Source organism: Malaclemys terrapin, chromosome 7 (genome assembly GCF_027887155.1).
Source record: "Malaclemys terrapin pileata isolate rMalTer1 chromosome 7, rMalTer1.hap1, whole genome shotgun sequence".
Taxonomy (NCBI): Eukaryota; Metazoa; Chordata; order Testudines; family Emydidae; genus Malaclemys; species Malaclemys terrapin.
The window spans coordinates 98,185,910-98,474,267 of record NC_071511.1 but is presented as its reverse complement, the minus strand read 5'-3'; the positions used below and the strand labels follow the sequence as shown (position 1 = coordinate 98,474,267).

The 288,358-nt window shown below is 43.1% G+C and overlaps 1 protein-coding gene across 3 annotated transcripts; it reads right to left on the bottom strand.

The window, feature by feature from the left end:
- Positions 1–75,615: 75,615 nt before the first annotated feature.
- Positions 75,616–195,666, bottom strand: LOC128840592 (heparan sulfate glucosamine 3-O-sulfotransferase 1-like). Of its 3 annotated transcripts, none has more exons than XM_054034789.1 (2): positions 195,183–195,666; positions 75,616–77,824 (listed from the first exon to the last, which is right to left on the bottom strand). In XM_054034789.1, exon 2 carries the CDS (start codon positions 77,719–77,721, stop codon positions 76,792–76,794), a length of 930 nt encoding a protein of 309 aa, XP_053890764.1. In that variant the 5' UTR covers positions 77,722–77,824; positions 195,183–195,666; the 3' UTR covers positions 75,616–76,791. The 3 variants fall into 3 exon arrangements, with proteins under 3 accessions (XP_053890764.1, XP_053890763.1, XP_053890762.1); XM_054034788.1 differs by lacking the exon at positions 195,183–195,666 and adding an exon at positions 194,570–194,618; XM_054034787.1 differs by lacking the exon at positions 195,183–195,666 and adding an exon at positions 139,270–139,289.
- Between the last annotated feature and the right edge of the window lie 92,692 nt (positions 195,667–288,358).

Genomic DNA, 288,358 nt, shown 5'->3' with positions numbered 1-288,358 from the left:
GACTGTTGTAGTTCACTGAGAGGCACTGTTTCAGCTGCTGAGGATTTGTTGGTGTTCACAAGAGTGGGACTTTTCACTTGTGCACATGAACAACAATTCAGATGAAAGGTCCACAATGAAGTCAATAGGTCTGCTCACTTTTGAGTAGAGTTATTCGTGTGCCTAAGAGTTTGCAGGATCAGAACCTTAAGGTTGCAATTTATAAAGGGTACTGAATGTTTGTGTAACCCACACACCTCTTAGGTGTGGTGTTCTGTCACCTCTAGTGGCACCAAGACCACTTAGAGAGAGAGAGTTAAATGAGTTGCTCTAGAGCCTTAGCTAAGAGCCACCTTGTTTTTAGCTCATGCCGTACAGGCTCATGCACTAAGATCCAGAGGTCACAGCCCTCCGACGAACAGGGTCTGTGGGCATTACACTTGTATATCAGGGAAGTACCTAATGCATCTAACCTATAGCTCTTCTCTTTGGGTCAGATTCTGCAATTTTTGCTCAAACAAAGCTCCCATTACTTCAGTTGCAAAGCACTAGGCCCTTTGTTAGTGTGTTTTGCCCAGGAAGGTAAGTATACTTTACAATTTGGAAGCAATTTTTTAGCATGAGCCACTCATACAAGTCAGAATGACTATTTTTTTTTTTTCAACCCCAGAAATATTAAAAAGTCCCAATCTCTTGTGATCTCTGGGCTCAGTTACTGAACAGCACTCTGATCGGGGTTTCCCTTGAAAGCTACACACAGGCTGCAGCTAGTGCAGCCTAACTTTCTAATGTCTCTAAGGACTAGTTATGCGAGTGCTTTATGAGCAGCTTGGTGGTCTCTAGTTCAGTGAGTGCACTTCAAAGTCCTACAAAGCCACATGCATGTACTTAACTTCATGCACACAAAAAGACCAGTAAGGTTAAGCATGTGCATAAGTCTTTGTAGGATCATAACCTCAAGCTGTTGTTTAAAAACAAAAAACCTACTATCTAGGATCAGTATATCTGAGGGAATGTCTGCTGTTCTAACTCCCATCATGGCACTTAAAGTCAGTGAGGCTAGAATTGCTGATGATCCCATGATATATTCTCCAGAAGGCAGAGCACATATAGCTTTGGAATGCTTGTCTCAGCTTTATGCCAGAGCTCATCTGTGAGCTGAGGTCTTTCATGGAATGGAGGAAGACACTTTTATTTCTCTTCTGGTGTGTGTGTGTGTGTTGATAAGGGTTTATTTATGGGTAAAGGGACATTTTTTGCTTGGGAAGTGTGTTTTATTTTTATTATGACGTGCTTTACACTGTCCTACTGTAGATTTTGTCTGAAACCACATTGCCATTTAACCCTTGTGGTTTTAAGGTGTTTTGGCGGGTTATCAGCATGAGCGCACATAAATACAATGTTGTGTAGTGTTATGAGGGAAAAGGAGCTTTTGGTTTGTTTTCCAAATCCATGTTGAATGTTGCTGTGCTGCTTTCCAAATAGTTTGTGAGATATGAAGACGTTCATTGCTAGGTCACTGGTTCTAGCTTCAGGAAATACTGTACAATCACAAGTGCAGGTAACAATTTCTAACACCAGTACACGGATGGATTGTGCTTTGAGGGTATGGAGGGCTGACACAAGGCCCTCTGCACCACGTAAGCCCTGCAGTGAGGTTGTGCTGGTGAGGAATAGGCTACACTCAAAACTCCAAAGCGCTGCCGCGGGAGCGCTCCCGCGGAGTGCTTTGAAGTGCGAGTGTGGTTGCGGCGCCAGCGCTGGAAGAGCGCTCTCCCAGCGCTGCAGGTACTCCACCTCCCCAAGGGGATTAGCTTACAGCGCTGGGAGCACGACTCCCAGCACTGGGGCACTGTTTACACTGACACTTTACAGCGCTGTAACTTGCTGCGCTCAGGGGGGTGTTTTTTCACGCCCCTGAGCGAGAAAATTGCAGCGCTGTAAAGCGCCAGTGTGGCTAAGGCCTATGATGTGACTGTTTGTTTCCTGTATGCTTTGGAGGGGAATTCCATGCCAGTTTCAAATATGCTGGTGCATAGGGGATATTGTAGGGCAGGCTGGAGCAATACTCTGGGATCTGCAGTTATGCAGATCTAATAACTCTGCCTGGCGGGTATAGAACAGCAATGCCCATTATTCCACCTCTATTCTAGAATAGTGGCTTGTTAAGAGCAGAACAACATTTTCCCTTGGCTTTATTGAATGTGTGAATCCTTTCTCCCTTAGTCTCCATGGAGATCCCCTTACATAGCCCAATTACTAGGGGGTTCATTGAGTGGGAGGATACATTTCACCTTAATGAAACTATCCTTTAAAAGTATCAGAGGGGTAGCCGTGTTAGTCTGAATCTGTAAAAAGCAACAGAGGGTCCTGTGGCACCTTTGAGACTAACAGAAGTACTGGGAGCATAAGCTTTCGTGGGTAAGAACCTCACTTCTTCAGATGCAAGAAGTGCATCTGAAGAAGTGAGGTTCTTACCCACGAAAGCTTATGCTCCCAGTACTTCTGTTAGTCTCAAAGGTGCCACAGGACCCTCTGTTGCTTTATCCTTTAAAAGTAACCTGTATTGCCTTATTTATCAAGAGATTATTCAGTAGCCTACCATATTCTCAAACTGGTAGGCTCATGATAAATTCCAATCTAATCTCCAGCATTATCTTTGAATAGTCTGATGTTCTAAGTAGTTGCGAACGGGGAACAGGAATTATTCCCTAGTTAATATGTGAACCCTCCCTTTTGATGTTGCCTGATAGCAATTGTTAAATGTATTTATTTGCAATGCATTCAAATGCTGTCAATGAGTGGATTAGTGCTGGCTATCTTAAATATTTGGTGCTGCATAAAACTGAAGAGATTGGATTTCCAAAAATGGATACTGATCCTGCTCCCATTAAAGTCAATGACCAAACACCCATTGACTTCAGTGGAAGCAGGATCGGGCCCCGTATGTCCAAACTGGGTCAGAGGTTGAATCCCCAATTGTCAAGGAGGCATTCTGGAAAACCTATAGGTCTTCTCCACCTCCATGGTCCGTCATTCTGTATGGTATGTACAGTGGAGCACACTTTCTTTTTAGATAGAAGTGAGTCAGTTTGCTGCTGAAAAAAGTTGGCTAAGGTGACTTATTTATTTATTTTTAAAGAGAACTTTTTGGTTTTCCAGTTACTGGAAATGCAAATATGATAATTATACAGGACTTGTATTGAATTTGCCCAGGCTAATGAACCTGGCAAGTTCAGCTTAAACATTGTAGAAGTCTTTATACATTTCCTTTTGCTCCCCAGAGATGATCTCTTGATTGTAACTATTAATGTTCTCTCTGACTAATTTACAGGCCAGTAACAATGTATATAACAAGGGAGCTTGTGTGGAAAAAACTTTCCACGAGTTTAAAGGGACAGTTGAGGATGGCCATCCAAACTAAGCATATAATTCATTGTGTCCTTCTGTCAGTCCCTTTGAGCTTCTAACCATTTGACCAGCCCTTTTTTAATGTTAACCAGATAAATTGCTCTATTCTGGGTTGCCTATCTAAAACAAACACTTGTGCCCTGTCCCTCTATGCATGGATGTTCGTGAACAGCTGCAGCAGAGAGAGGGAGAGCTCACAGGGAAATAACTCTTGCAGCTGACATAAACGTCTTGGACTGATCCTCCACCAACCACATGATTTATAGGGGTTGAGGCCACAATTGTGGTTGGGTTATGATTCAATGGGGCCAGGAGGCCAGCTGGAGGAGGGTAATTAGGCTGGAGGTATAGTTCTTAGAAACTGAAAATCAAGCAGCAGTTGGGGTGCTTGGGTCAATATATGATTTATAGACCCTGAGAGGAGACAGCTGGGAAAATCAGGTAGGGGCCAGGTTTCTAGGAGAATATTTTTCAGAAAACTCCATCTTGTAAAGAGCACGTGGTCAGGCATTGTGCTTCTCTAATGAATATCCCTAACATTCTTGACACAGTGGTGATATCAGAGCTTCTAGTGTCCCACCTGAGATTAGATTAAGGTCCCCAGTTGAGTTAAAGGTTGGGAGAGTGTTCACCCATGAGTGCCCTTTCCATGTTGGTGCCCAGGTGGAGGAGGAGGATGGAGCAGCTTGTTCTTTTAAAAGGTATATGAACATCCTCCTCTGATGTTTTTCACTCCTGGGCTCCTTTTCTGGGTGCTCACTGAAGTGGACTATTAACAGAAAAGGGGTATCTGTATGCCCCACAGTGGATGCAGTTGCATCATACAATGTCCCTCTTCTCTGTCATATTCCTTTTTCTTTCCCTAAATATGCAATGGAATGAATTATCATTCCTCTTAATGCAGGTGTGTTTCTGAGAGGGATTGAAAATGTTAGTAGAATGATCTCTTAGTGATCTTTTCTCTTTGATGCTTGTCTTTACCTTGACTAACTTAACACCTGTTAAAAGCAGTGTTGTTTGTCTACACTGGACTTTTAAATTGTGTTAGCTAATACATGCAAATATCACAACTTGAAAGCAATAGTCATTCTCCATCCCTCTGCTGCCTTCAACAGGGTGGTTCAACCTCTCTCTTTGGGCATCCAAAATTCTGTCCTCTCCTGATCCTCCTACTTGGGTGATCATACTTTCAGCATTGCCTTCAGTGGTTCCTCTCCCTCTTTCTGTAGGTGTCCCTCAGCGTTCTGTTCTTGGTCCCTCCATTTTCCCCCCTAAATTTATTCCCCTGTTTTTTTGTGTTTTCAGTTATGTATATGCTGACAATTCTCAAAACTACAATATATGATGCCTCAGTACACACCCTAACTCCATATTTATATGCACATTGTAAATCAGAGTTGTACCTATGCTCACTCTTTCAAATCTGGTCATATATATTATTTTCTTATAGAACCACTGGTTTACATTGAACTTTATGGACAGAACAGACCTACAAAGGTGGAGGGGTGGTGGTGGAATGAGGCACGCATGAAAGACAAATTATCTAATTAAAATTGTTTAGGTTTGCCTTGATGCTCATAGACTCCAGTTGTATTGTCCAGCTTAGATTGTAAACACCCTATGGCAGAAACGTTTTGTCACTTTTTATTTCCATCTGGCAACATTCTGCCAAGTTCTTAAATAGATGCTTAACTTTTTAAGAATAAGTCCCACTGAAGTCATTGGGGCTACTCACATGCTTATACCAGTGCATAGGGGCTTTGCTAGATTAGGATCTGTGAGAATTTATGCCAGTGAGAAATGCATTGAATGAAAAAGGATTTATATTTGTATTATTTCTGAAAAAAGGACGTAATAATACCAGTGTATTCGCATAAATTTTTTCCATGTTTTAAAAACAAGGAGAAGTAGGAAGTTCACCTTGCAAGTTGGTTCTGATAACGGGTACAAGACACATAGTTTTCCCACTCTTCTTTCCTACTAAATCATCTTAAATTGCAGCTACACAAAATGTACCCAAATATTTGAAACATAAACAGAAAAATATGCCAGTGACATAAATGCTGACGGTCTAAAGGTCGGGAAGAAGAGTCAGTGTATTGTGTATCTGAAATAACAAAGTTGGCAAACATTTTAAGTGTGAAAAGAATGCAAGATAAAGCGGGTGTCCTTCAAGTCTGTATCTTTCTCGACCAAACAGGGTGAACAAAGTTGACTGTGTGCAAGCTGCAGGAAGCAGCTTGTTACAAAGTGAACTGGAATGAACAAATATGCAGGGGCCTGATTCAAAGTCCATTTTAGTCATAGAAAGAGTCCTATTGACTACAATGCACTTCTGAGCAGGCCCCAAACCCTTATTACATTTGTTCATTTTCCACTATTAGTGAGAATGTATGTTGCTGTACCAGTGTTTTACGTATCATAACTCAACAGTTAGTTCAAATTCAACATAGCTACAAGATTTGATGTCCTAAAATGAGAATTAGGAGGCAAATTAGCACCTCTGTTTCGTTTTATACAATGCCTGTCACAGTGGAATCTAAGCATTGCACAAAACTAAAGAGCATAAATGTCCAGAAGAAAAGGGTGGATTTCTCTGTTTCTCTTTGCAGGGGAGTGGGGCTTTCTTTTAAAGACCATCTGCTCTGGTATATGTTTTTTATTTGAAAGGGGTGTTTTTACTAAACACAGCCAGCTTGGGCTCAGTCTAATCTCTTCTGGCAAAAAGCCCCACTGCTATGGTTCTCTATTCTCAGAGCTCAGTAGTAGGAAACTTGTTCTATGCAGGAGCTGGATCCCTGTAGAGCATAGTTGTCTTGAGGATGCAGAGGATAAGGTGGTCTGTGGGGCACTTATCATAGAACTGGAAGGGACCTCGAGAGGTCATTTAGTCCAGTCCCCTGCACTCAAGGCAGGACTAAGTATTATCTAGAGACCATCCCTATGTCTCAGCCTATTAAATATCTTGAAGATTATCTAAAGGAGAACATGGAAGAAATTAGGCCCTAATTCTGCAAATTCCTTAACTCCACAGTGAAGACAACCTGGGCTGTTACTTGGGAGTCGCCCATCCACCCAGGCAAACCACTCACCTGGGCTAGTTGGCCTGTTATTGGCTATCCGCTAAATCCTGAGTGCTGCTTACACTTGAGCTGGTAGCCTGTCCATTTTGCAGCAAAGGCTTAGCTTAAACCACTTGAGAGCTGATAGTCCTCTATTGTCTTCCCCCAGTTCCTCCCATTGCCCAGAAGGACAAATGAGTTCTCCCACTATTCACTGTGAAAGAATCATAGAGCAGCTCTGCTTACTGCTGTGCTAAGGCCCACAGGATATGGTCCCAGATAGACAAGTGACTACAGCATCAGTGTGGATGCACTGGTGTCTGACTTTGGAGTGTGGCTGCTCTTACCCAAGTGCCAATCCCCCAGGCTAATTTGGTAGTGAAGACCCTTACATATATGTAACTTTATAAACTTGAGTAGTCCCATGACTTCAATGAGACTACTCACATGTTTAAAGTTAAGCATGCAGTTCTTTTAAAAAGGTACATGTGTAACCAGTTAACTTATTTAGCACATACCTTTCATTTTGGCTGTAAGTTTGCAGTTACTTTGTACTGGAATTCATGACCTGAATGTGACCATGGTGGCAGGGGAGGTCCCAAGTGTCCAGAATTAAAACTCACAGACCGAGTTTATGGAAATATTAAAGACAGAAACTTCTACGGGCAGACCCTCAGCTGGTGTAAATTGTCATGACTCTATTGAATTCAGTGGAGCTCTGGCAATTTGCAACAGGTGAGGATCTGTACCCTAGTATCTTAATATAATGAGTTGGCAAGTATCAGTCCTTGACCAGGCAAAACCGCAAATAACTTCAAATAAGACTTTTGTTTCATTATAGTCAGGACTAGCTACAAATTACAATTATTGGTGGAAAAATTTTAAAAAAGGGACAGATTAGATGTGGTTGAGAAATGTGTAGATCCTCATGAAAACTATCAGAACCACTTTGTCAGCATATCTTTGGACTTTCTCACATCATTTCTGGCACTTCAGGTTTCCTATCAGTCTGGAAATAGATGGATTTTATTCCCCCCCCCATGCTATTTTGGCCCTCTTAATTGAACTCCAGGACAGACAGACATGGCAAGTGTGGATGTGTGTGAAAAATATTGGGAAAATTGTAATTAATCATTTCCATAACCTTCCAGAAAGATTCCCTTTGAGCTTACACCTAAAAATGAATAGCATTGTGGGAGCCAGGGCTTCCATACTTTTTTATGTAGTGATTTGCTAAATCCTTAATAAGCATAAACAAATTCCTGCACTTCAAAGATCAGTCAGAAGAAAATGTGTTCAACAAGCCAAAAGTCCCAAGCAAATCATTGGCATTTGAATAATACGAGAACTTCAAAGGCCTGTCCATATCTGTGTTACAGGCCAGATCACCAACTGGTGTAAATCAGCAAACCTCACCTGGCCTCACTGTGGCTACCTGATTTATAGCAGCTGAGGATCCGCCCCTACAACTTTCAAACTGTGTTGAGGAAAGAACCACTTTTGAACTGTGCTATTCATGGCTTAAATGTATTCTACAGACTTTTAGAACTGTTTGGCAATTTGTACAAATCCTGATAGTGGGTATTTCCAACATAGATTTGTTGACAGGGGTTTACAAAGCTATTGCCTACAGTAAACAAGGTGGGTGAGGTAATGTCTTTTATTGGACCAACTTTATTGGAAGTTGGTCCAGTAAAATATACTACATCATCCACCTTGTCTCTCTAATATCCTGAGACCGAGACAGCTACAACTACATTGCCTACAGTAGATCTTTTTAGAAAAAAACAAAAGATAAGTGGAACTGATTTAGCATTTATGAGATTTTTTTTAACTGTTAAATAGGCTGGGTGCAGACTCCAGATGAAAATTATGTAGCTGTCACAAACTGACATGACTTCCTGCAATATAGCTCACTGCCATCCTCTTATCCTTGTGGTTTTCTTTATGGTTTTCCTCTGCATTAGTGGTAAAATTATTATCATCGTAGAGGCAAATTCTGTATCTAACTCCATGAATGGACCCACTGATTTTAATAGGAGTGTTTGAGGAGTAAAGTAATGCTCACATTAATAAAGGTGGCAGAATTTGGCCCTTAGGATATTTCTCTCAAGAACAGAGAAATAACAATCCTAAAGAGTTCACAGATCCTCAGTTGGTGTATATTTGCATATCTCTTTGACATCATTGGAGCTACACCTAGGGTAGGTATACACTTACCCGGTAGTTCGGCGGCGAGCGATCGAACTTCCGGGTTCGACTTATCGCGTCTTGTCTGGACGCGATAAGTCGAACCCGGAAGTGCTCGCCGTCGACTGCGGTACTCCAGCTAGACGAGAGGAGTACCGCGGAGTCGACGGGGGAGCCTGCCTGCCGCGTGTGGACCGAGGTAAGTTCGAACTAAGGTACTTCGAACTTCAGCTACGTTATTCACGTAGCTGAAGTTGCGTACCTTAGTTCGAATTAGGGGGTTAGTGTAGACCTGGCCCTATTTACAGCTGCTGAGGATTGGGCCTTAAAGTCCCAATCCTGTAAAAAAAATTATATATGCTTGATATTTTAAAAGAGAATAGTCTATTTATTTCAATGAATAATCTGTTGATTTCAATGTGACTAGTCACAGGAGTAAAGTTAAGAATTGCATATTTTTTGCTAAAGTCTGTAAATGAAACTTACTGGTTTATTCTGTGTCAACAGACATCAAAATATCACCCAAGGAGAATTTTCTTCAATCCTATTTATATGACCGTTACGGCATCTGAACATTTTTGACCAATGGCTTATGCAAAACTACTTCAATTTTAATTAGTCAGAAATGTTAATAGCTCTACCTAGAATACTGCCTAAAGAGATATTTAAGATATTACTCTTCACAACAATCTGACTAGCTTTGATGAAGTAACCTACAAGTTTTCTACAAGTGATCTTTCTTTGAAATGTTACAGTTACCTTTAGAAATACTGTAGACAGAAAAATCCAAACTGGTGGCCTTGAAGAGAGATGAAAAGTTCACATAGTGTTGGTGCATGTTACTGATATCAAACAAGCTGAGAAAGAAATTAATAAGGAGACAGAATTATCTTCTGATTTTGCAAGAGGGAGTGACAGCAAAATGAACCTTGAGAAATGTTTGGAGAATATTCTAGTGAAAACAGTGACACAATGTTAGAGTTTTATGGTTATGGAGAGGCCAAGAGTTTTTAACTAATTGTGGGTGTCTGCCTTTCATATCCTGCACTTTTATAGCATGATACTGCAGATTTTCAAAATGCAAAAGCTTCCCACTTTCTATAGCCTAGACACTGTGTTGTTTAAAATTTCAGGGACAAGTAGCATGCCACCTAAGTTTTGTCTGTGAATACTGTGTTGGTCACCCTCCTTTTGAAAATCAGGCCTTTTTAAGGTGTCTCAAATTGGGCACCCTAAACACACAGAATCCCAGATCACTGGTCACATTGTAAACTACCACATTTTCCGCCCCTGTGCAACCCAGAGCAGCCAGATTTATTATGGGCCCCTTCTAAGCCACCACACTTAGAAGGGGCCCATAATGACTACATGCAGCCCAGAGGGGTATGGTTATGAGGGCTCTTTGCTTCCTCCCTCCTCACCTCCCTCACTCTCCTGGGACGGCAGCAGTTCTGTGACTCCCGGCATGCAGCCCCCCCCCCGGAAACCCTGATGCCCGGTTCTGGGCTCCTGGGCATTATCTCGATCCTGCAGGTTCACGCCTACAGGGTGTGTGTGTGTGTTCTCTCAGCTGCCATCAGGCCAGCGCAAGAGAGGCTGGTTGTCTGAGGCCCCTGGGGCTGGTTGGGGGGCAATGACAGTGGGGCTGGCTATGACTCTGTGTGTGTGTGGGGGGGGGGGGAGTAGGAGAAGCAAGGTGGGGGGGTAGAGGGAGGGAGGGGAGAGTCTGGGTTGAAGGTGGGGGTTGGTTCTGTGGGGGGGGGGGAGAGGCAGAAGAAGGGAGGGAGGTGACAGCCCTGGGGTGAAAGTGGGTGGGGGTTAGGGTTACCATACGTCCTCTTTTTCCTGGACATGTCCGGCTTTTCGGCACTCAAACCCCCGTCCGGGGGGAATTGCCAAAAAGCAGAACATGTCCGGGAAAATGGCGGCTCTGTTTAAGAGCCGGGCTGCCTGAACGCTACCGGCTTCGGGCAGCCCCGTGCCTCCAGACCCTGCGCCGCCGGAGCCCGGGAGGGGAAGTGCCCGGCTGGGGGCGCAGGGTCTGGAGGCAAGGGGGCTGCCCGAAGCCGGTAGCACTCGGGCAGCCCGGCTCTTAAACAGAGCCGCAGCGGCTGGAGCCTCCAGCCCCCGGGGCTCTGTGTAACTGACACAGTGTCAGTTACACAGAGCCCCAGCCGCTGGAGGCTCTGTTTAAGAGCCAGGCTGCCCGAGAGCTACTGGCTTCGGGCAGCCCCCTTGCCTCCAGACCCTGCGTCCCCAGCCGGGCACTTCCCCTCCCGGGCTCCCGCGGTGCAGGGTCTGGAGGCACGGGGGCTGCCCGAAGCCGGTAGCGCTGGGGCAGCCCGGCTCTTAAACAGAGCCTAAGAGGAGCAGAGCCTCCAGCTGCGGGGGCTCTGCTCCTCTTCGGCTCTGTGTAACTTACACAGTGTAAGTTACGCAGAGCCGCCGGAGCCCCGGAGGGGAAGTGCCCGGCTGGGGGCACAGGGTCCGGAGGCATAGGGGCTGCCCAAAGCCCGAGCGCTACCGGCTTCACGGTTTGCTGGGCAGCCTCCAGACCCTGCGCCCCCGGCTGGGTGCTTCCCCTCCCGGGCTCCAGCTGCGCTGGGGAAGCGCCGGCTGGGGGCGCAGGGTCTGGGGGCTGCCCGGGAAACCATGGAGCTGGTAGCACTGGGGCAGCCCTTTCCCCCTGGCTGGGAGTGGGAGGGAGGAGGGGGCGGAGTTAGGGTGGGGAAGGGGCGGAGTTGGGGCGGGGCTATGGGGTGGGGAAATGGGCGTGGCCGTGGCCTGTGGAGGGTCCTCTTTTTTTATTTATGAGATATGGTAACCCTAGTGGGGGTGGGCAGCAGGGCCGGCTTCAGGCCAATTCAACCAATTCCCCTGAATCGGGCCTCGCGCCTAAGAGGGCCCAAGCCCCGGCACAGCATACCTGCAAGAGCCAGTGCGCTGTACCGGGGTGGCCTGGCTTCCCCGGGGGCAATTTAAAGGGCCTGGGGTTCCCATGCCCTTTAAATTGCCACCAGAGCCCCACTGCTGGAGCCCTGGGGTAGGGCTGCGGGGCTCTGGGGGCTATTTAAAAAGTCCAGGGCTCCTGTTGCTTTTACCGCCCTGGCCCTTTAAATAGCCACTGGAGCCCCACCGCTTCCCCAGGGCTCCCACAGCTATTGAAAGGGCTGGGACGGTGGAAGCAGGGGAGCCCCGGGCCCTTTAAATAGCCCCCAAAGCCCTGGAATAGCGGGGGCTCCGGGGGCTATTTAAAGGGCTGGGGCTCCAGCTGCCTCTGCTGCACCCCCTGCCTGCAGCCGGCCCCACACCCCCTGCCCTGCCTGCAGCCGGCCCCTGTCTCCAGCTAGCCCCGCACCCCCTGCCCTGCCTGCAGCCAATCCCTGCCGCACCCCCCTGCCTGAAGCCAGCCAGTCCCGCACTCCTGTGTCTCCAGCCCTGCCAACCCATGCCGCACCCCCCTGCGGCCCTGCCTGAAGCCAGCCAGCCCACCCCACACACCCCTGTCTCCAGCCAGTCCCACACCCCTTGCCCTGCCTGCAGCCAGACCCTACCTCCAGTCAGCCCCTGCCCTGCCTCCAGCCAGCCCCATGTCCACTGGTGCCCTGCAGTTCCCAGGGCAGTAACCCTGCACACCTGCTTCAATGAGGGGTGCAGGGAGCAGCTGGAACCCACACATGTGCACACTGGGTGACCAGACAGCAAGGTGAAAAATCAGGACGGCGATGGGGGGGGTTAATAGGATCGTATATAAGAAAAAGACCCCAAAATCGGGACTGTCCCTATAAAATCGGGCCATCTGGTCACCCTAGTACACGCCCAGGGAGTGGAGGGGACCCACACATGTGAAACGGAGCTCATTAATAACTGATCAACAGCATATATGATGCGATGTACATAATATATAATTTTATTATTTATATAGTTATGGAAAGTAAATAATACATGGAAGAAATGAAAGGCTTTTTTTTACATGTTTTTTTTTGGGACCCCTCCAAAAATGTTTGAATTGGGCCCCGCACTTCCTAAAGCCGGCCCTTTGAGGTAGGGGATTGAGGTGGATTGTGGTAGCCTTGGTGGTAAAGTGTGTGTGTGTCTCAGTGGCCCTTTCTCCCTGCAAATAATGGGCAGCAGCAATTTTCCTCCCCATACTTCTCCCCAGTAACTTTACTGTTTCACTTGAAGTCATGACGGGGGTGGTGAGGCAAAGGGAGAAACAGGCTAAAGAAAGTAACTTTTAAAAGAGTTTGGTAAATATTATTGGACCAAAGTAGAAAACCCAGCATTCATAAATACATTTTTTGAATGTAACTTTGGGTGGAGGAGTTGGTGGTGGGGAGATGCAGGTGCAGCTCCACTGACTGCTAGATTCAGGCTTAAGATGGCTCATAAATGTGCTAGTTAAGCACTTGTGTTCAGGGACCCAAGCCAGCCCTGAGTGCTTAAACAAAAAAGACAAAACTAAATAGCAACTCTCTCCCACACAAATAAACCAAATTCAAGAATATTCTGGATATATAGTTTGTTCTCTAGGGGCTGAGTGGAGGTCTAAATCAAGTGTGGCTTCAAATATCTTATTTTGTTTTTGAATAAAGGTTTTCATCCCCATCCCAGCAGTACCGGGTATGCTACGGCGTCCTCGTGCCAGGCCCACACTCGAAAGTGGCCCATAATGACTACATGGGGGACCACAGATACGTTTTTTACATCTTAGTAGGTCTAGATAAACATTAGGTGAAAGCCAAATTTTTAAAAAATCATGTGACAATGACCTGGCAGAGCCTTTACTTAAATTAAATGTTAAAACCAGTGCACCTTTTTGGTCACTATGCATGATTTCTCAATTTTTAAAAAACTGGGTTTTTAAAGTGTGTCTTCTCTGTGTTTATCAGCTAAATTCTCTTCAAATATTGGGTGCTCCTAATTTCCAATCCCAAAGCAATGAATTATGGAATAACTTGGCACATAATTACAATCAGTGTTCTGCAGAGCACGAAATTCTAGAGTAATTAACCAATAATTATTTGGTGAAAACAAAAGCTGAAATCTCTTTTAAAAAAAAAATGAGGATTTTATGTTAAGTATTTTGGGGAAAGAAAACAAGCACTTGCTTTCTCCCCTAATACACAATTCTTCCACTGCAAGTTATTGGTATGTCTACATTGAATATTAAGTTGTGTTTTCACATGTTATTAGTTAATTATAACAACTATAAATTCAGCTGTAGGCAGGATAGTGGAAGGCTTCAGCCTACAGTTAAACACAACTGGGATAAACATCTGTGTAGGGCCTATGTTAGAATCTGCAAACATTAAAACGCAACTAAGGCAAAGACATTAAAAAGTGGCTAGTGATTTTAGACATCTCAACTGCAGATATCTTCTGAAAATCAGGACCTTTTAAGGTGCTGGTCCAGCATTTTCTCAAAATCCGGTCTCACTAAAGAGTTTCTAGGTGAAAACCCAAAAAGTGAGACACCCAAAATCATTAACTTTTGTTCAAGTGGGTATATGTGCTAGGAGAAGCTAATGCAAGTTATACCCATCCTGTGGCAGCTGAAATAGAACTTCTCAGCAGAATGGCTAAGATCCAGTGTTTGGGTTTTCTCTTTCCTAGACTCCTCCTTCAGAGACATCCTCAAACTTCAAGTTCAGCTCTGTTTGTTTGAATTTTGGGTTAAAATATTATTCTGGGTTGGGTAGAATAGAATCAAAAATATATTTGGACTAGGGCAGAGCTCTCGTTCAGGCCAGATAGCTGGATTTGAAGAAAATCCCCTCCAATTTATTAAATAAACTAGAATACACTTAAATACAAAAGCTACCACACTTGGCAGTCAAATACATGTGATTTATGTAGATCTATGATTTCACCAGTTGTTTCAAGGTTAATTTTCTTTCTTCCGGGACTTTTAAAGAAAACCTTTGTCAATGAACTACAGTGAGAACCTTTCCCCTTTTGAGGACGGGGGAGGAAAGTTGATAATGAAGACTGAACTATGAACACTCCCCTCCATCCATCTGGTAAGTGGTGAGGAATTTTACCATTCAAATGAAAAAACAGTTTTTGTTTTTTTTCTCACAGCACTTGCCAGGCTTCTACACATTATTAAAACACATGGAGAATGTTGCAGTGATGAGTTTGTGTCAGGAGGAGGGAGGGCAGTAGGGGACAACAGGTGGGACAAGTTAGGGCAACAATACGTTTAACAATAAATATTAGGTATCAGAGGGGGAGCCGTGTTAGTCTGAATCTGTAAAAAGCAACAGAGGGTCCTGTGGCACCTTTAAGACTAACAGAAGTATTGGGAGCATAAGCTTTCGTGGGTAAGAACCTGAAGAAGTGAGGTTCTTACCCACGAACGCTTATGCTCCCAATACTTCTGTTAGTCTTAAAGGTGCCACAGGACCCTCTGTTGCTTTTTAATAAATATTAGATATTACATCCCATCTGGGAGATGCATAATACCTAGAAGCTGCTCAGTATCACTTTGAGGACTAGGATCTAAAAGATATAGCAGAATGAATGACACTAGGGAACTTCAATGAGAGCTAAATTCCTTCTCCTGGAATAGGTGTACTCTGGAAACAATTCAGTTCTCACTGTAATTCCCTGTGACATCCTTCTACTTCATTTTGTAGATCCTCTCCCTCAGACTGATACTGGGTAACTTCACAGCACTCTGACATCTCCTAGGCTAGATAGAAGGTCTAATATTTACTTTCAAAGATCATGGTTCTGTTCTCTATTTCTTCTGTGGAATAAATCTTAAAAGACACTCCCATCTAAGTGCTGTCTGCATCCTTCTAATGAGACAATTGTGTGGTCACTTAACTTCTCACAATAGAGGAAACTGATCTCACACATGTCTCTGCTGGCTTATTTGCTGCATGGTAACATGCAAAAATACAACACCACATAAGTGTAACTAATGTTTACTGAGGGGAGCTGGAAATGGATGGCCACAGGGGTGAAATCCTGGCTCCTCTGGAATCAAAAGTAAAACTGAGGATCAGGATTTCATTCCAGGTTTTCACATTAATTCATTTAAAATATTTCAGCTGTGTTTCATACCATTGCCCACGAGGGGTTTCTGATTCTCCTGCAGACCTAAGCAGGGGTGGATGGAGTTTGCTGCTTTCCCTCTTAAGGCCCCAACTGATAGTATTGGGTAAGTGCTCAGATGCCCCAACAGATCCGTCTTATATGAGGTTCTATGGGAGGCTGTGCTAAAACAAGAGCCCCGTAGTTCCCGATATTTTCTTCCCATGAGGGCCTCTACTGAGTGAAGTCCAGGCTGGGAGTGATGAATGCCTAACTTCAGTATTTGTCTGAATATTAAATAACTGGAAATATATCAGTCTGCAGGTGTTAGAAGTTAGAGTAACAAAGAATAGGCCCATGTTCCATTTGATCATTGGTTGCAGTACAGAGTTAGCAATCGGAACCAATATCAATACTAAACTCTTAACCTCACAGTTCAGGATATTACTTGTCCTGTTTTGTCAATAACTTGCTTTTGATCAAAAGGTGTATCGGAATTTCAGTATTGAATCCCTATTCATCATTAAAGGTCCTGTTTCCATAAACATCTTGCCAATTTTTCTTCTATAGTATCATTTTTTTGTTTTCTTTTCTATGAGTAAGAGTGGACTAATGCATCAGAAATGAGATCAGTCGCCTCACTGAGGGCTGTGGCTCTGATTTTAGGTAGGCCTTTACCTGGTCTCTAATACTGTAGATGCAGTTTTGTGTGCATAACTAAATGCAGGTGGAAAATTGAAGGCGTAGCTGTTTCATCATGCAGTTGCACCCACTTATCTATCCATTTTGCAGGTGCAGTCAGACAGGTAGGGTGATATTGCTGACAAATAGCTGAATTGGCAACTTTGCACCTTTATTTAATTTCATCCATCCCTTTAGAAGCCTTTTTAGAAAAATCAGACCGGTGTGTGCTCCTTGAGCCTGCAGGACTCAGAAGCTCCTCAGTTCACTTCTGAGCAAATGGGGCCAGATCTGATAACAAAGAGATGGGTAGAAAAGGAACATTAGTGAAAGGTCTGACATAAACTGGCTGTAAGAGGAGGGGGGCCAAAGAAGTGATCAGTGCTGCACATTGTAACCAGCCGTGCTTCCACCTAACTTCTGCCCCTGCTGTAACTCTTCTGGCTCACCATCCCAACAAGCTCTGGGGATGAGAGAAAAAGACACATCTTAAATACATCACTTTGAATATTTTTGGCCAAAAGCCAAATAAAATCAGAACTTTGGCTAGAAATTGGCTTTTCTACATTTCAGTGCAGCCCTTAATAGTGACAGAAAGTTGTTACCATCTGATTGCTGCTTGGTGGTGAATGTAAAATAATTTGGTGGTATCAGTCCAGGACCAACTGGCTGCAACCACTAAGCACTAACTGACAACTTTGTTAGCAATCTCAGCAGAGATCTGAGAAATTAATGGTCCTAGAGTTTGAATGAGCCTTCTCACCTCTAGAGATGGACGCTGCAGGGCAGGGTTGATGCTCATTGGTGGAACAGTAGGGCAGCTTGTTGCTCCATGCCGTGTACTTGTTCTGTAGCTAAACAGAAGTATGAAGTTTCCAGGATTGTCAGTTCAATGCTTTTCCTGAGCATTTTCACAGAACGAAAAAACAGTGATTTGCCATGTCTGTCTCCTAGCACATAATCTTTAAGGTCTATCAGATGCACCACACTAAATCCTTTCTCTTTTCAGACTTGTTAGTATGTATGTTTTTTGTGAATTATTCACAAATATTCAAGCTTTTCCCAAGTTGCCAATTATTCCTGTATGTTTCTGCATTTTTTGTCCTTTATGATACAGGGAGACTGATAGACAAAAAAACTTAGCTATATGATGATGAGGACTTTTTTTTAGTTCTCATTGATCTTTTTAAAATTGATTTTAGCTGAGGATAATTTTAGCTGTGTGTGTAATTGCTGGATTCCATATCTTAGGAAACAATTATTTATAACTAATGGCATATTAGTTATAAAGGGCTTGCATGATTTATTATTTGTTGCACAAAGGAGTTTCATTGGATTGTAATATCTTGGAACCTGACACTTAGCTCCTGTCTTGTTTTCAATTAGCCATGTTATAGAAAACTTTTCCGGTCAAGTTTCTTCAACGGTCTTCGAAAGCAAAATGATTTGAGACACTTATGAAGTACTGCTTCTGAGGAGATCAGACTTCAAGCCTCTGATCATTTTCCAGCTGTAATAAACCTCTGAGATACAGAAATGGGTAATAGACTCTAGGCTGGTATGCCATCCGGTAGGTTCTGGGAGTGTGGGGAAGATGGGAGCTGTCGGGAAACAGAAAGCAGAGAGCAACTGCTATTACTTCCTAGTGATCCCTTCTGCACAAAATGGTGATTCTGTCTGGCCCCTGTATCCAACTAGTGTTGACAGGTTGAAACTGGAGAAGGGATTGCATGGTACAAGACCTCTGAATGCAGGCATTGGAGTGAAAAGGAAAAATAGTGTGTGGGGGAAATCCTTCAGGTTTCCTCTTAAAAAAACAAGTATATTGATCGAGATCTTAAAATTGCAAAGCAAACACATACATGTGGAATCTGATTCCCTCTGTGAAATCAGGGTGAATCATGCCCTAATCTCTCTTTAAATATATGCCCCCCACTTCTTCTATAAATTGTGATTGACACTAGACAAAGATGAGTAATGGGAGGAGAGAGAGAACTTGAGAGTCTGCACAGGGCTTGGCAAGACAAAGACCCCGGAAAATATTTTGGATTTTGCCTGTTGTGCTCAGATTTCATGCTTCAGAGGCTCTTCTGACGTTTGTAAGCTGCAGTCATCCCTCTTACTTCATAGCATTTTAACAACTATTTTCCGGTAAAGTTTCTGAGCTATTTTCTTTATTTAATTATCAGGTTAAACATTTGCCTTTATGTTCGTTGATCTTGAGCCAATGTGCGCTGGCCCTGGGAGCATAGATATGTACTGTCAAACTGCTGCAAATTCTGGCAGTCTCCAGTGAGCCTTCAAGTACCGTATTCTGAGCGCCATCTTGCACTTCTTTCTCTGCTTCAGTTTGTGATTTTATTACCAGATGGCACAGCAGAAACTGATAGCTTGAAATTAATGATTGCTACCATGTGAAAGCTGTTATACCACTGGAAAGCTGTTAATAAAGTATTTATGTTTAGCTCTATTGGGTTTAAAAAAATACCAGACCTTACAACTGTCATTAGTTGCTCAGCCTAGCCAAAAAAAAAAAGGGGGGGGGAATTGTCTGTGACTCAGGACTGAATATAGTAAGTCGCAGGCCTCCAAGCTGTATAATCTTCAATTTCTGAAAGTGGTGTGTGTTTAATTAACAATATCTTACCCTCTGTGACTCTGGCACTAGTGTTCACTTTGTCATTTTCACTGAAGTGGCAGTGGCGTCAATCTTGAATTTTTGCCCACATACTGGTGTAAGCCGTAGATTTGCAAAACATGTTGGAGTCTGAAGACATTGCCTGGGGGACCCAGTATGCAGGACAGGACATGAAATCTGCACATACATTTCCTCCTTAACAATTTCAGTAGTCGATAATATTCTCAGAGGGTCCATGGGGTGTTGTGCTGACATTCATCTGGGGATGTTCAAGATGAATATTTAGAAACAGAGCCTCTTCAGGATTGCAGCATTTAGCAGGTTTCATGGACCAGTCTGAGGTAATTTTATCTCTGACAATAGAATTAGCTTAGTGTGCAAAATTATCACATTTTATATTGTTTATACAGAGTCATTTAAGTACCAGGTCGGCCTAATTGGTTAGACCTATGTTAGCTTTAATTGTAATAAATAATTTAAAAAAAAATAAAATGGAGGGATTCATTGTGTTCATTAGGAAATGTGCTGTCAATAGGGCTATAACTTGTCAATCTGAGTATTCATCTGCTCATAAACCCACAGATATTCAAGGACATTTACTGTATTAGGCCCAGATTGAGTGAAGTACCTAAGCACATGGTTACCTTTAAGAGCATGAATAGTCCCATTTGAAGAGCAGTGTGATTATTCACGTGCTTAAAGTTAAGTATGTGCATAAGCTAGATACTTTGCTGGATTGGTACTGGTCACAAAAGTGGAAGGATGGGAGGGATGGATCTTTAAGGAAGTTGGGCTCAGTGTCACCTGTGCCTTGTCAGCTTCCTCCCTAGGGGAAGGACTTTGAGACAGATAAACTAGAGCCTGCTCAGCTTAATTGGGAAGAAAGATTTGTAGGGAGCAGGAAAGTTTTCTCTATTAGAGCTATTTGGGTTGTAGAAAGTGCAACGAAACTCTGCAGTGAGCCCAGGGATGAGGCTTAGAAACAGAGAACTCAAGAAAGGGGTTGTAAGAAAGGCCTAGAGAGAGGCCCATGTAGGAAGTGCTCCAGGAAAGTGAAGTGGGAGGAGGTCAGAGTGAGTGGACCTTCTTTGTTTACTACAAGGTCCCTGGACTGGAACCCAGAATTGAAGGAGGGCCTGGGTTCCCCTACAAGACTACTAAGGAAGGTGGTGTGAAAACCCCCTGACATGAGGGACAGAAAGATTGTTGAGCCTGAAGTTGGACTGAAGACCCAGTGTGAGTTTTCTGGATATATGTTTGCTTGTGATGGACCTCTGTTTGTTAACTTGGAAGGAGTGGACTCTTGTGATACAGCTTGAGGTCTAAGTCACTTCTGTGATCCAACAATGCTGCAAATTACAGGATCACCTGGGAGACAGAGTGAGTTGACCTAGGGAAACTGAGACAGATACATCTCTGGAAGCCCAGGGAGATACGGTGATCTTGTTGCACCCTTTATTGACATGCCAGTTTGTAAAGCAACATCCATGTTGCAGCTTGTAATTATTTAGCAGGACAGTTAGGGCTACATTTTGAATGTATTGGCGCTGAATATGTGTATGCAAGATTATGAGCACAACAACATGTCTGCGCACACAAATGCATTAGATTAATAGATTTTTAAGACCAGAAGGGACCATTATGATCATCTAGGTCAGACTTCCTTCATAAACAGAACCTCACCAGTAATTTCTGCATTAAGCTCATAATTACCATTGAGTTAGAACATATCTTTTCTAAAGAGATCCAGTCTCAATGTAAAAACTTCATTTGGAGAATCCACAACATTCCCAGGCTAAGTTGTTCCAATGGCTAGGTACCATCCATGGTTGAAAATTTGTGCCTTTATTAGAATTAGTCTAACTTCAGCTTCCAGTAACGCTCCAGAAACTCCCCAGCCAGGAACCTGTTGTTCTGCTGTTCAGTTTTTTGCCTGGTGAGTCCATCACTTCACCAGTCAGAGAAGAGGGAGAGGAAGATCAATACTTTCCCAAGTCCAGGCAGGACCGGCTCCAGGCACCAGCAAAGCAAGCATGTGCTTGGGGCGGCACATTTCCAGGGGCGGCATTCCGCGGTGTGGAGGGTGTGCATTCCCACCTGACCTGCTGCCGAGAGGCTCGCTTGGCTGACGGCGGCAGCATGGCAGGCAGGCAAGCGGCAGTATGGGGGAGGGGGAGAGACCTGAGCTGCAGGGGGCAATTGGACGACCAGCCATCGGAGCAGCCAGGTGACTGCTCTGGAGCAGGGGGAGCCCCTCCTCTGCCCTGCTCCACATGTGCCGTTGCTGCTGTTCCTGGCCCCCCTCCCCCCCAGCCCTCCGATCATCCCTGGAGTCACCCCTGACCACTCCAGACTGGGAGCGTCCTCCTGTCTGCTCTGCGGGAGGGTGGGTGGGTGCTGATTAATGGCGGGGTGTCCCCCTCCCTCCTCACCTGTGTACCAGATTTCCACTAAGCTGGGGTGATGGAACAGGGGGAACCTGTGTGTGCTGCTGCCTCTCTGGGTCCAGAGTTGCTGGCAGCTGCTTGTCTGAACCAGACATAGCTTTATCTGAGCTAATAAGTCCTAAAACTTCTCCTCTAAGAGTATTAGAATTTATAGCAAGAAATGATTTTTTCACTCCAAATACTGCCATAGCATTATGCATTCTTTTAACATTACAGTATTAGTGTTTGTAATTGTGATTTTGTTAAAATTGAGTTCATGAATAGGAAATTGTTTTTATTTCACTAACTACAAATTCTTTGTTTTCATTTTTTTTGCAATTTTTTTTGACTGTTTAAAATTTAAAGTGCAAACATGTAAAATCCAAAAAAAAGGGGGGAGCAGCCAAAATTTTTTTGCTTGGGCTGGCAAAAAACCTAGAGCTGGCCTTGAGTGCAGGAGAGGGAGAGGTGATGGAACTTTGTCTCTGCAAAAAGCAGAGGAGAGGATACTGCATTCCCTTTTAGGGTATGTCTTCACTACCTGCCATATCGGCGGGTAGCAATCTACTTTATCCGGGATCGATATATCGCGTCTTGTTAAGACGCGATATATCGATCCCCGAACATGCTCACCGTCGACTCCGGAACTCCACCAGAGTGAGCGGCAGTAGCGCAGTCGACGGGGGAGCCGCGGCCGTCGATCCCGCGCCGTGTGGACCCCAGGTAATTCGATTCAAGATACTTCGATTTCAGCCAGGGTCGGCTCCAGGGTTTTGGTCGCCCTAAGCAGCCAAAAAAAAAAAAGAAAAGAAAAAGAAAAAAGCCGTGATCGTGATTTGTGGCCGCAATTCGGCGGAAGGTCCTTCGCTCCGAGCAGGAGTGAGGGACCATCCACCGAATTGCCGCCGAATAGCTGGAGGTGCCGCCCCTCTCCCGAGCGGCTGCCCCAAGCACCTGCTTGCCAAGCTGGTGCCTGGAGTCGGCCCTGACTTCAGCTATGCTATTTGTGTAGCTGAAGTTGCGTATCTTGGATCGATTCCCCCCCCCACCCCACCCCAGTGTAGACCAGCCCTTACTTTAAACTTGGTTGCTTACATTATTTACACTGATTGTAAGTATGAACTGTGAATTGTAATTTGATCGTACTTACTGTTCGAACAATACTTGGACCAAGCATTACTCATTTAAGAAATTAATGAATAATTTCAAACAATCAATACAGTCAAGAATTTCTCCCTATTTGTGGGAGATTTGTCAACAGGAGGTGTGTGTGGGAGAGCTAACTCTATTAAATACATTGTGAATTACTCGGCTCTAATGGCCAATTCCTTTCCAAACAGCTACATGTAGGCGTTTGTAAGATCAGGGCCCAAGTGAGTGCTTCTAATGATGCCAATGGGACTACTCATATATCTAAATTTACATGCATCAGTGTTTACAGCAATGGGGCATTAAACTATAAACTAAAACAGGGCAGGGATACTGGTGATAGTGGTGTGTGCGCTGCAAATTCCGTGCACATTTGTGGAGCTATATAAATGTTAAAAGCACACAAGTAGAAATATATTTTGAAGTTTCTGATGTAACTATATTATATCAACACTAGATGGCAGTAGTAGCTAAGTAAAATGGAAAGTATGATTTTAACACACAGTCTACAGTAGTCCTGGAGACTTTATATTCTCATAATTATCTTTTAGTGTAGGACTTAGAAATAAACTTGACCACAGAGTTCTGTACTGTCCAGATCCAGGGATAGGGCTTAGACCCATCTCTTGCTATAGAGTGACTACATAGTTAATATTAATACTCTTCCACTAACGCAAGAAAAATCTGCTTTGTGTGACTTTCAGAAAGCTTGATTATGAGCCAGGTAGAATGTGTTGCATGTAGAAGTATAGGACAGAGAATACAGGGTAACCTTATCCTCCAGGAGTAATGTCAAAGCGGGGAGTCCAGAGCTAAACATCCTATTTGCATGCTGGGGATCATGCTTAAACTTACCTCTTCTCACACATGTCCTTTCTCTGCCCATGCGCCAGTCCTATTCTGACCTGAATTCTTGAGACTTCTATCTCTTTACTTATATGGACAAACATCACTGAAGAATCTGAGTACCTCCCAAGCATTTAACAGATTTACCTCAATTCCTCTGTGAGGTGAGAAAGTGTTACCTCATTTACAGGTGGAGCACAGAGGAGATTGATTGCCCAACGTCTCTCAGGAACTTTGGGGCAGAGCTGATAATTAAACTCAGATCTCCAAAATCCTACTCAGTGCCTTCATGACAAGACATCATCATTCCACATTAGGTAGGAAATAAACACTAGTGCTTTAGACAGCTTGCAGGAGGGAGTGGGATAGGTGCTCTTGCTGTCCACTGCAACAGGGCTACACAAATGAAGTTAACCAGGTCAGAATCATCCAGTTCAGTGGAAGGAGGCATTATTGTGCAGACTGAGATTTAGTAGTTTATTTAGAAGTCCATTCCATTCTTGCTTAATCAAGACCATAAGGGATGAACAGTTTGGGTTCCTCCCCACCCCCACCAAAATAAGCTTTGAGATTCTTCCAGAGAGACACCATCTTTCAGTCACACTCCTTTCAGAGATTATTTCTCTCAGCTCCCCTGCCTCCTTTCCCATATATTATCTCTTACCCTCTGGGAATATCCATGCCAAGATGCCAATATTTGAACTTACCTCCAGGGAGAACTGATTGATTCTAGTCACCCACTATAGGGGTGTATATCTGTGTGTTTAAGTAAGATCATTGTGCTGAGTAGGAGGAAAAGTGAATGATCTTGTATCATTGCTGGTCTCTGGGCATTAGTAAAGACTTTCCATTGATTTGGAGTTTGAGAAGTTGTCAAACTCATCCTGATAAATATGGTTAAATTTTTAATAGTAGTTTCCTCTCTTTCACCTAGAATTTGGTATTTACTCACCATACTAATTATGTGGCTGGGTTGAGCATGAAGTAATCATCAAGTGCATTTCTTCATTGGGGGGAGAAGAGGAAACGATTTTAAAAAACGTTCACAGATATTTAATGGGATACAGGCTGAAACAAAAGGCCATTAGGAACTCTGTTTAGAGCCCTGAGGAGCCTCTCGAAGAATATTCAGATTGTTTTTGTGACTGGCCTGAATAAAATGTGAAAGGCCAGAGGGTTAGATCACCATCTGCCTATTGTTTTAAATGACTGGCCTTTATCAGTATCAGATCACACAAGTCAGGAGCTGGACTAGTGGATATAAAAGAGATAAAGGTAAATATTATGAGGGGGAGAGAAATTACACTGCTCTGGATTCTTAATGAACAGCATATAAATTAACACATCTCACGGAGTCAGGACAAACCTGTAAACATCAAATGATGTCAATGCAAGAGAACTGTGAAGGTAATTTCTGCTGCAAAGAAATGGTAAATGTGGTAATTGTGGAAAAGAGTATACTGGAGGGAAGGGGAGCCTGAAATCATGAGATGAGGCAACATCAGATGTGATTGCAGGGAAACTGGTATTTGTACATGTTTATTAATCAGTAGTCATGCTGCGTAACCGCTGTTAAGGGAAATAAAATTTCAAAGGTGTCTGCTATTGCAAACATCCAGTGGCATAAAATGGGTTGTACTGCTAAAGGGGACATAATGTGTCCACCAATCAACAGCATAGGTCCTGTGTAATTGTACTGGATCTGGTTTGTGGCCCTGGTTCCCTGCTTCCCTAACAGAGATATGAGTCACACATGCTAAAGGAAAACACAGAGAGGGTAGGGGAAAAGGCATAACACAAGTGTGGTTAAGGTGGTGATAGGCACTGTAATGTTACAGTAACACAAATGTAACTAATACTACCTATACACACAACCTCCAAAACATTCCCAGTTACTACTGGAAGTTACAATTAATAGTGTTAGAAATGTACTTTATGTAATTTACTGATTCATTATTTTACTATTATTACATTATTATTACTATTTTTTATTTTTAGTATTTCCAGCTTTCAGTAGTTAGCACTCTAAGAGCTCTGCCCCATGCTCATCTCATTTTTGTTTTAATGTTTCTTGATCTCTTTTTTAATGGAATATCCCTATAAAAACAAACACACAAACTCTGGATCCTCCCAAACTCCTCCTCCTCCTCCTCCTTCTCTATAAAGACAAGAGGTATGTTATCCCCTTATCAGAAAGGGCAAAGACCCACATTTTTGGTTTCATCTACATCCTTCTGTATTGGGGAAACTGTGTTGATGCGGTTTTGGACCTTGGCAGCTTTAAAGGGGCCAACAGGGTACTGGCCCTAAATTAACATCCTGATTTATTTAAAAAAAAAATTTTTTTTGTTTTGTTTTTTTTCTTTTTGCTGTAGAACTCCTTGAGCCCACAGTGTCCACTATTCAACACTTCACTTAGGTGTCTCCCATGTTCTCATATTGTAACAACCACTCCAAGCACTTTCCTTTTGCGGTAATAATGATTGGCACGTAGATAACACTCTTTTATGCACAGATCTCAAGCATCCCCAATGATGTGGGGGTGGGAGCTGATCAGATAGATCATTGTAATTCTTACTGTATAGACGGGGTAACTGAAGCACAGAGGGATTAGGAGCCAGATTCTTACCCTTGCTCACATTTGAGTAGTACCTTACTTCATAAAAAGCCCCAGTGAAAGGTTTTACTCAACATGAATAAAGGAGGCAGAAGAATCAAGCTTCAAATAATGTAGCCAACATGTCACAGATCTAGACTCTACCCTTCTCTCTCCCCTATCTTGACCACACAGTGTGTGTGGAAGAATGAATGACCCTCAGAGTAACCAGGCAGAACTTTGTGTAGGATTTGAGCCAAAGTTCTTCTAGAAGAAGCGGAGAGTAATGAACTACAGGCTCTCTGCTGCCGGAATTCCATCGTGTGAACAGCTGTATAAGTGAGCTTTGAGATAGATGCACTGATGTAAAAAGTGAGCAATACACTGCTAACTAGTCCTCCTGGAAAATATTCTGCTGATGCTACACTAAATGTTCAGTGTGTGGGTTAATTCAACTACTGTTCTTTGCTCAAGTGAATTCAGAATCTGCAAAAGAAGAACAAACATTGCATGCTAAATCTTTGGTACTGAAATAATAAAAATACTCAGTCCTGCACCAGTAGTTTTCTGTCTTCTCCAAGTAGCAGCTGAGTGGAAGTCAGAAGTTAAAAGGCTGTGGGGCATTCTCTCCAGAGATTCCTCTGTGATATGTGGGTGTGCTCCCATAGGTTTACACTTGAGAAGATGAAAGCTGAAAGCTAGACACTGTTCTTATTGGTAATGCACAGCTTTTCAACTCCCTTCCCTTTGAAATCCCCCAGCCCCATGCTGTGGGACCCATGGGATTCTCAGGCTTTTAGACCATGTCTTAAAGAGCTGGCTCCTCACACACACTTGCAATCTTACAACAGCCTTGCAGTAACTATAAAGCTCAGTTACACAAAAAACTAATATTAGGACTGCTTTAAGGACACAAACTGAAAATAAAACTGGTTTAATAAGATGAGTGCAGCTGCTTGGTTAAATTCCTCTCTGTTCTGTTCGGAATTTAAGTTTTGTTTTTAATGAGTTGGTCTAGAAATCTTCAGGAAGCCTAAGAAAGAGTCTTTGAGCTACAACTAGCAGGAGATGGAGGATGGAGAAGTTTCCTATTAAAAAGAACAGGAGTACTTGTGGCACCTTAGAGACTAACAAATTTATTTGAGCATAAGCTTTCGTGGGCTACAGCCCACTTCATCGGATGCATAGAATGGAACATAAAGCAAGAATGGAATGTTCCTATTGTGACACAAGTAGCTCTGTGCTCTGTGGAACACAGTTTAAAAGTCCCAGGCTAGATTCCAGACTACACAGCTGTACCTTTAATTTGCAAGTTAATATCCTGATAGTTCAACTTTATTCTACCTGGGCAAATGTCCATGCCTGGCTGGGAATGCTACTGAAGTCAAGTTGCTAAGGGGGAAGGGAGGCGATAACATGTTATCTGTAAATAAATGATGAAATATGTTTGAATTGTCACTTCTATTGTACTTTTCTTTTGAATCTGTTGATGGTTTTTATGTAGCACCATTCACTGTTGTATGTAGGCACTAATAGAGCCACACTTCAGAATAACTAACTGTCCTTTTTTTGAGGATTCCAATAACCAAATAGAGCAGAGTGGGGATAAGTGGCTGGTTTGTTTTTGTTTCCAAAAACCAAAAAGCAAATACTTCCTGGCAATACTATTTTAGTTTCTCCCTAGAGGGATCTATTAGTTTGAACTGCCTAAATGACCATCCTATCTGAATATTGCATTTTATTTGGTACTGAAGCTCTAGATTACAATGGATCATGTTCCCTGAAATACATTACAAGTTAATTTTACACTTTATGAAATTTGGCTACTTTAATATCATATCTTCAGAACATGAAGCTAATCAATTTTTTAAAAAAATAGTTATTTTGCTTCCGATGCCTTGTGTACATTTGCAGAGCCTAACTAAACTTCATGGAAAAGATCTGAACTCATCCAATGAATCTGCTTTGATGCCAACAAAATGACCTTAAGAAAAATGAAAGTGCAGCAAAGCAAGCCTTTGAGAGGGCATTTTTTGAGTAAAAAGGCATCTTGCCAATTTTAGATAAGAAGGCTAAGCACTGACAAGATATCCCTCCTAAAAAAGCAGTCAGTAATTACCAGCCCTGAACCTAGCAGCAGGAAGTAACATTTCACAGATTTTCAAAATGCAACTTGATTAGCCTTTCAGTGTTAAAATTAAAGCTGTGAGAGCTCAGGAAAATCTGCCTGCTCAGCAAACTTCAGTTTTTGTTTGCTTAAAAACCAGGAAAAAGATTGCTTCTACTCCTACAAGCTTAAGGAGAACTTAATTAAAGACAATGGAAGAATTAAAAACCGGGCTGGTTCTAGGGGAGCAAGCAGGTATTTTGGGGCTCCTGGATGTCACTATTTAATAAAGAAACGGAGTTCAGGGGCTAGTTTAGATCCCTGGAAAAGCTTGGATTTTAAGAGTTTCAAATAACAAAATTTGGCTACTGTCAGTATTTTGCTGTGATTTATAATTTCTAAAGGATGAAGACTCTAATCTGTTGCTGTTCCACTGCTTAAAGTTGGATAACTTTGTATATATTTTTCCTTTCTGACAATCTGGGGTCCCTTGAAAATCATTTGGGAGGGCAAATGTCCCCTTTGCTCCCCGGTAGCACTGGTCCTGATGAAAAATAGACAAAATTGGGACAGTTTGGATTGTGCCCATGTAACACCCGGGGCGGCTCTATGTTTTTTTACAAAGTAGCAGCCGTGTTAGTCTGTATCTGCAAAAAGAACAGGAGTACTTGTGGCACCTTAGAGACTAACAAATTTATTTCAGCATAAGTTTTCGTGGGCTACAGCCCACTTCTTCAGATGCTTAGAGTGGAACACACAGAAAGAAGATATTTATACATACAGAGAACATGAAAAGGTGGAAGTACGCATACCAATTGTAAGAGGCCAATCAATTGAGATGAGCTATCAGTAGCAGCAGAAGAAAAAACTTTGAAGCGATAATCGAGATGACCTATAGGTGACCCCTATGCGGACCTCCCGCAGGCATGCCACCCTCACAGCGACCGGCAGGCTGCCCCCTGCGGCTTGCCGCCCCAGGTATGCGCTTGCTGCACTGGTGCCTGGAGCTGCCGCTGGTAACACCGACAGACCCCACTTGTCAGCTGGCAAGATCGAACCGAGGAACTCTGGAGTTAGATGCATGAGCCCTTACTGCATGAGCTAAAAGCCACATGGCCATTAGCAAAGACTGTAGAGTAAGGTTCATTAATCTCTCTTGAAATGGTCTCTGTGCCACTGGATGGGATAGAGCACCACACCCAGCAGGTGTGTGGGTTACCTGCATGAACTAGAGCAGCCAGAGAACAGTGAGAAGAAAAACTGGTTTCTTAACATGCTTGAGCAAAGTTTGCTGAGGGCTCTCTCCCTAGTAAATCAGCTTCTGAAGCAGAATGATTTGGAACGGGAGTGGTGCACATACAGGTCCCTATATGGATTATATAGATTGTTGCATAGAGGCATTAGCTCACAGGCACCCATCTTACTCCACAACAGGCTGAGTGTCTGAGACACAGCCAGTAGTACTCCCACTCCTATTCACCTTGACTGTCGGCCAGTACTGGATTCTTTGTCATTCTTTACAGCTGGGCAGAAGACTGTTTTGGCTATGTCTAGATATAACTGAGTCTCAACCTATGCGTTTCACTGTAATGTCTGCTGTGCAAAGTCTTTCATGGTTTTACTTTTTCAGGGAAGTTCAGAGAGAGAGCGAGAGAGCCCAGTCTGAGCATTATATTGCACATTTTCTCACCTTTCCAAGGCAGGGATCTTGGCCAATTCAAATAGCATTATGAAGTTTTCTGGAAAATCATATTCTCCAGCTGCCACCCCACTTCCTGTTCATATACCATGGGCCGGATCCTGCAGTCCCATACTCTCACACGTGGGGTTAGGCTGTGATATACTCTCAGCCCTGAATAGGGTTCAGTATAAAGCCAGTTGGTTCAGGGATGCTATGTGAGAAATTGTGAATGGGTGCACAGGGGGATGCAGGTTCTGCATCATCCATGAGGAGGGGGCTGACTTGTTCCCCCCAGTGCTCCTGCTCTGTGAGGATGGGAGCACAGGAGATGGGGCTAACCTGATGCATGAAGTGAGTCCTGAAAGTTTTCACACTGGGGTACAATGACTCCCTCGGCTAGATTGAGGGTAAAATTCTGGCTTAATTGAAATCAATAGCAAAATCCCCTTTGACTTCAGTGGGGCCAGGATTTCAGTGGTGCTGGAACAATTTTTGGAGTGGGGGTGCTGAGCTGCACCCCTCTTACCTCTGTCTATGTCCCTCACCCCCCCTAGCTGGGGCCGGGAGCAGGGCCGTGGCTCCAGGAGGGGGGGATGTGGACAGGGGTAAGGTGGCAGAGGCTGAGGCCACAGCTGGGGGTGGGTGCAAAGCCCCAGGCATTGCACTGCCAGTGGAGCCCCCGGGCGTAGGGCTGTCAGCTGGGTGGGACTTTGGGGCTGGTAGCGGAGCCCCCAGGGCTGACAGCTTAGCAGGGTCCCGGGCCAGCAGCAGAGACCCCGGCTGTGGGGCTGGTGGCCAGGGCCCCAGGTGGCAGGGGTTTGGGGCCAACGGCTGGAACCCTGGGGTCGGCAGCAGAGCCCCCGGGGCTAATGGCCAAGCAGGACCCCAGGCCAGCAGCGGTGACCCCGGGTGCGGAGCTGGTGGCCGGGACCCTGGGCAGCAGGGGCTCAGGGCCAGCAGCTGGGATTCCGGGCACAAAACCTGGGGGTGCTGCAGCACCCCCTGCAGCACCCCCTGCACCTCTACTTCCCACGCTTATGCAGGATTTCAGGTCTAGATCTTAGTTCTTTAGATTCTAGATTTCATTTCACTGAGGCCTGATCTACACCTAAAAATTAGACTGACCTAGGTACATCACTCAGGGCTGTGAAAAATGTTATGCCCTGTGCACCATAGTTAGGTTGACCCGACCCCTGATGTAGATGCAGCTCACTTCTCAAATAGGTGGAATAACTAGTGATGGAAAAAAGCCTCTTCCTTCAGTGTAGAAAGTGTCTCCCATGATACCTTGGCATAGCCCTCAGCTGATGAAAATGAAGGGAAAATGAGCCAGCCCTGATGATACTGACATTCATTTTTTCAGGATGGAAATGGGAAATAATTGCTTTTTTTTTTCTGGACAGCTGACAACATACACCAATACACTCATATTAGGTATCCAGTTTCTAAGACAACCTTCCAGATAATCTAAAAACACACATTATTTCTATATAGAGGTGGAAGACGCAGCTCTTTCACTGCAGCAAGTTATGAATGTTGAATTAAATAGAAATCCCTTGCCTGTTGGATGTCGAATACAGATATAAGAAAATAAAGTATATCTTAAGGGAAAGAAATGCATTTTAAATATGCTCCTCTTTTATATTTTCCCATGTGTGCAGAGATGAGCCCTTGATTGACTGATCATTGACTAACAATATAATCGTGTCTCCTCCTTCCGGAACCTCCCATAGACACACACAAAAGCAATAGGAAGCCAATCCTACATGCCGGCACACCCCAACTTCCCAATGACTTAACAGGAGTGTGGGCACACAAAAAGCGCACTATCAGACTCCCAAAGGAGCACTCATAGGGTTCTTATCTCACATCTTGACCAGTGTTTCCTCTGATTTCTCCCACACATATGTGAATGAATTTTGTAATGTGCACCAATTGTGACACACCACCTCCAATTGGTGCACATAACAAAATTCATGGGATGAGAGTGGGGTTGAGGGGTTCGGAGTGTAGGTGTTCGGAGGGGGCTCAGGGCTGGGCAGAGGATTGGGGTGCAGGGGGTGAGGGCTCCGGCTGGGGGTGCAGGCGCTGGGGTGGGGCCAGGAATGAGGGGCTTGGGGTGCAGGATGCCCTGGGGCTATGGCAGGGAGAGAGGACTCCCCCCAGCTCTCTCCCCACCATGGCAGCTCTGGGGCTGCGGGATAGACGCCCCTCCCCCAGCTGCGGCGTGTCCGGGCCAGGGCTTAGTTGGGGCTGCCCCACACTCAGCCATGGCAGGTCTGGAGCTGAGTTGGGCTGGGAGAGGGTCTCCCCAGCTGTGGCAGGTCTGGACCAGGGCTGGGTTCAGGCCGCTCCCTCCCCCATCAGGTCTGGGGCTGAGTTGAGGCCAGAGGAAGGGCACCTTTCCCCCGGCTCTGGCAGGTTGGAGGCCAGGCTGGGTTGGAGCCAGGGGAGGGGTGTCCCCTCCCCTGGCTGTGGCAGTTCCTGGCTGGGTGGGTTCCCTGAGTGCCTGTGCAGTGCTTAATAGGCCTCTGCATGGCCACGCAGCTTACAGGGAACTTAGATCTGGACTCCTGCTATCTCCTGCTCTCTGGCCTCCCCAACATCCATCTCAGTCCCTTCAGTTCATACATAAAGCAGCTGCTAATGTCATCCTTGCTCGTCATTCTGGCCACATTACATTCTTATTTGAATCCTTCCTCTGGATCCTCTTCAACAATAGCCAACTCAAGCTTTTTTGTCCTACCTTTTAAAGTCCTTCACACTACTACTTCTCCCAGTCTTGTCTCTTATTATGTTATACTGCTTCTCCTTGCCCCTTTTCACTGCCATTGATGCCAGTCTTGAATGTCCACTTCTCTCTCAAAAGCCTCTGTGCTTTCCTACACATTTCCCTTTGTGTATGGAACAACCCTCATATACCTAATTCTTCTCCTTCAAATCCCTCTTTAAGATGCACTTTTCTTGTGACGGATACAAGAAATCAGCAACTGGAGACAGCTGATATTGTTAATTTCTTTTTACCAGTAAATAATGGCTCAAATTTGGAAGCATCAACTTGTGTTTCTAGTTAGCCTGTGCAACCATTTGATCTTACTGCTACCATCTTTGCCCTCCTTCCTGCATTCCTGTCCATTGTTTATTATGCTTGCCTATGGTGCCTTGTTTCAGTTTATATGGTTACCTTTTGGGGTTTGGGCTTGTCTTCCTATATGCTTGAACAGCACTAGCATAATAGGGTCCTAGTCCTGTTTGGGTCTCTGAGGACTGCAATGTAAATAATAATAATATTATCACAGAACAAGGTAGAAGAGAAACTCCCCAGATTTTGCTGTGAAAGAGCAAGTTCATTTTCTTACTTGAGGCTTCTCTTTCTTGCATCTTTTCCCACTGTAACAGGAACACCTCAACAGTCAGATTGCAGAGTTCCTTCTGCTTTTCTGTGTATAAGCACATGGCCTTCGCCACAAATGGCTTCAAAGATTTCCATATGTTTCCACACTTAGTGTTACAATTGTTCGCTTAGGAATCAGTTTAGGTCACCTTCATCATGGATTGTTTTTCATGTGCCAATTGTCCTGTGAAATTGTAATCTTTGTAATCTTAATACCAAGACTTGAGTCCTAATTCTCCACTGGTTTGCACCTTGTGTAGTCATTTGCAGATTGCAAGCAGGTGCAGAATGAAACCATTCTGCTTTGGTAGCACATTACACACACTTTCAATTGGTGTAAATGACTACACAACCTGCAAAGCAGTTAAGAAAGGAGCTCTCTCTATCACAGTCAAATCACTTGTCCGCTCATTTCCCCATCAAATAGAATGTCTAATACATTGTACTTAGCATATGTTTATTGTTTTCTGTCTATATATAAACGAATCTGTGTACCCCTGAGATGGCAAAAAACAACAAAACAAAACAAAATATCCATGCATTTTGGGCCTTGGAGTCTCCTCTTTTCCTTATTATAACTTCAGCTGTATACACCCCCCATTTTTTATAAGCCTCTTAAAAATTAAACAAACAGCTTTGGAATGGGGTTTACCCCCCACATGCTGTGAAAAGGTTAAGATGAGCCTGAGAAGCCCATGAACCAGACTGGGTATACCTGGAGGGTCGGCCAGGCCTAATTAAAGATAAAGCCCAGCTGGAGGGGAAGGCAGGAGAGGAAGCTGTTTTTGTTTGTTTGTTTGTTTTCTCATAAAGAGTTGGGTGAGCCCAATTGGAGGGGGGAGACCCATAGGAAAGTTCCCTCTCTCTGGCAAGCAACCTGAAAGAAGGTTGAGAATGAGAGAGTGCAAACAGGCTTCTGCAGGAGTGAGCAGGAAGCCTGACTAGAGACAGGGACCCCGAGGAGCAGTAGCCAGCCTGAACCCCTGAGTGAGGGGAGGAGTGGTGGGGTTGATGAAAGCATAGCTATGGCTAGCAAGGACAGTCTAGGGCAGCAGAGGCATGCCTGTGTGAGATGGCTGTCAGCTGAGTCCAGCCAGGCTGAAGGTTTGCTTATGTACACATTACATTAGGACTTTGGTAAAGGACACTGTAAAGCAGCCTGGCTGGAAGGCTGTGGCAGGAGTAGGCTGACGGACAGTGTGGGTACATCTACACTACAGGGGGGAGTCGATTTAAGATACGCAAATTCAGCTACGTGAATAGCGTAGCTGAATTCGACGTATCGCAGCCGACTTACCCCGTTGTGAGGACGGCGGCAAAATCGACCTCTGCGGCTTCCTGTCGACGGCGCTTACTCCCACCTCCGCTGGTGGAGTAAGAGCGCCGATTTGGGGATCGATTGTCGCGTCCCGTCAGGACGTGATAAATCGATCCCCGAGAGGTCGATTTCTACCCGCCGATTCAGGCGGGTAGTGTAGACCTAGCCTGAGTGTAAGTGTGTGGGTGCACATCTGACCACAAGGGGATGTATTGGGGCAGCAACTTTGCTACAAGCGTAATAATATTGTGTCAGAGGCAATATTTCCACTCAAATGTTAACAGTTCAATGAAAGTTCCACTAGTCAGACAGAATTCTCATCACATTAATTTTCTCTCTTTGAAATAATTAACCTTAATCACCAGACAGAAATGGGCTCAATCTGACTAAAATATAAACATATGAAGGGATTTTTGTGGTTCTTAATTGTTACAACAATTCCTCCCAAGCACCCCAAGACATTAAATTGGGCTGAATTCCTCAGTGATGTGCCATGTGGCAAAGACTTGCTTTCTTCTAACACTGAAGAAGGAACTTCATTAAAATAAGGAAAACAATATTACCCCTAAAGCTACTCTGCATTTCTCTCTACTTCACAGCAGTGCTTCTGCCTACTCTCTTCCTGATACATTTTTAAAGAAACATTCGCACAGTATGCAAGTTAGAAACTGGCTGTAAGTCTCAAAGGAATCTAACTTTCATCAATTTGGAATTCATTAGTAGTACAAAAGGAGCATCACTCCTCTTAGGGCCAGCCTACACACAGTTTTTTGTACCACTTTGACTGTAAACTCCCACATTTACAGGAATAAGCTTTACCAAGACATACACCTTGTTATTAGTCTTGAGAGTTATTCTGCTTTAATCAGTTTAGAAACATAGTTAGAAATATAGTTAAAATGGTACAACATCTCCAAAGCCTAGATGCAGATACACCAGTAGGAAGGTGCATATCTCCGTAAAGCTTATCATTGTAAATGTGTTAGTTTCTAAATTAAAACAGTAATTTAAAAACTGTGTAGCAAACCCTTTAATTATACATCAGATAAGCGAGAGTGTAGGTGGAAAAGGGGTGTGGTCATTCAAAATAAGGTATTCCAGGAGTGTCCAGGGGAAGACACAGTAGGGAAATTCATTGGTGGTGCAAGCAGTTGACTGGTGTGACATTGCACTCCATCCGATTTTATGAACATATGCTAGTGAATGTGAATATAATGTAACTGGAATATGCTTCATGCAAAAGGTCTCTTGTAAGGCATCATTACACATCTTATAATCTACTGAGTGTGATCATCCTATTTGTATAAATGTATCATTCTTGTATCTGAAACTAGAAATATGAAATATACCTCTGAGATCCTATTGTAAATATGCAAAGTGTGGGCCATTAATGGTGGTTTGGAATCTTGATGTTTCCCATCAACTAGGACAATTGGTTGTAAATGGCTCTGTTTACTTGCAAGACTTCCTGTAAGTCAGGCCAGGAAGAATGAAGGCCTGGGGTCTCACAGGTATTGTGACCATGTCACCTGGTACTGGAATCCATCTTAAACCTGGTGCTTTTCCATTTAGAGGGAGGGGTGGGGACCCAGAGAGACAAAAGATTCCCACCTTGTGCCAAAGCTTTATAAGGGGGTGGAACAGAACAAAGGCTGCAGTCATGAAAAATACCCTATCTACCACCTGAGCTGGAACAAGGACTGTACCAGGGGAAAAGATTCGGCCCAGACTAGGAAGGAGTCTAGTCTGTGAACGAAGCTTATTGGAACATCTCTGAGGGTGAGATTTACCTGCATTTAGTTTCCTACTGTATTAGGCTTAGACTTGCGTGTTTTTGTTTTATTTTGCTTGGTAATTTATTTTGTTCTGTCTGTTATTACTTGGAACCACTTAAATAATACTTTTTATACTTAATAAAATCACTTTTTGCTTATTATTGAACCCAGAGTTAGTGACTAATACCTGGGGGAGTAAACAGCTGTGCATATCTCTCTATCCGTGTTATAGAGGGCGGACAATTTATGAGTTTACCCTAAATAAGCTTTATACAGAGTAAAATGGATTTATTTGGGGTTTGGATTCCATTGGGAACTGGGTATATGGGTGCTAGAGGCAGGAGCACTTTCTAAGCCGTTTTCAGTTAAGTCTGCAGCTTTGGGGGATGTGGTTAAGACCTAGATCTGTGTTTGCAGCAGGCTAGTGTGTCTGGCTCAACGAGACAGGGTACTGAAGTCCCAATCTGGCAGGGAAAACGGGCTCAGAGGTAGTCTCAGCACATCAGGTGGCAGTCCCAAGGGGGTTTCTGTAACCCAACCTGTCACAAATAGTATCTAACAGGATAAAGTAACTCTTCTCCTCCCCACACGCTTTTTAATTATTTATACCAAGATTATGGGAAACATCCCTAATACTCCTGGCAGAATAAAAAAGGTACCATATGAGATTCCACCTTTATGGGGGAGGAGCTGTTGAAACAACCAGCATTTCAACATGATGATATATGTTTTAAACACTAAATAGCCTTTTTATAAAACTTACATAATGTATGTTTAATCTCATTATAAGAATCTTATTTTATAAGATGTATGTTCATATATAACTGAAGGAATGTTAACTTTGTAATTTTTAGCATGAATTTTATCCAATAATTGTCTTAATATGCTGGAAAAACATATCTGTATAATATATTTTTACATTAGGTTAATATGTAAATATCATACTATTGATGTATTGTACAAAATACATGGTTCCATAGAAATTTTTTCAATAATAGTCATTTATATTTTAAGTATTATAAAGGTTTTTATTTTGTAATATTTAAAATATGATTTTAATATCCCCCAAATATTTGTAACATTATTTGATATCAACTAAAATTTTGTTTAGTTTCCCATATGGGGACTATAAGCAAGTATTATTCCCATTTTGAGTCTCTCTAATATATTTCTTCTTTTTGACTGCTCATGGAGGGCCCTTCCAGATGTTCAAGAAAAAGAAGGCACTGAGATGTGCTCTTTGGTACTCAGATCACACTCCCTCTTTCTTAGTGTTTCTGGTGCTCAAGCAAAGGCGTGGGGGGCAAATCCCTTTGGAATTTGGGAAGAGATTTTAGTATAGTGACTCCATTTTAGAACACTACACTCTGATTCAGCAGCTCCTTTGGCTTCTGTACATGGGGTGGTTTGAATTTCCCAATGGTGAAATTTCCTTGAGGGGGCCACTTAGGGATCTGGGGCAAAATCAGTACTTGGTCCTGCTAGTGAAGGCAGGGGGCTGGACTCGATGACCTTTCAAGGTCCCTTCCAGTTCTAGGAGACAGGATATCTCCATTAATTTGTTTATTTTATTTATTTATATTTATTTTGGCAGATGTGTACAGTAACTGTTAATAGTGAAGCCTAGTAGATGTTAGGAGGCAGTATACATTTAATCTGCAGTGTGACATTAATAGACAAAGGATATTGAGCTCACAAGGTAAAGTCTGCAAGCTGAGTTCATCAAGTGTAGACATAGAAGGGCTTATTCTTCATGGCTCATCCCCTTGCGAAATAGCTTGTAGCAGCTTCTGTGCAAATTCGTTGTACAAAAGTTGAAATTGGAAAGCTGTGTGATTAACTAATGAAAGATCAGGCTTCCCAACCTGGTATGGATGACTATGGCACATCTGGCTGAATAGGGGGCTTTGCTGAGCTCCACTGGGGAGCAAAGTTCCAGAAGGAGCCTTCCTGCTGTTAACTGAGCTAAGGCATCTATTCAGATAATCAGTGTGCTCTGGGACAGTGGGGTGGAATTCAGCCACTTCCCCTTTCTACCTCTCCCCACCACCAAAAACCTTGCAGAGAAGCTTGTGCCTGGTGCAGTGATGAAGGGGAGGGTGCCATGGGGACAGGATGGGGCAGAAAGGGACATTTGCATCCCACTCACTGAAGTAGAGGAGGCGATGTGAGCCAGATATTTTATGTTTGATTATCTACGGTGAAGTCAGTGCAGAACGGATCAGAGAGACGTGACCCTCTCCCCCACAGAGCTTACATTCAGATGAATCCATTACAGTGTTGCCAACTCTCATGATATTTGGTACTTTTCTTAGAACTCCAGCTCCTGTACTTGTGTGAGAATCTCAGCTTTCATTTAAAATAAAAATAAAAAAAGGAAAATTTTAACCCTCTTCGTTGCAGAGGAAAGTTTACAGATGCTTCAAAAGCCAAAGGGCGATTAAAAAGAACCCAAGAAGTATTTTTAAATCTTATGATTCTAGGGGGCCTGGAGTCATAATTTTCCAGCCCTTGGAGTTGATAATACTGATGTAGCTACAAGGGTCTGCCTAGGCAGATACAGTGACAGGATCACGGCTATTTTAGATGATCTATTTCTGACTCATAAACACCCAGCAGAAGTCAGCCTTAATATAGTACACTCTTAAAACAAACAAGCAAGCAAAACCATATGGCTTTCTTTGCTGAAGTATCATTGAAATGTATCATGAAAAAAGTACATTTTGCTGTGTGATTTGGAGGAGGACAAAATGTTTATTTGCCATGAATACAATGTGATTTTAATAGTAAGATTATTTTTTTTATTCATGCTGCTGTATTTAATTTCTGGTCTCCAATGTTCTTCAGAACCACTCATGTGGAGTTTGCAAGCACAACAATACAAAAAAAATTGTTTTTGTTTTGTCAACAGTAAAATGTCATAAGATTTTACAGTATTTCTTTAAGTACACACTACATAGCATAGCTCAGGTTAAATACACCAAGCCAAAGGTGGAATAGAAGGCCAGTGTGTTTGTATACAATACTGTTAAGAAGGACATAGGATTATTGTACTATCCTATTAGGATATGCTTTCTGAGATTTAAGACTAAAAGGTACTAGATGAATTGCAACACTGACTGCACATACGAAGTTCTGTAGCCAGAGCACCAGTGTGGAAGGGATGCTTTTCTACAGTAATGCTGCGGATGAAAGCCAGCTCAAAGTAGGAATGTATTGTTTGCTCCATTCTACCTTTATTCTGTTTTGTAATATATTTATTTTTCATTATTATTTTATTTATATCGTCATACAATGAAATTGCTAACATGGAACCATTCTTAAGACAGCAGCATTTAAATATCAAGACTCTTTGTTGTTCAGGTTTTCTGGGTGACAGTGTTATTATTATAATTTTGGGGATATTAGTGTCCGATGTACACATTTAATGTACAGTAACTCCTCGCTTAACGTTGTAGTTATGTTCCTGAAAAATGTGACTTTAAGCGAAACGATGTTAAGCGAATCCAATTTCCCCATAAGAATTAATGTAAATAAAGGGATTTCGGTTCCAGGGAAATTTTTTTCACCAGACAAAAAAATATATATTATATAGATATACACCGTATACGTTTTAAACAAACAATTTAATACTGTTCACAGCAATGATGAGTGTGAAGCTTGGTTGAGGTGGTGAAGTTAGAGGGTGGAAGAGGGAGGGATATTTCCCAGGGAATGCCTTGCTGCTAAATGATGAACTAGCACTTGGCTGAGCCCTCAAGGGTTAACACGTTGTTGTTAATGTAGCCACTCACACAAGGCAGCACGAACATGAGGGAGGGGAGACAGCATAGCAGATAGAGACAGACACACACCTTGTGTGTGGGAGAGAGAGATGGACACTGCCCCTTTAAGTAAGCTGACCTACTCTTAAGTGCATTGTCTTTTTAAGTGGATCGGGAAGTTGAGACAGCAGCTGCTGCCCCAAGCTCTCTCTGTCTTTCTCCATCTGTGTCCCCTCCCTGCTCTATATGGAGAAGGGGTAAGCAGGGTGCAGGAGCAGGGGGAGGGCAACACCCTGACATAAACCTCCGTTTCTGCCCCTGCACAGCAAGCCGGAGTCTCTGGAGCAGCTCCCAGGCAGAGGGCAGGAGCAGCACATGGCAGTGGGGAGAGGGACAGCTGAACTTCCGATTGATAGCCTGCTGGGCGGCTGCAGCACAGGGAACTTAGGGGAGTGGGGAGCTGATGGGGGGCTGTCGGTCCACCCTGGTTCCAAGCCTGCACCAGCTAGCTGTAACGGGCTGCTCTTCCTGCAAGCAGTGGTCAAAGCAGGCGGCTGCCAAACGATGTTAGAAGGGAGCATTGCACAACTTTAAATGAGCATGTTCCCTAATTGATCAGCAACGTAACAACGAAACAATGTTAACCGGGATGACTTTAAGTGAGGAGTTACTGTACACACTGCTTTGGATGCACTTCCTTTGCCTTCATCTTCCTGCCCTATGTTACTACTGGTCAGGTGCCTCCAGGCTGCGCTTCATTTTTCGTTTTTTACTTCCAGTTCATTAAAAAAGGGCTGATGTCTCACTCATGCATCATGAAGACAGACAATCACACCCTGGAATTGTGCAATTCACCCAGTAGCTTGCCCCAAGAATAGAAGGACAAAGCTATTCTGAAGATAATGAAGGAAGAGCCAATAGACTGTCAAGGGAGAGCTGCACTGGCAATGATGAAAGCAAGGAAGGTGGTAGAGCCACCAAGAATGAGACAAGAACTAGGATACTTTGGAACGAAAGGAATCAGTGGATTTATTCATTGGAGGTACGTGGAACCTTACAGGATTGAGACATTAGCTATGACTTGACTTCCTTCAAAGGAATAAGGTGCCCACCATAGTTCACAATTGCCTGTTATTAGGGTATTTCCTTATTCTGAAAGGAAGTAATGACCAGTGTAAAATCCTTAATACTGTTCCTATTGAAAGCACTGGGGTTTTGCTCTGGATTTCAGTGGGACCCAGCTCAGACTTTTCACTTGTAATTAATTCTCAGATTGTTAATATTGTAACACTCTAACATGTCATATGGAGAATTGTGCTGTTATTAGGGTGACCAGATGTCCCAATATTATCAGGACCATCCTGATATTAGAGGCTTTGTCTTATATACAAAACTATACTCCCTCTCCCATCCCGAAAAAAAAAGTGTCCCAGTTTTTCACAACTGCTATCTGGTCAGCCTAGCTGTATTGTATATCTTTAATTATTTTAAGACCCTGAGCTAAATTCATCCCCGATTAATGCCAAATAATATGTCATCTAAATAATTCTAACACTACCTCCTATGTGAAGAAGTGGTTGGATTGAAAACATTACAACAAATTGGGATATAAATACAATTTTCATGTGTCTCCTTAATACTGTTAATATAACAGATTTAAATGAAGCAGGGTTTCATGCCTACCATCTAGACGACATTCATTAATTCCAGGGTCCTTGTCATTCTGAATCAAGTTCAGTGCTGAAACCCCAGAGCTCAGGAAAACCAAGGTGACTGTCTTGTTAGAAAAATCGCTTGGGGCATGAGGGTGATTATCAACCTTTGAAGGGCAGCCTAGTTCCTCAGAGAATCTAGAAGAGTATCATGCTTCGGGCTTTACCAAACTTCTCGAGGAATTAGCCACAAATGTGCCTTTGCAAGCTTCATAGCCAATGTAAACATCTTTTTAAGAGCTGATCAGAGCTTTCAAATCAAAACATGACAAGATATCTTAGTGCAGTTCTTGATAGAGAGTGACAGCTTTATGTTATCTGATTATTCTATTGAAGGTATTATTTGACAAGCATACAGGGTAGAATCTGCTACCAAGGCAGAGCTTGGAAGCAATCCTGTTATTAAGTTTTATGAGGCATCTTCAGGCTGCTTAACCTTTTGTAGGATATTTAGGCTGGGGACGGGGGAAAGAGGTTTACATTTAGCATCCAATGCACTTATATGGACATTACCTTGGGGAAGCAAGGGAAGGTATGGATACTACTGGAAGGGCCATGACCCATATTATTTTCCATACTGATGTTGTAGAATCTATTAACATTAAGGATCTAGGTCAAGGGCAACATTTTAAAAAATCAATGAGAGCAGGTCGGTGTTCAGCATTTTTTGAAAAATAGGCTATTTAGATTCGTAAATATGGATTTAGGAGCCTAGCATTGGGTTTGAAAATCTTTGCCAGAAAGCCTGAAAAAATTAATACAGGTATATGACATTGCTTCTTTTTACTCTAAGAAGCTTTACTGTGATTAATAATACAGAATTAGAGAGAGGTGGAATCATATAGGTCTATACTCTTCACTGTCATTGTATGTGTGTGTGTGGGGCGGGGAGCTGCAATCAATGAGATTGCAAAGTGTGTAAATTAGTGGAGAATTGGCACACAAATGAGATCTGGCAAACAGTAGTAATGCTTTCCTGAGTTGTCCCAAAATTCATCTCCAGATTGTAATTTTTTCTGTTTTGTATTTGGAGATAAATGGAGAGTACTTGGAAGAGAAATCTTACTTCCATATAATTTTGAGAAATATAAACTTCAATAAATTTGACTATTTCTAAAGATGAAAGCTAGTTGACATGTTTTTCCTGTCCAGCCATTTAAACATTTCCAAGCTAGCTATCACATTTCTGTAACTCTTTTTGCAAGATCACGCTTCAGTTCAACTTTCTTCTTGTCTTCTTCGGTAAGAGCCACTGGTGCCTTATTGCCTATAAAATCCATGGTATGGGAGTTCTTTTAGCTGCTGTAATCTCAATTATGTGCCAACAAGACTCTTTTAATGTATGTTAGTATCAGAGAAATATTTCTCTCCTGCCAATGAAAATTTGAAGAGCTAAGTCTAATTCTTCAAATTAGTATAGTGTTCAATAAACCAATGCAGTTCAAAGAAAACTATAGATGAATTCCAGAAGTGAGAGATTGTTTTCAGAGCATTAGATTTCCTTAATGTGTATATATAACCTTACATCCATCTTGGGTTCTAAGTGGAGCATTTTTTTGTTTTGTTGTTGGTGGTGATCTTCCTCACCATTAAACACACAGCTGCATGCATATACAATACTTGGGTAAGATCATGGAAACATACTGCTTAATAAATACTTTATGTAGTGATGATTTTCCTTTATCTCTTTCAAGCAACAGTGAAGAGAGAAAACTGCAATGTGCTAAAGAGTTTTCCATTTCATAGGCTTGCTTGCTATACTACATAAGGAGATTACTCCTATAAACCAGAGTGCTACATCAGTTCCTCACATATAATCATGCCTAGAAGATTTGTCTGACTGAATTTCTTTATCAAATTGTGTGTGTCTTTGCCTTTATACTGACCTTCCACAAGAGCTAATCTGTATCAGGTTAAGACAGGGTCCCACAGGGTCAAAAATAATCTCCTGTGTTTTAGGTTGTTTTTGAAAACTACATGAAAGATACATTAAGGACAACATTCTACAATAGACTTGGAAGGAGCTAAGCAAATGTTATGTCCTTCAGGTGACTTTTTTTTGGGTGGAGGGAATGGGTAGAGAGAGGAAGTTCTTCCAAAAAAGTATTGAAACTGACACTTTAGTCAAAACTGAGTTTAAAATAGAGGAACACAAGCTGCATAAGCAATAAATTATGCCTTTAACATATTGGAATAGCTTACTAGAGAAGATCTTATGATTGTTCACAGAAAAAATAGAGTAATTGGCCTGAGTAACCACTTGGTGTCATCTAGGAGCTACAAAATTAAGCTAAAAGGCATTTATAAAACCTTGTCTCTTAAAGAAAGCGATTTAGACATAACAAGTCCAGAGAGTTTGACACATTTTTATTCTTAAGGGTTTTTTCTTCAGTTCTCTACAAAACTTTGCTAGATTTTTTTTTCCTAGGGTCATGCATCATCTGTTTAAAGAAATTTTCTGACAGAATACTTACTTAAGCTGATTTCTCTTCCTCCTTGACTGAAACAGAGAGCTGCAAATTTCACTAGAAATTGAACCATATTCATCCCTGGCGTGACTGCATTAATTTCAATGGAGTTACGTAGAGATTAATTTGACTCAAAGTCTTTCTCAATATTATACATGAAAACATGTGGGATGTTTTTTTAGACGTTTGACCATTGGTTTTACTTGTAAGATCATTTATCTGAGTTATGCTGACTTTGCAGTTTGTTTTTTCTGTCAATATCAAAACTTTACACAGACCCTTAAATGGGAATTTAACTCTATTTTTCTACAGTTCTTAAGAAAGCAGAAAATGATTCCCTCTGGACCAGAGATTTGTGTCAGCAGAAGTTTCAGTTTTGCTGACAGATACTAGAAGAAAATATACCCTCACCTCTACTGCTGAGCATGGTTCACTCATTGTGAATCAGTCTGAAAAGGGATTGAAATGTGATCCAATCCTGAAAGAAAAAAGGGAACTTTTTAAGCTAATCCCGATTCTGTAACACTGAACAACTATGAATAGCGGAGCAAAAATGACTTTAACCCAGCTCTAGAGCAGGATAATTTTGTCATCCGTTATCACTGGTTGTTAATGAGATAAAGGGCATCAAAGCATATCTGTGGGCATTTCCTGAGGCCTTTATAAAAGGATGGGTTCCAGGTTGCAATCTACTATGCCCTTTTAGAAAGGAGAGCCACATTTTTTTTGTACCAGTATGTCACGGGGGGGCTGTTCCTGTGGAGTCAAGCAGGGCCGGCTCTAGGTTTTTTGCCACCCCAAGCAAAAGAAAACCAAAACCCCTCCCGGAATGCTGTCCCTGGAGTTGTGCCACCCCAAGCACTCCCTGCCTTAGTCCCCAAGTCATGGCTGTCTCCTTGCAGCAGGATGGCTAACAAATCTCAGAATGTGTGTGTTTAAAGTCACATACATCCTGACAAAACTCAAAGGCACGTGCATAGTTGCAGCACTTCAGGCAAGGCCCTAACCTGCCCCTGGGGTTCTGGGCTGGCATTGAGCGGCTCTTCCTCTAACCCAGCCTCACCCTGCACTGCCCCTGCAAAGACACAGACATGCCTGTTGGCTCCTGACTGGTCAGTGTCTCCTCCAGCCTCTGAAAGACCATCTCTTTAGTAGTGGTCTGAGTGACTTTTCCTTGAGCAGCAGGAGAAGTGTCAGGGTGCCCCAATAGGGGGAAGAGAAGGTGGATAGACTCTATCACATAGTGCAGAGGTTTTCAAATTGTGGGGCACCCTCCCCCCCCCAAGGAATATTTGAATGGGTGAACAACAATGCCAGGCAGCTCAGACCATCCCCTCCAGCCTCGACTCACCTCAGCAGCCCCCACAGCCATGGGTCAGTGTCCGATTTCTGCTCCTGGCAGCCTCCGTGCCCAGTGCAGGCTCCGCCTCCAGAGACCATCGCACACACCTTTCCCCACCTTGAAAACCGGAGGCCGGAGGGCTCTGCCCTAACAGTGCAGCTTGCCTGCAAGGCAGAAGCAGCCAGCTGCTGAGGTAATTTAATTTAATTTGAGGTAATTTAATTAAAGTTGTGTTAAGTCTATGAGTAGGCTGTCAAGCATACTTTTGCATGTGTCTATTTTTGTCTGGGTGTGGGGGAGGAGGGTGCAACCAAACATTGTAACTCAAAGGCGGGGACTCAGCTCAAAAAGTTTGAAAACCATTGACATAGTTAATTTCCCCTGCCCAAAATAGTTATGCCAGTACAACACCTCATGTGGATGCAGTTATGCTGGTATAAAGCTGCCTTATACTGGTACCGCTTATTTCCCTTCCAGTATGGGAATAGCTATACTGTTCTGAAGCATCTTTGTACTGATATAACTGTACTCACAGTTGGGGGTTGTAGAGCTTTAACTGTGCCAGGAAAATTAAATCGATCCAATTTATGTCTGTAGACAAGTCCTAAAAAGTGGATGTCGGTGGAGGGCATGGAAATATCAGCTGAACGAAAGCTGTGTTCACCACCGGCAGTTTTACAAACAGCCTTCTGGTTGTATATGTGTGTCTGATGCTTTTATCAAATCCAGCCATGATCCAAAGTCGTGCAGGAGAAAGGCAAGACCAAAGCAATTCTGCACAAAATATACAACTCAGAACTGTGGAATGAAAATGAATAAGGACTAAATTCCTTTAGAGGAAAGGGAGCTCTTTAATATTTACTCATTGATACAGCATGGCTTAAGCTCTAGTAGAGGAGTCAAATGTTTTATTTGATCATTGTCTACTTTCTTTTGTGAAGGAAATATAGTTTCAAGAATTCTGTCTCTTGTGTCAAACTTCACAGGGACTAGATTGATGAAACTTGAAGGAACCTTCCACGTACCAGTGACTAAAGCTGGGTATTTTATATGGATGGTGCAAAAATGCTGTCATTTATCTTCACTCTTTGGATGAATTCCAGCTATGTCTAGTTAAAATAAGTCTGACCTGCAAAACCCCCTGGAAACACCTGTTTCTGCTGGAGCGGCTATCTCCTCCCACCCTTCCCTACTTCCTGCTGGACCAATTCCTTGTTACCACCTCCCCACGTTCCTTCCCATTGGATTGGCTTTCCCTGGGCTCTTGGTTTTCCCTCCCTGATCTGTCCCACTGGGCCATCCTCCTGTGGCTACTTCTCTTTGATCCTGGCTCCCCCTCCTGGCAGGCCCACATCATTACCATGCAATTCGCAATATTTTCCCACAGCATGTCCATGAAATTGGAAAATATTTGCTGTGAAAAATACTTTGCCTCTGTGTCTATAGGTTCCTGCACCTGCAATATATTTACAACAGGTTGCAAGTTTGGGTTGTTTTGTCATCTGAAACTTTCACAGATTCTACCTTGCATAAAACCTATAAAGAAGAAGAGCAGGTACAGAACATTTAAATTAAGAGGAGAACACACTGGGTTTAAATTAAAGGATTTTGCACTTACTTGGTCATTCTCACGAGTATGCTGAGAGACCCATTGTGAAGCACTGTCATTTGTATTTCCGTCTTTATGAACAATTTCCCCAAGCAAATATGATCCCAGTGGTTTCTAACAGCTGCTCAAGAAAGATAGAGCTGAGACTGAAAGGGTCCAGAGAAGGGTACAGAAAATGGTTAGTGCTGTGGCAGGATATTCATAGGAACATGGAGTGATTGAAAAGACTGGGATAATTTAGTGTGAAAGGTGAATCAGAAGGATTTGATTGAGGTGAGAAGATTATAAAGGGCTTAGTAAGAACTGCTTAGTATCTTCCTTTTAACCCTATCTTAAAATAGAAAACTAAGAGGACAAGATGAAATTAAAGCACATGACATTTTAACAAATATAGGGATTCTTCCCCACCCCCCAGAGTATAATCATGTGGTGGCATTTACTGCTGCAAGAGGTCATTGAGACAAATAAGTCTGTGGTTGGCTTTAAAATCTCTGCTCCAGCAATTCCCCCCGAATAGCACTGAACAAATTAGTTAGGTGGAATTATAGCATTTTCATTATCTTCTGAAGAATTCTATATTGGCTGCTAGCTGGGAAGAAAACAGTGGCCTAGATAGAACTACAATTTGTCTGATCCAGTGCAGAAACTTTTATGATCTTATGTTTTGTTCTAAAAGAGGCTAATTTCATCTGCTGGAACCAAGATATCTGCTGGAATTGAACCTGGTTATTGAGGTTCATGTCCCAAGAAGCACCAGTTAACTGTCCCCTTGTTTCTCTTAGGTAGTTTGTAGAACATCTTTGAGTAGGTCAAATATAGCTTAAGAAACAAGGACCACTAATATGAGCAAGGCAAGGTATAAAGTATAAGAAAGAAGTTAAATCAAGGGCAAGATTTTTTAGAAACTGGATTCTCTTTCTGGACCTGCAATTATTTATTGCTTGAATGCCTAAAATGGTGCTGAATATGATTGTACTTGCCCATGCTTCCAGCTCAAAATGTGCTCAGAACAACTTCAACAGCAGCCATTGCTGACACTCAGTGCCAGTATGGTTTTCTGGTTTTGTAATCAGGCCCCAAGGAGAGGTAGTTAAAAGAAGCTTATCTATCTACAACCTCTTCTGATCTGGATTCTTGGTCAAAAGAGGATAGAGTAGGGGGTCCTTGCCCATTATGTGTCTTTCTTACAGGCCTGTGGACAATAGAGACAGAGGAAACACCTAATGACCATGGACAAGAACGGATTTTCAGTGAAAAGGGTGACAAATGTCCTTTCAGAGCAGATTTTGGGGGCTTTGCAGTGGGTCTGTTTCTTGTTAGAGGAGAAAGCGGTGAAACAGACTGGGCTAGTCTACACTGGCAATGCTAAAGTGCTGCCGCAGCAGCACTTTAATGTGCCTTGTATGGTCGCCTTCAAATACCACCTCAATGAGGGGCGTAGCTACCAGCGCTGGGGCACTGTTTATACTGGCGCTTTACAGCGCTGCAACTTGCTGTGCTCAGGGGGGTGTTTTTTCGGGGGGGGGTGTTGATGTAAGAAACGCAACTTAAGCTACGGGAATAGCGTAGCTGAAGTCGACGTATCTTATTTTGACTTACCTCGGGTCCTCACGGCGCGGAATCGACAGCCGCAGCACCCCCGTCGACTCCGCTACCGCCGCTTGCCCTGGCGGCGTTCCAGAATCGATGGGAGCGTATTCGGGGATCGATATATCGCATCTAGACGAGACGCGATATATCGATCCCCGATAGATCGATAGATCGATTACTATCCGCCGATTCGGCGAGTAGTCTGGACGTACCCTAAGGGGCTGTTCAGTTGTGGTGTAGACATTTGGGCTCTGGAAACTCCCACCTCACAGATTAATTTACTACTTACACTGCCAGAGTGGTATAAAGAAGCTTTAGTGAAAATGAGAATCTGGCTCTTAATGTGGACAGACTGCTAGCTGCCAATGGCATTTTAAGGACCAAGTTGGTCAGACCTATTCTGAGCAGGATTAGATGACACAGTACTTAAACCACTGGCAGCTGCTTATCTGTCTAATCTTAGGTTTTGTATGTATCTGAGAACCTCACAATCTTTAATATATTTACCTTCACCACACCCCTGTGAAAGGGATCTGGGGGTCACAGTGGCTCACAAACTAAATATGAGTCAACGGTGTAATACTGTTGCAAAAAACCCAAACATCATTCTGGAATGTATTAGCAGGAGTGTTGTAAGCAATCCACAAGAATGAATTATTCTTCTCTACTCTGCTCTGATTAGGCCTCAACTGGAGTATTGTGTCCAGTTCTGGAAAGATGTGGGCAAATTGGAGAAAGTCGAGAGAAGAGCAACAAAAAATATTGAAGGTCTAGAAAACATGACCTATGAGGAAAGATTGAAAAAATTGGGTTTGTTTAGTCTGGAGAAGAGAAGACTGAAGGGGGACATGATAACAGTTTTCTAGAACATAAAGGGTTGTTAAAAATGTTCTCGTTAACCGCTGAGAATAGGACAAAAAGCAATGGGCTTAAATTGCAGCCTGGGCTATTTAGGTTGGACATTAGGAAAAACTTCCTGTCAGGGTTGTTAAAAACACTGGAATAAATTGCCTAGGGAGGTTGCAGAATCTCTGTTCTTGGAGATTAGACAAACACCTGTCAGGGGTGGTCTAATACTTAGTCCTGCCTTGTGTGCAGGAGACTGGACTAGAAGAGCTCTTGAGGTCCTTTCCAGTACTATGATTCTATGATTGTGGAACATTTTTGCAAAATTTTGCTAGTGTAGGAAAGGCTTAAGCTTACCCCTTTTTATGAAGAGTTTATCACACAAAAATATACAATACATAAAAATATTTATATAAAAATTCAACCAGATGTGTTTAATTACTACCATTGCCATTACAACAAAGATTATTAAAAAGATTTAAAGTATGTTTTAATTCATCAAATAAAAAAGGTAAAAAAAAAAGGCACATTTTAACTTAGTTAATTTAAGCTTTTGGATGAGTTAAAACAGTTAAAATATACACCGACGTCCTCATTAATACAAATTTGAAATAAGATAAGAATTCCTTAGGTTCTACAAAAGGAGAATGAAGGCAGAAAAATGACAAACTGATATATGAAAAGCAATATATGAGATGTGACTGATAAATTATCTTCTGATATTTTAATGAGTTTCAGTTAAAGAAGTTGGCAATATGATGATTTATTGAGATTTTAATAAAATAAATTGAAAACTGAAAGGTGATCTGAATGAAAGAATCCTTATGAAGAGTTTGAACATTTTAGAGGAACACTAACATATATATATATATATATATATGAAAAGCCTACAGAGGTACAATAGCATCTCTCTGTTCATCTTAACTTTGATCACAATTCTTAAGACTTCCCCCATTCGGGGGAAGGGGGAGAAGAGCTCCTGATACACACTTGTAATTCCAGATATAATTTCAGAGTCCCTTCTTCCAACCCCATGGATTAAATATTTAAAAGCTAGACTCAGTAAATGCACACACAAACCTTTGCACATACATTTTTAAGTACTAACACTTACAGGCAAAGGTAATAGAATTTACATGCACAAATCTATTTAAACAAATTGGATCTTCATGATTAAGACACACTTTGCATTTGCCATATAGCTAAATGGTTCAATCCTGGATATTTTCCAAGAGTAACAATGTTGGACTCTAATGTTGTGTTGTCTGCAATAAAAGAGGAAACAATTTTCTTTCCTGCATCTTAAGATAGCGACTTTAGAGAAAATGAGAGAGTTATTACCATAGCAGTGTAGGCATTTGTAAAGAAAATACAATTGCGGCAGTATTTGTTTGGACTAGTTAAGTGTAACTGCGACATATCTTTAGAGACAAAGAAACTGCATCATATTGTTCAATATCTGAAAATTACTCTGATTTGATCAGCTCCAAAAGGTAAACAAGACTGGGTTCATTATTGTTATAATCATAGTGGTATTTCGTATTATAAGAAAGCACACTTCAGAAGATAATTGATATCCATGTGGTACTGGGGACTCTCTGTTGCTCAGCATAAATTAGGTATAGCATCATGCAAGAGAATGTCTGAACAGTCTTCTACTCTTTTGTTGTCCTTCTACAGTGATGGAGTGGTCCTCTCAGGTTAAAAAGATATGTCCAATTCAACTGCTGCCGAAGAGGGTCACTAAGTAGTTGGTCTATGATTCCAGAGTCTTGAAGGAGGATTCTGCTTCCTTTCCCCTACAAAATGGTTTGGAAGACAATCCTGTTTTTCTTCAATGACAGGGATACAGTGACTGAGGTATGGATGAACTGAAATACATCTTTTGTGGGAGGGGGAAAGGATTAGAAACCATCAACATGCTGTGGTGTACTGAACAGTATGCCACATTTTCCAAGTGAAAAGAGGAAATCTTTAAAGTTGGGATTGCTTAGTATGTGCCCCAGTACCTGTGTTTGGCTCAGCATCCACAAATTCTTGCTTCTCAGGACTTTTTTAAAAAACAAACAAACAGTACCTCTATGTGAACTGAGTTTGCATTGATTAGTGAAAAATCTTTAATGAAAGCAAACTTGACATCATTTCCATTGATAATAAACCTATTAAAAAGAAGCTATGTTCTGAGAATAATGATTGAGAGTGTTTATCAAGAAAGTGCACATGTACTGAATTTAGAATAAGGCTTCCAAGAGATTAGTAATTTGGTGCTTAATGCCAAATTGGTGCAACATTGCAAGCTATTTACGTATGGGCATAACCACTTCTTTGTACATAATAATGTGGAAATATTTCCTTGAATGAATAGCAAAATACAATGATCTCCCAGAGTCATTAAAATTTCTAATTGCCAAGGAGCTATCTGTTATCAACAAAATAATTTATGCCAAACATCACAAATAATAGCCTTACACAAAATTTGCTTTGACCATTCCACGCTTCTGATCTGATCCAAACACAGTTGAAGTCAGTAGGAGCCTTTCTATTGCCTTCTGAAGGCTTTGGATCAGTCCTTACACACTTAAATTCCTTCAGAATACTTGGATGAATATCATTTAGTGACTTGTTGCTGCTTAGTTTATCATTTTGTTGCGTCACCTCCTGGATACTTCAGTCTCAGACAGTCCCTCATCCTAATGAACTGAAAAGAATAGGTTTGTGATAAATACTCCCAACATTCTCTGTGGTGAAAACTAGCAGTGTTGCCAGCTCTTGTGTTTTAAGTGCAAGTCTCAAGATATTCGCTCTTAAACTCCAAGTTGCTGGAATTAGTAAATACATGAGAATCTCAGCTTATGTTTTTTGATTTTAATGAAAATATGTAGAACTCATTGTTAGAGAAAAGTGTGAAACTATAACCCGAGTGTACCATAAAGGCGTAAATACCAGAAGGCAAATAAAAAGACCCAAATGTATTTATGTTTTTTTTTAAATCTCATTATTTTTTAAACCAATCTTGATTCTTTGCGGAATGACTCACAATTTGTTTACTGTCTGGGGTAGTAGAAGAGCTCTGTGTAAGCTCAAAAGCTTGTCTCTCTCACCAACAGAAGTTGGGCCAATAAAAGATATTACCTCCCCCTCTGTGTCTCCCTAATATCCTGGGACCAACATGGCTACACCTACACTGCATATACCTTTATATGAATACAGATAGATTAATATTCACATGGCATGCATTAGCAGAAAGGTTGTGTGTGTATGCATTGATTTAGAGTTAGATGGTATTTAATAGGAAAGGAGGCAAAATAGAATTGTGATCAATGGGCTAAATCTTGAGGAGGTCCTTTATTCAGTTTTTAGGGGAACTCCTACAGTTTAGGGGAAGAGTTTCAGTCCCTCAGGAACCACACATGGAGTGTCCTTTCTCTGCACTTGAGTGGCAGAAAATGAGGAAGAACTGAGAGGAGGTAGCAGTTGCCTCTACAAAACCATGTCCCCACATGCCCTAAACTCAGTGGAGGACCCTCCACTTGTATAAGAAGGTAAAGGAGCTGAGTCTAGCAGTGACAAGGTCAGTGAGACTCCCTCCATGACCAGCATTAAATCTGCAGATAAGTATCAGGGTGTCAGTTATTTTTCTATTCTCCTCCATGTGGGATGGGGGGAAGAGTCATGCTGTCAGATTGCCAGGGTCTGAAAGGGGAATGGGCACGAGTCTTGGAGTTGTGCTCAGAGGCACAAGGTCTCTGCACAGACGGTTCTGTGCCTCTGCCATATTCAATACTGTGTATCATTGAACCTTTTCTCATTCTGCAGTGAGAAGAAACATTCCTGGCCTGCCCCCTCCCAGCTTCATAATCCAGGAGGAAACATCTGTATAGAGCCTCAGAATCCCCTCCCTCTGCCCCACTACAATCCCAGGTCTCTCCCCATTTTTTTCTCATGGGGGTGAGGGCAATCTCACCAGTGTTAGGCCTTTAGACTTTGGCCCACAGTAAACTGTTGGGAATTAGACATGAATCAGGCTTGCGTATTGGCACTAGAGTTTTATTTTATGCTCTGTATTTCAGCCCTGGGTGTTACATATTTTCAACCAAAGAATTTACTGGATGCAAGACATTGTAGGAAGATACTAAAGGAAAGTAATCTCTACCTTTCCATCACAAGGATGCTAAAAGAGCAGTGGACATTTATAATAATGTGCTAGCTACTGTGTTAACTCCATTCATGCCCTAGTTTGATTTTGTTCTACACAATGTAAACAGTGCTGGTGTAGGCCCATGCATTTGGGACAAGACAATCTAAACCTACAGGAAGCTTTTCATTTTTGGTATAACTGGATGCAAATGCTGTATTGGGGGCCATAGAGGCAGATTTGATATGGTCTCACTGGTACAGCAGTGGTTTCAGGCATCCCAGCCAATGACAGGAGAATTCTAGGCTCATATGTGGTGTGTCCCCCCAGATTGGTTTTGGCACTAATGCATGTAGCTATAGTCTGTCTTTTCAAGAAACTTTTCATAGGATGGCCTGGACTACCATGTACAGGAGATACACGGCTGTGTGTTTTTGTTGTAAGGGGATATGCAGTGTCTGATTAATTTAATTTACTGACCAGAGATTGGCTAAAATTGAACCGCTGCATAAATGAGATTATGCAGATTGGTTCAGGCAGGAGATGTGAAGAAAGTGTCATTTCCCTAGGCCTTCTGAATTGTAATGAGGAGCTGCTTCTCCGGACCAGCATAGTGTGATCATTGACCTAGGGCTGAGTTGAGGACATCTGGAGTCAACTATGGTAAGGGCTGTTACTTTATGATGTTAAGAATGCCCCCCAGACTGTGGTATTCCCTGGTGGTAATCATGATCCAGCTCTTTGTGAATTGGCGGTAGGATTACTGTAATGTGATATATACTGGGCAACCTTAGTAAGAGATCTGCTGCCCGCAGCTGGTTCAGAATACAGCAGTCTGATTGTTGCAGGGGGAGATTAGCAGAGGTCAGTCTGACTGCTCACTGTCTTGCTATCTAGCTCAGTTGCCTGTTAGCCCAAGTATGAAGGTTAAAGTTTTTAATTTTAATATTTAAAGCTCCAAATAGATTCTACCCCAAGTGTCTTTCTGAACTTCTGATGCCCTGTATTCCATCCCAGCCTCGAAGGTTGGAGGGAAAGATAGCTTTTTGACCTGAGGGCTTTTAGTGATGGCCTAAGCAGAGGTTGGTACTTTTGCCTGTGGAGCTCTAGGTCTGCGGGAATGCCTTCCTTCCAGAGTTGAGAACAAGCATACATTTGGTATTTCTAAGAGGTTTATACACCAGCATTCAAAAATGTGAGAACCCCTGCACCGTAATTGTTTTAACTGTTTCTAGATATGCTCTGATTGAAGTGTGCACCTGTGTGTTGCACACTACAGGCGAGTCTCATCTGACGCGGGGGTTCCGTTCCGCGGTTAGCGCATAAAGCGAAAACCGCGTATAGTCAAAATTACATTGAGTTGAATGGCAGGCGGAATCGCCCGCACTACACGTACAATATTAAAATTGTTATTTTTCTCTTTTTTTTTTTTTTGTTCTTTCTGTTTTTGCCGACCGCGTAAAGCTGAAATCGCGCATGTTAAATGCGCATAAGATGCGACAGACCTGTAGCTGATTGTGTGAACCCTGTTGGTGCTCACTAAAAGTTCTCTAGTGTGCACTGACTTAGTCCTGTTTTACAGACAGTTAGTGCATGACACAATGGGACCAACTAGAATTTACACCCCCATTGGTGCGCAGTTATGCAGCATGTAGACAAGCCCTTAGTTCAGGCAGAACACCCATTACATTCAGTAGGAGTTTTATGGGCTCCAGAATCAGTCATTTAGTTCATACTGTCTATTTTGATCTACCCATCAACAGGATTCATACTGTAAAAGCTACAATATTTATTCAGGCATTCTGCATTTTTAACATCAAAAGCATGGGATAGAATTTAATACACACAGATTATTTGGATATATTCTTGTCATCCATAAAGTTCTACAAACAAGCAAATAAAGGAAGTAAAGAACACTACACTTAAAATGAATTGTGTTAATTTTGGCAAACACTCGGTTGCTGAGTTCATTGCAGTAGCATTTGCAAAAATGATACTAGATTTTCAGTCCTATGAGCTTTATATTAAAAGTAAATTATCACCATTAAGCAACAAAGGAATTGCCACTAAGCATAATTTTGAAACAACAGCTACAATAAGTTACTTTGATAGCTCAGATAACATGTTATCTAAAGTAAAACTAAATAGCTAAAGAATTCCTCAGTGTGACTGCTAGTGTTGCAAATACTATATTTCTATTTTATAAACTGGTGGCTTATCAGCTTTGAAGGCATGTTGGAGAGTGTTAGAGTATATTCTATCACTTAGATCAGCTTTAGGCAATTATATATGTAAACATAATGACATTCTTACTTTTTTTAAATGGATTGATCTCAAGTCTGTGATGAATGAATCTGCAATGTGTTTTCCTGAAATATTGTTTGAATTGAATTAATCCAATATTAATTTATTTTACATGTGCCAGAAGCATCATCCTATTATTAATAAGTTGAAACAGACAGCAGGAAAAGGAGGTCCCTCCCTAGCATTGCCAGAGTGCATCTCTGTGTGTATCCAGCAATCTGTGTGATATGTTGACAGAATGAGGCCAGGGATGCAAATAAAGGAAACTTTTCCCCCACTCCTAGCAGTAAATATATTTATTTATATATGAAGTTAGAAAACACAGTTTATTGCTTGTCATTCATTAATGTACTGAATGGTAGTTCTACTGATAAATTAAATTGAGAGAGAAATGGTTTACATATTATTATTAACATTGCTACCATATGTTTAATTCATACATTAAGAGATACTGTATTTGTATTTTAGAAAGTACAGTCATTCTAGCTGGCTTATCAACCACCAAAGACTGAAAGAATATTTTTTGCACACACTGATGTATCAGTGATTGTAACATAGCTCTTCATTCTCAACATTCCATAAAATCTCTGCCAGAGCTATAATAAATATTTGGGGGAACATCCACTGAAGATGGATGTTATGGCTGGAAATGGAAACTATGCCAATTTCAGCAGCTGAAGTTCTGTCTCTATGTAAATTTGCTAAATATATATATTTTCAATTGAGGATTAATTGGGTTTTCTACTTTTTAAAAAAATAGCAACCCAATCACTTGGTTTGATATGACTGTTAGGGAAGGGTATTTTGGTTTTAATTGTTCTCAGGTTTGCATGTCTGGTCTCCTGAGACAGTAATGGAACATAGCTATAAAACAGTTTAGTTGTGAAAGCCACAGAAAAGGGAATTGGTTCTGTTTTTACTTCTCTCAGTCCAGGGAGGTGCAATTTAAGGTCAAAACTATTTATTCCATGAATTAGTAAAGTCAGGATTCATTCAAAATTTAAAAACACAGAGAAGAATCTACAAAAAGAGAGGGAAATCAAAGACGGCTTATGAGTGATAGTGAAGATGGGCTTATGTAAAATAAACACCTTGGGCTTTAGCGTTAAACCTAGGTAATGCATTCCTCTTCCTTATGATCATAATATACAGGTAATCAAGAGAGGGGTTCATAAAAACTAGAACATGTGGGACTGAGACAATACCCAGTTCTTATTTGTTTAAAGAAAGACTAATGCACTAAGGGCCTTATCAAGGTAAGATGTGCCTCTGCAGTTGCTGGCCCATTGAAACTAGAAGTTGCAGAAAACTGATTAGACATTCTGGGCTAGATCCTCAAAGGGGACTTAGGCAGTGCGATTCTGAGCCTGATTTCAGGTGCCCTGCTGTCTAGTGGAATCCACAAGCCTGAGTTAGATGCCCAGGCTCCCTATGCAATGGCCAGGGAGAGTTAGGCACCTGAGAATAGAATTCCCAAATACTAGCAGGCTGAGCAGACAGCCACCTAAACTAGCCAGTAGGAAAGGTTTACAGGTGTTATCTACATAACTCTCCCCCTATAATGCATGGGGAGCCTGGGTGCTTAACCCAGGGCAGCAGGGTGCCGAGGGGCGAGGCACTGCAATGTCTAAGTGCCTTTGTGAATCTAGTCGTAAGTGACTTAAGCTTGGATTTGCCAGTTAGACTCCTGTCACTATCTGAAAACGTAGGTAATTGTTATATAGGCCATTGATGGATGAGAGGAAGTATCACGAGTTAAGAGCCTGTAGCAATGAATTAGTTGGGTGTAAAGCAGTTATAGTTCACCAAAACATCGGTCTCATAGTCCAAGGGGAATCACAAATTAAATCCTTCTTATGTGTGTAATAATTACTCCAATGGAAGGAAAATGTCCTAGCAGAGAATAAAATAAAAACTTGCTGCCTCATCCAGCATCATATGTAGGTGCATTTCCAGCCATGAAATGATGGGGGGTGGGGGGTGGGGGCGGGAATTGGCTAACTCCAAGAACCCTGCAACAACAACAAAAGGCTCACCTCTGTAGATGGCAGTTGCAGAGTGGCTTGTGAGAGGACAGCCCATACCAATGAGCTCTGCCTGCTGTGTTGCTTTACAGAATAGGATGGATGGTTGTGGCCATGCTGTATAGGCTGGGAATTTTTTTTTAATGGCTACCTGCAGACCTTTCACTGTGTTGTGGGCAGGGTAGTCACCTTTCCAGCAAACTGGGGCCCACCTGTCATTATGGGAGAGGCCTCAGGAGGCTTCCTCCAGTTATTGGTTATATGTGCAGCGAGGGACTGAACTTCTGGTCACATGACATTCCTCCCCGTGTGACTCCCGAATAGAGCTACACAGGCAGAAACTCCTTTCAGGCTCTTCTGTACCTGATTAAAGAAGAACAGGAGTACTTGTGGCACCTTAGAGACTAACAAATTTATTACAGCATAAGCTTTCGTGGACTACAGCCCACTTCTTCGGATGCATATAGAATGGAACATATATTGAGGAGATATATATACACACATACAGAGAGCATAAACAGGTGGGAGTTGTCTTACCAACTCTGAGAGGCCAATTAATTAAGAGAAAAAAAACTTTTGAAGTGATAATCAAGCTAGCCCAGTACAGACAGTTTGATAATAAGTGTGAGAATACTTACAAGGGGAGATAGAGTCAATGTTTGTAATGGCTCAGCCATTCCCAGTCCTTATTCAAACCGGAGTTGATTGTGTCTAGTTTGCATATCAATTCTAGCTCAGCAGTCTCTCTTTGGAGTCTGTTTTTGAAGTTTTTCTGTTGTAATATAGCCACCCGCAGGTCTGTCACTGAATGACCAGACAGGTTAAAGTGTTCTCCCACTGGTTTTTGAGTATTTTGATTCCTGATGTCAGATTTGTGTCCATTAATTCTTTTGCGTAGAGACTGTCCGGTTTGGCCAATGTACATGGCAGAGGGGCATTGCTGGCACATGATGGCATATATCACATTGGTAGATGTGCAGGTGAACGAGCCCCTGATGGTATGGCTGATGTGATTAGGTCCTATGATGATGTGATATATGATGTGATGATATGAGAGACTGCTGAGCTAGAATTGATATGCAAACTAGATACAATCAACTCTGGTTTGAATAAGGACTGGGAATGGCTGAGCCATTACAAACATTGACTCTATCTCCCCTTGTAAGTATTCTCACACTTCTTATCAAACTGTCTGTACTCGGCTAGCTTGATTATCACTTCAAAAGTTTTTTTTCTCTTAATTAATTGGCCTCTCAGAGTTGGTAAGACAACTCCCACCTGTTTATGCTCTCTGTATGTGTGTATATATATCTCCTCAATATATGTTCCATTCTATATGCATCCGAAGAAGTGGGCTGTAGTCCACGAAAGCTTATGCTCTAATAAATTTGTTAGTCTCTAAGGTGCCACAAGTACTCCTGTTCTTCTTTTTGCGGATACAGACTAACACGGCTGTTACTCTGAAACCTGTACCTGATTGACATTCAATCCCTCATTAATTCCTCCACAGAGCCTGATTGCTATAGCTGGTAATTGGGCTAGGTGTGGTCACAGAGAGAGCCTCTCAGAAAAGTACGGATACAGAGAGCTAGTTCCACAAAGGGAGTTATGCACCTAACTGCCATGTTAGGCACTTAAATCCAAAATTTAGATCCTCAAAACTCCCCACTGAGCTGCCTAAATTCCTTAGGCTCCTAAATTTTCACCCATAGAGTTCTCCAGGCACCTACACATCACCAGTGGACATGCAGACAGATAGCTGTGTCCTCATGCCCAATGTCCAGGTCAAACCTAAGCCCTGTCAGTGAGGCTGTCCCTAGCTATTTTGGTGCCCTACGCAGGCCCCCCTAGGTCTCTGCGGGGAGGAGCAGGGGGAGGGGGGACTGGCCCCAGGTCTCCATGGGTGGCGGTGGGGGACAGGAGCTGGCCACTTCCTGCAGGAAGTGGAGTGACCAGGTCCCAGCCTGCTCTGCTCCCCTGACTCGCAGGATTGGGGGGAGGGAGGAACTGCCCCCCCAGCACTCAACAGTGGCGCAGCTGGGAGCCAGGGGAGTGGAGCAGGCCCGACTGCTTCTGGAGTCCTCATAGGAGTGGGGGCGGAGCTGGGGTGGGAAGAGGTGGAGCAGGGGCCTACACAGCTGCGTACTTTGCATATGGGTAAGGACGGCCCTGCCTGTCAGGGTTCACAACTAGGAGTTTTCCCTGCCTAGCTCACCTGTGGGGCCCAATCCAATTGATGGGCTCTGAGTTAGATGCTTAACTCCCATTGATCTGGGCCTTAGGCCCCCAGACTGATGGGTGCTGCATCCTTCTGTTTGGGATGTTCAGCCTTGAACCATCTTGTGGAGTTAGGCACCAAAGCCAACTGACCTTGCTCGTGAGACACACCCCAATAGCCCTTTGGTTAGTGCACTCAGTCTGATGTAGGAGCCCTGTTTTCAGCTCCCTCTCATTTGGAACAGAGACATCAATCCAGGTCTCCCACAGCCCAGTTGAGTGCCCTAACCACCAGAGTATTTGGGGTGGGCAATAGTCATTAGGCTAGAGAGAAACAATGTGTGATGCTATAGCCCTGCCATTAGGGCACTATAGAATCAGAACCCCACTTGTAAACTTGGAGTTTGGGAATCTCCACCAGGGCTAGGACTCTGAACAGCTCATCAGATGTGAGTCCTACTGGCAGAAACGTAGCACCTAGGGCTAGCTCCACAAAGGCACTTAGGATATGTCTACACTGTGATTAAACACCTGAGGCTGACCTGTATCAGCTAGCTCGGGCTATTTAATTGCAGCATCTAGGTTTGGACTTGGGCTGAAGCCCAGGCTGTGGGACCTTCTTGCAGTTTTACAGCCCGAGCCCTGTGTCAGCAGATGCAGGCCAGGTACACTTACTAAGTCCAACATTTAAGTGCCACTGGCGGTCATAAAACCACCACTCAGCTGCCGCCTAAGTTTCTGCCACTACATATGCACAAAGCCACCTAAGGCCTTGGCTACACTTGTGAGTTGCAGCGCTGTAAAGCCGCCCCCAGCGCTGTAACTCACTCCCTGTCCATACTGGCAAGGCATTTGCAGCGCTGTATCTCCGTGGTTGCAGCGCTGCATGTACTCCACATCACCAAGAGGAATAGCGAGTATTGTGCTGTGGCGCCAGTGTGGCCACCCAATGCACTGTGACTGACCTCTAGAAGTATTCGGCAGTATCCCACAATGCCTGTTCTAGCCACTCTGGTCATCAGTTCAAACTCTACTGCCCTGGCCTCAGGTAACCAATCACGTGACCCACCCTTTACATTCCCCGGGAATTTTAAAAATCCCCTTCCTGTTTGCTCAGCCCGGCATGGCGTGGAGTGCTATCAGCAAATATTTCCAGGTGACCATGCCTCCACGCGCCAAGCAAGCCCCAGCATGGAGCAACGGTGAGTTGTGGACCTCATCAGTTTTGGGGGGAGGAAGCTGTCCAGTCCCAGCTGCGCTCCAGCCGTAGGAATTACAATACCTTCGGGAAGATATCAAAGGACATGATGGAAAGGGGCCATGACCAGGATGCCCTGCAGTGCAGGATTAAAGTGAAGGAGCTGCCGAGTGCCTTCCGCAAAGCCCGCGAAGCAAACGGCCGCTCGGGTGCTCCCCCCGCAACCTGCCAATTCTACAAAGAGCTGGATGCGATACTTGGGGTTAACCCCACCTCCACTCCAAGCACCACCATGGACACTTCAGAGCTGATGTGAGGGGTAAGGGAGGAGGAGGAGGAGGAAAACTGGAGTGAGGGTGGTGGGCCGGATGGAGACACCCCAGAATCCCTGGAGCCATGCTGCCAGGAGCTCTACTCGAGCCAGGAGGAAGGTAGCCAGTCACAGCAGCCGGTACTTGGTGGAGGACAAACAGAAGAGCAAGTTCCCGGGAAGCATTTTTTTTTGGGGGGGGGAAGGAATTTTTTTGGTGCGGGCTCTTTGGGAGAGGAGGGTTAGGCATGCATGCCTATATGTGGAATAGTGCATTGATGTGGTTTATCACATCGCGGTAATCCGCCTCGGTAATCTCCTTGAATGTCTCATCCAGAACATGTGCAATGCGCTTGTGCAGGTTTATCGGGAGAGCCACCGTGGTCCTTGTCCCAGCCAGGCTAACGTGTCCGCGCCACTGTGCCGCGAGGGGCGGGGGGACCATTGCTGCCCACAGGCAAGCTGCATATGGGCCAGGGCGGAAGCTACATTGCAGTAGAAGCCCCTCCCTCGCTTCCCAGGTCACCCTCAGCAGCGAGATATCGTCCAGGATGAACTCCTGTGGAAAATGTTGGGACAGTGTTCAGTGTAGGTGCCCCCTGAAGCTGTTGGCTCTCCCCAAGGCACAGAAACCCAGAGGACAGTGCAGCCCTGAAACAGTCAGTCCCCCTTACTCGCCATTTTGAGGCTCCCGTGGGATATATGTGCTCTGTTTCGGACGTGAAAATTATGCTATTGTGTAGACCCTGTGTGTTTTCTACTCCTTAAGTGCGGGGGGGAATCATTACTCTGTCTGGTATAAACAATGCTGCCTCTGTTAAATGTTGCATTTTGCCTATACAGCTGCATCAACCTTGAGACCTCAGCCGTCCCTCCTATCGCCTGCTCAGAGACTGCAAAGACTCAGGAAGAGACCGTGAAAAAGCAACGAAGACATGCTGCAAGAAGTGATGCGGCAATCTGTTAAAGAGAATGAGAAAGCACGGAACTGGAGGGAGAGAGAAAGCAGGATCCGCCAGGAAAATGCAGTGCACCGGCGGCAAAGCACGGAGCACCGGCAGCAAAGCACGGATCGGCTCATAAGCATCCTGGAGCACCAAGCAGACACTATCCAGGAGCTCGTAGCCATGCAGAAAGAGGAGCAGTACCGCAAACGCAAACGCCACCCCCCCTACAGCCCTTGTCCCAAAACTCTTTCCGTTGTGTCCCACTGTCACCTCCAACCCACTTTCCCCAACTTCCGTGTTCTTCACACCACCAGCTGCCTCCAACACCAGTATCTTCACCACCCAGCCCTGAAAAGCACGACCCTTACCCTCTGCACTCAACCCCCATCACCATGCAGTATAGCTGTCCTGAAGTGCAGCACCAGACAGGACATACGCAAATCTGTGATTGTACCGTTCCCCACTCCATCCCCTTGTTTCTTTTCAATACATGGATTTTTTGGCTTTGAAAACATTCTTTATTATTGCATAAAGTAAAAGACTCCTTAGCCCAGGAAATAAACAGGCACTGCAAGTCTGCTTGTCTGCTTAGCAAACACTGATTCCTAAAGATTGGAACTACTGCACTTCACTCCCATGCAGGACACCAGATATCACTGCTTGTTTTCAGCCTCAAAAATTGCTCCCTCAAGGCATCCCTAATCCTTGCAGCCCCGCGCTGGGCCCCTGTAATAGCCCTGCTCTCTGGCTGTGCAAATTCAGCCTCCAGGTATTCAACCTCAGAGGTCCATGCCTCAGTGAAGCTTTCACCCTTCCCTTCACAAATATTATGGAGGGCACAGCATGCGGATATAACCGCGGGGATGCTGTTTTCGGCCAAGTCCAGCTTCCCATACAGAGATCGCCAGCAGCCCTTTAAATGGCCAAGGGCACACTCCACAGTCATTCAGCACCGGCTCAGCCTGTAGTTGAACCATTCCTTGCTGCTGTCAAGGCTCCCTGTGTAGGGTTTCATGAGCCATGGCATTAACGGGTAAGCGGGATCTCCAAGGATCACAATGGGCATTTCGACTTCCCCTACCATGATCTTCCTCTCTGGGAAAAAAGTCCCGGCCTGCATCTTCCTGAACAGCCAAGTGTTCCAAAAGATGCGTGCGTCATGCACCTTTCTGGGCCAGCCTGTGTTAATGTCAATGAAACGCCCACGGTGATCCACAAGCGCCTGGAGAACCATAGAGAAATACCCCTTCCGATTAATGTACTCGGATCCTAGGTGGGGTGGTGCCAGAATAGGAATGTGCAACCTATCTATCACCCCTCCACCGGTAGGGAACCCCATTTGTGCAAAGCCATCCACTATTTCCTGCACATTACCTAGAGTCACAGGTCTTTTGAGTAGGATGCGATTAATGACCCTGCAAACTTGCAGCAACACGATTCCAACGGTCAACTTTCCCACTCCAAACTGGTTTGCGACCAACCGGTAGCTGTCTGGAGTTGCCAGCTTCCAGACTGCAATAGCCACCCGTTTCTCCACTGGCAGGGCAGCTCGCAATCTCGTGTCCTTGCACCGCATGGTGGGGTCAAGCTCCTCACACAGTCCCATGAAAGTGGCTTTTCTCATCCGAAAGTTCTGCAGCCACTGCTCGTCATCCCAGACTTCCATGACGATGTGTTCCCACCACTCGGTGCTTGTTTCCTGAGCCCAAAAGCAGCATTCCACGGTGCTGAGCACGTCTGTGAATGCCACAAGCAATTTCGTGTCGTATGCGTTACGCAGCTCGATAGCATCGTCGGACGTCTCACTCTCACTGTCACTTTGGATCTTAAGGAATAGTTCGACAGCCAAACGTAACATGCTGGCGAGATAAGTCAGCATACGCCTCAGCAGTTCGGGCTCCATTTCCCGCAGACAGATCGCGCTGCACAGAAACCATTGAAAGATGGCGCCAAAGGTGGACGGAAACAAAGGGATTTCTGGGATGCGAAGCGATGCATCGCGGGGCGTTGGGACAGGACCCAGAATGCCCCGCACCCATGCCCCCTTCCCACAGCGCCAGAATGGGAAGAGGTGCTCTGTGGGATAGCTGCCCATAATGCACCGCTCCCAATGGAGCAGCAAATGCTGCAAATGTGGCCACGACAGTGCACTGGGCAGCTGTCAGTGTGGACAGACTGCAGCGCTTTCCCTACTCAGCTGTACGAAGTCAGGTTTAACTCACAGCGCTGTACATCTGCAAGTGTAGCCAAGGCCTAAGTCTTGAAACTGCTTAGCTGCTCACATCGAAGCTGCTTGAAGACTTGGGTGCAAGTCTCTACTCCTCTCAGTCAGTGTGATGATTTGCACTGCATCCCTGATGAGTGCCCTCCTAACCACTGGATAATAAACGCTCTCATTCTCATTTTTTTTGGTGAGAAAGGTTGCTCTGGGTTAGGCACCGAACTCAGGGTTCACAGCTAAGAATCAGTATAGGAGATAGGTGCCTCCCTCCCATGTGTCAGTCAGGCATCCAATGGGAGTTAAGCACCCTCAGGAGCTGGGCCCTAAGCACCTGTCATTCTTTTGCATTGCCTACAGGCTAGCTTAGGCAGCGCCCTATTTCACTTGATGACTGAGAGTCCATTTTGGGGGCTGTGACTTCCACTGTCCAGAAAGAGACCCAAGTCCCCTCTGTGAATTTAGCCTTAAGACGGCTTTTCAAAACTTTACCTCTAATCCTTTTCTGGCACGCGTCACATACCCGGGAAGCAGAGGGTGGGATTTTCAGTCACAGAGGTGCTTTTGAAACCCTCCGTCTGTAGAGAACAGATTGATTCAATTTATGTGCATTTCAGAGCTTGATTGACAACAATCAAGTTGGGTTTGGTCTTGCTTTGAGCAGGGGGTTGGACTAGATGATCTCCTGAGGTCTCTTCCAACCCTAATATTCTATGATCATATATTGCTATGGTTTTCCTAATATGCCTGATACCTCTTCCCCCTCTCCCCACAATGCACCACCTAAGAATGGAAGGTATCAGCTGGCAGAGAGCTTAGTATTTGCCTCACATTGTTTAATTCAAGTGGCTAACATGAGCTATTGGTTGCCTGCTTCCTCCTAGCACAGGGCATTTATTCTTCAGGTGATCAGTGGGATTACACTGATAGCATGCTTTGGGCTCTTCTGCTTTTACAGGAGATTTGGGATGAGGTTTAGAGGAATGGTTTTTGGGGAGGTGAGTACCAGGAGCGGCGCCAGGGTTTTTGCCGCCCTAGGCGGCAGCGCTCGTCTTCTGAGCATTTGGCGGTGGGGGGTCCTTCCGCTCTGCGTCTTCGGGGCACTTCGGCGGCGGGTCCCAGAGCGAGTGAGGGACCCACCGCCGAATTTCTGCCAAAGACCCGGAGCAGAAGGACCCCCTGCTGCCGAATTTCTGCCGAGGATGGCAAAATGCCACCCCCCAAATCCTGCCACCCTAGACGACCGCCCAGGGTCGCCTAGTGGAAGCGCCAGCCCTGGTGAGTACCCAGCCTCCCACTCTCTTGCTAGAGATAAAATGGGATCTCCCCTTCCCACCAGGTTTAAACACCTCTTTCGGTGGTTTATTTTCAATAGATGTCTGGGTCTGTTCGAAGGCATCAGCAAGAGATGCCATCTCATCCACAGACTTTACATCTTTGTCCCATAGACTCTGCTTTACATCAGCCTTACATGCCTAGGAAATGCTCTTGAGCCACAAGATCAAACATTCCCCTCAAAGCTTGTAACACCTTTGCCCTCACCCACTTTCCCATCAAATCTTTCAATTTGTTCATACCAATATCCCTCTTAAGATTCCTAAATTTAACTCTCTGTGTTTCAGGGGTAATCTGAAACCTTTGTAAAATAGTGCTTTTGAATTTACAATAGTCTAAAGCATCCTCAATGGGCATTTCAGTGAATACACTTAGAGCTTTACCAGTTAATTTTGCAATCAGGGTAGGAACTCTCTTGGCATCAAGATTCTCATGCACTGCATACAGCCTTTCGAAGGTAGTCAGATATTCAGCAATATCATCTGTCTCCTTGTACGCAGGACATACATGGTCCCAGCTGTGGATTTTTGGCATGATGGGAATCGCTGGGGTTCTGGTTCTGCTTCTCTAGCAGGTCCAGTTGGTGTTTTTGCTCTCTCTCTCTTTCTTCCCACTTCTCCTTTATCTCCAGTTCTTTCAGTTGCAATAGTCTCTGGTGCTCCCTCTTGTTTTCTGCAACCTGCAGACTAAAAAGCTCCAACTTCTCAATTGCTTCACTGCTTTCAGTCATTTTCCTGCTTTTCTGTTCCTACTGCCCTTTTCCGAAACAAGCAAACAGAAAATAACAAACCGGAAGCCTCCTCCTGATTGTCATTAGCCACCACACTTAAAATCTTTACACCAGTGTATGAAGTGCAAATCTTGCTCAGTACAAGACGCTATGTATTTCACCCTGCTCTCTGCGCCACTGTGACAGGATCCCCCCAGGGTGCAGCCTGGGACTGAGGGACCGTTGTGCCCCCTTAACTCTCTTCAGCCTGAGCTGTCTCTCACAAGGCCTTGCTAATGACCAGCAGCAAGCCACTCCAGGCACTGTGATCACTCAGCACAATGGCATGTGGAGCCCCACACCCAGCTAGATTGCATGAATGCTCCCAGAGCCACTCATGAATCACACAGAGAAAGGCACCAGAGCCAAATCCCTCCAGTTCCCAGCACTGTACCTCAGGAATATACCATCTTGCACTGCTCAAGATGGGCAGTGCAAATTTATTAATTGGGTCACCACTTCAACAATGGAAAGTGGAATATCAGCCTTTCTCAAACTGGAGCAGATTTGCCCCACACTTCATGCAAACTCACCGATAAAGATAAACAATTAAATTTATTGACTATAAAAGGTAGAGTTTTAAGTGATATTAAGTGATATAGACCAAAAAAAAAAAAAAAAGAGTTAGTTACCAAAGAAATAAAATATAAGCACGCAGTCTAAACGCTCCACCCTATTAGACTGGGCAGCAACTAGATTAAGCAGTTTTTCTCACCCCACTGGATATTGCAGGTCTTAATATACAGGTTTGTTCCTTAAATGTGGGCCAATCTCCTCTGTTGGAGTCTTGTCTTCTTCTCAGTGTCTTGGTTGCTTGCAGTGTAGATGGGGGCAGGAGAAGAGCCAAGGATGGGGCCCCTATGGTCTCTTTTATAACCTCAGGCCCATGTGCTTGGAGAATGCAAGTCCAGGCACGTCTGGGAGCATTGCTGAGTCCCTAAGCAAAGTTGAGCAATTCCCCTGGTGTGGCCTCATGCAGGTGAGTCATTGAATTGTAGCTTCCTTGCTGGACAATGGCTGGTGATTTCTATTCAACAGCACCAACCCAGGTGTTGGTTACCTCCTTTGTCATTGTCTCTGTAGAGCCAGTATCTGGGCGCCTCCACAACCCACAGCATATTTTAATGACAGCCATACAACACAATTCTCATAACTTCATATGTGTTGATGATACACGTATTTAGCTAGAACAATGCATTTCAGCAGATCATAAGCTTTCCCCTGATATCTTACAAGGCATACTTTATAGGTAAGATCACAATTATATAAAAATGAGGAATATGGGGGTTCCACGATGTTCCCCCAAAGTATAGAATGTCACACTAGGAAAGATTCATCAGGTGGGATGAAAGGTATTCGTTCATGAGGGACTCACTGGAGCATGGCCCTGGAATGACTGAGGTATGTATATGTAATAGTAAATTACAAACATTCCAATAGCTGCCCAGGCTACAGTCCACCCCCAACAGGACATTGATTTTAGTGCAGAGCTTTGGATACAATCTTGTTTTGTATTGGAGCAGGGTATTTTCCAAATGGTGCAAGATGATTTTTTTTGCACAGCTATAGCATACCTTCTTTGAATCTTCACTATTTTTTCACTCCTCTTACAAACCAATCAAGACAAAAATTCACCCGCCATTCACTCTGTGATATTCTCTGTGTGACTTGCCTTGTGTTGTACTAGTGCACCTTGTCCTTGTGTGTGTATAGATATATATGAAAGAGGGCATTTTAGTGTTTACAGAAGATGGTTTTTCAGGAAGGATAAAAAGAGACACTTCAGTATGAAGATGTTTTACTTCTCAGATCAGGCAACTCAGAATTTTTGCCTGACACAGACTTAGGTCATGTTGCTCAAGGCTAGTGGTAGCATATGGCAACAGAGTCTAAGGGCACTGTGCTTCCCTCACACCCTTCCTATTTCATTTGAAGCCGGAGATCTATGCTTTACTAAAAGTTTACAGCAGTATATGCCTGTACAGGACAAAAATACTTGATTACTTAGCTGTATTTCTGAGTAGAGAAAGAAAAATGAGGCAAATTCTATTCTAAAACTACTTTCAATCCATGACTAAAGAGTCGGCTTTTGGAACCAACTTCATAGCCATAACAATTCTTGCCATTTAATCCCAGCATGTTTCATGTCCTTCTGCTCCATTGTAGCAATATTTGAACTACCGCTAAGAAAAACTGTTCATTCTCTTCTGCCAAAAACACCTCTGCATTTCTTCTAAAGAGTGTGCAGTAAGACATTTTTTTTCTTCAGAAAGCTGGTGGGCGTTATTTGTACTAAGAATAAAAGGACAGACAGGATAAAAGTGCAAGTCAAACTCGCATCAAAAGTATAACACAAAAACATACTAAATGATATTTGCTACACATCTGTTATTTTACTAGATATTATAAATTTGACATGACATGACCTTAAAGGAATACAGTATGTTCATAATACAATGTGCTATTTTTATCTGTATGGAATATTAGTGACAGCAATCACAGAAGATTTGAGTAAGGCACTAGCATGAAATTCATAGTCCTGAATCCAACTCTTTTCTCTCTTTCCATTAATTTTTCAGGAATTGTGATGAGTTGGGTCCCAGGACATTAAACTAAGGAAATTAACAGCTCCCAGTGCAACCACTATATGATAGTGCAGACACATTTTTAGCCACTGCTCAAGATTACCTTGGCATTTGGTTTAGGAAATAGTAACTGAAATTTAATGTCACTTACAATAAAATCCCATATAACCAGCGTGCAAAGTATTTGGCCAGTAACAAACATTGGTCATTAACTATTGGTTTAATAGGCTAGTTACTATTGATTTTAATTCCAATGGGTCTGCATTTTTTCCTCCTGATGCAATTCAAACTTTGGACTCAGGGATCAAATTTACAACTGCAGGAAAAAGTCTAAACTTCATCTTCATAATTTAAAGGCTTAGTTCCCTGCACATTAGTCATATTTTTAAAGTCTCGGTGTTTGGATTCCAGTTTCTATTTTGTTATATTTTTAAAGTGTAATTGAGTAAAGGCAGGAGTTTCTGTGACTGCATGTAGGTTTAGGAAAACTAGAAGAGTAGTTAACCTCCAAGGGTGGTTGTGAAATCATCATCACTGGAAGTTTTAAAAAACAACATATGTTGGTCAAATATCTGTCAGGGATAGTGGAGGTTTACTTGATCTTGCCACAGTGCAGATGAGTGTGGTGTTCTGTCCTATCTAGTGGCACCAAGACCATTGAGAGAGAGAGAAAAATGAGTCTGCTCTACAGTCTTAGCTAACACCCAGTTGCCTTTTAGCTCATGCTGTAGAGCTAGGGTGACCAGTGTGAAAAATCGGGATGGGGGAAACAGGCACCTATAGAAGAAAAAGCCCCAAATATCTGGACTGTCCCTATAAAATAGGGACATCGGGTCACCCTATGTAGAGCAGAGGTGGGCAAACTGTGCTGGCGGGCCACATCCAGCCCATGGGACTGTCCTGCCTGCCTGCCAGTCCTGGTGCTCTGAGTGGCATGGTAAGGGGGCTGGGAGTGTGTGTGTGGGGGCTAGATAAGGGGCAAGAGGTCTTGGGGGGCAGTCAGGGGGACAGGGAGCAGGGGGGGGTTGGATGGAGGGTGGGGTTCCGGGGGGGGGGCAGTCAGGGCATGGGAAGTGGGAGGGGGCGGATAGGGGCCAGGGGCCAGACTGTTTGGGGAGGCACAGCCTTCCCTACCCGGCCCTCTATACAGTTTCGGTACTCCGATGTGGCCCCTGCCAAAAAGTTTGCCCACCCCTACTGTAGAGGCTCATGCTTTTAGCTCCAGAGGTCCGCGATTTGATCCTGCCTGCCAACAACCGGGGGGTCTGTTGGCGTTACACAGGGATCTGGCCTTGATGTCTTTGCGAGGTCACTTCCAGCCTTATGTTTCATCCATGACCTTAATACATTTTGTAAAATAGTCAAATTATTGTTTTGAAGGCTAGAATACAGGCAATCCTTGCCCCCACCCAAATCAGTTCATCTTTCAGTCTGTGCCTCCCACAGGAGTAACATGTAAGCCATTTTTGAGTTTGTAAACTGGAATAGACTGCCAAAGCAGAGTCAGTATTTTGAACAAGATACAATGTAGCATCATGACACTACTCAAACTTTTATGCATCAACTGAAGGTGGAAAAGATCTTGTGGAGAGGTAGTGGTTGGGCGGGGGGGAATTATGAGTTAAAGTTGCTGTGGGAACCTTCTGAATTTTTGCTTTTTTTTTCTTGTTTGCGCATGCCCCTGAAATATGTGACTGTTCCCCCCTCCTTCACTTGCAAGGATGGTTCAGCCTAATCATAACCATTTCCCAGGACCCTGTTTTGGGAGTGGCATGGGTTTGGGATCCACATGGGGGGTGCGAGAGGGAGTGGAAAGATGTAGCCTTGCTTGGGGGGGGGGTGTAGTATTTTGTGGGGATGGGAGGGTGACATGATATGCACCCTCTAGGATTTGGGTCTCTGAAGATTTGCATGGAAAGCAGCTGCATCCTAGGGATGGTCCACAGAGAGCCTTTCTATGCAGGGAAATCCCCCCTTAAGGGAGATGGTGGGGGGAGCCCACTCATATGGCTCCTTCAAAGCCATGCTATCAGTGAGTGGGTTGTACCACAGGAGGACACTATCCAGCCTATAATAATAATGAAAATCAACTGGAAAATTATTAGTGTGTTTTAGAGATCAAGTGCACCTTAGCTGAATAATATTGGGACCTTTCAGTGTTCGGCTGTAAAGTAAAATCTTTCATTTGAAGTGCATGGGAGTACAGATGGGGACAACGCAAAAAGAATTCACACGGGTGTGGCTGCTGCTGCTGTTTGACTGGTGCCAGTTCTCTGCAAGGCTGCATTAAAAAAAGGCAACAGCACAGCTGTTTATATTTTGCCAGCTGTATCTTGCCAACTGAAAAAGGAGGGAAACTATATTTAAAGTGAAAGCTTAAAATTTACAGGATGTTGCAGAATGCTAGAGAGCTTCTGAAATCCTCCGTCTCTGCAATACCGTATTTTTGTTTCTGATGGTAGTGGCAGGGCTTAAAACAATCTCTGCACAATCTTCCAAACGAATCTCCCTTGTGAAAATGGTCTCTGAAGCAGTTCCTCTGGCTGGCAGGCCGTGTCTGAGCATTTGGATGATCCAAAAGTTGTTTTTTTTCAGGGGGGACAGGGGGAGGGAATGGGAGGGATGATATTTGTCACTCCTGCCCTTTAACAATTCCTTGGATAATAGTTTCTCCCACTTGATGGTGCATGTACTCCTCAATGAGCATTATTTAAATAGCAGGTTTCAAAATTGAACCATTTTTGAGTTGTGTATATAAAATAAATTGTATTACGTCACCAGGGGAAATTATTATGTTTCGTTTCATATGGCTAAAAGATAGCTGCATGGATTTTCTATTATACGTATGGGGAAAAGGTCACCTTTCACCTGAGCCCATGTATGGAACATTTCAGTCCTGCAGGAGACTGAAATGGAGTCTGTCATTGAAATTATAGTTGCAATCTTCACTACAGCCTTTTCAGCCCGGTGAATACTGAAATGCAAAGGTTAAACTGGATCTTTTAAAATGGATTCCTCAATCCAAGCTTCAGAGGGGTTTAGTTAAATGAAAAAAGTTGATCAACAAAGTTAAGCTATGCATAATATATTTCTCCTGGTACTAGTAAATTGTAAGGAGTTCATTGAATTCATTCCCTTAGCTGTTTTTCCCAGAACTGCTGAACAGAAATGGATGAACACTTTGCTGACAAATCAGGTAGATTTATGCATCACTAATCCATATAGATCAGCACTCCTTGAAATGTAAATTTCAGAAACAGACACTAACATTTTCACAGATGCACACAGGTTTCTGGTGTTCCTGCATACTAGTCATTTAAAGATTATCTGTAAACCTCAGAGAAAAAAAACAAAAAAACCCTGTATTGATGCCTGCAGGCAAATGTATAGAAAGATATTTGCTTTCTTTCAGAAACCTAAAGGAATTTGATGCAGCCTTGTGAAATCATCTGTTATTGGCAACTACTATAAATAAGCCTTTGTCTTCAACTTACATTTTTCACCAAGGAAAACATTACACTTGCTTGATACAATTAAATAGAACTAACCTCAATCAAAACCTTGCCAAAAGAAAAACAAAATGTGAAAAATAGTACAACTAAAGTATTAGAATGCATAAGTAATGGAAAATAATACTGGGGAAAAATGAATGCTATAAGTTAATGGTATGTCCTTGTTTGGAATACGGTTTTCATTTCTGGTTTGACTTCAATGGGACACTCTAATCAGACCCTTACTCCATTGAGGCCTTTCCTTAGAAGATGATACAACTCTGACTTTGGTAAAAAAGTTGGACCATAATTATTTATTCCTCTATAACAGAGGTGGGCAAACTACGGCCTGCGGGCCACATCCGGCCCGTGGGACCGTCCTGCCCTGCCCTTGAACTCCCAACCGGGGAGGCTAGGCCCTGGCCCCTCCCCCGCAGCCATGCCTCTGCACAGGCAGCGTGGCTTGTGCCCTCCTACCTACCAGGCTTTCCAATAAGCCTGTCCTGCTGCTCTGAGTGGCATGGTAAGGGGACAGGAGGTCCCTGGGGGCAGTCATAGGGACAGTCCTGATTTTGGGGCCTTTTTCTTATATAGGCTCCTATTACCCCCATCCCGATTTTTCACATTTGCTGTCTGGTCATCCTTGGGGAGGGGGGAGGTGGTCAGGGGACAAGGAGCAGGGGGGTTGGATGGGGGTGGGGTCCCAGGAGGGGGTGGTCAGGGGACAAGGAGCAGGGGGGTTTGGATAGGGAGTGGGGTGCCAGGGGGGCAGTTAGGGGTGGGGGGTCCTGGGAGGGGGTTGTCAGGGGACAAGGAGCAGGGGGGTTAGATGGGTAGGGGGTGGGAAGTGGGAGGGGGTGGATAGGGGGTAGGGCCAGGCTGTTTAGGGAGGCACAGCCTTCCCTATGAGGCCCACCCTACTATTTCACAACCTCAATGTGGCCCTTGGGCCAAAAAGTTTGCCCACCCCTGGTCTATAAGTACATTTCAGATGTACTTACCCACTTTTACAAATCAGAGATTTACTAAATGATTGATACTCCAGAAAACTAAAGTAATTGGAAAAGCTCATTAATACAGAAATTATTATATGTACACACAGATATACAAAAATAGCAAAAGTAGGTAATTTAAATATTACTCTGAAAATACAAGCTGCTCTGCACAATTTTTAATATTCTGCTTTTATATTGGAGACGTTTTGACTAAGGATATATTTCCCTTTAACTTTGGGGATGATTCTATTTACCCTCCAGAGGAGTTGGCTGTGGATGTAAAGAACACACTAACCAACTGTAGAAGGATTGAATAACTTCAGTTCCCATTTACTTCAGTTGGATTTCAAGGTACACACGATCTCAGTGCAGAAAGTACTAGATTAATAGCTGTTAGGGCCAGAAGTGACTATAAGATCATTACTCTGACCTGCTGTATAACAGACCATAGAATTTCATCAAAACTAAACTATGTCTTCCAGAAAGGCATCCCGTTATTGCTCAGTAGTCAACATGTCTGGTAGAGTGGAGGTTTGTGGTTGCTAGGGAACAGGCTGCAGTGTGGTACTAGGAACACTTAAGGGATGAGTAGCAGAACTCCAATTCATACCAATGTGACCTGTGTGCAGGGGTGAAAGTAACTTGATGGACTTATTGGCACGCAGGGCAGCCAGGGTCCTGGGCAAGGAGGGGGGAGGCTCTGGGCCCCCAGAAGGGGTGGGGCCTTGTGTGGAAGGGGCAGGGCTGGCAGCGATTTAAAGGGCCCGGAGCTCTGGCCACTGGCATGGTACCGGTGGTCGGGAGCCCCAGGGTTCTGGCCGCCACTACCCTGGGGTTCCGGCAGTGATTTAAAGGGCCAGGGGCTCCAGCTGCTGCCAGGAGCCCCGGGCCCTTTTAAATTGCCGGGCTGCAGGGTAACTGCCCCTTTGTATCCCCCACCCTCATCAGCGGCCCCGCTGGTACGGTTGGCCGTGTTCCGGCTTTCTTGCCAGTACGCCTTACTGGACCATAGAAGTTTACTTTTACCTCTGCCTGTGTGGCTGAATCACCACCTATCTTTGTGAAACTGGAGTTCCTGAGTAGCAACGTTCCAACTGATCATGAAGACTATATTTTCTTCGTCTCTCCTGCCTGCCCGGAGCCATGTCTGTTGATGGATATAGAAAGTATTTTTAAAATTCCTCTATAGGATCTTATTTGTACATTGGTGGGTGATTATTATTAAGAGATTTTCATACTATGATAATTAAGACCAAAACCCAAATGCAACTGCTAGTACATTTCTCAGGATAACTGTAACTGGCAAAATAACTCCTGCCAGAATGATAAAAGTAGGTTTTCTTTTTCAGTATTGATACACTTGAGAAGGGTTAGAACCTAAAAAAGACCAGCATGATGCTGTCAAAATTATAATGAACAAACAATTCCTAGTACATGAATATGGATTGACATGATTTTATAGAAAATCTGAGTAAATCATATTTGATAGCTTGAATCTGATAACTTGTGACTGATATACATATTATATACATGTTACATGAAATTACTTTCAACTCTGAGTACATCTCATGATTTGCAAATAGAAATTACAAAAAAAAGTTATTCCATGCTTTGGAGAGCAGGCAAGTAATATTTTTTCAGTAAACAATGTGTCAAATTAGATACGTAAACTAAATCTAAGAGAGCAATAGAACAATTAGTCACAGAAATACAAACAATAAGGTAGTATTGATGAAAAATTATTTTCCATTCCAGAGGAAAGTGACAACTTATGTAATTAAATAAACATTTGTACAATTGCTGATATCTAATGACTTTGTTTACAGATTTACTTTTTATTAAACAGATCAATATTGCTATGTAAACCAAGGGTGTTTTGGATCCTTGTCTGTTTGCATCCTGAGCCCCAAAATTTTAAGTTTCTCCAAATAGTTAATTTTCTCCACCAGTTTGAAGATTTTGCACCAATAAGTGTGTTGTTTAATACTAACGTTCTATATAGAAGGAGCTTCAACATAGAGCAAGCTGGTAGGTATTCAAAACCATAGTTGGACTGGAACCCCTTTATTATATGTTAGTTATTTAAGTAGGAAGTACTTTACAATAATAGCTACTTTCACAGATTTTAAATTGTTTAAAGGAAGCACTTTTGGAGTCCCCTGTATTAACATATGTCATTATTCTACTGTATGAAAGTTCTAGAAATCAATGTCATTATCATGGCACATGATATAAAAAATACTACCAACAAAAATTACAGAACAGTTAGAATGATACCATTTCAACTATCTACATTTTGTACACTGCTTAAAGCAGTCTCATTTTTCCAAAGAGCCTCAACTCTGATCTCAGTCATACAGGTGTAAATCTGAAGTTACTCCACTGAAATTAATGGATTTGCAGCAGTGAAACTGAGATCAAATTCTGGCCCACAGTAGTTATACACAAATATATCAAACTTATTTCTCCCATGTTTAAAGGGTGCTGCTAATGGACAACTATCTCCAATGAAGGCTATGTTTTCAGTATAACAACTTCTGAAGTTTTCAGTCTGAACTACCCCAGAGAGCTTACAAAGGTAATTTTGAAAATAGTTTATTTCAGGACATTTTAAGAAACATTTATTCCAAATGTATTAATGCCAGTCAAACGAATGATTAACCATTCTGTAAAATTTTGCATTGTGCTCTCTGAAGTAGGAGTAAAGTTGCTCTAAAACAGTGTTGTTGACAACAGGGTGGGGGCGCCCTTTGGATTCATGTAAACATCTCTCTCTTCCATCACTTCTAATGCAATAGAACCCCTTGGTTTGGTTAAAATAAAAATTTGAAGACATAATTCTGGAAGGAAGATTAAGAAATGTTTCCACTTTTTGTAACTCAGGAAGAGGGTCCTTGATTAAAGTATTGCCATCCACTATGTGAATCTGATCTAAGTTGAAATGCTTAAGCCACTTTTCCATATGGATATCATAGAGACTCCTCTGAATAGCTTTGTATTTGGTATTAAGTGCACCATTTTTAATAACAATTTCTTCAAAGGGCTGAACACGCTTGTGACTTTCTAGTCTGTTGTAATATACTTGGGTATAATCAGATATTACTCTCTCAGTGGGGTCTCTTAGAATGAGCAGCAGTTTAATAGAGCTATTCATGTCATGAATTCTTTCTGGAGCCTGTGGTGAGGTAAAATAGCCTGGTGTTTTCTCAATAGTAATTTGATTTTCATAAGAAAATGGCATCAGACGCCTATACCAGTCTATTCCTTTAACATAATTTTCATCCCAGTCAAAGAAGTGGACTTCTGTAGTTGCTACCACAATATTAGGATGAATATCCAACATTTCCAATAAGGCCCTGGTCCCTCCTTTGCGAACTCCTATAATGATCGTCTGAGGTATTCGTCGGTTTGTGCCAGGAGGTCTCACCTGTGCAGAATAGTGTTCACTTTTATTACTGAAAAATCCTACTTGCGACTTCAGCGTCTCCAGCAGTGCCCCATTCTCAACAGGAGCACCCTGAGTGTGAGTCAGCAAAAGATAAGCTGACACCAGGAGGAAGGCCATGTGGAGAATAATTAGTTCAAAAAATTAGTTCAATAATAGGCGATTCCCCTCTTGAGGAGCTGGTTGACAGAACTGGGGGCGAGCAAACAACTTTCTGAAGCATCTGCAAAATAAAAGAAGACTAATCATTATCTCTGTGTATATGCATGAATGCATCATAGATAAAGTGTGACTTCTCTGTAATTAGTACCATGTAGAAAAATTATCTAAAGCAGTTAACTTCCTCTCCCCCCTTTCCCCCATCACTCTGTTTCAGGAGAGAAAAATGGTGAATTGACATTTTCTTGCTCAGTGCTGTGATTAATGGTGGATACTAAATCAGTGAGAACATTTGCTAACTCAAAACATTGGACTAGGCTATGAAGAAAGAAGAGGAGGATCTACCTGGTTCTATATTCCTAGCTATCATTTCCTTCCTTTTACTTCTTGCTATTTAGGACATGCCATTAATAGGGCTGTCAAGCAATTAAAAAAATTAACCATGATTAATTGCGTGATTTAAAATAAATGAAGCATGTCCTCTGGAATGGTGGCCGAAGCATGAAGGGGTATATGAATGTTTAGCATATCTGGCATGTAAATACCTTGCAATGCTGGCTACAAAAGTCCCATGTGAATGCCTGTTCTCACTTTCTGGTGACATTGTAAATAAGAAGAGGGCAGCATTATCTCCCATAAATGTAAACAAACTTGTTTCTCTTAGCGATTGGCTGAACAAGAAGTAGGACTGAGTGGACTTGTAGGCTCTAAAGTTTTACATTGTTTTGTCTTTGAGTGCAATTATGTAACAAAAAAAGTCTACATTTGTAAGTTGTGCTTTCATGATAAAGAGATTGCACTACAGTACTTGTATGATGTGAACTGAAAAATACTATTTTATCATTTTTACAGTGCAAATATCTGTAATAAAAATAATATAAAGTGAGTACTGTACACTTTGTATTCTGTGTTGTAAATGAAATCAATATATTTGAAAATGTAGAAAAACATCCAAAATATTTAATACATTTCAATTGGTATTCTATTGTTTAACAGTGTGATTAAAACTGTGATTAATAGATATTAATTTTTTGAGTTAATTGCGATTAATCGACAACCCTAGCCATTAATAATGATTCCATGACATTTTGGAGTATCAATTCATCTCCCCAAATTCACTGCTAGAATCTAAATAGCAAGTGTCATTTAGTTGATGCCTTAATTCTGTCTCCAATGGGCTATGGGTTGAGAGTCCTGACTTGTAGCACAGAAAAGATGTGTCTAGCCAGAGCAGGAGTGAAATAAGGCAAAATCCTTGGGTTGCAAGCCATTTCGATCAGTAAAGAGACAGACAGACATAACAATGCATCAGAGCAAGAAAAGTGGAGTGTGCATCAACTGTATGTGAAGTGAGAGGATAAGCTAGTCTGGGTGGATTAGTTGTGGAAGATCAAGGAGCTGTGGTGTGTGCATGCACACATGCGTAGCTGGGGTAGTTGCTGCAAGGGCAGAGTTTTAGAATTAGAGCAGAGAACATTAGTGTCTCCAAGGAGTGGCTAAAGGTTCTCTCCAAGAGACACCTAGAATACATTCAGGGGATCCTAAACGTTTTTGTTGGGGTGGGGGGTGGCGAGAGGGAGGGGAGCAGGGGGTAAGATTGGATGGATCTGGGCTCTATTTACTATTAATTCATCCTCAAGCAGAAGAAAACCAGATATTAAAGGAGAGCAGAGGTTCTCAATCTGACAGTTGCAACTATCCTGCCCTCCCAGATTGCTAAATGGGATGCAGGTCCCAGCTAGATGGGACAGGACTCCTGGGGATGGGGAAGGGATATATATAGAATATATATAAAATTCCTACTGTTTTACTAATATTTAAAATGGACTTTGCGTGAGGCCCCTCTATATACTATTTGGAAACTTAGCTATAACGGAGCTAGCATCACAGAACCACTGATAAAAATAATTTAGAAAAATACAACATCTGCACCAGGATAATTATGCTTGAGTGCTCTGGACTGGATGTTTCAATCCTTTAAGTCCTTACACAGGCAAAATTTCCATGGGAAGGACTTTAGGATTTTGCCCTATTTCTGGGCAGCTAGAAGATTTCAATTGATAATAAGCATGTGTAATATATACACCATATTTTTCTGAACATGATTTATTTTTAATCCTAATAAAATGTAGTGTGAAAACTAGTTCATTTGACAAGCTCTGGCTATAAATAGTGAAGTTATCTTACACAATGAAACAAGTCACTTAAAACAAGAACTACCTATTTAGATATATATTACCTCCATCTCATTCTCCAATTTTAAAATGGTCTCAGTTACTGCAACTATAGTTCCTTTTTCAGATTCTGGTTTCAGTGATTTGCTGTGCTTTTTTTGAACATTCATCACATTAGTTCATTAATAACTTCTCTTACATAGTACCTCAAAGAAAGCAGACACTTTCTATTTGTCATGGCTCTGAAGAGGATTCACAGCTTCCCTTTATTATATTTCTTTTGGTAATTGTTTAGTATGAGTTATTGGAAGCTTTCAGGCTTAAGTTATCACAGTAATATTGTCAAAATTTTATGGTAGTTCCTAATACTGTATAAGTAAAGCAGCAGATTCACTAAATGACAATTCTAAATCTAATAATTAAGGGCCAAATCCAACTGCCTTAGAAGTCAATTTAAAGACTCCCATTGACTCTAATGGGAATTTGATCAGGCCCTAAATTATAGGCAGCATTCATCAGCAAGATTTTTGGACTGACTGAATATATCTAAAACTTTAATTTTACTTATGAACAGTGCCTCCTGTTGTGGAACTAACTTCACTCAAGACTCTATCCACATTAAAGCAGGCCCCAGAGCTCCCAGCGGAAGACCCCGGGGCAGCAGCCTATTCAAAAGGAGAAATAGATACATAAATATATGTCCATATTTAAATATAGAAAAATCCAATCTTTAATCTAGTCCGAAATTTTAAGCCAAATCAAACCCAAGATTAAAAAGTCCAAAGCAGAATGCCTCGGTAGTCACAACTAGACAAAATATTGTTATAGTTTTACCAGTTGAGAGAAAACTTCTGTTTAAAGGGTTCATACATATCACCATTTTATTATGAGTTTTCCATTCAAGATTTATTTTAAATTCGCAAAGACAACACAGCGGACACCAAATGCAAGTTTTTATATTAGGACACTATGGCAGAATATATATATTCACACCAGGAGTCATTTGCAGCTACATTTTCAAAAAATGGCTACTATTTTTTGGGATCCATCTTGAGAAACCTTGGACCTAATATTCAGATGTGCTGAGCACCTAAAGCTGCAATGGAAGCTGAAGGTGCACAGCTCTTTCTCAAAGATGGTGTAAAGCACCCTATGTAGAGCTCCCAAAGTTGAAGTACCTAAAAACAGTGGCTCTTTGTGAAAATTTTGGCCATAGGATTTGAATGCAAGTGAGATGCTACAGTCTAAGAATTTCCAACACAGTTTTACCTCTGTGGCTCTTGATATTTCAAAGTGGTTTGCACAGTTATGAATCAGATTTAAGGACAATTATAAAAAAGGTATTTTAAAAAAATCCCCTTTTTATGAAAAACCATCACAAACATAGAAGCACCATGAAGTCTATATACCTTAAATACCATTTTTTGTTTAAAGATGTAGTGGGAACAAGAACACATTAAAAGAATTACAGTAATTATAAATGAAAATGTGATTAGAATGTAAATCCACCCTGTAATAGCTAGGCCCAGTCTTGCCTTTAGAACTAGGTATAAGCTGAAATACTGCTTTCTTCTGGCTTCCTGCCTACAGGCACTGCAGGCAAGGAGTGTAGCAGAAATCCCACACTCCACTGCACAGGAGAATGTTGGCCTACAGAGAGACTCCACAAGCACCCAGTGTACTGTGGAATCTAGTTACACCATGGGTCCATCAGAACCAAGTAAGAAAGGGATCTGAGACTCATAAGGACACTTACTGATTAGGACAGTGGATATTTCTATATTTATTTATCGCCAGTGAGAATATTGCTTCTCATGAAAAATTCAGCTCATATTTAAGTTATTCTATGCTCTTGCTTATCTCTGACCTTTTTATTTGAGACCCCAAAATTCGGAGAGGTTTTCTTATGCTTTTCATTTAGCTCCAGTGGAAAAGATTTTTACTCATATGTCAGCAGAGAAGAAAGGCAAATTAAGAGGTTTATCAGTGGTAGTCTCTTAGTTTGCATAATCAGCCAATTACCTCTTTGAATAATTAATGGTATAAAATGATTCTTTTCTGATATTCTTTACAAAAACATTGTTAGGATATTTAATCTGTTACTGAAATGCACTTCATTTTTTTCTTCTTTTTCAGGTAAACCTTATGAAGAATGAAATAGGCTGGGTTACCCAAGAGTGAAAATTTACTTATCAGGAAAAATTATACTGATGTATTGTTTCAGCAACATAGAAACAACAAACTGTTAAAAAAAAAAAGTGTTCAAATCCCCACCAACTTTTGGTGAATTAAAACACAAATGCTTTGGTTCATGCTGTAACATCTAGAATCCTGATTCTGCAAACAGACATGCACAAGTGAACTTCCCTGCACACATATTCAGATGCAGAACTAGGGTCCATAGGGTGGGGTTTTCAATTAATTACAATGGGAGTTGTCCATCTATCTCTAGGCTCCACTGAAAAATCTCAGCCTTGATTTAAAACACAGTTTGCCTATTAAATATTATTTCTTTATATTATGATGTTCCCAGAAGCTTTGACCAAGATTGGAAAACCACTGTGCTAGTCATGGAACCAACACATACTTACTTAGCTCTTTAAATTTTGTAGATATAAGAACAAAACACTGTAGATGAACTATTACACAAGCTGTTTATTTATTGTGCCCAAGCCCTGAGAGACTTGTTTTGTTTGGTCTTGTAGTTATTTTGATGCAAAATGTGGAAACAAAGCTAAAAATTAGGTTAAACTGTCAAGGATTCACATAAAGGACAGTTAGGTGCATTCTGTTGTTCATTTGCCCTATTATTTACAACCTCTATGATCATTAGAGTTAACATATACAGTGAAGTTCAACTGATGTACCCTCTTAGGAGGCTACAGCAGCCATAAGTACAGTAAGCTGGTAGTTTAGATGTTTCTCATGCTTTAGGTCACAGATTCCCAGACTCAGGCCCATACAAAATGTCAGCTCAAAGAATCCCTCATCTGTTATTTTGGGAAGGTTACATTTTCAATTTCAGCAGGTCAGGTTGAAACTGTACCTCTGAAGGTGTGAGACAAATGATAAGACAGCTGTAAGTAAGCGCTGACTAGGTTTCAACCATCTGAACAGTAGTGCACAGAGAATGCCATGCTGTCATGGAGAGAATCATCAAGGTGTGCTGCTTGAAGTTTATATATTTATGTTGAAAAAGGAAAAACAAACAAACAAACAAAACAAACTTGTTTTGAAATGGAAACAAGTAGATTTTTTTTTAAAAATGGCCAAAATATCCAAATGCATTTTCATTCACTGAGCTGACTTTAAAAGAAAACACGGCGAAAAGCATGCAGGGTAGGTTCACAAAGTGCTAATTAATACCATGTAAAGGTAAATCATTACAGAAGAGAAATCAGTTGACTATCTGGATTTGCCATGCCAGAAAAATTCAGGGTAAATTGAAATCTGGGTTATTTTAGTCACATGCTGACAATCCTCAAACAAATTTTGGGAAACATTTAAACATATCTACATTTTCTTTTTACTAATGATGATTGCTCATTTATTACATAAATGCTACCAGAAAACAAAGTCCCAAGTCCCAAACATCTGCAAATAGACAATACTCAGGGCAGTGCTTATTTTTATATAAAGTATTCAATGTTTAAATTGAGCAGAGCTTAGAGTTATTACATCTGTTTTGATACACAGGTTTTTACAGCAAACTCAGGTGAGAACACTTAAAACTTAATTCTGTTGTGCTACATCCACAATCTGTGCTTTCATTTGTGACTGGAGAAAACTGTAAGCTGTTTTAAAAACATCAGAAAGAGTGAAAACGTTTTTTTTTAAAATGGCTAGCTAATGATCTCAGCTACATCGGAGTAAGTCTGGAATAACTATGACTTCAATGGAGTTATTTTGGATTTAAACCAGTGTAACAGAATTCAGAGTCTGGCCCAAAGTCTTTTACTACAATCAGGCATCAATCTGTGTTGTACATCTGTCACAGTATTTCTAGTCATAATAGTGATATAGGGCCCTGTACTTCAGTCATTAGCTGAGCACAAACAGGCTCCATCCTTTACAATGTAGTATTATGCACAGGTCCCTTTGAATCTGATTTCACAGCTGTTGTATTTAGGGCATCTATTTCTTGTGACAGTTTTGCAATCAAGTGCTATTTTTGCTACCTGCATCTCCATCTGCCCCCTTTGGTCTAAATGTTGTTAGGTGGGACAGGCATCCTTCATAGCTGGGTGATTTAGCATGAGAAATGCTCCCAGAGAGCTAGGCTTCTGACTGGGATGCTGAGACCAGGTTGGGTGACCAGATGTCCCAATTTTATAGGGACAGTCCCGTTTTTTGGGTCTTTTCCTTATATAGGCTCCTATACCTCCCACCCCCGTCCCGATTTTTCACATTTGTTGTCTGGTCACCCTAAGACCAGGGTCCTGCACACCACAATCAACCATCCCCAAGGACCTTAGGTTATGTTTATGCTTCCCCTTATCGTGGGGCTGGCCAAGGTGTAACCTGGAGCCTCAGGACTGATCGAAGTTGCTCATAGCTGCAACAGCTACTTCCAGCAGCTTCAAACCACTAGAGTGCAGCAGTATTCTGGCGACATCCCCTGTCTCTTAGACATACTCCCAATGATGGCTAAATCACCTGGAGCTTTCCCTTAGAAAGTGCTTAGATTGCACTTCCTTTCTGGGTGCTTTGTTTTAGCAAGCAGGCAGAGTTGGGGATGAGAATCTGCTTCATAACCCTTAAAGATGCTGTGAAATGTCATCTCTAATCTAATCCACCCTAAGTAAAGGAATTGGATGTGTCTTTCTGCAGAACAAAACACATTCTAACATCATATAACCTTTGTGTAGCTTGTTGAAGGGGTAAGGTTGTGAAGGGTTTGACCAGGCCTGGGGAAGAGAACACGTGTGTCTGGAACTAGTAAAGTAACATGAGACTGTTCTTGCAAGATTTTCTGCCCAAGTTTGCAAACAATTGCTTGTGATAGCTTGATTAAGCTTTGTGTAGCATCTAAAACACATCAGGTTTTCCCATTGCTAATTTTTCAAGTTGTGTTTTTTCCTGCAGAGTTCCCCAAGTACCAGTTAATGCAGTAGCAGCCACAACAGTATCAGAAACCATATTGATTTATGTTCTAGAACATGTAGTGTAGGATGATGGCAATAATCATAGCTACTGATTCTCCCCTTAGTGATTTCTTCACTATAAGAAGTCTAAATCTATTTTAATTGCGTGGGGAAAGTATCATGTGCCCTAAAAGAGTTTTGCACTATTGCCAAGACATCACAAGCAGTCACTCATAATACATTACTAGTGTATGTGCTCAGCTATGTGGCATCAGGTATTTTCTCTTAAAGATTACAAATACATTTACATGTGTGAAGAACGCTACTTTGCTTAGACTCTGCACTGGGTATTCCTGTGGCAGGAAGGGAAGGGTGCAAGGAATATCCTTCCTAACTCATATACACGGCCTAGCACAATCATGATTCCTCTCAGCACAAGGCTTACCAAGTCTATCACTGTTGCAAAACTGGACTCCTCAAAAGATTAGAGAGGGTCTATGACCCAGCCAGTCTTCCACAAAGTCATCAGGATTGGTACAACACAAGGCAAAAGAAACAGCATAAATTAACCCTTTCCATACTCTCCTAACTTTGGAAGCCCTATTCCTGCCTGCAGTGCAATCCCTTAGAGGCTATTGCTGGGGTAATGTCCACATCATTCCCTACCACGGGTCGTGTCTTAATTCAGAGCACAATTAAGCCCTTATGCTACGTATCTGGGAACTCTGAACACTTAAAAAATAGTATTTGCCTGAGCTATTTGGCTCACCTTCAAAGAACATTATAAGTGTTAGAATAATTATGAAAAGATGCTCAATGTATCCAGTCTATCTTTTTCTTACCACCCTCACAACCAAATATCTTCATCAGGCCATCATTATATCCCACATTGACTATTGCCTTCTCTGTGGCCTCCCAAAAAACACATTTTGCTCCCTTTAGCCACTTTTAAAAAAATCCACCTGCTAAACCATCTTCTTTACCTGCTGATTTGATCATGCTTCTACCCTCTTCAAATCTCTCCTTTGGTTTTCACGTCTGGTATAGCATCAAATTTAAGCTTCTTTGCACAACATTCAGAGTTCTTTATAACTCTTCCTTCCTACTTACCCTCACTTGACAAGCTTCATGTTGCCTTAGTTCAGGGGTTCTCAAACGGGGGATCAGGACTCCTCAGGGTGTCACGAGATTATTACATGGGGGGTTGCGAGCTGTCAGTCTCCACTCCAAACACCGCTTTGCCTCCAGCATTTATAATGGTGTTAAATATATTAAAAAGTGTTTTTAATTTACAAGGGGGGGGGGGAGGTCTCACTCAGAGGCTTCCTATGTGAAATTAGTCACCAGTACAAAATTTGAGAACTACTGTCCTAGCTCCTTCTGCTCCATGCAACGTTGCCATCCTCCATCCCCATGTGTCAGCTTCTTGAATCATCATCTCCATGCCTTCTTCTACATGGTCTCATATGCATGGCATGACTCCAATTACAAGACCCCTACCCTGTCCATGTTTAAGTCCCCCTTAAAGATCTACTTTTGCCATCCTGCCTAGAGTGAATCAAATTGTTTCAGTTGTTAATTACATTGCTTACTACTATTACTGGAAGGCATTCATATACTACAGTGATGAGGGCAGTATAAAACACTCATACAGAATAGCAGTTGACTTGTGTTTTAAAAGAAAATCCATATTGATTTCCTTTCCTCAACCTCTGTCTACCTGTCTGTACATCCTTAGACTCTGAGCTCCTTGGAACAGGGACTGTCCTTTCTTGAATACATTGGGATGCTACCATAAACAAAAATTGATTAATAAATGATAATACAATTTATTCTGAAAAAATCCCCAATCTTGAAACAGTTTATAGACTGGTTCCTAAAAATTATGTCAGGTAACATGGTTTAACCAGCAGGAACCATCATCTTGTGTGGTTGGGGAACATGTTTTAGAAGGGTTTCTGGAAACGACCTGTAAGACTAGCTAAGTTAAAGCCCTAAACAACTTTTGAAAGTTTTTCTCATTTGGCATAGTTTTGCTGCTTGGTTCCAGTCTGTTTCTAAGACCCTAGAAAAGTGTTTCACATTAGGGATAGTTTTGTAATGTAGACAGATCATAAGATCATAAAAACGGTCATACGGGTCAGACCAAAGGTCCATCTAGTTCAGTATCCTGTCTTCAGACAGTGGCCAATGCCAGGTGCCCCAGAGGGAATGGACAGAACAGGTAATCATCAAGTGATCATTAGAATCTGAATCTTGGTTAGGTTCTCCCCAGCTCTGGCCACAGGCACAGAGAAGCCCAAATTGTCCCCACTCAATGTTTTATTTATTTATTTAATCTAGTTATCTCTTTATCCCATGAGTAAGTGACAGATCTGGTTTCATTCACTCATAGAGTCAGTCACATGTGTTGTGAGTCAAGGGAGCCCAGAAATTGAAAGACAAATGATCAGTAGTACAGAAAGCTTGTACCCCTTTTAGCAGGTCCACACCAAAGGATTCTCAGGGTCTGGTGTGCCTATTGCTTGAGAGCAAGAGTTGTTACAATTACATACTCAAACAAAACTGGTTCTGCACTTTCTAACAGTATTAATAATGTCTTTGAGCACAAACAAATATTTCAGTTTAGCTACTTTACAATTCATTTATTATTTTACATGATCAAAATTTCTAGATTTATTGCCAGAATAAAACATTACCTTGAAAATATTACCAGGGATAATCTAATTCAGAATATGCTGTAAAACTGATGCCTAAATAGATCAAAATTGCCTTTGGGAGCAATTCCATCAGCACAACATTCCAGGTTCAGCCTAAGAAATTTGATTGATTTTGATGAAGCTCTATGATGTTAGATCCTGTGGTTAGACTATAATTGCTACATAAATGTAAAAAGGATTTAAACAGGATTTAAAGGATTTAAATTGGAATACATTATTTCAATAATTTTTGTATTTTGTTGTCTTTATGCAATTAAATGCACATTTTTAGAAGACAATATGAATTGTTTTGTATAATGAAAACAATAGATTTTAAATTGCAGCATCATGCACTTCCTGAATCTCAGCACATTCCTATTAGCTTTATGGTATATAATTAAAAAATTAACCCCATGATACAGCGTCAAAATTATAGCATCATTATATGTTATGTTTTCTACTATTTGGTAATGTTGGCGTTGCTTAGTAACATCAGTAGACTTGGTATACATTCGACAGAAGTGAGGGTTAGAAGGAAATTCATGCTGCAGAGAAAACCAGGGTATTTTTTAATTTTTGAAAATCTTAGTGATGACATTTACTAAAGGGTCTAATAAATTGGCTGAAAATCATTTTAACTGAGTTGAGTGTGGAGCAGTTAAGGGTCTATTTGAACTCTTATAAAACCTGTTTCTGAGGGAGTTTGTAATTTATCTTGCTTCAGTCTTAAATAAAGCATGATAGGGTCAATTTAACCATAGTAATTACATTATAATTAATACTACTACTTTCCACTTCTGTAGTGCTTTCTGCATGAGAATTTCAAAGCACTTGACATGTATGAATTAACTCACTGCACTCCAGTGAGGTGCAGTAGGTATATCATTCCCATTTTACACAGGGAAATTGAGGCACATGCTTAAATGATTTGATGACTCAGGCTTATGTGACCTGCCCCAGGCTGTAGAGCAAGTCTGTGGCAGAACCAGAACAGAACCCAGGGCTTCTGATTTCAACTGTCACACTGTTACAGGACAATTGCTCCCTCTCTCATGGCAACAGAAGATTTATGTTGAACGTGAGAGAAAAGACTCAGTATCTCAGGCTAACAGCCGATTTTTCTACAACATCTGGCTACGTAGTTAAGTTGGAGAGGCAATAAAATTGTAATATTTGGCTTCAAGCTTTCACAGTCTGTAACACAGCTCTGCAAAAATAGTCCCTTCACTGGGGAATCTGGCAAAAAAAAAGCAGCAGCAAAACCGTGGGGGTTGGACTGGGACCAGAGGAAGCAAACTATACTTTGTTCCTCCCTTAACAATTTTCTTGTAAATCAAAAGCCTTTTTTGGAAGTGAACAAATATTATTTCACTGTGAAATTCTGTTACACTAAGGATACCAGCCCATTCCAACACAGGCTACCAAGCAGCCTTAAGATGATAGCTTTCAGACATTACTAAGGGCTCGTCTACACACACAAGTTGTTTCACTTTAGCTATACTGGTATAGTTGAAGTGGTACAACCTTCCTAGCATGGATGCATTTATATGGGTATCAAGGTTCCTTATACCGGTATTGCTTATACCTAGGTATGGAAGGCGAGTAAGCTATACCACCAGAACTATTTTCACACTACAGGTTGTAATTGTATAACTATTTCAGTAAAGAAATCACTCCCCTAATTGAAACAGTTATATCCATACAAAAACTGCATAGACGAGGCCTTACCTGGATTTGAACTGGTGAACTTCCTTTGCCAAGCACCTAGAGGCCCCAGTGAAGATCAGAGCCCCACTGTGCCAGGAACCCCACAACCAAAAACCAGTCCCTGTCCTAAACAACTTGCAGTCTAAGTATGTGACATGAGACATCAGGTGGACACAACAAACAGACTTGCAGGCTAGGGTTGCCAGGTGTCCGGTTTTCGACTGGAACACCCAATCAAAAAGGGACCCTGGAGGCTCTGGTCAGGGCCGCTGACCGGGCCATTAAAGATCCAGTCAGCTGTGCAGTGGGGCTAAGGCAGATTCCCTGCCTGCCCTGGCTCCACGCGGCTCCCAGAAGCGGCGACACGTTCCTGTGACCTCTAGGGAATTGCTGCCAATGGGCGGTGCCTGCGGGTGGGGCAGCGCACGGAGCCACCTGGCCCCTCCACTTAGGAGCCGCAGGGACATGCTGGCTGCTTCTGGAAGATGCCTGAGGTAAGTGCCGCTTGGAGCCCGCACCCCAAACCGCTCTCACGCCCCAACCCCCTGCCCCAGCCCTGAGCCCCCTCCCGGAGCTCTCCTCTCACACCCCAGCCTCCTGCCCCTGCTCTGAGCCCCTTCCTGCACCCCAAACCCCCCATCCCCACGTCAGAGCCTGCACCCCCAGCCAGAGCCCTCATCCCCTGCCGCACCCCAACCTCCTGCCCCAGCCCGGTGAAAATGAGTGAGTGAGTGAGTGAGTGAGGGTGGGGAAGAGCAAGTGATGGGGGGGGGGGGAAGGAGTGAGTCGGGGGCAGGACCTTGGAGAAGGGGCGTTCAGTTTTCTGCAATCAGAAAGTTGGGAACCCTATTGTGGGCACAAGGTGACAGCGAGACAATTATGATTAGTCTAACAGGCAGTGGTCACAGAACATCAGATGTCTAGTGTGGGGATGTATCATCCCTACACCAACCTAATGAAAAGTTCCATGAGGAGGTAAGGGTCACGATGGGACACTTGCCAGGTAAACAAATCATGGCCTTATGTAAGTACCCTGGTGGTCTAGGATTATATAAAATGATCATGGCCTTATGTAAGACCCCCTGGTGGTCTAGGATTATATAAAATGATCATGGCCTTATGTAAGGCCCCCTGGTGGTCTAGGATTATATAAGATGATCATGGCCTTATGTAAGGAATGGTTGAACCAATCGGAGTGGGGCTATACATGTGATAAACACATGATTCTCCTTCTTGTCCAATCCGTAAATGTGTTATTATAGCCTAATTGTGTTATGTAATGTTGAGAAAAACTATAAAAGAAAGCTTGTAATAAACAGAATTGGATTCAGCTTGCAACCACATTGGTCGTGTGCTTTATCCGCTCCGCCTGGGACGCCACAAATGGTGACCCCGACGTGATTCGGCTTGGACATCGAGGCAGCCGACTAAAGCGTTCGGTGAGAAAAGGCGGAGGTGGCAGCCGCGACAGGAGGTACCGGAGGATACCGGCTCCTGGTCGTCCGAGAGAGACGTTCGTGAGCTCACAGCCGACTAAAGCGTTCGGTGAGAAAAGGCGGAGGTGGCAGCCGCGGCAGGAGGTACCGGAGGATACCGGCTCCTGGTCGTCCGAGAGAGACGTTCGTGAGCTCACAGCCGACTAAAGCGTTCGGTGAGAAAAGGCGGAGGTGGCAGCCGCGGCAGGAGGTACCGGAGGATACCGGCTCCTGGTCGTCCGAGAGAGACGTTCGTGAGCTCACAGGTAAGCGGCTGCATTTAATAAAATGGACTCTGCTTTTTCTGCAGAGAAGGAGACGGTGCATGATTTTTTATTACGCATCGCTAAAAAGCGGGGAGAAAAGCTTCCCTCTAACGCGTTGTCCCGTTTGTTGAAATGGGGGCAAAAACACGGGAATGTACAAACAGGGCCTTCAGCTACAGGACATGCTGAATCAGTTCTCCCATTTGGCCAGTGAGAGCCATCCCCCGCAGTCCCACACATTGCGAGCCCTGAACCAGCCCGGCTTTCCTGTCACCAATGATGTTTGTACCCCAGAGTTCCGGGCGGAGTTCCCGGGGCAGGGTGAGCAGTTGCGGAATAGGTTGGAAAGAATGGCGGAGCCAGGCTTATCTAACTTTGAAAGGACATATAGGAAAAAACCACCGGATAAGATCCCTCCGGCAGATGATATTGCTACCTGAACACCATGCCGCCACACAGAAGCCAAACAACGTCCCCGCAACACCGGACCTGCACTTGTTGTTTGCTACAACCTAGACACCTAATAATGCTGTACTTCTGTTTGTTCGGACTCCTTATTATAGGAGCAGGGGTCTTTGTATGTCCAAACTCTGTACCTTTTGTTAACCCACGACAAAATGTTTGAATCACCTGGGCGAACCAAACTGGCCAAAAAGCCCTTTTTGCTTGTTCATGGCCACCCCATCGGATCCCCAATGGTTTTCGTGGGTATTTATGTAATGTTATGTTTTTTAATAGTTCCCAGTTGTTAAATGTCACCTCTCATCAGTTTTATAGGTTCAAAAAAAGTAGTCAGGTGGCTAGTAATTGTCCTAATGTTAGTTGGACTCTCCTATAGGCCTTATTTAAGAAAAAGGGGGGAGGTGTGGGGATGTATCATCCCTACACCAACCTAATGAAAAGTTCCATGAGGAGGTAAGGGTCACGATGGGACACTTGCCAGGTAAACAAATCATGGCCTTATGTAAGGCCCACTGGTGGTCTAGGATTATATAAGATGATCATGGCCTTATGTAAGGCCCCCTGGTGGTCTAGTATTATATAAGATGAGGTAAACAAATCATGGCCTTATGTAAGGAACGGTTGAACCAATCGGTGTGGGGCTATACATGTGATAAACACATGATTCTCCTTCTTGTCCAATCCGTAGATGTGTGATTATAGCCTAATTGTGTTCTGTAATGTTGAGAAAAACTATAAAAGAAAGCTTGCAATAAACAGATTCGGATTCAGCTTGCAACCACATTGGTCGTGTGCTTTATCCGCTCCGCCTGGGACGCCACAAATGGTGACCCCGACGTGATTCGGCTTGGACATCAAGGCAGCTAGGACTTTGCCCAGAGTAAGCTAGCAGAAATCATACTAGACACAGCCGCCAGTGGAGCAGGGATCAATGTTCTCAGACAGTAGACCCAACAGGTGTTGTCTCAGAAGCTGAGCAAAGAAAAAGCAGATCCAACCAAAAAAAGGATCTAAGTGGTCAGACTCTATGTCATCTCTCATGAAGAAACTGGAACAATTCTGGCTCTTCTCCTTCCAGCACTCCTTCTACCAAAAAGCGCAAACAGCCGTGCCCTGTTAAGGTGGAAACAGGCCTTCTTCACAAAGATCATCAGAGAAAGGGAATCTGTGGGAATAAGAGGGCAGGCTACCAAAATTTAAATGGTTTGCCAAGCTCAGTGTCAACTGGAGCACGACCAAAAACTGAACATGGTTTGAGAAAAGGCGGAGGTGGCAGCCGCAGCAGGAGGTACCGGAGGATACCGGCTCCTGGTCGTCCGAGAGAGACGTTTGTGAGCTCACAGCCGACTGAAGCGTTCGGTGAAAAAAGGCGGAGGTGGCAGCCGCGGCAGGAGGTACCGGAGGATACCGGCTCCTGGTCGTCCGAGAGAGACGTTCGTGAGCTCACAGGTGAGCGGCTGCATTTGATAAAATGGGCTCTGCTTTGTCTGCAGAGGAGGAGATGGTGCATGATTTTTTTATTACGCATCGCTAAAAAGCGGGGAGAGAAGCTTCCCTCTGACATGTTGTCCCGTTTGTTGAAATGGGGGCAGAGACGTGGGTTTTTTGTTACTCCTGATACTGTCTTTGATAAGGCAGTCTGGGAAAGTCTAGGCTCTGACCTCTGGGAGTCGGTCTCTCACGGCAACAAGAAGGCCGTGTCATCGAGCCAAATATGGTGCAAATCTAAGAAACTGATAGAAACAATTGCGGCAGAAGCTGAGGTCCAGTCGGCCATTAATGACCTCTTTCGGCCAAAAGAGGAGCCGCCTTATGTGTTGCCGGTGGGAGCCCGTAAGTTCTTTGGGGGTAAGGACACTATCATACCACTCATCCCCGGTGCACCCGAAGCTGATCCTAGTATCGTCCCGTTACCGGACGACCCCGCAAATAAAATGGAGGTCTCAAGCCCAGAAGGGGATAAGTTACAAGAATTTCGGGCGGAAATGTACAAACAGGGACTTCAGCTACAGGACATGCTGAATCAGTTGTCCCATTTGGCCGGTGAGAGCCATCCCCCGCAGTCCCACACATTGCGAGCCCTAAACCAGCCCGGCTTTCCTGTCACCAATGATGTTTGTACCCCAGAGTTCCGGGCGGAGTTCCCGGGGCAGGGTAAGCAGTTGCGGAATAGGTTGAAAAGAATGGCGGAGCCAGGCTTATCTAACTTTGAAAGGACATATAGGAAAAAACCGCCGGATAAGATCCCTCCGGCGAATGATGTAGCTACCCCCTGTCCTCATTGTGGTTTGTGGGGCTGCGCGATTGGGTGCACTGGACGGGATAACGTGTCCACGCACCGGCCACTGGATGTCGCCAACCCGTTTGCTCATCCGATGTTTCCACCCTGCGACATGCTTCGGACAATATCCCGGGCGGCTCGGGCCCCCCAGACTCCGTACGGCGTTGGCATGGACTTATTAGGGAAGCCCATATAGAGGGGGAATTTGCGCCCGAGGCTTATCCAGTAGTGACACCGGATCCACAGGACCCCGCAGCACCGGACCTGCACTTATTGTTTGTCACAGCCTAGACACCTGATAATGTGGTACTTCTATTTGTTCAGACTCCTTATTATAGGAGCAGGGGTCTTTGTATGTCCAAACTCTGTACCTTTTGTTAACCCACGACAAAATGTTTGAATCACCTGGGCGAACCAAACTGGCCAAAAAGCCCTTTTTGCTTGTTCATGGCCACCCCATCGGATCCCCAATGGTTTTCGTGGGTATTTATGTAATGTTATGTTTTTTAATAGTTCTCCATATATTTCCCAGTTGATAAATGTCACCTGTCGTCAGTTTTATAGGTTCAAAAAAAAAAAAAAAAAAAGTAGTCAGGTGGCTAGTAATTGTCCTAATGTTAGTTGGACCCTCCTATAGGCCTTATTTAAGAAAAAGGGGGGAGGTGTGGGGATGTATCATCCCTACACCAACCTAATGAAAAGTTCCATGAGGAGGTAAGGGTCACGATGGGACACTTGCCAGGTAAACAAATCATGGCCTTATGTAAGTACCCTGGTGGTCTAGGATTATATAAAATGATCATGGCCTTATGTAAGACCCCCTGGTGGTCTAGGATTATATAAAATGATCATGGCCTTATGTAAGGCCCCCTGGTGGTCTAGGATTATATAAGATGATCATGGCCTTATGTAAGGAATGGTTGAACCAATCGGAGTGGGGCTATACATGTGATAAACACATGATTCTCCTTCTTGTCCAATCCGTAAATGTGTTATTATAGCCTAATTGTGTTATGTAATGTTGAGAAAAACTATAAAAGAAAGCTTGTAATAAACAGAATTGGATTCAGCTTGCAACCACATTGGTCGTGTGCTTTATCCGCTCCGCCTGGGACGCCACAGTCTAGCCATTGCCAAGTGTTTCCTAGGCATCGTGGTAGAAGTGAGCGTTGGAGAGATTTGAAGCAAGATAATGTATTAGCTTTGCAGATTTTTATAGGGGCTCCTCTAATGCCTAAGGGTTGGTTTGGGAGAAAGTGCAAAGGAGTCTGCAGGAAAAGTAGCCAGTAACATCTGATATCACTGGCAAGGTCGAGAACCTAGTTCTTCGGGGGAAATAAACCAAAACATTTTCTTGTCTTTAAATTAAAAAACACAACACAAGACACAACACAAGTGTCTGACAAAACTGAAGTGGACAAACTTTGTAGAATGCACAAGTTATCATAGATGCTGGTATGCTAGGTGGTGAAAGTGGGGCTAGTCACATTAGATAATAAATGCAAATCCGTTTTCACTTAAATATTTTTTATCCATTTCAACAAAACAGGCAACCTAATAATCCAATGCATATAAAACCCATTGCTTAGTATAACTAAATATGAATTTATTCAAATCCAATAAAGGGAGGATTAAATCTTTTAATTCTTAGCAATGAGATGTAGAAGTAATGGGACCATCCAAAGTCATCACTGCAATGCCTTAATCTCTCTCTGTAGAATAATTTGAGAAACTTCTTAAGTAGTCAGCATGTGTGCAATTGTTACAGCAAAGAGTGCCTATCTTTGGTTGATTCCTTCCATTCTTAAATTCAGCTACTCTTATGTGCATAGCTCAGAGATGTCCAGTCCAGTCATTGAAGAGGAATGAAAGGCAGCATTAAAGAAATAGATTCTTAGTGTGAAAAAGCAAATGCTTTATAGAAAGAAAGAAAGAAAGAATCACAATGCTTCTAGTCAACCTTTCCCAAAATTTTCCAAATCAAAAAAGTTAAGTAAACTTTAACTCCAGTGAAATCAATGGAATTACTGCAGATTTATACTGACAAAACTGAAATCTGAATTTGGTCCATGCTCTTCAGTTTTAATTACTGTAAATTTTTGTCTTAATAGTTTCACTGAGACTTGGATTCAGACACAATTTAAATGGAGTAGAAACTTTCACCAGGTTTTATATCACAACCCTATGTGCAATTGCAAATATCACATGATTTCAGTGCAAATCCATAAACTGCCCCAATTTTGCTGAAAAGTGCATCCAAGTTCAAACTTTTCTAAGAATATGGCTTGAGGTTTCAAATTTACACTAGAACACCAAACCAGATGTCTCTCACTTGGTTTTGGGTTCTGTTGTGGAAGGTTTTTTGTTTTTTAATAGTTCTGATGAGAGAGCCTTAATGCTAGCATAACCTAGTTAAGATGCCTGGGTTGGAATCTTAGACTGCTGACTGCTAAAAGAGAGTATGCACACTGTACAGTGATAAGATTATCATTAAAATTACAGTGTCTAATTAACACTTAATTTTAAGCCAACTTTAGTTTCCAAAAACATATTCAAAATATATCTTACAAAAACACCTGGGACTTGGGTCCAAGAACCCGGGCTGAAGCCCGAGCCCAAACATCTACACCACAATTAAACAGCCCCTTAGCCTAAGTCAACTGGCACGGGCCAGCCTCAGGCTTTTAATTGCAGTGTAGACATACCCTCAGCGCCTAAGTCCTGTTTTCAAAAGCAGTTAAGCAACTGATAGAACTTAAACTCCTTAAATGACATAAGTGCTTTTTGAAAATTTTACCCCTAAAATAAGTAGTTATACCTTAAGTGAATCAAATAAAAATCCTATAAAAACAATAACAAACATATCACAAGGAAAAAAATATGAAATGGGATTAGCTCAAGTGCTGCAGGCTTGAAGTAGTAATAGCAAACACCAAATACATGGTTTCCAACATCAGCACCCCCACTATAAAAATTGTTCCAGCACCCCTGACGTATGTTAAGATTTTAAGATACAAATCCTCTTGCTTTTCTTGGGCAAGATTCCCATTGGCTCACTCAGAGTTTTCCCCGAATAAAGAAGGTGATGAATAGGCCCTAGAAGGAATATCAGTAGAGTTGCTGGCTTTCTTTTTTGGCTTAGTGAAAATTAAATGCCCAGTATGACAGTTATGGGTTTTGCTGAAGCAGAGGAAAAAGTATTACAGGGATGTAATTCTGTAAGAACTATTTGTGCTCACTGATACAACCAGCTGTGTATTCACCCACATTATTAAAAATAAACATAGCAGGATATGTGTAGGCAAAGGAAGTTTTAGGAATGGAGAGTAAGTAGCAGGACAGAGCAATAAATGCTGCAGAGTAATTTGAGCAGTAACAGGAAGTGGACTGGTAAAATAAAAGAATAACATGGAAGCTCTAAAGAGAACCTCAAATCAGAGTTACAGTAAGAAATACATGAAGGAGCTAGACAGGTGAAGCTGAAGTCAGTGCTGCAACATTCTAAGCAGAGCATAATTTCTTTGGAAGAACAACATGTGAGAATGACACATGTTGCTGTTGCTTTTTACAGATTCAGACTAACACGGCTACCCCTCTGATATGTGAGAATGAGAAAATGGTCAATATTACTAACTTTTTAAATCCAACTAGTCCATGAAGCTAAAAAGAGGGACAGAGTACTCATACCAGCACATCTTTCTGAGCATGAAAGAACGGGTAACTATGGCCAAGATCCTCAAAGTATATAGGCACCTAGCTTCCACTGAAATCAATGAGAGTTAGGTGCCTTAATACTTTTGAGGATCTGGGCCTATAATCCCATGTGTTTGCTCAATATCTCATCCCCATCTTAATCATAATGCTACTCCCATTCAATTCAATGGGAAAACCCATTGATCTGAAATGGTGCAGACTCAAGTCCTTAACTCCCATCAATGCTGATAGGACCTTTGAGAATCAGACCCAAAAGGGAAGTAGCATTTGTATGGTACAAGTACGGTACTTTCTATCATAGATTTCATTGCTTTTTTCCAAACTATGTCATGGCGGAGATTTATCATAATTCTGAGGTTATTCTTGTTTCCATGTGCACTCAAAAACTAGACAGATAGAAATGGATGGGGAAAAGCCTTATATGCATGATTTTTGGAATTCCTATTCCCTCAGTATCAATGTCAGTTGTGGAATGTATGAAAGCACTGACCAGGAAAAAAGGGCTCGTACTACTTGCTAACAGGAGTAATTCTCTAACTTTGGACCTGAAGCTGCTTTCCTGGACACCCACAATACTGTCACTCAGTTTGGGTTATGCAAGGAATACAGGACAAGGTGAGTACTGAGGACTGCAGATCCCTGTGATATTCAGAGTAACAGACAGAGGTAGCAGATGGTCACACCATTGCCAATGTTAATAATCTTGACTACAACTGCACATCATCAATTTCATTTTACTTAAATTAGAACATGTGTGTACTTAAATTAAGGGGTGATGGGGGAAGCATTAATAAAACATTTTCTTAAATGATGCATTTCCAATAAATATGGTATAAAAGAACCCACTAAAATGCTTATCAGGAGCCATAAGCCATCTTAACACCTCTCCCGAGAATGAAAAAAAGTCAAAAGGTAAATATTTAAACACAAATTATTGGACATAATATATATTTAACCCAGAGCAGGGTGAAGAAGTAAACATTTACAAGTTCTAACATTAGCAGTGAATTTATTTGGTTGGATCTTTTGTTAATGAGGCCGCATTTCCATAACACCCCACAATCACCAACTTCCAGAAATAAAAAAGAAAATAGCTATTTCGTGGCTACAGATAGGAGCTGCAAAGTAATTGCAATTGGTTGCAGGCTTCCCTCTTACCAGGTACACAGACTATAATGAATTTAAAAAAAGCTATGGAAGGTTAGCATAAACTATAAATACATTAAACAGCTGGCAGGTGATGTTAGCAGATTGGAGTTTTAAAAAGTTTACTTCCCTGAGACTAGAATTACCTTGTTCTAATAATGTAAGATGCAAAATTGCCTGATGATATTATAACTGCAAATTATATATATATAATATATACACACATACACACACTGCAATAGGTTTCTGGGCTAAGCGTATCTTTTATAACTTAGTCATTTTTATATCACTATGGTATTTTGAAGATGAAAAACAAAATCTTCCATGTATGTGTTGTTGTTTTCTAGTCTTGGTAAATTCCATTAATGTGCTTAATTCCACATAACCATGCAAGTTCAAAACGTGTCTTCACTGCCTCTAAGTGCGGATAAAAAAAATCTCTTAATATGCTATAGCCTGTGGTCAGACTAATACAAACTGACAAGGTCAGTTTGAAATGTTGGTCTAAACCAGCATGGGCATATTTCAAGTAGAATTATAGTCTTGTTTAAGTTTACACCTGTAACTGTCAATTATATTTCAGGACGAATGCTTTAATTAAGAAATAAAACATGATAGGCAATGCTTTCAGCAAAATAGTAGTACACATCAGGTGCAGGATGTGACCATGTTCAGCTACACACTGGCTGTGGTTTTAGGGCCCAGTCCTGCAGTTCTCACACAGGAAACCTCCCACTGAGTAAAGATTGCAGGATCAAGTCATTCTACCAGTGGCATGATTAATTATATTCATCCACCCTCATTCTGAATGAATACAAAGGACACTTTGACATTCCCCAATTTTGGGGGAGAAAAGATATCATGTGGGAATCACGTGATATACTCTGCAAATCAGAGTATAAATAATTATTAGAATCACAAAAGGGTGTCAGTCACTGATGGCTTACAAGAAGAGACCAGCTGGGCTCCACAGAACTACAGGACACCAAGAACCCAATGGGCCTCCCCAAACCTTCCCAAACCTATGAAACTGAAGACCTCCAAGGTTTCCCACAGTAGAGCACAAACTTTCACTGCTCCAAACTGCTGGGAATCCTGACACATCAATGGGCAAAGGTTCAGAGAGGTTTTCGGAAGGGAGGTCCTGGACTTTCCAGAAATGGGGAGGAGTTGGCTGTAGGCAGGGCTGGGTAGAATGGAATAAACACTTCTACTAGGGCAATTAAAAAAATAATTGAGTAGAAACTTGTAAGAAAATAATTGCTTGTTAATGTTTCTACCCCTTGACTTTGTATGCCATGTGCTTTCAGCAATAAAAAGCTAATTTACAGATTTATAGTTGAAATCACAGTCTCAGGACAATTGCTTTCCTTTCCTTTCCATCTAATATTGATCACAATTTACCCAGTCCTGTTGGTCTAGTTCCAGCATTGCAACCAGAACTCCGTGTGGAGAGTAGGAAGGGGCAAATCAAATAATTAATGTGTTAAGTAAATATGAATCAGCCATATTAACTGAACCAAGTACTTCAGAATATGGCTAATATTTGTGTGAGTAGTATCCAAGAGCAGCAGACACAAACAGCAGATAGCACTCCTAGTTCTGCCTGGCTCAGCCCAGCCAACAGTTCCCATTTGAGCTGACATTGGCTGGACAATCTCTCTTCCCTGGCCTCCTTCCCCTGGAAGCTCCCTTCCCTAAGGACTTTGGGAGTAAAGATCATCCAGTGCTCAGGAGGGGCATGAAGGACCCTGTCAGGAAAAGAAGCAGGTCAGGCCAGGCTGGACTCTTTCTTCCCTCCACACAAACTATCTCATCCTCTCAACAGGTTCCAAGCATCCCAGTGCCAACACAATACCTCTCTCTCTCTCTGACACACACACACACACACACACACACACACAACACCTCTCTCTCTCTCTCTCTCTCTCACACATACACACACCCCCACACACCCCCCCACACACACACACCTCTTTAGTTATCTTCTTAGGGGATGCTGGATGCCTTGATGCTCTTCACCCTTACTCTGTTTGGCATCTATTTGCCCTCCTTTTAACTCCTAATACTGTGGTACTCTCACCCACCCTGCATCTTTGGGTTAGCAAGGTAGGCTGCTTTCCCCAATCCACTAGGTAAGTATTTTTAGATACTCGTAGCAAGACCTATATAATCACTACTGGATCCAGCTGCTATCTTTGCCCCTTATACCCCATCTCATTAGTCCATAGAGTGCATCAGTGCAATCTGGGACATCTCTCAGGTATAAAATTGAGAGTCAGTAGCAACAAATTCCTAGGTCCTGCTGCTGAAAATGGGGAACCATTGGATGCCCTCAATTAGAGATTTTTCCTTTGTTTGTTGACATCTGTGCTCTCTTTGGAACCCAACAAAATGAGTCAACATCATATCCTTGGTGTAACCCACCCTCAATATATGGCAACTGATGGATGGCTCATTTCTTGCCTTGTACAAGTCAAGGGAGTTTAGCCCAGAGTCTGAGCTCCATGGAATTACAGTGGATTTGGCTCCTGAACTGGACTTGAAGCCCCACAGAGGCTGTGCTGATTGGATTTTTGTGTAGCACTGGCCCATCAGTCAGTTGTCAGTTTTAACTGAATAAGATGAAGGAGATGCTGATACATACCTTGTAGACTAGTGTGAGCAAACAGACAAGAGAATTCACAGGACTTTTCAAACTTTAAAGAAAAAAAGATCAATATTTCAGATGCTCGGCTGTATTCAGAAAACAGCTGTACTGCTGGAAAAAATAAAGTAAGTTAAACATAAAAACCAGAGGCTTTGATGCAGCATCTTTTTCCAGAAATATTTTGCATTATTGCTGCTCCCTCTATTTCTTTTAAAAGTCCTAGCAGATTAATTAATTTATCTGGTTAATTACAATGTTATGCATATATAAGAAAAAAAAAGATAGCAAGGAACACCTCATGATAGAATGTAATGTCATATTTGTGCAGGATAAATATGTCTCATGTATTGTAAGACACGACGCTGAAGACAAAGTGTCCCTACCATCAAAGTTATACAGTCACATAATCAGTTAAAAAAATCCTAAAATGATTTTTATAAGATTTCTAGATTATATCTTAGTACAAATTATTTCACAGGCTTTAAGGCACTCAAACATCCTAAATACTGCAACACCTTTAAGTATATTGGCTACTTCAGGTATTCTTGAAGTATGTACACACAGGTTCATACATTATTTTAGACAGCATAGGTAGTGACACAAATAATTAAGGCTGCCTGACACTTCCTACTATAAGACCCTGTTTTCAGTTGCTCATAACTTTGCCAAACTTTAACTGTTCATGCTGAAGTTTTCCATGCTCGGTGTCTGCTTTAGGCTGAATTTTGGGGTTTAAGCAAAAATAGTTTAAGCAAAGATAGTTTAAGTTTAAGCAAAAATAGTTTAATAGTTTTTCAGAAGAAGACTAAAGAAATATATCGGTTTTGCCCATGTTGATGTTTTGCCATGTTGATGAATTGGTGGTGGTATTATTTAGAAGCTCTAGCACCTCTCTGGTTTGGCGCAGGGACTTGAAATTTGGTAGGGGGGTTGCCCTGGTGTCAGGGATGTGTCTATTGCCATCCCTGTGAAATACTGTCCACATATGGCCAAGATATGAGAGCCTTTGAACTCTCACAGACAGATCATGTATGCTCAGTAGGGAGTTGCTAGGTTTTGGTAGAGAAATTCTGTCTGCACGGGTATGGCCCTACAGAGCTCCCACATGTGACTGCACTGCTCATGTAGCATCCCCACACAAGTATCAGGGGGTAGCCGTGTTAGTCTGTATCTACAAAAACAACAAGGAGTCTGGTGGCACCTTAAAGACTAACAGATTTATTTGGGCATAAGTTTTCGTGGGGAAAAACCTCACTAAAAACCTCACTTCTTCGGATACATCTGAAGAAGTGAGGTTTTTACCCATGAAAGCTTATGCCCAAATAAATCTGTTAGTCTTTAAGGTGCCACCATCCCCACACAGTGACTCGTATGCTCCATCTTGGGTCTGGGCAGGATTTCTCTCTGTGGGCTACTGTGGCTCCAGGCACCAGAACTGAGGGCAGGGAGACTCTCTCTCTTGCATTCTCAATGCTGTCCCTGCTGATGCCCAGGCAGTGAGGAGAAGAAGATTGCAGCCTGATTTAGAATACAGGGCAGTGAGGGGGATAGGGAGAGAGCCAGAGGGGATGCGGGCAAAAGGAAAACAGTGGGTGACAGTAGCGGTGGCAGCAGAGGGGAAGAAAGATGTGGCAGGGAGGTTTAATAGGAGCAGAGGAAGGAATGAGGCAGGAGCAGGGATGTTGGGGGCAGAGAGAGGCCTGGAGGGGGCAAGAGGTTAGATTTGACACTTGACACACTCCCCTCCAGGTCCTGGAATTAAACTGAGGAGTCTCACTCCTGAGTGTCAACATTCCTCTGTGAGTAAACAGCTAACAAAGTGTATGTCTGATACCCCTCTGCTATCTGGTCCACATACTCAGCCTGCTACTACTACTATCCACATACTCAGTCTACTCCACTCTCTCAAGTGGCAGAGGGCTGTGCCATGGATCTAGAGGTCCAAACCCTGCTGATGACCCAAGCTGGTGATCATGGTTCAACATGGTGGAATTTCTATTTTTTCAGTTTTTGTAGAAAAGTAAGAAATTTACATTAAAGAAATGGTAAGAGAATGTTAAGGTTGCAAGGTCAATGACTCAAAAGTTAGGAAGTGTCAAAATTAAGGTTGCCTGTGCAATGTTAACACGTACCCCATATGCAAGTACATTATGAATAGTCTTTAATTACGTGATCACATTTTGTTTTGTTTCTTTTACACAGGGCCCCTATCACAAAACAGGATAAAGCACCATCTTTCCATGGACATATTATCTTGAGGCTAGAGCAGGGGGTCGGCAACCTTTCAGAAGTGATGTGCTGAGTCTTCATTTATTCACTCTAATTTAAGGTTTCAGGTGCCAGTAATACATTTTAAAGTTTTTAGAAGGTCTCTTTCTATAAGTCTATAATATATAACTAAACTATTGTTGTATATAAAGTAAATAAGGTTTTAAAAAATGTTTAAGAAGCTTCATTTAAAATTAAATTAAAATGCAGAGCCCCCTGACCGGTGGCCAGGATCCGGGCACTGTGAGTGCCACTGAAAATCAGCTCGTGTGCCGCCTTCGACACGCGTGCCATAGGTTGCCTACCCCGGGCTAGAGGATGTAGCTCAATGGTTCTGAACAGGGAAAACAGATTTTTTTCTTAACTTGAAATTTATTTGCTTGTGTTGCTTTATCAAACCAGATTATTACAGTAAGGTTACCAACCTAGCATTTACACTGAAATGGGGGTGAGGGCATTAGCCATCACTCAATAACACTAATAAGAGCCCAATTAATTCATTTGGAGTTAGGCGTGCCTACTTAAATTCCTGTTCTACCATGCTCTGTGACAGACATTGCAGCCAACTCCTTGCTTTTCTCATCATGCAGTTTAACTACAGGGACTTCGGCACACATGTTTGGGGAAGCAGGGTTTTCCCTTTGGGTACCTCTACATAGCAATTAAACACCTGCAGCTGGCTTGGGTTAGCGGTCTTGGGCTCACGGGCCCTGGACTGCAGGGTGTAAAATTGCGGTGTAGATTTTTGGGCTTTGGGACTCCATGAGAGGGAAAGGTCCCAGAGCCCAGGCTCCAGTCTGAGCCTGCATGTCAACACAGCAGTCTTTAACCTCACAGCCCAAGCCCCATGTTCCCGAGTCAGCTGATAAAGGCCACCTGTGGCTGTGCCTGAGGTCTTTAATTCCAATGTAGATATTCAGTTCGATTTGCAGCATGTATTGAAAGATGGACCAGCGTGATAGCCTAGGACTTGGGAGAGACAGATTGCCTGCTCCATCGCATATTTCCTGTGTGGTTTTGGGCAAATCACTTAGTCCCTCGGTGCCTCAATTTCCCATCTATAAAACAGGGATAATAGCACTGGGTGTTGTGAGGTGCTCAGTTGCTATAACGTCTGAGGCCCATATAAGTAAGTATCTAAGGTAATAAAAGTTATCTAACTACCATGCAAGCCAGATGTAGTTTGTAGTCTTAAATTAGATTATATAAAATGGTCAGAATAGTAAAATGATCAGAATAGTAACTGACCTCTGGAATTACTTGAAAAAATAGTTTTATTTCAAAAGGCTATCATCAGCTTGATCTAGAGAATTACACTCTAAACAGTTAAAGTAATTTCAGGTACTATTTTTGTCTCTGAATCCCCGCTAAATATTGTGGTATTACAATCACATTTTCCTATTTATTTCTTTTAAACCCACACAACAAGAGGAAGATGACTGATCTTTTCCTCAGGAGAAACAGTGGGACCAAGTATATATCAAGCATTGGCAAATGCACAAAGGAAACACATTTAAAAACACATTTCTCTCTCATCTTATAGTTTTAGTAGTTGCAGAAACAAATATGAAGTAAAAAAGAAAGAGGGAAGGAAAGAAATTTGGATAGAAGTCAGAGTTTTAAATTTGAGGAAAGGAAGTCACTGAAGTATAACAAATCACTAAAGTATAACAAGGAGTTTAACAAGAAGATCTAAAATCACTGAAGTATAACAAGGAGTCCGGTGGCACCTTAAAGACTAACAGATTTTCACCGCAGAACTGTATTGTGTTCGTGGGGATGGTGGGACAGAAAGAGAGTCCCCGAGATAGGACAGACTCTTCTGCTGGGCTAAGTGTGTGGTTGGAAAGATTGACAATGTTGTTAGATGAGTTGAGGGTACCACTGTTGTAGCCCCCTGTGGCAGGTAGGAGTTTAGATAGCTTACTGTCCTTTTTCCTCTGTAGAGAAGTGAAGTGTGCATTGTAAATGACTTGTCTCATTTTTGTAAAGTCCAGACACGTGGAAGTTTGTGTGGAAGCTTGGTATTGTATGAGAGTCTCCAGTTCTGAGAGCTCATTCTTGATCTTCTCCTGTCTGCTGTACAGGATGCTGATCAGGTGGTTCCTCAGTTTCTTTGTTAGAATGAAAGTTACAGATGCAGGCATTATATACTGACACATGGAGATGGACTACAAGCTGTCAGGAACAGTATCCCTGATGAGGCCTGGTGGCTGAGCTTTGTGACTTTGTCCTCACCCACAACCACTTCAGATTTGGGGACAACTTATACCTTCAAGTCAGTGGCACTGCTATGGGTACCCGCATGGCCCCACAGTATGCCAACATTTTTATGGCTGACTTAGAACAACGCTTCCTCAGCTCTCGTCCCCTAGTGCCCCTCCTCTACTTGCACTACATTGATGACATCTTCATCATATGGACCCACGGAAAGGAGGCCCTTGAAGAATTCCACCTGGACTTCAACAATTTCCACCCCACCATCAACCTCAGCCTGGACTAGTCCACACAAGAGATCCACTTCCTGGACACTACAGTGCAAATAAGTGATGGTCACATAAACACCACCCTATACCGGAAACCTACTGACCGCTATACATACCTACATGCCTCCAGCTTCCATCCAAGAAACATCACACGATCCATTGTCTACAGCCAAGCCCTAAGATCCAACCGAATTTGCTCCAACCCCTCAGACAGAGACAAACACCTACAAGATCTTTATCAAGCATTTGTAAAACTACAATACCCACCTGGGGAAGTGAGGAAACAGATTGACAGAGCAAGACGGGTACCCAGAAATCACCTACTACAGGACGGGCCCAACAAGGACAATAACAGAACACCACTGGCCATCACATACAGCCCCCAGCTAAAATCTCTCCAGCGCACTTTCCACTATCTACAACCTATCCTGGAAAATGATCCCTCACTCTCACAGACCTTGGGAGGCAGGCCAGTCCTCGCTTACAGACAACCCCCCAACCTGAAGCAAATACTCACCAGCAACTACATACCACACCACAGAAACACCAACCCAGGAACCAATCCCTGTAACAAACCTTGTTGCCTACTCTGTCCCCATATCTACTCTGGCGACACCATCAGAGGACCCAGCCACATCAGCCACACCATCAAGGGCTCATTCACCTGCACATCTACTAATGTTATATATGCCATCATGTGCCAGCAATGCCCCTCTGCCATGTACATTGGCCAAACCGGACAGTCCCTCCGCAGAAGAATAAATGGACACAAATCGGACATCAGGAATGGTAACATACACAAGCCAGTAAGTGAACATTTCAATCTCCCTGGTCATTCTATTACAGATTTAAAAGTCACTGTCATTGAACAAAAAAACTTCAGAAACAGACTTCAAAGAGAAACAGCAGAACTAAAATTCATTTGCAAATTTAACACCATTAATCTGGGCTTGAATAGAGACTGGGAGTGGCTGGCTCATTATAGAAGCAGCTTTTCCTCTCCTGGAATTGACACCTCCTCATCTATTATTGGGAGTGGACTACATCCACCCTGATTGAATTGGCCCTGTCAACTGGATCTCCACTTGTGAAGTAACTCCCTGCTCTCCATGTGTCAGTATATAATGCCTGCATCTGTAACTTTCACTCTATGCATCCGAAGAAGTGAGGTTTTTACCCACGAAAGCTTATGCCCAAATACATCGGTTAGTTTTTAAGGTGCCACATGACTCCTTGTTGGTTTTGTAGATACAGACTAACACGGCTACCCCCTGACACTGAAGTATGTTTGCTTTTGCTGCATTTAGAATTTTAAATTTTGTTTAACACAATTGGCATCTGGGCTATTTTTCATGCCAAAGTTCAGCCACGTTTGAATTAAAATATCGGCATTCCAAACCCCTCCAAAGCAGTTTTTATTAATGGAGACATTGATGGACCAGTAGCTGTAGCAACACTGCTGGATGCCAAATAATTAGAGCTTGTAAAGTCTGGGCTTTGACAAACCTTTCTGCTGACTCTTACTTCTCAACTTTTGGGGGCGAGGGTGGGAAGGGGAAGATTATGGTATTAAACTGTGAATTAGGTAAGAGAGCACAAATACTCTTAGTTTCACACTACATCTACATCTTGTTATTTAGGAGAAATTTCTCTCTCACATCATTAGGGTGCAGTTATTTGTTTTGCTTGTTATTGAATTTGATGGGGGTTGAGCACAAGTATGCAATATGATATACTTTTTACATTTAAATACTCTGCAAGCTAAAAACAGAATTAAATCAGAATTAACTGATTTTCCTGTGGATTACATTTGACTTTTTTTTTTTAAATGTTATAGTTTTAAACAAAGGATTAAGAGTAAACCAAAGCACATTTGATGAGAAACCTCCAAATTATCCAATGATGGTTTTAGTTTCCCACTTGAGGTACATGCATATATAGAGAAGAAAGGTTCCCTTCACCCCAATGTGAATCAAAAGTGGCAAAGAATACACCTATACCCATAAATGGCAAAGAATACATGTTTGATATCCAGGTGATGTAAAATATAGCTCCATCCCTGGGTCCTTTTGAATGATAAATTGACTGCACCTTGCATAGGGCAGAAAAAAGTGGTGGGAAATGTTACCTTTTTCCACTGGATTTTTATACATTTCTGTGAAGGAAAAAAAATAGAATTTAGGAAAACTCTTTCTGAGCTCAGATCCTGCAAATATTTAAGTACATGCTTAACTTTAAGCATATAAATAGTCCATTGAAGTCAATGGTATGCATATATGCTTAAACTAAGCATGTACAAAAATGTTTGCAGACTCAACATATAGTGAGCAAGCTTTCCTTTAAAAATAAATCCAAGATTTTAAACTGGGATTTTCAAGTGTCTGAGGGAGGTAGGAAGCCAAGTTGAATTTACTTTCAATGGCAATTAGGTGTATAACTCACTTAGGTTCCTTTAAAAATCCCACCCTAAGTCCTCTGGACTATATCTAGAAGAGCCAAGGTATGCTCTTGTAAGACAAAGTAATGAGCTGAGTCCTAGGAAGAAAGCAGGTAACTGTCGGAGCTTAATTTCTCCTTGGTGGTTTTTTGTTTGGTTGGTTTTTTGATAATTTGAGAGCAAGGATGGTGACCTTGCTAACTGATACTCTGAATATGCTTGGAGGTCACTGAAATCTGGAAGCAGCCTCTGAAGTATGCTATTGTCTATCACTAACTTCCTGGCAATACCGGGGGATTGTAAATGAAATGATGACTTGGGTGTTACTAGTACATTTTGCCTTGTGCCAAACATGTTTATGTTCGTAAACTGAAGGTTTCTCAATAGCTGAACACGAAGTGTTTAATATGTGTTCTATAATTTATAAGCACTAAGGCCCAGATCCTGAAAGGTATGTGAAGTGGGTTGGGTTAGACCTCATCTAAACTATTGACCTCCACCCCTCTTAAACCAACAGTGAGAACAAGCTAAACAGACCCACTTAAACAAACAGGGTATGCGACCCCATACAAGAATTTGGACTTTATGCTCCATATTGTCTGTATGTGTACACACATATATCAGAGACAGAAACAGAGACACAGCCAGGCAGGCAGCCTAGAAGCACAGTAACATGGCCCTGTGACAAAGGAAAGAGAAAAAGCTTTTGGGGGTGGAAAGTGTTGGCTGGAAAGACAGGCTTGGAATGGTGAACAAAGCAACAGTCTCCTACTATTTGATTCCTACAGTGTTCAGAGGAACAGAACCTTGTATATTCCTGATAAATAAACAAGATTGCATCAAAGAAAGTACCCGATTCCATCGTCAATTTCTACACCAACTGCAACAAAGCACCTTTGACTAATTGCTTGGGTAAAAAGGGGTAATAAGTATTTAGGCACTTGAAGTCCATTGAAATCAATGGGTATTAGGGGCCTAAATTTCTTTGGGGATTTGGGCCTAAGCCTTTTTAGGGGAAAATTACCTGCACCATCATGCCTGGTCAGGTCAGGTCAGGTCAGGATTTAAAACCTGCTACCATTATGACCTTAAGCGGTACAACCTGTATTGGTCAATGACGAGTGCTGGGTGGCAGTTAATTAACCCAGAAACCTCAGGAAGTGCCAATGGCTTTGCGCTGATGAGCACCTGAGGAGGGTAGTGGAATCCTTGCTGGAGGAAACGCCATCAAAAGATGGATGAGCAAATTCACTCAGTGTTTTTGCCAATGACACCCATGCAGGACAGATTAGGTCCTTCAGCTGTGGCTGATAACCAATCTCGGAGTGGAGCTCCAAAAGGCAGGCAGATGGAAAATCTCCTTTGCTCTGGCAACTCCTGTAGCATAGCTGGTTCCAAATGTATCAACTCCCATCCTTCCTTTGGTCCAAATCAGTAAAGTCAAGAGGGGAATGCTGACACATGGGCAAAGCAGTGCCTCCATATCAACTGCCCAGGCTATTGCAGCCACATCACATGGAGAGGACACTCCATCCTTGCTGGCAACATGGACACAGCACGGAAGGTGGAAGCTACGGGTTATAAGTTCTCACTTATTTGGAGTAGAGGAGGGCACCATGGGTCACCTTCGACAGTGGGAGGAATCACTGTGTTCCATTGGTCAGCGGCCACCCACCACAAAGACGGGCAGCTCCCGAACAATTTGGTGCTGACCCACCTCATGAGATACGTGGGGCTAGACAAAAAGTTGAATGGCAGACGAAACGTTGCACCTGGCAAAAATAAGAAACCAAGAACTTTCTGGCTTGGCAGCTGGAATGTCAGGACTGACAGACTAGGACGACCTATAATACACAAGCAGCATATGGAAGTCAGCTTTGATAGACTGTGAGCTATACAAACTCAATGTTGACATTGCAGCATTTCAGGAAACAAGACTTGCAGTTGCTGGTTCTGTCCAAGAGGCCAATTACACCTTCTTTTGGCAAGGTAAAAGCAGCTAAGAAAATCATCTGCACGGTGTTGGTTTTGCTGTGAGAAACAAGTGGGTAAAACTCCTAGAAACACCCATTGGGAAGGCAGAGTGTATCATCTCACTAATCTTCAGACGACCATCGGCTCTGTGAACATCATTAGTGCCTATGCACCAACACTCAAATCTAGCCCCGAGGAGAAGGATACATTTTATGACTCTTTGCATCAAGGTGTCAAAAGAATACCAGCCACTGAGCAACTTTTCCTCCTTGGTGACTTTAATGCAAGAGTCGGTGCAGACAACAACTCATAGCCAGGTTGCCTAGGACATTTGGCATTGGCAAGATGAATGAGAACGGCCAATGACTTCTTGAATTCTGTGCCCCAAATCAAATGTACATTGCCAATTCACATTTTACAGGAAAAGATCGCCACAAAGTGTCATGGCGACATCCACGAGCAGGCCACAGACACCAATTAGACCTTATTGTCGCAGCCCTATGCTCTGTCATGGCATCTGGATGGCCAATTGTCGGTCAGAAGGTCACATCGGTGTCATGTACAGCACCCTGGTGCCGTGTGCAGGGCCTTAGTGTCGTGTGCAACACACTGGGGCCGTGTGACCATTCTCGAACCTTCCACCTGGTCAATTGTGGGTCACATTGGTACTGTGTGCTACAATTCCAGCGTGCCATGTGCATAAGCTTAGCGTGCCGGGTGCAGTATCTGTTTACGTAGAGGGCACCAGCTCGGAGCCTGGTTGGTGTAGGAACGGGAAACCAATTAGATGCTAGCACAAGCAAGGGTCTTCGAATAAAACTATGTCCCTTGCCTAAATCAGCAGGAGTGTCCGCGTGTTAGCTGGAAGGCCTGATCACCTTTTCAGCCAGGATCTCCTCCGGATTTAGCCAGCTCATGTCGTGTCATCTCGGGTTACATCTCGTCATGTCCCTGGTGTCTGTACTGCTGGTCAGCTGCGCCTGGAATGTGGTATGTACATATTAATTTTTGTAGATATTCGGTTTGTTAGGCCTTTTTTCTTTATTACTTGGAACCAAATCTCATGTATAGCGTATAGAGGACGAATTGTTACAGTTTACTCAGTTTTGTATGTTTGTTCTGGTTTGTCAGTAAACCGTTGGTTGTAAATTATCTGATTCCTTGTTGTTAAGTGTACATAGACTGTTTTATATTACTGCTCTGGTGATATTTTTGGTTGGTTACTTGTTCCTATTTCAATTGAATTTGTACTGTTAGTTGGGCTACAGGTGCTCCTCTCCAGCCCAAATTGTAATTCATCCCCCATTAATAAATGGCTACCTGTTTTGAATTACAATCTGCCTCTGTCTCAATTTTCCTCTTCCACTCAAATCCTCATTCGAACCTGTATTGGTCTCGGACACTTGTTATCGTCAGGAGGAAAGACCTACCCTTAGTGCAGAACACTTGCACATTCCACAGTGCTGATTGTGACCACTCCTTGATTATTAGCAAAGTGAAGATTACAGGCAAGAAACGACATAGAGCAAAACCTAGGAGCAAGCCCAAAATCAATGCTATTAACACCAAAAAGAGGAAATGCCAGGAGTTTGTGAAGGCTTTTGAACTTAGCATGTATGGGAAGTTATTACCAGAGAAGGCAGAGGAATTTTGGGATTATTTGAGAACAACAATCCATGAACCAGCTTTAGCTACATTTTGGGAAAAGAGACCATCAAAATAGGACTGGTTTGAAGAAAATGAAGCGGAACTATTACCTCTCATCAACATTAAGAACACAGCCTATCTGGAACACAACAAGAAGCCAACAGAGAGCACCTCAGAGAGACTTCAACATGCAAAAACCGAGATACAGTGAGGAAGCAGATGCTGTGCAAATCATTACTGGATCAAGCTCTGTGAAGAGATACAGACAGCCTCAGACACAGGAAACCTCAAAGTCATGTGTGATGGCCTGAAGAAAGCTCTAGCTCCCACTGTCAACAAGGTTGCCCCTCTCAAATCGCACAGCGGTGAAATCATTACGATAAAAGTAAGCAGTTGACAATTTGTGTTGAACACTATTTAGAGCTATACGCACAAGAAAGAAACATCACCAGCGAATCACTGGACCAAATACCAACTCTACAGGTAATGCCAGAGCTAGATGTGGAGCCCACTGTAGAAGAGCTAAGCAAGGCCATTGATTTGCTATCAAGTGGCAAGGCTCCTGGAAAAGAGCTAGATGTGGAGCCCACTGTAGAAGAGCTAAGCAAGGCCATTGATTTGCTATCAAGTGGCAAGGCTCCTGGAAAAGATGGCATCCCAGCAGAAATCCTCCAGTGCGGGAAAGACAGCCTATTACCATATCTTCATCAGGTGCTACTTAAGTGCTGGAAAGAGGATAAGGTACCACAAGAGATGTGCAATGCAAACTTTGTATAAAATAAAGGTGAAAAGGGCGACTGCAACAACAACAGGGGTATCTCGCTACTAAGCATAGCAGGGAAAGTTTTCAAAAGTTTTCACAAAAGTAATCTTAGTGTGCCTACAACAACTGGTGAATCACGTCTACCCTGAATCACAGTGCAGATTTGGGGCTGGAAGATCAACTATAAACATGATATTTTCTCTGCATCAAGAAAAGTGCAGAGCAAAACCAACCACTGTACATCGCCTTTGTGAACCTAACCAAAGCATTCGAGACAGTCAGCAGAGCAGGTCTATTTGCAATACTAGAAAAGATAGGATGTCCACCAACCCTGTTAAATCTTAGATGTTCATTCCACAACAACATGAGAGCAACTGTCCAGTTTGATGGGTCCACTTTGGACAGCTTTGAGATGAAAAGCAGAGTGAAGCAAGGATGTGTTCTTGCCCCTACACTCTTTGGAATCCTCTTCTCAGTACTCTTGAACTGTGCATTTAAGGACATGAAAGATGGAGTGTATCTCCACACAAGATCAGATGGGAAACTCTTCAACGTGTCCCGACTTAAATCAAAGACCAAAATGTCAAAAAGGTGCTAATCAGGGAACTTCTATTTGCTGATGTTACTGCCCTCATAGCCCTCAATGAAGATCTATTACAAGAACTCATCTACTGCCTTTCAAGTACCTGTCAGGCATTTGCTCTCACCATCAGCATCAAGAAAATGGTTGTATTAGGATAGGGGGTTCCACAAGATCCTTCAATTACCTTAAATGCAAACCAACTAGGAGTAGTCCAATAGTTCAGCTATTTAGGTTCTACAGTGACTACCAACTTCTCACTGGATGAAGAACTAAATGTTCGCATTGGAAAGGCTGCCACCACCTTTAGCAGACTAACTAAAAGAGCATGGAACAACTCAAAGCTTACCATCAAGACCAAAATGCTAGTACACCAAGTTTGTGTCCTCAGTACTCTCATGTATGGTGGGGAAACAACTAATGCTCATCAGGAGAAAAGGTTGAACAGTTTCCACCTACGTTGTTTATGCTGCATACTCAACACTAAATGGCAAGATAAAGTCACCAATGCAGAGGTTTTTCAAAGGGCAAATTTACCAACTGTGACAGCCCTGCTCAAGCAAAGATGACTGCGCTGGCTGGGCCATCTGAGTAGGCTGGAAGACGGATGCATACCCAAGAACATGCTATATGGGGAGCTATCAGAGGGAACAAGAACAACAGGACGTCCCAAGCTTCATTATAAAGACACATGCAAGTGAGATATGAAGGAATTTGGAATTGATCCTGACCAATGGGAAATCTTGGCAAGTGATTGTAACAAGTGGCGCGATCGTCTCCATCAGGGTATCAAAGTTCATGAGAGAAGCTGGCTCCTACAGCTTGAAGAGAAAAGAGCCCATAGGAAGCAAACAGCTCCCAACCAAGATGCATCATTTGCAATAACTGCTAAAGATCATGCAAATCTCGAATTGGCCTATTCAGTCACATGAGACATTGCAGACTATCTACATCAGAGGCTGCAATTCCCACCGTCTCTCCCAGACGAAAGGATGCCAATATCACACCTACAAAGCCCAGCAGTATGTTTAATTTCCTTTAGCACATCTTCACTTCCCTCAGTAAATCATTTCTGCCTTAACAGATAAAAATCATTTATGTTTACAGCTCAAATCCATCCCCAAATATAGTCTGCCCCTCCAAATTTATTTAGTGCTGCTTCCCTCCAAATCAATTAATGCTGCCACTCAAATCAGTTACTTTCCCTCTACTTTTTAGAAAAGGTCCTCTTCCTTCCGCCCTTCTTTCATTGCTCTTTTGGGTAAGTTTGAGGCCTTTGGCCAACTCCTCCTCTTCACCTTAGCCCTTTGTTTTTAAGTCTCTATACCCCTGATCTTAAAGGAACAGCTTTTCAGAGGCAATCCTATTCCTATTTCTAATCCTGTGAGAAATGTAGCAGATTCCAGTACTCTGCTCCCCTTCTCACTTCATCAGAAAAGAATTAGTGACACTTGACTCTCTCTCTGCCTTATTTACCCACTTCTCTCCTGTTCAACAAGTGACAGTACTATGGCTGCTCCACTCTTGTCTTCTCCAAGGGAGCAGGTTGAGTGTCAGAACTTCAGTTCCACAGCAAATTCTCAAACACACTTTCACTCCACTCTGGAACAAAAAGTAGAATTTTCAAAGTTTCCTATGGAAGGAGAAAACCAATTATTTTTGTTTTTGTTTCGAAACAATCAAAATGTTTCAATTCAAACTTTGAAAAGAAATAGAGCCTCTGAGTCCAAAATCCAAGACTCCCAGCTCAGTTATGGCTCCTAGGGATATTAGACTCCCAGATCCTCATCAGCCATAGCAGACAGATTAGCAGAACCTATCGCATTGAGGGGAACTGAGTGCCTAGAAGCCCTGGGAGCCATGGCTGAGCCAGGAGCATAAACTTGGGAGATCAGGCTCCCAGATCCATGGCAGGAAATCTGGAAGCCCTGACCCGAGGCAGGGTTCTCAGAGCTTCCAGGCTCACTGCTGTGGAGCCAGGAGCTGATCCCCGGCTACAGCTGGGGCTCCCAGGACTTCCAGCTCTGGGAAGCCCAGGAGTCCCCAACGTAGGGGCAGTCTGCCCTGAGCTGCAGAACCTGGGAAGCCTGGTGTTCCCAGCAGCTTGCCAGGAAACACTTCCGAAAAACATTTCTGGTTAGAGGAATTGGCATTTTCCAAGGAGCCCCGTTTGGTTGGAAAATTCCTGGTCAGCTCTATTCTCCAGAAAAGCCTGAGCCTGCTTCTCAGTGTTCTTGCCTGGGTTTAAATTTCTTACCTATGTGAGCAAGTGGACAAATGGGGCCAAATTCTCAACTACTGTAAATCATCACTTCAATGGAGTAATGTCATTTACACTAGCTGAGAACCTGACCCATGATCTTTTCAATACTCCTCGTTCTTTAGGCTATGATTTACGAGCCTCTTTGAGTGAGAGATGGGATGCAGTATTGCCAAGCCCAAGGATTCAAAAATGACGAGATAAAAAAAAAAAGTGTCTTCTGGTTTCCAAGGTTTAAGTGTGCATTTTGGGTTGAGATTTTAAGCTTTTCTTTGCAACCATGAGGAATAGGAACATTTTTTTTAAATGAAATCTGGGATTCTCCCGTAATCACATGAATGCAGGAGCTGGGGCTTTCAGAAAAACCTCAACTATGGTGAGACCCAATAAAAATCACAAGAGCTGGCAATAGTGGCCAAGGATGTCAAGGAAGAAAGGGATGAGGCATAGCAGATGGGGATATCTGGGCATAGCAAGATAACCTCCTGCATTGAAAAAGCTGCAATAATTAAACTTACTGAATATGATATTGGGGAATGTGCCTTTCACAACAATTTCATATTATACTTCTTGTTTCAAACGTGAAATTACATGCTACTTTGGCTATACATGGCACAATGAACTTTAACTCATTACTTTTCTTTAAACAATGCAAAGTATTCTGGGAGATGGAGACCAAGTGCTATATTATAGACTTGATTAACAGGGAGGGTGAGGGGGGGGGGAAATGAGTGGTTTGGATTGGTCATGGGTGAACAAGGTTTGATAAATACCACTCTAATTAATCTGCAAAAAAGTGGCTGTCATGTTTGTTGTTCTGTTATCAGCAGTTTACAGAGTACATAAATCTGTACTTGAACCCACAGAAAACTTAGAATTTTCATGCACACATTCAACAACTACAAAGTGGTACCATAATGAAACATCAGACGGACATCATATTGATGTGACATCCAGAAAATGTCCAAATAACAAACCTTAGACATAATGTAATGTTAGAGAAGTATTCATGCTTCTTAGGTAACACAGAATTTTATAGCATATTTTTTTTCACAGTGAAGTAACAGAGTTGGCAAAACTGTCAAAGCAAAAACAAACAAACAAAAAATCAAAGCACTAAAATGTTTTATTTCTGTTTCAAGCTAACAAAAGACTGTTGCTCTCCATGACTGGTGTTATATGTAACAATCTCTGGGGCTGAGGGAGAAGAGAGAGGAAAGCACACTTGAAAGTGCTGTTCTATTTTGGTCCTGTCCTTCTAATCCAGCATCTCCCCTACTTTTCCCCTCAGTTTTCAAATAGAATGGAAAATAAACCATTAGAAAAGGTTGAAGTGTAGGTTTGTGATCAATCATTCTATCCATTTTTCATTAGGTATTTAATAAGGAATGGAACTCCAATTTTTCTTATTGTATAGATCTCAAGCCAAGCATTTCCTCCCTTTTTTGGTCCCTTTTTTAGGTTGCTCAAGAACAAGAAAATTAAAAGATCTATTTTGAAGATCAGCCCCTGCTTCTCTTTGTAGCCATTTTTTCTTTTGACTATTGAAGCCTTGTCATGTGAAATGGAAAAAAGGTCATGGTTTTCAATGTACAACCTTCCTGCACCTCTGACTTCTTATCCCTCCCACCCCATAATCACAATAACATGCCCCATGTTAATGCCATCCTTGTAGTGTGCCATCTCATTCTGCATGTTACCTCTGAGCAGGTCATTTTCCTCATGTTCTCAAAGCAATCTGAGTTTTCCTGGAGGGCTGGCTTGGCAGAGCTATTTTCAGCATGTTTGTGGTGTCACTCTTATCACCTGCCTAACAGTTACTTTCAGACTTATAAAGAACAAAGGCCAACAGGTGAATGGCAGTTAATTTCAAAGCTTGCTGAGACAGAGAGAAAAGCACAAGGCCAACATTTTCAAACTTGGGCACTTAAATCAATAGGGAGAAATTCTGCCTCCCTTAGTCACACTGAGTTGTGCCTTATGCCAGAAGTAATCCCATTAAAGAAAATGGAGTTCGGTAAGAGCAGCAGAAGCTAGTCCATATTTAAAAGCTCCTGTATAAAAGTGGCCTGGCTTTTATAGATACCGAGCACCTGTAGCTCTGATGGCTTAAGTATGGAGGTAGCTGTCTGACTTTAGGCATCCACATTTGAAAATAGTGACCCAATCTTTACACTGACCATTTCAAACAAGTGTATTCAATTTGACTGTTTGGGAAATCCTTTGAAAAAAGTCAAAGTTTCATTAGATTTAGGTAACTCTTCATTAAACAGTTATGGTTGCTGAGATAAGCAATACCTGCTCACTGGGAAAAGCTCACCTATACCAGCATGCAGTGTTGGTAAGTAAAGATTTCTGTGGGAAGCGTTATCAGTGGAAACATTAACCTATAGAAAATGGCAGAGGTCAAAGAGCTACTATATAATTCCTGTTCAGGTAATTCTTGAGAAAACAGAATTTTCAAGTATTGAAAAAAATCTACTGGTTTATAGTTAGATTAAAAAACCCTCACCTTTCAGACGGCTACTTATCAGTGTAAGAGAAATCAGACTGTCAACTGGTGGGGAGTATTTATTTCGATTAGTGTTGAACCTGAAATAATGTGTTTACTTGCGTTTTGGACCTCTTAAATAGGGATTCAAGGACTGAGTACATACCAGTATTGGACTTTGCAGTGTGCCACCAGGAGGGGGCAGTGGTCTGCTACAAGTGTAGTTCCCTGCTATTAAAGCTTTTAAAGGGAGCTCCCTTCTTTCTGTCTCTGGTGGCTATCCAGGTGGAAGTTGCATTAATTTCAATAAGGTTAGATAACCCTGGTTTTCTCACATTTCACATTCCCTCTTTCATTAAAACAGGTTCCACTATCTCAGATGTCATGTGAGCTATTTGCTGAGGGTGAGCTGCTGCATTTGTCTGCATAATTATTGCATATAAACTCCCTATTGCTTGTAGCTAACTCATTATTGCAAAGTGCTTTCCCATACAGGCTGTATGAAGAATTTTTAAATAATTTCCAACACAAACATTTTCCTTTGGGTGGGTTTTAAAAGCACCATCCCAAACTCGGGGCCCAAATTCCATGACGTGCTCAGGGGAGCTGAGGGTGCTGAGCATTTTGCAGGAGACACTGAGCACATCACGAGAGAATCAATCAAATCCTGTATAGATTTGATCATTTTTTGCTTTGCATAATATTCTCCTCTTGATCTGCATTGACTTCCATTAATGACTAGAAGAGGAATGTCCATGCACTGAAAAGAATATTCCCTATAAGCAGCAACTGCACCATATGTTTTAATCTAAGACAGCCACCCAATATCTCAGAAAATTCTGCTGTGTTCTGCTCTTTTAGAGACAATAAAGGACAATTTAGCTTTTCATTTTTTGCTTTGTTCTATATCAGAATATTCTTTGTTTGGGTTGAGCTGAAATTCAATTTACAAATTTTTAAAATACTTATTTTATTAATTGGTGCTGGAGATTTCCCCTTTCAGTGGGAGGAAGTATGACCCTGTTATTAAAGCACTGGATTGGGAATTGGGAGACATGGGCTCATTTCTCAACTCTACCACAAATTTCCTGTATGACCTTGGAAAAGTCACTTAATCATCTTTGTGCCTCAGTTACCCACCTGTAAAATGGGAATAATACTACTTCCCTACCTGTCAGGGATGATAAAAGGATAAATTCATTGTTTTGAAGTGCTCAGATATTGTGGCCATGAGTAGACAGAAACAGGCTATAAACCAATGACTGGTCTCCATATGACTATTTCTTAAAGTTCATTACAAATGGAGTTTTACCTTACAAAGCATCGTTACTTCAGAAGTTTTATAGCAATATATTTTTAGATGCCTGCTCAGTAGTCACTGTTTAGGTTTGTGAATTGGATCTAGCTCTGAAACTGCTCTCCAGTTACATGTTAAGAAGTACTTACTACTTCACCACAGCCAGGGTGTGGATGGGACATTTTAAAATATTAACATTTCCTCTTCTCCAACAGAGTCTTAACTGACCCAAAGATTCTTTCCCCACTCTAGCAACGTGGCAGATCTTTGGCGCATTTCTAACGAGTACTGCAGAGGAGCTGAATGTCATAGTACAAATTGGTATCAATTGGTTACAATGGAAGCAGAGGTGAAAGTAAGCCGGTACGGGCCGGTACGGAGGACCAGTAAGAAAAAGTGCAGTAGCGTACCGGCAAGAAAATGGAGCATTCTCTCCCTCTCTGACTCCTCCTCCTGGCTCCAGCAATATTGAGGGTCCAAGGGCCCGGCTCCACGAATATTCGTGGCCGGGTCTCCCGCCTGCTGCCCCCCCGCACCTCCCCTGAGTGTGGGCTGGCCCCCCTTTGCTGCCCCCATGCACCTCCCTGGGTCTCGGAAGCTCTCGTGTCTCTCCCCTGAAGCTCCATGCTGCCTGCCTGCATTAATTGCCGCCACAGGGTCCTAGTGCCCGCCTCTACTACTGCTAGGGCAGGCTGCCCTTCCCCCTCAGACCCTTTCATTTTCTGGTGGGACCCTCCACCAGTACAGTTGCCCCCCCGCCCGCAGTCACCGCTCTTGCCTCATGCTGGGCAAGGGGCAGTCCCATCCCCCATCCCCAGTGAGGCTACAGTGAGGGGCAGCAGCAGGAGAGGAGGCACATGTGATGACAGCCCCCCCCCAACCACTAATCCCCAGCCACAACACAAATCCACCCCCAGCCTCACCCTCCAGCCCTCACCCCTGCACCCCCTCCCTCCGCACCCCCTCTTATCCCCAAACTCCCTCCCAGAACCTGCACTCCCTCCCTCTGCACTCCCTCCCATCCCCAAACTCCCTCCCAGAGCCTGCACGCTGCATCCCAGTCCCCTGCCCCAGCCCAGGGCCTGCACCCCAGACCCCTTCCCCCACACAAACTCCCTCTCAGAGACTTGGGCAGGTGGGAGGTGGAGTTTGGGGGGGGCAGAGGTTGGGCAGGGGCAGATTCTGGGCACCACCAAAATTTCTACAAACCTGCCACCCCTGCCAGCAAGAGCTGGTGCATCATACCAGGGTGGACTAGCTTCCTGAGGCAGCAATTTAAGGGCTGGAGCCCGGGGCCCTTTAAATTGCCGCCAGAGCCCCGCTGCCAGAGCCCTGGGGTAGCGGCAGTGGGGTGCGGGTGACAATTTAAAGGACCCAGGGCTCCTGCCGCCATTACCACTCCAGGCCCTTTAAATCGCCGCTGGAGCCCCACTGCCGCTACCCCAGGGCTCCGGGGACAATTTAAAGGGCCCGGGCCCTTTAAATAGCCCCCGGAGCCTGCTGGAACCCTGGGGTAGCGGCGGCAGGGCTCTGGTGGCTATTGAAAGGGTTCGGGACTCCCGCTGCCTCTATCACCCCGGACCCTTTAAATAGCCACCGGAGACAATTTAAAGGGCCCTGGAGGGTAGCGGCAGCCGGAGCCCCGCACCCTGCTGCTGGAGCCCCGGGGCTCCGTCGGCAATTTAAAGGGCCTGGGGCTCCACTGTGGTAGCAGCAGCTAGAGCCCCGGGCCCTTTAAATCACCCCCTTTAAATCGCCCCCAAACCCCTGGGCTCCCAGCCACCTCTGCAGCTGGGAGCTCAGGGGGTGATTTAAAGGGTTTGGGGCTCCCAGCTGCTGCTATCACAGCCCTAGCCCTGGGCCCTTTAAATCCTGATTTAAAGGGCCTGGGGATTTAAAGGCCCCGCCTCTTCTGGTGGAGGCCACACCCCTCCGCAGGACTCCGGAGTACCAGCAAGTCCTTTAAGTTACTTTCACCCTTGAATGAAAGGCACAAGAGAGAGGCGTCCTGGAAGCTAAATTTAGAGGGTCAGGAAAAGGATTTAAGGCAAGGGCCTCATGTATTCTCTGAAAGGCTCCTAATTCTACACTCAGACCAGCTAGACAGGGGAAACTTGGGAGCTCTCAATGCATGGATGCAAAGGGAGTGTAAGGAGGAAGGGTTGAAGTTCATTCAGCACTGGGAAAGGAGAATCTATATTGAAGGGATGAGCTCCACCTTAACTGACGTGGGACCAGGCTGCCAGAAGAAAAAATTGACTAGTTTTAGATCAACTATTTAATATAGGAACTAGGGGGAAAGCTGGCAAGTGGAGAAGAGCAGTCAGGTCAAAGACATCTGCCAGTTAACCGAAAGCAATATTATATCTGTTAATAAAAGGCAGGACAAATCAAAGCTGAACTGGAGGAGGGGACAGGTTGAGATCACAGAGATATTTGCTAGAAAAATAATGGGGTCAGTTAAGGAGTTACATAAAAAGAGGCATCTGGCAAATAAAACAAATAAATAAATAAGACTAGAAAAGTCTATGTAGCAAAGTGACAGATATAAAAACAAAAGAGGAGAAGGGTGAGCGTTCTTGATTTATGTATGTTTTGGGAATACATGAATCCTTGTAACAAACCACAGTCTTATTAAACTCTTGTAAATTCACTTAGCTCCTACGTAACCCCTGCTAGGGACAATGGTCTTTCTGCCACCTCCCAGGAAGAGTTCATGGATGGTTTGTTTTAAATTCAGAGAGATGACATTCCATATATAAATTTGTTTAAAAAAAATCAAACCAAAGTCATTAAGGCCTGGTCCACACTAGCCCCCCATTTCGAACTAAGGTACGCAAATTCAGCTACGTTATTAACATAGCTGAATTCGAAGTATCTTAGTTCAAACTTACCGCGGGTCCAGACGCGGCAGACAGGCTCCCCCATCGATGCCGCGTACTCCTCTCGCCAAGCTGGAGTACCGGCGTCGACGGCGAGCACTTCCGGGATCGATCCCAGAAGATCGATTGCTTACCGCCGGACCCGGAGGTAAGTGTAGACCTACCCTTAGCAATGGATGTGCTTCTGCATCCCTTTGGATGGTGTGATACATGAAGAGGGGCGGAGTAGCTCTCTTTGATGGACACCCTGCCAGCCAGTTAGCTGTAAAATCCCTTTTGGTCAGATGCCCATTCCTTTTCTTTTACCTATGGGAGCTACTACTCCCCCCCCGCCATGTATCACAGATGGCCAAAAGCTTTACTGCATGCAGTATGTCTTAAAGTTGGATGAAGCATAGTTATAGCTGTGTTGATCCCAGGATATTAGGAGACAAGGTGGGTGAGGTAATATCTTTTACTGGACCAACTTCTGTTGTTGAGAGACACAAGATATGCCCTGAGGAGGAAGTCCAGGATATGCACCTTAGCACACTTAAAACCACCTTCACCAAACAAGGACACTCCACCAGTGAAGTGGATCGCATCATGGAACAAGCCACCCAAATACCCCGAGAGAACCTGCTTTAATACAGAAATAAAATCCCTTCCAACTGCACACCTTTGGTTGTCACCTACCACCCCCCACTGGAACCCATATGGGGTATCATCAAACAATTATAACCCATGCTCGATGGGTATCCCACCCTGAACTAAGTCTCTCCTGAACCCCCACTTCTAGCTGGCATACAACCCTCCAACCTCACCAAGCTCATTCTCAGAAGCAAACTCCCCACAGACGAAGTACACACCAACTCAAAGCGGCACCAGACCCTGCCAAAACAGATGCAAAACCTGCAGACATACACCTTTACCCTGATATAACGCGACCCGATGTAACACGAATTTGGATATAATGTGGAAAAGCAGTGCTCCGAGGGGGCGAGGCTGCGCACTCCAGTGGATCAAAGCCAGTTCAATATAACGCAGTAAGATTTTTTGGCTCCCGAGGACAGCGTTTTATCGGGGCAGAGGTGTATCTCCACTGCTACAATGATCCAACATCCTCCACAACACACCTTTCAAGATCCATGAATTCTACACATACCTATCACAACATGTGGTATACCACATCCGGTGCACTAACTGCCCCAGTAACAATTGTGTGGGTGAAACCAGACAGACAATCACTACTCTATCCAATGAGCTCACACGGGAAAATGATAAAAGACAAAAACACCATATCACCTGTGGGTGAACACTTTTCACAAAGTGATCATTCTATATCTGATCCATCACTCCTCATCCTCAAAGGAAACCTGCACAACACTTTCAAAAGACGAGCCTCGGAGCTTAAATTCACAACTCTGCTAGACACTAAAAATCAAGGACTGAACAGACACACTGAATTTCTGGCTTATTATAACAAGTTGTAACCCACTAACCCCCCTTTTGGTCCTATAACTGCAGCGGTATTAACACACCACTGTACCTTGAATGGTCCCTTACAATATTTTCCAACTACTGATTGTGCTAAACAATCTCTTCCATCTTGCATTTAGCTGTGATGCTTAGAATACCTGCCCCAGACCTCAAGAATCGCTTCTTGTGGCTCAAAAGCTTCCCTCTCTTTCTCTCAACAAAAGAAGTTGGTCCAATAAAAGATGTTACCTCACCCAACTTAGCTTTATAGTTGGAGGAAGACCTACTCACCAGTGCAGTTCTCACACTTACCAAGATGTGTGTGTCACAGAGTATGTGCACTGATGCTATATGTGAAAAAAATTGAGAACTATTTTTTTGCAGCTGGTGACATATTTCGAAATATTGCTGTGCTCTATAGAGCCTTATTTATATATTTAGACAGCAAGGAAACATTCACTTGTTTGGAAAGATTAATGTGAACTCTATTTAGGTAAAAAAAGTATCTGCACTGAAATCCTAGTATCATTGATCATATTGTGTCTGCTCTTCCTACTTTCAATGAGTTTTTAGTCCCTCACTGTTTAGTCATTTATACACAAAGTGCTTTGTAAACCCCACAGAATACTATTTCAACATTTCAGTCCAGTCTGGTGAGAAAAGTGTTTACTCATTACAGTGATGTCATGTTTAATTTTGCAGCTACAAATAATAACCTTTTCTGAATTATTGATTATAAATGTTCAGTTCTTTTACCTAAAAAAATGTATCCCAGGGGACAATAAATCTAGATTTGAAATTTAATTGGGAACTATACAAATATGGAAGAGTTATTTCTGTTTATAACATACTTAAAAAAAAGCAATGAAAGAGTATGTAAGCTATCAATTACTGATGCCAGCACTTTTCTCTTGGAAAAATGGTAATAGCTTATCCTCTTGAGAGAGGACAGTATTTTATCTAGAAAACGTAAATCCTATACTTTACTTTATATTTTCTAATGCTGTATTTTCATCTTAGACACATACACTAGCATTATGTTTTTTCAGCTAAAATATTTTCATGCTCATGTCCTACTTATTTCTCTGGGCTTCTATTCATATAAACGTAGATGTTTTAGCCAAAAGCAGCTTTAATGTTAAGAACAGGTTAAATTTTCTTCAGAACTTTTTGGTCAAGGGAGAAAGTCTGACATCAATGTACTTGGAAAATACTTGTCACACCTACAAACTCCTTAGTTGCTAGGGTGACTATACGGAATCTCACATATCTGATGTATTTGTTGAGATTACAGAGGTTGAGGATAGGTCTCATCCCTCCAGGGGTGACAGTAACTTAAAGGACTTACCGGTACGCCGGAGTCCTGAGCGGGGGCGTGGCCTCAACCGGAAGAGGCTGGGCCTTTAAATCAAGATTTAAAGGCCCCGGGGCTCCGGCTGTGGCGGAGCCCCGGGGCCTTTAAATCACCCCTGGATCTACCAGCTGCAGAGGCAGCTGGGAGCCCTGGGGCTCAGGGGTGGATTTAAAGGGTCCGGAGCTCCAGCCCCTGCTACTGCAGCAGAGCCCCAGGCCCTTTAAAGCACCGCCCGAGCCCTGCCACCGCTACACTGGGGCTCCAGCAGCCAGGCTCAGGTGGCACTTTAAAGGGCCCAGGGGTCCCTGCAGCAGCGGGCACCTGGGGCCCTTTAAATCACTGCCAGAGCCCCTGCAGCCGCTACCTTGGGGCTCGGGAGGCAATTTAAAGGGCCCGGGGCTCTGGCTGCTCCAGAGAGCCACGGGCCCTTTAAATCGCCAGCCTGGGGAAGCCAATCTGGCATGGCGTACCGTACCGGCTTACTTTCACCTCTGCATCCCTCCCTTGGCCTTGGGAGCCAGGAAATACTGGGAATAGAATCCCTGTCCCCGATGCTGCAGGGTGACCTCCTCTACAGCCTCCAAAGGCAGTAGAGACTGAACCTGCTCAAGGAGCAGGGTCTCCTGTGAGGGGCAGGGTGGGACGGAAGGATGGAGAGGGACTGAATGGCATAACCTGACCTGAGGGTGCTCAGGACCCAGTTGTCTGTGGTAATCAAGTCTCAAATATTATAAAAACAAGCCAGCCTGTCCCCGAACAGAGGGGACAAAGAGGAGGTTACCACTGGGTCATTGTCCTGGACACACAAGTCAATAAAGTCAATATAAGCGCTTGCTGTGGTGTGTGTGGGTGTGTGTGTGTGTGAGTGAGAGAGAGAGAGAGAGAGATGATCTGACTGGGTAACCCCAGAACTGGAGGATCTCCTCCTTTTGGATCTGTGCTTCTTCCAGGAGTAGTCCTGCTGCCTTAAAGGAAGGGAGGACTGTCCAAAAAAATGCTGAGAGGGGTACTGCTGTGTTGCTGCTGAGTGTTATAGTGGCATCTCTTCGTGGCCAGAGTATATACTCCCAAAGAATGTAAAGTAACTCAGGAGTCTTTAAAAGAGTGCAGGATTTCATCTTCTGAAAACAAAACCTGGCCATCAAAACAATAAATCCTCAAGGGTTTGCTGCATATTGGAAAAAATGCCCAAATTCTGCAGCCATGAGGCCCTCCTCTTGGTCACAGAAGGCACCATAATTCTGGTCATGGCATCCGCCATGTCCAGAGCTGAAGTCTTGGCCACCATGTAGCCTTCCACAATGAATGACATAAACTCTTCCTTTAAGGGTTCTAGCAATTTGTCTGAGAACTTAGACACGGTCAGAGGTTAGCTGTGTGAAAGGGGTCACCAGTACAAAAGTTTGAGAACCACTTTATCTTTATGAAAGGCATTAAGAGTGAGCCTTAGAATCAGGTAAATTGGTTGAACTAACAGAATTATATATCACTTAGCTAAACATGCCATAAGGTCAAGTCTACCTATTGATATACCCCCCCACCACCACCACCACTGTATAATCTGACAGATTGTGTACTGTACCTCTCTAATCTATTATAATTCATTGAGCATGTCAGCAAAATAGAGAAAATAGAACCAGCTGACATAACTTATTTGGGCCTTTCAAATAGCATCTGACAAAATCTTTTACAAGAGGAAACTAACCAGTTTCGGGGTAAGAAGAAAAATTCCATCATGGATTAGAAAACTGTCTAAAACATTGAAAACAGAGAGCAGTAATGTATAGTAAATCTTCAGCATACACACTACTGGGTTCTAAATTAATTGTAACTGTTCAGGAAAAGACACAGGCTGAGATTCACAAAAGATGAGGAGGTTACTGGGAGGTGCAGTAACTGATGCTCTTCGAGATGAGTGTCTCCGTGAGTGCTCCACTCCAGGTGTTGGTGCGTTCCTGCGCCTTCGCTCGGAGATTTTTACAGCAGTTCTTGTACCGGTTGCGCACGCGCAGAGCCTGCCCCCCGCTCTGAGTGTACCTTAACAGTACGCGTGCGTGACCAGTCTCCTCAGTTCCTTCTCTACAACAGAGGCTACCAAAGTAGAGGGGAAGAGGGTGGGTAGTGGAGCACCCACAGGGACACTCATATCAAAGAACATCAATTACTACACAGGGTGAATAACCTCTTCTTCGAGAGATGTCCCTGTGGGTGCTCCATTCCAGGTGACTTAAAAGCAGTGTATCTCCAGGAGGTAGGGACTTCGGATTTGGTAGGAATGCAGTAGATAATACAGCTCTGCCTAACCGTGTATCAGAGAGAGGGCCTTGAGTAAGGGCATAATGCTTAACAAATGTGTGTTCAGAAGTCCAAGTGGCCGCTTTACAGATGTCAGCCATAGGAACTTTGTGTAGAAAAGCCACGGAGGTAGCCACAGATCTAGTGGAGTGAGTTCTGATGCCGGCTAGAGGCGTAACTTTCTTTATCTGATAGCACAGTCAGATACACTCGGAAATCCAGTTTGAAAGTGTCTGGGTAGAACTAGGTGTCCCTTTGGAGCACTCCGCAATGGAGACAAAGAGTCTGGAAGAGTTCCTAAAGGGCTTGGTTCTATCCAGATAGAAGGACAAAGCCCTGCATACATCTAACGTATGGATTGTGGATTCAAAAGGAGTTTGCATGTGGTTTCGGCTCATTGATGTGGAATGACGAATGCACCTTTGGAAGAAATTTGAGGTGTAGTCGGAGGGTAACCTTGTCCTTAAAAAACAGTGTATAAGGTGGGTTTGCCATGAGAGCTGCTATTTCTCCTGCACGTCTGGTGGAGGTGATTACCACTAAGAATGCTGTTTTCATAGAGAGGTATAAGAGGAAGCAAGTGGCTGGGGGCTCGAATGGTTGTTGAGTTAAGCAGGTTAATACTAAATGAGGTCTAACGGAGGGGTAGGAGGTTTAATGTCCAGTTACAGGGATTGGAGCCCTTTGAGAAAACGTTTGGTGATTGGATGAGCAAAAACAGAGGTATTGTCGATCTTGTCATGAAAAGTTGTAATAGCAGCTAAGTGAACTTTGATGGAGCTGAAAGAACGGCCAAGTATGGGCGGAAGAGGTGCAGAAGTAGGAGGACGTTGTTTAGTTGAGCACCATTGTGTGAATCGTTTCCACTTTTGGAGATATATGGTGCGAGTAGATTGTGTTCTGCCATGTAGGAGCACTCTTTGAACCTGCTCAGAGCATGCTAATTTGTTTTGGGAGAACCATGTAGGAACCAAGTTTTGAGGTGAAGCATGGACAGGTTGGGGTGAAGAAACTGGCCGTGTTGCTGCGATAGGAGGTTCGGAGTGAGGGGCAATGAAATCGGTGGGCGAATTGACATTCTGGTGAGGAACAGAAACCACGGTTATCTGGGCCATGATGGGGCAATGAGAATTACCGTGGCACGATCTGTTCGTATCTTTGTCAGAACTCTGTGAAGAACCAGTATTGGGGGGGAAGCATACATTATTTTACTTATTTATTATTTATTAAGTGTTGAGCCCATGAGATCAGGAACTCATCTCCTAGGGAATGTTTGCCCAATCCCACTCTGGAGCAAAATTCAGGACATTTCTTGTTCTTCACAGTTGCGAAGAGGTCCAGGGTTGGATAGCCCCAAACATGGAATATATTGCGTATCTCCCATTCGTGATCCCAGGGAAAATGTCTGCTTAGTATGTCCGCGGTGGTATTCAGTGCCTTAGGAAGATAGGTGGCTGATATCCAGATGTTGTTCGCAAGGCACCAATTCCAGAACTTCACGGCTTCTGTGCAAAGTGAGTGAGATGGAGCCCCTCCCTGCCTGTTGACATAAAACATGCATATGATGTTGTCTGTCATTAGCCGAACATGTTGGTTCTGAATGAATGGGAGGAAGTGATGGCAGGTATTGTGTATGGCTCGCAATTCTAGGACATTTATCTATAGGGAGGCTTTGGTGGAAGACCATAGCTCCTGGGCTGTGTGGTGGGATGATGCCTATCCCATGAGGGATGCATCGGTAATCATTATGAGTGATGGGGAGTCCTGGAGAAAAGGGACTCCTGAGCAGAGGTTGGAGGGAACTGTCCACCATCGGAGGGAGTCTTTGACTCTGAAGGGTATGGATAGAGGCTTGTTTAGGGTGCGTACGTTCAGTCTGTAAACCGTGGCCAACCAAGCTTGGAAGCACCTCATGTATAGGCTTGCATTTTGACCACAAAAGTACATGAGGCCATGTGGCCTAATAGTTGCAGGCAATCTCGTGCAGTGACCTGGAGATTGTTGCGAAGTTTTGTAACCAGGAGTTTTATGGTGTTGAAACAATTGAGCGGGAGAGATGCTATTCCTGTTCTGGAATCGAGGTGCACTCCTATGAACTCCAGTTGTTGGGTAGGAGATAAGGTGGATTTGTTTTTATTTATTTGTAGGCCAAGGGAAAGGAAGCAAGCGACGGTAAGTTGCGTGGATCAAAGAGCTTCGTCGAGTGTGGAGGCTTTGAGGAGACAATCGTCAAGGTAAGGAACTATTATAACCCCGTTTCCTGAGGTGGGCAGTAACCATGGCTAGGAGTTTGGAGAAACTTGAGGGGTGGTAGATAGACCAAAGGGCAACAATCTGTATTGAAAATGTGTTGAACTGAGGGTAAAATGAAGAAAACGTCTGTGGGATGGGTAAATAGTCACATGAAAATAGGCATCCTGTAGGTTGAGGGCTGAAAACCAATCACCCTGCTCCAGCGCTGGGATTATGGTGGTGAGGTTAACCATTTTGAACGTTTCCTTTTTGATAAATTTGTTTAGCCACCTGAGGTCGAGGATCGGTCGCCATCCCCCAGTTTTCTTTTCTGAAGTAATGGGAATAGAAACCTTTCTCTTTGTGTTGTTCGGGCACAATTTCCACTGGTCCCAATTGAAGGAGATGTTGTACTTCTTGGAAGAGCAATTGCTCGTGAGAGGGGTCCCTGAAGAGGGACAGGGAGGGTGGGTGGGTGGGAGGGAGGCGGGGAGAGGAAAGGGATGGAATAGCCAACTGTGATGACCTCTAAATCCCACTTGTGGGTGGTAATATTTCTCCATTGATGGGAGAATGGGTGTAGGCAGTGACCAAAAATAGTGGCAGGCGGTGTAAGCACTGAAGTGGGAATATTGTTTTTTATACCCTTGACCAAGGCTTCAAATTTGCTTATTGGTAGGAAGGGGTTGAGATGCTGCCGAGGAGTTGGGATGGTAGCGTTGGTATCTAGATCTCTGGCGTTGCTGTTGTTGCTGTTGCTTGTGAGATCTATGGAATTTCTGGGTGTTTGTGGGGTAGCGTGGTCACTGGTAAGGCTGATATCTATATTGTTGCCTTCTGGTCGTAGAGACCGGAGAGTTGCCCTGGAGTCCTTCCTGGAGTGGAGTACATCATTTGTAGGGGAGGCGAACAATTTGTCACCGTCGAAGGGGAGATCCTCAGTGGTACTCTGGACCTCCTGGGGAAAGGAAGAGGATGAGAGCCATGACCCTTGGCGCATCACGACTGCTGTGGCAGTGGACCGTGCAGTAGTATTGGCCTATCAAGGGCAACTTGAAGAGTAGTGCGGGAGATGATTTGTCCCTTGGAAACTATGGCTGTAAATTGTTGTTTCTTTTCTTCTGGAATGTGATCAATAAAGTCCATGAATTTATTGTAATTTTTGTGGTCATACTTTGCTAGAACAGCTGTATAATTAGCAATGCGAAACTGCAATGTGGAAGAAGCGTATACCTTATGTCCGAGCAGATCTAATCGCTTACTGTCCTTGTCGGAAGGGGTGGAGCGGGGAAACTGGTGTTTGTTCTTTTGGTTAACTGCGTCTACTACCAGCGAGTTTGGCGCTGGGTGAGTAAACAGGAATTCCAAGCCCTTGGAAGAAATAAAGTACTTTCTGTCCGCTCTCTTACAGGTAGGCAGGCTTGCAGCCAGGGTTTGCCAAATGGCCTTGGCAGGTTCTAAAAGGGCTGTGGTGATAGGTAATGTAATTCTAGAAGAAGAAGAAGAGGGCTCTAGGATGTCGGTTTGCTAATGCTGCTGTTCAGGGACTTCCTCCAGGTTAATTCGTAGCCAGGGGTGAAAGTAGAAATAGGGACTTACTGGTACGGGGCTGGGTTGGGGCCGACTCTGGACCCCGGAAGGGGCAGGGCTTCAGGCGGAAGGGGCGGGGATGGGGGTCAGAGCCAGCCCCAGCCCACTCTGTACCGCTAAGTGCCCTCCCCCACCGGGGTAGCAGCAGCAGCCGGGGGCTCCGGCAGCTGTTTAAAGGGCCCAGGGCTCAGCCATCGCTACCTCCCCAGGCCCTTTAAACCGTTGCCAGAGCCCCCGGCTGCCGCTACTACCCCAGGGTTCTGGCAGCAGGGTTCCGGAGGCTATTTAAAGGGCTTGGGGCTCCCCTGCCTTTACTGCCCTGGGCCCTTTAAATAGGCCTGGGGTAGCGGCGGCGGGGCTCTGGAAGCTATTTAAAGGGCCCAGGGCAGTAGAGGCAGCGGGAGCCCCGGCCCTTTAAAAAACCCCCGGAGCCCTGTTGCTGCTTCCCCAGGGCTCCGGCAGCGGGGCTCTGGCGGCAATTTAAAGGGCCTGGGGCACCAGCCACTGCTGGGAGCCCCAGGCCCTTTAAATTGCTGCCTGGGGAAGCTGGGCCTTGCCGGTACGCCATACTGGGGCGTACTGGCTTACTTTCACCTCTGTTCATAGCTTATTAGCAACTCTTTTTAACAGGTCTTGAAATTTTGAGAAGTCGTCTGAAGGCGTCGGGGGAGGAGGAAACAATGCTTCATCAGGCGGAACAACTGGTTCTACCAGGTTAGAGGCAGGCCGTGCTTGCTCTTGTGGTTGTGACAGGGCTGCCTTGGGTTGGGAGTCAGTGGCAGGGTCGTCAGCTGGTGGTACCGAGCTGCAGTGGTATAACGAGTGTGGTATAAGGAGCCCATGGAGCCCAATATTGCCACTGTGGTGGGAAGGGCATGGGTGGTGCCATCCAGGGGTTCACGCACCATGGGGCAGGACCCTCGGAGTAGGATAAGGCAGCTTTTCTATGACCTCTCTTGATTGGGGTCTGTGGACAGGAGATCTGATAAGGTGAAAATTCTCCCTGCAACCCAGATTCCTCATCACTGGAGCAAAGCTGTGCGGACCTTGCCTCAGTGTCTGGCCAGAAGTAGGTGTTAAGTAGAGGTGACACCAGGAGGTCCCTTAGTGTGTGAATTGCTTGCCGTAGTGCCTCTGTGAGGGGAGGGCTGAGCGAGAGGAATTTGTTGTGAGGAGGGATTCTTCTGCACCAGTGTCCTGAGTGTTCTGTCACTGCTGGCTAGCTCAAAGGCTGACGGTGCCAGGAGAGTGAGAGGAGCCTGGGGGAGGGGGCGGGGGGTCAGGCAGGCTAGTATGCCTCAGTACGGCTTTGTAAAAATCTCCTTCCTTGGAGGTTTTTAAGGCCCGGCTTGACAAAGCCCTGGCTGGGATGATTTAGTTGGGAACTGGTCCTGCTTTGAGCAGGGGGTTGGACTAGATGACCTCTTGAGGTCCCTTCCAACCCTGATATTCTATGATTCTATGATTCCATTGTGGTGCTGAACGGTGCCGTGTGAGAGGCAGGCAACTGAAAGCCTGAAGCCTCGGTTCTGGAGGTCAGTGCAACCGCCGCAGCCACAGGCGCGTTTCACGTGGCACCGGAGGAGCTCAGCGCATCAAAGGTACTCAGCCGGGGGAGTGCAGGGAGGGAAGCAGTACCCGGAGAAGGCATGTCCCTGCGAATATCCTTTATGAGTGAGAGAGACTGATGTTTTTTTGAAGTTTTCGTTTGTCTCTTTGAAGCGAGGGGGCTGCGGTGTACAGCAGAGTCAGAGCCCAGGTCTGAGGCTGGTCTGGGAGATTTTTGCAGCAGGAGTAGTTTTAACCACAGCTCCCTGTCTTTGCATGCCCTGGATTTCAACTTGCTGCAGTGGGCACATTTTTGCGGGATGTGGGACTCCCCCAAACATTTAATACATTTAGAGTGGCCATCTGAAAGAGGAATAGCATCTTTACAGTTAGAGCAGCGCTTAAAACCTGGAGAAGCGGCTGTGGTGACAGGAACAAAAAGTGTTTTTTTGGTTGTTTTTTGTTTTGTTTTGTTTTTTAAAGAGAAAAGAAGAGAAGGGAAAAGGGTACCTAACTAATACTGGTAAGCTAAACTAAGAGGGGAAAATGTTGAACAGGGGAGAGAAGAAATTCTCTAATGAGTCGGCTGAGCTCTGTCTCAGGCTGGGGACGGTAGAGAAGGAACTGAGGAGACCGGTCACGCACTATTAAAGTACACTCAGAACGGGGGGGCGGGACAGGCTCTGCACATGCGGGACTGGTACAAGTACTGCTGTAAAAATCTCAGAGCGAAGACGCAGGGACACACCAGCACCTGGAGTGGAGCACTCACAGGGACATCTCTCGAAGAAGAACCTAATGGTACGTCTACATTGCAAAAAAGACCCGCAGTAGCAGGTCTCAGAGCCTGGGTCATCTGACTTGGGCTTGCACTAAAGAACTGAAAATAGCTTTGTTGGCTCAGGCTGGAGCCAGGCTCAAGATCCACTCCCTTCACGGGTTTCAGAGCCCATGCTCCAAAACGTGGAGAGGGGAGTGAGTCTCAGGTCTAGGTCCAGCCTACACTGCTATTTTTAGCCCCTTAGTGTGATCCTTGTGAGCCCAAGTCAGCTGATCTGGGCTCTGAAGCTTGCTGTCATGGGTCTTCTTTTGAAATGTAGACATACCCTAATGGGAGTTACTGTGCCTAATTCCTACTGAATGTGAATTTCAATAGGAGATGGCACCTAATTCCCTTTGGCTCCTTAGAGAGTCCCAACAATAAGTTTATTTGTGGAAAGTTCAATGAAAAATTCAGCTCAATGCACAGTGGTGGTCAAAGGGCAAACAAATCATTAGTATGCAAAAGCAATGGGACGGAAAATATCAGAGCTATTATGTCATTTTGTAAGTTAAGGGTCCAGACTGACTGAGAATACTGTGCTCAGTTCTGGTCAATTTATCTCAAGAAAATATAGTAGAAATAGAAGAGGTTCAGAAGTAGGTGACAAAGATTACAGGCATAGAGACATTTTCATGCCAGGAGAGATTCAAAAGACTGGTACTGCTTAATTTAGAAAGAGAGACAAAATAATCTATGTTAGTGAGAGAAAATTGGTACATCTATTACCCTCTCACAAGTCCTAAACAAATGGACACTCAGTGAAATGGAAAGGTAAAAAAATAAGATAAAAAAAAAAGATAAAATGAAATGCTTCTTTAGTGATGCTCAATTAATTTGTGGAACTGTGTCACGGAATATCATTGAGGATTTATCCAAAAGCAAAAAAACAAAACAAAATATCCAAGTAATAGATAAGGCAGTAAAGGATTTTGGAATACAAGAAAGTAAAAATGTTCTTAAGTAAGCAAGTATCCATTATAAAAATAAAGTAGATTTATAAGAAGTTAAAGTGAAATTGAATTGAATGTGTAAGACTATTTCTCTGATCACAATACTTGGGAATGGCATATATGAACATTAATTTTCCATCAGTGACTCAATACCCTCTTCATTAAATTTTTTTGAATTCAGTGCTCTTTTATTTAAATCAAGATATCAGCAACTAAAGCATGACTTTCTTAATAGGTTAGGATTTATTTGTTCCTTATTGTCTTCTCAGGGGTCTCTGTTTCTGAACGGCTTAGCAGAGCTTTCATATCACCGCTCAAAGCAAAGCTTTTCATATTTCACTAACTAGTCATAAATATTGGGAAGACCAGAAACTTTATTATTAAAATATATAGTTCATGATTTATAGTGAAAGCACAAGCAAGATCTACTGACTTTTAGAACGCCTCAAAAGGACACTAAAAGAGCCTGCCGTGATGACTGTGGTTCACAGACTAAAGATGTAGTGAGGAGACAGAAGGTATAAAGTAGCAGCAAATTAATGGAGAAAGTTAAAGTATTACATGCCCTTTAAAGAAACCAAGACCTTAATATCAAGGCCAGTGGGAAATAAGATAAGTAAATCATGCATCCCGGAATATGGGTCCTTTCTGCATTTGATTAAAAAAAATGATGCTATATGAAAAAGCAAACAAAGTTTTCATTTAAAGAAAACAAAACCCATGGGTAATTAGAACTGGTCAGAAAAATGGAGTTTTGCTTCCATGGAAAATTCTGACTTTTCATCAAAATATTGAAAACTGAGGTTTAATTTTTTTGAGCAAAATGCTTTCCATGTAAAATTCTGATATTTCATCAAAAAAATTAGACACTTTTCATTTAGTTGAAAACCCAATTTTTTTGTCAATAAACAGTTTTGATTAAATGTTTTTGACCAGCACCATTTGTAGTTATTCCTGCTAAGTAGACTTCTCCATAGTAGCCATTGCAGCATTGTCCCAGTAAGTCAGACAGTGATATGTACAATACAACTCTTCTTTATAGTCTTATACAAACTACATTCCAAAATATTTAATACAATTTAACAACAAATGACAGCAGTTGGTATTTGACAAACTACAGAAAACAGTCGTGTGAAAAGATTCAGGGAATAAATTAAAGCATGATCAGTCATAAAAATAGACAGCAACCGTAATGGCTTCCATTCACCTAAATGGAGGTGTTCATTTCAAAGCATTTCAAAGGAACTTTTTAGATACCCTCACATCAGTTGAAACATACAAGTTCCTTAGCAGTAGCTTTCAACCGAACTTTCATTAACTTTCTTGAGATGTTGGCTGCATTTCAGAAGCAAGTTTCTCAGACATACTAGATATATTGTTGAGCATTAAAGAGATAAATGATTATTTACATCTATCATCACTTTCAGGTTTTCTAGAATGGAATCTATTTCACCAATCTTTTCCTTATGCCATACATTTCTGGCACATACCATAGGTGAAAGCTGGAAAGGAATATCAATGTTTTCTATCCCTCATTTTGGCCAATAACTTTTCTGCAGCATTAATTAAACCCATGGTATAACTAAACAATATAGCTGATAGGCAGAACAAGCGACTATTGACTGCGCTCACGTAAAGTAAAGGTGAAGAGCCTGGCTCTAGAGGAGAGATTCACCTCCTTTATACTGACCCAGCCTGTTTGGGAGGAAAATCAGTTTACAGTGGTTAGTTAGTTGAACAAGGTTTGTAGGAAAAACAGCTGCATTTCCCTATACTGATTGGTTGAAGCCCTCTTGTTAATCAAACCAGTGGAGGTTTTGGCTGAAATTTACAAGCCGTTTAAGAAAGATCATCATCATTCAAGGTATTCAAGACTGGCCAAAACAGCCATCTATTAGGGATCTTTCAGAACTAATGAAATCAGTCCCTCTACGATACAGGGAAATGGACTAGCATAATTCCCTAGGGGTCTCTTCATCTTAAATGATTTCATGGTGAAAGATGAGCAAAGTGGTTCCATTTAACTGCTGCTATGCCTGACAGGTCCCACAGACTGAAAAGGTATAATTTTCGCAGAGCCTAAAAGTTTCTGATATAAGATTAATAAACCAAAAAACTCCATGAATCTGAGGCTACAGAGTGAGCCAAGGAGCCATGGCTGGCAGAGACGGAGGTGGGTGCCAGCCTCTCCAGCACTCGCTGTGTGTGCAAGTCTGGGCAGTCTTCCCAGCCACGCAGACCTGGAGGCCTTGCTGCCTCCCAAAGTGAGTGAGCCAGCCTGATCCCTTCACTCCCAAGGCCTGTGGCAGCCAGGGCATCCTGCTCCCTAGTTCCCTGCTGCCAGGTGTCAGGCCCCACCAGCTGCCTGGTAGGGGGCTGTCTTCTGGGGCAAACTCCATCACCTCGTGTGAGTGGTGAGCTACAGTGTCCCAGCTGCAGTGGTGGCCCAGGACTGGGGACTCAAAGGATTCAAGACCCTTTCTCCTCCACCTGGTGCAGCCAAAGGGGAAAGACCCACTTCCACCGCCAAGGAAAGGGGGAGGGATGACTGCTCTCAGAGGTCCCCCCACTGCTACAGTACAGCAAAAAGTATTCTGACTAGAACCTTCAACCACCCAGAGCCTCATGGGACCCGATAACAAGTGTTGGGTTTGGATGGATCGTGTCAAATACGATTTTTCTCAACACTCTCAGGCTCAGGTCAGGTTGGGCTTAAAAATTAGACCTCAGGGGATCTTTACACTGGAGCACATACCCCTACAGATCCTGGAATTTAACCCAGGAGGAGTCCTCAGTCTCTATGTTTCTTTAGGGCACAGGCACCTTCACCCCCACACATCCCCTTCAAAAGTATGGAGGCTAGAGCTTCTGAATTAAACAGGTGTAAGCATTTTTTAACATGAGCTACCTTTTTCCTAACCTCATTCTTGGAAACAGCTGAACCATTTTTAGCAGAAACTTTCCAAAAAGTTCAGCTTGCGCCACACATGCACCATGCAAAATTTCAGCTTCAAAAATGCTGATTTGACACTTTTGACAGACACCTCATGGGGAGTCAGGCAGCCTGGGGAGGAAAGTGCCTTGGAAGTATGGTGACCAGGAAAAAGTCCAATAATTCTGTTTTTGTTCACCTGAAAGAATTTTTCAGAATGTTTCCTCTGGTGAAAAATTTTGAATTTTTGACCTTTGTCCCATTTTGCAATGAAAATGTTACAAAAAAATATCATTTTTTCATGGGAGAGAAATTGTGTTAGAGCTGGGCAGAAAACAGACATTGAAGTGTCATCAGTGAGTTAACACTCCAATGAGATTAACAGGGTACAGAAGAGCTCACCCTTCTGCCATTGTTTGAAGCTGGCCACAGACTCTGAAAACATCACTGAATCAGTTTACTCTTGGTTCACATGTGAAAAATATTGTTCTCAACCATGAGGGCTAGGAACATCAAAATACTCTTTGTGGGCCAAATAAATGTACCAAGTGAGCCAGATCCAGTTCACGCTCCACATGGTGGACTCCCCTGACTCACAGGCTTCACTAGCCAGCCCCTATGAGAAGTAATGATGTAGTTATGCAGTCTCCTGATGCCCAAGGCTGCAACAACCACCCCAGAGCAGGGAGAGGTTTTATCCCCTCCTGTGCCCCCCAGACACCATAGAACTTTGCTTCATGCTGCTTGTGTTTTTGGACGATGCAGTCAATACAACAGGAGTGAAATCTTAGCCGCACCAAAATTAATGGAAGCTTTGCCATTGACTTCATTGAGGCCAGCATTTCACCTCAGAATTAGGCCCATTAGAGGATTTGAATGTTAGTCTTTAACAAAGGGAATTTACTTTTGCTTCTGCCCTCTACTCATCCAAGGTACAGAGCTTTCCTTATATTCAACCCCTTGTTTGATGTTCCAGTCTTACTCAGAACTTTTGTATAATGTTCCCAGTAATGTAAGAAACTTTATGAATTTATGTTCTGATCATTTTGTTTCTGTATGAATTCTATAATATTTCTTGTACAGGGCTTTTCAGACAATGAACCTTGCTTTTCATAAAGCTGAAACTGACTGTATATTAGCATAAGAATATTGAAACCGATCTCTGGATTTTGAATCACAAATCATAAAGACCTGAAGATAAATACTACAGAAAATAGTTGTATGTGTAATTTTCTTTAGACTCCCAGGGGTATACTATACTTTTTGCTACACCAACTGTATAGTTGGGAAACAGATTTGCTCTAATTCAGTAACTGGGTTTTCCTGGTTGCAGGGTGCAGGGGAGGGGGAAAGGATTAAATAGCATGTCTTTAAACATCTTCTGGGAAATTGTATAATAAATCCCCACAGGGATTTCTGTAATCCTCCTGCCCGAACTCAGATACTTTCTTCAGTTCTGAAGCTCTTTAAACCTGATCAACATTTCTGCCAAATATAAATGGGACACTTGGAAGGTTCAACTTTTATTCACACTATAATTAACACTAAGAAAAACAAATCTTTGTAGATTGCTTCTTCACTTACCCTATGCAAGAAATCCTCACCTGCATTGAAAAAAAAAAAACTAATTAAAGTTCATTTGCTGTTAATTAAATAGGATTACACACTTTCCTAAATTAAAACTATTGTATTATTTCAAGTAATGCAATTCAAATTTTGCATCTAATTAATTAGCAGTAAATTACTGAACATGGTTCATTGGTAAATATGCCTAAATGTATCAGCTATAAAAGACTGAGATGCACCAAACAAATACAACTAAAGAAAAGAGCTATTAAATATAGTAGTCTATCATAAAAATAAAGCTTGCCTAAAAATGAAGGCCATCTCTAATAATAATAAAAGATTCAATGTACTTTAGTAGATAGAAACAATACGAGTTATTCAATGGCTTCCCTCTTAAAATGTCAGAGTGTAGTCTTTGTTTGATAGTATTAAAATGTCAGTAATTTGCATCTTTATAAAGAACATCATACTGCTTATGGGACTGTTCATGCTGTTTAAAAGTACACTATAATATTCTCTTGTAGGATGCTGATGCTAAGAATATAGAAGAGGGTGTTGAACTGAAAATGTTATTCAGCATGAATAATTATTACCCAATATTATGAGTAGAACCAAATAAAAAAAAGGTTAAAATGAATAACAAAAATCTAAAACACATATCCCTGAATAGTGCTGTTTTGAGATAGTAATCTAAAGCAATTTCTGTTTCTACCTAACTTTGAACCACAGTTAGGCAAACATTCAGGAGGACAGCTCTTATGCATATGCTTAAAATTAAGTAAATGCTTAAGTTCTATTGAGGTCAAAAGCAAATACTTAAGTCCTGAAGTGCTTTCCTGAGTTGGGGCATTATTTTGTTCCAGTAAAATTCATTCCTTAACAAGCTGTCATATGAAAAAATATACAAAGATATTTCTACATCATAGTGTATTTCCTGACATCTCTTCTTTGGCTTGTATATCTTCTGAAATCAAGGATTAGAATATTTTGGCCTAGAAAAAGTTATGTCTGACATTTGGGGCTGGATCCTGCAAGTTCTAAGCACTACGGCCTCATGCTTAACTTTACGTGTGTTGGTAGTCCAAAGAACTTAGTGGAATTACTCATATGCTTAAAGTTAAGCACATGTTTAAATGCTTGCTTGATGAGCTAGAGTGCTTAGTACCATGAAGGATCAAGATCATAGTCTTCTTTAAGAGCATTTAGAAATACCTTTGAATTAGATTTCAAGACTCTGATAAGATGGAAATTTAGGCCAACTTTTTCAGAAGTGTCGAATAATTTTGGCTACCTCCTTTTGTAAGGGCCAAACCTGAGACACCTAATGCCTGTTTCTTCAAATCAGGCCCACACTATGGTACAGCTCTGCACCCTCATCACTCACAGAATTTTGTCTCCAACATAAATTAGGATTTAAGTAGGTACAGAACAAGACTATCTTAATAAACACAGTTTGGAAATATAAGATGTGTTGCTTTTTGTCTGTCATTAGTATGTAGATTTTATTCTGTACAAACCATATAAAAATCAGCATAATTTTACATTTATCAGCTGAAGTTTATTTACAGGCACAGTTCATTCTATTTAAGCACTATTGGATTCTAGTGCTTCTACCATAAGAAACAAGACTTTTTTTTTTTGTCTCTGAGAAAGTTTTCAGTTGAAATTTCAATAGTGGTAGGCAGTGAAGAACCTTGCTGTTATGGGACAGTTCCAAGGCTTCAGTGCTAATGTCTAAAAAAAGAGGTGAAAAATTACCAGATGATCAGAAAATGTTTAAATGGACACTTCTTTATTTTTTAGGGTTCTTTCCAAGAAATTATTTTTAATCCATATAGTTTTAAGTATTGACTATACAGCACTGATAGGATTTTCTTATAAAAAACAGCTAGAGCATTAGCAATACATTTTAGCACACTCACCAGTCCTGCACCCACATCTCCAGTAAAAGCTGTTGTCCAATATATAAAGCTGAATAACTCTGGGACACTGAGCACATTTTTTTCCTGCTGTTTTAAGCACACTAGCTAACGTTTGTAGAGTTTACATGGCTTTCTTGTCTATACCTGCTGGTCACAGTTGGTGGAGAAGCAGTTTCTCTCATGAGGTGCTTGTTAATTAAGCATGGCAGTAGCCACTCAAGGGGAAAATTTCAACTCTATGCACAAAAGAGAAAAAAATATCAGATGTACCCTCTGAAGGCCCCAGTCTGTAAATAGATTGTTTGGATTCTATAGTGACTGCAACTTAAGAAAATCTGTAAGAGCTTAACGCACACATTGGGTGACTTTATTTGCTGAACTGTAACATAGTACACGGAAGGAGTTTTTTCTCCTGGAACTTTAGTGTTAACACAGTCAATTCTGTAAAGAAAGAAAAGTTCAAAGATTCTGAAGCTATCAAACACAACTTTTAGCCAAAGGCCTGCTCTGTCTTCACTTGCTTGTCTTCACTTTCAAGACCCTTGAAAGCCTATCCCTGCCTTATCATCTCACGTTCACTATTGAAATGTTGACTCTTACTGGCCCATGATACCAGCCTCCACTTTCTCTTGTGCTGCCTCTCATCCTTGGGAGGAGCTCCCCATAAATGTCCACAAAGCAACCTCATTATCCTGCTTCAACACCCTTCTCAAAATTCTCCTTTGTTGTGATGCCTACAAAACACTTGACAGCAGATAAGCTGCGGATACGTTGCGATCCCTGCCTATCATCAAAGCCACAACTAGGCATTTTAGCACCTGGAGCGAGCAAGCATAATTGCACCCCGTACTGTTTTTTTTCCCCCATAATTTTTCTGCCCCATTCAGAAGCAACACATAACTGTTGATAGTGGGTTGGGGAACAATGTAAAGGTTCTAGGGGGACATGTGACCACCCCACAGAGGTTTTCCAACTGTGGGATACACCCTGGAGTAATGTTTGGGAAGGCTGGGTCCAGCCAGCCCCACACAGTGGGGCTCAGGAAGGGAGTGCCACCTCCACCCCATGACTTACCTCAGTGGGCCACCCTGCCTGTTTGGGTTAAGGGTGGGGACGCAACCAAAAAAAAAAAAAAATCGGGGGTGGTGGTAATGTGACCCCCCCCCCCCGTGCCCTTCCCCAGCGTCATCTCTGGCCCCCTTTTTCCACCCCTGTGGCTTTGTGTCCTGGGTGGCTGCCCCGCTTGCCCTGCTCTGGTTAGAGCCCTGCCTATCATGCTGACCAATATCATCTCATTATATCATTAAAAAATAAATATTTTATTTTAAAGCTTGAATAGAAATTCTCTATTAGTAACAAAATAAAGATCCACTGGACAGACTATATAGCAAGAAGATAATTAGGAAAAATATGAAAGATTTAATTTTAATTTTTTTTAAACAGTATATGAGGTTAAGCTGCTAAAAATGTTTGGAGAGACCATGGGATATATTTAAATGAAGAATTATGGTCCAGATCTCATGATTAAAAAGACAGTCAAGACCTGGCACGAAAAGTCTTGCAAAATGAGTTAGAGTGCATTAAAAAGTTTCATCTGGTAAAACTAACCAAAGAGAGCCACAAAAGCTCATCTGCTTTGGTTCTACTAGATTTAATATATCCATTGTGAACTATTGCTTTGAAATTCTTAAATACAGATATATAATTCATGTCATTGTTATTTTTAAAAATGTACCAGGCTGAGCCTCTGAGTATATTTACAATTAATAAAACATTAATTGACCTGGAACATTGATGGCATGCTGCCAGTGACTGGCATATAGAAAGAATCTGCAGTCTTCACCTGCCACCATGGCATAGTACAAGGAAAGTGCAGACTTGAAACATTCCCAGACAGTTGCCTCACTAATTCCCTAGGCCAGTGGTTCCAGCAGCTCCCATTGACCTGGAGCAGCGAACCGCGGCCAGTGGGAGCCGCGATCGGCCGAATCTGTGGACGCGGCAGGTAAACAAACCAGCCCGGCCTGCCAGGGGCTTTCCCTGCACAAGTGGCGAAACAAGTTTGGGAACCACTGCCCTAGGCAATACCCCCAAACATTTGTAATCCCAGGCAAAATCTGAGCAGACAGATGAACATGGAGACTAAATAAACTCTTTTCTTTCAGGAATAAAACAATCAAAATGCTGTATAAATGGTCAGTCATAGCAATGGGTACTGAAATCACTGGAAGCCTCTGCCCCATGGCCTCAGAGGTCTGCACCATCAGGGGAAAGAAAACACGTGGCCCCTTTTACACCCCCTGGCACACTTCTTTTTGGGCATTCAGCCTCCCTCATGGTCTTGATGAGGCAAAGAGCAGGACTCTGAGCTTACAGGTAGGACACAAAGCTGTAGCAAAACCTATCAGCTCCCACTGCACTTAGTGGAAGAGTTTGTAATACCTTCCTCGAAGCCTGGGGGCCATTCTGCACAGGAAGAAAAGCTCCCCCTTTGGGTTTATAATGGGACCACGTTTTGGGGCCTTGCAGTGGGTATCGTGCTCATTGCCTGTTGAGGCTAGGAAGGAATTTTTCCTCACTGCCAGACTAGCCAGGGTGAGGTGGGTTTTTAAACTTTCCTCTCAGCAGATCAGGGACCTGGTGGGTAAGTTATGCTGTAAAATTAACTTTTGTTGCAACTTAGCAGGTACCCAGGGCAGGTAATCGATTAACAGGAGGTCTGGTTCCCTGATAAACCATAATTGGAAGTGGATCGGGAGACTGCATCTCTGAAAGAAAGTGGAGAATGGAGCTGGAAGTAATATGGAAATCTCAGTTTCAATATGAAACCAATTGAAGGTAGGTGGTTTTAGCAAAACTTTACTTTGTTTTTTCTTTGAAAAATAATCTCAAACAAACAAACAATCATTGTTCAATGGATATTGAGCTTTAAATATTCACCATTGTGTATGCACAGTATTCTTTTTCCAATCAAAAAGGTAGATTTGGAGGTGTTTTTTATTTGTTTTGTTTTTTTTAACGAGTATGAAGATGGTAAAGTTCAAACATCATTTGCATTCAACCAGTTCCCCATTCTAGTATTCTTAATTATCAAGCTGGAAATTTAGGGCATGTGGGACATCATGTCACATACTGTAGTTAGCTAATTAGTTTCTTTAGTAAAGTATTATGATTAATCAAGAACAAGTGTCACAAAAAATTATAAATATGCCATTCCATCTCTGAAAAGTATTTAGTTAATTTTATATGCTGCATTTGTAGCATCCCATGATTGCTTATAGCAATTTTGCATATTTTGTTGATTACGACTGTTGTTGTCCATGGAATGTGTATTAAAACAAATGAATATAAATGAAACAAAAACTATTATATGCTGTTACTATTTGTATTTATACTGCATGAACATAGCTGATAAATATTTACTATGTTGTTTCTGGTTAACTAACAAAATTACAAAGATCTAGGGGAAACTACTAGTAGATAATGTTTTCACTACAGTTTTAGCAAAAATAATTCATACTTGGCATTTTAAAAGAAAAGTTAATTAATTCATTATGGACTTTTGGTCAATAGTTCCTGCTACCAAGATGGCCTGAACCAAGGAATAGTCTGCCCTAGAGTTAATTTGTTGATAGGAGTCAGTTCACACACACACTATCATTAGGGAGAGGGAATAATAAACATTGTTTATTTACTCAGAGGAGGGGGAAAGAAGAGACATCAGTGGAAGAGCTGAATTTGCTGGAAGTTCAAGTCCCAGATGTAGGTGTGAAATGGAGGGTTCTCATAGGGTTACCATACGTCCGGATTTTCCCGGACATGTCCGGCTTTTGGGGGTTCAAATCCCCGTCCGGGGGGAAATCCCCAAAAGCCGGGCATGTCCGGGAAAATCGGGAGGGAGGGATGGAGGGCTCGGGCGGGGCCTCTTTGGCCGGGCCGGTGCGGGGCCGGGCCGGGGTCGCGGGGCCGGGGGCATGGTGCCAGGCCAGGTGCGGGGCCGGGCGGGGAGCCGAGGGCGCGGTGCCGGGCCGGGAGCCGGGCGGTGCGCCAGGCCGCGGGCCGGGGTAGCGGGGGGGGTGCGCGGGGCCGCGAGCCGGGCCGGGGTAGCGGGGGGGTGCGCCTGGCCGCGGGGCCGGGCGGGGAGCCGGTCCAGGGTAGCGGGGGGGTGCGCCGGGCCGCGGGGCCGGGCGGGGAGCCGGTCCGGGGTAGCGGGGGGGTGCGCCGGGCCGCGGGGCCGGGCGGGGAGCCGGTCCGGGGTAGCGGGGGGGTGCGCCTGGCCGCGGGGCCGGGCGGGGAGCCGGTCCGGGGTAGCGGGGGGGGTGCGCCGGGCCGCGGGGCTGGGCAGGGAGCCGGGGGTGCGCGGGGGCCGCGGGCCGGTCCGGGGTTGCGGGGCCGGGCCGCCGGGGGGTGCGCTGGGCCGCGGGGCCGGGAGCCGGTCCGGGATAGCGGGGGGGGGTGCGCTGGGCCGCCGGGGGCCGGCAGTGCTGGGCGGGCTGGGGGTGGTCGGCCGGGGCCGGCACCCCAGGGCCCGAGCCGACCCAGGCTGGCGCCGCCGGGGGGCCAGCCTGGGCCGCGCCTGCTCCCCCCACACCCCCCCTTACCAGCTTCAGGCTTCCCGCGAATTTAATATTCGCGGGAAGCAGGGGAGGGGGCGGAGACTTTGGGGAGGGGGCGGAGTTGGGGAGGGGGCGTGGGCGGGGCTGGGGGCGGGGCCGGGGCCCCGTGGAGTGTCCTCCATTTGGAGGCACAAAATATGGTAACCCTAGTTCTCAGAGCCCCCTGAAAAAGTCTGAAATATAAATTCATGTTGGATAGGGTTACCATTCGTCCGGATTTACCCGGACATGTCCTCCTTTTTGTGCTAAAAATAGCGTCCGGGGGGAATTTGTAAAGCACTCAAAATGTCCGGGATTTCCCCCCTCCCCCGGCAGAGCAGAGCGAGCGGCTGGGAGGGCTGCAGGGAAGTCACGGGCTGGACTCCTGAGCAGCTGTAGAGGAGCTCCGCCCTGCATTCTGAGCCGGCAGCTCTCCCCTGCAGCCCGGCTCCGGCATCACTGTGCAGGGCCAGGGACCGGGTTTTGTTGTGCTGGGGAGCGCAGCCACGTGTCCGGCTCGCACAGAGCCCAACACCCTGTTCTGAGCAGCAGCGTAAGGGGGCCAGGGGGCAGGAGAAGGGGCAGGGAGGTTCTGGAGGGGGCAGTCAACAAAGGGGGGGTCGGGAGTTCATGGGGGGGCTTTTTGGGGGGAGTGGAGAAAGTTTTGGGCAGTCAGGGTACAGGTAGGGGGTCGGGTCCTGGGGGGCAGTTGGGGGGGGTCTTAGGAGGGGGCAGTTAGGGGACAATGCACAGGGAGTCTTAGGTAGGGGGTGGGGTTCTGGAGGGCAGTTAGGAGCAGGGGTCCCAGGAGGGGGCAGTCAGGGGACAAGGAGCGGGGGTGGGGTGGGGGGTTGGGAGTTCTGGGGGGGAGCTGTCAGGGGGCAGGAGTGGGAGAGGGATCGGAGCAGTCAGGGGACAGGGAGCAGAGGGGTTTAGATGGGTTGGGAGTTCTGGGGGGGGTGGCTGTCAGGGGGTGGGGAGTGGTTGGATGGGGCGTGGGAGTCCCAGGGGTCTGTCTGGGGGTGGGGGTGTGGATAAGGGTTGGGGCAGTCAGGGGACAAGAGGCAGGGAGGCTTAGATAGGGGGTGGAGTCCTGGGGGGCAGTTAGGGGCAGGGGTCCCAGGAGGGGGCAGTCAGGGGACAAGGAACGGGGGGAGGGTTGGGGGTTCTGGGGGGGCGGGAAGTGGGAGGGGCAGGGGCGGGGCTCCTCCCGTCCTCTTTTTTGCTTGCTGAAATATGGTAACCCTAATGTTGGAAGTATTTCTAATAGAACTGTGCTAAATATTTGACTTAGCAATCATTGAAGGCCTAAAAATAAGCCTGTAGAACATTTGTTTTAGTTCATAAAATTACCAAAGCTTTTTGTGAAACTGTCTGGTTATCTGTGAACTGCTGGACTTCTGACTGTGTTGGATTTGGTGCATTTAGCGCTAAAGCACACATCTTAGGGAATAGCACATGGTATTCCTTCAGTATCCCTGTCTGCCAAAAAACTGCCCCCATGGGAACAAGAAGGTCCACTCAGCAGAAGCCATTTTAATTTGATTTCTCAGAAATAAGAAATAGGATAGATATGGCGAGGAATGCATTATAACTGATCCCAGTTGGAAGAGGGTCTACCAAAATGTAACAAGTAGTGTGGCCTAGAACATAAAATCCTTCTTTAATTCTCCTAGTTAAGTAGGAACTGTCATCATTAAATTTTGACTTGCATAATAAAATCACAGGGGAAGCTAGTTTTCACTAACACCAGAGTTTCCTGGTTGAATCAGAGCTGAGGCCTATTCCCACTTCCAGCAAACCCACAGGAGGAAAGCAAACTCCTCCACCATGAGCCTTGCCTATGTGTTTGCAATCAGATTAGGGTATTGGAAAATCTGGTTGAAACCTCAGAGCCTGTGAATTTAGCTCTGAGCAAAAACAAACAACTAAACAACTAAAACTCACAACCAATATGGAGATAACACAAACAGGTTTGCACAGCTCCAACTTTAAACATGTTTCAGAGTAGCAGCCGTGTTAGTCTGTATCTGCAAAAAGAAGAACAGGAGTACTTGTGGCACCTTAGAGACTAACAAATTTATTAGAGCATAAGCTTTCGTGGACTACAGCCCACTTCTTCGGATGCATATAGAATGGACTTTAAACATGTTACCCTTACTTTTCACCACTGTCATTTTTAAACCCCCCCCAACCTACTTTTCCCTAGATCAGGTGAGTTAGGGTTCCCTATTGTTCCAGCCATTTCACAATACCTTAATTGGCTTTTCTGGAAGCACTATTTTCATGCCCACCACTGACAAATATTTCTTACAATATAGATTTTCTGTCTCTGCTTCTCCTCCTCTGTGCTCTTATCCCTTTATTTTCAGCTATTTGTTATCCACTTCCCCTGTCAAAATCTCACCCCATTTTCCTGGTTTCTCTTTCCTCACCCCCATTCTCTATGTTCTTCTCTAATCAAACATCATGTTGTCCCATCCCAAGATTTGTTCTGAAGTGGCTGCACTGGGAATGGTGTCATCTGCACAGGAAGAGAAAGTTTTGGAGGTCCCCTTTATTTCTGAAGAAGTTCCCTTCTACTCAAGTAGTGCCCTGTATAGTTGAGCTGCATTGAATGTCCTCACAAATGTGATTAGATATTTTTAGAGAGGAAAAGTAGAGAGTAGGGCTCATCCAGAGACAGATTAAGATTTCATGGGGCCCTGGGTCAGAGCAAGTGGGGGGGGCCCTCCCCATCCCTTCTGCCTGCAGTCCTGCCCCGTTCTGCCCCTTCCCCCTGCAGCCCCACCCCTGTTCCAGCCACGGTCCCACCCCATTCCATCCTCCCCACTGCGGCTCCAAGACCAGAGAAGCTTTGTCCTGTTGCCATGGTCGTAATGGGGAGTGAGAGGTCCTCCAACCTGGGGCCGTAGCAAGGGTCTGGGCTCTGGGGCTTTCCCCCCCATCTCCCGGCGTTTCTGCTAGGGAACAGGGTCAGGGCGCAGCCATTTTTCTGGGGCCCCTCAATTGGCTGGGGCCCTTGGGCACAGGCCCTGTCAACTCATTGGTTAATCTGCCACTAGGCTAGGGTTACCATATTGAACATTGAAAAAAAGAGGACACTCCACGGGGCTCAGGGGGGCCTCCATCCCGCTCCCAGCCGGACCCGGCGAGGCTGCGGCAGCTCAGGCCGGGCAGCTGCAGGAGGCACTGCAGCACCGGCCCTTCCTGGGGGGGCGGAGCTCAGGCTCCTGGGAGCCGCCGCTGAGCACTGAGAAATTTTCCCCTGCGCCGGGACCGTCCCCCCCGGGCAGCGGCTCCGCAGAGGAGGGAGGGGGAGGCAGCCCCGGCTGCACGGACCGCTGGTGGGGGGGCTCCTTGCACGGCCGGGGCGGAGGAGGGAAACTGAGGCTCTGCCAGAGCCGCGGGGGATGCTCAGAGGAGGGAGAAGCGACCGCGGGTCTCCCCCCCCGCAGCTGGCTGCAGAGATGCCACCGCTCCTACCTGTGGGGCGTGGGGTTGCAGCAGCACTGGGAGGGAGGGTAGGTTACAATCCGCAGGCTGCAGCGAGCTGACACCCCAAGAGGAGAGAGGGGCAGGGGGTAGGGTTATCATACATCCGTATTTTCCAGACATTTTTATATATTTAAAAAATCCTCCCGGACGGCAATTAACAACTAAAAAGTTGGACATGTCCGGGGAAAATACGGACATATGGTAACCCTACGCTAGGCGCATCCCTCCAATACCTGCAAGCACAAGTGTCTGGAGCGGCAGAGTGTGGGTCAAGGCAAGGTGACCCTGAAGCCTGGGTACAACACCACTTCACTGTCTAATTTAACCCTCTTGTAGTGGTGCGGACTCACCCCTGCGGCCCCTCCTGCTGGTCTCTCAGGGAATTAGCTCGATTTCCAGCCTGGAGCGCCCTCTGCAGGCCAGTGATCCACTACCGCTTGGCCCCCGTGTCCCTCCCTGGACTCCTGTTAGCTGGGGTGCTGCCCTCTGGCAGTAACCCCTTTCTCTCAGGGTCTCCTTTCCCCAGGAAACCCCCACTCACTATCCCCACCTCGCCTCAGTATAAGGCTACTGCCAGTCATCTAGCTCCATGCCCTGGGGGAGACTGCAGTATCAGCCTACTCATCACTGGCAAGGTTGGGTTTGGACCTGCTGCCTTTGCCTACCCCTGGGCTGCCCTCTGCAACCCCCAGTACCTGTTGGCCTTCTGCTAGGCCGCAGCCTGGGACTTTCCAGGCTGGAGCTCCTCGGCTTCTCTGCCTTTCCCCAGCCCTGCTCCACTCAGGTACCTTGCCTCTAGCTCCCTGCAGCCAGGCCCGTCTCTCTCTGAATGCAGAGAGACTCTCTGCTTGAGCTCCTTGCTCCCAGCCTTTTTATACAGGCCAGCTGTGGCCTGATTGGGTAGGGTTACCATACGTCCGGATTTTCCAGGACATGTCTGGCTTTTTGGGCCTCAAATCCCCGTCTGGGGGGAAATCCCAAAAAGCCGGACATGTCCAGGAAAATAGGGAGGGCCCGGTGGGGCTCGGCCGGGGTCCGGGGCCAGGAGTGTGGAGCCGGGGGTGCTCAGCCGGGGCTGGTGGTGCAGGGCCGGGAGCCGGGCTGGGGCCGCTCAGCTGGGGCCGGCAGTGCTCGGCTGGCGGCCGGGGGCTGGCCTGGGGCCGCTCTGCCAGGAGCTGGGGGCCGGGCCGGGGCCGGCAGTGCTCGGCCGGGGGTGTTGGACCGGCCCTAGCCCGGGGCCGGGGGTGTTGTGCCGGGGGATGTTGGGCCGGGAGCCGGCGCTGGCCCGGGGCCGGCGGTGCTCGGCTGGGGATGTTGGGCCGGGAGCCGGCGCTGGCCCAGGGCCGGCGGTGCTCAGCCGGGGGTGTTGGGCCAGGCCGGCGCTGGCCCAGGGCCGGCAGTGCTCGGCTGAGGGCCGGCGCTGGCCCGGGGGTGTTCGGCCGGGGGCCGGGAACCGGGGCCGGCAGTGCTTAGCCGGGGGTGCTCGGCCGGGGGCCGGCGCTCAGCCAGGGGCCGGGGCCGGCGCCCCAGGGCCCGAGCAGAGCCGGGCGGGAGACACCGGGGCCAGAGCCTCTTGGCCTGGGCTGCTCAGCCGCACTCCGCCCCAGCCCCAGCTTACCTGCTGCCTCCCTGTTGCCTCCCTGTTTCAGGCTTCCCGCGAACATTTGATTCACGGGAAGCAGGGAGGAGCAGGGGGCAGAGCATTCAGCGGAGGGGGCAGAGTTGGGGCAGGGCCTTTTGGGGAAGGGACGGAGTTGGGGCGGGGCCGGGGCGGGCCCCGGGCCCCATGGAGTGTCCTCCTTTTTCAAAATGAAAATATGGTAACCCTAGATTGGGGTGTGGCCCAGCTGCGGCTGCTTCCCCAGTCAGCCCAGCTTTTAGAGCTGCAGCCCTCTCCAGGGCTGTTTTCCAGCCCTTCCAGGCAGGAGCGGGTGTCCACCCTGCTACATCTCCCCTATTTAAAGACTCATGTCCCAGTGGCACTACCACATGTTTGCAATCCTGGGGAGTCACTCATATCTTCCAGCCCTAATGACATGGCTGGTGTAATTCCCTTATTAATCCATTCACCCCAAATACTTTAATGGGAACTTCTATAAATGGTATGTCAAGCTACACATTCTGTCTTTGGGCATTTCAGAGAGTTGGTCTGAAAAGACCAATCTATGCTATACCATGGACAAAAATTAATATAAGGTGGCAAGTTTTATAGCAATTTTGCTTAAACACTAGTCTTCCACATGTGTAATAAATACTACACTAACACAGAATGAAGAAAGAACATACAGATGGTGAGTTCTTTGCAACAGAGACTGTCACTTTTAATATTTGTGCCTAGCACATTGTGGGCTCTATAGAAAACAAGCAAAAAAAAAATAACAGGAAAACCACAGGAAAGCCATCTGTGAACTGCAGTTTTCTCTGTTCACGTTTTTATGTACATTTGTTTATAAAATGACAGATAAAAAGCAAATTTCATCTGTGAACACAGAATAGCACCTATTGGTGAGGACCTGAGTGGTATCCAGTCCTTGGCATAGAAGTGAATTTCACTCAAAGTGAGAAATTTATAACATAAAGCTAAATTTAAAAGCACAGCTGTTTGCAGAAATAGCAAGAGAAACACTGAAATCAAAAGCATGTACTCTTTTCTTTCTGCACTTATACTTCCTTTGAAAGAGGAGATGCAGGCGCTTTTACAATTTTCAGATTGCCTAATTCCCATGTGATCCAGGTCCAACTACGAAGAACTTTCCTTACTAAGGCACCAGCTGTGCAACGTGGGCTATTTTAGAGCAGTTAAGTGGACACAGCTATTGAAGAATACAGTTAGATGGACAAGATCTTTATCTGAAAGTATTTTTACTGTGCATAGTTCATCTTCAATACTTATAGCCAAACAATGTTTATTTGCCGCTTTCCCACCCACTGTGAAGTCACTCTACACTGTTGGTATTTATTTGCCTATAAAATATTCCTAGAAGCATTCAAAAAGTGAAAAATTTGGCTACTGCTGTGTAAGAAGAGAGAAGCAGGTGTAACTGTGCGCCTGTAAATAAAGATGTTTTCTTTAAACATCAGATTCATTACCTGTGGTAAATGCAAAAACAGCCTCTGTCTAGTTCTCAAACACTATTGTCTTTGGAGAGGCTATTTAGTCATGGAATTACATTTCTACTCCACATCTATGTTTTCAGAAAACTGCAACCTTGTATCAGCATAAGGTACAATCTATTTGTAATGAAGCGAAACCCCTCTTCCTTTCTAACCCTGTCAACATGCACTGGACCAGATTCTCTAGTGCGATCAAGGGGTGCAAAGGGGCTGGATTTTGGCCATCAAGGGCCAGTGGAGAATTCGCTTTGTGGAGGGAGAAGTATTCTGTAGTTGTAATCCCAGTAGAGGTGTCTCCTTCACCAGCTACCACCTCCCACATGATGTAAGGGGTGGGTCAGGTTGGGGTAGAACAGAACCAACACAGAATCCTCCCCTGCTCAGGCTCACTTCCCTCCCCTGTGGAGTAAAGAAGCAGAACTGAAATGAGACTACTATTGGAGTAGTGCCTACTATGTGGAGTAATTCACAGAAAGTGAACACACACGAGGCGAGGAGCACAAAAGAAGCACATAATTTAAAAATTTCAGCAAATCAATTTTTTTTTGGCAGTATTTGCCAAAGTCTTCATTTTGTATATTTAGATTCAACAATGTCAGACCTCCCCACACCCTGCTCTAATTCACCCAGGTGTTACAGAGAGTCTTAAAGCAGAAGATGGGATTTATCATGCCTCCAATCCACCCTCCTCTTTAAATACATAATAAAAAATATTGCAGTGTTCATGGAGAAATTTTGCACCATTAAGCCTCACTCATGCAGTAAGCTGAATGCAGATGGATTCCTGTGCCATCCAACTGTCCCCCTCCCTCATTGTCTCTTCACCTCTGCTTCACTCTACACCTGCTTTTCTTACCTTGTTCTCCCCTACCCTGTTCCTTTCTGTTTTCTTTCCATTTAGCTGATCCCTTCCTAACTAAACACCCCCCGCCAAAAATTGTGTAACTAATATGATATTTGCTGCCATCACATTGTTCACTCTGCTTATGTGTTCTATCCCTTCCCCCACTGTGTCTGTCTTGTCAAACAGATTGTAAGCTCTTCAGGTCAGGGAGTGTCTACTACTCTGTAAAGTGCCTAACACAATGAGGCCCCATTCTTGATTGGCCGGAGGCACTACTGTAATAAATATGAATAATAATAAAAACCACACAGGGCCCCCACTAAAGACAATGCACCAGATATCCTCTTTATAAATATAGTTTATTTGCAAACTGAGAATTTAGCAAAATTGTGCAGAAGTCCAGTAACATGAAGGCCCAAATCCAGCACCCACACAGTGGGGCTCTGTGTAGACAGAGGGATCTACCACTTGCATCTATTCCAGGACTGAGGTCTAACACGGCAAAAATTATCGATGAACATTGTGAATATTTTCAGGTTGGAGTGAAAGGCAAGTTGGGGAGGAAAGCATGGAAAAATACTCACTGTTGGAAGTAGACAGATTGGAGTTCAGCCTTCAATTTGGAAATTCTGTGCTTTTGTAGGTTTGGCTTAGGTCCTTAGTATTATTTGAACAGATTTTTTGTGCTGTCTATTAACAAGTTCTGTTTCACAAGCATAGCTTAGTATTCTGCAATGAAACTAACAGTATTTTCATAAGGTTATATGAATACTGATTTCCTTTCAGCCTTTGATACTTCTGCTTGGGAAGAATTATAAAGCAGCAAGAAATTCAGAAAATAATTGTTAATATTAGTTAGTTTCATCAGAGATCAAAGTTATGAGAAGAGGTAAAAACATCAGAGGTTTCTCAGAGCAGCTTTTAACAAGACACTTGTTGTATACATTATTCATATCATTGTACTGAACTAAAAAGTCTTTAAATTAAATTAAAAATTAAAAATTGCTAACCTTATAGATCACTGTATTAGGGATAACCCATCTATCATTGATATAGTATACAGATATGCATGCATATTTTGTAAGGTTTCAAAATTACAAGAGAATCATATGCAATTTTGGTCCCAGGCGATCAGAGATGCAAGGTGAGTGAGACCAATTTCTGTTAGTCTCTTTCAAGCTTATCTCTTTCACCAATAGATGTTGGTCCAATAAAAGATATTACCTCACCGCATATTGTCTGTCTAGCAGTTACAGTTGTGAGTTAGTGTATCCTTACAGTTGTGCCCGGTTTTCTGTGTGGGATTCTAAATAAGTCTCTCAAGAACACTTTCACACCCTAGCAATATCTGTATACGTAATCACAGGCTAGACAAGACAAAAAGATAACTTAAGATAGTACATGAAATCCAAGGAACGAGCATATATAATCAGATAAGGTTTTTATAATATCATGTCAAAAAGTTATATTTTCCTACCTTATCCTACTTTGAACCATCACAAAATAAGTTACTGTATACCAGAAGTGATACATTCACCTAGCTTTATCTAGTATACGATCATTTAATTTGAAAGTTTTAAAGTATGAATGTATATATAAATAAAATTACTATGTAGTATCTAGAGTCTAGCTATTAGGTTTATTGACCTAAATCTTATGCTTTACCAACATCAATATCAGTGAATCATTTTAGAAGCAAACTTTGTAATCAAAATTACTCATTTGCTTGGGTTTATGAATTCTACCGCCTTTGTATGTCATGATTCAAATCATATCATTAATATAAGCAGCACAAAAGGCCTGTAATTAAGTGATAAATAAATCTTTATAAATAAGTGATAAAAATATGAAAATACCTGATGAGATTTTAAGAGATCCTGGGTGAAAATTAGAGAAAATAGGCGATACTCTGATGTTTTTAATGCAAGGCAACAAATCACCAGGTTTGCTTGAAAGTTTATCTAAAGTCTTCTAGAAGCAAGATATTTCTTACATAGATGCTTAAATTCTGGAGTTATGACCAAAATACCTTAACACATACTATATTTTAGCTTTTCAAAAGGTCACCCCAAGAAACTTTCATTTTTTCCTGCTCTTTCCTTGGATGAATAGCAGGTAAGGATTATTGGCTGTCACAGTTACTGCCAGAGCTCTTCATTTCAAACAAGGCTCTATCAATGTCTATGTTAGTAACTAGCAAGGAGCACAGGACTCGTTGTTATCACATTAATGGATCTCAATATGTCATGTCAGTTTTCAACACCATCTGCTCATGTAACTCACATTCTTGTAGTACTGCACTGATTGATTTTCTTTAGTCTAAAGAGGGGAGAAAGGCAGTTGGGAGAAGACATGGATTTTTAATTAATCATCTTGTCTCTGCACACATTCAGAGAGGAAAGGAGGGGAGGGCGCTTACAAGGGCCCAGTGGCATCTGAATGAGATAGCTGCTGAACAAACCTGTAACTGACTCTGAAGCAGTGCAAAGGATTTCCTTTAAGGGCAAGCAGTCTAGCAGGTTCCACACACCCGCCATCAGAGAACTGAGCCCACTGGACCTCATTAGGATAAAAGTTACAATAGGAAGAGCTGAAGACAGTTCTGTGGACTCAGGGGCTGAACAAATACAGGACTAAGACGTCTCTGCTGTGAGGACCATGTCCCAGAGCCTGTGCCTCTGGATCCAGATTGCAGGCTCCCTATCTCACTGGAAGCTATTGGCTCTGGGACTGAAACTGCTGCTCGCTGTGAGGCTATTCAGACCACTTTTGTTGAGGAGATTCTGTGGAATTTGGAAAGTAACTGTGGGGCTGCCATTGTCTCTGGCTCTGTAGAGTCCAGGTGACACATGTCACCTCATGCCACACTGCAGAGTTTGAGTCCTGGGCTACACCTAAAACTTAGGTTGACCTAGCTACGCCACTCAGGAGTGTGAAAACATTACTTCCCTCAGAGACATAGTTAAGGCAATGTCAGCCCCGGTGTAGACACCACTAGACTGACAGGTAGACTGACATCAACCTAGCTACCCCCTCTTGAGGGAGTGGATGAATTACAGCGATGGAAGAACCTCTTCCGTCACTGTAGCAAGCGTCAACACTACAGCCTCCCAGCTGAAGCACTGCGGTTGTGCCACTGTAGCGTTTGTAGCAGAGACATATCCTGAGAAGACTCAAGGGGAGTGTCTATGCATGGGTATATACCAAGGCATAACTTGCACTGAAAATTTACGCAACAGCAACAAAGTGGCAAAATTTGTGTAGGGAAAACACTGTTTGCAGTGTTATTATAGCCATATGGGTCTTAACAACAGCCCCCCCACCCCCAGCTGCTTTTTCCTCTCCTACTCCCTTCCTTTCCTCCCTATGACTGTTAACAGATCACTTCAATTAAATGGTCCCATGAAACATGTTAGCTACTTATGCTAAACAATCTGTTCCACCTCGTATTTAGCTGTGACACTCAGGGTTTGCCTTCACTACCATACTACATCGGCGTAGCTACATTGATGCAGCTGTGCTGCTGTAGCGTGTCTGGTGAAGATGAGCTATGTCAACAGAAGAGCACTCTCCCATCAATGTAATGACTGCACCTCAACGAGAGGAGGAAGCTATGTTGGCAGGCGAGCGTGTGCTGCTGACATAAAGCACTGTCTACACTGCGCTAAGTCAATGTAACTTATGTTGCTCAGGGGAGTGTTTTTTTCACATCCCTGAGCAACGTAAGTTACATCAACTTAAGCGGTAGTGTAGACAAGCCCTTCATTTCCCAGACCTGAAGAACTCCGCGTAAGCTCAAAAACTTGTCTCTCTCACTAACAGAAGTTAGTCCAATAAAAGATATTACCTCACCCACCTTGTCTCCCTGGGGAAAACACTACTAGTTGTGAGCATTTTTCACAACTATTATGCCATAAGTATTCCAAATCCTAGTTGCAGATGTTTATCTATATTAAATGTTATTCCTTCAGAAATTGTGTGGCATGCTCTCTTGGTGCTTTAACCCTGTCATACTTTCTAAAAAAAATTTTTTTAAAGTCCTGTAAAAACTGAGCTCTGGCCTGTGCTTCAGCAGAGAGGTAGGCAGAGCTGCAGGAAAAAGTGGAGTAATACATAATAGAGCACCCTCCAACTTGTTACACTCAAGCACATCTGTATCAAAGACACAACAGATACAGGATACAGCTGTAAGTATCCTTATGCCCATGTCTCTACATACTCCTTCCTGATGTTCATTTTAACAAATAGATTGCATTCTCTGTTTTGTTTTTTGTTACCAACTTGCTAATACCGTACTGGGAAGATGCTTCCTGAAGCAAAACCCAGAATACCAAAATGTTAAACAGAAAAAATAGAGGAGCAGATTAAAAAAAACAAATCTATAGAGAATGTGTCAGTTGGCTTTCTGTAGAATAGGAGGCATTCTAGTGAGAATATCCTATGTTAATGGAGCACATTATGTCCAAATGATTAGCTTGAAGACGTAAAATTTTAAATTAAAATAGTTTAGACTAAAAAGCCTAAGCGATTTTTGTAAAAACAAATTTTAAGAAATAAAGGGACCCTATATTAAAAAAAAAAGTGAAATAATATTATTTTTAAAGTGGGGAAAAGGGAACAGAAGAAACATTCCCAGTAACACATGTTATCCAAACTTTACATCATTCTGATACTGTAGAAGAACCAGAAAGAGAAACAAAAATGTTCACTCATCTGTTTTAGTTGTCTAAAACTGGGGCAAATGCATAGCATAAATTAACTGTATAAAAAGATTAAATTTGATTATTACAACAGTAATTTGGTTAATTGGAAGGGAAAGATGTATTTCTCTGGAAGGCAATCACCTAGAGTAAAATTTTCTAAAATGTGTATGTGATATAGGAGCCTAAGTCCCATTGACTGTCAGTGGAACATATACTCTAAGTGACATATGCACTTGTGAAAAATGGGACTCAGGCTGCTAAGTCACTTAGACACTTTATTTTACTCTTAGCCCTTTAAGACATTGGATGAGGGCTAGAAATTCACTCATAGTCAATTATGAACTAGATGCATGTAAGAAAATGACAGATCAGGGACACTGTCAGATACAACAGACCAGATCTAGTCATGATGTACCTTTAGAACAACATTGAGGTAAACTGTGTTGCCTCAGTCAACACATCTGACTACAAGAGAAATAAGGTTTTGAAATGTCAAGTCCCAAAGCAAATGTTCAGCAAGTGCCATCATATTGGGTCTTATTAAGATAGAAGGACTGTCACATTGGATTCATGCCTCTCGGGTAAGAAAAGAATAATGGAAACTTACCTAAACAACTGCTGCTAAAAATTAAAAGTAGTCTATTTTTATACCTCAAGAAATGATTTTATTTTTCCACTGATGGGAGATTCCACCTTCTAGAACCACAAGGTCTAACCCTGTGTTTCACATCTGGAATATAACCTAGTTCATTACTGTACATACACTTCAGGCTTACAGGAACTTTGCTGCACTCACAGCTCAGATCAATGTATTTCTGAAGATACATGGGAACACAGACTCTATCTTGTCATCTATGACAAGACAAAGCAAAGCAAGGTTACAATTTTGCTGATTTTTTTAGTCCTCCCAGAGATGAGGTGTTTGTACCCTACCAGATTTTTCTTCAGCTAGGGATTACTTGTTTTTAGTAGAGGCAGTTCACATACCTTGGTGGACCCAAGTAAGGCTAAGAGACAAGCTAACTTAGCAGCTATATACTTGTTGGAGGCCAACAGTAACATTTTAGTTAAATGACTCTGGGGTTCCATTGTTGTATGCAGTATTGGCATAGCCGTGAGTTAATATTTTTTATTGGACCAACTTCTGTTGGTGAGAGAGACAAGCTTTCGAGCTTACGCAAAGCTCTTCTTCTGGTCTGGGAAATATACTTAGAGTGTCACAGCTAAAAACAAGGTGGAACAGATTGTTTAGCATAAGTAATTAACACATATTTTGAGGGCCCATTCAAGGATAGGTGGCCCATTATCCACTCAGTCATAGGGGAGAAAGGAAGGAGAAGGGTGGGGTGTTATTAGTGGGTTATAGATTGTTGTAATAAGCCATAAATCCAGTGTCTCTATTCAGTCCATGATTTTTAGTTTCTAGCAAAGTTATGAATGCTCCCAGGCTTTTCTTTTGAAAGTGTTGTGTGGGTTTCCTTTAAAGATGAGGACCAATAGGTTGAATGTAGAGTGATTGCTTGTCTCACTCACCAACAGAAGTTGGTCATATAAAAGATATTACACATCACCCATCTTGTCTCTTTGGAGTCCCACTGACCTTCAAGACAATGTCATTTAAGCACATTTGGAAAAAAAAGTATTTAATCGCTGGTCCTTTCAGTGTAACAGGCTCCATTTTGTACAGGATTGTGAAGTATATGCTACTTATTTGGCAGAAATTGTGATTTGTCCCTGATCTAGATGATGAAAGCTGCAAACTGATATTATTGTTTTCTTTAGTGCTTACAAACACATCACTTAGTGCTGAACATACACAAAAACACAATCCCTGCCTCAAAGAAATTACAACCTACAAAAAAAAACAACAATAATAATGGTGATGGAGAGTTTACAAATCTATGTAACAACAACTAAATGATTTAGCAAAACATTGATAGCCCTAAAGGAGTCATACTGGGCATTACATTATTTTGGCTAGGGAGGGAGATCTGACTAGCATGCCAAATTCTCTGATCCTTTTCACCCTAAAGGAAAACAAAAGCCAGAGCAGAGATATAATTCTTAATGGTGGCAGTAGATTAACCATCTGCCACCTTGCTCACCAAGTAATCAAGGATTATAAGCTTAACTTCTGAAAGGGAATTTTTTATTGCCTGGCTTTGACTATGCCCACAAAACAAAGTACCTATAAACCCTACTGCATGATCTACTGGAGGCGTATTTTGCAAACTTAAAGCAGGAGTCTGACAATTTGTTCTCAAAAACCTGTATTTTGTAAGGAATCCCACTAGCATACGTGCTATCATCAGAAAATCCTTCAATGCAGAGTTTTCCCTCTTCCCCCCCTGCAACTGGGTTGTGATGCCTAGTTTTGCTCAAGACTATGCAGAAATCTATCAAGAATTGTAGAACTGAGCTGAACCATGACTTGACAGGAACTGGGGTAAGATGAGAAGGCTTCACACTGAATGACTCTTGATTACATTTGCTAACACTTGCCCAAGGGGAGAAGTGATGTTCAGGCACTGAGGGCATGCCCAGTGGCTTGAGAAGACATCTCTCACTACAGCCATTTTGCACAGGAATCTCAGAAGTTTTTTTAGGTTTTCTTTTTAGGATTGTTGTTTTTTAAAGAAGTGAAACAAATCTGTCACTTATGGGGATCCCTGCAGATAGTCTGTGAAAGACTCTGATCTGAGGGAGACTTCCTTACAATCAGATTGTCAGCCAGTCTGATTCCTTCCCTCCCTATGCCTACGGCAAATAAAAGAGTAGAGTGCTAACATCTTTGCGGGTGTCCCGAGTTATCAAGAAGTTGTGAACTTTCCTGACTGAAAGAGATCTAGTTTGTTTATGCTTATTGGGGCCTCTCATAGAACTATCCCATGACTCACTTTTTGGTAACAGAATGAGGTTCCACGCGTGTCTGCAAGAAAGTGTGCCGTGAAAGGCTGTGATGGCTAAATATGTAATATGGAAGCCTGAAACTGAAAACTGCTTCTCTCTGACGGGGCTCTGTGGAGGTGACATTCTCCTGCCTCAAGAAGATGCAGTGGATGCTCTTTGGAGCTGGTAACTACGAGTTTTTGTTCTTTCTTCCTATGCTTGAGGGTAGACTGCTTCCTATATCCCTGCTTTAGATTTAGAGCTGTTGCTCCACTTCATCTTCTCAATGGAATTTTGGCCAAGGAAGTCACAACTGACCAAACTGAGGATGTCCAGGGAACTTGGGGACATCCCAAGTACTTTAAAGAACCTGATCTATGCTGATAATCCACAAAGGAGTCAGAGCTGCTAACAGGATGGATGTTCTTACCCTGCTATGTAAGAGATTTCTTCCTTCAGCTGGGATTCAATAAGAGTATCCCACACGACAAATCAAAACAATCCAGGAGCCTCGCAAACAGCCCAATCTATCTACAACCTTCCATTTTGACCTGAGAGGAGGAAGGGGCACCTCAATAAATCCACACAGCAATTGGCATCAGCTGGAAAAAACTACCAATTCCTAATTAAATTTTGGGATGTCATCATTCACGCTAAACAGCAACACTAGTGTTTCCTATATTATATGTAAGCAAAGGATTTTTACAGGGCTCTCATCTTCAATAACTATATTCTCTCAATGACTAGAGTAAGGTGGGGGCCTACATGACAGGAATTACTAAGGTCATGTCCCAGTTCTGACGTGGATTCTTATTATCTTCACAGCATATACCCGGGGGTGGACTTTGGGATCCTGTACTAACATACTAAAATAAAGTACTCAGAGCATGGCTTCACTCAGAGTGAAGTAAGAGAAAAGATCTTGGTTTTGTTCTTCATATTCATTGTTACCATCTTGAACACAACACACATTCTGGAAGGTTGCAATGTAGCACCATTTTATTTCTTAAAATCCAGACCACCACAAAACCCTGAAATAGCATGAGACAAAGGAGCTTCTCCCTAAAACAGAGGCACAACTCACCCCCACCTTACTGTAAGCTTGCTAGCTGCAAACTGACTGCTGGTAGGCTATCACACACTTCCCTACAGGGCTCCCTAATCTGCAAGCAGGACCACAAAAAGACACTGAAATTTAAAGTGACAACCTACACCTTTAAAAGATTATTCAGTACACCATAATTCCCTTTGTGGCTTTGGATTAGTCCCAAATACTCTGCCTCCATTTTCTAATATTTAGAATGGGATTAGACTCCATTATAGGGGGTATGATGATTAAAATGAGCCAATATTTCTAAAGCTAACTGAAAATAAAAAGTTTCTGTTCACAAGATCATTATTATTTAGATTGCAGTAGTGCTCCACAGTGCACCAGATCTACACAAACTCAGACATGGTTCCTGCCTTTAAGTCTACATTCTAAAACAGCAAAGGCAGACAAGGGCCGAGGCAAAATAAATACAGCCTATAAGCAAATAATGAGAGCCACATAGGATATGTCTACACTGAAATTAAACGCCTGCTGCTGTCAGCTGACTCAGGCTCGTGGGGCTCAGGCTTAGGAGCTGTTTAATTGTGGTGTACACGTTCAGCCTTCGGGTAGAGCCCCAGCTCTAGGACCCTTTCCCCTTCGCAGGGTCCCAGAACCTGGGCTCCAGCCTGAGCCCAAATGTCTACACCACAATTAAACAGCCCCTTAGCCCAAGCTCAAGTCATCTGACGTGAGCCAGCCAGGGGTTTTTAACTGCAGTGTAGACATAGCCATAACCTGCTAGATAGATGGACAGTGATCAGGGTGACGACAAGCACATATCTTAGTTATAGTTTGTTTGTTTATGCTGTTCGTGTGGCTACCTTCTCCAAACCAGTCTCCACTATTCATCCCCCTCATATTTCCCCACAGCAACCCCCAACTTCAAGTCAATTTATCCTATGCCTTCCTTCCCAACATTTGACCCCTCGCTGCCACATAAATGAGAGATCAGCAATGAATAAAGGAGAAGTAGTCAGTCAGCAAAAGCATCAAAGTAGTCTCATCTAAGAGTATATGAAAGATGACTAGAAACATACAAGAATCCTGCCCATCTTGAAATGCTGACTGAAAGAACTGACTTAGAAGTCAGGAATTAGCCTAAGAAGGGAATTACCCAAAACGCTGGGGAATTTAGGATTCGGTGTATTGGAATACAATACAATACAATGAAAGAGTGGTTTCACTCAGAGTGAAGAAAGAAAAAAGATCTTGATTTTGTTATTCCGATGCATTATGACTAGTACCTTAAATATATAAAATGTGACCCAAAAAATTAAAACCTACAAATATTGTAGAAATCTTTTGCTTCCTTTTACTATTGCTGCTTTTGCAATTAATCTATAATTCTACTTATCTTGTATTCCAGACTACAGATCTGTTTTATAAGAGGGCTGCCAGGTTCACACTGACTTCAAAATTTTTCAAAAACTGATTGTTTTTAGGCATTATATTTAGTAGATTGACATTTCTGTAATATCATTCTAAGAAGGTTTTATCCAGATAGGGTTGGAAACTACAACTAGGTTATAACTGAATGGATAATTTATAATGAGAATTGAATAGGGGAAGATTAAAACTTTAAACAACTTTAAATTTGTTATCTTCCCTAGTTGCTTTTAAAAATTATGAACCTTTTCTAAAATCATAGCCAAAATTTCTACAGAAGCCATGTTTCACATTTTTAAATAATTTGAATTAAAAAGGAATAATGGATTATGTATCACACATCCAGTGAAATCTATAAGTAAATAGATCTATTCCCACAAGTAAGAGGAAATGCAGAATCAAGGCCTTTTATTCTTGTTATTCTGGATACATGCAGATAGTGAGTACGGCCCTCAGTATGAATGCATAGCTGAAACAGAACACTTCCAACATTGCTTTAGGTACCATTCAGTCAGGGTACATTCATCTGTATCACATTTCTTTGTCATCTGGGAAAGCCAGAATATATATCAGTGCTAGATGCACATTAATTGTTTAGCTTATAGATGAAATCTTGGCCCTTTTGAAATCAGTGTAAACCCCCCCCCCCCAAATTTCAACGTGTGTGGGCTAAGGGACTCACCCCTCCAAAAAGATAATGTGTTTTCTTTGTTTCTTTCAGAATAGATATTTATTAAAAGGGTAACCTCCTACTGACTGGCTGATTCCATAATTTTAGACACTGGCATTTCATATTTACAGGCAAAAATTCAAGTCTAGGGCCATGTCTACACTAGCACTTATGTTGGCAAAAACTTTTATCACTCAGGAATGTGAAAAACACACACACCCTAGAGTGACATAAGTTTTGCTGGCATAAGTGCTCATGTGCACAGTACTACATCACCGGAAACATTTTCCCACCAACAAAGCTACTGCCACTTGTTGAGCTGGTTTTATTATATCGACGGGAACACTTTCTCCCATCAGCATAACACAGCTCCACAAGTGTTCTTACAATGGCACAGCTGTATTGGTACAACTGTCCTGCTGTAAGCTTGTAAGTGTAGGCATGGCCTAGATCAGCTAGAAATCATTCCTACTTGAGCTCATATTTCACCTGTTGTAAATATCCCATTTTTTCTGTTGAGACTTGCAAAGAGTTTTCTTATACTATACACAAGATTCGGGTTGACTCAAAGTCACAATATAAAGTTCAGCACTGTAGTATCATTGGATTGGATTTTATGTCATTTTGCAGCATGTCATCTTTTATTAAGTCAAACTGCAGAAAGACCTCACAGCCTTACAGCAAAATCTATGAGGTACAAAAAACTGTCACATTGGTTGTTACTAAGTAAAGGTTGCTCTAAAATAGAAGTTGGGAGCCAAACAGATTGCATATTGAGGCACCTATATTCTGCATTGCAAAACACAAGTGGTTGGTGGAATGTCACACTCTGCCCTACTGTTTATGATGAGCATGTAAATGACATAAAAAACCAAGCAGAAAACACCATTTCCAAGACAAGACTTTTTATAAAATTCTTGTACTTGTTCATTGTTGTGTAAACTGCGGATTTTCTTAAAGCGGACTTGTGGGTTAGGGATGCCAGGTGTCCGGTTTTCAACTGGAAAATCCAGTCGAAAAGGGGACCTGGCAGTGTCCGGTCAGTATGCTGACCAGACACTAAAAGTCCAGTTACCAGAGTAACTGCAATCAGCCTCCCCTCCGAGAGGGCGGGAAAAGCAGCAGCTGCTGCCTGGAGGAGCTGCTCAGCTGCTGACAAAGAGAACTGGCTCCCAGACCCGCAACTTTAGCCTCCGGGGACCATCTGCCCCACTGTGCCCTGATTGCCCCCACCCTAATCCCTTGCTCCAGGGACCAACCCCATGCTGTCCCCTCGCTCCATGGCCAACACCCCCTCGCTGCCCCACAGTGCCCCAATTTCCCCCAGCCCCTCACTCCGGGATCCAACACCTCCTTCTGCCCCACTATGCCCCAATTGCCCCCGGCCCCTCGTTCCGAGGACCAACCTTTCCTGAGCCAGAGCCCAACTGCTGTACCCCAATTGGGCAGGCAGGCTCTGCATCAGCTCCTCTCAGCCCAGCTCTCCAGGGGGAAGCAAGTGATGCGGGGGGGGGAGGGGGGGAGGAGGAGGAGGCAGAGCAGGGGAAGAGATCAGGCAGGGGTTTCTAGTTTTCAGCAATTAGAGAGTTGGCAACCCTATTATGATTTGATAGGTCAATTGGCTTTATGCTTTCAACATATTACAGCACCTCCATATGGGGAAGATGACAGCACTTTCACGAGTCAAAACTGTTTTCCGGTTATGGTGAAAGCAAGTGAAACTGTGCCAGTGGAAAAGGACTTTCCCCACTAAGCTAAATTTGTGACTGCTTCTTTGTATACAAGAGAGACAAGGTGGGTGAGGTAATATCTTTTATTGGACCCAGAGGCAGATTACAATTTTGCTGGGCCAGAGCAAGTGGTCAATTTTGTGGGGCCCTGGGCCCTCCCCACCCCTTCCACCTGCCATTCTCCCAACCCCAGGTGATCTTGCCGGGGAGCAGGGTCGGGATGCAGGGGCTTGCCCCACTCCACTAGTCCGGCGCTCCTGCCGGGGAGTGAGGTCAGGGTGTGGGGGCTTGCCCTGCAGCACCTGCCTGGCATTCCTGCCAGAGAGTAGAGTCGGGGCACGGGGGCTTGCCCCGCTCCACCTACCCGGTGCTCCTGCTGGGGAGCGGGGTCAGAGCGCGGGGGCTTGCCCCACTCCCCAGCAGAAGTGCCAGGCAGGCGGAACAGGGCAAGCCCCTGCACCCTGACCCCGTTCCTCGGCAGGAGTGCCAGACAGAGCGAGGCAAGCCCCTGTGCTCTGACCTCGCTCCCCAGCCAGAGTGGGCGGGCAAAGCGGGACAAGTCCCAGTGCCCTGACCCCACTCCCTAGCAAGAGTGACAGGGTGGGGTGGAACAGAGCAGGTAGGGGCCATTTTTCCAGGGCCCCTCAATTGGTTGGGGCCACTGGGCACTGGTCCCATTGGCCCAGTGGCTAATCCGCCACTGATTTGACAGAATTCTGTTGGTGCGAGAGAGACAAGCTTTTGAGCTTACATAGAGCTCTTCTTCAGGGCTTTGTATACAAGATATTCTGTGTGATTCTAGAACTCTCTCAATACAGTAAGTCACTTAGAACAGAGATATATTTTTGTGGTAGTGTAATGGCCATTAAGAAATTGCTTTATCTGTTCACATTTACCCTTCTCCAAGAAAAATGTGAGCATTATTGATATTTGAGACTTGTTTTACATTAGAGGCAAACTGCAGCTGATCATTAGCACTTTATACATGAACTCAGAGCAAGGAATCTACTATTACTGGAGCAAGGAATCTACTATTGAAATAGCATTGTTTGGAAGATTTATCTTCATAAAGTGCCGCTAAATCAACTGTGGTCTTGTCTCCTCTACTTGTGAGAGGAAGCTGCCTGTATACATCCCACATATATTGTGTGAATAACTCCCAAATTAGGTAAACCAATTTTCTTCTAAAAACACCCACAATTTTATTATTTTCTTTTAGACTTTTCATCAAAAATTATGGAGGATACAATATGAAGGAGCTTACTAGCTACTAGCAGATTTAAAAAAAAAAATCAACACTGACACTAATTCAAATATTGGCTCCATTTAGTCCTTTCCTGGTGCTGAATTATACTGTATACTCTGTGGTGCCCTTATGCATATGATCACACTGTGCTATGTAAAAGTAAACTTCATGGCTGAAAGCAACTTCCAAATAAAATGAGAAGCTATTTCATGTTGCAACTACATACTATTTTTATGTAGATGTAAATGAAAGCCAGCAGGAAGAATATTCTGAAGGACCAATAGTTAAGCTAAGTAATGGTTTGTGAAAGAGAACGATCTCTAAGTTTGGACCAGCCATTGCAAAGCTTCTATAAAACAGTTCATAGTTTACCCAAAACAACATTTGCTGCTGTAAGATTTCATTAGAGAGTCCAGGAGGAGCTAACAAAATATTGGCCCAAATTCAGTCCTTAGAGTAAAAAAATCTAATACATGTGGAAATCTAATATATTCAATAGAGTTATTATAGCCACTTACACAGGGCCGGCGCAACCCATTAGGCAACCTAGGCGGTTGCCTAGGGCACTACAATTTGGGGGGTGGCGACCGCGGCGGTATTTCGGCAGTGGGACTTTCCGCCGCCTTTGTGGGAGGCGGCATTTCGGGGTGGGACCTTCCGCCGCCTCGGGCGGCAGAAAAGCTGGCGGCGCTCCTGCACTTACATCAGTCCTGGATTTGACGCACTCTTTCTGTCCTAGATTTTTGGGAACTAGCAAAGTAATTCTTCAAACAAAATGGGTGCACACAGAGACACTAAAGCAAAGAGGATTAAATTTTGCTCTTTACAGTGTCAGAACCACAAAAAAATGCAAAGGTGAAATGTGTCTTTTTTGTAAGAGAGTTAGAGTACTTAAATGTCTATGGTCTTAACCAGGCTTCCTGCTATTAGTGACAGAGGAGTTCCTGGTATTGATGCTTGCTCATCAATGAACCAGGAAAGAAATATTTCTTCTGAACATTCCATTCCTCAGAAATTAATTAAATCTGAATAAGCCCTTTTGGAGTTATGTTGTGAAAAGTTTTCTGTTTACTAGAATTGTTCATCAAGAAACTAAAGCTATGAGATGCACTGGGAACAAGTTTTACATATGTAAAAACGGGAAGGCACTTACAGTGATTGATCTTGAAATTAACATATATTCCTAAAATAATTGTTTGGGTGTAGGGAAAAGGAAATTAATACAACTAGAGAAAAAGACAAGCTAGAGGTGCTTTTTCAGGCTAATTTTAAAACTAATTTTACCCACCCACATGTACACAAAGCAGAATGAAAATGGCAGGGATCACAACACAGGTTTGGTTGCTACACATTATTATTATGCACACCACCTACAGAACAGATTTGAAAATCTTTCACTTGTTACCAAAATCAGCTAAAATCCATTCCCTCTATGCCTTCATCATAGCTATCTGATCCATGCACAGAACACATGCCAAAGTGGCATCCAGTTTGGAAAAAATTCTTAACAGTTCAACATGTGTTGGGTTTCCTTGGCTGGTTATAATTCCTGCTGCACTAGTGTGTCGCAACAAATCAGGTGCACGGGGCTCAGTCCTGCTCCCATTCAAGTGCCTGGCTAGACTCCCATTGATTTCAATGGGAACAGGTCCTTCAAAGACTACTAAGATTGCTGTGACAAGTTTTAACATAACTTTCTTCCCAATAAGCTAAAGTTGTCCTTGGGCCCTAAGGATGCCTCCTAAACTGTTCTTTGTAGATGATGTTTGTTGGTTCTCTAGAGACAATTGCTTAGATCCTCACCTCTTTGAAATGTTCCAGCTCTGACCTTGTTTCTTCAGTTATTATCTTGCTTATTGTAGCATGAAAAAGCTGGTACAGTAACTCCTCACTTAACGTTGTAGTTATGTTCCCGAAAAATGCAACTTTAAGTGAAATGATGTTAAGCGAATCCAATTTCCCCATAAGAATGAATGTAAATGGAGGGGGGGTTAAGTTCCAGGGAATTTTTTTTTGCCATACAGTACACAACTATAGTAGGGAGGTGCCCCCACCTTACCCCACACAGGCACAGTCCACTGGCACTGGAGACAAGAGGCAGGCAAGGAGGCTGAAGGTGCTGTAGGCTAGGAGAAGCACGTTGCGCAGCAGCAGCTAAATCACCCTGGAGCTACCAGCTGCAGAGGTTGCTGGGAGCCCCTGGGCTCAGGGGCAAATTAAGGGCCCAGGGCTCTGGCCGCCGCGGAGAGCACCGGGCCCTTTAAATCTCTGCCGGGACCCATCGCTGAAGATCCGGACATGCCACCCCTTGTCATTGGCCACCCCAAGCACCTGCTTGGTTCGCTGCTGCCTGGAGCCGGCCCTGCCTTCCCCCAAGCCCCCACCCTTAACCTTCTTCCCCCCTCTCCTCTCCCTTTAGTCCGCAGGCAGCATCCTTCCTCCTCCCACCTCCCTCCCCTGCCTCCTGCCAGCGGCAATCAGCTGGCTTGCTGTGTTCAGGAGGCAGGAGGGAGGAGCGAGGACATGGCGCGCAGGCTCCCCCTACCTCCTGAACACCGCAAGCCAGCTGATTGCCATGGGCAGTAGGCAGGGGAGGGAGGGGGGAGGTGTGCCGCATACTCACTCCTCGCTCCCCCCGCCTGCAGCAATCAGCTGGTTTGCCACGTTCAGGGGACAGGAGGGAGAAGTGAGGACTTGGCACAGGCTCCCCCTCCCTTCCCTGTCTCCTGCCTGCGGCAATCAGCTGGTTTGCGGCATTCAGGAGGCAGGGGAGGGAGTGGGAGCCTGCGTGCAGAGTCCTCGCTCCTCCCTCCTAAACGCCGCAAGCCAGCTGATTGCTGTGGGCAGGAGGCGGGGGGAGGAGGGAGAAAGTGCTGATCTGCGGGGTCTGCCAGCAGGCAGGAGGCACTGTGTGGAGGGGCATAGGGGAGCTGATGGGGGGGGGGCTGCCAGCTGTGGACAAAGCGGGCAGCCAAACCACATTATAGCGAAGCATTGCACAACTTTAAATGGAGCATGATCTGTACTTGTTATTTTCTCCAGCCCATCTACAATTTGAGATCTTCCTCACCCACATGAACTTGCTCAGATACTGGGTCTGCAAATCCCCCAATATAAAAGTTTGCATTCATTCAAGAGCTGCTGTATCTTTAACTCAATCTAGTGGAAGAAAGAAATCTATTTATCAGAAAGATTGCACCATATCTTTGAAATATCATCCGTTGTTTAAGATACTTTTCGTATCATCGAGATGTGAACCAGATTGCATTCAGTTTAATGCAGGCTATACACAGCAAAATTACACAGAATGGGGAAAGTCTCAAGGAAGAAAATACTAGGAAAACAGTGGATCAAGATTCTGTTACAATTAGATTTTGATTAATTAGAGTGAATATCACTGCACCTGTCTATATTAGCACTTGAAAAAAAAAAAAAAAGATTTTTACTCAGTACTTCACCCCATTAAAACTTTAAACAATTTGCAGCCTTGATGACTACAGCAAGGAGAATAAATAAAAATACCATCTGTCTATCCATCTAGCTACTCATTTTGCCCTCCACCACCACAATATGTGAGCACCCAATACTACTGTAGTGCTTGGTGACATAAATGACTGTCAGTTTTGGACTTTTATTGCTGATGCGCATACAATGAAAAGCTGATGCCATTCATTTTGTGAAACTGTTTTTTTCCTCTTCACCATTAGCTTTTTGAAGAAGTGCAGTTTTCCCTTTGTTGGGGTTTAGTTGCTTCATTTAAAAATGAAGAACAGAAGCTTCAAGGCCACAGAGATACGTTGTTTCCCCTAACCAGCATTAGAGAGTGCTAAATACAGAAATTATTCAAGATACCAACAAGCCCAGAGCAGAGACAGAGGGGACAAACAATAACATCAGTGAGTTCTGATGAGAGAATCTACCATAAAACACTGAAAACCAATTCCAGTGGTTAAAATAAAAATAGTGCATAAATGAAGCAGGATCAACTTTATTGCTTTAGGTTTTGTTTTTATTATTAATAGTAATAATACGGCGGTAGAATTGCTTCTGTGCGCCCTATGCAGTTGGCAATTTCCTTTCTCCTTCTACCCAATTTAAATGAATACAGAAACACACAGTAGTTTAGGTAGGCAGAATATAGTTACCTAAACCAAAACTTAGCCAGGGCACTGGGGTTAACACTTGAGCTATGGAACCCCAACAGCATATTCACCTCTAACATCCTGCTAAGGCATTCGTTCAGTACTGAGTCAGGCAGAGATAATCCATCATCATCATCACCACCACCACCACCACTACACTCCTACATGCTGCATTCCTGTCCAGCATGTTCAATCCAAGTATTGTCCATGACCAGGGCTGGTGCAACCACTTGGCGAACTAGGCGGCCACCTAGGGCCTAAAAGCCCGCTCAGGCGAGGAGGTGGAGAGGAGGTGAGCTGGGGCAGGGAGAAGGGCGCGGGAAGGGCTGCCCGCAGTAACAGGGTGGGGTACACAGGGGAACCACTCCCCGCCCCAGAGCGCCTCCACTCTGCCTCCTCCACTGAGCGCACAGCCCCCGCTCTAATTCTCCTACAATCGGTGCCGCAAGCCTGGGAGGGGAGGAGAATTAGAGCATGCCGGTGCCGGCATGCTCAGAGGAGGAGGCAGAGCGGAGGTGAGCTGGGACGGGCTCCCAAGCGGAGTTAGCTTCCATGGGGGGAGGGAGCTCCCCGGGCTGGGTTAGCTGCCATGGAGGGGGGTAGATGCTGCGGGGGGGCTCCCTGGGTGTGGGGGGGTGGCAGGCTGGGTTAGCTGCTGCGGCGGGTGGGGTTAGCTGCCGCGGGGGGGCCCCTCTGGTGGGGAGAGTGGGGGGGCGTGATTAGCTGCCACAGGGGGCGGGGTTAGCTGGGTGGGGGGGTGGCGCAAGGTGGAAGTTTCGCCTAGGGGGCGAAACTTCCTTGCACCGGCCCTGTCCATGCTTGACCCTGCTTTGCTTCTGCAATTGTTGAACTAGTCTTAACTATGGCTATTGCAGATGTGTGACTTCAGACTGATTTCAGCAATCAAGCATTATATGTAGGCATGGAAGAATTAGATTGGTAAATGTTGATAAACATAGATTTCACACAGAGCAACAAAAAATATTGCCATTGATAAAAATCAAAATATACAGATAGGAAAAGAAAGATGCTGCTTGAGAACTTCTTAGAGTTTGATTTGATATATAAACTTTGTATATTTTGACTCGTAATGTTGACAATTTGTGTTTTAACGGTTATAAAACTACCTTTTTGAATCTCAGCTTCTACTGTCATTAAATAATTATTGTCTGACCACCTATAATTCCCACAACTGGGAAAATTTGATAAAAATTGAAAAAAATTTTTTAAAACCCATCATTTTGTACAACTGCGAACATTTAAAAATCAGTAGAAATAAAAATATTGCTTAAGATAAATATTGATATTATCCATTGAAATTTTACAAAGTATCAAATTCTGCCCAGCTTAATTATACTGATGATAACAGTAACAGGATGGCCAGGCTCTTCTGTTGACCCATGCTGTGATGGAATCCTGCATAAAACTGCCAGCTAATTCCTGATTACTCAATATGGAGGAGGTGGGAGCAGCCCTTTAGGCAGAAGGTTCTTTCCAAAGAACCGGCCGGGTTTGGGGCATATGTTTTCATTTGAGTTACCAGTAAAACCAGGCCCCAGAAAAAGTGACTTTCTCTCAATACTGAGGCCCTGATTCTCAATTGTTCCATTTCTGTGCACAGAAATGTGGGCAGAGCAAAGGATGGGCACCTTAAAACAGAAGGAGTGCTGTGTGCTCTGGCCACTCTTCCTATGCTGGGGGCTGTCAGGGGGACAGATGCAGAGTCCTGATGCCTGCTCTGTGCCAGTCACAGAGGGTATGTCTCCACTTCAGCTGATTGCAAGCCTCCCAGCCCAGTAAACAGACTTCCACTAGTGAAGCTTGAGCTAGCTCGCTAAAAAATAGCAGTGCGGACGTTGCAGTTCCAGCACAGACTCAGGCTACCCAGCTGAGCTCAGATCTTGGGGGCCGGGTGGGCTTGAGAATGCAAGCTGCCACCCAAGCCGCAACTTCCACACTGCTATTCTTAGTATGCTAGGTCAAGCCCCACTAGCATGAGTCTGTCTACCTGGTCTGAGCATCACTCCCCGACCTGCCATGCAGACATACCCAAAGGTCCTCTACATTGGTATGGCATAAAGCAGCTGGATTGCTACAGAAAAATCAAGCTCACTGTGCTTATACTTTGGTCAGAGCAGGGTCGGAACATACATAACCAGACATTCTGGGTTAATTCTTGTCACTCGTCTTAGCTAGAGCTATTCAAACACCAAAACTTAACCCAGGAAGATGGATGAGGATTTGTTCTGTATCTTTTGCTGTGAAATAGCAGAGAAAGCTTCACCCACCAGAGAGACCAGTACACTCTTTTTATATTATATGTATTATTTGATTTACTCTCCATCTCACCTCTTGAAAAGGAATTACACACAATGGGCCAAATTCACCTTTGGGTTAAGGGGGTACAGTCCCACTAAGTTATCTCCTCTTGCATCAGCAGTGAATTGAATTGAGTGACTTGACGCCTAAATTAACTAACTACTCAAACACACAATAGTACACAGTTTCTAGCACTGTAGGGGGCTAGATAAGGTCTGAGGGCACGTCTACACAGGTACACTCAGGAAAGTTAAGTTGAGGTGCATTAGTTAAAGTGCATTAAATCCATATGCGGATGCTCCAATTCAGAAGTAAAGTGGCCACTTTGTAAATTAAACTAAAGTGAACTACAGTCACTTTATTTCTGAATGTGCGAGAGTCCACACAGGGGTTTAATTAGCTGTAAATTCCACTATCAGTAAATTTGGTGCAACTTTCCTGAGCATCCCCATGTAGACATGTCCTGGCTATCACCGTAATAGCCACTTATCACTTCCAACATATTCTTCTAGGCATTTCTCTGCCCCCACCACCATAGAGCTGTAGTGAAATAATGCTTAATACATTAGAGATTTTTCTAATGTATTAAGCCTTCACATCCTTCTTCTGGTTAGTATGCTCTAATATTTTCCATTTAGATATTTTTAATTTTTAATATTTGACCCAAGAGTCATTCTATTCCATATCTGCATCTGACAGCTCTTAGCCTGTATATTTAACTGGCCTAAAATCTTTTGTTCAAAATGTGACCACATTGTTCCTCCTAATTTCTTTCAATTCTACAATCCAAACTTCATCTAAAAGTTATTAAAAGCTGATAGATTGTTTCCAGCCTGAAAAGATTTTGGAGATGCTGATTTTCTGCCACTAAGCTTCTTTTTAATTTGATGTGCCATCCTTTTATTTTTCCACAGGTTTACATTTTCCACCTAACTCTTTATACAGGGGTGAAAGTAACTTAAAGGACTTACCGGTACGCTGGAGTCCTGAGCGGGGCTGTGCCCTCAATCGGAAGAGGCAGGCCTTTTAAGATTTAAAGGCCCTGGGGCTCCAGACTCTGGCTGGGAGCCCCAGGGCCTTTAAATCACCCTGGAGCTGCCAGCTGCAGAGGCGTCTGGGAGCCCCGGGGCTCAGGGGCAAATTAAAGGGCCCTGGGCTCCGGCCACCATGGAGAGGGCTCCCGCGGTGATTTAAAGGGCCCGGGGCTCCCCGCAGTGGCAGGAGTTCCGGGCCCTTTAAATCCCCGCACAAGCCCGGCTGCTAGAACTCCGGCAGAGATTTAAAGGTCCCGGACCTCTGGCCCCTGCAGGGAGCCCCAGGCCCTTTAAATCACTGCCAGAGAAGCCGGTCCAGTCCGGCACAGCATACCAGCTCTTGCCGATATGCTGGACCGGACTGCTTTCACCTCTACCTTTATAGAAGACACATCAAATTTTGTTTAATACAGTTTTGGCATCAATTCCATGAACTGTATAAATTTAATCACATGAATAATTCTACTTACTTACATGGGCCTATTTACATGCTTAAAATTATGCACATGCTTAAGTATCTCATGGAATCAGGTGCTTTATTAATTAGCAATGATTGCACCTCAATTATAAATCTAAAGAGGGGTCTAAGCAATCAATTAGCATTGCCTTACTTCAATGAAAGGCAGAACAGGGGTACAGCATTCCAGTAAAATAATTTCTGTTATTTACATGTAGCTGATCAAGTCTATGAAAACATGTTAGAAAAAGCAAAAAGTCCAATATCAAGTTAAAAACAAAGATTTAAAATGTGTAGTTATATGGGCCTACATTTTAAAAAAATATTAATAATTTTGGGCTCCCAACTTGAGACACCTTAAAGAGACCTGATTTGCAGAGGGCTAGTGCTGAATACTTCAGCCAGCCAGGCCCCTTTAAGGTGGCAGTTGGCACCCCAAAACTGAAGCATCCAAAAAATCAGTAGTCACTTTTGAAAATGTAGGCCAAGATGTTTAAGTCTTGTTCTTTTCCAGTGGCAATACTGTCAGGCAATCCAAATAATTAGTCTGACCTTTCTTTGACAGTTCTCACACTGCTTTTCCAAATGTCCAATTCTACTTTTGTCAAGTCTTTCCCCAAAGTCAACATTAAATTACTTGTTCTGTAAAAGAAGACGACCTAGGCCCAGATCCACAAAGAGACACTTAACTCCCATTTCAGGCACAACTGAGGCTTGGTCTACACTAAACCCCCAAATCGAACTAAGGTACGCAACTTCAGCTACGTGAATAACGTAGCTGAAGTTGCGTACCTTAGTTCGAACTTACCGCGGTCCAGACCCGGCAGGCAGGCTCCCCCGTCGACTCCGCGTACTCCTCGCGGCGAGCAGGATTACCGGAGTCGACAGGGAGCACTTCTGAGTTCGATTTATCGTGTCCAGACTAGACGCGATAAATCGAACCCAGAAGTTCGATTGCCTGCCGCCGAACCAGCGCGTAAGTATAGACAAGCCCTTAGAGCCTCAAAACTCCTGCTTGGTTGCCCCCTAAATCTGGAGGCGCCTTATAAGTCCCTCAGAACCTAAATTTTTGCCAGTGAAGTCCCTTATGTGCCTATGTTTCTGCTGCTGCTATTGGGCACACAATGTCTCAGTCTAGGCACCTAGGCAACTCTCTCTCACCTAAGCCCCAACAGGATCCTCAAACCAGGTGAAAATAGGTGTTCCCGCTGCTATCTCACCTGCAGAGCCCAATTTGGTCAGTGTTCTCAAAGCATGCCTAACTCCACATAAAATGGCTGGAGGAGAGGATGGGGGAAAAGAGATAGTAGGCTACCTTATTTGAACATGGCTCTCCCACTTCTCAGGTGAGTGCCCTAACCACTGGCTCTGGGATATTCTGATGTGGATCTTCCTCAATCTCTCCTGTTGAAGTTCTTCCACTGGATAAATAATTACATATGAATTAGGCCAGGCAGAGATAGTGAGAATAACCCTGTAGTCCAGCAGTCAGGGCAGTCATCTGAGGGTAGAACACCCTTCTTCTCAGGCTGAAGAGGGAATTGAACCAGTGTCTCCCACAGACTGGCTGAGTGCCCTAACCATAGGGTTAAAGATTAGAAGGACTTCTCCTCTTTCCTCCGCCATTTTGCATTGAGTTTGCATCTTGCACGGAATTTGCATCTTGCACTTGAGTTCTTGCAAGAAATGGCTTAGGTGCCTCGCTCCTGAAGACGTTTCCCTGCTGTGGATCCCAACTGGAGATCGGGGTCTCCCTCCAGCCTACACTTACTCACCTAACTCACAGAGGGAGGGGTGAGGGGTGACTTAGGATACACCCCTTTCCTCAGCATCTGCTATTGGCTAGCTTTTGTGACCCCTCCGCCTACACACTAGTTTTTGTGGATCTCATTCTTGGGCACATCTCTTCCCCAACCCCATGTGTTGTATAGGGAGCCTAGGCCCCTCAGGGTTTGTGGATTCTACTAGGTGGTTAGGTGCTCAAAAGTTCAGTATCGCAACAGTGAGCGTTTCAATGCCTAAATCCCTTTGTGAATCTGGGCCCATCTGCCTCTCCACTATATCCAGCAAGTCCACTGAAAATGGACAAGAAACTGCTTTTCACTGTGTGTGCATCTTCTGGAATGGCCTGCAACACCAGTAGTTTTGTACTTTGGAGTCTCCTGACAGAAGACTGGAAAAGCCTATGGTGGTATTTTCAACAAATTACTGCAAGAACATATTGATTTTATAGTTTAAAGTTGTCCTTATGTGGTTGAAAAACCCAGGTGGAATTAAACTGAGAGACGAGAGCTGGAAGCGATCTAACGACCAGATTTTTAAAGGTATTTAGGAGCCTAAAGATTATTCTGAAGCCAGAAGGGACTGACCTCCTGTATAATGCAAGCTGGAAGACTGGAAGATAGTGAAGGATGGCAACAGGGAATCAAAAGAAGAAATGGACAGTAAAGCGTTGAGAGAAATAGAAAAGCAAGGGAAATAGAAAAGCACAAATAGGTGTCAAGTGACTAAAGAAATAAGGACAAAAAAAAAAAAAAAAACAGCTGTGACAGTGTTGTAAAGTACACCAAAATGGTGAGCTGGAAAAAACTGCAACTATAAATAATAGAAAAACAGCAAATAAACAAGAAAGAAAAACATGTCTTAGAAAAATGTCAAAACAATACAACTGTACAATATTATGATTAACTTATTACACTTTCCTTCAATATATTTACACTATGCAACATCTACTAAAATGTAACTACATATTTAAATGCATGAGAATTAAACAAAAGTATTATATTTAAACTACAAAACCATCCCTCCTCTCCTGTAAAGAACAGAACTGGAAGCTTTGAAATCTTTATTGTATTCCTGGTTCTGCCATAAATTCCAGTGTGAAATTGGTCAAGTCACTTAAAGTTGATTGTAAAGGGTTTTTTTTTTTTTAATTGGGCTTCTCTCCCCCCTTTTTGCTGATTTATAAAGACAGCCTGAGCTTCCCCTCCTCCCTATTCTTACTTTAGAAAAAGGAGCATCAAGTCTGGTCTTCCTTGGTTTTTCTTGTGGGATCATAGTGCGGTCTGAAAACATGTTTATTAAGAGCTCTAACACCTTAGTTGAAGATATGCACGTGTTGAATCTTTAACAGACTTCCTTTTATTCGGCATCAATCACTGAAGGGCTAGACAGGTGTTTAACTCCCTCTCCCCGCCACACACCATAACAGTTTTAAACAGTTGAAAACTGCCTCTTTTTTTCAATTAACTTTCAGCTCTCTTGCTAACATGATGTCACTATCGCACTTGTTCTCCAATCATCATGTCCAGTCTACTGGCCTCAACAAGAACTGAATTTCTAATGTAACCAAACAAACAAAACAAAAAACACTAGCAGAAATTAAAAAAAAAAAATTAAAAAACAAAACAAAACAACCCCTCAGGCCATCTTTATCCATCGCAAAGCAGCAAAAAGGACAAGCACAGGTTTTTCCTATGCAGGTCACCTTCAATTTCAGCACTATCCTTTCCCCATCTATAAATTAGCGAGGATATTTTTTTCTCTCTCAGGGTGCTGTGAGGCTTAACTAATCAACATTTGCAAAGCACTTTCTGTTTCCATAGTACTTTCACTATAGGGGGTCACAAAGTATTAGTTTACTGTTTAGTCTCCTCTTTTCTGAAACTGGATTTCATATTTAAAACTTTCAATAGCAGGATCCAAACCTTTTGAGAGAGTCTACGCAGAGACAATATCCACATAATATTATCCTCCACACTCCTTCCAACCCATCCCAGGGTGCCTTCTTATAGGTATTTCTTTAGGCACTGAAAATCTGAAGCTCCCATTCCATTAGCTCTACCTCATTATGCATATGCATTATAATTCAGCCTTAATACACTGTACATAGTCACATACTATACTTTCCCCCAAAGGACCCCTGCTTACTTCAAGTGCACGGACTGGATAGTGAATAAAGCAAGGGTTGTGTAGTAATGAGGCCCACAACCACCCATTGAACAATAAAGATAAAAGTACTGAAAAGCTGCCATATTCATTGCGAATAGGGCACTATACTTGGGTTCTGTTACCTGTCTTGTCTCCAATCTGCCATGAGACCTTGCACAGCTTGCTTCCCCTGTCAGTAAAATGGGAGTTCCTAAAGCATTTTAAAATCTACATTGAAGCGTGCTATATAAGAGGCAACCATTCATTGTAATTATTATATATGCTCAACAACTGAGGTAGGAGTCCTGTGGGAAAATATAGTATGTAGCAGTTAAGTTAAAGACTGCATCATAATATCAAGACACCAGGGGTTGTGTGGACAAACTTAAATCTGGCATTTCCTGACTATTTTTTATTATTCTCTTTGAAATCTAAACATTTTTTCTTTTTATATAGGTTTCTGTATGGAACTGATTTGTGTGTGGAATACTTTATAAAGAGAGGAAAATCATCTCTGAAAGAAATAGAACTTAAATAGTGTTTGATATACTTATCCTCCCAACATCCCTGTGATGAAGGCAAGACTGATAATCCCCATTTAACAGATGAGGACAAGCCCCTTTGGCGCTCTATAAAACCACAAAACAAGTTGATAGCAGAGCAGGCACTAGGAACTCCTGAGCTCAGATTCCCAGTCTCTAATTTTTCATGCACACTATAGAAAAATAAATCATCAGTAGTACAAATGAGTGGATTAGAAGAATGTGTTTTTGGTACTGGAATGTCAATAGATTATCTGAACACTAAAATGTAATATAGAATATGATCTAACATTTTAGAAACACAATAACAAGTATACACTAACTGCTGGAGTGGGGTGAGAACATTGTATTTTTCCTTTTTTGGGGAGGGGGTAAAAATGCTTTTACTGCATTTCCTTCTACTGCAAGCCAGCACTAATCCAAATATCTCCCAGTGGGCAAAATAAAACCACGTTAGATGTTTGTGTATCCCCATTGGCTTTCACTTGATTAAAGGAAACTGATTCATTATAGAAGCAAAGTAGAACAATTCCTTGGAGTATTAAAGCACAATTTTCTATGTGTATTACCATGCAAGAATGAAAAAAGGATGCAGTACTCTTTTCTGAATACCCGGGCATCAGGATTGGATTTTATTGATATTTTGATGAGATTTAGAATGCCTGGCTCTTCATCTAGCAAAGATTCACATTACAGGCAGTTCTATAAAAACAGAACTGTAATCTTCCCCCCATCCCTGGTCTCAAGGGGAAAAAAAAATCTAGTTTGAAAATTTCCATTTTGTATCACTGATATATTGTTTGAACTATCATTATTTTACAGAGTCTATAAAGAAGGAGCTCATGAGAAGATGTCTATATTCACTTTTGCTAGCTATATTCAACTTCTATAATTTGATTAAAAGATGGAGGGAAAAGGGAGTTGAAAACACAGTGAAAACTCAAACATCTGGCCTGTTATCCTGACTCAATTTCTTGTTTTCTGCTGGATACACACCTGGGTCTAACTTTAAGATCCAGAAATTTAGCGCTACCATGAGGATGCAGTAGAGTATGAAAATAATAAGCCTTTTCTTTTTCTTCATTCTCCAGTGCACATGTCAGTTTCTGAACTCAGAAACCCCTAGAAGTACACAGGAGGCTATACATTGCAGAGAGACTTCATTAATGTTGTATCCCAGGGAACAAAAAAAAATTACAGCCAGAAAGTATCAGTGATGCACAGGTTATCAAAACTAGTGCCAAGACAGAAGCCTCAGCATTTAATAATGTGGTGCAAAACCAAAGCAGTAAAAATGGAATTCTGTAAATATAAATTAATATACAAGAAAATCAAGTAACTAGATTTAAAATTATTTTTCTTCTATTCCACCTTTGTGGAGTCCAGAAATAGGATGCAAAGTCTGATCAGTCCTGCAAAGGTTCACACACTCTGGCTTGATTCAGGAAAGAACTTAAACACATGCTTAGATTTAAGCATGACAGTAGTCTCACTGAAGACTGTGGAGTCTTTCCAATGGCTTCACTGATGGCAGACACATCAGAATTAAAGATTGCAAAAGAGTTTCCATTTTAAGCATGACATTGGCTCCACCATACCATGCCCAAATCAAAAGGCAAATTTTTATAGTTTTTTTTTTTTTTAAGTAGACCTTTTCCTGCAGAGTTGGACTTCAATATGTCAATTGAACACGAGTGGCTTGTCAACAGAAAAAGAAATTGATGTTAAATCAGACAAGCTGTTTGTAAATTAAGAAACATTTTTTAAAAATTTGGCATTCAGCACAGACAACAAACTCTAACCTTCGTTCACCAACTCTTAGCTTGGTTACACAGATGGGAGACAATGAAATTTACGTTTATTGGACTCATCTAATACTAGGGTAGGAGCGGAGGAGAACAAGGAAAGGAATACCAAATCACACTGCTAGTCCCATCATCCCCTGTCATGCCAACTCCTCAACTGCTCTCTTCCTAAGGAAGGCTGCAGAAGCTGTGCCTTTGGTAAGGCTTGAAAATGAGGATGAGGATAAAAACAGAACAGGGGCATTGGCAGAGAGGGAAGGAGGTTGCCACCAGAGTGGGACGGATCATGGATAAGGGGAGTATGAGAGGCAGAGCATACCAACCCAACCCATTATCACTGGGGGGGGGGGGGGGGAGAGCAGGAAAGGGGACATCAAGCCTAACTTTAAAGGTCCCAGGTCTAAAAATTGTTGGCCTTAAACTGTCCATCTGTAAAACAAATATAATATCTACATGCTTTGCAGGGATGTTAAGATTATTAATGTTTGCAAAGTTCTTTGAACACAGAAAGCACTATATATAAATGCTAAGTTATTATGACAGGGAACATAACTAGTCCAATTTCTCTCAGCCTCAGAAAGTAAATATTTCTTCAGCTCTGCTCAGAGAATTCTGATTGCCTTAAACTTTAGGCACTCAAGTTTGAAAAACTGACTGTATTTTTTAGTTTTGCTATTAAATAAGATCTACACAGCTTCCTAGCTTCCATTTTTCTTTATACTTTGTAAAGTGCTTTGGGATATCACGACTGGACAGTAGTAATAGCTGCCATTTCAGTTACACACTGTGCAAAGTTCCATTACAAACCAAAGCTGTATAAAAAATATTTTTGGGTCTAAAGCTTTCCATGGTTGGTCTCATGCCAGAAGGAAATGGTGTTAGTTTGTATTTTATTTAAAGTTGGAGGAAAAGATATTTTTTAAAAGGAGCTAAACACCAAGATGAAAAAAGCAAAAGACTTCTTTGATCCCAAATATTATAAAGATGATATACAAATAAATCCTGCCCACCCTCCAAAGTTAATCAGTGGTTAACCTCCATGAATAAAACCTTTTTGGCTAAATTTGGTGATGGGGAATGAAAAGAAATTAAATAATCAAAAAATCATAACTGAGCATGCTTTGTAGTTATCTGCTAAAATTTTTGCAGAGTGCACTGGCTCTCCACCCTTTTGTGATACCATGAAGAAGCAACTGCATGCTCTCCCTTCTTAGCCTGGCCAGTTGCCCAGCCAAGACAGAGGCTTCTGAGCTCAAGCATCTGGGACAATTCACAACAGAGAGATTGCAAACATCTCATTAAAACAGATGGTCATTCCCTGTTATTGGCAGTCTCTGCACACTACTAGCCTTGAGGGTTTATTTTATGTTTAAGGGGACTGTTGCCCCCTTACTAACATTCAGTGGGGCTGTTTTGGTTGGCTGGCTCCCAGCACTAAAAGATTGGGGAGAGGCCAATGATCCAGGTCAGCCTCAGCCTCTGAGCCTGATTGACAGGGCGGCAGGCTAATCAGGGAGTCAGGAGGCCAGGGGGGTCCCCTCCTCCGTGTGAGCTGGAATTGCCTGGGTCAGACTGAGTGGGGCAGAGCTAAGGAGAAAGCAGGGGCCCAAGCTGAGCTGGGGAGCAGAGCTGTGCCAGATCCAGAGGGGCCAGAAAAGCAGTTCAGGAAGCAGGTCAGAGTTGGGAGCAGAGCCAGAGACAGCCCAGGGAGCGCAGATCCTGTGCTGGGAGCAGAGCTGCAGCCACAGAGCCAGGTGTGGTGAGCAACTGGGGCCAGCCAAGGGGGGACCTTGGCAAAGGGCCCAGCACAGAAAGACACCCCCAGCCAAGGGTCCTTGTAGGCCAGACTGGGAGGGGGATCTTAACCCAACGCGGGGGGCTGATGCTGGGAAAAAGGCCGGAGGTGTGTGGTCACCACCATTGCAAGTGTCCAACCCGCAGCATCCCTGCAGCACAGCCAGGGCCTGAGAAGGAGACCTGGGACCTACAAGGAACAGACTGTGAAGTGCCCTGATGTCCAGAGACACTGTTTGTAATGTTCACTGCCACAGATCCGGGTGATGTGTTTTCCTTTAACCTTTCCCATTTTTTCTTTTCTTTTTTTAAATTAATTATTAATTAAACAACTTGTATTTGCTTTAAATTGTATGAAATGATCAGTGGGTCAGGGAGGTGCCCAGTGCAGAGAGAGTACCCCGGAGTGGGGACACCCTAACCCCTGTTCCAGGTGACCACAGCAGGGTCGGGGGTTGAGCCCCCCAGGAATCCTGGGCCCAGCCTTGTCGGGGTTAGGAGGACTCTGCCAGACAGGAGAGTGGAAGGGGAGTCCTCGAGGGCAGGGAGGCCTCTGGGTAAAGGAAGTGGGAGCGAGGACTCAGATCCTTTCACTAGCCCACTTCACCGGGGTAGTGCAGAAGCTAGGAAAGTTCCCCACAATAGCAGGACCATTCCTCCGCTTACATATGCCACCTTTGTGGTCCATCCTACTCAGTCCCCAAGAGCAAAGGACCTGTGTGTCCCTGGGAACAGAGGCTAACAATCAGATCCCAATTATAACTACCTTTAAACAAGATGTTCGTTTAAGAAAGCAAGAAGAGAAACAGATTAAAAACCAAAGTCATTTACTCTTACCAGTGTTAAATTCAGACTATAAGAAGATGCATCCAGGTTTGGGGGTCGGGGGGGAGGGGGAGAAATCAAGAAAAAGGCCAAAGACTGGAAATTGTATTGTTATATGATTCACAGTGTTTCAGCTCATGGCTGTTTCTTGCAGCTGACAAGCTCTCAGTCATTCTCCCAAAATTCTGTGTGTCTCTGCCTTCTAGAGAGGGCCTGACTGCCATACAGAGAAAACCCTTTATTTTTTTCTAGAAGGCACTTCATGTGTGGGCACCCTAAAGGATGTGAATTGTGAGTTGATGGGCCTTAGGCAGCATTACAATATAGTCATACGGAGATTACACAGACTTTGAGAAATACTATACCAAATTATAAACCTCAAGTACATATATCTTCAGACCTCCAGAAACCCATGTCTTCACATCAGGGGCAAGAAAAAAAAATCTTGAATGTGAGAAAATTGTGGATCCCATCAATTTATGATTTCTCTGCATTTTGCAAGATTCTGTAAAATGTTAAATGTTATCATTTTAGCGATAAGTCCCCAACCCCCTCCATTGTGAAGGTACAGCTGTCCATTTGGAAACAGATGCACCGCTGGCGTAATAACCCAACCTTGAAGACATCTATCTCCAACCAAGCAATAGTCAAGATATCGAAACAGATTTCCTGGCACATAGCAATCTGGCCCTTAAACAAGGTTACCTAGTGCATGGAGTATCAATGCAGCATACAGGCCATCCTCCCACGGTGCAGTGCCAATGTAGGTACTCAGATGCCATTCCCGTTCTCTGCTACTGGCATAGCAGATAAAAGGGGCATGGCCAAAAGAATAGGGGTGTGCGCGTCACAGCAGTCATTGGCATTTTCAGTCTCTTGTGAACATTTGGAGCCTAAGTAAATGACAAGAGCCTTTAGGCTGTTCTAACATGGTAAAAAAGATAGGTATCTATATACAACTGTATCGAGGAGTGCTAATGTGAGCTTTGTCATCTTTGCACCCACACACCCTGACCTATGCATTGTGCAGTTCATCTACGCCCCAAGATCTGACTCATTAGGCTCCTCCCTTCCCACAATCCATTCACTTTAAAGAGCTATCCACTTCAAACCCTCCACTCTAAACTTTAAGCCTGGATAGGGTTTCTCCCCCACTTTAAAGGGGGAAATGGAAATTACATGCATACAAACAATACAGATGTAGTGTTTAGATCATACATATTATTTCACACAAGTAACATTAACTTTCCCACGTCACACACGTACTGTATGGGCCAGACTGGGATCAGATTATACTCAGGAACATGATGTGGCCATGTGTGTTCAGGCACTCCTGCCTCTGCCTCCCCCCACCCCACTATTGTGTTGCCTGTACAAGGAGGGAGAAGTTTTTTTCCCAAGGGCAGGACAGCTCCCCGCAGGGAAGTGTGTTGAGCAAACAGTATAAGCATCTAAACAAGGTAAATGTGTATGTAAGACAGGGTGGGCAAACTTTTTGGCTTAAAAGCCACATCTGGGTATGGAAATCGTATGGCAGGCTATGAATGTTCATGAAATTTGGGGTTGGTGTGCGAGAGGGGGTGAGGGCTCCGGCTGGGGGTGCGGGCTCTGGGGTGGGGCCAGAAATGGGGAGTTCAGGGCGTGAGAAAGCTCCGGGCTGGGGAAGAGGGTTGGGGTGCGGGCGGGAGGGCTCAGGCTGGGGGTGCAAGCTCGGGGTGGGGCTGGGGATAAAGGGTTGGGGATGCAGGAGGGTGTTCTGGGCTGGGACGGAGGGGGATGAGGGCTGGGCAGGGGGTTGGGGCTCGGGAGGGGGTCGGGATGCAGGCTCTGGGTGGTGCTTACCTCAAGCAGCTCCCAGAAGCAGAGGCATATCTCTTCTCCAGCTCCTACGTGGAGGCACGGCCAGGTGCCTCTGTGCACTGCTCAGTCCGCAAGCGCCGCCCCTGCAGCTCCCATTGGCCACGGTTCCTAGTCACTGGGAGCTGTTGGGGTGGCACTTGGGGCGGGGGGCAGCGTGTGGAAACCCCTGGCTGCTGATACGCGTAGGAGCCAGAGGGGGGACATGCCGCTGCTTCCAGGAGCCGTGCGGAGCCATGGTACGCGTGGAGAGGATCAAGCCCCAGAACCCGCTTCCCAGCAGGAGCTCAAGGGCCGGATTAAAACATCTGAAGGGCCGGATGCTGCTCCCGGGACATAGTTTGCCCACCCCTGGTGTAAGAGTAAATTAGTGCTACTTAGGATAAGAATCTGTACATCTTGTCCTGACTTTTCAATGTGTCATTCACACAGGGTTTTTGTATTGTTCTCTTGATGTTTACATTCTAATTTTAAGCCACTAGCAAAATTGTAAGAGTGCAATTCCACGGAGATCATGTTACAATGTCAAGATGAAACAAATCAATACCAGGACAAGTCTTTACAAACCTAATTATAATGTCAACATGAACTAAAATAAGGTCAATACACTAATATCACTAGTCAATGTACTAACCAAACTCAAAAGTACATTAAAACTACTACATTTGAAAAAAATATGTTAAATACATGGACATTTTTATTTGAGATCCATTTATCCAAGCCTTTATAGCACTTATGGTTTTCTATTAGTGTTCCCAACTCTTTTGTTTACCACTTGAACATATATATTTCATAAATACGGAGTACATATGTTTGTTGTCTGGGCTTAGGGAAAAAAACTTCACCACTGAGGCTACGTCTTCACTACCCGTCTCAATCGGCGGGTAGAAATCGATCTCTCGGGGATCGAATTATCACGTCTCATCGGGACGCGACAGTCGATCCCCAAATCGACGCTTCTACTCCACCAGCGCAGGTAGGAGTAAGCGCCATCGATGGGAGAGCCTCGGTGGTCGATTTGCTGCCGTCCTCACAGCGGGGTAAGTCGGCTCGAATACGTCAAATTCAGCTAGGCTATTCGCGTAGCTAAATTTGCGTATCTTAAATCGATCCCCCCCCAGTGAAGACGTAGCCTGAGAGTAGATGAGTAGCCAATGGGGCCTAAATCCTTCTATTTTGTACAGAAGTTAGCCCTTTATTTTAAAAGAATTTAAGTTCTTGGTTGTAGAGGTAACCTTCTAAATGTGCACTGAAGGGACAGGATTTTCTTGAGCCCACAGACTAACAGTTCCTTACTGTTCATGCAGCTCCTTTACATTGAAAGTAACAGCAGACTTTCATTCAGAACTTCTTGGGCAGCAGTGAAATGGACAACATTTATGTCAATTTCACTTTGCTAGGGAAAGCTGCAAGCAGCACTGGAGTTTCTCACACAGGTGAGGAAGACCAACAAAACAGCAACTGAGTGTGTGTGCATGCAGGACCTAAGGGTGGGCAACCAAGTTCGTCACCTTGGGCGCGCCCTTACGGGGAGTGCTGGACCACTGTGCTGCTTGGCTTTTTGGGGAGAGGAGGGCAGCTGGTTTTGATCAGTTGATTGGCCGGCCCCCTCTCCTCAATTGTGTGGATATTTTTTTTGCTCAGCAACTCATGCATGTGGATGCCTAAAATGTTTTCCATCCTGGCCAACAAAACAGCTAGGGCTGCTTCTGTGTGTGTGTCAGAGAGACCAGTTTTACTCTAGCAGCAACCAAGGTCCTGGGGAAGGGAGAGTAGGAGAAATCTTTCCTCTTTTCCCCTTAACAGTCAGGATACTCTGACAGGGGAGTGGGAGAAAGAAAGCTCCTTTTTCATTCCAGTGGACAGGTGCCTGGGCTACTAATTTATCCAACATCTACTGGCTAAAGTTTGATACAAAAGATGACATCCAACACTAATGCCATTCTGGAGCCACTAAAATCATAGGCACTGATGCTGTGCGTACTCTGGGGCTGGAGCACCCATGGGGAAAAACAAACAGTGGGTGCTCAGCAGCCCCTCGATCAGCTCCTCCCCCTTCCCCAGCACCCATATATCAGTGCCTCCTCTTCCCTTCCCAGCGCCTGCCGCGATCAGCTGTTCCACAACGTGCAGGAGGCGCTGGGGAGGAGGGGGAGGAGTGAGTGAGGAGTCGGAGCAGGGACAGGAACAGGCAGGGTGGGGGCAGGTCAGGATAAGGCAGGGCCAGGGTGGGGCCTTGGGGGAAGGGATGGAGTGGAGGCAGGACCTGCGGTAGAGCAGGGGTCGAGCACCCCGCGGCACATTAAAAAGTTGGCGCCTCTGGCCAAAATTACTGACTCCTGTTCTGTCCCCCACCAAAAGCAAACAAAAATAACTCTGACTGTCCATGATGATCACAACCATTCTGCATTAATATAAATGACCACCACAATTTCAGGTTTTACAAATAATAAGCTTATCATGTGAACTTCAAATACTAGTATTGCCATACCAGATAAGTCAAGTGGTCATTCTACTCCAGTATCCTGTCTCTGATAGTGGTCAGTACACTTATTCAGATTCTTAATTTTTACATTTTTATTAAGTTAGAAAATGGTGAATGATGCATTTCTCACTTGTGATTTGTGTCAAGCTCTTTTGGGATGAAAAGTTGAATTCAATTAAAAATGCACAAAACCAACATTTTTAAAAATTAGTTAAATAAAACTACTGTAAATATGCTGGATACATAAGAAAAAAGGTTTATTAAAACATGCTTTGCATTTAAATCTAACTGATTGATTAAGCAAAGGAAGTATTATCTGTAGGTTAGTGAACTGAATTGATTGTTTCCAGCCACCATTGTCCTTCAAAACAGGCCAAAACTATAACAGGGTTCAAAAAAGAACTAGATAAGTTCATGGAGGATAGGTCCATCAATGGCTATTAGCCAACATGGTCAGGGATGCACCACCATGCTCTGAATGTCCTTAGGGGAGGGTCTCAGGCCCTGTGCTCCAATCCAAGCCCAAACGTCTATGCTGAAATTTTATAGCTCCGCAGCCCAAGCCCTGCAAGCCCAAGTCAACTGACCCAGGCCAGCCACGGGTCTTTTATTAGTGAAGACATCCCACAAGATGTCCCTGGGTAATACATTTCATAAGCTGGTTGTGCATTGTGTGAAAAAGCATTTGCTTTTATAGTTTTGAATTTGCCCTTTCAGTTTCATTGAATCCTCCATTGTTCTTTTATAATAAGAATAATTTTGTGTTGTCTGTAAACTTTGCCATCTCACTGCTTACCACCTTTCACAAATCATTAATAAATATATGGGATAAGACCAATCCTGGTACAGAATCTTGTAAGCACCCCACCGTTTACCTTTAGCATGATGAAAACTGACTTTTTATTCCTATTCTTTGTTTTCTGTCTGTTGCCAGTTTCTGATCCATGATAGCATTTTACCTCTGCCTCACGACTACTTCATTTCTTTAGTAGCTTCTCATGAGGGACTTTGTCAAAGGCCTTTTAAAAAAGTCTAAACAAATATCAACTGGCTCTTTTTTAACCACTATTTTATTGATCTGTTCAAGGAATTTTAACAGATTGCTAAGGGACAATTTTCTTTTGCAGAAGCCATGCTTGTTAATTGCTATCATATCATGATATCCTAGGTATCATTCTATTTTTAATTATTGTTTCAGCCAATTTACCAGGTACAAATGTAAGGCTTACTGGGCTGTAATTTCCCAGAGCTCCCCATGTAGTATCCTGTATAGTAGCAGATTTTCATGACAGACTGTCTGTTTTTTGCTAGAAGCTCAACTACTTCATTTTCAGGGCCTGTCCCTGTCAGTTTAAAAACAAACAAACAGAATGTTGTCTCATGGTTTTTGTCAGCCCTCGGAGAATTGTCACCTGAATAGCCACTGGCCAGCTGAGCTGGTAAGACAGACAACAGGATGGGTCAGTACATATGCACCTCAAGGAGCACTCCAGCTCTGACATAAGTCCCCAGGAAGCCTCACAACAAGCAACCTTTTCATGATAATCCTCTTCCACACAAAGGTACTGTCTACATGAGGAAGGCTTTGCTGGTATCAGTATCTGCACTGGACAGGGTTTGCTGGAATAGCCCTACTGGCAAACCCTCCTAGTGGAGACATAGCTTATACCGGCAAAAAGTTCTTTCACTGGTATAGCTTATATCAGTTCCCAAATGAAATAAGCTACACCAGCTAACAGACTTTGCCAGTACAACTCCATCTATACTAGGGCTTATGCTGGCATAGGTCTGTCAGGTAGGACTTTTTTTTTTTTTTCCACTTTCTTAACCAACATGCCAGCAAAACATTTAAGTGTAGACCTAGCTGAATGGACATAAGCTGTAATGGCGTAAACTGGTAAAACTGCAATTATACTAGGACTTTTGCAGTCACAGCAATGTCAGTAAAAAACAAACATATCCTTAACCAACACAGCTATACTGGTAAAAGTTTCTAATGTCGACAAAGCCAAAGTCAGATCCATGCAAAGTGCAAGACTCTGGACACTGCAAATGGTGAGCCTACGAGCAGTGCAGCCGCACTAACACATGCAGGCAGCCACTGATGAAAAAAGTGTGGGCTGGTGTTAGAACATAAGCACAGCCAGACTGGGTCAGCCCAAAGGTCCATCTAGCCCATTATCCTGTCTTCCAACAGTGGCCAATGCCAGGTCTTCCTGCTTCTCCTCACAGTCTCTGGGCCAAAGGTGAGCACAGAGAGTGTAGTATGATGGTGGCAAAAGAACAAAGGGAATAAGAGGGACTGATTAGAGCAGGTCAAAATCTTTCATTCCATATTTTTTTTTAATTAAAAATGGCTTTTTCATCAACCTGGAAATTTGTTTTCAATTATTATTGTTTTCAAAAATTAACAAGCTATTCGGGGTTCTTAATTAAAACCTGAAAACTTTTGAAGAAAAATCTTCTAAAGTAAAAGTAAAATTTTCATCTTTTTTTCATAGGAACAAAACGTATTTCCCAGCCAGCTCTAGCATGACTAGTGAATGTGATAGAAAAACAGTGTAGAAGGAGACAGAAGGGTGAACTAGGGTATTCCACCTCCATCTTTGGGTGCCTAACTTTAGGCACACAAGTTTGAAATATCTGGCTTACGTGACTTAACAATGGCCACAGATAGAGTCAGTGCCTGAGCTGGGATTAGTCCCTTGCTCTCAGGCCTTTGATTAGTCAACTAGACTACATCGGCTCTCATACTACCGAGTTGCCCTTCCTTGTGGTCACAGGTCATGCAGGGTACTCAGCAAAGGCACTGAGACAGGCCCAGGCAGCTAGCTATTAGGAAGCTTGCGGTGGTTCTAGTGCCTTCACCAATAGTTTACGTGACACTGATTACAACCACAAACTCGGTATGCAGTCTTCACCACCACTCTAACCCCTCCTCCCCCCACAAAAATACACCAACCCACAAAAATACACCAAAGACCTGGAGTTATGCTTTTTTCTGGACACCAAATCCTAAACTGGGATGGCTGTTAATAACCCACAATGCTTAGGAAACAATCAGCTCCGCGCTTTAACCACTAGAATCATAGAATCATAGAATATCAGGGTTGGAAGGGACCTCGAGAGGTCATCTAGTCCAACCCCCTGCTCAAAGCAGGACCAATTCCCAACTAAATCATCCCAGCCAGGGCTTTGTCAAGCCGGGCCTTAAAAACCTCCAAGGAAGGAGACTAGCGATTGGTTCATATCCTTTTACATTTTCAAGGCTATCTTTGCATGGAAGAAGACTTACGCTTTTCTTCAAATCAAGAGATTCCACCAGAGACTGGGAATTTTACCAAACAGACTGATGGCCTGGAATGGTATTGCCTCGCGTACAGGCTCATAAGAAAATTAACATTCCACCACTCACCAGCTACCAGGTTTGTAATTACCTATGTCTTTGTGTGTGCCTTCCAATTCTCAGTGTGGTTTTATTTCCCTAGATTACTGCCACCCACTGCTAGCCTGTAATTGACCGCCCCTATGAGTCCACTCTCAAAGCCTATGGAACTCCTTCCAGTTTTGCTGAAGTGAACAGCTTGTTTTGAACCCTGAAAGCACCACCACCTTTTGAAGCACAAGTTGAAGAGACATGCTCAAGAAAAGTGACAATGTATAAAACAAGAAGAGCGACTGGATAGTGAATTGCTCATGCATACAGGCCTATGCTGTCAGCATTGCACTCTATAGACTTATGCTGCCATCTAAATATTTCATAGCAACCACTCTTAAAATGTATGGCTGCAGCTGATGCCCAGGTAATATCCCTCTGGTATCTCCAGACAATACCATATGATGGAAAAACAAGCTATAGACAGTAAGGAAGGCACATTATCACAGATATGGACCAGTTGTCAAATAGTGAACTATAGGTCATTTATAGCACGCTGAGTAAATGCTCCGGTCAGCCAACTCTGCTTTGCCCTGCTCCTTTTAAACCACGTGTCACCAAGAGGCATGGAGCACCACACTTTTAAGAAAAAAACACTCAACCTGTTGCAGCAGTTGAAAAACCAGATGGGACTGTCACTTACTCAAGTCACTGAGCCCTAGATTCATTGCATCAACCAATGGTGTCAATATAGTCTGAGACATAAAGCATGACGACTGTACATGCACATTCCTTCCTTGCTGCTGGCTGACCAATGACTTCCCATTCTGATTAAAATGGAAACAAATGATTCCCAACATAATATGATCCAGGCTTCAGTGGCCAAACATATATTATACTTCAGCCTTATATGGATACTAATCTCAAACTGTGGTGGTTCTGGTATCATCTTTTTTTTCCAGAGCTTCCATACCATGTGCAGCAACGTATTCAGGCAGAACACCAGCCAGAGTGACAGCAAGAGGACTACTAAAAGTAGCAATAGAACATCATGTCCCTGCCACCCCAGACTCCTACAGAGCACGTAGAATACTTTACTTTCTCTTATCAATCTATACAGGTTCAGGACTTGCAATCCAAATTCAATCAGCTTCTAGATCAGTGAAAAATTATTATTGTTAAATATTTTTTCTTTAAAACAGTCAACACATAAGGGAAGACATTTTGATATATCCAAAAATAAAAAGTTAACTGTGGTGCTAACCTCACCATTCCCATCACCCCCACCCCCCAGCCAAATATCCAAAATGTTATTCTCTGAGTTGCTCACCACTCAGTGTATATTTTGAACACCCGGGATGTTCCAATGTTACTGACAGTTCTGAGCATGCCATTGATAGTTATAGCAGAATGATATTTGGCAAACCCTATGCTTTTAAAGAAAAACAACTGCCTTCCAATTGCCACTGAAGATATTCAAGCCAACTAAGACGCCAATAAAGAAGACCCCCTTGTTCACAGTGATTTGACCTGTAGTTTCCTTTTTTCACGCACATCTATACTTGATGCCCCACTTTTTGATGGGCTTATTGACAAACTTAACCCCTCCCCCCCACAGCTGTATATTTGATGAACTATCTGCTGTGCTCTGTCAATCCTTGAGTGACTGGGATTGATAGAAAGACCACAACTCACAAATATATTTTCCTCCTCAATATTTTCTTCTTATATTTTGTCCTTTTTATACATCTTGGTTGTTTGTTTTTGACTCCTTCATGCTTTAGTTGTAGTGCTGAATTTTGATGAGACAGTTAGTGCAACCATTTTTGTTTTTAAGAGTACATGTGTCCAGTAGTAAGATCACTTGTGATTATTTTTGTTACTTTTGACATACCTGGGCTTATCAAATATCTTCATAGAAGCCTCACTTACACTAATTGACAACAATCTCTCTTCATTAAACCTGCAAGTTATGAAAGGTCAAACCAGATTCTATTTGAAAGGTCAACACCACTTCTATTATAACAACAGCACCCCGCATGTTCTTCAGTCACTGTGCCTCAAATAAACTTGCAAAACATAACAATTTGTCTTTTCAGTACGGACATCAGTATTTTTGCACAATTGGAAGAACAAAACTTTTGTAGTTTTTGCAACTTTCACTGTTTCCTGCCATAAGATTTACATATAGGAATCACACTTACTACAAATATTATAGATTGCTAATATTAATCCAACATAAATATTATTTGCATATGTACAGACACAAGCCATCTGTTTAAATCTGCAAGTATGACTAATAAAATATAGGCAAGCTTAACTGATGTCACAACAAAAAAATCTATTAATTTTTACCTTAAAGATACTATAACATGAAACAAACGATTTTCTAGAACTATACCAGTCTATAATCAAATTCACCAATTAGTGAACCAATATCAGCCATACTGATAAGAGATTCCTATAAATAGCGGTCACATGCAATTGCTTTTGGGGAAAAAAAGTAACAAAATATTGGCTAATCTCATTTCATTCTCATAAACCAAGAACTATTTAAAAGTGTTTCACTTGGAGTAGTCAAAAATCTACAGAGAATGAAGTTTACTACAATTTTAAAAGGGTGATTCAGAGGATCAAGGCAGTCTGTATACATTTGGCATTTGGCATAGATTTTCTTTTTTAAAAAGAGAAAGTGAATCATTATACTGGAAGCTGCAGTTTTTCCAGTCAAATTTTCAGCCATGATATAAATTGGAGAACATGATTTTGCATGCCTACTGTCCAGAATTTTGACAGTGAAATTTAACATAGCCCAATGATTCTCATTTTATCATTGACAGGTGTCAAAATAAAAAGATGCATTTAAGTCTAAAACATAATCCTTATATTAGTCACCCACTTTTGAGACTGTGAAATATCACAGTTTAACAATTTACCCAATATTATGTACTCTACAAGGATTACCTGTATTTGTATCAGAACAAGACAAGCGTGCTCTCTTCAGAATTACAATAAATAACTGCAGCTTAGCTTTAAATGAAATGAGGTACTTTGGATCTAACCTGAGTTTAAATGGTGTCTGTCTTTTCCTAGTGGCAAATTTAAATTCAGCACCTGGATTCATAATTCCACAGATCTCACAAGCATAATCTAAGGCAACCACTTTACATGATTTATGGCTGTTCTCTAGATTCAGATGACAAATCTCTATGGAGCAGGTGCAATGGGGTGTGGTTCCACCCCCCCACGAAATAATTTCCTAGTATGTAAATTAATTAGCAAGTGTTCATTCCTATGGTGTAACCAGGGAACTATGAATGTACTAGCTGTGTTTATTATTTCATATATTTTCAAGTGACCTGGAAGTCCGGAGGTTTAAGTCACAATGTTTTTGACAGCATCAGTAGCCGTAAAAGTAGGAATGAATGATGCAGAGTTATGCAGGGAGAGCCGATTCTTAACTATTGAAAGGATTAAGGACATCAGGCTACTTGCGTGTCTGTTTACTACTCTTCCTGGGCTACCAAGGGATCTCTAGCAATAAAAGCAGCAGTTACTCATGCACAACCATAAACTGCCCCCCAAATCCAGCCCTGTTTCCTGCCTGATGCTGGAAACAGGAGCCAGGGATTAAGCCAGTCCCTGGCTTCTACGGCAAGTCCTTACTCTCATTACCTCCTCCGGAGCCATAGAGAGCGACGCTTCCTCGGCGTCAGGGTATGCCGGGCTGGGAGCTGGAGCAGATGCTGGAGGGAGCGGGGGGCAGGCGCGCAGTCGCTTCACCCCACAGTGCTGCGGCTGGAGCCGGTGGCCCCGTCCGCTCCAGATAAATGCAGGAACAGCAGCAGCCCCATCATGATTAATTAATCAGCGCGGGTGACCAGAGCAGGAGACGCGGCGCGAGGGGAGGGCAGGCGGCTCGCACGGTCACTCCGGAGTTGCTGGAGGGACTCATGGCTCCTCGGCCGGCCGGGCACATTGCGGAGGGGGGCCGCTCAGCGGGGAGCGCGGCCCTGGCTCCGAGAGAGGGGAGGAGTCTGGGTAGGTGACTAGACACCCGCTGTCGGAGCGAGCCCGGCTCCTGCTTACCCTGCCTTGGGAGGTACCGCTCCCGCTCCGGGGCCACCGCCGGACTGGGCTCCGGGCGCTGCCCCGCCCGCACGCCGCTCTCGGGGAGCAGGCTGCCGTGACTGCCGAGGCGCTGGGAGTGAGGGGGCGGGGGTAGCGCTCAGCTCCCGGGCAGGGAGGCGGTAGCGCCGGGGCATCCAGCGCTGTACCTAAACCCCTGCTCCAGCAAAGCCGGGCTAGTCCGCGGGGCAAGTTCAGGCTCGCCCGTGGAGAGGGACTCCAGCGGGCAGGGCGCTGCAGAGGGGCCGGGCGGCTGAGCGGGTTCCAGCAGCTTGCTCGTTTGAATGGTGAGGTTTGGGGATGTTGGACCAAACCCCCATTGACTTCAATGGCACCACCCCTGGCTAGTTCTTTGCCCCACATGGTGCCTTGCTTGCTGCCAAATAAAGAGACAGGCCCCTTGTCCCAAGAAGTTTAAAAACGAGGGTCCGAATCCCGCAGCGACATTAATGGGGCTCCAGGTGGGAACAGGGCTCTCCCCAGGATTTGCAGAATCAGAACCTAAGGACCAATTGCCCCTTGGTTACACCAAGTGGATGGGGAGCAATAGGGTTACATTGGTAATTGACGAGCATATAGCCCACATCATGCCAAATGAGGGCAAAGTCTGAGGAAAGAGAACAAAAGACAAGAGGAAAAGGGAAAACTGCTCTTAGAGGAATTTAATTTACATGGGGCAGTGTTGTTTTATGTTTTCTTTCTTTCCTTTTTTTGTTGTCGATTTTTAGGTGTTGGCTATATTCAAAGGAATAAGCACTAGCAATTCCACGGTTGAGCTTGGATTGTGGTTTGTGCTTAAAGCAGCCCGTTTCATACTTGACTGAATGAATTTAGTCTACAAGTTTGGCACAGTAATACTTCATTACTTGTCCCTTCAGAGGACAATTGCATGTTCTTTGTTTTATATTAATTTTTGCAGAAGAAACATTTTCAAATTCTTCCTTTCTGAAATGTTACCATTTTCCTCACGTTTGGGAGTGCTGTAATTCTAACCACCAATCTTCCAATAACTGCATACATGCTGTGATAACTCAGGCAAAAGCCAGTTATGAAATTTTAAGCACACACAGTTATTCTATTAGTTGTCACAACCTAATTCAGTTTGACCAAGGTGATTCAAATGGATGACTACTTCTGTTTCTGCCTTCAGAAACTGCCAGCCTGGCTCCCTAACATTTAATGAAACGTGAATAATTTGTTTGAAATTTTAGGTTCTCTTTTTCATATAAATTTAATTTTCCATGTAACTTTCTGACCAGTTCTAACCCTGACTTATCAGTAGTGTTCTACACATATTCCTAGGCTTCAGGGAAGAGTTGGTGGGAAATTTTTTTGAGAGAAATTTCACATCTAAAAATGCAGTTTCATCAAAATTGAAATATTTCATGGGAATATGTCGATTTCAACACATTCTTTTTGATTCATTCATTGCATTCTTTTTGATTCATTTCCTTTTGACTTTTGTTATATCAATTAATTGTTAACATTTATATAAATGTTATGTAGAATATATATTTAATTTTTAATAAGTTTAAAGTGTTTTGACACTATTGGGACCATTGGCCCAAGGTTTTATTACTTTCCTTAGAAATTTTCTTCACAGTAGTATAATAAAGTGAGCTTATTCAGATAAATATGGATTTAAATTTGCATAAAACTCACAGGAACTTCATCGTATTAAACCTCAGGGCTTGACATCTGCAGCATCTGGTATTCATGCAGTGCTAACCTTTGAAAGACTCCAGAGAAGTGCATCTTCTCGAATATTTATTTGGTAATTGGGTATTGTAATCCATGACCTCTTAATTATCATGAAATGACTTTTCTCACTGAAGTCATAAGACAGTTAGAAATTCTTATTAATATTAAAGTGACAGACAAGTTAGTTGGAGTATGTCAGTGTTATTCTATGAATACTGGAATTTCTTTTCATAAAATGGGGTGATCATTTCACTCTTCAGTGGCTAATGAGGATATTCCTATTGAGAACAGATAATTTCTAAAACTGCCACACATATTACTTATTCTATTTCCCATTTTAAATCTACTCACTCTTGCATCCACTGTACTGAGTTGGTCCTTCTGAGAGACTGAATTGAAGAAAAAGAAGGGAGAAGAGAAAATAGGAGGGGTGAACAATTTGAGTGGGTATGGACTAATGAAAGATTATATAAAAAAAGGAGACATTTCTCCAGAGCCTTGGGTCTCACCGAGCTGTGCAGGACCAGGGCAGAGGGTGAATAAAGGATTAAAGCCACCATTGCACTCCCTTGCTCATGCAGGCAGCCACAGGCCAGTCTTAGGGCAGGTCTTCACTACGGGGGGGGAGGGGAGTCGATTTAAGATATGCAAATTCAGCTACGTGAATAGTGTAGCTGAATTCGACGTATCGGAGCCGACTTACCCCGCTGTGAGGACGGCGGCAAAATCGACCTCCGCGGCTCCCCATCGCTGGCACTTAGAACTACCTCCGCATTCCAAACATCTCAAATTATTTTGCAAAAGTGAACCTTAGAATAATTTTATATATCCAGCTATCTGATGATCCTAGTGCAATAAATGAATATTCTCAGTGTGTAAATAGCAAGACATACACCTGTTAAATCATTGCAGAGTGTGCCAGGGCAACAGTGCTTGTTCTCTCTCTCTCTCCCCTCCCCCCCCCCTTGTACCCTCATTTCTCTCCCTGCTCTCCTCTTCTTCACTTTTACCAGACAGATCTAAATACAACTAATTAGCTAACTTATATAATGACAAAGTCTGCTTCTACCAGGAAATGTAATAGTTTGGCAATACATTTACTGGGGGATCACAAGGTAGGCAATGTTGGCTAATTAACAGTGCCAGAGTTCTTTAGTAAATTTATTGCAGCACAACTGGTGGCTTTACTGTTAATTGGTCATACTTTTTTGCAGCTGGAAAAACCTGAAATCGCCAAAATGTAATATAAAGCACACTCATTAATTAAAACGTTTGCCTTGCTAAAAAGGAGACCCTTCTAAACTTTCTATCTCTTACAATGTACGTATCATTTACACAACATGATGGCTGCTTTAATAATATTGCATGTTTATAGTTCATCTATAAGGATCCCAAAGCATTTAGTATATTAACATATTTATATAACTAAATAGATAAATAACTGGAGCAGAGATTGTCTTTTATTATATGTCTGTTGAATACTTTGCACAAATGGGGTCCCAACCCTATTGGGGCCTCTAAGCACTACTATAATACAAATAATAATTACATATATACACACACACACATCTTTATAGAGTCATTTTGTTCAGTACTGAAAAGCAGCCACCATTGAGATGGATGGTGGCAGTTGTTTAACAGCTCACAGAAAAACTACACAATAATTTAGAATAGTGAATAAAGAAGACTTATATGCAATGGTTTAATATGATGCAGAAAGAAAGAAGAGGGGCAACTACTGAATCTCCAGCACCATTTCAAGCAGTATCCTGGGTTTTCCTTGGAGATCTAGCCAATTACTAACCAATGCCAACCTGCTTAGTTTGTGAGATCTGACAAGATCACAGCCTGAGGTTGTATGGCTGCTTGGAATTAACTTTTATCTAGAAAATGTAATTAAGAATGTTTTTTTTCTGCTCCTGATTACTAAAAAAAACCCACATACACAAAACAAAGAATAAAAGTGAACCACAACAGCCAGCAAAGTTAAATGCTACAGAAACATCAGTGCAGGCATTAGCACTTCAAAAGAAAAAAGCTATTTTAAAATTTAACTGCTTGGCAGATACAGCAGACAGAGCAAGAATGAAAGGGAGGTAAGGATTCATAGATTCTAGGACTGGAAGGGACCTCGAAAGGTCATCAAGTCCAGTCCCCTGCCCTCATGGCAGGACCAAATACTGTCTAGACCATCCCTGATAGACATTTATCTAACCTACTCTTAAATATCTCCGGAGATGGAGATTCCACAACCTCCCTAGGCAATTTAAATTAAAGGAAGGGAGAGTAGGAAGAGGAGAAAAGTAACTGGGAGGAGGGACAGGAAAATAGATGAACCTTACATTATTCAAAATAAAAAAAGCCAATCTATGTGCTCTGAAGGTGAAATCCTGACTCCATTGACTTCAATGGCAAAACTCCTATTGACTTTAGTGATGCAAGATTTTCCACACTTTATGGATAACAATGTGTCAACACAACCCCTCAGCATATTTATTTCTTTTTTTAGCTCACAGTTGCCTATCAATTATAATACCAGAATTGTAGAAAGATTCTTAAGATGAGGAAGAAATTGACTCTTACTTCTGTTTTCTCTACTCAGGAAAATGACCGAGAGCTGAGCAAATTTTTTCAGACAAATAGATTATTCACTGAAAAATACAGTTTCAGGCCAATCAAAACAATTTGTAAATTTAGATAAAAGTAAGTTTGGGGCTAGATTCACAAGAAGGCTTAGCAGCCATTCACAAACAAACAGTCATGGTGTGGCTACCCCATATAACATTTAGCCTGAAGGTTATGTTACTCACCTGGGCTATGGGACACCCAAACTCAAATCCCTACCCCAAGGATTATTTTATTAGTGATACAAAGTGAAATAGCTTCAACAGAAGAGATTGAGAGTAACCCACTCCAGACTACTCTATAGCCTGGTGGTTAGAGCACTCATTAAGGAGGGGCGCAGACTCTGGGTTCAAGTCTCTGTTCCAGAGTGGGGATTCAGATCTAGGTATCTCACATCCCTTCCGAGTGCCCTAACCACTGGGTAAAGTTTATCGAGGCAGAGGGCACCCACACCTCCTCTGTTTTGTAAATCTACCCTATCATGTTCTTGCTTTTATTTAAAGGGGAAGGGGGAGATTAAAAATGCTCAGAAACAAAATGAAACATTAGCTTTGGGTCAGATAAAATGCTTCATTTGACCCAGAATGAAATTAATCAACTTTTTGGGTTATCAAAAATGCTGAAAAGTTTTGGCTTTGGTTTTCACTGAGCTGAAGGGTTATATTGGTTAATTCATACAAGGACCTAGTCTAAGTTGCTGTTCACAACTATCGTGCTATACAAACATTAAATAACCATTAATAATATATTAAACTCATACATTTTCAAGAAATCACAGAGTTCTAGCCCCTTGATTAATGCATTGACATTATCAGGCATCCCAGCACAATGATTGCAACACATAGGGAATTAAGACAGAATGCTCAGTGAATGAGTTTGTCATGCAAGATATATGGCAGACAGTTTGCCAATCTATACTGTTGCATAACTGATTATTCTTCAAGGTGAAAAATATATTGGGTCTGATTGGCATGATAACACTGACCAATTAACTTTATGTTTGAATAAACTTACCTGGCTCATTAAGTCCTTGTCCATGGTAAACATTGTTTAAGAAAATCTACTTTTGATACCAGTTGTACAGTTCAACTGGTAGTAGTAATGATAGAAACCCTTGTGCAGATCAATCAGGAGTATTTCAACCACCATGACATCTATTGGAAGACCTTCTTCTGAGCAGGATTAGATGATATGGTTAAAAGGCCAGTCACCTGTCTATGCTGGCATTACTGTTGTTGCTACTCCTGGGTTTGCACAGGTGGAAGTACAATGGTGGGAAGTTTCAGACACATCTTAAGGACCAGACTATGCCTTGATGGTGCTGGCCCCACTTGGGGACATTGCAGAACCTCATTCCCCAGGGCAGTTGTGACAGGAATTCTGTTCCAGGAAAAAACAGTCTCCCCTGGATTTCCAAAGGTCACCATGGAAGATGAACACACGCTATCATCCATTAGGTCCCTATAACAGAGCAACTCTGATCAACAGATTCCATCTCCTCCATTCCCTGTTGGGGTGGCTGAAAAAGGAGCAGTCCCTAAACTGAGTGGAGCACAGAGTCTGCAACTGTGCCTGGCTCTTGTGCCAGGGCTGTAAAGAGAGAAAGGCCCTTTGCAAGTTTACCACACAAGGGCCAATCACAAACTAGGCCTAAATGTAAATATATCCCTTGGCACTGGGCAAACAATTTTCTCTCCTTTCTTTTATGAAGGAGAAATAGGGACCAGAATTTGGTACACAAGAATTACTTAAAAAAATATTTCCTCCAGTTTTTGAAAGTTGCAGTTAATCTCAGCTTTATTCATCTAGGTGCTGAGAAAATCTGAGACAGGGATTTTATTTATCCAGACATTGGGGAATGATCATTATCCTCTTTATCAAGTAAAATATTCATTATGGTTTAACAGATGACAGTGATAGATACAGAAGAGAAAAATGCAGAGAACAGGCAAAACCCCACTATTTTCCAAGGAGAATGTGAAGTCATATCAATCAGCATAATGAAACAGAGGTTAACTGATAAATGATTACATTTACAATGAAAGAATCACATTACATACCTTTAACTTATACATTAAAGTTTTTATGTTCCTCCACCTATTTATCCCTGCATGTACATAATGTTTCAGGCCATAAAAGCAGTTCAGTTTCCCCCTTTATCTGCATGGTTGCGTTAACAGTTATTTAATTAAATTTTTTTAAATGGTTTTGAGTCACAGGCTTAAAACTTGAACTTTTCTTATGAAAGAAAGGGTTTGGAAGCAGGATCAGACTCAAAAAGAAAAATATTTCAAATGAAATGCTTGGGGTTAAAAAGAAAGAAATATGTCTAAAATACAAATGAATTAATTTAATATATAAAGCCAGTTTGGTTTCTATTACTGCTTGTGTAGACAGAGTAATTTTAATTTAATGAATGGGAGGAAATGTGAAGGGTTCTAAATACAATATTATGAAACAAATAACACCTGTTAATGGGTTGGTTAAATGTTATTGAACTCTGTGTTAAAATATCTGATGGACTTACCGTAGTTTTCTACTTGCACCTGGGAGACCGGGCCTGTCAAAGTTCTCTTTATAAACTGCAGTTTTCAGAGTTGTTAATTAGGCTGCATGTTCCCAGATCCTCAAAGTCCCAGATCACTGGGGAAATTCTATTCATTTGTTTAAATAACTATTGAGCACCTATCATGAAAAGGGCACCTAGCACCCAGTCCTGTATCTGTACAAATCATTCAAGGTTTGTCATTGACTCCAGTGGGAGCAGAACAAAGCCACTAGGTGCAGAACATAAATGTTTAATATTTGCATCATGATACTGATTAGAGACCTGAATCAAAGTTGGGTGCCATTGGGTTAGGCACTTTACAAACACTGTCAAAACACAGTATTTGTCCTGAAGAGCTTATAGTCTTACTGGACAAGACTGACTAAGGAAACATTATTAATCTCATGTTACAAATGGGGAACTAAGGAGCCAACGAAATTAGAGATGGAAAAGGGTAGTCTTTGGGTTATTCAGTTCATCCTCCTTCCTGTGCTGGATTGTACTTGACAGTATATAAATATTAAATAATTCAGGGTTGTTGTTTTTGTTTTGTTTTTGGTAAACACATTAGTTGGGTCATTTTAACAAATTAGAATACTATGGAACATTGTTAGATACCCAGAATCTATTTCTCATTGGACTCTAACTCATGGATTAATCCCAGAAAATGATGCTTATGCTGTGAGAAAATGTTTATGGTCCTTTAAAAGAATGAGTTAACACACTCGTCACAGGAGAAATACTAAAACAAGAAAATGAAATGGTATCTATACTCTTCTAATCATAATACTCTATTGTTATGGGTACCACTGTGAGATAATAAACTAGACTTCTACTGCACAATCTCATTTTTGGCTTAGGATCCATAACTCATGTCACAGTCAATTCTCTCACAGCAGTGGCTGCAACTATGGTTTAATTAGACACCTCCACCCCCCAAAAACCCCCCAATAATCATCATCATATTCCTGTTGTTTCAGACTTCACATAGTGTTCCGAAAAGTGAAAACACAGGAAAAAAATAAACTTTCTGACACAGACATTTTATAGGCTAAGGCTATAGTGCGGATTAATACTTAAATAATGGAGCCTTTTGCATCAGGATTTTTGGTCGATAGCCTTACTAGTCTACTAAGTCTATGGTTAATGGATAATTGCCAACATTTTCAAAAACATGCCTCAGTTTTGACAACTGTGGACAACTTCGGCCTGATCTTCAGAGTTGCTAAGCAATAAGAGTTCCAGCTGAATCCAATGGGAACTTTGGGTGCTCAACTCTTCTGAAAAATGACCCTCAAGTTCTCTCAAACTAGACACTCAAAAATGGAGGCATCCCAAATCAGAGGCCACTTATAAACATTTTGTTCTATAGAACTATTTAAAAAAATTCTTTTTATGACCAATTTTTCACATAATATTCCCAGTCCAAACCATTGGTCTTTTGATACACTGTGGAACAAAAGCATCACATATTGGGAAACACTGAAAAATCACTTTCAGTCACTCCTTAGTCCAGTTTTGTTCCTTGTGAATAGCATGCAAAGGGACAATAGTGCAGGTACCTTCAAATCAGGTTGGCTTCCTAGAAGAAACGCCCATAGTCATTCAGATCAAACCTCTACAGAATGTATCATAAAAATTTTCAAAATTCATTTGGAGTTACTTTGTCAATGAAGATTCAAAATGGAGGCATGGGAACATCAATCAACTTCAAGATACACCTTATTAAAATTGCTATAACATCAACTTCCACTAAATCCATGGTTTCTCTAGAAGAACTTGAGGGCAAACAAATTAGAGCTATGGGCTTTCTATGTGGTATTGATTTTGTGCAGAACTGCCACTGAAGTCAATGGAAGTTTTGCCTGTGAATCAATTACAGCATAAGCCTTGTGTTCAAACAACATTAAGGATCAGACAAATCCACAAAAGTAAGTCAATTTGAAGTAAAGGCTTAATTCATATTGTTGTGCATAGATATTTTAGGGGTTTGAGAACATTAACTTATCCTGTATACCACAGGGAGCACAATCTTGTAGTCCTTCCACTTGCAAAAGTCTCATGGACCGAAGTGGGAATTTAGTAAACGCACAATAAGATTTGGCACAGACATTCTAAATGTATCACAAAGCCAAATAGTGCAATTTAAAAGACGAGTGAAAACTTAATTCAGACTTTAATAACAATTGCCATGTTTGTCAAGAGCCCACGGTTTTATTTTTCTGTGTGCTGCGAGACAGTCATCTGGGCACCTTCTGTAGAAGTAGAGATATTCGCCCCAATGTCCTGGCCAAATTTCAACTTGCATAATTAAATTGTTCATAACTAATTTATTCCTGTAGTTTCAAATGAATAAAATATTCATCACTTTCTGTCCTAAATGGCTATGAATGTTATTTTGTGCTATATCACAGTGGCTATTTTCATCCCAGAGATGGATACATTCCAGCAGTGGAAGAAGTGATCCTTGTATATCCCATGGTTTGTGTATTTCAGTCTAGTAAAGGCCAGATTCTCATACCCTTTCATTTGTTGAATGTACCTTACTCTGAGAAGTCCTGTTCTCTGCAATGAGACTACTCAAGGATCAAGGCACTACTCAGTGTACGTATATAAGAATCTAGCCCTAAATTTATAAAATACTTCGCAAATTCTTCTAGATATAAGGTGCTATGCAAACATACTATACCATACTATACCATTCACATTCACTACCTTCATAATCTAAACAAACATCATAGTCTAAACAAATATTGAAAATAGATTTTTAAAAATAAAATATTCTGTTAAGATAGCATGAGGTAAAGCTATATGTTATCTTTTGACACGATATGCCCGCTATCATGCAAAACACATGCACTTTCCATTGACTTTTACACAATGCCTAGAAATATGACATTTTCTGCAAAACACTGGTTATTAGACTATTAATATAATGCATTGAATACAATAAGCAATTATGGTAATTGCATGGATAATCACCGAAAACAAGGAGTGCAGAAAATGCCATGGTTATTTGATTTAGGACTTCAAAACCTGCATAATTAGCAAGGGCTCTTGTCTATTTACAGAATCTGAAAGGAGCCTTTTATCATTGACACACTCAATGCATATTTTATACATTTTATACCAGTGTTCAAATTGTGTTTGAGCAGGTAGGGAAAACGAAGCATTTCCAAAAAACTATAGCCCAGATCGTTCCCTGGAGACACCTATGTCATGTGGGCTCTTTATGAACTGACTTTCTCTGGTCTGCTTAGGAGCAGGGTAGCCTTGGATACTGCAAAAAATGATCCATGGAGTTGTGGCCCACATGTTGTGGAGAAAGCTAAGATGTGGGCTGTCACTTCAATGGACATAGCATCCCACATTTTGTCACCACAGGAATACAGTCAGGAATTGCCTCAACAACTAATTCATCTTCAAGCTGTTTTTCCACAGAGAAATCTTAATATGAGCCCCTTGGGCAAAAATTTAAAAGAGAGCACTTTTCTAAGGGAAATGTTTAGTCCCAAGCTCTTTCCACGGGGAAAACTTTGCATGCCAGCAAGTTTAAATAAGGTGAATTGACTCCTGCAATCCCCAGACTTCAGCACTTCAGAAAAAAATAAAAAGCATGAATAATACCCATGGAACAAGTTAGACAAACCTGTCAGGGATGGCCTAACAGGATGTACTTCTTAAGGTCCCTTTCAGCCCTACATTTCTAGGATTCTCCCCTCACTTCATGCTAACTCCTATTTCCCTAGGGCAAACTATGTCTGTAGGCCTTGGTCCACAATTCACTCCCAACTGATTCAATCCATGTGACTCCTCAATATCAGTTCTGGGACTCAGACACATTTGGTCCATGAAGTGTATCTAACAGAGGAAACAGTTATTTACCTGCACTGTAACTATTTTTCTTTGCAAAGGCGCTGACGTCCACTGTTCCCGGTAAGTGCTCGACCCCACCCCCCAACCTTGGCCCTGCCCCTGCACCGCTCTCACACCGCCCCCATTCCACCCTTCACATCTTCTCTGCCTACTCCCTCTGAGCACGCCACGTCCCCGCTCCTCCCTCCTGGAAAGTCCTAAGCGTTTGGCGGCGGGAAGCGCTGGGAGGTAGATGGAGGAGCGGGGACGCGGCATGCTGGGGTGGGGGGCGGGGGAGGAGTGGAGTTTGGCTGCCAATGGGTGCAGAGCACCCATTAATTTTTCCCCGTGGGTGCTCCAGCCCCGGAGCACCCATGGAGTTGGCGCCTATGGTTCTTTGAGATGTAGGTGCAAGTGTGCATTGCATTCAGGCGTGCGCAGATTCAGCACATCAAAGATGGAGAACTTCGCAGAGCAGTACTCATCAGGATGGTACATGCACCTTATGCCTCCATTCATGGTCCCCTCCCAAGACTATTTAGGAACAGCACCATCCTGAGCCCCCTCAATTCCTTTACACTGTAATCCATGTCTGAAGACTCCAACACCGAGGGGACAGGTGGTGGTTTGTGGAATACATGTCTGCATCCACATCTCAAACAACAACAGTTAAGGTACAGGTTAGTAACCATTTCATCTTCTTTCAGTGGTTAGTAACCTCTTTACAGGTTAGTAACCATTTCATCTTCTTCGAGTGGTTGCAGATGAGTATCCACTCACGTAATTCACAAGCAGTAGCGGAAAAAGGTGGGGTTCAGAGTCTATTTAAATAGTGACTGCAGAACTGCTCTTCCAAAGCTTGCATCTGGACCTAGAAGCAGTTATGATAGCATAATGCTTGGTGGAGAAATGCATATGTCCAATAGGGGAACATCCCTAAGAAACACAACTGAAGCATCTTAGGCCCTTATCAAATGAGCCAATAGCCTTTGTGGAAGTGTGGCCTTTGCTACATCATATGCTGTCATAGTGCAGAAAGTAATCCATCTAGAAGCTGTCTATGCTGAAATCCTTTGACCGCTCATCTGCTCCACATAAGGGCGATAAATGAAACAGTTTAGTCCTGTCCAGATAGAATATCCAGGATCATCTTACATCCAGTGTATGCAGGTGCTGTTCATCTGAATCAGAGTGTGAAAGAAACATAAGCGGCGAATTGTTTGAAACTGCTCATGTGGGAGAAAGGCCCTTGAACTTTAGAGTCTAGCAGTGCCCCCAATGAACTTGATTTTTTGTATTGGAATTAATGTGGACTTTCCTTTGTTTAAAATCAGCCCCAGATGATTGAAGAGACGTAGAGTGAACTGGATGTGGTAGAGGACTTGGTCTTTGGACTTTCTCCTCCCTAGTCAATCATCCAGGTCTGGGAAGATATGAATCCCCATTCTCCTGAGATGTATGACCACAGTGGCAGCCTATTAGTAAATTCCCATGGGGCTGAGGACAGAACAAAAGGGAGTACTGTGTATTGAAAATGTTGACCCACTACTGCAAATCTCAGAATCTTCCTGTGGCTGGTAAAGTTTTGGTGATTGAGGGCAGCAAACCAGCTGTTGTGATTCAAGGAGAAAGGGATTGTGTGGCTGAGGTGACCAGGTGGAATCTCATATTTGTTGTACTTGTCAAGACCTTGGAGGTTGAGTATCAGTCTCAACTCCCCCTTGGACTTTGGGGTTCAGGAAATGTGAATAGAACCTCTTTCCCCAGTGTTGGAGGGAGAACTTCTTCTGTGAAACATGCAGAGTCTGAAGCTGTTGAAGCACCAACAACTTGTGAGATGGGTCCCTGAAAAGGGACAGGGTAGGATGATGTGAAGAGGGGATGGTTAGGAATTGGATGACATATCCCAATCCCACAGTGCTTAAGACCCCTCTGTGGTTATTGCTTCCCAAGCATTGAAGAAGTGGGACAGCCTGTCCACAAACAGGTGATATGACTGGGCAGTCATAGATAGCTGGAATGCTAACCTTGAGAGAAGATTCAAATTGCCTGTTTGCCCAAATCTGACAGTTGTTTAAAGTTGGAACCAGAGGACCTTCTCCACTGTGATTTGTGTCTCCTCTTGGAGAAGTCTTGCTGTCTGGAGGAATAAGCTAGCTGTCTGAGAAACTGCTGAGTATTGTCAATATTGTTGCTGTCCATTGTTATGCTCTCTTAATGGGTGGGGTATAGACTCCCAATGCTTGCAAAGTGGCTTGAGAGTCTTTCAAAGAATGCAGTCTTACCAGTGTTATCAGTAAACAAGAACCGTCTATGAAAAGGGAGGTCCTTCTATATTCTGTCAGACATCAGAAGCAAACCCAGAGTTCTGTAATCAAGAAGCCCTTGTAATAGTACAGCTAAAGCCATAACCCTAGCATCAGCATCTGCCACACTGACTGCTGATTGCAGTGATATCGGCCATTAGTTGACCTTCTTCCAAGTATGGCTTAAAATCTTCCTTGGCATCTTTGGGCAACTTATCCATAAATTTGGACATCAAGATCCAATTTACAAAATCTTATTCAAATAAAAGTACCTGCAGATTAGCCATATGTATCTGTAATAACAATGTTGAATAAATCTTTCTCCCCATTAAATCCAAGCTCGTGGCCTCCAGAGGCGATCTAAAGGACTTCTGAGATTGGTACCTGGAATAGGATGGAGAAGTAGAAGACAACTCTGAGCCTGAGTATGAGGAATTCCCCAAATAGTTTGCAGGCAACTGATGGGCTGAACTTGTTAGGGACATCAAGTGCCCTGATCTATCTGAGGTTCAGTGAGAAAGCCACATTGATACCAAGGATGATACAGTAGTCGGTATTGAGAGTACCAGTTGGAAAATAGAAGCCACACTCAAATTCGGTACCAAAAAGGCCATTGCTACCAGAGCAGAAGTTGGTAGTATATATGAAGAATAAGTCAGTACCAAAAGTGTGGAGACTCGAGTTAGCATTATCACTGGGCAAAGATGGTATCAATACCAAAGAAGGATGTCTTGATGCCAATGATAGGACCAGATTCACCTCCTTCTTAAGCTTCTTAATCAGTACCACGGAAGATGCTGGCAACAGTTCATAGTCCAGAGCAACCAACCTTCACTGTCTCTGGACGGCCAGGAACATTACCACAGCTGAGGACTCCTGTTTCAGAGGAGAGTCTGTGACAGAAAGGCAGAGTAAATCAGCTGCTGCCTGATAAGCCCTCTGGACTTGATATCATTGGTGCCGGAATAGATGTTGGTACAGCACTCAATGGATGGTGCTGGAGTCAAGGGCACAGTGCCTGTCTGTTCTCATCTCAAAACTGGGCAGCAGATAGATGGTCATGCTCTATCTTGGGCTTCCAAGGAATCGCCGTGATGCCAGCACTCCTCAGAGAAGAGGTGAAAGAATCCCTAGAATGGCTCCAATCAATCTGGTGAGTTCTCTTCCTCTGAGGATCAGAGAAAGAAGAATCGGAGTTTGGCAGTCAGTGCTGGTTCCAAAGTAGTCTGAGGGGCCAGGCAATCTGAGGTCCTGGAGACAAAGCGGGCCCCATGGCTTGTTCCATGATGAGTTGCTCCAGGTGTAAGTCTCTGGCAACTTGGGCTCTCCTTTTGAATGACCTGCAGATAGAACACTTTTCTTTCATGTGCCCCTCTCCCAGACAGAACAATTACCAAGTGTGCGGGTCACTATTCAGGACAGCCATCCCACATGAAGGACAGTGTTTAAAACCTGGTGAGGGTAGAATACCAGGCTAATTACTAAAGAACACTAACTAAGCTCAGTGGTTTGAGCATTGGCCTGCTAAACACAGGGTTGTGAGTAAAATCCTTGAGGGGGCCACTAAGGGATCTGGGGGAAAATCAGTACTTGGTCCTTCTAGTGAAGGCAGGGGGCTGGACTCAATGACCCTTCAGGGTCCCTTCCACTTCTATGGGATAGGTATATCTATCTATCTATCTATATATATATATATATAAGAGCTAAAACTAACTAACTAAAGGGTACTACTAACTAAACTAGTTATTTAAAAAAGCACACAGAGAAATTTCACTGTGGCACTCAGTAACCATGAGGAAAAACACACACAGGAAGCTCTGACTCAAGCCATGGGTGGTGAGAAGGAACTGAGGAAGGGTCAGGGTGGCATCGGGGGAGGCACAGGTCAAATAGGAGAGCAGGAAGTCCCCTCAGAGAGCCTAGGGATAACCGAAAGTGATCATCATCTCGCTGGGTATCCTTGGCACCGCTGGCACCAAGACTGTCTGGCATCCACAACTCACAATGACCGTTGGTGTCCAGTACTGTTGATAGGTCCACAGACCCTTTGGGTGGGGGCACCGAATCTTCAGTACAGAAAGATAAGGGCAAATGCCCAAAGACACTCCCGGTACACAAACTGACATAGGTACCACCAGCAGCATCAGCCCATCTGGCACTGGAGAGATCAGTGTGGGTGAGGTCTCCATCTCCCCCAGCACCACCACTGAACTGGGATGCTCAGTACCAGCAGAATGTGACCTGGCCATGTTGGAAGCTCCTGACTCTCCGTCCCTCAGAGATCACGGCACTGAGCCATGGCTTACCAAGGGGTATATCTCCACAATCATGCCATGCCCTTCAATGTTTCATCTACCTCCAAAATTGACCTCCCAATCAATGAGGCCATCCTAGACCCAGCTAAGATGGTGTGGCAAACCCAGGCTTTGGTGGCCCCCAACATGCAAGCGATCAGGCAAAAAATATATCACCGCAAAGGAATCATAGTGCCTATTTACCCATCCACCATCCAATTCCATCGTGGTGGATGCTGTGAAATCTCATGGCTGACAACACCCTACAACAGACATTGGAAGCACCTTGATTTTTTTGGTATTAAGGTGTACGACCTTGATGCTGCCGACATGGCTGCCAGGACTATCTCCATGGCTGTGGTGCTGAGACCAGCGTCATGGCTTCACCTCTTGGGATTCCCAAAGGATGTGCAGACCATGGCGGAGGACCTCTCCTTTGAGGGGGTGAAGCTCTTCACCAAGACGACGCATGCCTCTCTTTACTTCTTGAAGGATTCCAGGGCCACTCAGATCACTGGGAATCTGCACACTAGAGCAAAAGAGATGCTTTAGCCTTCAACACCAACAGAGTAGTCATCCCAATTCCTGCCACAAAGGCACCATGAGCCCCAGAGGAAAAAGAGAATGTTCTCAAAACAAAATCCTTCAGGTTCCCAGTCCTCGACCCAACCACCTGCCCTTAAACATCACTATTGACAAGCAGGTCAAGACACCGCAAAACCACTCCCCACTACTACCTGTGACCACTCACCCATTTAGCCACCATTTGGCAGCATTCCACAGTGTCTGGGAGTGCATAACGTTGGACAGATGGGACCTAGAGATCATTAGATCCAGATATTCCATCCACTTCACCTCCCTACCCCCTCCACAACACCCTTCCCCGTCCCTCTTCAGGGACCCTTTTCATGAGAGTCTATTACGGCAGGAGATAGATCGACTCCTGCAGTTAGAAGCCATAGAAACAGAACCTCAACACCTACAAGGCAAGGGGTTTTACTCTGATTATTTCCTAGTGCCCAAAAGGAAGGAAGGTTAGAGACCCATCCTGGACCTCAGAGCTCTCAACAAGTTCGTCAAAGCTCAGAAGTTCAAGATCTAAACCTAGTCCTGAAAGGACTGACTAGGCTCCACTTTGAACCTATGACTACCTGTTCGCAAGCACACCTATCGATGAGTTTTTTTTAATCGCAATTCCTCGCCTAGAACAATAGGGTGAATAGCAGCTCTGATGGCGCATCCCCCATACACAGTGTTCTTCCCAGATAAAGTTACACTTAGGCCATAGCAAAAATCCATCTCTAAAGAGACACCCTAATGTCACATGACTCAGTCTATTTACTTTCCTGTCTTCTACCCCAAGCATCACCAAGACAATAGGGAGGCCATACTGCATACCCTAGACATTAGGAGAGCCCTTGCATTCTACCTCGATAGGACAAAGGCTTTCAGCATGCCCCTAGATGAGAAAAAGGAGAGAAGTTTTTTAAAAAAGATACATTTTACAGAACAATGCTTATACTCTTTCACGGTGAACAACACTATTCACATTACATAACACATGTGATTTCAGTGCAAGGTCACATTTTGCGTCTTAATATTGAATGCCTGTGGCTTTGGTGTTAGAGATCACAGACACAGGTCCGGGCAACAGACTTCGGCTTGCATGTGGCCATGGTAAGTCATTGTCTTTTGGCTTCTGCGCCCTCCTTTCCCACATACCAAGCAAAGTCCGTCGAGTGCTGCAGTTTTCCTGTTAACCTTCAGCAGCAGAAAACAAACTAACCCTCCCCCCACCATCCAATTCTCTGGGATAATCACTTTATCCCTCCCCGCATGGCATGGCTGGTATCAGGGAAGATCCCTGCAGAAACCAAACTAACCCCCCCACCCTGCGTCATCAATTATCTGGGATGATCGCTTTACCCCTCCTCCCACCACGTGGTTTCAGGGAAGATCCTTGCTAGCCAAACGCAAAAAGCTCAGCGCCAATTCCCCCCTCCTCCCCATCCCCGCGCTTGGCTAACTGTAGGGAAGGATTTCTTTTCAGCCACAGGCAAACAGCCCAGTAGGAAGGGCCACCTCTGTCCCCTTAATTAAATTCCTGTATTTCAACCAGGTTACCATGAGCGATATCACTCTCCTTAGGATTACAGAGCGAGATAAAGAACGGATGTTGCTTGAATGCCAGCAAACACCGGGACCACACACTGCCAGGCTTTGTCATGCAATGATACCAGATTACTTGCTACTAGCATGGCGTGGTCAAGTGTCCTACCATGGAGGATGGAATAAGGCTGCACTGCCCAGAAACCTTCTGCAAAGGCTTTTGGAATACCTTCTGGAGAGCTTCATGGAGATGTCCCTGGAGGATTTCCGCTCCATCCCCAGACACGTTAACAGACTTTTCCAGTAGCTGTACTGGCCGCGAATGCATCCCAAGTCCTCCGGGCAAACTGATCATTAAAAAATGCTTGCTTTTAAACCATGTTTTATATTTTAAAAGGTAAACTCACCTGAGGTCCCTTCCATAGGGTCATGGTCTTGGATACTGCCTTGGGAGGGTTGGGTTGGTATTTCACTCAGGCTGAGAAAAAGATCCTGGCTGTTGGGGAGAACGGAGTGCTGTGTGCTCTCCGCAAGCTCGTCCTCCTCCTCCTCTTTCTTCTCTTCCCCTCCGCAGAATCCTCAGGTGTGGCTGAGATTACCCCCACCTCAGAATCCACAGTCAGAGTGGGGTAGTGGTGGCGGCCCCCCTAGAATTGCATGCAGCTCAGTGTAGAAGCGGCATGTCTGTGGCTCTGACCCAGAGCGACCGTTTGCCTCCTTCGTTTTTTGATAGGCTTGTCTGAGCGGCTTGTCTGAGCTCCTTGACTTTCACGCAGCACTGCTCTGAGTCCCTATTGTGGCCTCTCTCCATCATGCCCTTGGAGATTTTTTCAGAAGTTTTGGCATTTCGTCTTTTTGAGTGTAGTTCTGCTAGCACTGAATCCTCTCCCCATATAGCGATCAGATCCAGTTCCTCCCGTATGGTCCATGTTGGTGCTCTTTTTCGATTATCGGCCTGCATGGTTACCTGTGCTGATGAGCTCTCTGTGGTCACCTGTGCTCTCCACGCTGGGCAAACAGGAAATGAAATTCAAAAGTTTGCGGGGATTTTCGTGTCTACCTGGCCAGTGCATCCGAGTTCAGATTGCTGTCCAGAGCGGTCACAATGGTGCACTGTGGCATAGCTCCCGGAGGTCAATACCGTCGAATTGCGGCCACACTAACCCTAATTCGAAATGGCAATATCGATTTCTGCGCTACTCCCCTCATCGGGGAGTAGTACAGAAATTGATTTTAAGAACCCTTTATTTCGAAAAAAATGGCTTTGTTGTGAGGACGAGTGCAGGGTTAATTCGATTTAACGGTGCTAAATTCGAATTAAACTCATAGTGTAGACCAGACCTATTTGTCTCTATGGCAGGAAGGTCTAAGGGCTCAGCGATATCAGTCCAAAGACTCTCCAAGTAGGTCATAAATTGCATCAGACAGTGCTACCAAATTTGTAACATAACCACTCCGGACTCGATCTGTACACATTCCACAAGATCTATCTCATCTGTCACCTTCTTTAAGGATGTCCCTATATCAGAGATCTGCAGAGCGGCAATGTGAGCATCAGTCCACATCTTTGCAGAATATTATGCGATCACTGGAAACTCTGCCTCTGATGCCATCTTTGGCTGCCCAGTCACTATCATCTGTGACTAACCAGATTCCAAAGCCGCAGCCCTCCAAGAGGGCTCGGGAGTCACCTACAGTGGAGCACCCATAGGGACACTACTCGTAGAAGAGAAAGAAGTTACTCACCTTGTACAGTAATAATGGTTCGAGATGTGTCCCTGCATGGGTGCTCCACTACCCACTCTCCTCCCTCTACTTCAGAGTTCTTGCTTTGACTCTGTGCTAGAGAAGGAACTGAGGATGGTTAGCCCACCTGCTGGCTAGCCTTGTGGCACAGCATGAGGAGAGACAGCTCACGTGTGGACCCAATGGACACTGCTACTGAAGTTCTCTGTTCAGCAGCACAGGGACGCAGACACACCTACGGTGGAGCACCCATAGAGACACACATCTGAAAGAGCCATTACTGCACAAGGTGAGTAACTTCTTATGAAGAAGCTCAAGTGTATCCCCAAAACTTTTATGTTGTGTCATGTCAAAGATCTATTCTTGTAGCACCTCAGGGATCTGTTACAAAGCACTGGACCTCTGCCGGCTTTGATGTACACCTTGAGGCATTGACCTAGCAACAAAGCATACAGTGAAACAGAACTTCTTAACAGCAATTATTGTCGACTTTTTAGATATAACACATCATGGTGGCTACCCAGGGTGAGCTGAGGATTGTGTGGCCTCTCTCTTGTTAGAATCAAAACCTTAACATTTTAAAGTATTTAATAAGCATTTTAGTATAGTTTGCTAGCATGGAGGCTGCTCATTATGAGCTAATTGTTCAAAGAGCTGCTGAAAGTGCTTAAATGTTAAATACATGCTACTGTAAGCAAATATTCACAAGCCTTTCAAAACAGATGTTTGAAAAATGGGAGGCTATCTGCTAATGTTAGCAGTACACAAAAGACAAGCAGCAGCAAATTTGAATTGAAATATGCTCACAATAAATTGATGCCATGCCACAATTTATTTTTTATTTGCATTTAAATACATTAATTTATTTTACCGATTCATTTTTATTTTATATTCTTGTGGGTTTTGTTGGCTTTTATGCTACATAGTAGCAATTGGCTGTATAAACAAAGAGCCAGGTATGTACATTTCTTTTGCTTATGGTTGTCACATTTGTTTATTTCTCTGACTCCCAGTAGCACTTCACGACGTACAGGAGAATGGTCTGTTCCCTAAGGAGCTTACAGAGACCCACACAGAACCCACACTCACAGAACCTTACTCCCATAAAGACTCCTATTGAAGGATTGGACCATAATCAGACAAACACTTTTTTCTCCTTGTAAATCTGTAGGAGTTCCAATGCTACTTCTAAGGCATCTGACACACAATGGATTACAGTCCAAAATAACCCTATTCTTGGAGCTCCTCTTTACCCTTATTTTATATCACAAATTACTGAGGTAGGACTCTAGTTTGAGTTCACTTTTCATTCACTTCCTGAATTGGAGTGAATGAGACCCCTTTGGTCTGGCTAGCAAAGCCAGCAGAATAACTCTGCACATGATAGACACCTGACAGACATACAAAGAAAAATAGCTAAATGTGATTTATTTTTTTTTAATTATACTATTTACCTTACACATTTGAACAGGGCCCGCTTTAGGCCAATTCCACCAATTCCCCCGAATCGGGCCCCGCGCCTAAGAGGGCCCCGCGCCCAGTGGCAGGGCCGCCGGAGGGGAGGGGAGAGGAGAAAGAAGTAGCCGAGAATCCCTTCCCTGGCTAGAGGCTCCTTTTTAATTTTTACTCACCCGGTGGCGCTCCGGGTCTTCGGCAGCACTTCAGCAGCAGGTCCTTCAGTGCCGCCGAAGACCCGGAGCGAGTGAAAGACCTGAAGACTAGGAGCGCCGCCCGGTAAGTACAAGCCCCACGTGTTTTTTTACGTGGTTTTTGTTTTTAGTCATCCCTGCCGGGGCCCCGTCGAAACTGTTCGAATCGGGCCCCACACTTCCTAAAGCCGGCCCTGCATTTGAACCCCTGCCTTTTATTTATTGTAACCCATTACCTCCTTCTCACTTCCTGTCACATTTGGCCCATCATAGCCATGGCATGCTAGCCTTCCTCCAGATCGTTCTCTTGACCTCCTGCTGATAATCATTCCCACTCCTTCTCTTTTTTCTCTTCACAGTGTTCCCAGTCACCTGATTTGTCAGAAGCTCAAAAGAGTTAGCTAATCAATGAGTGCCTGGAAAGTTGCCATTGTAAGGTATCCTGATGCTGGCGCAATAGAAAGGGAGGGAAAAAAGCATCTCCCACGCCAGGATGTCGATTCCCATTGCACTGTCCATATATTTATAAGTTAGTTTTATTTTGTAACGTTTAAACTGCAATACACCCCAATCAGGATCTAAAGTCCCTTTACTTAATTTTCGTGGGCACCTCCAGAAGAGGAGGACTGAACAGTTAGGGCTTAATCCTGCATCCAACATGCAGATTGATCTTAGTGGGTGCAGGAGTGAGCCCTTAATACTTTGCATCATTTATAATAACGCTAGGCTGTTGCAGTTAATGAAAAGAAAACATTTCCCAATAATTATCTAACTTTGCCAGCCTGATCTGCCACAAGAGGGCAGAGACTTGTGTCACTCAGCTACATGTACTGTGATATAGTGAATGCATGCCACTGATTTTTAAATGGGCAATTTATAGTGGAATAAAGAGAGGGTTGAAAAATGAACATCCATTGTCATATCTATTTTTAAAACTGCTTCAGGCTAAAAGGCCAAATGCAGAAATGTGAGCTCCTCAGCCTCCTCTGCAGTGAATAAGATGACGCTATACTTCTATATAAAGGCAGTAATTAGTACATAATTAAGCAAGGGAGGATGCTAGAATAGAAATGTATTGTATAGAGTAAGGCTTCATTAGTTTGAAAAAGGTGTCATGCCAAGATAGTTTAGCTACAATATAGACAGTGTCAATTGTTTCTTCTTTAATTTCTCTATTTTTAAAAGGGTGGATTTTAGGGGTAAAGGTGTTTGGAAATCAAAGGACATTATTCTAATTTTATGGCAAGTCACATGTTTGGTGTGAACAACTTGACAGTCTCTCTTTAATTATGTTGTTTGCTAGTTTAAGTTTGTGACAGAGCTACGTAAAATCCCCTGGATTTATGGCATAGATTTTTTCATAGTGAGAACTGATGTTTGCAGCCATTAGCAAATTTTGCCCTGTATAAAACTTTGCACCAGCAAGCTCCCAACCTACACTCTGCTCAGCATAAGCACCAGGATTGACCTTTGTACCCTCAGATCAGCAAAACCCAAAACAGTCTTCATGAAGGAATACTGCCCTAGAGTAGTGTCAGCCCAGCCCATGCTCTGACCTTTACCAAAACAGTAGTGTGGCCACAGTGGCATGGGCAGTGATTCGGGCTAGCCCCCCGAGTATGTACCTGTACCGAGGATCTCAGACAGGATTGTACTCAGGTAGCTATTCAGTGTACCTATTGGGTTCCGGGAAGTGGGTGGGCGGAAGCCCTCCCACTGCTAAAGGATCCCCTCCCCCCCCCCCCCCGCCTAAGGGGAGGATCTACAGGACCTGAAACCCAACTGATTTCGGGGGACAACTAATGAAATAACAGGGACAGGAGTGTGGTCAGAGGGTCAAAAGAAGGGAACCTGATGGGAATATCTGTCAGTGGGAGAACCTTGACTTCACTTTCTTTTCCAGGAGTTCCAGAATATCTTGTCTGCATGTAAGCTATCCAGTGTACTCCGGCAAGCCACTGCTGGTGCTGCTGCAGCCACATTGCTGTTTTTAGTGCGCTAGCTCAGTCAGAGCTACTGTGTTTAGATCTACCTGAGCTGGCAATACACCTCTGAGCTGCAGTGTAGATACAGCCTAAAGGAGTGACTCAGAGTGTCCTTCTGCTAACTGGTGTACTCTGAACAGAACTGAGTAATAGCACCCAGTCCAATCTCTCCCTCCCCCGTCAAACATGTTTAATAATATTCATAATTATACTGAACACTTATTGAAGGCTTCATGTTATTCAAACCACTGTACAAACATCCTCACACCACCAGTGTTAGGCAGATTCATATTATTACATAGGTTTTTATGTGGTATCACTAACTGTGTTAACTGGGAAGTTACATGGGGACAGGGCCGTCCCTAGCTATTTTGGCGCCCTACGCAGCCCCCCCGCAGGAGGGCTGTGTGAAGCCCCAGGCCTCCATGGGGAGGGAGCTGGCCCCAGGCCTCCGCTGGGGGGGCTGTGTGGGGCCCCGTCCCAGGCCTCTGCAGGAGTGGGGGCTGGCCCCAGGCCTCCATAGGAGACCGGGGGGGACGGGGGCTGGCCACTTACTGCGAGAAGTGGAGTGACCCGGCCCCAGCCTGCTCTGCTCCCCTGGCTCCCAGGCTTGGAGGGAGGGGGGAACCACCCTCCAGCACTCGCCGGTGGCGCGGCTGGGGCCGGGTCGTTCTACTTACCAGTGAGTGCAGGCCCGACCGCTTCTGGAGTCCTCAGGGAAGTGGGGGCGGGGCTGGGGCAGGAAGAGGCGGGAGCCCTGGGGAAGAGCCGGAGCAGGGACTGGAGCAGCATGCAGCTGTGCATGGCACCAGGAAATGTGATGCCCCAAATTTCCTGGTGCCCTACGCAGCTGCGTACTTTGCATATGGGTAAGGACGGCCTGGTATGGGTAAAGTAAAAACAAGAGAGATGCAGATGAGTGCCCAGTAGGATATTCCAAATCAATGGGAGTTAGGCACATATGAGCTTTGGAATATCCCAATAGGCACTTACCTGGATCTTTAAGTACCTTTACAAATCTGGTCCAAAGTGACTTGCCCAAGAGCAAACAGCAAATCAGTGGCAGAGATGGGATTAGAAGCCATGAACTTTTGACTCTCAGACCTCACTCCAATAGACTGTGCTGGCTGGTGGCTGATGGGAGATAGATCAACTCAGATCATAATGGTAGCATTTAACGTTCACATTGCACTGGTGTGACTGGCTGTATGAAGAGAAAGGCAATGGAAAATCAGGGTTGGAGTTTTTCCACTGGGAATTTTTTGCCTGCATACACTGATTATCGCCATATCAAAGTTTATTATAAACATGAAACTGATTAAATCATTACTTGTTTTGTCTGACTTTTCATCAATGGTGCATGAAGAAAGCATGAGCAAAGACTTTTCCAGTTTAACAGCCTGTATTTGTGCACCGTTTATTCTTGATATAATTAAACTCAAGTTGAAAAGAGAATAGATTTTTCCTACTGAATGTCAGATAGTTTAATTATTGAAATGAAACCTTTAAAATTTACACACAGCAAATTTGTCAACATAGATAGTTTCAACAAAGCAGGAAGGCTTCCCCCTCCCCCATCCCCTGCAGTGGATACTGCAGCTATAAAATAAGAACTGTTCTTGAGGCAGCATCGCTCAGACACAGTTTACTCATAAGCATCAACTTAGTGAATGAGTATGCTCTAGAGGCAAGTGAAACAGGAACAGTTAATGCTGTTTGCAAAGTTTGGCAAAGTACAGATTTCTACCTGGGGAGATCAGCGCGACATATTTTCTCCAATGCCTTTTTAAAGATACTGAAAGGGAAAGGAGCTAAGGGTGGGAGGAAACACGAAACATAGCCCTGTTCATTTACAAGCTTACAAACCCCATGACAATAATTTCAATAAGCAAGGACAGCATACATTAAATGGTTATAAAATTTCATAAGTAACATTAATGAGTTAATGCAGTATTCATTAAAAATGACAGTTTATTCAAGGAAAAACCAGCCTTTTCTTTATATTTCTGAATTTATAATGGAGACTGGGAAAAAAAGTTCTTCCTTTGCTCACTCTAGGTATGCAGAATTCATATCCCAGAAGCTGGTATTACAAGTCTCCCCATAGGTGGGGATACATCTCTGGAAAAGAAAGTTTAATATACCTAAGTCATGCTGATACAATCAATGGAAGTGATTCTAATATGGTCACATTATGCCACTAAAATATGAGATTGACATTTAACACATTATGGTTGTGTGACTGCAACATCACCAACTTCAACTGGCAACAGTAAACTGGATGTAAACAACACGAATTTGCATCTCTCATTTACTTTAGTGCACATACGACTAATTATGTTATATCAAAAATCAGTTCTTTGGAAAAAATGCTTGAAAAGATTGAATCCAACTTTCAGAGAAATGACATTTTCACAATTGCAAGTACCTAGGATTTCTTACCTACATAGCTAAAATCAGATACCGAATGGTGCATTTTAAAAGCAATGCACAGGAGTAATATAAATTTTATTGTTTGTTAACAGGATTTCTGAACATATCTTCCCGCCCCCACTGCTATGAAATATTACTGACTTTGTTTCATAACTTTCTTGAAGACACAAGTGATTGAGACCTGAACAGTATAAAATCTTTTCAATAAAACCTTAAAACAACAAGAAACTCACTTATTTTCTGGTTTTATAACCACCTTTAAAATCAGGCCAGCCAGGCTTATTAGAACTTATGAACCTTTCCTGTGAAGCTGGGTTGATTTAGGAGTTAATACAGAAATCACAAAGTTTGATCTTCCCAGGTGCAAGCTGAAAACATTCCAAGGTTCAACTAAGAGGGAATGCAGGGGAAGACAGAGGATCAGGAGGAGAGCAGCTTTGAGGTAGTGCTGGCTCTCCAGAGCTCTTCCTCCTCTCTGGTGGAAAATGAAAACCCAAGGGGAATCTGAACTGGGAGCTCTGACTTTAGCTAGACTGTGTGGGCATAAGTCTGCTAATACAACTCTGACTGTAGGATTAGGGCCTTGTTATTCCTTAAGTGGGCACTGTATTATAGGAGGATTTCTTCTACTCATCTGATCTGAAAGGAAAATGAAAGTTTGTTAGTAGTGGCCGTAAAATTTTCCATGTACGTACAGACACAATGTAACCAGTTAAAAATGTATCAGTTTATTGTCAGGTGACTATGGGTACCTCCACATCACAGTGTGTAGCTACACGACTCAATGAAAAGCTGTGGCGGGGGGAGGCAGCAAGGAAAAGCTTCAGCGATGGAAAGCTGCCGGAGCCTTTCCCCAGTGTCTCCCCACTGCCGAAGCCCATGGAAAGTCTCCAGAAGCAGGGAGGCAGCAGGACACTACACTGCTAAAAACTGCGGTGTAGATGGGGAAGGTGCTGCTTGTGCATGTAGAGAGCCATGTAGGGTACATATCCAAAAGGTTAAGGTGCATCTTTACTCACCTAAGCAATGCCTCACCATCTACACTGTTGTTTGTACACCTAGTAGGGGGTGTACAGAGTATACGCTCTACATGCCACCATAAGGAGTGTGCAGTGTAGACGTACCCTAGGAAACACCCATCACCATAGGCGTGTCTGTAAGTACAGCTGCAGCTTAGATGGCGAGAAGCAGGGGAAAAACTCTGCCTTACTCAGAGCTATCCAGACCTGGCAGAGTCTTGTTTGCAGCATATCTACATCGTAGGGAGACCAAAGAAGTGGAAACCATGTGACTCATTTAGCAAAAATCATATAGCAAAAATTATACACCACAGCTTGTCAAAAAAACCGAATATAGTGTACTCACATGGTATAGTTTCAGAGTAACAGCCGTGTTAGTCTGTATCCGCAAAAAGAAGAACAGGAGTACTTGTGGCACCTTACTCCTGTTCTTCTTTTTGCGGATACAGACTAACACGGCTGTTACTCTGAAACTTGTCATTATGCAAGGCACTGCATTTAGCCGTATGGAGTTTTTTTCAAATTTGTTAGTCTCTAAGGTGCCACAAGTACTCCTGTTCTTCTTTTCACATGGTATAGTTCCTTCCCTCCAAGAATCTCAAGGTACTTGACAAACATTAAGGAATTAAGCCACAAAGGAAGCTTTATTAGCACTATTTTACAGATGGGAAAATGGAGGCACACACTAGATAACTTTATTGGGCCTTTAAGAGAGCCAGGTGTGGGGGCTGTACAGAGATCTCTTCCTGTGGGAGCTCCTGGAGGCATTGTGCTAGCATGGAATCAAGATTTCTTGACTTCTAGCCTCTGTTCTCATTACTCCCTCCCAAAAATAAATATGTAATTTAATTTCTAAAGCACTTAATTCCGCAACTGGTCACCATGAAGTATTTTGGGAGTCATCCCCCCTCCCTGCATTGCCTTTTGCTGTACTGGATGAGTTATGAAAGGTACAGAAGATATTCTCCACCTTCCCCCAGGATAGAATATTCCTGGTGCCATATGTATACTTTTTCAAATATGCTGTGTCATGACCTTTCCCCCAGAGTTATATGTAATGTCGGATTAAATTTAAAGCCTAATCTATGGTAATCAAGATTTAAAAAATTAGTTGATTGGCCACATCTCTAACAGAGACTCCCGCGAATTACATTCTTTGCCCAAGCCTAATTTAAAAAAAAAAAAAAACTCAATTTTAAATTAAACCACTGAAAGTTTTTTGTTTTTTTAAATTGTGAGGCATTTTATTTCACTTGTGGCATCACCATGTGCCTATCATTTTTAACTCATGGTTTATTTATTTTATCCCATCAGATAGCTGTGCAGCCTGTTAGTTTGTGAAGTTAATCTTTTGTGATCCAGCATTGACAAATTTGTCTATTCTGGTATAGCAACTCACTAAATGCACTGCCTTGCATTAAGACAGAAGCGGTGGAAGAAGTCAGCTGCGTTGCTGAAGATGACAGCTGTGTTGCAAATTGCAACTCTGGTGTGTGAAGTTTGAAAAAAAAAAAAAAAAAAAAGTCTATCCTCCCCCCCCCCCCCATTTTTATCTCCTTCTCATCGGCTTTCAGTCAGATCTGATTATATTTCTTCAACCTTTTCCACTGAGAATTCAATCTTCTAGTCACCAGAATACAGAACCCTCTAAAAATGTCCACAAAAAGAGGTATTCTGGTATATATTTTCTAAATATAGTCACATCACTTCTAGGCCATATCTACAATATGGGTAGTATAGCTGCAGCTATGCCACTGTAATGTAGACTTCCCACATTGGTAATCCACCTCCCCAAATGCCAGTAGCTAGGTCAATAGAAGAATTGTTCCCTCAACTGAGCCACATCTACGCTGGGGGTGGGGGAGGGCTAGATCAGCTTAATTACAGTGCACAGGAGTGTGAATTTTTTACACCCCTGAGTGATGTAGCTAGGGCTATCTAAATTTTAAATGTAGACCAGGCCTGAGTCTCTCAGTAAAATATCTTTATTTTCAAAGGGGTCAAATAGGAAGAAGAAAAGCCATCTGAAAATGAGAAAATTATTAGTCTAACTTCTTTCTTAGCAGGAGGGGGGAAAAAATCAATCACTTTTTTTCTTGGGAGATGAAGCCCCACTGTGCATTAAATACTTGCCTGTCATTCCCTGCCCCACCCACAGACATCTATTCTGAGGCAGACATAATCAGCATCATGAACCCAAGATACATTCATGGCTCACACTTCTTGTTGAGATGCACCAATTACGTCTCAGGGTACTCAAAGGGTGGAATTAGTAAAAATGAATCTTTTAGAGCTTTCACAGATGGTCTCAGAGCTCTAGACAAGATAAGAATGCATTACAGCTCAAACATTTACTGGTATCTCCAATAGATGCAGGGGGAAAATCTATTTTCTAAGTCTGTGCAGACTAATTATGAACACAGCTAATTTGCGCAAAAAAAACCCTGCTTGTCCGTTATCTCATTCAGAGTCCTTGTTACCACCCGCTCCCTCCACTGTTTGTTGGTTACATCCATCTACTAAATCCAAGACTGTCTTTCCTCTACATGTGTGTACAGCACCTAACACAATGAGGGCCCAATCATTGATCTCAGTCGATGATCTGGCTCAATGAACATTTAATTATTTATAAAAAGTGGAATCGCTCCAACAGGCGGGATAGAGAGAGAGAGACAGACAGAAATGAAGTCTGTAGCCCAGTGTTTAGGGCACTTGGGATGTGGGAGACCCAAATTCAAGTCCCTAATTGGAGGCCTAGGTGTCCCATATCCCAGGTGAGTGCTCTAACCACTAGGCTATTGATGCAGCTCTCTCCCACGGCTTTTGACCAGAAATTTCATCCTGGACCAGAGAAACCTTCCCAAACAAAAGTTTAGTCAAATCTGGCACATTCCCGTGAAAAGTTTTGGTCTTGACAAAAAACTGTTTTGTCAAAAATTTCATGACCAGGGTCTAATGTTAACCACTCTCCAAAGGAGGGAGACCCTCTGAATGTGGGAGATCAAGGATGAAAGCCTGGCTCCATTGAAATCAATGGCAAAACTCATATAGACTTCAATGGACTCAGGATTTTGCTCCAAGTAATAATGAAAACAAGGAGTATCTTACACTATGTTTTTTTTTTTTTTTTAATAAGCGGACTAATTTTTTATTGCATTTATTTATTTTAAAATGTCATTTTGTATCCAGAAGGTCAATTATCATCCTCACACCCTTTGAATAAGACAGCTGTGAAGGGGGGAAAAGGCCTGGGCTAAATCATTTTAATGAAGTCTCCATTCTTGAATGGTTTTCTCCAGGAACCCTGCACACACAGAAGATCTCAGATAGGCTTTTTGCAGTGAGGTCTGGTTCCTACTCATTAGTTCTGCCAAGAAGCCAAATCCATAACCCTCCACAACAATACAGAAGGCATCCATCTGCTGAATAAAGCATGACAGTTTTATTAATCGTATTTGCCATTTAATTTGCCTTTATATTAACTACTTTACTGCTCTTGGGCTTTTGGATTTTTTTTGGACCACTTACAAAAACTCAAATTGGAATCCTTCTTCCACAAAGATTTCATATAATTGAAGCCATGGATAGCAAAGCGGGGAATCTGAAAATCCCCACTTGATTGCAAATTTAGGAGTGTTTTTCACAAGCCCCAAAGCAATTATTTCAGAGTGAATTAAGAAGAAAATATATAGAAGAAAAATAACAGTTCCAAAGCTTTGATTTAAATTGGAATAAAGGGAATTTCATAAGGTGAAGTGTTCCACCAAAGCAGTGGGCAAAAAAGTGGGGAAAAGCTGGATAATCAGAGTTGGGAAATGATGCAACTTTAGATAGTAGAGATGAGTCTGAAACTGGCCTAAATTCACACACCCTGGATAAGATTTTCAAAAATAACCAAATGATTTAGTCTCCCCAAGTCCCATTTTCAAAAGTGATGTGGCTCTTAGGTCCCACTGACTTTCTACGTCTACACAAAAAAACCCAAACCAAACAAAAAAACAACAACCCCACAAGAAAAACAACGAGGAGTCTCTGTGGCACCTTAGAGACTAACAAATTTATTTGGGCATAAGCTTTCGTGGACTACAACCCACTTCATCAGATGCATTGAGTGAAAAAATCAGAAGGCAGGTATAAATATACAGCACATGAAAAGATGGGAGTTGCCTTACCAAGTGGGGGGGTCACTGCTAACGAGGCCAATTCAATCAGGGTGGATGTGACCCATTCCCAACAGTTGACATGAAGGTGTGAATATCAACAAAGGGAAAATTATTTTTTGTTGCCACTCCCAGTCTTTATTCAGGCCTAATTTGATGGTGTCAAGTTTGCAAATTAATTCCAGTTCTGCAGTTTCTTGTTGAAATCTGGCTTTGAAGTTTTTTCGTTGAATATTTATTCTTTTCCGTAGAGACTGTCCGGTTTGGCCAATGTACTGGCAGGGGGGCATTGCTGCACATATCACATTGGTAGATGTGCAGGTGAACGAGCCCCTGATGGTGTGGCTGATGTGGTTAGGTCCTATGATGGTGTCATTTGAATAGATATGCAGACAGAGTTGGCAACAGGGTTTGTTTCAGGGATTGGTTCCTGGGTTAGTGTTTCTGTTGTGTGGTGTGTAGTTGCTGGTGAGTATTTGCTTCAGGTTGGGGGGCTGTCTGTAATGAGGGCTGGCCTGTCTCCCAAGGTCTATGAGAGTGAGGGATCATCTTCAGGATAGGTTGTAGATCCTTGATGATGTGCTTGAGAAGTTTTAGTTGGGGGCTGTAGGTGATGGCTAGTGGCATTCTGTTACTTTCTTTGTTGGGTCTGTCCTGTAGTAGATGACTTCTGGGTACCCTTCTGGCTCTGTCAATCTGTTTCTTCACTTCCCCAGGTAGGTACTGTAGTTTTAAGAACGCTTGATAGAGATCCTGTAGGTGTTTGTCTCTGTCTGAGGGATTGGGGCAAATGTGGTTGTATCTTAGGGCTTGGCTGTAGACAACGGATCGTGTGATGTAGTCTGGATGAATGCTGGAGGCATGTAGGTAAGTATAGCGGTCAGTAGGTTTCTAGTACAGGGTGGTGTTTATGTGACTATCGCTTATTTGCACTGTAGTGTCCAGGAAGTGGATCTCTTGTGTGGCCTCATCCAGCCCACGAAAGCTTATGCCCAATTACATTTGTTAGTCTCTAAGGTGCCACAAAGACTCCTTGTTGTTTTTGCTGATACAGACTAACATGGCTACCCCTCTGAAACCACACAATACTGAGTCTCCGAGACGGGGTCAACTGACTAGCACTCGCAGGGCTTGCGCTACGGGGCTAAAAATAGCAGTGTAGACATTCCTACTTGGACTGGAGCCCAGGCTCTGAGATCCTTCCCCTGCACTGGGTTTCAGAGGACAGGCTCCTGCTTGAGTGGAAACATTGACACTATTTTTAACTCCATAGCACAAGCCCCATGAACCTGAGTCAGTTGACCCAGGCTCTGAGACTCACTGCCAAGGGGTATTTTTGCAGTGGCATTAGACATACTATTAGGCTCTACCTGCCTAAATCACTTGAAAATGGAACTTAGGCTCCTAAGTGTAGGTACTTTTGAAAATTTTACCCATTGTCTATACTAGCAGTGACTTCCCTTCTGCTAATGGGTCCATAAGCAGTCAACACAAACCAAACAATGGGCAGTGCTGGCTGGGGAAGGAGCATGACTTGAGTTGTCAGAGAATGTTATGTATCAACACTTTCCTAAAGCAGTCTCCACTGGTTAGGTTCCTTCTACATTCCTGGGTGGAACTAGAGGCTACCTCCCCATGTAGAATCCCACAAATGAAAAACAAACATGGAAGCACCAACAGCCCTGCCCTGTGGATGTGTTCTTCTGTGTATGGTGACACAGGGAGCTGAGTTTCTTGTCCATCCTTGCATCAACAGAGGTGAGTCTGGTCCATTGAAAACAAGGGCCAAGTAGGTGAAGAGGGTGTTCGTGTATTACTTTGGTTATAAGCTGTCCCTTCATCCACTTTCTGATAGTTACTCTATTGATCTCAAAGCTCTCAGATTGCAAAACTGATCTCAAACATGTAACACAAACAGCCACTGCTGTAATAAAAGACATACATTGTTTCCTGGCTCTCTCTTTGTCAAGTATGCTTCTTGTCATGTCCTCATGCTATTTCGTACCACTTCCAGGCATATGTGATTACCCAATCATTGCACTCTGCCAGAACACTGGAAAAGCATTCATGCTCAAGCAGCTGGCATAGCAGGAGATGCTTCATATTTGGAGGGTCTCTGCTGCAGTCACAAGTATTGGGACTAGTGATGTAGCCCATTTGTTCATCAGGTCTCTTAATCGGTAAACTCCAGTGCAGAGTCTTTGTCAGGCAAAACCTACAAATACTGCTTCAGAATTTAACACTGACATTTAACTACAAATTTTGTAAGGCAGAAATCAGCTTGTTAGGGAATTTATGGCCCAGTCAGAAACTTGTGAATTCAAAATTCTCCCATATAATGACTTCAGTCAAGTGCCTTGTGAAATGGTAAAAAGAAAGCTATTTTAACCTTTTTGTAAGTTTTAGACATTGTTTATGATACAACACTAAAACATACAGCTGAAATTATCTAATTTTGACAAGATCTTTTCAGGCCTTTTGGGTCTGTGCACTTTCAAATTCTGACCTGGTATCACTTTCATTCTTTCTTGTTATGCAGTTAGTCCCACTGAGAGGACCATATTTTTACTCTATGTTGCATGAATCTTAACATTAAATTTGAGGGCATTTTTATTTTATTTTCATTTTTAATGCCTTCACAGCTAAGTGTAGTTGTTGTCTTCTGCACTGCATGAATATTATGATTTAGTGCACTAAGCAATCTCAAGCCACACACATTTTATGTTTCCTGTGGGATGTACTATGCAAAATATATATTGATTTTTATCAGCACATTCTATACATTTTTCTAAAGGCTGGGTCTGGTGTGTTTGAGTTGATACACTCCAGAAATGCTATCCAGAATAAACAAAATCTAAATGTGAAATATAATTAGGCCAGTATGAACTACCAGGACTCATGCTGTTCTGTGTAGCAGTATAGAAACTTATATTGCTTGAATCGTCATTGAGAGACCTTTTTAAAATTACCAGAAATGGTATTATATATCAAAGTTATGTGCATACATTGACTGGAAAATATATCTAACATGTTAATTTAAGCTAAGTACAACCAATAAGAATGCTGAGAGTAGAATATGCATTTTATAACTGGAACTAATGTAATTTCACATAGATATAATACAAAAATAGATAAAAATGAGATAAGTTGATGCACATTATACTGAACATTTTAGAAAACTAGACAACATGAAAATTTCAGGTAACTGGTCAGCTTCCAAATGCAAGATTTTTTATATCATACTCCTATTTATTATTTTTAAATTAATTTATTTTAAACTATAGGGATGCAGATGTAAGACACTTTTCCATTACAATGTAATGTGCCCCTCCCCCCCAAAAAAATCTTTTTTTAGTCCAGTAACATACACATATATATGTATGTACAAGCTCTTGTACACGATATGGTTCAATCAATTTATTTCAAACTTTAAAGATCTTCAACTCTTCCTTGAGACTAACCAAAAATATTTATGCCTGAATCATTTTCCTTTCTGAAGTTCTCAGGGAAAGGGAAACTAACTCATAATGGAACTCTGGTTGGAAACTCAGTTTGCCAGAGGCTTTTGGTTTGTCTCCAAGAGACACAATTTGGAAAATGCCAGTCTATTACAGATTGGAACCTTTGGTTTTACCTTAGGTGCCCATATGCTTTTTTCTGCAATACTGTGATCTATATTTTTAAAGAACCAGTCATAATTCCATACGCTAACAAAGAAGAGTGTTCTATTGACAACAAAGAACAGTCAGGAGATTCTATGAAACATTAACTGAAGAAAATGATCTAATGTCACAAAAAGACAATAGGGGAAAGTCATATTAGATTTCTTCCATCACAGAACTAATTTTAAAAAACAGTAATTAGACTTCCATACAGTATAGTTCAGAGGTTCTTGTTGCAGCAGTGCAAGTACTCATCACCCTCATTATAAGTCTCCTTGTAATGATATGCCCTTTGTTTAAAGCTACTGTACTTCTCCCAATTACAAAAATCCACATTTGCACTCATAGCTAGTTGTGATAGCATTTCTTAGCTTTGTAGAGGATATTCCAAGGAGAATGAAATACTGGTGGCAGTGCTGTCACTTCAGCGGAGGCTGGCAGAGACTCTGATCTTGAAAACACATGCACATGAGTAACTTTACTCAAGAGAGTCCCCATTGACTCAGGGCACATCTACACTTAAAATGCTACATTGGCGCAGCTGTGCTGCAGTAGCGCTATAATGAAGACATTCTATGCCAATGGAGAGAGCTCTCCTGTCGATATAGTTAATCCACCTCCCTAGGAGGCGATAATGCTGTTAGCAGGAGGGCTTCTCCTGCCAACATAGCTGTCTACAAGGTTAGTATAATGACATTACTCAGGGGTATGGATTTTTCACACCCCTGAGTGATGTTTATACCGATGTAGATCTGTAGTGTAGACCAGACCCCAGAGGGCCTGATTCTATGTTGCCCTGCCTGGTTTGAAGTCATTTACACCAGTGTAAAGTGGATATAAGATGCACTCAAATCAGAAAGTCAGCCTTTTAACACCCACATCACGCTGGTGTAAACTACTTCAAACCATGCAGGCACAGGCAAAGGCTCAGGCCCAGTGGAACTACATGTGCATAAAGTTACTCACCCTTGTAATCATTTGCAAGATTGGGGCCTTACATTTTTCACCATAAACTCAACTTTGGAGTGTTGTACAATGAATAAAAACAAACAATTTAACAGACAAACAACAACAAATGCCACCCTCTGAAAACAGGGCACACAAGAAGTATCTGGGGCCAGGTTCCAGATCTGGCTGAGCTGTACTCAGCGCAAGACCCAGGGTGGCTCAGCTTTCCATTCTGCTGACCAGGGGCCAAACCATTCCCGAGCGCAAGTTTGTTCTAAATTATGCCAGCCAGCGCAATTCCCTAGGACCACACCACCAAGTGGAGATTGCCAGAATGCAGTGCTGCATGCCTGCCCCTGGCTCCCCTAGGAATGCCACCTTTACCTGTTAGAGTGACTCTCCAGTTCCTTTGTGCTACCAGAACAATTCAAAGAGACGGAACCAGTCCTGGTTCCTTTACTGTGGAAAGGTTTGTTCTGGAAAGGTTTTTCCACTTTTCCTGAAGGGGCTTCAGGCACTGGCTAGACACCATTCAGGAGGCCCCTTATAAACCAGATGGGTGCGGGCCTGTGGAGACCCTTCTGAAACATCCAAACCACAGAGTCGTGCCTAGCCTGGGTGTGATGGCTGACCAGAGGCTCACTTCAAACCCACCTCTTCCTGTTTCTCCTCCCTCCACCTACAAAGAGCACTCAAAGGGAGTGGGGAGGAGGCAGAACTGAACTCTGCTCTCTCTCTCAGGTGACTCTTTCCCTGCCTTGTCAGCTAAAGCCCAACCCCAGCAAACAGGGGGGACATTGTTCTATATGTAACTGACTTGCTAACAGAAACGTTCCCAGAAAATGCGTACGAAATGCAAAAGTGGTTTCACATCCAACAAATTATTCATGAATAATTTTAGGCCAGCTCTACATACAATATTATATTATATTGCTGTTAACATTCATTTATATACCACTGTCATTGGTCTTTTCATTTTGAAAGATTAACAGCATATCTGAGACGAGATTTAAAATTCAAAGTTGTGCTCAATATCATTATAGTGCATGTAAATGAAGAGACAACAACAATAGCATGTATGGAAATAGATATATCTATTATAATTTTAGAGAAAATAAAGTCTAAGTTACCGAGGTGCAATCATTTTTTCTTCAGCTACAACATTAACTTGCAATATGAACCACTATTTCATATTGCAAGTTAAAATCAAAATACATTTATTTGCATTTTTATTAGTAGTGAAGATTTTACCAATTTCTATAAAATAAGACAAGCTCTTGTACATTTGAATTGAGACTTTCAGTGGGAGTCAGGCACCTACTGCCATTTGTGCCTTTGAAAATCTCCCCCTTAATCCTTACACTTAAGCAGACTGCCTAGTTGTAGTGTATGAAAAGATAACAGACAGAGAAAGGCACCTACATTGCGCCCTAGGCTGTTTGTGTTTGAGAGTCAGAGCATCCTTGGGGGGGGGGGGGGAAATCAAATCAAGACAGCAGAATCAGACTTTATTACAATTTGACTGTAGTATTATTTCTAGACACAAGCTTATATTTCACAGTTAGCATCACAAAAATTAGCCAAGTCTCAGGAAGGAAACTGGTCTGTTAGGGGTTTCAGCAGCTGACAATGGTGTTTGAGGTTTTGAATCCCATTCACTGTAGTTTTCATAACATATGGTAACAGTTTTAAGGTGAATAAAGAGAAATCCTCATATTCCTATTAAAAGTCAAACTATTCCGAGCATAGTTACATCTTTAAAGAAGGGTTTCCCCCAAAGACCTGTTAGGACCTAACCCAGACCATGACTTCACTCCGCCTACTCACAGGATGGGGGAGGCCAGAAGAAGGAAGGGCAAGAATAGGAGGACAAAAATAGTTCACTAATATTACCTACTTCTGAGTATGGGGAGAGAAACAAACAAAAGATCAACTCTAAATAGATCACTCACATCGAATATTTAATTCTGCAAGGTGCTCTGAAAGCTCCCTACCCCAGTGCTGCATGTAGTATATAAACCTGGTTAGCTAGACAGACGAAGCCAAAACACGACTAATCAGAATGTATATGTTAACTTCACAGTCTTAGACAGAATGATGTAACATTCCACTTTTACATAAAGTTACACTCCCTTTTACTGATTAGAGAAAAGCATTTTATTCAAATGACGTTATCTAGGAATCTGAAATATTTAATAAACCTCCTGAGCTAGGCATTGGGGACTTTAGAAGACAATAAGCCAGATTCTCACCTGGTGTTAATGGATAAGCTCCATTGAATTAATTGGCCCAGTGGACTTAAACACTGATACTTTCTAAAAGCCTTAACAAAGCTCCCATAAAGCCTATTGTTCTGCATATGTGCAGATCCAAATTCAGCTACTGATACAACAAAAACAGGGCTAATATTTTTCATTAACATTTTGGCCAGGTCTTCACTACAGATCTATAATCAGTATTTGGGGTGTGAAAAATCCACACCCCAGAGCGATGTAGTTATACTGGCCTAATACCTTCTCTAACCTCCCGCCCTCTGTTCCCCAGGTAGAATGTCAATGGGAGAGCTTCTCCTGTCAACTTAACTACCACCTCTTGGGGAGGTGGATTAATTATGCCGATGGGAGAAGCTTTCCCTTTGGTGTAGTAGTGTCTTCACTGAAGTGCTACACTGGTGCAGCTGCGCTGCTGTAGTGCTGTATGTGAAGGCAAGCCCTTTGTTTTTCCACCATCTGGATTTCTTCAAACTAGTTTAGAGTCATGGATTTCTAGAAGCAGGGCCGGCTCCAGGCACCAGCCTGGCAAGCAGGTGCTTGGGGCGGCCACTCCGGAGAGGGGCGGCATGTCCAGCTATTCAGTGGCAATTCGGCGGATGGTCTCTCACTCCCGCTCGGAGCGAAGGACCTTCCGCCGAATTACCACCGCAGATCGCGATCACAATCGCGATCACGGCTTTTTTTTTGGCTGCTTGGCGCAGCCAAAACCCTGGAGCTGGCCCTGTCTAGAAGTCCAGGAACTCTTCAACTTTGATGTATTGGAATGCTGGGGTTCATAGGAAACCTCTCTTATATACACAAGCTAGAAATACGTACATGTGACACTGCCTGTGCAGACCCGAAAAGCCCAATTAAAAATACATTTTAAACTCCACCAAGGCACATTACTGGTACATTCGATTAACCAGATATCGAACAGTGAATAGTTATTTGGTTTCTCTTGTTCACAATCACAACAAAATAAAACAAAGCCGGAAAGGAAACTGTCACTTCCCCTCCCACCTCAGACATTCGAAAGCAATATATTAAAAAAAAAAAAAAACAAAAAAAAACCACACCCCACTCATGCAAAGAAAGAGTCTCCAATGACCTGATTCAATGCCCATTGAAGTCAGTGCGAGTTGCATCAGGCCCTAATGCCTCATTAAAAATCAACGCACAGACTGTGATCTCTCCACAGACTTATAGTATAATTATTAAGAAAAACGAACACCTAAATGAGAAACAAAAATGCTCGAAAAACACAGCCACAGATTGGGGAGGAGGGAAAAGAATAAAGAGGGGAAAAGGATATAAAATAAACCTGCCTACTGCAGCCACCAGCTCCCTGCAGTGAATGGCTGCAATAATTAGCGACCTTAGTCACCATCCTTCAGTCACTGATCCAGACAGGAGCCTATTTTGTGGGATCGGCTCCTTCATAGCCTACAGCTATAGCAGCCCAGGGAACCACACAGATGGTGCGTCCAAATGGTGGAATATATTAAGATTATTCTTAGAGGGAGTTTAACACCACAAAATTAATTATAATAAAAGAAAGCTTATTTCATATTTCAATGCATTGTATGAAGTGTATATTGTACCTTGATTTTACCATGCCAGAACCACTCAGCAACCGTTCATGCTCCCATTGCATCAAGTAGAAGTATTTTAGGAAACACTATAATACACATTTAGGCATCTGTCATGGCAACATAAATAAAGGTTGGGCTAGCACTATGGGAGCTGAGACTGGCAACTGAACATAGCTCAGCAGTGGCTAAGGAACAGAAAAGAAAAGGTAAACCTGGTTAGTGCTTGAGTTTGAAGGGGCTGGGGTATGTTATGCAAGAATACACAGTACTTGCTGCCTGTGCGGATTCAGTTCTTCCAGTATCAAATTCCCTCAACTGCACTGCATAATTGGGTTAATTTCAATCCTTCTTCCTTTATGGGCAGCCAGTGATGATGCTGTCCCCTGCTGTCCCCAGTAGAGAACACTAGAAGTAGTGCCTATGGGAGAGCTGACTCAGCATTGTGAGGGATGATAATTTGTGACAGTCTTCAGTGAGATTAAAAGCATTTAAAATAACATTACAATAACTTGAACACCTCTTCTTTCTCCCCTTTTTTCTATAGTTTTATATGATTTAGTAAATTGGCACTTATCTGCTAAGTCATTTATAGAGCTGGGTGAAATTTTTTTTAGCCAATAGTAAATTCACCCAAAAATGCATTTTTCAGGTCTCCAAAATTATTTGCAAATTTGGGTCAAATTCGGCCAACAGTTTTGGCCAAAAACTCCCCCAAAAAACTAATTTATGCCCCTCCCCCCCCGAGAAATGTCAAAATACTTTGTATTGGCATTTTCAAATGAACTGTTTTGACATTTCATGTAAAAAATATCAATTTGAAACAACATTTGAAATGTTTTGTTCAACCTGAACAATTTTTTTTTGTTTTTTCATTTGAGCAAGATCCTCCTCCCCTTCACTTTCCCCCCAAAAAGTTCTGGCTCAAAGAGTCTTTTTTAACATTATTTTTTCAATTCAGCCACTGAATCAGAAAAATCAATTAATTGCTCAGGTCTATTAATTAGACATGCTATAAATTATTAAAATAAAGGAAATCTTTCTTTGGCCCTTGAAATGGGGAGAGGTACCATTCCCACTCTCTGTTAAATGGTTTCTAAACCCCTTTTTGTATCCAGACTTGAAGGACTAGGTGTAGGGGACAATTTCCTGGTGCAAGTGCTGGAGGAACCAACTAGGGGCAGAGCTCTTCTTGACCTGCTGCTCACAAACAGGGAAGAATTAGTAGGGGAAGCAAAAGTGGATGGGAACCCGGGAGGCAGTGACCATGAGACGGTCAAGTTCAGGATCCTGACACAAGGAAGAAAGGAGAGGAGCAGAATACGGACCCTGGACTTCAGAAAAGCAGACTTCAGGATGGGCAGGATCCCCTGGGAGAATAACATGAGGGGGAAAGGAGTCCAGGAGAGCTGGCTGTATTTTAAAGAATCCTTATTGAGGTTGCAGGAACAAACCATCCTGATGTGTAGAAAGAATAGTAAATATGGCAGGCAACCAGCTTGGCTTAACAGTGAAATCCTTGCTGATCTTAAGCACAAAAAAGAAGCTTACAAGAAGTGGAAGCTTGGACAAATGACCAGGGAGGAGTATAAAAATATTGCTCAGGCATGCAGGAGTGAAATCAGGAAGGCCAAATCACACTTGGAGTTGCAGCTAGCAAGAGATGTTAGGAGTAACAAGAAGGGTTTCTTCAGGTATGTTAGCAACAAGAAGAAAGTCAAGGAAAGTGTGGGCCCCTGTGACAGGGTCAGTAGCTCACCGCTGCGGTGCCTCCTCCTGGTCGTCTCAGGGAATTAGTTTGAGCCAGTAGAGTGCCCTCTTTGGGTGGCGTCCCGTCTGTCATCTCGCCTTCGTTGGGTACGCGGCTTTGTGCTGTTCTCAAAGTACGGCGTCCTCTTCCGGAGCACTGTCCTCCGACAGTGTCCCTTTGTCCATTCACACCCCCTTCCGGGGAGGGGGGGGGGTAAACAACAGCCCCACACCTTCAAGCCTGATCCTCACAGTCCAGGACCTGGCGTAGTTCTGGCTGGCCACTCCCTGTGGCCTGTGGCTGTGCGTAGGGCACCACAGCAAACAAAGGGGGGGAAGAAAGGGGGGGGGGACTCAGGCCCGCCCACTACTCTGAATCCCGGTCCAGAGGCCCTCGGGTGACAGTTTCGCTGTCTTCCTTCTCCTTCCTCCTCTGACTATCCCTCTGGACCGTTTCCCCAACAGCCCTTCTCTACGTTAGGCCTCCTCCTCCCAGGCCTGCCGCCTGTCAGGCTTTGGAGTAGGGCCTTCTCCCACTCTCTCAGGCTGGCCTGCACTGCGCTGTCCGTGGTGCTGGCCTCCCAGCTCTGGAGACAGACCTTCCCCTCTGAAGGCCTGAGACAGATTGACTGCTCCTGCTCTGGGCAGTCTTTTATATGGCTAAGCCGGGCCCTGATTGGCGGGCCCCAATCTGCCTTCTGATTGGCTCCCAGTAAGCCCTTTCCTGATTGGCCGCGCGTCTACGCAGGCGCCTAGGCCTGCCGCAGCCCACTCTCTCTGGGTGAGGGGCAGTTGCCCCACTACAGCCCCTTACTGAATGAGGGAGGCAACCTAGTGACAGAGGATGTGGAAAAAGCTAATGTACTCAGTGCTTTTTTTGCCTCTGTCTTCACAAACAAGGTCAGCTCCCAGACTGCTGCACTGGGCAGCACAGCATGGGGAGGAGGTGACCAGCCCTCTGTGGAGAAAGAAGTGGTTCAGGACTATTTAGAAAAGCTGGACGAGCACAAGTCCATGGGGCCGGATGCGCTGTATCCAAAGGTGCTAAAGGAGCTGGCAGATGTGATTGCAGAGCCATTGGCTATTATCTTTGAAAACTCCTGGCAATCGGGGGAGATCCCGGATGACTGGAAAAAGGCTAATGTAGTGCCCATCTTTAAAAAAGGGAAGAAAGAGGATCTGTGGAACTACAGGCCAGTCAGCCTCACCTCAGTCCCTGGAAAAATCAGGGAGCTGCTCCTCAAGGAATCAATTCTGAAACACTTAGGCCTGGTCTACACTATGAGTTTAATTCGAATTTAGCACTGTTAAATTGAATTAACCCTGCACCCGTCCACACAACAAAGCCATTTATTTCGAAATAAAGGGCTCTTAAAATCGATTTCTGTACTCCTCCCCAACGAGGGAAGTAGTGCCGAAATCGATATTGTCATTTCGAATTAGGGTTAGTGTGGCCGCAATTTGATGGTATTGACCTCCAGGAGCTATGCCACAGTGCACCATTGTGACCGCTCTGGACAGCAATCTGAACTCGGATGCACTGGCCAGGTAGACAGGAAAATCCCCGCGAACATTTGAATTTTATTTCCTGTTTGCCCAGCATAGGAGAGCACAGGTGACCACAGAGAGCTCATCAGCACAGGTAACCATGCAGGCCGATAATCGAAAAAGAGCACCAGCATGCACCGTACGTGAGGTACTGGATCTGATCTCTATATGGGGAGAGGATTCAGTGCTAGCAGAATTTCGTTCGAAAAGACGAAATGCCAAAACTTTTGAAAAAATCTCCAAGAGCATGATGGAGAGAGGCCACAATAGGGACTCAGAGCAGTGCCGCGTGAAAGTCAAGAAGTTCAGACAAGCCTATCAGAAAACAAAGGAGGCAAACGGTCACCCCGGGTCGGAGCCGCAGACATGCCGCTTCTACGCTGAGCTGCATGCAATTCTAGGGGGGCCGCCAGCACTACCCCACCTCTGACCGTGGATTCTGAGGTGGGGGTAATCTCATCAGCCACACCTGAGGATTCTGCGGACGGGGAAGAGGAGGAGGAGGAAGAGGAGGAGGACAAGGAGGACGAGCTTGCGGAGAGCACACAGCACTCCATTCTCCCCAACAGCCAGGATCTTTTTCTCAGCCTGACTGAAGTACCCTCCCAAACCTCCCAAGCCAGTACCCAAGACCATGACCCCATGGAAGGGACCTCAGGTGAGTTTACCTTTTAAAATATAAAACATGGTTTAAAAGCAAGCATTTTTTAATGATTAATTTGCCCTGAGGACTTGGGATGCATTCGCGGCCAGTACAGCTATTGGAAAAGTCTGTTATCGTGTCTGGGGATGGAGCGGAAATCCTCCAGGGACATCTCCATGAAGCTCTCCTGGAGGTACTCCAAAAGCCTTTGCAGAAGGTTTCTGGGCAGTGCAGCCTTATTCCGTCCTCCATGGTAGGACACTTGAACATGCCATGCTAGTAGCAAGTAATCTGGTATCATTGCACGACAAAGACTGGCAGCGTATGATCCTGGTGTTTGCTGGCATTCAAGCAACATCCGTTCTTTATCTCGCTGTGTAATCCTAAGGAGAGCGATATTGCTCATGGTAACCTGGTTGAAATACGGGAATTTAATTAAGGGGACAGAGGTGGCCGTTCCTACTGGGTTGTTTGCCTGTGGCTGAAAAGAAATCCTTCCCTGCAGTTAGCCAAGCGCGGGGGGTGGGGGGCGGAAATTGGCGCTGAGCTTTTCGCATTTGGCTAGCAGGGATCTTCCCTGATACCAGCCACGCAGTGGGGGAGGGGTACAGTGATCATCCCAGATAATTCATGGCGGGCGGGGGGAGGGGGAGTTAGTTTGGTTTCTGCAGGGATCTTCCTTGATACCAGCCATGCGGTGGGGGGAGGGATAAAGCGATCATCCCAGAGAATTGGATGGGGGGGGGGTAGTTTGTTTTCTGCTGCTGAAGATTAACAGGAAAATCACAGGACTCAACTGGCTTTGCTTGGTATGTGGGAAAGGAGGGCTCAGAAGCCGAAAGACAATGGCTTACCATGGCTGCATGCAAGCCGAATTCTGTTGCCCGGACCTGCGTCTGTGATCTGTAACATCTAAGCCACAGGCACTCAATATTAAGATGCAAAATGCGACCTTGTACTAAAATCACATGTGCTATGTAATGTGAATAGTGTTGTTCACCGTGAAAGAGTATAAGCATTGTTCTGTAAAATGTATCTTTTTAAAAACTTCTCTCCTTTTTTCCATCCCTCCAGCAACTGCAAATTTTTCAAGCCTCCCTTCTCCGTCCTGAAGGCTATCTCAGATAAGGCGGTGGAGAAAGAGGACGCGAGACAAGATGTTCTCCGAAATAATGGAATGCACCCGCAATGAAAGAGCTCATTTGAATGAGTGGAAGGACATGGTATCTAAGTACAGGAAAGATGCCAGTTAACGTGAGGTCCTGAGGGACGCTCGAGATGAGAGGTGACAATTCTGGGGCTGCTGCGTGATCAAACGGATATGCTCCGGCATCTGCTGGAGCTTCAGGAACGGCAGCAGGATAACAGAATGCCGCTGCAGCCACTGTATAACCTCAGTCCCCCCTCACCATGTTCCATAGCCTCCTCACCCAGACGTGTAAGAATGTGGGGGTGGGGGGAGACTCCATGCACCCTCCCACCCACCCCAGTGGACAGCCCAACCAAAAGGCTGTCATTATATTGAATTTTTTCAGTGGCCTCTTACTTTCCTCCTATCCTCCTCCCAAACCCCACCCGGGCTACCTTGTTGGTTCTCTCCCTATGTTTATAATCAATTAATAAAGAATACATGATTTTTAAATGATAGTGACTTTATTTCCTTTAAAAGCAAGCTGTGATTTAAGAGGGGAGGGTGGTTTGCTTACAGGGAATGAGTCAATCAAGGGGGCGGGTTTTCAACAAACAGAACTTTCACACCGTAGCCTGGCCAGTCATGAAACTGGTTTTCAAAGCTTCTCCGATGTGCTGCGCTTCCTGGTGTGATCTTCTAATCGCCTTGGTGTCTGGCTGCACATAATCAGCAGCCAGGCGATTTGCCTCAACCTCCCACCCCGCCATAAAGGTCTCTCCCTTACTCTCACAGAGATTGTGGAGCACACAGCAAGCAGAAATAACAATGGGAATATTGGTTTGGCTGAGGTCTGACCGAGTCAGTAACGAGCGCCAGCGACCTTTTAAATGTCCAAATGCACATTCTACCACCATTCTGCACTTGCTCAGCCTGTAGTTGAACAGCTCCTGACTCCTGTTCAGGCTGCCTGTGTATGGCTTCATGAGCCATGGCATTAAGGGGTAGGCTGGGTCCCCAAGGATAACTATAGGCATTTCAACATCCCCAACGGTTATTTTCTGGTCCGGGAAGTAAGTCCTTTGCTGCAGCTGTTTAAACAGAGTAGTGTTCCTGAAGACACGAGCGTCATGAACTCTTCCCGGCCAGCCCACGTTGATGCTGGTGAAACGTCCCTTGTGATCCTCAAATGCTTGTAGCACCATTGAAAAGTACCCCTTGCGGTTTATGTACTGGGTACCCTGGTGCTCTGGTGCCAAGATAGGGATATGGGTTCCATCTATCGCCCCACCACAGTTAGGGAATCCCATTGCAGCAAAGCCATCCACTATGACCTGCACATTTCCCAGAGTCACTACCTTTCGTAGCAGCAGCTCAGCGATTGCTTTGGCTACTTGCATCACAGCAGCCCCCACAGTAGATTTGCCCACTCCAAATTGATTCCCGACTGACCGGTAGCTGTCTGGCATTGCAAGCTTCCACAGGGCTATCGCCACTCGCTTCTCTACTGTGAGGATTGCTCTCATCTTGGTATTCTGCGCTTCAGGGCAGGGGAAAGCAAGTCACAAAGTTCCATGAAAGTGCCCTTATGCATGCGAAAGTTTCACAGCCACTGGGAATCGTCCCACACCTGCAACACTATGCTGTCCCACCAGTCTGTGCTTGCTTCCCGGGCCCAGAATCAGCGTTTCACGGCTATAACCTGCCCCATTAACAGCATGATCTCCAAAGCACCGGGGCCCCCAGTTTGATAGAATTCCATGTCCATGTTCTCATCACTCTCGCTGCCGCGCTGTATGAGTCAACAGTATGCCCTTGTTGCCAAGAAGGCTAACGACATTTTGGGCTGTATAAGTAGGGGCATTGCTAACAGATTGAGGGACGTGATCATTCCCCTCTATTCGACATTTGTGAGGCCTCATCTGGAGTACTGTGTCCAGTTTTGCACACCACACTACAAGAAGGATGTGGAAAAATTGGAAAGAGTCCAGCAGAGGGCAACAAAAATGATTAGGGGGCTGGAGTGCATGACTTATGAGGAGAGGCTGAGGGAACTGGGATTGTTTAGTCTCCAGAAGAGAAGAATGAGGGGGGATTTGATAGCTACTTTCAAATACCTGAAAGGGGGTTCCAAAGAGGATGGATCTAGACTGTTCTCAGTGGTGGCAGATGACAGAACAAGGAGTAATGGTCTCAAGTTCCAGTGGGGGAGGTTTAGGTTGGATATTAGGGAAAACTTTTTCACTAGGAGGGTGGTGAAGCACTGGAATGGGTTACCTAGGGAGGTGGTGGAATCTCCTTCCTTAGAGGTTTTTAAGGTCAGGCTGGACAAGGCCCTGGCTGGGATGATTTAGCTGGGGATTGGTCCTGCTTTGAGCAGGGGGTTGGACTAGATGACCTCTTGAGGTCCCTTCCAACCCTGATATTCTATGATTCTATGACTACAGAAGGCAGGAATTACCTAAGCCACGCAACCATCACGAGATGGGCAGGTGACAATACAAAATCAAGGTGTGATAAGTCGGTGACATTATAAAACTCCTTGAGATGCCTCTGCAAGGAACCTGAGTGTGGGGAAGCTCAGAGAAAAGAACCTCTGTGAGCTGTAATAGTGAATGTGGGACAGAGTAATATGTATGCTTCATCCTAAGGGACTGTCTTTACACCCTGTTGTAGGCAGGCTGCAGTAAACCAAATACTGCCCCAAGCGGTTACCCTGGTTGGTAAACTTCATTAATCCCAAATGCCTACAGCCTGCTTTTAAATAAGTGTCAAGGAGCTTATCTTTTTGTCTGTCTGTATAAATCTAAACAAATATATAAATATATCATAGAAGTGTTGTGTCTTTGTGCTCTCCTGAGATTCTCTCCCACTCGCTCTCTGCAAAATGTGTGCTTTTTTAACCCTTATCTCAGAAGGATTCTGCTTGTGCGTATATGCCTCCTGCAGGAATATGTTAATACAGATCACTTGTGGTTTTAAGAGAAGACAGTACGACAAAGAAAGTATTAGTTATACAGTGCCACGGGAAAGGCCATTGCCCTGCAAGAGCTTATAATCTAAGGGTCATAGCCTAGCCACGTCACAGTTCATTGTAGGCCAGCTCTAACACTGCACCTAGGAAATTCCTATCCAGTCCTTTACTGAAACTTTCTGGTGCTCTGTAAAACCGAGGATCTGGTCCTAAGGATGACATGCACCTCAATGTACACCTGAAGTCCTCAGAATACACCTTGTGCTGGCCCTGCATATGGGTGAATTTCGATCTAAGGGCCTGCTCCTACTGAAGTAAACGGGGAAACTCCTATTGACTTTCCTAGGAATAGGAATGGCCCATGATGCAATAAAAAGATCATGCTGACTTCTTGGGTTTGCTCTGAGCATATATCTTTTTTTATGGTAAGATTCATTCCAAAATAGGCATATGGCATTTCCTGGGCTTCAGATGCCCATGGAAAAGCTGAGGATGTGAAATTTTCAGAGCAGAAAATGGACATTTTTAGACATCGAATTTGTTGTATTTGCAGTGAGCCATACAGACATTCCTAGTTGTTCACAGTCTGAAAGAGCTCCATCTAGCATGCTGCTGAACGCTGCTGAGAGGTGTGTGGAGAGGCAGAGTGCTACTGCTCAGCAGTGCATGCTTCTTGGGATCAATGGCCATGAAAGAGTCCTCCATATTTTAGAAACATGTCCAACATATGACAGCATGAGTAAACCTCTAAAATGAGCACTCGGGATTAGTGGGGCGTGGTGGATGGGCTGGGTCAGGCTGAGATAAGGTCTGCTCATTGGTTTATGGCCAATCACAGGCATGCAAATAAGGTGCATAGCTGCCACTGTCATTATGTTAAGTTATTCCTGCCACCAGGCTGAAATGCTACTTCATTCGAAGATGCAGAAGAACTCATGTTAGGGGAAAGCTGGAAACAGGGGAGCCACGAGGGACAGCCACTGACAGAAATACTGCCAAAGGTTCCCATAAAACAATATATTCCAGAGCCAGCCCCTCAGTGCCTCCTATAATATGTTGGGCACCACGTTCTTGCTGCCCAATCCTTACAGAGCACCTGCTCCCCTTGGCTGACTTCAACTGATTGGATTGCAACAAAGCACTATGTTCAGCAGCTTTGCTGGTGGCTCAGTGTTAGCGATGGGGTAGTGCCTTTTCCTGTTTTCACTGAAATTTCAAAACCATTTTGACCACCTCTGCTCTTTCACGACCCTCACTGATGCCACAGCAAGATCCAAAACTGCACAAATAGTTTGGTGCAATAGGACTTTTGTGCAGCCAGCCAATTCATAACAGACCACCACAATACAAAACAGTAAATATTGATGCCAAACAATCAATCAGAAGTATCCATTTTCTTAGTGTAGCAAACTACAATGGTGAGAACGGCTTAAATACAAGAGTAAAAAGCTTAAAAGGTCACATCAGTGGAAATTAATGTCTGTGATCAGCATAGATAATGAAATTTTGTTTCTGGTTAGTTTTAATATAGGGCAAGTAAATGAGCTGGAAAAGATAATTAAATAGTGTGGCAGTTTATTTAAAGAAATAATACTAAACATTTTAAAATATAGGCAGCCTGTGGTTTTGAAGTCAGATATTTCATAATGGTTGCCTTTCTTTGGGGCCATAAGCCGAAGAGTGTCACCTTAGCGTTGTGCAGTAAGGCCTAGAGCAATAAATGAAAAGAGAAATCATCCAGCAGGAAAAGACTGCAGCTAATAAATATTTGATCAGATACACAAATTCACAACATTTGGTTATGCCTTAAGAAATTTGCCATCATTTATTAACTCCTGCCATGTAAACGTACAGCACTATGTTTCTTAAGAAACAGCAAGCCGATATAAAGCTATTACTTTTTTCAATCAAATATTTTGCCAAATGTATATACATCTGAAATGCTGTTGGACAGAACTTGTGTGGGTGAAACAGACAAAATGCAGTGACGCCTCTGCAACACAGCAGCTTCAGAATCTCTACGCTGTTCTGAAGAGCTGAGCAGTTTACACATAGAATTATAGATGCTTCTCACAAAACAAACCACTTTATTTCAAGCAAAATAATATTTTGGGACCTAAAATAGAAAATTTCAGCACCTTGGACTAAATCTGGAGACTGACATTTGATTTCTCCAGATATACAGCCACTACTTCAAAAATGAACAAAAATATCACATTTTACCAAAATGTCCTGAAAGTTACTGAAGTCAATGGGAGTTGTAGAAGCAAAATATCTCAGGATCAGGCCTTATGCCAGCAGATATGTTTTCTATAGTTCCCTTCCTAATGCTGTTAAGAACTAAGATATTCCTGTGGACATAGAATATGTTTCTAATCAGTCTCCATTGTAGGCCAGATTCTAGTGCTCTTGCTCACTACCCCACTGAAATCAAAGAGCTGCTCAGAGAATGAAGCACTACTCGGTTTAAGAGCATTAGAATCTGATTTCTAGAGATGTAACAATTCATTGTTTGCGATACCCGAATTCACTACGATGCTAATGAAAGAGAATGAAATCCCTTAAGGGATCCGAAGCTTGTATTACCTTTATGAGAAAAGACTGTTCAAGAAAAGAGGTTAAGAGTTAAAGGAAATTATGCTTCTGTATATTATATACATTTCTTTCCTCCAACAAAACTTGCATGAGTATGGCTTTGGTTTTTCAAAAGAATGCTGAATGTCCTTTCTTTGTCTATGAGCAGGCAGGTTTTGGCAGAGGTGACTTTACTCCAAAGAAAAGGAGTAGCTTGCTTTTGTCAATTAAGGAGTCTCATTGACAAGTTTTGAAACAACTGGCATTTAGTCCTCTGTAGCTGGACTGACAGAGGAATGAAGAGAGAATTTAGAGTAAGAACCATTCTGAAAAGATCATCAGGACTTCAGAACCTAGAGTGCATGGACTAGGACTTCCCTGAGGAGAATATGGAGAGAAAATCCTTTCCAAGAGTCTAACAAATCTTTAAGCTGCAGAAGGAACTTCACTGCATCTGGCCCAGGAAAGATCACCCCACTGCAAAAGTGCTCCTGCAATGGTACAGAGCTGACTTCAGGATTCCTTGCTGCTAGTGTAATGGAGGAAGGTAGGCATGGATGGGATGCCCTTATGACACACTGATCCTGGACTGCATTTTTGGCCCCCTTTGACCATAAAAGGCTAGTGCAAAACAAGAAAACTCTAAGACAGGACAAGTGGAACAGCCATACACACAGCAGACCCAGGAGAAGTGAAAGTGTACAGGAGAGCCCTAAGCTGCTTTCTGAGACCTGCCACTAACTTACCCTTTGTATACCTGCCTTACACAATGTTTTTACTTTTATTCACTTTGGAATTTTAGGGACTAGGTTAATAATCTAAAAAAAAAAAAAAAGTTAAAATAGGATATCAACTATCCATGAATACTGCTACATTACTCTACATGTAAAAAGGTAACCAAACTGGTATCCAAACGTCTTTGGCAACAATAAACAAGCCACATTAAAATGAACAGGAATGGATCAGATAATATGTCTTCCAAATAATGCACATTTGTGCCCATGGCCAGACACTCATCCGTAGACTCCAGGGGAGGGCTTAAGAAATATTCATTCACATCCATCCAGCTCTCTCCATCCTGGATCCCTTTAGGTAAGAGGATTATGGATCTCTCCCAGATTGCCTGCCTCCCTCCACTTCTGAAAGCCATCTTTGGGATGAGCAGGGCCTTTTGATACTATTTTCTTCCCTCCAAGGTTCTTCTGGTGGAACTGACAGGCACAGTACCCCATCCTGGGATCTTTGAGGGTGGTCAGCTAGCCTGGTTCTTAATCTTATATCGTTAGGAACATTGGTAAGGTATGGGCAGACTTTCCCTAGGTCTTCTGGAATACTGTGGAGTGGAGAACAGTAGAGGAAGCTTCTGGAGAGGTGGAAAGGAAAGGCAGCACTGCTCACTATTCTTTGCTATGGACTGGAGCCCAAGACATCCCAAATTACCACATACAGCAACTGGGGAAACTATGGGTCAGGGATCCTGAAGTTTATCATGGACCCTCCTATATATCTTCTATTATGTTCCCCAATCATGCACATAGTGAGATACATTGCCCTTTTCATGCCAGTTTTATTTGCCCCTTACATGGTCTTTAAAGGGGAAAGGTATTTGTTTTACATTTTCAAAATACTGGTATATATCTAAATAATAGCATACGGAACAAGTGCTCCTTGGGATGAGTATGAAACACATGTATAAAACTCTTCCCATCCCCACCCTCCTCAAAAGGACAGTTATTTCATCTGGACTTCTGGGGCGCACCTACATAATTCAAAGTGCCAAAACTAGAATTGCTGTACCTGGCCGAGTTTCTTTTTATAACTGTAAAAATATTTAAAAAACAAAAAAGAACTTCCCACAGGTCCTGGCCTAACTAATGTTCAAATGTGTTTTTTAATTACAGCCTTTGTGTTAACACTAGATAACATTGCATTTTAGGAGGAAAAGTTTACCCGGTTATCCCCAGTGTGTCTGAGTTACTGAAACACATTTATTTTGCTCCTTCATAATATTAAAAAACAAACAACAACAAAACCACCCTTACCTGAATCTTCAATACCCCTCACATCTGATCCTTTTCCCCCAGGCAGTGGGATAGTTTCATGGTTGTCTATTTGGTTTAGGTATAAACAGGGAAAGTATTTTAGGGTTAAAATCCACAAAAATACATTACAGCTTCTCTTAAGTATTTATGTTCCTGTTAAAACTGAATTTAAGAATCTATGCCACCCATGCAGTAAAAAGAAACAGCATTAAGTTCTATTGATCCTAATGCACAAGAGAAAGGGAGAATTATTGTAGATGAAGCATTTTTAGGGATTATGGTTTGAGCTGTCAAACCTTGTAGCTTCCAATTCTCACAGCATTCTGCAGATTTTCCAGGGACCAAATACCAAGTTATATATTCAAAAATAGTTTCTTGTGTGCATTGGAGTTTGGAAGGGGAATTCTTGCAATTGTGCCCCATGTGAATTGATAGGTTTGCCTGTGAGAGTTTTTTCAGGATTCCATCGTTAACAATACATAGCTACAGCATTACTGAATCTGATCTGGGCACTGCACACTACCCAGCTGAAGAGGAACAAATCAAAGTTTGACAGAATAATGAAATGAAACAGCAGCAGGTCAAATTAAATTAGTTGGAAAAATAAATTACTTTTTCAGCTGACCCTGGACATTTTATTTCTACAAATATGTTTCACATTTCAATAAAATAAAGTCAATTGTTGAGGTTTCAGAGTGTGGCAAAATAATTTTAATTTCTAGATTTAAAAATAAAAAGTTGGGACAACACTCTTATCCCAATACAAAAACAAGGTAGGGGCAATGGACAGGATTCAGAGTTACAAACTCAATTTCCATTGAAACTTAACATCAGTTGGGTCACTTAGAAAACCCCATTCAATGATTTTATGCTTATTAAAGGGTTTTTATTTCCACTACATACTTCCTTAAATCTCAGTGCATTTATTTCCATAGATGCACTTATATTTAGCACATTTTTAAATGGTGGCAAAATAGATATGTGGACAATGCTGAATATTTATATAAGCCCCAATCCTGCAAGTTGATTTCTGTGAGTGTAAGAGTCCACCGATCCAGTGAAGCTATGTACTGGTTAGAAGAAAAACTGAAAAGAAAGTCTCACATGAAAGAACAAAATGGCTGGTTTTGACGATAGATGTTTCCCAAACTGTAGTCCAGCCAGATGCACCATCTTCCTGAGTTCCTGGGGGGTGCTTGATCCTCCACTCTGCCCCAGGCCCCACCCCCACTCTGTCCCTTCCCCTAACCACCTAAGCTGATCACCAGTGGGCAGGAGGTGCTGGCGAGGGGTGGGGGAGGAGAGGGAGGAGCTGATCGGCAGGACTGCCAGTGGGTGCTGAGCACCCACTATATTTTTTCCATGGGTGCTCCAGCCCTGGAGCAACCATGGAGTCGGTGTCTGAGTCCAGCGCACTCTCATCAAGCCACAGGTGTGCATTGCACCATCCACTGCCAATGTGATTGTTCGGCCCGTAAGTCCATACCTTAAGATGGACTTGTGCATCTGTTTATACACTTACCATACATAGTAAGCAGCCAAGCTTTTTTCTCCTTAAAGGCCAGAAGACAAAAATTAAAGAGGTGATGGCACAGCAAGTGGATTGAGCACTTTTTAAAGGTTAGTAAGACTCACAGGGCCTAAAAATACTTTAAAAAAGTCACTGTACATGATACGCAATTAGATGGAGGAGATTCTGTATAATTTGGCATATGTCAGAGATAAGATTCCCCACAGAGCTGCCTTGACTGCAGAACAGAATGGATGTGATCTTTTAAGGTTGTAAAGATACAAGCACAGTTAAAAATCACATATTCCCAATTATTACAAAAAAGGCCTAAATATTTTCCAATATAAGAAATACTATTGGAATAACAAACGAGTATTCAAGGCAAAATTAGGACCTAATCCACTTATCCTCTGTGGGCTCAGTTTTGCAAGGTGCTGAAGACACTGACCCCACTTCAGCAACCCATTTAAGCCCAATGCTTATCTTTAAGCATATGAGTAGTCCCCTTGCATTTAGTCAAACAGTTCCCATGCTCAAAAACTTTGATGGATCAGGACCAGAGTGCACAGCACCCTGCAGAATTCAGTCCTATTTGAATAGCACAATTCAAATAGGACTGATGGAGCCTAAAGACTGTTTAAACATGGTCCACTTGACACTTAGCACATCCCTACCATGCGTTCTGTCCATGAGCAAGGGTCATGGATAATGTGGCTCTAAATTACACTTATACACACACACACACGTCCTAAGTTAACTTGTCTTGACTTGCCTGTCTTGCAGAGAGGAAGTTTCTCAGGGCAGGGACTGTATCTTCATTGCTGACACCAAAGAATAGCAGAATGAGGTTTTGTCAGAGTTTTATCATGCCCTTTCCCCCCAGATGTTTCTATCAGGGAAACTGTCTGCCTACTAAGGAATTTCTTGCTACCGACAGGCTATCCCCAAAGTATTCTTGGTATCTGATGAGGGTATCCTGGGCCTGAGGTGAAAGCTTCTCACTGAACATCCTGCTCCTCTAGGGCTTGATACAAACCCCATTGAAACCAATGGGTGTCTTTCCATTGACTTCATGGGCTTTAGATCAGGTCCCTAGAGATGAAGAAGCGTAGTGAAACTCACTGCAGACATCCTACGCTGGCAAGCCTGGGATGTCTCAGAAATGGGACATATGGGGGTAAGAAGGGGCAACTGGAGCTTGGAGAGAAATCTGAACTGGGCATGGTGGATAAGGTGTTGGACTTGTTGTGAAGACTGGGAGGCTGAAAAGAGAAAATATGAATTTTAAGAACTGTTTAACATAAAAAAAGTTACATGCTATAAATGGAAAACATCTAATTCAGTCTGAAATCAGATTTCATTTACCAGATTCTATTGTCTTATTAATCACACAGCTAAATAAGTTGAAAAATATGATTTTTAAAATTAATGCAATGTTGTTTTAAGAATGATAGTGCCTTTTTTATACAAGTTCACTAATTCTTGGCATCAAAACAGACTGAGAACTATTTGCAGTAATGAAATTCACTGCTTTCCCCAAACTCCAAATGAAGTCTGAAATTACTGTGAAGAGAAAAAGAGTGTGATGAGATGGACACATTGATCATGTGTCTACTCAAGGCAGCATTCAATAAAATACAAGTGCCGGAAAGAAAATGGTATAGCCATGGGAGCTGGGCAGTCATGAACAATGGATTAACCTCTTCTCTGCTGGAGATCTTAAAATGCATAATGGAATGTCAGGACATGCTAGGTATGTTTGGCCAGAAAGGAGGTATATACCAGTCAGTCATAGCTAGTATGTTTGGAAGGAACATGAAGCAGTTAAAAAAGGTAGAGCTCTGGAACTGAATGTTGTAATAAGAAAAGTTGTGATACATTATACGACAGAGTCAAAGAGTGAAGGACTTTAGATTTTTTGTTTTAAACAATGTGTACATTTTTAAAAGGTCAGTGCATGTTTTTCAAATATCACTGCACATCTGTGCATCAGTGCATTATTTTTAAGCTCTGGTCTCTCTCTCTGTCTCAGTGACCTATCAGTGCTGGGTACCTCCACATTCAAAGATTTCCAAACCAGGCTGGCCTATCTGTAATTGAAATGGTTTTGAAGGAATTGTTATGAAGTGAACAGATTTGTGTTTCACATTATGAGAGGTAATGAAAATACTAGCAGTAGGTCTATAGGGGTCTGCCTGCCACTGGAAGTACATGAGCTTCACCAGTGGCTGTGTGACTGGTGTGTAGCTGAAGGCCTTGGCTGTGTGACTGTAGGCTTTGGTTTGTGGAGTACTGGGCCATGTTTCAGTGGGAAAGAGGCTTGTATGAATGGGACAGCCTGTATTTCACAGGAAGGGGAGCTAATCTTCTCTCTTAAAGGCTAGCTGGAGCAGCCAAGAGAGCATTAGTGCAAGGGGAGAGTGCTAAGAAGGCAAATGCATTACAAACTCAAACTCAGCACATCATGAACAAATTGAACCAATGTGACAAAGAATGTAAAGAAGAACATTTTCAATTACTTACATAGCAATGCTAGGAGTCTGGATATCAAGTAGGGGGAATTGGAAATTCTCACAGTGAGAGTAATTAACCACTGGAACAGACTTTTAATGGAAGTGATGGAGACTCCATCCTCAATGTCTTCATACCAAGACTGGATCTCTGGAGGATGTGCTTTAGCCACACATAAGTTATGCTTTAGTCACATATACAAGTTACTGGGCTCAATATAGAGGCAGCTGCATGAAATGTACTAGACTGTGATGTACAGGAGATCTGACTAGATGAATCTAATGGTCCCTTCTGGCCTTAAACTCTATGAAACTCTTTTCAGTGGTTTTCAGTATTCTAAGGGTTTGTCTACACTTGAAAGTTTTGTCACCAAAAACTGGCTTTTGGCGACAAAACAGCAATAGCGTATATACTGCAAGGTCACTTTTTTCAAAAAAAAAAAAAAAAAGCCAAGTTTTGGCGGAAAAAAACCTTCCACCCCTGTGAGAGACTTTTGTCTTTTCCCCTCCCTTTATTGACGACAAACAGCCAGTGTAGACACCACAGTTCCCCTCCCCCCCGATTTTATTGGCCTCCAGAAAGTATCCCACAATACCCCTGCTGCCGCTCTGGTCAGCGGTTTGAACTACACTGCCCTGCAGCCAACCCACCCCTCCCCCTTGCAAGCCCCGGGACTTCTAAATCTCATTTTCTGTTTGCTGGCTTCCCAGAGGAGCTTCTCAGGTGAACATGGCTGGCTATCACCCCAAATGTACTCCCACTTGGACTACCCCTGAGTTATTGGATCTGATCAAGATATGGGGAGAAGAGTCAGTTCAGTCGCACCTGCGAGTGACCTGCAGGAATCGGGACACATATGGGCAAATTTCTCAAGGCTTATGTGAAAAGGGCTATGATTGGGACATGCAACAGTGCAGAGTGAAGATAAAGGAGCTGAGGCAGGCGTACCATAAGGTGCGGGAGGCGAACCATTGCTCCGGTGGTGCACCAAAGACCTGCTGCTTCTATAAGGAGCTGAATGCTATCCTCGGTGGTGACCCCACCTCCATCGCCGATTGCCCCATGGATACTTCAAAGGCTGCTGAAAGAGGGGGTAGCCCTGAGACTGAAATTGTGGATGAAGAAGTTGAGCTAGAAGAAGCTGTGGTGCTCCCAGTGGGGTCGCTTGGTGGGACATGCAGCCAGGAACTTTTCTCAACTCCAGAAGTGCTCAACGGGGAGCAGGAAGCAGACGAGACTCCAGGTAAGTTGCGATGGCTTGTGTAGGGAATCGAAAAGTGGGAGGCAGGTAGTGTGTAGCTAATCTGCATGGCCATGCAGGGTGTCAATGGACATCGAGACCTGCAGGGAACCCTCCAGAGAGAGGCTCTGGAAAGTTTCCAAGAGGTACTTGTTAATCCTCTGCCGCAGATTCCAAAGGATTGCAGCCTTGTTAGTTTCCCCATTGTAGGAAACTGTACCATGCCTTTTAGCAATTACTGGAGCTGGGACCAAAGCAGCACATGGCTGAGCTGCATATAGACCGGGGTGAAAGCCGCAAGCATTCCGAAGCTGAGCCCTGGTTTCCCTAGTCACCCTCATCAGCGAGATGTCAGCCAGCAGGTTGGCCACCTGTGAAAAATTGTGGGATAATTTTATAATGAGTTCCCTGCAAAGCTCCTCTGCAAGCTGAAACCTTTTTGTCTGTATGCACAGCCGACTTTTCCCTTACTCCTGAAACTCACCATAATTGGGGTGCTTGCGGAGCTGTATGCCAGCCTACAGTCGCAGAGAGAAAGTGATTTCTATGCGCAAAATGCCCTTTTTACTAAAATGTTTCAGTCGTTTGCTGGAATGTAACAGTCCCTCTTCTGTTCAGCACAGACCTTGAGGAACACATCACGCACCCCCGCAGCTCAGCTGCAACAGATAAGAAAAAACCCTAGGCGCAGCAAAGAAGACATGTTCTGGCTGGTGCTGCAGCGCGATGAGAGACAGACCAGGGCACTGAAAGAGTGCTGGGAAGCCGAAAGGCAGGACAGAAAAGAAAATGCTGCTTTTGCTAGGCAAGCAACAGAGCGGATAATAAAAGTTATGGAGGATCAAACAGACATGCTCAAGTCCTTGATACGGCTGCAGACTGAGCAGATCCGAGTTCGAGTGCCTCTGCAGCAGATGCACAATTCTTTGCCAACCCCACCCCCCTCTATGCCCACACATTCCTTTTCACTCCCCAGCACTCCTGAGTTTCTCCATCACTCCACCCCCTCTCACAGGTTGCACAATGATAGCTGGAGCTACACACAGTTGTGAGGTTTTACCCTTTTAAACAATAAATAAAGGCTAAGGTATTTAATGGTACAGCGTTTTTATTCTGTGTTCTACAGAAGCATATAGCAATCAATTCACTCTCGGGTACAGGCTTCGAAAGCATTGTGTTGCATGGATCTTGGGCTCCAAAATTCTACATAGATGCAACAGGGAAGCAACTCCAAAGCAGACATGTGTTACTGCCCCTTATTGTCAAAGTGGTTCCTCAAAGGTGTCCCGAATTTGGACATGATGTGTCGACTGAGGGATTAAATGTAGACACGCTTTGGCGACTTTGCATTTGTCGATTTTTCCTTGTTGACATTAGTTTCATTGACAAATCTTGCCAGTGTAGACAAGCCTCTAAAATGATGTTCAAACTCCCAGTGAAATACCCTACCCAACTGTAGATTTACTATGGTACAGCTGCTCAAGCTACACGTTTTATACTTCTCTCCCATTTCCAGTCTTAATTACTTTAACAATGGGCACAATTTAAACAACTGGATAATTCCTTCTTGAAATGACTTTTCTTAAAAGAAATGGAGGCTCTTTCATACAAGAGGTACTTCACCGCTCATTGTGAGTCGTTAACCTGTAAAGGACCAAATAATTGCCAATCAGAGGGATGATAATTCCATTGAATGGTTTTGGTGCTGACCATTCATGAGACTGAAGCTTGAATAATTTTTGTAATTACCACAGTTCTAAGAAAGAGTTATATACCTCTGATTCAAAAATGGGTCGCTTTTAGTATTATAGAGCACTGTATTATGGATTCAATCCATTCTTCCCCTCACAAATTATGGCTTATAACAAAAACTGTAAAAAGTGAAGAAAATTATACAGATAACTATCCTATAAATACCTATTATAGCTACTGATGTTTTTAAAATATTCTAAAGCCAATGGAATGTTAAGGAGAATCTGCTCTCTGACTGGTTTTTGTACTGGGGCCAGATCCAGCAAATCTTTGCTCATCCCTATCATCATTGTGCTGGGTTGATGGCAATAGAGATACTTGCATGAGTAACAGTTTGCAGGATTGGGCCCTTGGACCGCAATGTGACTACTCATGTATTAAAGTTGAGCATGTGTGGAAGTCTTTCCATGATCAGGGCCTTGAAAACACAACACAGTATTGAAACATGTGGTTCAACTTTTACACACAAAAAGTTACTTTTTTCTCTACATTTTAACATCTTTACGGTTCATTATAGCAATCATGAGCTTCAGCATTGAGAATTTAATGTAAACTAATGACAAGATACCATTGTGCAGAAATTACAAGAGCCTTTTCCCACTCACTTTAAGAAATTTGGTGAAAATATGTTTGCCTTTTTGTTCTTGCCCCAGCATTTTTTACAAGTTTTTTTTTAAGTCAATTTCACATTGAACTATATGAAATGTCAAAAGTTTTGATGCAAAACTGTTCTGTTGAACCAAGAACTCAACATTTAAATTGTAAAGGTTTGGACTCAAAATGGGATGTATGTTTGAATGAAAATTTATTAATAAATAAATAATAATAGTAATAATAATAATAAAATAGCCCTGTTACTGAGGAAAAATTGCCAGATTTTACAAAATAGATTCAAATTTCCCAAAATTGCAAAGCTGAGAAAATGCAAAACCCTGAGTTGAAGGTTCTCCACTTCATGTTACCTGAATTCATCAGGTTCATGTAATCTCCACCTGCAGAGATGAAGGGAATAATGTAGTCCTGTTTGTACATAAGGTCTTTCCCAGTCTTCCTCTGTGTCCCTTTCCTTTTTCACATCCTTATAAGATATTCTTAGCCACTGCCTAGACAGATGTGCAGATAAAACTCAGTCATCCTCAAACAGAGAATTCTGTAAATCCTATTAAGAAAATAAACATAAGGCTTGAAATTAATTGGAAGTGTTTGCTTTTTACGTGGGGCAGGAGGAGATTGAGATGGAGGAACAAATTAAGGCACTTTTAATTCTGAAAAACGGAGTTGAAAAGTAGGTCCTGAATATGCTTATGTATTGAAGAGACATTTTCTCTACTGTTTACAATAAAACTACACTGATAGTGATATCGTTTTTATTAATTAAAATCATTCTGAAACACTAAGACACTCTACCCCACCCCAGCAGGCTCTCTCTACACCCTCTCTGTCACCCTCACTGCCTCCTGTTTCTGCAGCGCCCCACTCCCTTTGTTTAACCCAAACACAATGCACAATACTGTAGCTACACACCTTCACAAAGCCTTTCAGAAATATGTCTTTGCCATTTTCCTATATTCTGCTAGATAAATGAATGACAAGAGCTATGAAATGAAAGGACTCAGCCCTTGAAGAATTCAAAAAGCCACCAGTCTGAACTGGGAATGCATCTTAACTGGGTGCTTTCAGAAATTATGTAATTTCAATTGAAAAGGAAGTGAAAAGTTTCCTAAAGTGTCTCATGGCACTATTATCATGGAATGATCACCTAATTAGGAGATACTTTTCTAAGCATTCTCCTTAGTGAGCTTCTAAAGTGCAGAGAGATGCAAAACTATACAAAAGGCTATTTCCCACATGTAAATTAGCATATGGTACACAATAGAGGTTTAAGGATGGATCCATGGATCTGCACATGAAGGGATGGGATCCCAGAGTACAATGTTTTATTGTGTAAAAGACTACCATGAAGCACATTAGGATGCTGAATATCTGATATATATATTTATCCAAATATCCAAACTTCAAAAACCTACGGTGAATAATCAGAGGTAAGGGTAAGATCAGGCTCCATGTAAGGAGCAAGTAGTCACTTTTTAGGTACCAACTGTGTACCATGAATAGGTACCATGTATAACAGAGAACAACAAGTATTTGTTTCTGGTTTCAGAAAATCCAAATGAATACCCAGTAAAGCCATTCAGAAAAAATTTTCCCCTGCCAAAAATTTAGATAAAACCTTTTTTTCCTCTTTGAATTTTTTTTTTTTTTGAGTTTGAAATCGAAAACCTGAAAAGAACATTTTTTTGGATGCTGAGAACCAAAACATTTTCTTTTTTTGTCAAAAACCAGAACATTTTTGACATTAATGGAGACTTTTTTGTGAAAATTTCCATTTTGTTGACAAGACAATTTCCATCTACAACCACTTTGATAGAAAATTTTCAACCGGCTTAAATATTCAGAAATAGGCATTCTGTATGGGACAAACAGAAAACGAATTATGATTTGACTCCTTTTTTTAAATTAAATCAGTCCTACTCAATAATCCATTAAGTTGGCCTAAATGAACACAAGCTCATGGTGTCACCATTTGCATGGCAAATTGAATTGTCCCACTCTAAACCCAGATTAAGCTTCTAAATACCATTAACTTCTCTGTCTGTCATAACAGTAACATATAACTGCTGACTGGTCAATAACTTACCCTGTGAGGACATCAGATTTGTTGTTGTTCATCATGTAATAATCTACAGTCAATTATATGGATCTGATAAGAAGTACTATAGACACAGGTATAAAACTGCTACACATCTTTGGGCTGTAATTTGATGATCTGTGGTGCCATGTGTTTGAGTCCCTTAGTTTGAGACCCTTCCTTATGACATTGTCTGCCAGGATCAGTGGTGGATTAGCCACTGGGCCAATTAGGTGGCTCAGGGTCAAAATGGGCGCCCTCATTGCCCAATCTGCTCCACCTGCCCAGCGCTCCTGCTGGGGACAGGGGTTGGGGGGCTTGTCCTGTTCAGCCCACCCAATGCTCCTTCCAGGGAGCAGGGGAAGCCCCCACCCCAACACCGCTCCCTGGCAGGAGTGCCAGGCGGGCAGAGAGGGACAAGCCCCCAGGCTCTGACCCCATTTCCCTGGCAGGAGCACCAGGGATCCAGGGGACTGCAGGTAGAAGGGGTGGGGAGGGGCCTCCACTTGTTCTGACCCAGGGCCCCACAAAACCACAATCCGCCTCTGGCCAGGATGTTAAAGCTAATAAAAGACAGTTTATGTATATGCATGGTGACTAGCAGTGGTGAGATACCAACTTCTCATAGGTTAGCTTGTTTGGTAATTACCCACAAAGTTTCAAACAACAGTATTTGCTCATTTCCCAAATCTAAATACCTGAGGGATATCATCTGCATGAGAAGCAGGAACAGTCTCCTTCAGGTTAAATTTCCCACTTAGTGTGAAACTTGCTCTTGTCTAGCTCTTGCTTTTTTGATTTAAGGTTGCTGGGCTGTCTATCCCAACATCACAGCTACACAAAGCAAGGAAATAAGCAGTTAAGTCATTCGGCATCTCCACATATCACTTCCCCTCCTCATCCTCAGTTACCTCCTATCCCATACTCACATCCAACGTATCTCCACTTTTGTCCTATACAACAAATGTACTCAGACTAGATGCACCATGTTCATGTGCACTGATGATTATAGAGGGCTACTGTGCTTTCGTATTATTTAGTTCTGTACATGGATTTGTATCAGTATGTGTAGGTGAACTGGACATCAGCATTGTGGATGTGTGAAGTCCATACCCTTCTGTACAGTTGTTTTATCCAGCAGCAAAATACAGGCTTTGCAGCTCATATTAATGAATGAAACCCTACAGACTTGTTTCAGCTATGATTTTGTAATCAGTTCCTCTGTCTGTACATATCTCTATTTTGGGACCCACATTTAGTTAACATGCTCTTACCTGGGCTTCTCACCCCAGGTCCATCTACCGCCTTTCTTTTCTGAATTGCTGATATCAGCATACTTGTAAACATATAAGGTCATATGGAAAATGACTGAACTAAAAACCACATACAGCTCGCCAATAATTTCTAAATAAATTAGGCCCTGAATAATTTGTGTGTGTTTATAGATAATGAACTCTCTATGGCTGAGGATGAAAGTGTTGACATGCCTGAATTGCATGCTTAATAGTAATTTTATGGGGAATAATAACTGGCATGAGAGTAAGCAATCACTAGCACATATGAGGAACGCTGTGTTAATAGCTAATAATGCCACCATTAACCCCTGTCATTACTGTACTGTGTATAATTCATATTAAGCATACAGGATCTACTAAAATGCAACCAACTTGAAGTCCAAATTGTAAGTAAGACTGCAATCTATACAGAAGCATCATCTCTTTTAACTTTCAGTTATTGGGCTAAATTATGCTCTCTCATTACAACACTGCAGCCCCAGTTGACCAATGTAAAAGAGGAGAATTTGGCTGATAAAATTACTTTAAGGCGATTCATTTTGTATTTTATTGTAGGCTTATGTGCTACAACAAAGTATGATGGAGAATAATGAAATGGTAACTCGGTGTTAGCTGTGTGTTCCCTGACACTAATTTGGACAGCAAGTTCTGAACACAATCCATAGCAATTATGGGGCTGAATGCACTCAAAACAGTAAAATGTCCGTAATGCAGTGTGCTGCATTTTGCACATTACCTAAATTGTATTCACATAGTTTGGAATCTGAGATGCCAACAACAACCAATTTACAATCCATTTGCTCCCTGATGTTTGCTTTGAGAGATGGTTCAGAAAAATGGCCTTTAAGTAGAGGTGTGCTTAGATACCCACCACTATACCACTGTGTATTTGCCACCTGCTGACTTTATACTACTTCTATAGACCTGGTCTATATTAAAGGACTTGCTTGGATGCAACCAAATTGATTTAAAACTGATGCAGTTACACCAGTGAAAATCTCTAATGGCTTTAATTACCAAGTTGAACTAAAATTGTTTAAACCCCACTTTGCATAAGTGCAGTGTTACAGGAGTATGTACCACTGTAACACTGATTTAAAATCCGTTTAGTTACAGCAGTGGCAGTGCACATTTTCTAACATAGTCAAGGCCTCTGTTTGGAAGATCTTATCTGGAATAGAAATCAGTGATATCCAGACATATAGAAGGAGCAGGAGGCTCTTCGTTTAAGAATTGGACTTTATAAGAGAATTAATGAAATATGGTCACCTTTCCTTATAACACATGTGAGAATCTCCCCCAAATCTGGCTGATACTGACAAAAATTTCACCAAAGATGTATAGTTTGCCACATACAGCTTATTGACTCTGTCTTTTGCACTTTAAACCATGGCCTGACTGTTTCAGATAAGCTGGGCTGTACACCTGATTGACTAGAGTGAGAAGATTTGCAGCAAATGGCCAATTTTTTTTCTTCACTTGGTTCGTACTTTATCTTATCACCTTCTGTTCTTTGGAGGCTGAAGGGAACCACTTGCTCTTTAGCTTCATGACTATGCTGCTGAATGATGCTCCTTAGTTGAACCCCCGCAAAGTTACATAAAATAGATACCAAACAGCTGACCAGAATGTGTAGGGTAATTGGCATCTTGAATCCTGATGACGTATATTTCATTCCTTCCCTCTATCCTGTGGCTAAATGTTTTGTATCCTATACAGTCCTGTTTTTCTACACTCTGTATATTTTCTAATGCCATACTGTGGAGTAAGATTTTGTGTTATGATGCCACTTCATTGTTGATAGAGTTTAGCAATTAGGAATTCTTCATTTCAGATGAGCCATCGCAGGTAACCCAGTGAAGAAATTCACTGCCTTAAAGTCAATTTTGTATTCCCATTGCAATTAATTGAAAACTAGGTCAACAGCCACTCCAGACAGATGATATTAAATTGGGGGGGGGGGGGAAGAGGACTTATAAAGAAATAATTAAGCACTTTTTCTATTAAAATGTGATAATAGTCTTTCAACTGTGTCAACTGACATATAAACTTGAAAGCAGATTTTGGTACATATTGTATCCAGTTTCAGGACTGCAACACAATGAAAGCATCACTTTTCTTTGGAGCTTCAGTAATTGCCATGTGATAAACATGCAGACGTACTGCATGCTAATGAGTGGACTTAAATATAGAAACTAGTAATTATTTTTTCTTTTTTTACTGCTCTAATTGGTAGTTAATTTATGCACCTGATTTTTCAGGTGCTCTATGCACTCATTAAAAATGACCTCCAAGAAAAGTAGGAATGCTGAAAAAGAGGCAAAATGACAGGTCTGCTACAGCTAAGTTTAGCCTTTTTTCTATGTTGGGAAATGCTTTTGTAAGTACTGTAATTACACAAGATGGAAATAGTAGGGCAGTTTTTAGAAACTTCTCACAGTTGGCACTATTACAGCATTGTAAGTTACCACCAGCATAGTAGCAGACCTGTCACTGTCAGCATTTCTTTTCTAACCCCTTGTTTACCACTTGGTTACAAAATTCACTCTACGCTGAAATTTGGTGTGCACTGGATTACTTTAGTCCTGCAAGAATCAGTTTTGCAATTTTAAAAAATTGCATTTTTTCAGTAAGAATGTTAAGAAAACAGTTTATTGCATTCTAATTTTATGAGGAAAGGAAGTAAATTAAAAGTTTTTTTGTTGTATTAATTGAAAAATATACAGATTAAATGAATTAGAGAATTTAGAATGATCATAAAACTGTCAAGCTATATACAACTGGCTACAGCACATGTACAATGATTTTATCTTATATCTTTTTAAATTCACATTCCTATACTACTAACATCCCAATGGCTTCATACAGACATGGGCAAGTTGTTAGGCACTTACGTGCTACTAAATTCTGCTGGTAAATAATGCCCTGGGAGTGGGGACAGATAGAGAGAATTGCCCTGTCGATCTGCCTCATGGCAGATGATAAACACCTCTTAAACATTACAGATTTTAAAAGTATAATATATTTTTGCATTGTAGACTACATTGACTTCAAAGAAAACAATCTAAAAGAAGTCAGTATTGTTTTCTGGTACAGGCTTGGAAAACATGGATCATGATGCTTTCAAAACGTATATATATGAAATCATTACAAAATTCTTGTGCTTCCGATGTGAGGAGCAAGTGCTTTGTTCATTTCACTGGGACCGCTCAAGCAGTAAAGGAGAAGCACCAATAGGACTCTCACCTACTCTGCTTTGGCCAAGAAGAAAGTACCCCATAAAGTCAGGAGCGAGAGAAGAAAGAGACAATCAGCGGAATTAATCCAACACATGGGGGCAACTTCAGTCTATTCAGAAGCACATGTCCAAATTTGAATGCAGTCTGATGTCATCTTTGTGGATGAAGCTACTTACAATGATCCACCAAACGAATCTGGCAATTGAAGCATGCAATTCTACACTTGATGTTGAGAGGGATAACACTGAAAGTCTTATCAATGACATTCAACAGATTTGTGACCAATTGGATGCGATCTTGACTGAGTACAAATTAGTAACACAGAATATTGGCATTTCATGTGAGTTCTCCACCAACCACAATTTATCTACTGAATCTGATGCTGAGCAGCATTATAAGGTCAATGTCTTCCTTGTCATCATTGACTCTATTCAATCCAGTCTTACACGTCTATTTGAGTCACTGCGACTAATTTGTACCCTTTTTGGTTTCTTTGGCAGTTCAACAGACTGAGTAATGAAGATCTACTTTCTGCAGCTGAACAATTTCAGCAACAGTACAACAAAGAAATCTCAAAAGATCTCAGTGACGAGGTGATCTTCCTCAAATGAGTATATTCCACGAACTTTAAATTGGATTGCAAGCCAAAGGAATTGCTTCAAGAAATACTCGAACTTGAACTCTCTGGGGTGTTTCCTAATATCACAATTGCATTGTGTATTTTTGTCAGTTTGCCTGCATCAGTAGCTTCAGGTGAATGCACCTTCAATGTGTTGAAGCAGGTAAAGAACTATCACCATTCAACTATGGGACAAGAGCGTTTGAATGGGCTCGCCATGTTTAATATCAACTGTGACATTGCACAAAAGCTAGATTTTTCCTCAATAATTAGTGCATTTGCACAGGAAAAAGCTAGAAAAGCATTTGTTAAATAAAAAATATTCAAATTATGTCTCACTCTTTTTTTGGTGCCTTATTTTGTTTTCATGTGTCGTCATTTTTAATTTTTATTATGGCTAGTGGCCTCAAAAGCTGGAAGTGGCCCGGGCCTCTCTGGACTGCTGAGAGGACCTGAGTAGATTAGATATAAATTCTCATTCATGCTGCAAATAACAGGAGGTAAATATCTGAGGAAAGACGTTAATCTTATTAAATAATTAGGGACATTCTCTTTTTTATTTTTCAGTTATTCAGATGATGTTACTTTTGGGAGTAGGAGTAAAGTTTTGAAAAGTGTCCGATTTAGGAATCTCACTCCTATTGATTTCAATGGAACATAGGCTCCTAAGTCATTTAGCAACTTTTGAAATAATTGCTTTTTATCTTATGTCCATGCTTCTTGTACAGAATTTTCCACAAACCTTATAAAGGGAATCAATTGCATCTTATTTCTCCCACTGACAAACAAGCCCTTCTTAAAGAAATAGAGATACACGTTATTGTAATATCTCTCTTCCTTTCATAGCATTTAAAGGGCTAAATACTCCACTCCACTGTATTACCCTTGAATTTCCTGACTTTTCAGCATTTAAATTTTAAATCTCTGTCCTGATCCTGCAAAGTGAACTGTATGGGCAAGCACCAGATGGGTGCAGGGTCTAGCCATGCCATTCTCTTTGCAGCATCATTGCCTTAATATTTATGATGATTTTTTTTTGCATTTGTGTGTCAATAAGTACAGCCGTGGGGTTTATTTCTCCCCACACTATTACTCATAGGAGCAGTTTGGATTAAACTGAAAACCGAAGCTCACTCAAGAAGCAAAAAATACATGCAGCAGCAGCTATATATTAATAATACATTGTGAAGAATGCTCAAGGATTTTGTATAACTTAATTTTGGTTTAAAAATAAAATATTAATTAAAAGGAAAGTCCCCTATCCCTCCACCCCCCCCAGGCCCTTTAACTAGCAAGGTTCTGTAAGAGTAGACCTGGGATTTATTCATGACTCTGTCAAAGCCTTCTTATGTAATCTAGGACAAGTAATCAATTTAAAAAAAATAATTCAGATTAATATTTTTGTGGATTCCCATGTAGATAAGCCCCAACATGTTAAAATTTTAGAATTTTGGGTGGCTGTTTTTGTTTGTCCAACACGAGACGCCTGTATCTCAATTTCGGCTCCCAAAGCTAGTAATACCTTTGGAGGACGTTGGTTTACTGTACCTGTGTTTGGGTTTCCCATTTGTAAAATGAGGATCATACCTCTCGGGGTGTCATGAGGATAAAGTCATTAATGTACGTGAAGCCATCAGATGCTATGGGAGCACACTGAAGACTCTCTAAATAGAATGCAATTTAAAAACAAAAACAAAGACAAAATCCCTTAACTATTCCACTGCATGAATTGAGACCAGGATATTAAGCTAATGGAGCAAACTGAATTGCACATTCTTGGATGTTTTATAATTAAGAATTAACACATGAAGAACAGTTCCTTTTCCAGACAACTCTAACAGGTTTTGTCTGACATTAAGGCACAGGACCAAAGATCAGGTAATTTAAACTTAGACTGTGAACTCTTTAGATCAGGAATCATGTCTTCCTTCAGTGACTAACACAATAGGACTACAGTCCAGGTATAACTATAAGGTAGATATTAAATAGCAGCAAGTATTCAAGTAGCACTGTAATATCTCTAAAGTGCACAGCCTGAAGTGTCTTATATATAGATATATACATATATATTACAAATAGAATTTGTAATAAAAATAAGCAATAGTAAAATGAGCATTGATTGAATATTAAATATAGTCTGATATCACTTTCAGCCTACTTCCAATTTTGTGAAAGGTCCAAAAATCATTTAAAAAGAGAAAAACATATGGTAATATCTAGGGCCTGTTCTAGAAACATATAGTTTCCTTTTCCATTTTAGCAGATACTGGATGTTTCATTTTAACATACACATTGAATCCTACTGTGTGTTGTAATGGAATGCTCTGGGCCAAATAAATCCCTAATGTAATGTAGTGTGTTCATATCATACTATTATTACAACTTCTAATAGCATGAGTTCAGGGTGACTGCATTATTCATGTATGGCATAGCTAAGCATGGGTTATTCAGTTCACCTCAAACATTTAGAATATTCTGCAGTCTGGGATTGTACTTTTTACATATGTACTTTTCAAATGTGTGTTTATTGGTAATACTTTTTATTGATTGGTACTAATTTTTTTTTATACCCCTCTATCCTAGTTACCATTTACAGGTTCCAGAGTGGTATGTATACTAGAATAAATTTTAAATTAGAAATGCCCAAAAGAAAAATGCAATGTCATAGCAGATTCCCACTGTTAAAAGTTTAATGGAACACGTTTAATGTGTTTTCTGTGTCCTGTGGCTATTCATTTTACATATTCATTATGTTGGACATCAAGTCATGTTCAGGCTTTCACAAGACCCTGTTCTAATTTTTAGCAACAAAACTTTTGCTGAATTCTGTTCACAGTCAAAATTCTGTTGTGTACAACACCAGCAAATCTGTAAGAAATATTTTTATGTGTATATTATTTGACACTGTTTAACAATAGCCTTGATGGTGTTTTACCTGGAACTGCCCTAGGGGTATAAAACTACGAAAGTGGCTCTGTGCCATCCCCTCTCCCAGCTTCTGGCATAAGGGATGTGGCCAAAGCAAAGTGGCAACACAAGTACTACACGCCAGCTATTCTGGCTTCCAGGGCTGTGGTCACCTGGTTACGAATTGGAGAAACGAAAAGAGTCCATGTAACAGGGTGCATCACTTCCCTAGCACCCCCACGGGACCCGGGTTGGCTCTGCAGAGGACTGTTATGGTTTCCCCTTCTCTTAGGGCTCTGTAGTAAACTCCATGCAGGTTTTGTTGTGCCTACCAGTACCCTGGCCTGGGGCTGGTTTAACAACAAACAGTTCAAAACAATCCTCAACAACCCAAAATAAAGTCCATCACCACAACACAAAAGCTCATACTCAGCTCTGCCATCTTCAGCCAGTCTGGAGATGATCTTCTTCTGACCCAATCTGTCTTTGCCAAGCAGCCATTCCCAGCCTTTCCCAGCTAGAGCTCAGCCTTCTTCAGCTCTCCCGCCTTCTGGACCAAGCCTCCCAACTTGAGTCCCCAGGCTTGTGTTAGTGGGGCTTGCACTAGCTTACTAAATATGGTGAGTAGACTTTGCTTTGATATTGCGGCTTGGGCTCTCAAGCCCACCCCCAGCTTGAGAGCCCAACCTGCGACATCTACACAGCTATTTTTAATCACGCTAGTGCAAGCCCCACAGCAACAAATCTGGGGACTCGGGCTGGAAGCCTTTGTCCCAGATGCAGTGTAGACATACCCTCTCTGTCTCAGAAAGGTCAGCAGGCAAAACCCCTCTGCTCCTCTCCTGGTCTTCCCCCTATTACTCAGGGTGATCTTCAGAAGCCTCCTGCTCTTTTCGGTCTCTACCACAGCTTCCTCTAGTCTAAAAGCACCCTTACCTGTCTGGGTTGCAAGAGGTCAGAGTAGCCTACCTCACCTGCTGCTGACTCCCCCTTTTTAAGATCCAGGTACCTTCCACTAAGACCAACTGAGCACTGGACCCCCATTTCCTCTTAAAGGGGCATCACCCTGTGACAGTCCTCTAATTTACAATATGGACAAAACAATCTTTAGCTTCTCAAGAATCTGGAGTCCACAAAAGTGGGGTAGAGTGATGTCCCAGAGTTACACAAACTGGATCTTTCTCTCTCTTGACTTCCCTTCCAGCAGATAAAAATAAATGCCTAGTTCAGAAGAAAGTACATAGAAATTGACCCTCATTTGCTTCATATTCCACATTTGTAATATTCAAGCACAGAATGTGTAAAGTTGCTTTGAAATAACATTTAAAAAAACATTGACTAACCCCTCCTTATCCCCAAGTCTATTTTCAATCTATCTGTTTAAGTGATGGTAAGAGAAGTGTCCTGACACTGGAAGGCCACAAATGTCCCTTGAGAAGACTGGGGAAGTGTCTGAGTGAGCTTTGAGTTGGAGGGCACTATGATCTTTAGAAACATGGAGAACAGCATCATTCAAACATGAGGCACCAAGCTGAGGCTTGAAATGGCCAAGAGAACTGCAGCACCTAATACAGAAGCATATTAGCAAAGAACAAGCATTGTCCATGTTCTGCTTTGAAAAGTCCCCCTTCTTTCTGAGCATACAAAACTAGCTGGCCAAATTCTTTTTATTCAGAAAAAAAAAAAAAAAAAAAGGCCAGGCTGATCTTGCTTTTCAAGTAGTTATCCTGTGTAAATTATTGAAAAGATGAATCACTATTTCTACAATTTCCTGCAAACACACAAATATCTCATGCTTCCCTATGGGAAAAGAATTTTTTAGAACCATAAAATCATAAACTTATAATTAACTTCTGTAATTCCTGAGTATCTGACACATAGGTCAATTTTTTTTCTTGAATGAAAAAAGATTTACATTTGATTTCACAGGAAATCAAAGGATTTTATTTCATAGCATTACATTTTAACCATTATTTATTTAACTTTGCTTATTCTTACCATATTACTGAACATTTGCAACCAGTGGAATATGGTATGCAAAGACACTGAATTGTCACATGCTTTCCTGCTTTCTCCTCTAAATATCCCTGTATGCTCTGAGCATTAACCATGAAAAAAATTAGATATTGTCTCTTGTGAAATATGTAATTCAAGGACTCAGTAATGGCCTTTTACATCTAGACCCTGATTTAAGAGCCAACACAGCTAAAAGCATAAGATAATATGCTGCTGTAACACATTAAAAAGGTCAAATTTAAATGAGCTAATGTTGAGATGTCATTTTTTATCTTAGTGAGGACTCAATTATGAACTCTACTTCTGTAACATCATTGTATGCACTTCCCAATGAGCTCAGTTTGAAGGAGGCCTCCTGCTCACCCCACCCCCATTAGCAAGTGGAGGACTTTGTTCCCCCCAACCTTATGGTGAAGCAGCAGCTGAAATACCAGGGGCAGGAGAGATACTTGTATCAAGTGCTTCTGATGTGGGCAGGGACCTATCTTCTGAGGTGGGGTTCACAGTCTATCTGCCTTTCCTTTTCCTCAGTTTGTTTACATGATATGACTGCTTTCACTAGGGAACTCAGGGGTGTAGCGGGAAAGGGAATCAATGAAGATGGATGACATCGTCAAGGGAAAGGCATCATTAATACATCAGGACAATACTAAACCAATAAAAATCGGGACATAGGGAGGAGAGAGATAGGGAGGGGGAAAAAAAGAGGCTGGGTGGGAAAAATGAGAAAATGCTCCCAAACCCCATAAACATACATTTAAAAACTTTTTATCGTTATAAATAACAAAGTCTTTAAAAAGTCTTTAAAGTGACACCTCAATATGCAAAGCAGAATCCCTAAGGACACTATTGTAAATTGTTGTCCTCCAATTACTCCTTCCCCTCTTACTCTTCCCTACTGCCATTACCTCATTGTATAAAATCAAATTTAGGTCCTTAACCTGAAATGGGCTCTATTGTGCCTGTATAAAACCCCAGTGAGGTCAATGGGTCTCCCTAAGGGTCTGCCTAAGGCAGTAAAAGTGGATCTGCAAGACTGGTGCAGAGACAGTAATTCTTAAGAAATATGCAGTCTGCCCCATTTGTCTGCAAAGCATCATGCATATGTATTGTGCTATGTAAATAATAATTATGAAAGAAGTCCAGACCTGGGATTATTCCTGTTTGTACATCCTGCTTCATAGGAATCAATAGGACTTTTGCCATTGACTTCAATGGGATCAGATTCAAGCCTTTGGAAGGAACTATATTTGAAATCAATAGTATTTAAAATGTCTTCCATGGTTCAGAAATTCAAGATTTGAATTTCAAGATGAGAAGCTCAGAGTTTATGCTCCCCTACATGAAAATAACCTGAAGAGGGAATATAAAGCCTTTGGATAATTATGTATTCAATAATGTTTAGCATCTTGATGACACTTTTCATCTTCAAAGTGCTTTGCAAACATTAACTAATCGTCACAACCACCCTACAATATGGGTAATTTTGTATTAATTATCCCTATGAGGAGTTGTTATACATTCACCAACATAACTAGGAAGTGGTGTAAAATAGGATTTTGTAGTTACATTTCTGTAAGTAGCATTAGGAAAAAATGCAGACTCAGAGCCTGTATTCACTATGCACTAAACGTCCATCAGTGAGGGTTCGATCGTGCAAAAAAGGACACATCTTGCTCAGCACTACTTGGCCCATGGACTGGGAAGGGAAACCTGCTGTACAGAGAAGCTGGCCCTGAAGCCTTAACTGTTCCTTCCCAAACAATGTTTCTATACATCAGTTGGAGTTCCCACAGAGGGGCTTCTGCATAATCAGGCATGGAAAGGAGCGCATACTGCAAAGGCAGCATGCCCCACTTCCATGACTTGCCAAATCAGATCTGTGGGTACAGACACATCTGCTTGAAGAAGTGAATGGGATCATAAGGCCCTATTTTATTTATCACTAATGATGTTAGTTTTCCTTTAAGTACATATTATATTGGAAATTCTGTGCTCTTGCTCTTGCTGTGTCCTTCTAATTCCCAGCCAATAGGAGTTATGCACAGAGATGATCAGAGAAGTGGCTCTTTTGCAGTATTTCAGTGCTTAGTAGCATTTCTCAATGGAGTAGCTAGCTAAGTTTCCTAGTATGCTTTTCAAGCCAAGAGTATTTTCTTAACACTCACTCAGCATTCCAGAAAAAAGCCATAAATGTTCCAGTATATTATAAACAACGGGAAAGAATGTATGGTCAAAACCACAAATTTTAGCATATATAACCGCATTAGGGAAGATTCAGCCTCACTTTAATACATAAACTTTGCACCCTCCTACTCGATACTGAATGCATAATATCAAAATGATAGCTAATGCAGTTCCGGTGTATAGCTTACATCAAGATTAGGATAGCTGGTCTCTGGCTATGGGGAAATAAAAGTAATAAAAAGGTAAGATGGTATTGGGGACTTGGATGCAACTTTCAACATTAGAGGCAAATATAGTTTTCGGAAGAGTTACAACCATGTATGTAAGTATAACATACTCTATCTCTAAACATTTTTATTTCCATTTCCATAAAAGGAACAAAGCAAACACTGAACCTTTTTATAGTACATTTGTTTATTTTTACAAACTTATATCTGCAGTGAAAAAAAATTAAATATGGAAAAATTACTTCATAGAACTTTTTCTAACTTCTCTTTAAACTTGTGAGTGAATTTAGTGCTCATGCTCACATAGTGCTTTGAGCTGGGAGCACAAGGCTGGGAAAGTTTGGACAATTTCTTTGACATAATGTACTTCAATCCTGACTTGCAACAGTTGCAGGCCCTTCCACAGTAGAGATTACCTGTCATGAATGATGCCAAATTATGAAGCAGTTTGGTGATATGGATAAATGGAGATTGGAACAAGACCACAAAAGTCATTTCTGCTTGTAAATTCAGACAGTGATTGAACTCATTTATCCCAAGGATAAAATTACTGCATGGTTTTTAGAAGCATTTTTAATTATGTAGAAAGTTGCTTGTGGGAAATGGCAGAAAACTACCAAAATAAAAAGGATTTTTTTTTTTACTTTTTTTGGTAAGTACCAGAAGTACATAACTTGCTAAGAGACTTTTTCCATTGGTATTATGGTTCTTTAATTAATCGCTCTGACCCAAAATTCCCACTCCTTTTAGGCAAGTGGTTGAGTCTGCAACAGAAGCAACCCTAGAGCCCTTGGAGGACCTTGTCTCCTGGCTCTGCAGCAGGGAGCCTGGAAGCCTTGAGAATCCTGTCTTGACTCAGACTTTCAGGGCTTCCAGTCTCTTGCCTGTGGAGATGGCAGCATGGAAGCTCTAAAGACCCAGCTCTGGCCAGGGCTGTCAGTCTATGGGTATAGCTCTGCAACAGTTAACCTGGAAATCCTAGGGGCTATCAGGACTTGCAGGCTCAGCACTGTGGGGATGGTAGTCTACAAGTCCTGGAATGGGCTTCCAGGATCAATGAAATCCCAAAATTTCTCGTGAAATCCCAAGTTTTGCTGAGCTCTATATCCAGTATTGCAGTCTTTGCATTCCAAAACTACAGATCCAAACACCTCAGTCACTGAGGTACCAAACTTTGCCTCCAAGTTCCCTCTCCAGCAGATGCGCATATACAACAGTAGAGACATGCAGCATAACTATTTATATGTTATGTTATATGGAGGTTGTGGGATCTCCATCATTAGAGAGTTTTAAGAGCAGGTTAGACAAAAATCTGCCAGGGATGGTCTACATAATACTTAATTCCGCCTTGAGTGCAGGGGACTGGACTAGATGACCTCTTGAGGTTCCTTCCAGTCCTACAATTCTATGATATTGTAATTCAAATTGAGGGTCAGACCTAGTGGAACTATTGATAACAGTCATGTGAATCTAGCAACAGTGCTGCAGGTTCCTGAAAAATAGTACAACTGATTCCCCATGGAATGGAGATATGAAATCTACACTTTAGGAGGACCTACCATGAACTGAGTTATAAAATATTAATGGAACCCCTCTTCACCCAGCTTGCAACTACGATGTTGCTTCTGGGGATGCTCCTACAGAAGTACAATATTAAAAAATCAAGCATCCGTTAATCAAATGCATGTTACTGCAGTAGTTACATGAGAAACATGCTTTATTCCCAAGGAAGGGTATTAATTCTGAGTATAGGGCTTCAGGATTTTCTGGAAGACAAAAGTACGAGAGAGAGAGAAGTGGAACTGTGTGTATCAGGAGAAAAATCGGAACTGAAAAATTGCAATAGTGAACCTCAGAGAAATATAATGAATCAATCTGGGATTAAGCTACTAGGCAGGGCTAAAAATAAGGATAGCACTAGGGACATTGTACAGACCTCCAGGGCAAAGAAAAGACGTGAGAATAAAATCCTGCTCAAAGATGAGATGAGAGAAGGAAGGTAAAAAATAATAAGACTATAAGAGTGGGTAATTCCAATCCTCTAATTACCAAAAACCTCTGAGACAGAGAAGAAGAGATACAGATATGAAGATGTAGTGAATATCATCATCTGAATTAATTAGAAACTCAAACCTCGAGTGCTAATAGGTTCTATATTGGTTTGGTATTAACACCAATGACAAGGAGGGCATTAGTGCTTTCAAAATAGTTGAGACAATACTATAAGATAAGCAAATTATCTGGTGTTAATTAAGCCTATGTACCTCAGTGCATTACTAAATAGGATAAAAAGTTGAAAGTAAAGCCATATATATATATAACTTTATATAGACCAACTTTAAAAATAGGCAATAGAGAGTTGCAATAGAGAGTTTAAACTTGGTATATCACGGATCATTAATTTTAACCCAATTACCCCTATATTAAGCCCATTAAATTTGTGTGTGACTAAAGCATAACTTGTGCTTGGTTAAAGCGTATCTTCCTGAAAGGTATGCAGACTTGATGTGAAGACATCAAGAGATGGAAAATCTACCAGTTTCCTTGGTAGTTTGTTCCAGTGATTAGTCACTGTCCTTGTTTAAAAAAAACACATTTGTACCCTTTTTCTAATCTGAATTTGTCTGGCTTCAGCTTTCAGCCATTGGCTCTTGTTAGGCTTTCTTTGCTAGATTAAAAAGCCCTTTAGTGTCCTGTATTTTCTCACTGAAGGTACTTAATAAATCGTAATCAAGTCAGCTCTCTTCTTTCTAATAAATTAAACAGATTGAGCTCTTTAAGGGCTTGTCTTCACTACCGGGGTAAGTCGACCTAAGTTACGCTACTCCAGCTATGTGCAGAATGTAGCTGGAGTCGATGTAGCTTAAGTCAACTTATCCCAGTGTCTTCACTGTGCTGCATTGATGGGAGACACTCTCCGGTTGACTTCACTTACTCTTCTCGGGGAGCTGGAGTACCGGAGTCAACCAGAGAGCATCTGCCATCGATTTAGCAGGTCTTCACTAGATCTGCTAAATCAACACCCGCTGCATTGATTGCAGCAGTGTAGATCTCCCCAGTAGTGAAGTCAAGTTTTCAGTCTCTCACTACAAGGCATTTTCTCCAGTTTTCAAATTATTTTATGGCTTTTTTCTGCACTGTCTCCAATTTTTCAACATCCTTTAAAAATGTTGACACCAGAACTGTACATAGTATTACAGTGTCAGCCTCACCAATGCCACATACAGAGGTAAAATTACCTTGCTATGCCTACTCACTACTCCCCTGTTTATACATCCAAGGATCAATTTGGCTCTTATTGTCACAGCATAGAACTAGGAACTAATTGTAAGGTGACTGTTATCCCCTTACTAACTAACATTCAGTGTGGGTGTTTGGTTGGCTAGCTCCCAGTGCCAAAAGGGGAAGGGTCAATGGGAAATCAGGACCCTGAAACTGACAGTTCCCAGGGGCAATGGGGAGAGGCCAATGCTCCAGGTCAGCCTGATTGACAGGACGGGCAGACTAATCAAGGAGTCAGGAGGCCAGGGGGGTCCCGTCCTCCATGTGAGCTGGAATTGCCTGCATCAGACAGAGTGGGGCCGAGCTAAGGGGAGAGCAGGGGCCCGAGCTAAGCTGCTGGTAGCAGAGCTGAGCCCCAAAGCCAGAGCACAGCCCAAAGAGAGCAGAGCTGCCCTGGGAGGAGAGCTGCAGCAACCAGAGCCAGAGGCAGGGCCGGCTCCAGCATTTCTGCCGCCCCAAGCAAAAAAAACAAAAACAAAACAAGCCGCGATCGCAATCGCGACCGGCGGCGGCAATTGGGGGGGAAAAAAAAGCCACGATCGGCGGCGGTGGCAGTTCGGCGGCAGGTCCTTCGCTCCTAGAGGGAGTGAGGGACCTGCCGCCCCCAAATTGCTGCACATGCCGCCCCTCTCCCTTGGCTGCCCCAAGCACCTGCTTGTTAAGCTGGTGCCTGGAGCCGGCCCTGGCCAGAGGGGCCAGAAAAACAGCCCAGGAAGCAGGTCAGAGCTGGGAGCAGAGTCACAGAAGCCGCCTGCAGAGCCGACCTGTCCTGGGGGCAGAGCTGCAGCAACCACAGCCAGAGAGGCCAGAGAAGCAGCCCAGGGAGCTGGAGGCAGAGCAGCAGCAGTAGCCATGCTGAGGCACAGTGGAGCCATCCGGAGCTGGGTATGGTGAGCAGCTGGAGAGAATGAGGGGGACCCTGGGCAGTGGGCCCAGCACAGGGATACTCCTCAGCCAAGAGGCTCTGCAGGCCAGACTTGGAGGGGAATTGTAACCCTGACAGGGCGGGGGTGATGCTGGGAAGAAGGGTCCTGCCACCTAGAGCCTGAGAGTGTGTGACCACCGCCAGAGCAAGTGTCCAACCCACAGCATCCCTGCAGCATAGCCAGAGCCTGAGAAGGAGCCTGGGACCTACAAGGAACAGACAGTGACCTGCCCTGACATTCCAGAGACACTGTTTGTGATGTTCCCTGCCACAGAGCAGGGTGATGTGTTTCCTTTAACTTTTCCCATTTTCCTTATTCCTTTTAAAACTAATTGTTAATTAAATAAACTGTATTGCTTTAAATTGTATGTAATGATCAGTGGGTCAGGAAAGCATCTAGTGCAGAGAGAGTACTTTGGAGTGGGGACACGCTAGTCCCTGACCTAGGTGACCACAGCAGGGTTGGGGGTCGAGCCCCCAGGAATCCTGGGCCCAGCCTTGTTGGGGTTACAAGGACTCTGCCAGACAGGAGAATGGAAGGGGAGTCCTCGAGGGCAGGGAGGCCCCTGGTAAAGGAAGTGGGAGTGAGAACTCAGATCCTTCCACTAGCCCATTTCACTGGGGTACTGCAGAAGCCAGGAAAGTCCCCACAACAGCAGGACCATTCCCCCGCTTACATAATGTTGAGTTGCTTCTCCACTATAACCCTTGAATCCTTTTCAGAACCCCAATGGAATTTTGCCTGTTTACCTAGCAAACTATTTGGCACAGAAAAACATGATAGGCACAGGAAAGGTTTGCAACTGTAATATGAAAGACACATACAAATGCATGTCTGAATTCCTTGGTGTGCCTCAAACTCAATTCCTTTTCCAGGTAATTTCCACTAGAGGCGCAAAAATAGGAATTGCCAGGCATTCCCCGGTCTCACCACTCCTCCTGCCTTGCCCCATCGCCATCTCCTCCATTTGATCACACAGTCCCCAGATCACACAGAGAGGTCGTTGCAGGTTCTGGAATGGGAGACAATTCCCAAGTCCTCTCCTAAGCAGAGCAGTTAAGGTTCATGTATGGAGGGTCCCCATGTGTGGATCCTGGGAGCATGACTCGACCTATTGAATTTACCCTCAGTTTTTTTTTTTTAAATCTGCTAACTGCCTTCCTGTGATCCTGTCACTATCGCCTCGTCTCTTGCATCAGCACTGGAAGGATCAGTGCCAATGGCTGCTCTTGTGATATAGTCCACTACTTTACATGCTTGCTCATTTCCTACTTTCAAAACATCAGCAATGCAACCAGTCATGCACATTGCGACCAAGACACACATGGTGCTCCAGCACTTAATACAAACTATTATAGTCCATCAGTGCAGACTGCAGCTAAAATTGGTGTTGCATAAACAGAACTTGTAGAGAGGGCTGATTCTGAATACACCATTTATTTCTATTGATGACCTTTTATAACTCACTTCCAGCTCTGCTTTGCTCTATCGCTCATAAGTTATGAGGTCATCTATAACTCACAAAAATAAATGATGGATCCAGAGTTATCCTTTTATAAAATGTTGTGTTAAATATATTTAACTAGTATCATTTGGATTTTTCCGTAGAAGATGATATAAATATGTTCATAACATAACAATATATTTCATTCTTGTACCGCGTATTACAGCAATACAATCAGGGAGTCCCATTCGTACCCATCTCTAACACTGCACATGATTGTGAAAAGTATTTTTAGGCTCGTCTGTTTCAATTATTTTAATTCCAATACAATGTGCACCAAGTAACATCTCATTGAACTGGAAAGAATAGGTCCCCCCAGGCATCCTCCCCAAACCACCATCCCTTATTCACTGAGTCCTCTAACATTTTGTTTTTGTCATTTAGACCATTTTCCTCTTTCTCCGTCTTCCCAAGTATTGAACTAAATGGTGTCTGGAAATAAATAGAGGGACAGAGAGCATGATTTTCCATCATTTTGTTTTTGCCAGCTCAGATGATCAGGGGCTATTTGTTTACATTGTGTCCAGCATGTATCCAGCATGAATAAGTTACAAACAAAACTACAATGTATATACCTGCCCCACAATCAGCCCCTAGCCCCATTCAGGCAAAAGGCTATGTAAATACAAGGGCCCTAATGTTTCATCTACAGCTATGGCACTGCGTGGCACTGGTCAAGAAGGGGAATGCAAAGTTTAACTTTGTACCCCTCAAGATCATGGGGCAGCGGGGGTATGTCTCCTGGTCCCCCAATGCAACTTAGAGCAACCTTTGCCTGATATCAGCCAATACAAAAAGAGAACAGCAGCGTGTAAGGCCACCTGATAAGTAGGAGAGCAGTTTAGGAGATGATATTTGAGACCCATGACATTGCAGGATCCACATACATTGAAGGAATCCTCCCATGGCCAACCCACAATTCCACCAGACATAGAAAATGTAATCAAGTAATGTTATCACTAGTCTTCTTGCATAAGAATGAGAGGGAAAGCAATTGCACACCAGCTATGCAAAGGTAGGAAGATACCCATATTTGCAATGGCTCTACTTATGTATCTGAACAGTCATGCATATCTCCGATTAGACAGAAGGAACAAAAAACTGTAGATGATGATAAAATAGCTGAAATATACAATGTAGTTGCTTACTCTCAAATTTGCGTAAGAATTTAAAATATAAAACTAGTGCTTTCTTCTTAAATGGCTACCAAAATGCACTATTACCCAGTTTTGTTACTACAATTGATTTTGCATCAACAATTCATATAAACTTGTGTTTTATTGAGCTGGTGTTTTTTTACAATTTTTTTTTTTACAAATATTAAATGTTATTTAAAGATTGCTTTTGAAGAATAGAAGTTCATAACAGCACAGAGAAGCATAATAAGTGTTAATGCTTTCATTCTTCTAATTTTTTACAGTGAATCACACAGTATACTTTTAGGGAGTACTTAGACATCCCTGCTCCCTTCATTAGATATCATCTTTGTTGTCAGATGCTACCGGTGTGGTGCTCTGCTTTCTCCTATGTTGATATCACTCGGCTGCGTGCGTGTGTTCCCTCTGTGTGCTGTCCCAGCTCTGCAGATAGCTGACACAGCAAACCCGACGAGAACCCCCAATAACCACAGAGTCTAGTAAGATGCAAAGTCACGTCGACTAGGTTTATTGTGACCTCGTACACAATTGCAGTTCCCCGTAGATTACTTAGTCTACCGGGCATACTACTAATAGATGCCTCTTGGCAATGGACCCAGCTCAGTCAGTGGCGGACTTTCCACTGCCCCCTCGGCCGGACAAAGACACTATCCCAGGGATACATTCTTATACACCGGTACAAACAAGTTATACATCACTCCTGACGAATTGAGGTGCAACCCCTCTACGTAGCAAGGTACAACCCCTCTACGTAGTAAGGTGCCGCCTCTCACCTTGTACATGTTGGTTCAATCAAAACAACTCTATCCATCATTTTACCCTTTTGGCCCTGTCATTGGGATGGGTCGGTCTGTTCCATGTTATCTGTGGAATGTTCCAGTATAGTGTGTTCTGTACTTTAACTTTGCTAGGTGAATATATATTTATGCAGCATCAGCCCTTTTCCTGCCAGCTTCTGTGAGCAGGGCCTGCCTCTGGCTCACAGCTTAACTTTGCTTTATGTTAGCAAAGTCTTGACCATTACTTTAGTTCAGGCCTTAGGCCTCATACTGGGCCTCTGATACCAAGGTTTATATCTCCGGGCCTCCTCCTACTACAATCTTAATTTTAGAAAATGATTATTCCACATTGGCACTGAAAACAGAGAGCCTAGATTCTCAGTACACTGATCACTAACCCTTGCCACTGTTTGAGCTTTCCTTCCCCCAAACAATTACAGTTCAACATTGTCTGGAGCAGCTCAGCAAGATATTTATAGAAATCTAAGAATAGGCTTCTGGAATCATTAAAATGCTCACATAGAAAGATATAATTTTCATAGTGGCTGGAGAATTCTTCCTTCTGAAAGGAACATCTGGAATGGACCACTCCCATTTTTCAATATAAGAAGGTGTTTGCTAATGTAGGTATGGACAGAGCAGAGACTTTCACTCCCAGGAGTGAGCTTCCAGTTTTCACCATTTACACATAGAGCCAGATCCCATTCCCCTGCCTCTGTCCTTTTTGCACTAAGGGACAGAGCTGCTCTAACAGGGCAGCTAGGGATTCCCCTGAAGTAGATGGATTTCTGAGTGGCATTATGCTGGCGTAACTGGGTCTACGGGATATGTTCACCTCCTCTATGTGTGGGGAACATTCCTGGGTGGAACAAGCAATAATAGAATCATAGGACTGGAAAGGACCTTGAGAGGTCCTTCTGGTACAGTCCCCTGCACTCAATGCAGGACTAAGTATTATCTACACCATCCCTGACAGGTGTTTGTCTAACCTGCTCTTAAAAATCTCCAATGATGGGGATTCCAAAACCTCCATAGGCAATTTATTCCAGTGCTTAACCACTCTGACAGTTAGGAAGTTTTTCCTAATGTCCAACCTAAACCACCCTTGCTGTAATTTAAGCTCATTGCTTCTTGTCCTATCCTCAGAGGTTAGAGAGAACAATTTTTCTCCCTCTTCCTTGTAACAACCTTTTATGTTCTTGAAAATGGTTATGTCCCTCTCAGTCTTCTCTTTCCAGACTACACAAACCCAATTTTTTCAATCTTTCCTCATAGGTCATGTTTTCTAGACCTTTAATAATTTTTGCTGTTTCTCTCTGGACTTTCTCCAATTTGTCTACATCTTCCCTGAAATGTGGTACCCAGAACTGGACACAATACTCCAGTTGAGGCCTAATCAGTGTGAAGTAGAGCAGAAGAATTACTTCTTGTGTCTTGCTTACAACATTCCTGCTAATACATCCCAGAATGATGTTTGCTTTTCCCCCCAACAGCATTACACTATTCATTTATATTTAGCTCGTGATCCACTGTATTTCTCAGAGCCCTTTCTGCAGTACTCTTTTCTAAGCAGTCATTTCCCATTTTGTATGAGTGCAACTGATTACTCCAGTTAGGTAGGAATACTTTGCATTTCTCCTTATTGATTTTCATCCTATTTATTTCAAACCACTTCTCCACTTTGTCCAGATCATTTTGAATTTTAATGCTATCCTCCAAAGCACTTGCAACCCCTCCCAGCTTGGTATCATTCACAGGCTTTATAAGTGTATTCTCTCCGTCATTATCCAAATCATTGATGGAGATATTGAATAGAACTGGACCCAAAACTGATCCCTGCAGTACCCCCACTTGACTGTGAACCACTGATAACCACTCTCTGGAAATTATTTACCAACCAGTTATACACCTACCTCATAGTAGCTCCATCTAGCGCATATTTCCCTAGTTTGTTTAGAGAAGGGAGCAAGATTGCACTGTACTTGGGTGATCCATGGTCATCCAAACTGGACCTTTAGCTGTGCTAAGTTGTGCTGGGAGCTGGTTTGGACCTTGATTAGGCGGTGGGCCAGGGGAACAGGAAGCTCTCTCTGAGTCTTACACTGACAATAGCCCAAGCAACTTTGGCCCATGGTATGTATAGCCTTTTAGCCAGTGCATCACATGCAAAAAAACGATACTCTACAACAACCAAAAGAAAATTACCAGTTACTTTTTAAAGACTAGAAAAACATCTCTGCTATTCATAAGATTTGGGTCAGATGTCACCTAACTTTTTCCAGGTAATTAGCAATCAGAAATAGTATTGAAATAATAAGTAGGTAGAAGATATTTCAGAACTAGCAGGTCTCTAAGGACAAGCAATAATTTAATAAAGGATAACTAGCATAGTACAGAATGTGATGAATTCTGCCAGTCTAACTTCCTTGATATTTTAGGGGAGGTTACAAAAAGTTCTGTAATGGCAGATGACATTATTTATTTATATTTTCTGAAAGCCTTTGATGAAATTCCTAATGGCAAACTTCTATTAACTACAAGAATCCTGGGCGAAACAAGGGGGTGGATTAATAATTGGTTAAGAAGTATCAAAGAGGAGAGTGGTAATGGGAGCTGGAAAGTATTATTGCTCCAAAGAGGTTAGTGTTCAGGCCTTTGCCTCTTATCTGTACAAAAGTTCATGAACCCTATGAGCCCAGTCCTGCAAACCCTTACTGAGTAGTCTTTATTTATGTGAGCAGTCCCATTAAAATCAATAGGACTACTTGCCTGAGAAATAGTTTCTATAATCAACCCTATTAACTTGAAATTTCAGAGGTCAGAGTTGTGTGGAAGAAGTTAATATAAAGCAAATAGCAAGCTGAAGTCAAGTGGAGCTGTAGTCAAATTAACACATAGAACTACATGGTGCTGGAACAATTCTTATAGTGGAGGTGTTGATGATGGAAACCATGTATTTGGTGTTTATTACTACTTCAAGCCAGGGAGTGTGGCAGCACCCCTAGTTCCAGAATCACTGTAGTACTATGCATTTGATAAATCTTTGCTAGGGTACCTGTCATTTGGTACCTCTGTACATAAAGGAGGAATACTGACAGAGGGATTTTGCTATACACAGAACTACTTTCCAACACTCGTGGCCCATTTCCCCTGAAATTTGGCCTCCATGAGATGGTTGTTCTAGGAACGACTTGTGCCATACATGCTGCTTAAGTACGGATGTAATGGGATTACAGGAACTTCAGGGTTGCCACTTTTCTTCCTGAAAAACAAAACTTTCTTTGAGAAATGAACTCTTCATATCAGAATGTTGTGTTACAATATCCATACATAGCGGTGCAATATCCTTCGTAAATGCATTGGATGGGGAAAATGGTTCAGAAAAACATGGGAACTAACCTGGACCACAGCTGAACAGGGGCAGTGCAAGGAAGTCTCGCGCCCTAGGTGAAACTTCCACCTTGTGTCCCCCCCCCAGCCCTGCAGCAGCTCTCCGCCCCCCATACCCTGAGGCACCCCACCCCGTGGCAGCTCCCCCCCCGCCCTGAGGCGCTCCCCCCGCGGCAGCTCCCCCCCCCGGGAGCCGTGCGGCAGCTCCCCACCCCAGCTCACCTCTGCTCCACCTCCTCCCCGAGTATGCCGCCCCCACTCTAATTCTCCTCCCCTCCCAGGCTTGCAGCGCCAAACAGCTGATTGGCGCTGCAAACCTGGGAGGCCGGAGAAGTGGAGTGGCAACCGCGTGGCAGCCCAGCCCAGGAACTCTATAAAAAAAAATTGGGGGCACTGCTTTTTGGCGCCCCCAAATCTTGGCGCCCTAGGCAACTGCCTAATTTGCCTTAATGGTAGCACCGGCCTTGCAGCTGAAGTACAGAATTGAAAATAGTCCTGAGAGACGAAATTCAGATCCAGATTTGCTACAAAGTCTTGATGGGGAAGGACTCTCATTTGGTGTTATGTTCAGCCCCATCTCTACACCCAACCACAATCTTTTTGGAGGTTTGGATAAATATCCTCCTTACCTGAGTCAATGTGTATTCTGCTTCCAACAGCCTCTAGTGCTTGCATACTCTAGAACTTCCCCAGAATCAAAGACTCACAATTAGAGGTAGGCAAAATATTTCTATTGGACCTTGGACCATTCAAAACTAGAGGTAAGAAAAATTATCCTTTTCAGGATTGTAATGATGCATACATCTTTCAGGGAGCGAGAAAATAAGGCAGACAGACTGACTTACTGCTTCAAACAAATTTATAACTGGAGAATCGGGGATGGTCCCAGACTAGAACATCGTATCCAAACACCACTGTAGTTTGGATCTGAATCTGTATCAAGCCATTAGAATACAAAACACTGTATTGGGACATGCTAGATCATCCAATCAAACCACTCCCAAATGTGGAGGCATTTGGATTAGAATCCAAACTGGGAGCCTAACTTCATAACCCAGACCCATCTCTACTCAGAACCTGTACAAGAGTTAAGTCTAATTACTCTGGAGTCCCCCTCACCCAAATAGAAAATTGTTGTTTTGGGAAGAAAGAAGGGACAAGCAGAGTTGTAATGGAATACTACTCTTTCCGTTCCTTCCCTCGTGCTCCTGAGCCCAAGTTATGCTAAAGCTGCAGTAAAACAGAGAGCAGGAAGCTAACAGCATAAGAAATGTGCTGTTTTTTAAAGGCAGAGTACATTATATGTTGACATTACCATGGTCACAAACCATGAGTTTTGCAGAAAATTGTGGTTTTCATCGTGAGCACAAAGTTCCATACAGAATCCTGATGCAAGAGTAATTACAGCTGCTCCTCATTTTGGCCTTAATATGAATGTAAAAAAAATCAAATTAAGTAGCACATTATAGAGAGCAACTGGGTTAACAACGCAACCTGGAGCAATTGCAGTCTTTCAGTTATCTGAAGTTGTTGATGAATGAGAACTATAACATCTCTGGAAATTTGCCGGAGTCTTGTTATAGCTTTACTGATTATTGGTGACAACAGTTTTCAGATTCAACATAGGAGGGAAAAAAGCACCAAATCACTGAATGCAATTGTCAGCATAAGGTCCATTATTTCACCTGGCTCAATATAGGAATCATGAAAATTGAGTGAAAGCTGTGGAATTGAAGTAAATTTAGGAAGAAAGGGAAACCGTCCCAAATGTGTCCTGTTGTATACCCATGGCATATCCAACTTCCCTCTTTGTTTCTAGTCCATTTTCACAGATTCGCAGATTCCAGGAACAGAAGGGACCATTGTGATCATCTAGTCTGATCTCCTGTATAACAAAGGCCATAGAACATCCCCAAAATAATTCTTAGATCATATCATTTTGAAAATCTTGATTTTAAAAAGATCCAATTTATTTATTTTTATTTAAAAAGATCCAATCTTGATTTTAAAAAGATCAGTAATGGAGAATCCACCACAACCCTTGCTAAGTTGTTCCAAACGTTAATTATGCTCATATTTGTTTTCTTTCTTTTGTAGGTTTCATGATGATCAAGGTGGAAACTGGACAGATAAGTGTCACTCAACTGTAATTCAAAGAAAGAGCCTGAAAATTCAACTATATTTTCTGGAAAGCCTTCTTTTCCAGAACAAGTTCAAAGTTCTGTCACAGAGCCAATCACTCTGACAATCTAGCATCTCTGAGTAGTCCTGTGAGGGCAGTGCCAGCGATCACAAGTCTCAAAATGAAAACCCACACCGTCCATGAATGGACAGTAATGTGACAGTGTTTGGATGTATTGTACCGGTATATGCATTCTAATAGTTTTCACTAAAATAAATCAATTCTTTCTCTTTCTATATGCAGCTAAGCAATTCAATAGCAACAAAATAAATACCATTTTTAGGAGTTCTTTACCTAACCTTTATTTAAGGCTCGTCACTCCTGCCACAGGGATTGATCCTTCTAGGTGCTAAGTGCCTCTTGAGAATTCCCACTGAGCACCTTTCAACTCCCACTGAAGTCAATGGAAGATGAAGGAACTCAATACCTCACATTCTTATTCAGACAAACCTCCAATTCAGCCAAATCCTGAGAGCTCCTGAGCATATGCAATTCCCACTGCAGTCCATCAGAGTTGCAAGCGTGTAGCACTCCTCAGGCTTTTCCTGCATTGATTTCATTTGGAGTGTTCGAGTAAGGGATAAAGGTCAGATCCTGTGAGTTACTGAGCACATCCGTAGATGTATTGAGAACCTGCACCTTCCTGTGCTCCTTATAAGACCAGACCCCAAGTATGAACTTCAGATTTGGTCCCATAGAAAATGCTATTAATTCTTTCCCCAAGATTCATTCATTCACAAGTGAAAAGGAGATAATAGCCACTTAGGCTATGTCTACACTTGAAATGCTACAGTGGCACCGCTGTAGTGCTTCAGTATAGACACCTACTACAGTGACAGGAGCATCACTATCGTAATCGACCTCCACAAGAGGTGCTGTCGACACCAGGAGTTAGGCTGGCTTTAGTGCGTCTCTCAAAAGTGTGGATTTGTCACACCTCTGAGAGAAACAGTTATGCTGATGTAACTCTTCAGTGTAGACCAGTCCTCTGGCCCTGATCCCACACTGATCTCTATATGGGCAGGCTCCTGTGTCTTAGGATTTGTGTAACACTACAGCTGACATCAGCATAAGTGGTTTTATTATGCCGACGGAAGCGCTGTCTCCCATCGACATAGAGCATCTTCACCAGACACACTGCAGCAGCGCGGCTAAATCTGTGCAGCACTGTATGTGTGTGTGAGGGGGTTAGTGGAAATAGTTAACATAATTTTGACTAAGCTGATTAACAAACCAAACTCATGCTGTTAACTGTATCAAAATATCACATCTAAAAACACATTAGATCCAGGCATATTGTTATACAGCACCTTAGCACTGCTGGCACTTTCCAAAACAAACAAGAATTTACAATGTAATTTTAGAGGTGACACAATGAGTGAGAGTAACATACAATCAGGAGGAAGAGAAACGGGTAAAGGGTGATGAGGGTTAGCTTGTGGGTCACTATTTGGCATATCTTAACAGCCATGCTATATATTTTTAATATAACTATTTTCTTTCTCCTCCAGCTCTTACCGCTTTTCCTTTTCTTTGACTACTGTGGGTTAGTGTGCAAATACATCTGAAACAGAAGTTCCGCACACCACGTGACCAAACAAGCAAGCCATTTGTCTTCTGTCTCATTATTTTTTGATGTCCTGTTCACCTTCCTTCAAAATTAGGATGGATGGATTTATACAAAAACTCCAGCATCAGCTGCTTCTGCCAATCTTATTGCAACCCACTTCAATTTAATTTTCCAAAGGTGTCCAAATCTATGCTTCAGACAAAGTAGAGAACCCTGGGAAAACTACTGCTGCACCTAATAAGCTGCAGGAAGTCATAGCAATCTAACAAAGTAACAGCCAAAATATTCTGAATGCAGTAACTGCTGAGTATGAGGCACCAGGAATAGTTTCATCCTTTTCACACATCAGCCCCCTTTTAAACAATTGTAATCAGTTTCTTCAAAGAATAACCATCTTTCCTTGTGTGTAATAACTTGGCTTTTAAATTGCAATGTAAAGCATAGTCTTTCTCCCTTGCCTTTTCCTACCAGTTTCTTCCCTCTCCTTGCTTGTAACATAATAGACTATCACCACACCATGCTTTTTGATCACTTATATTGTGTGAGCTTATTTTTATCTCCAGACTCTCTTCTCTTGTTCCCCACACTTGATGTGGTGTCTTGTCTCTCCCATTAGGCTTGGAAGCTTTTCAGGGCAGGGACCATATTTTCCTAACTGACTGTATACAGCATCTAGCAAAACCAGGCCAAATCCTGAGTGGGGTTTTGGGGAACTACTGCAATGCAAACAACATTAATAAAGCTTGAAATCAAAAAGCCTGTTTTCATGATTTATTCAAAATAGAGTTTTTAAAGCTATACTAACTGTAATCTGTGCTGACCAGGGGTAATTAGACTGTGCCATTAATGTGTTAGATATAGATGCTTTAAACTTAAATGTGTGGCTTGCTCCCCCATTGGTGTGGGGAGCATGATATCAGATGTTGGAAGAAGAAGCATCACCTTCTGGCCAGAACTCATAGCCCTGTTGAAGAACACCAGAGAGTGTAGAATTAGCCTTTCTAAACCAAAGGGAAGGCCTTGATGATGTACAGCCTACAGTAGAACAACTTGGAAATGTTCAGTTTTCTGTCAGAAAATACTGATTCGTTGACAGTGAAACCTCTTTTTTTTTACATTTTATTCAGAAAGAAAATGGAGAACGTTTCAATAAGGTCAAAATGTTCTGTTTCAACTTTTTTCTGAATGGAAAGTTTCAATTCTTTTATTTTATGCTGTATAATACACGGTAACATTTAAAAAAAAATCAAAATCAGAACAATTTGACCCAAAACAATTTTTTTTCCTGAACTTAGTTTTGCAGGAAATGTTGAAAATTTTTGGTTGAACTTCAGAACAGAAAAATCTTTGAAACTTCAGATTTTGCTATGAAACAGAAAACCCAGTTTCCACCAAACTCTAGCCTGAAGGTGATGAAATAGTAATGTCAGGGTGATGTGGGTGTCAGAAGCAGGGAAGAATTAGATGAATCCCAGACCCTTCTACCCCCAGCCCAAAAGATGGGCTACTTCAATGTTTTAAGAACTTATTTAAATCATTTGAGAGTTATGCTTGAAAACTAATGGCATATGGTGATCCAATGATTTTAAAGTTCCCTTTTGCTTCTTTTCAACACATATATAGATTTAGACAACTGATTTTCTTTAGTGTCCCTCATTCTCTCCTTTTGTTAGGTGGTTCTTTGTACTGGTTCCCACAGTGACACAATTCTGAGATTTCTAGGCTGTCATATCATGATTGCACAATAAGACACAATGCAGCACTGCCAGTGTCTGGCACTGGTTAATTTGTACAGTGTACAATTAGTCTGAAATCTTCATTCATGATTTACTCCAAAAACCTTTCTTCCTTGATGAGAGAGCTGCTAAAATTCTCTTACAAATCTTGTATTGAACCTGGACACTGCCAGCCACAATGCGTACGTCCACACAGCAAAGAAAAACCCTCAGCTGGCATGTACCAGCTGGACTCCCAGGACAGGCTGCGGGATTTTATTTATTATTATTTTTTTTTAAGAGCTCTAGTGCCCTCATGCTTTGGGCAGGGACTTCAAATTTTGTAGGGTTGACTTTTGGTGTCTGGGATGAGCCTTTTACTTCTGAAAAAAATCTCAGTTTGCACATGATTTCTGTGATGACTTCTGTGATTTTAATGGCTAATATCTCTGAAGATTCTGTCCACATCGAGCATGCTACCAGACTGTCACAGCTCCCAGTGCTAACCAGACTGCATATGTGCCACCCCCACAGAATGACCAAGTATGCTCCAGCCCAGGATTAACTGGGACTCAGAAGAACCTTTCCTGTATTTGCTGACCCAGGCCAGCTGCCAGGGTGGGCTGGATACTGGAACGGGTTAAAGCAGTGGAATGCTGTCCTGGAGAAGTGGATTCTAACTCTACTTTTGGCACAGAGTTCCTTTGTAATCCCTGTAGCAGTCCATGCGGAGATTTTAAGCTGTGCAGCATTAGCTTACATAAGCTATGTAGCATTCTGTCGAATCGTGAAAGTCAACGAATGGCTATGCAGGTGGTGTTGGAGAGAACGTTTTGGATTCTTTGACCATGGGATGGTGTTCCAAGAAGGAGGAATGCTAGGCAGAGATGGGCTCCACCTAACGAAGAGAGGGAACAGCATCTTCGCAAGAAGGCTGGCTAACATAGTGAGGAGGGCTTTAAACTAGGTTCACTGGGGGAAGGAGACCAAAGCCCTGAAGTAAGTGATGAAGTGGGATACCAGGAGGAAGCATGAGCAGGAGAGCGCAAGTTACCTTAAGTGCCTATACACAAATGGAAGAAGCCTGGGAAACAAGCAGGGAGAACTGGAAGTCCTGGCACAGTCGAGGAATTGTGATATGATTGGAATAACAGAGACTTGGTGGGATAGCTCACATGACTGGAATACTGTCATGGATGGATATAAACTGTTCAGGAAGGACAGGCAGGGCAGAAAAGGTGGGGGAGTTGCATTGTATGTAAGAGAGCAGTATGACTGCTCAGAGCTCCGGTATGAAACTGCAGAAAAACCTGAGAGTCTCTGGATTAAGTTTAGAAGTGTGAGCAACAAGGGTGATGTTGTGGTGGGAGTCTGCTATAGACCACCAGACCAGGGGGATGAGGTGGATGAGGCTTTCTACCGGCAACTAACAGAAGTTACTAGATTGCAGGCCCAGTTCTCATCGGAGACTTCAATCAGAGCTGGTGCTACCATTAAGGCAAACTAGGCGGTTGCATAGGGCATCAAGATTTGGGGGCGCCAAAAAGTGGTGCCCCCAATTTTTTTTTACAGTGTTCCTCCCCGAGCGCGTGGTCACCGCTCCAATTCTCCAACCTCCCAGGCTTGTGGTGCCAATCAGCTGTTTGGCGCCACAAGCCTGGAGGGGAGGAGAATTAGAGCGGGGATGGCGTGCTCAGGGAGGAGGCGGAGCAGAGGTGAGCTGGGGTGAGGAGCTGCCGCACAGCTCCCCAGGGGGGAGCTGCCACGGGGGAGATGCCTCAGGGCAGAGGGAGGGGAGCTGCCACGGGGGGGGCCTCAGGGCGAGGGGGGGCGGGGAGCTGCCACAGGGCTGGGGCGGGGGCTCCAGGTGGAAGTTTCGCCTAGGGTACGAAACTTCCTTGCACCGGCCCTGACTTCAATCACCGTGATATCTGCTGGGAGAGCAATACAATGGTGCACAGACAATCCAGGAAGCTTTTGGAAAGTGTAGGGGACAATTTCCTGGTGCAACTGCTGGAGGAACCAACTAGGGGCAGAGCTCTTCTTGATGGTCGAATTCAGGATCTTGACACAACGAAGAAAGGAGAGGAGCAGAATACGGACCCTGGACTTCAGAAAAGCAGATTTTGACTCCCTCAGGATGGGCAGGATCCCCTGGGAAAATAACATGAGGGGGAAAGGAGTCCAGGAGAGCAGGCTGCATTTTAAAGAATCCTTATTGAGACTGCAGGAATAAAACATCCCGATGTGTAGAAAGAATAGTAAATATGGCAGGCGACCAGCTTGGCTTAACAGTGAAATCCTTGCTGATCTTAAACACAAAAAAGAAGCTTACAAGAAGTGGAAGCTTGGACAAATGACCAGGGAGGAGTATAAAAATATTGCTCAGGCATGCAGGAGTGAAATTAGGAAGGCCAAATCACACTTGGAGTTGCAGCTAGCAAGAGATGTTAGGAGTAACAAGAAGGGTTTCTCCAGGTATG

Excerpts from the sequence above, each read along its gene's own strand:
- LOC128840592 (XM_054034789.1), bottom strand. The coding sequence starts at position 77,721 with ATGGCCTTCCTCCTGGTGTCAGCTTATCTTTTGCTGACTCACACTCAG.